Below are 288358 nucleotides of genomic sequence, written 5' to 3' on the forward strand. Positions count from 1 at the left end.
GCCTCACACAATCTACAAGTGTCCAGTGTCCAAAAGTGTACGCAGAGATTCAAAATCTCCATTATCCTCTCGTCACTTTGGTCACAGGCAGCTGTGCCATCGAGCGTGTCACATAGCGCTCAGATATCAGTGGGCCTCACACAATCTACAAGTGTCCAGTGTCCAAAAGTGTACGCAGAGATTCAAAATCTCCATTATCCTCTCGTCACTTTGGTCACAGGCAGCTGTGCCATCGAGCGTGTCACATAGCGCTCAGATATCAGTGGGCCTCACACAATCCACAAGTGTCCAGTGTTCAAAAGTGTACGCAGAGATTCAAAATCTCCATTATCCTCTCGTCACTTTGGTCACAGGCAGCTGTGCCATCGAGCGTGTCACATAGCGCTCAGATATCAGTGGGCCTCACACAATCTACAAGTGTCCAGTGTCCAAAAGTGTACGCAGAGATTCAAAATCTCCATTATCCTCTCGTCACTTTGGTCACAGGCAGCTGTGCCATCGAGCGTGTCACATAGCGCTCAGATATCAGTGGGCCTCACACAATCCACAAGTGTCCAGTGTCCAAAAGTGTACGCAGAGATTCAAAATCTCCATTATCCTCTCATCACTTTGGTCACAGGCAGCTGTGCCATCGAGCGTGTCACATAGCGCTCAGATATCAGTGGGCCTCAAACAATCTACAAGTGTCCAGTGTCCAAAAGTGAACGCAGAGATTCAAAATCTCCATTATCCTCTCGTCACTTTGGTCACAGGCAGCTGTGCCATCGAGCGTGTCACATAGCGCTCAGATATCAGTGGGCCTCATACAATCTACAAGTGTCCAGTGTCCAAAAGTGTACGCAGAGATTCAAAATCTCCATTATCCTCTCGTCACTTTGGTCACAGGCAGCTGTGCCATCGAGCGTGTCACATAGCGCTCAGATATCAGTGGGCCTCACACAATCTACAAGTGTCCAGTGTCCAAAAGTGTACGCAGAGATTCAAAATCTCCATTATCCTCTCGTCACTTTGGTCACAGGCAGCTGTGCCATCGAGCGTGTCACATAGCGCTCAGATATCAGTGGGCCTCACACAAACTACAAGTGTCCAGTGTCCAAAAGTGTACGCAGAGATTCAAAATCTCCATTATCCTCTCGTCACTTTGGTCACAGGCAGCTGTGCCATCGAGCGTGTCACATAGCGCTCAGATATCAGTGGGCCTCACACAATCTACAAGTGTCCAGTGTCCAAAAGTGTACGCAGAGATTCAAAATCTCCATTATCCTCTCGTCACTTTGGTCACAGGCAGCTGTGCCATCGAGCGTGTCACATAGCGCTCAGATATCAGTGGGCCTCACACAATCCACAAGTGTCCAGTGTCCAAAAGTGTACGCAGAGATTCAAAATCTCCATTATCCTCTCGTCACTTTGGTCACAGGCAGTTGTGCCATCGAGCGTGTCACATAGCGCTCAGATATCAGTGGGCCTCACACAATCCACAAGTGTCCAGTGACCAAAAGTGTACGCAGAGATTCAAAATCTCCATTATCCTCTCGTCACTTTGGTCACAGGCAGATGTGCCATCGAGCGTGTCACATAGCGCTCAGATATCAGTGGGCCTCACACAATCCACAAGTGTCCAAAAGTGTACGCAGAGATTCAAAATCTCCATTATCCTCTCGTCACTTTGGTCACAGGCAGCTGTGCCATCGAGCGTGTCACATAGCGCTCAGATATCAGTGGGCCTCACACAATCTACAAGTGTCCAGTGTCCAAAAGTGTACGCAGAGATTCAAAATCTCCATTATCCTCTCGTCACTTTGGTCACAGGCAGCTGTGCCATCGAGCGTGTCACATAGCGCTCAGATATCAGTGGGCCTCACACAATCTACAAGTGTCCAGTGTCCAAAAGTGTACGCAGAGATTCAAAATCTCCATTATCCTCTCGTCACTTTGGTCACAGGCAGCTGTGCCATCGAGCGTGTCACATAGCGCTCAGATATCAGTGGGCCTCACACAATCCACAAGTGTCCAGTGTCCAAAAGTGTACGCAGAGATTCAAAATCTCCATTATCCTCTCGTCACTTTGGTCACAGGCAGCTGTGCCATCGAGCGTGTCACATAGCGCTCAGATATCAGTGGGCCTCACACAATCCACAAGTGTCCAGTGTCCAAAAGTGTACGCAGAGATTCAAAATCTCCATTATCCTCTCGTCACTTTGGTCACAGGCAGCTGTGCCATCGAGCGTGTCACATAGCGCTCAGATATCAGTGGGCCTCACACAATCTACAAGTGTCCAGTGTCCAAAAGTGTACGCAGAGATTCAAAATCTCCATTATCCTCTCGTCACTTTGGTCACAGGCAGCTGTGCCATCGAGCGTGTCACATAGCGCTCAGATATCAGTGGGCCTCACACAATCTACAAGTGTCCAGTGTCCAAAAGTGTACGCAGAGATTCAAAATCTCCATTATCCTCTCGTCACTTTGGTCACAGGCAGCTGTGCCATCGAGCGTGTCACATAGCGCTCAGATATCAGTGGGCCTCACACAATCTACAAGTGTCCAGTGTCCAAAAGTGTACGCAGAGATTCAAAATCTCCATTATCCTCTCGTCACTTTGGTCACAGGCAGCTGTGCCATCGAGCGTGTCACATAGCGCTCAGATATCAGTGGGCCTCACACAATCTACAAGTGTCCAGTGTCCAAAAGTGTACGCAGAGATTCAAAATCTCCATTATCCTCTCGTCACTTTGGTCACAGGCAGCTGTGCCATCGAGCGTGTCACATAGCGCTCAGATATCAGTGGGCCTCACACAATCTACAAGTGTCCAGTGTACAAAAGTGTACGCAGAGATTCAAAATCTCCATTATCCTCTCGTCACTTTGGTCACAGGCAGCTGTGCCATCGAGCGTGTCACATAGCGCTCAGATATCAGTGGGCCTCACACAATCTACAAGTGTCCAGTGTCCAAAAGTGTACACAGAGATTCAAAATCTCCATTATCCTCTCGTCACTTTGGTCACAGGCAGCTGTGCCATCGAGCGTGTCACATAGCGCTCAGATATCAGTGGGCCTCACACAATCTACAAGTGTCCAGTGTCCAAAAGTGTACGCAGAGATTCAAAATCTCCATTATCCTCTCGTCACTTTGGTCACAGGCAGCTGTGCCATCGAGCGTGTCACATAGCACTCAGATATCAGTGGGCCTCACACAATCCACAAGTGTCCAGTGTCCAAAAGTGTACGCAGAGATTCAAAATCTCCATTATCCTCTCGTCACTTTGGTCACAGGCAGCTGTGCCATCGAGCGTGTCACATAGCGCTCAGATATCAGTGGGCCTCACACAATCTACAAGTGTCCAGTGTCCAAAAGTGTACGCAGAGATTCAAAATCTCCATTATCCTCTCGTCACTTTGGTCACAGGCAGCTGTGCCATCGAGCGTGTCACATAGCGCTCAGATATCAGTGGGCCTCACACAATCTACAAGTGTCCAGTGTCCAAAAGTGTACGCAGAGATTCAAAATCTCCATTATCCTCTCGTCACTTTGGTCACAGGCAGCTGTGCCATCGAGCGTGTCACATAGCGCTCAGATATCAGTGGGCCTCACACAATCTACAAGTGTCCAGTGTCCAAAAGTGTACGCAGAGATTCAAAATCTCCATTATCCTCTCGTCACTTTGGTCACAGGCAGCTGTGCCATCGAGCGTGTCACATAGCGCTCAGATATCAGTGGGCCTCACACAATCCACAAGTGTCCAAAAGTGTACGCAGAGATTCAAAATCTCCATTATCCTCTCGTCACTTTGGTCACAGGCAGCTGTGCCATCGAGCGTGTCACATAGCGCTCAGATATCAGTGGGCCTCACACAATCTACAAGTGTCCAGTGTCCAAAAGTGTACGCAGAGATTCAAAATCTCCATTATCCTCTCGTCACTTTGGTCACAGGCAGCTGTGCCATCGAGCGTGTCACATAGCGCTCAGATATCAGTGGGCCTCACACAATCCACAAGTGTCCAGTGTCCAAAAGTGTACGCAGAGATTCAAAATCTCCATTATCCTCTCGTCACTTTGGTCACAGGCAGCTGTGCCATCGAGCGTGTCACATAGCGCTCAGATATCAGTGGGCCTCACACAATCTACAAGTGTCCAGTGTCCAAAAGTGTACGCAGAGATTCAAAATCTCCATTATCCTCTCGTCACTTTGGTCACAGGCAGCTGTGCCATCGAGCGTGTCACATAGCGCTCAGATATCAGTGGGCCTCACACAATCTACAAGTGTCCAGTGTCCAAAAGTGTACGCAGAGATTCAAAATCTCCATTATCCTCTCGTCACTTTGGTCACAGGCAGCTGTGCCATCGAGCGTGTCACATAGCGCTCAGATATCAGTGGGCCTCACACAATCTACAAGTGTCCAGTGTCCAAAAGTGTACGCAGAGATTCAAAATCTCCATTATCCTCTCGTCACTTTGGTCACAGGCAGCTGTGCCATCGAGCGTGTCACATAGCGCTCAGATATCAGTGGGCCTCACACAATCTACAAGTGTCCAGTGTCCAAAAGTGTACGCAGAGATTCAAAATCTCCATTATCCTCTCGTCACTTTGGTCACAGGCAGCTGTGCCATCGAGCGTGTCACATAGCGCTCAGATATCAGTGGGCCTCACACAATCTACAAGTGTCCAGTGTCCAAAAGTGTACACAGAGATTCAAAATCTCCATTATCCTCTCGTCACTTTGGTCACAGGCAGCTGTGCCATCGAGCGTGTCACATAGCGCTCAGATATCAGTGGGCCTCACACAATCTACAAGTGTCCAGTGTCCAAAAGTGTACGCAGAGATTCAAAATCTCCATTATCCTCTCGTCACTTTGGTCACAGGCAGCTGTGCCATCGAGCGTGTCACATAGCGCTCAGATATCAGTGGGCCTCACACAATCTACAAGTGTCCAGTGTCCAAAAGTGTACGCAGAGATTCAAAATCTCCATTATCCTCTCGTCACTTTGGTCACAGGCAGCTGTGCCATCGAGCGTGTCACATAGCGCTCAGATATCAGTGGGCCTCACACAATCTACAAGTGTCCAGTGTCCAAAAGTGTACGCAGAGATTCAAAATCTCCATTATCCTCTCGTCACTTTGGTCACAGGCAGCTGTGCCATCGAGCGTGTCACATAGCGCTCAGATATCAGTGGGCCTCACACAATCTACAAGTGTCCAGTGTCCAAAAGTGTACGCAGAGATTCAAAATCTCCATTATCCTCTCGTCACTTTGGTCACAGGCAGCTGTGCCATCGAGCGTGTCACATAGCGCTCAGATATCAGTGGGCCTCACACAATCTACAAGTGTCCAGTGTCCAAAAGTGTACGCAGAGATTCAAAATCTCCATTATCCTCTCGTCACTTTGGTCACAGGCAGCTGTGCCATCGAGCGTGTCACATAGCGCTCAGATATCAGTGGGCCTCACACAATCTACAAGTGTCCAGTGTCCAAAAGTGTACGCAGAGATTCAAAATCTCCATTATCCTCTCGTCACTTTGGTCACAGGCAGCTGTGCCATCGAGCGTGTCACATAGCGCTCAGATATCAGTGGGCCTCACACAATCCACAAGTGTCCAGTGTCCAAAAGTGTACGCAGAGATTCAAAATCTCCATTATCCTCTCGTCACTTTGGTCACAGGCAGCTGTGCCATCGAGCGTGTCACATAGCGCTCAGATATCAGTGGGCCTCACACAATCTACAAGTGTCCAGTGTCCAAAAGTGTACGCAGAGATTCAAAATCTCCATTATCCTCTCGTCACTTTGGTCACAGGCAGCTGTGCCATCGAGCGTGTCACATAGCGCTCAGATATCAGTGGGCCTCACACAATCCAAAAGTGTCCACTGTCCACAAGTGTGTGCAGAAATTCTAAATCTCCCCTGTCCTATAGACACCTTGTACCTTGTTTTACATTACTATATAGTTTGTTGGATTTTGTCTACATTTCTACCAAAAATGAGGAAGGCTGGTGGAAGAGGCCGTGGAATTGGGCGGGGGTTGGCAGCTGGTAATGATGGTGTTGGTGGTGGATCTGATGGTAGTGGCAAGAGCAAAATAGGACCGAATGCAGGAGGTGCTGACCCTGCGTCATCGTCTGGCTACATAAGGCCTCGAACGCTTAGTTTTCTAGGAGTTGGCAAACCGCTTTTAAAGGCAGAGCATCAGGAAAAAGTTTTGTCTTACATTGCTGACTCAGCCTCCAGCTCTATCGCCTCCTCTTCTTCAGTTGTAAAAAGTAAAAGCACTGAGTCGTCATTGGAGGCTCATGTTCATGAACCACACCTTTCCTTGTGTCCTTCACCCCAACCAAGATTGAAGGATGACGCAGGCCATACTACTGATTACTCCATGGAGCTGTTTTCACATACCATGCCTGGATTATCAAGTCAAATGGTGAATTACCCAGGCCAAGATGAATCTGACATGGAGTGCACTGATGCACAGCCGCTGATGGATGATTCTGCTGGTACATTCACTCAGAGCACTACATTGTCCTCGCAGTGTACAGAGCCAGATTTTGACCCTGATGAGACTCAGGTGCCCCTTCCCGCACACTATACCACCATACACGGTGACACAGAGAAAGGTGCACATGACATAGAAGAGGAGGTGATGGATGACCCAGTTGTTGACCCAGATTGGCATCCATTGGGGGAAGAGGGTGCTGCTTCCAATAGCTCAGATGAGGAGCATCCACAGCAGACATCGACATCGCAACAGCTGTTATCTGGCAGGCCCGGAGCACTCCAAAGACAGGTTCCAAACATCAAAAGAGTTGCTGGACAGCTTGTCCAGAGGGTCAAAAGATCACAGCGTGCTAGGCCGCAAAATGTCTGCCAAAGTAGGAAGAGTGCAGTGTGGCACTTTTTTGACCAAAATCCTCATGATCAGGCCAAGGTTATCTGTAAGAAGTGCGCAAAGACCTTTAGCCGAGGGAAAAATCTGAAAAATTTGAATACCAGTTGCATGCTTAGACATTTAACCAGCATGCACTTGCAAGCGTGGACACAACACCAAACCTCAAGTGCCACATGTGCAACTGATCACAACGAAGGTAGTCAGCAACGCTACATTGTTTCCCCCACTGTAAGCCCACCGGTTAGCACAGCAGCAAATGTTGAGGTGTCGTTGCAAGGCCACAGCAGTCAGGGAATCCCACTGTTATATCAACGAAAAACTGATTCTAGGCCATCAGAAAGAACACCAACTCCATCACCATCATCAACCCTCTCTCAGTCCGCCCTGTCCACCGCTACTTCCACCATATGCAGCTCTCAAGTCCAGCTCACCCTCCCAGACACTATGAGTAGGTCAAGAAAGTACTCAGTCTCTCATCCGCGTACACTGGGTTTGAACGCCCACATTGCCAAACTAATCTCGTTTGAGATGATGCCCTTTCGGTTGGTGGAAAGCATAGCTTTCCGCGAACTCATGGCCTATGCAGTACCACGCTATGACCTACCCAGTCGCCACTTCTTCTCTCGCAAAGCCATCCCAGCCCTCCACCATCATGTGAAAGACCGCATTGTCCATGCACTCAAGCAGTCAGTGAGCGGAAAGGTGCACCTCACAACTGATGCATGGTCCAGTCGGCATGGCCAGGGCCGTTACGTGTCCATCACTGCGCACTGGGTTAATGTGGTGGATGCAGGGTCCACAGGGGACAGCGGTGGTGGGACAGTGCTGCCTAGCCCACGGTATAGGAAACAGTTGGCTGTAGGCGTTCGACCCTCCTCCTCCTCCTCCTCCTCCAGAAGCGAAAGCTCGTCCACAGAGCGCAGTCGTACGAGCACTCCATCTGCAGCTGCCACTGTTGCACACGATGTGTCCCCCTATCGAGCAGCTAGTGGAAAGCGTCAGCAGGCTGTGTTGCAGATGATGTGTTTGGGCGACAGACACACCGCCGAGGTGCTGGCCGAGTACTTTCAGCGACAAACTGAGTCATGGCTGGGCAGTGTACATCTTGAGGCAGGCAAGGTAGTTAGTGATAACGGCCGTAATTTTGTGGCAGCCATAGCCCTTTCAAAACTCAGCCACATACCTTGCTTGGCTCACACCTTGAACCTGGTGGTGCAGTGCTTCCTCAAAAATTATCCGGAGTTAACAGCCCTGCTCCAGAAGGTGCGAAGACTGTGCGCGCACATCCGCCGGTCGCCTGTACACTCCGTTCGTATGCAGAAGCTGCAGCGATTGCTCCACCTTCCCAACCACCGCCTCATTATCGACATTGCAACAAGGTGGAACTCCACCCTGCACATGGTGGAGCGGCTGTGCGAGCAGAGGCAGGCCATAATGCATTTGTGGGAGGATACACGGCCAGGCACTTTGAGAGCAGACATGGAGTTGACAGGCGTGCAGTGGTCGAAGCTGAAAGACCTTTGTAAAGTCCTTCAGTGTTTTGAGGAATGCACACGGCTGGTAAGCGCAGACGACGCCATCCTAAGCATGAGCATCCCACTTATGCGTCTGCTCATGCAAACTTTGACACACCTTAAGGAGCAGGCGTCTGCAGCCAATGTTGATGAGGAGGAAGAGGAGGAGGGAATCCTTGATGACATTCAGCCATTGTCTGCTCAGGGACCTCTCCTGGACGAAGTGGAGGAAGAAGAGGAGGAGGAGGATGATGGGGATGATTACTTAGGGGAGGAGGATGCATCTCGTGGGGCAAGTGAAAATGTTGGCTTGGCAAGGTCTGGTACAGGGTTTGTGCGTGACTGGAGGGATGTGGATTTGCCAGAAAGTGCTCCTCCACCCAGCACTCGCAGTGCATCATTGACACCGGGAACATTGGCCCACATGTCAGATTATGCCTTGCGGATCCTAAAAAGGGACCCCCGCATTGCCAAAATGATGAACGATGATGACTACTGGTTGGCCAGCATCCTGGATCCACGCTATAAAGGCAAATTACAAAACATCATGCCACAGGAGAACCTTGACCTAATATTGGCTAATAAACAAGCAACTCTGGTAAATCGGTTGCTTGAGGCATTCCCAGCACACAGCAGCGGTGATGGTTCTCACACGAGCCTTCCGGCCGGGGGCAGCTTGGCAGAGGTGTTCGTGGTGCACACAGCAGAAGTGGCGTTGGAGACAGGGGTTTCATGACAATGTTGTGGACTGATTTTTCAAATACCGCTCACACAACTGGTAATACTGCATCGATGGAAAGTGACAGGAGACAGCAGTTGTCAACTATGGTTACAAACTACTTTTCCTCCCATATCGATGTTCTCCCACACAGGTCATTCCCCTTTGACTATTGGGCCGCTAAACTGGACACCTGGCCTGAATTGGCCCAATATGCCTTACAGGAGCTCGCTTGACCAGCTGCAAGTGTGCTATCGGAAAGAGTCTTCAGTGCAGCTGGATCAATCCTTACAGAAAAAAGGACCCGTCTGTCAACCCAAAATGTGGATGATCTAACCTTCATTAAAATGAACCACGCATGGGTTTCCAAGGATTTTGTCCCACCTTCCCCTGATGACACATAGGGTGACAGAAAAATGGCTTGCTTTGGTCCACCTCTTCCTGGTACTTCACCTATTTCGCCTTTTGCATCAGCTGAATGTCCAACATCAACATATGCCACTTTCTAAAACTCCCTAACTGTGCTGCCTCCCCCCCCATGGCCGGGGTCACCACCTACCGCACGACACCATGCGAGTGCCGTTGCCCTGGACAGGTGGGTAGGCCGACTCTTGGGCGCGGGCACTGGCACAGGGTCCCTCATAGTGCAATCAAGTGTCTCTGACGGCGGTGGTGCACACCCGCCGTCAGACACACCGCTGTACTATGAGGGGCCCAGTGCCAGTACCAATGCCCACGAGTGGGCCCCCCTTGCTTGGGCAGGGTCCCAGCATTTGCAATCTTTACCTCTCCCTGCTCCTCCGCTGTGTAATCTGGGCCGTCAAATCCATACTGTGCCTGATACCGTCTGAGCCTGCCTCCTGAGACATATATTTTGAATGTGTACGCTATCCATACATGTTATCCGGGGATACGGTACCCTTTCTAACCTTTGTGCAATCACGTGCAATCCATACTGGGCCTAACACCGTCTGAGCCTGCCTCCTGAGACATATATTTTGAATGTGTACGCTATCCATACATGTTATCCAGGGATACGGTACCCTTTCTAACCTTTGTGCAATGACGTGCAATCCATACTGGGCCTAACACCGTCTGAGCCTGCCTCATGCTGTATAGACATATATTTTGAATGTGTACGCTATCCATACATGTTATCCGGGGATACGGTACCCTTTCTAACCTTTGTGCAATGACGTGCAATCCATACTGGGCCTAACACCGTCTGAGCCTGCCTCATGCTGTATAGACATATATTTTGAATGTGTACGCTATCCATACATGTTATCTGGGGATACGGTACCCTTTCTAACCTTTGTGCAATGACGTGCAATCCATACTGGGCTTAACACCGTCTGAGCCTGCCTCATGCTGTATAGACATATATTTTGAATGTGTACGCTATCCATACATGTTATCCGGGGATACGGTACCCTTTCTAACCTTTGTGCAATGACGTGCAATCCATACTGGGCCTAACACCGTCTGAGCCTGCCTCATGCTGTATAGACATATATTTTGAATGTGTACGCTATCCATACATGTTATCCGGGGATACGGTACCCTTTCTAACCTTTGTGCAATGACGTGCAATCCATACTGGGCCTAACACCGTCTGAGCCAGCCTCATGCTGTATAGACATATATTTTGAATATGTACGCTATCCATACATGTTATCCGGGGATACGGTACCCTTTCTAACCTTTGTGCAATGACGTGCAATCCATACTGGGCCTAACACCGTCTGAGCCTGCCTCATGCTGTATAGACATATATTTTGAATGTGTACGCTATCCATACATGTTATCCGGGGATACGGTACCCTTTCTAACCTTTGTGCAATGACGTGCAATCCATACTGGGCCTAACACCGTCTGAGCCTGCCTCATGCTGTATAGACATATATTTTGAATGTGTACGCTATCCATACATGTTATCCGGGGATACGGTACCCTTTCTAACCTTTGTGCAATGACGTGCAATCCATACTGGGCCTAACACCGTCTGAGCCTGCCTCATGCTGTATAGACATATATTTTGAATGTGTACGCTATCCATACATGTTATCCGGGGATACGGTACCCTTTCTAACCTTTGTGCAATGACGTGCAATCCATACTGGGCCTAACACCGTCTGAGCCTGCCTCATGCTGTATAGACATATATTTTGAATGTGCACGCTATCCATACATGTTATCCGGGGATACGGTACCCTTTCTAACCTTTGTGCAATGACGTGCAATCCATACTGGGCGTGAGAACGGCTGGCGAGCTGTTAAGCAAGCTACAGCACCTGTCCAGACAAGTACAGGGATTCCCTAGCGAGGAGACTTATTTGATTGTTTTCAATGTTGGGACAGCAATTTTTGGGGAGCACTATACTCTGGAGAATGATAGATGGGGCCCACCATACACTGGAACATTCCAAAGGTGGACATCAGACACTGGAGCAGCATTTACAGGGCCCATTATACACTAGAGCATTAGAAATGGGGCCCATTATGTTTGGAGCATTATTTGGGCCCATAAGACAGTGGAGCTTCATCCATGGGGACCAACATATACTGTAGCATTATGTGGAGCTCATCATATACTGTTTCAAACATTATATGGGACCAATGATTCTGTATGGAGAAATAGATGGGCCTCGTCATGAGATGTAAAAAGTGAGGTATTTTTCATTGTACTATACCGCTATTTATCTGCCGTATCGGAGCATGATGAGTTGTGGTATGTGTTAAAGGGGCGCTCTTTCGCCCAGGGCACCTGAAAACCTGCAGCCAGCCCTCCCCCCCCACAACTTTAGCCAAATAACACCCATTTTTCAGTGCGTAACTTATATTATGAAGTTAATTAAGGTTGACAAGCTTAAGTAAGAAGAATTGATGCTTTTGGCATTCAAATGGGCACTGTTGGTGTGTTTCCTGTCCTCCTCTCACTGCCGACTTTTATTCCCCATTGACTTACATTGGGTTTCGTGTTTCGGGACGACCCCGACTTTTCCCTATAATCGGACGATCTTGCTCGACCCGACTTTTGGAAAAGTCGGGTTTCACGAAACGAAACGCGACCCTAAAAAACCAAAGGTCGCTCAACTCTAGTCCTGACATCTTCAAGTAGTTGTAAAAGATGAATGAACCGGAGCCGCCACCTGCTGGCCGGGAACAGTACAGCACTCGATTTACAGTAGAATCCAAGGCGTGCTACCAGCGACATCTTGCGGCCAGACTTGTTTATTGCATGTGAATAAATTGTATGTAGACGGGCGCCACCTACTGGCACGGAATGTGACTGCTGCTGTGCTGGTGATCGGACATGAGGCGTCACACATCTGAGCTGTGATTTGGGGTCACCTCAGGAGTCAGGTATAGGTGTAAGCAGGGCCGGACTGGGGCGAGAATTCAGCCGCGGCATTGTAGGTGCACAGGCCACGTGTGGGATGAATGTGAGACATCTCCGTGCACTTGTAGGTTGTAAGAAGTGAGGTTGGAGTAACACGACTCTATGGCCGGGGTCAGACTTGTGAGAAACTCGGACGAGCCTCGCATCAATACCCGGCACTGCCGCCAGCACTCGGGACCGGAGTGAGCGCTGCATGTATTTCTATGTGGCTGAGCGCTCCGGGCCGAGTGCCGGCGGCAGTGCCGGGTGTTGATGTGTGAGACTCGTCCGAGTTTCTCACTTGTCTGACCCCGGCCTATAACACGGTCGCAGGTGGTCCAGTATCACAGCTCCGTCCTATTGCCGCTACTTTACCTACATACCGGGGTCTCGTAGATAATGATGAGGACGCTGCGCTCTCCATGGTGCTGGGGGTCTTCATACAGCTCACGGGCCGGGATGTAGATACCACCTGAGCTAATACTGATGACCCATGCTACAGACAGTGATCAGTCTCAAGTCCCCAATCATCACTTTTAACCCTTTTGAGACTTTACAATTTTCTGTTTTTTGCGTTTTCCTTTTTTTCCTCCCCTTCTCCCCAGATTCATAACTTTTTTCTTTTTCTGCCAATACACCCACATGAGGGCTTGGTTTTTTGCAGAACGAGTTGTACTTTTGAACGACACCATTGATTTTACTGCTGCAGCCAGGATCATCTTCCTCACCAATCGTTACACCAATGCCTCTACCCTGTGTCAGTCATTACACTGGCTACCCATCCACTCCAGAATTCAGTATAAACCACCCCACATCTCCTCCCTTGTTTCAGTATACCACCCTACCCACGCCCTCCATTCTGCTGATGACCTGAGGTTAGCATCCTCAATAATCAGAACCTCCCACTCCCGTCTCCAAGACTATACACGTGCTGCGCTAATTCTTTGGAATGTACTTCCCAGGTCAATACGATTAGTCCCCAATCCCCAAAATTTTAAGCGTGCCCTGAAAACGCATTTATTCAGACTGGCCTATCGCCTCAACACATTAACCTAATCTATCCCTGTGTGGCACAGCCAAAAGTTTTACCATAACCAGATTTCCCACATCATGTTCCCACATGCTTTATGCATCCATTAGCCCTCTGTGTCTGTACTGTTACACACTTAACATTATGGCTGGTCCATACAATCAGGGCAAATGTTACCACCCAGCTTTCGTGTCTCCCTCTTTCCTCATAGATTGTAAGCTTGTGAGCAGGTCCCTCATTCCTCTTGGTATCTGTTATGATCTGTGTGATTATTGTTATGCTGTAATGTCTATTGTCTGTACAAATCCCCTCTGAAATGTAAAATGCTGCAGAATATGTCGGCGCTATAGAAATAAAATGTATTATTATTTTTTTACGATTTAGCGTATTGGAAAATGGAGAAAAATTCTAAGTGCAGTGAAATTGTAAAAAAAAAAAAAAAGCAATTCCACAGCTATTTGGCTTTTATCTAATTTACCATGTTCATAAAATGATAAATCTGACCCGCCTTTATGATTCTCCTGGTCTTGAGTTCACAGATACCAAACATGTATAGTTTTTTTTTGTTTAATTGGTGAAAAAAAAAGGCCAAAGATTATAAGAAAAGAAAGGCGCCATTTTCCGAGATCTGCAGCGTGTCCGTTTTTTGTGATTTGGGTCAGGGCTTCTTTTTTGCTGCTGACGTTTTATTGATACCATTTCGGGGTAGATACGATCACATTTCATTGCAATGTTGCGACAACCAAAAAAAGTTATTTGGGCGTTTTGATTTTTTTCTCATTACGTTGTTTACCGATCGGATGAATTTACGTTATATATTGATATTTTGGGCGATTCTGAACTCGGCTATAACAAATATGTGCATTTTTTTATTTACTTTTTAATGTTTTATTTTGAATCGGGCAAAATGGGGGGAGATTTGAACTTATATATTTTTTAGCCCACCATATGTAGCAAATATCATCATCTCCTATGAACGTCGGCCACGGGCCAGCGTTCATATTAGCTTCACAATGACAAGCACGGGAGTCTCCTGCAGACCTCCGGCTGTTGTGACAACCCATTGGCACCCCACAATCATGTGACAGGAATGCCAAAAGGCGGCTCCTGTGACACGCTTCCAGTTAGTGCGAGTTAAATGCCGCTGTAAGAGGTTGACGGCGACATTGATTACCAGCCGTGGGTGGATCGTGAATCCACTCACTGCTGTTAGATGCACATGACAGCTGATCAGATCAGTAGTCACGTGCAGGGAAAGCTACGGGCTCCGGCACAGAGACACGATCTTGGAAGTATCTATATGTCCAAGGCCGTCAAGGGGTTAAAGGCAAGAGTAATTTAATAAAATAGAATAATGGAATGCATGTAAGCCACCGCAGAAATGAAAGAAACCCCAGAGTGGTGCTTTACTGCAGCTTACCAATAGATATAAGGGACATGTTATCTTTATTCTCTCAGTACAATACTGCAGCTTATGGAGAGAGTCCACTGTGACTGTGAAAATGTTTTTTAGCTCCACATTTTGCATCTTCATAAGGGTAACGGGAGACATTGCACCATACAATTTGCTGTGCAATTTCTCCTGAGCGTGCCGATGCCCCAACGGGCATTAGAGGATCCCGGCTGGTAATGAAGCTCTACACATGATGCACCTCCTGCAATGTCTGTGTGCTCCTTAGGATGGGAAACTGCCTTTACTGGTAACTTTATGATATGCATTTCCTGCATTTCCTCGTTACACAGATTGTTCATGTAAGCACTGGCACTTTCTCTAATATATGGATTAATTTAATTTACACTATATATCTTATAATATACTGATTGACGTGTGTGTACATTCTGTATATACAGTATATCCCTTGCATTGTTTTTTCTTATACCCTCCTTCACCACTAGGGGGCAGGATTGTACTATTTTTTGGCTCCCAGGGCTAATGTTGTGTATCCCTGTGTCTGTACTCCACATGGATCAGTTTATTTCCTATTTTTCTAACATGTCATGTAATGTGCACCGTTTTATTTATATACCAGTCGTTTCATTCTGCAGTATATTTCCTTTTTTAATTGTTTTATGTATTTTTGTTGAAATGGAGATATTTGATTATAAATGCTTTTCATGGGAGTATTTTTTGTAGGTTTTCTTATACTCTTCTCTTCGTGGGAACGCAGCTCCCTCAGAGCAGTATCTGTATGGCGCGTGTTGTGAAGAGGTTAAAGGAGTTGTCCTGCCTAAAATGTAAAGTCTGCAGTCACTCTGTGTGACTGCAGACTTATCAATCCCTCAAGTGCAGCGCTGTGCGCTGTAAGGATTTGCGCGTTTCTGAGCCGGTAGCGGCGGTGATGTATGTGATATGCATACTCCCGGCCAGAGCCCGTCTGGTGGGCATGACCTCACATTTTTATCCTTTGCTCCTAGTGGACAATTACCAAACTCCAACTTTCCCTAGCTGATACGTTCTACCTCCAACATCTACATGTAATGGTTACAGCACATATACATTTGTCCTATGCACTCAGACAGGTCCACGTCTTAGTCCACCCTCCTACATACCCCCTTCCTGTGACCATTGTCGTCCCCGACAATCCCTTACCTTTCTTTTTTTTGGTACTTCCCCAATTTGCTTTTGTCTGTGTGGCCGGTTGCCGAGCAGAGCCCGGAGCACTTTAGCTCTACATGGGGTGCTGGTCAGAGCCTGGAGCAGTTAAGCTCCGAGTAGCTGACGGCTACTCACAGGCACTTGCGCCTATATGACAATTTCCATTTTATTGGGGTAGGACCACCCGGACTCCTCAACAGGTACTCTCCCCCACTTTTCTTACACTTCAAATACCCATCTTTGATTGGGGTAGGACCACCCGGACTCCTCAACGCGTGCTCTCCCCCACTTTTCTTATGCTTCCAGAATCGTTTTAAGTTCTAGGGGCGGAATGACCGAGGCTGCCATGGAGCCTACCAGGTAATTGTTGCCCCTTCCTGTTTTTGGGATATTTCCCACCGAGGACCTAATCCGTGGACCGCTGTCTGCACCAAGTCATAAACCATCATATGAAACTTTCACATGCTTTCTTTTACATTTTGTCATGGCAGGCATTTCACATTTTCCTATATATCTACATTTTTAACATTTTCATTTATAACATTTTAATATTTGCAACATTTTAAATGTGTATATTTTCAACATCTTCCATCATTTTCAAACATTTGGCAACAGTGCTCCCCCTTCCTGTGCGGGAAGCACTCCGTACATCCCTGCCGCGTCAGGAGACAGTGTTTCTTACCCTGAGGGGACCAGAACAGTCCCTATGCTGTGCAACCGTGCACGGTAGTCCCAGCAGTCCATTTGCTTCAGCGGTGCTCGGGGCCGTCTCCTGGTGGCTGATTTTTTTCCGCCGGTAAAAAGGAACTCCACTACCGTGGAGCCCTCGGGATGACTGGCAGTCTCAGATTGTGCATACGTGCACTATAACGGCAAGAAGGGGCCACGGAGAGTTCCGCGGCTCGCATCCCGCGCCGTGTCTCTACGGGAGACCCGTACCCTGGCACGGACCGAAGAGGACTCTGCAGCTGCAGAGCCCCCAACCCGTGAAGGATAAACGGGCAGAGACGACGTCAGCTGCCTCTGCACGGGGATCGACATCTTCTCCGGAGGGCTTGGTGGTCTCAAGGGACACCGGGTGGGAGTGCGGGTGCTCAGTGACGTGGACCTAGGGCCCCATATCCCCGCAGTGGGACAGCATTGGGGCTGCGTGGTCCGCCACCGGCTGAGGTAGAGATGCACTCACCCCCTTTGATGTTGTGGTTCCGCTCCGTCCGGCCCTCATCTCCTGCAGGTACTGAAGGCCGGGGTCTCCATCGGTTCCTCGATTTTCTCCTCCTGAGTTGTCCCCGCTGTCTCGCCATCACTTCCGGTGCCGCCGTCTAGGGTGCGCTGGGGTTCACCTTCCGCCTGCCGCCCAGCAGGAACAGCTCCCGGGTCTTTCAGTTCCTCTAGCTGCAGAGTGGCTTCTGCTTCCCGCGCTGTCTCTGGCATGGACCGTGAAGAGTGCGGACGCATCTCCGCTGGGCGATCCGGCTCCGGGACAGCAGGCGCAGATGTCGGGGACTCCATATGCGGCAGGTCTTCAAAACGGATGAGTGCTTGCTGCTTTTGTAACTGCTCCCAGATCCACAGGTCCTGCTGTTGGTGATTCCACCTCCCGCTGTAGTCCTTCAGAGTGCCCGGCTTTCCTGCCGCGGCACCCAGCTTTCCCAGCCGCATCACTCCCGTTCCAGGGTGGGGATCTCGCCAGCCTCTCTACCCATTTTCCAGCATTCGATGGGGAGGGAGCTTGTCACTCCGCATATATGTGGACCGTGAAGAGTGCGGACGCATCTCTGCTGGATGATCCGGCTCCGGGACAGCAGGCGCAGATGTCGAGGACTCCATCTGCGGCAGGTCTTCAGGACGGCTGAGAGCTTGCTGCTTTTGTGATGGCTCCCAGGTCCCGCTGAAGCCCTTTAGCGTGGGAGGGTACCGAGCTTTCCAGCAGCGGCATCCAGCTTTCCCAGCAGTGTTCCAGGGGCGGGCTCAGCTTAGCTGCCCCTGATAGTCCAATGCAGCAGCAAACTCCTGCGATTCTTTCAGACGCTTATATGCCACAGCCATTTCTGTAAAGTCCTTTTTCCTCTGATTAAATCCCGCAATCACAGTCCAATTTGTAATCCACAGTGGTAAATCTTCAACCTGTTCAGCTAGGATCCTTTGGATCTTCTGCGCGCTCTTACCGCTGCCGTTGGTGTATTGGCGATGGTGATCCTGCCAACTACGCCAATTGTAGATACGTGTGCCGACTGGGGGGTGGTCCCTTTGTGCCGCGAACAGACTGGAGACAGAAACCAATGTACGCTCAACAGGTCTTCTTTATTGGTCGTCCTCCCGACGACCACAGCAGCACGACAGCTTCCGTACACACAGGCCGGGGTACCTTTCACCTCCTTCTCTTTCATGAAATTGACGTCCCTCGCGGCTCTATCGCTGTGGCTGCCCTAGGCCTACCACCACAATGCTTCTCCTGTCCGAGTCCGTCCGTCTGGTACCCCTGGACTTCCTATGTCCTGCGGCTCTCCTGTCAGGGCCACCCCTCTGACCGTTTCGTCTTCCAGTCCTTCCTGGAGTTTTTCCGCTCTGTCTCTTCCTCCTTCAGTCTCCTTCTCAGCTGAACTCCTTCTCCTGGACTGGCTCTCTTCTGGAACTCTCTCTGCCGCTTTATTCTCCTCCGAGGGAATTTCCCTCTAGAGCCCCTGTAACTCCGCCCACCATGACTACGCGGCTTCCTAGCCTTAAGCTGCTGTAAAGCCCTTTCCTCACTGTTCTCTGCCTCCATCTTGTGGCCAAACTCTAGTACTGCACCGTCTCCTTTTCCTGCTGTTCTTGGTCTCACCCTAGTGGTCAAAACCCAGTACTTTACCATCTTTCACTGTCTCTAGCTGTCTCCCCGCATACATATTCATCAGTTCACGTCAAGCACTTTTACGGTACATTTTGCATTCACCTTCCTACTGCAGACAGGTCAACAGGTCAGTCCACTTCCCTACACATACATGGATAGGGATGGAGCCATGCATACAAGGATAGGGATGGGGCCATACATACATGGATGGGGATGGGGCCATGCATACAAGGATGGGGATGGAGCCATGTATGCAATGATGGGGATGGGGCCATGCATACAAGGATGGGGGTGGTGCTATGCATACAAGGATGGGGATGGGGCCATGCATACAATGATGGGACTGAGGAGGCCGTGCATACCAGGATGAGGGGACAATGCATACCAGGCTTATACTTGAGTCAATAAGGTTTCCCAGATTTTTTAGATAAAATTAGGTGCTTCGGCTTATACTCGGGTCGGCTTATACTCGACTATATATGGGTAATTAAAAAAGAAAATAATATTTTTTGGAGAATAAAAAACAATGATAAAAAGTAATAAAAAAATAATAATTAGAAATTGGAAAAATATTGTTCCATGGTACCCAAGGTCACTCTCCAGCAACATTCTAGTTGTACCAACAAGCGTTCTACATCACCCCCCTGATGCCACAGTGGAGCCAGTAAATGCCTCGCACCTTAAAACCAGTAGAGTCTCAGCTATGTCAGGAGGTGAAGTGCCTTGGGATGGTCTTGAGCACGAAGATGTCATCAATCTCACATGCTGCCTGGATATCTGTGACATGCTGTCTGGTCTGTACAGTGGGGAAAAAAGTATTTAGCCAGCCACCAATTGTGCAAATTCTCTCACTTAAAAAGATTAGAAAGGCCTGTAATTGACATCATAGGTAGGCCACAAATATGAGAGTCAAAATAAGAAAACAAATCCAGAAAATCACCTTGTCTGATTTGGCAAGATTTTGCAAATTACGGTGGAAAATAAGTATTCGGTCACTTAAAACATGCAAGATTTATGGCTCTCACAGACCTGTAACTTCTTCTTTAAGAGGCTCCTCTGTCCTCCACTCATTACCTGTAGTAATGGCACCTGTTTGAACATGTTATCAATATAAAAGACACCTGTCCACATCCTCAAACAGTCACACTCCAAACTCCACTATGGTGAAGACCAAAGAGCTGTCGAAGGACATCAAAAACAAAATTGTAGCCCTGCACCAGGCTGGGAAGACTGAATCTGCAATAGGCAAGCAGCTTGGTGTGATGAAATCAACTGTGGGTGCAATAATAACAAAATGAAAGACATACAGGACCACTGATAATCCCCCTCGATCTGGGGCTCCACACAAGATCTCACCCCGTGGGGTCAAAATGATCACAAGAATGGTGAGCAAAAATCCCAGAACCACAAGGGGGGACCTAGTGGATGACCTGCATAGAGCTAGGACCTCTGTAACAAAGTCTACCATCAGTAACACACCGCCAGGGACTCAGATCCTGCAGTGACAGACGTGTCCCCCCTGCATAAGCCAGTACATGTCCTGACCCGTCTGAAGTTTGCTAGAGAGCATTTAGTTTATCCAGAAGATTATTGGGAGAATGTCATATGGTCTGATGAAACCAAAGTAGAACTGTTTGGTAGAAATAAATCCCGTCATGTTTGGAGGAGACAAAATGCTGAGTTGCATCCAAAGAACACTATACCTACTGTGAAGCATGGGGGTGGCAACATCATGCTTTGGGGTTGTTTCTCTGCAAAGAGACCAGGACGACTGATCCATGTACATGAAAGAATGAATGGGGCCATGTATCATGAGATTTTGAGTGCAAAACCCTTTCCATCAGCAAGGGCATTGAAGATGAAACGTGGATGGGTCTTTCAGCATGACAATGATCCCAAGCACACCGCCAGGGCAATGAAGGAGTGGCTTCGAAAGAAGCATATGAAGGTCCTGGAGTGGCCTAGCCAGTCTCCAGGTCTCAACCCTATAGAAAACCTTTGGAGGGATTTCAAAGGCCATGTTGCCCTGCGACAGGCCAAAAATATCACTGCTCTAGAGGAGATCTGCATGGAGGAATGGGCCAACATACCACCAACAGTGTGTGCCAACCTTGTGAAGACTTACAGAAAATGTTTGACCTCTGTCATTGCCAACAAAGGATATATAACAAAATATTGAGATGAACTTTTGTTAATGACCAAATACTTATTTTCCACCATAATTTGCAAAAATAAATCTTGCCAAATCAGACAAGGTGATTTTCTGGATTTGTTTTCTCATTTTGACTCTCATAGTTGTGGTCTACCTTTGAGGTCAATTACAGGCCTCTCATCTTTTTAAGTGGGAGAACTTGCAAAATTGGTGGCTGACTAAGTACTTTTTTCCCCACTGTATATACCCAGAAAATGAAACCTATATAAATCAAATAACAAGTACATGTGGCATAGTAAATAACGAGTAGTGCCACATGACATATAATTTGTGATTTTAAATAGTTTTCATCTGCAGAATAAAATGTAAAGGACCTAATGATGTTTTTACATGCAATAGTCTGGTTGCAGTAGCGTAGCTACCGGGGGGGGGCAGAGGAAGCAGTGACCCCGGGCCCCGGCTCTAGAGGGGGCCCACCTGGAGCTACGCTACAGTAACTGTATCGGCATGCACAGCGCGCCGATACAGTTACATTCTGCGGCAGAGCAAGGAGAATCGATCTCCCTGCTCTGCCGCCCGGCCGCTATGGGCCCCTGAGCAGGTGGGGTGGGCCCGATGCCGATACAGCTTACCTCCCATCATTCCCCTCTCGCTGACAGCGGGTGCGATGACATCAATTGCCCGGCGCCCGCTGTCAGGAGATGAGCTGGAGCAGTGCAGGAGCCGGGAGCAAGAGAGGTGAGTATTAGATTTATTTTTTTTTATGGGGGTGCATTATACTACAGTCTGCCTATTGGGGGGCTTCCTTATACTACAGTCTGCCCATAGGAGATGGGGAGGCTGCCTTATACTACAGTCTGCCTATAGGGGATGGGGTGCTGCCTTATATTACAGTCTGCCTATAGGGGATGGGAGGGCTGCCTTATACTACAGCCTGCCTACAGGGTGGGGGTGCTGCCTTATATTACAGTCTGACTGTAGGGTGTGGGTTGCCTTATACTACAATCCACATAGGAGAAAGTTTCGCACTCAAAGAGTCACGTAAATTTTCACAGGTTTATTGACACATGCAACACATGTCAGGCCGGGGGAGGGTCCCCTTGAAGCACTCAAACAGCGTGAAAGGGCCGTTGTCAGTCTTTTCCGCACTCCTATGTCACTCCCCTGGCCTGACATGTGTTGCATGTGTCAATAAACCTGTGAAAATTTACGTGACTCGTTGAGTGCGACCTTTTCTTCTATGTGGATTCCAAGGATTGCTTTTTTTAAGGTCGGGCACCCGAGATTCCCAGCTGTCAGATTCCTGCATGCTGCATGCCATCTGAGCTTCTACGGTAACAGCGGTGCTGTCCGCGTTTGTTTCTTTTGATTTCACATGCATTATACTACAGTCTGCCTTAGTAAGATTAAAATTGACAAATCACCAGGCCCAGATGGCATTCACCCTCGGGTATTAAGGGAGTTAAGTAATGTGATAGACAGGCCTCTATTCCTTATATTTAAAGACTCTATAGAAACAGGGTCTGTTCCTTTTGATTGGCGGCAAGCAAATGTGGTACCAATATTCAAAAAGGGGTGTAAAAGGGAACCTGGAAACTATAGGCCGGTAAGCTTAACATCTGTTGTGGGTAAAATTTTTGAAGGGTTTCTAAGGGATAGGAAAGTAGGGGGGGAAGCCAGCACTGCTTAAGTAAGGTTAGAACGCATAAATTGAAGTGCCTATGCACATAATATCCAGCTGTATTCAAAAATGAGATATTTGGCAAAAAAAATTGATCAATTCAATTGAGCCACCCCGCCGTGCCAAGGCAATCTCATGTGGGGGGTCCTACTCTACATTTATAATAAATACTGTGCCATTACGGCCTCCTAAGAGCATGACCACATCAATTGCAATCTGTACCTGAACATTGCTGGATCGCTCCCATGAAGCCAGATGAAACAAGTGCAGATGAAGGCCAACCAGGTCTGAACACAGACATATCAGGACTGACCTCCACACATTGCCCAACCAGCAAACATAGATGAAGGGCGATATTGGCCCGGACACAGGTGCACAATTAAATAAAGCTTGGGGCAGGGCGGGGCTGCCGTGTGTGTGCACAGCAGCCTAGATCCATCATAATGAACACAGAAAAATTTATAGCGGACATAGCCAAGCGTGCACGGCAGCAGTGGTGGTGAGCCACAAACCAACAACAAGAAAATAGGGGGGGAAGCCAGCACTGCTTAAGGTTAGAACGCATAAATTGAAGTGCATATGCACATAATATCCAGCTGTATTCAAAAATGAGATATTTGGCAAAAAAATTGATCAATTCAATTGAGCCACCCCGCCGCGCCAAGGCAATCTCATGTGGGGGGTCCTACTCTACATTTATAATAAATACTGTGCCATTACGGCCTCCTAAGAGCATGACCACATCAAGTGCAATCTGTACCTGAACATTGCTGGATCGCTCCCATGAAGCCAGATGAAACAAGTGCAGATGAAGGCCAACCAGGTCTGAACACAGACATATCAGGACTGACCTCCACACATTGCCCAACCAGCAAACATAGATGAAGGGCGATATTGGCCCGGACACAGGTGCAAAATTAAATAAAGCTTGGGGCAGGGCGGGGCTGCCGTGTGTGTGCACAGCAGCCTAGATCCATCATAATGAACACAGAAAAATTTATAGCGGACATAGCCAAGCGTGCACGGCAGCAGTGGTGGTGAGCCACAAACCAACAACAAGAAAATAGGGGGGGAAGCCAGCACTGCTTAAGGTTAGAACGCATAAATTGAAGTGCATATGCACATAATATCCAGCTTCAATTGTGCACCTGTGTCCGGGCCAATATCGCCCTTCATCTATGTTTGCTGGTTGGGCAATGTGTGGAGGTCAATCCTGATATGTCTGTGTTCAGACCTGGTTGGCCTTCATCTGCACTTGTTTCATCTGGCTTCATGGGAGCGATCCAGCAATGTTCAGGTACAGATTGCACTTGATGTGGTCATGCTCTTAGGAGGCCGTAATGGCACAGTATTTATTATAAATGTAGAGTAGGACCCCCCACATGAGATTGCCTTGGCGCGGCGTGGGTGGCTCAATTGAATTGATCAATTTTTTTGCCAAATATCTCATTTTTGAATACAGTTGGATATTATGTGCATATGCACTTCAATTTATGCGTTCTAACCTTAAGCAGTGCTGGCTTCCCCCCCTATTTTCTTGTTGTTGGTTTGTGGCTCACCACCACTGCTGCCGTGCACGCTTGGCTATGTCCGCTATAAATTTTTCTGTGTTCATTATGATGGATCTAGGCTGCTGTGCACACACACGGCAGCCCCGCCCTGCCCCAAGCTTTATTTAATTGTGCACCTGTGTCCGGGCCAATATCGCCCTTCATCTATGTTTGCTGGTTGGGCAATGTGTGGAGGTCAATCTTGATATGTCTGTGTTCAGACCTGGTTGGCCTTCATCTGCACTTGTTTCATCTGGCTTCATGGGAGCGATCCAGCAATGTTCAGGTACAGATTGCACTTGATGTGGTCATGCTCTTAGGAGGCCGTAATGGCACAGTATTTATTATAAATGTAGAGTAGGACCCCCCACATGAGATTGCCTTGGCGCGGCGGGGTGGCTCAATTGAATTGATCAGTTTTTTTGCCAAATATCTCATTTTTGAATACAGTTGGATATTATGTGCATATGCACTTCAATTTATGCGTTCTAACCTTAAGCAGTGCTGGCTTCCCCCCCTATTTTCTTTCTAAGGGATACCATTATGGAATATCTCAATGTTAATAAATGTTTAACTCCATATCAACATGGATTTATGAAGGCTCGCTCCTGTCAAACTAACCTGATCAGCTTCTATGAGGATGTAAGCTCTCAAATGGACCAAGGAGAATCATTGGATGTCATTTATCTCGACTTCTCTAAAGCATTTGACACTTTCCCACATAAAAGATTGGTAAGTAAGATGAGAAAGCTTGGGCTAAGGGAAAATGTGTGTAGATGGGTAGGTAGCTGGCTTAAAACAAAGAGTGGTTATTAATGGGGCATACTCAGATTGGGCCAGGGTTACTAGTGGGGTACCACAGGGTTCTGTATTGGGCCCCCTACTATTTAATATATTTATTAATGATCTAGTGGATGGCTTACACAGTAAAATATCAGTATTTGCAGATGATACAAAACTATGTAAGGTAGTTAACACAAAGGAGGACAGTTTGCAACTACAGACAGATTTGAGTAAATTGGAGAATTGGGCTGAAAAATGGCAAATGAGGTTTAACACAGATAAGTGTAAGGTTATGCACATGGGAAGGAGAAACAGATGCTACAATTACTTACTAAATGGGAAACTGCTGGGGAAATCAGACATGGAAAAAGACTTAGGCATCTTAGTCAATAAGAAGCTAAATTGGAGTGCCCAGTGTCAGGCAGCTGCCACCAAAGCAAATAGGGTCATGGGATGCATTAGAAGAGGTCTGGGGACACGAGATGAAAACATAATTCTCCCTCTGTACAAATCACTCGTCAGACCACACTTGGAGTATTGTCTACGATTTTGGACACCGGTGCCTAAGAAAGACATTACTGAACTTGAAAGGGTTCAAAGGCGGGCTACTAAAATGATAAATGGAGTTGGTTCACTACAATACCCAGAAAGGTTATCAAAATTAGGTCTATTTACTCTAGGAAAGAGAAGATTTAGGGGAGACCAAATATATATGTACAAGTATATCAGAGGGCAATACAGAGATCTCTCCAATGAACTGTTTGTACCAAGGACTGTGTCAAGAACAAGGGGGCATTCTCTTCGTTTGGAGGAAAACAATTTCAGCACCAGCATAGAAGAGGGTTCTTCACGGTAAGAGCAGTGAGGCTCTGGAATTCTCTTCCTGAGGAAGTGGTGATGGCCAACCCACTGAATGAATTTAAGAAAGGAATGGATGCTTTTCTTGTGAGTAACAGTATAGAAGGTTACGAATAACATAATATTATAGGTAGATGGTTGACCCAGCTTAGGAGTCGGGAAGGAATTTTTTTTCCCTATGGAGAAAATTGGCTTCTACTCTGTGGGTTTTTTGCCTTCCCCAGGATCATCAATGCAGAACAGCTGCACAAAAATAGGCTGAACTAGATGGACATAAGGTCTTCCTTCAGCCTTCAAAACTATGTTACTATAGGGGATGGGGAGGCAGCCTTATACTATAGTCTGCCTATAGGGGATTGGGAGGCTGCCTTATACTATAGTCTGCCTTATACTATAGTCTGCCTATAGGGGATTGGGAGGCTGCCTTATACTACAGTCTGTCTATTGGGGATTGGGAGGCTGCGTTATACTACAGTCTGCCTATAGGGGTTGGGAGGCTGCCTTATACTACAGTCTGCCTATAGGGGATGGGGGGGCTGCCTTATATTACAGTCTGCCTATAGGGGATGAGGGGTGCTGCCTTATACTACAGTCTGCCTATAGGGGATGGGGAGCTGCCTTATAGTACAGTCGGCCTATAGGGTGGGGGTGCTGTCTTATATTACAGTCTGCCTATAGGGGATGGGGGGCTGCCTTATACTACAGTCTTCCTATGTACGAAGCACATTTGATCAAAGTATGAGGCAGTTATAACATGGATGAATGTGACACGCATCTCTATTCTCTTCATACAGGTAACCAGCTTTTTCAATATCTGCTCTGAATCTACTCCTGTTTGTCTCCACTCCATTCAATGTCAGCAAGCAGTTAATCCTGAATGCTACATATGTGTTTTCAACTATGCAAGCTTATATCTGGTATATAGTTATTTCAACTTACTCTGCTTGTCCTCTTATGCTGTGAGGTCAAGAAACTTTTCAAAGTGGTTTATGATGCATGTAGGCCTGAACATTGGTTTATCTGAGCCCAACATTTATTGTGCCCTGCTGTCTTAGTTTAGTTGGATTGATTAATGAGAAGAGAGAGAGCAAAAAAAAAAGAAAAAAAGATCTAAGCCTTAGCCTCCTATATATTCAAACATAGCTTGGGGAAGGCATTTATGCAGGGGGCATTTATGCACATTTAATCGTAGTACATTTGATCAAAGTATGAGGCAGTTATAACATGGCAGTTAGACAGGGCAGGAGACAGGTAAGACATTTAAAGACATCTATTTCCTGTACATTTGGATTACAACAAATATATACCATATGCACTTGTGTAATTTATATCCTGGCCGCTGTATTCACACACATCCACCGCCATGGCATTAACTCTCTACACTCCATCCATATTGGCCCCTCACTCCTTTCCTCTCCTATGTATAGCACGCACGCTCTTTTCACATTGCTAAATTGCACAGATCCATTCAGTCCCATCATTCAACATCAGAGACGCTCTCACAAATTACTTAACCATCTGCTCACTCTTTCTATCCTCCTCCTAGTCGCAGGAGACATTGCTCCCAACCCTGGTCCCCCATGTTATAGAAAGTCAAACCCCCAACTGCTACACTCAGAAACCCCTCTAATCTTATTAATGTTCCCTGCATGCCATCTGTCTCTTAATTGTGCCCTTTGGAATTCTCACTCAGTGTGTAACAAACTCTCCTTCATCCATGACTTCTTCCTTTCTAATTCTCTTAACCTTCTGGCTCTTGCTGAAACCTGGATCCTACTGAAACCTGGATCCAGCAGTCAGACACTACCGCTGCTGCTGCTCTTTCATATGATAGACTACACTTCTCACATACTCCAAGATCAGACAAGAGAGCAGTTGGAGGTGTTGGTCTACTCCTATCACCCAAATGCACCTTTCAGGTTATCCCTCAAGTACCCTCACTTGTCTTCCCTTCTTTTGAGGTCCATGTCATCAGACACTACACTCCCTTCTCCATGCGAGTGGCGGTGGTATATAGTCCTTCCGGCCCCTCCCATCAGTTCCTGGATCATTTTGGCACTTGGCTTCCACATTTTCTCTCCTGTGACATCCCTACCCTCATCATGGGCGATTTCAACATCCCCATTGCTCTTCCCCTCTCCCCATCTGCTACTCACCTTTTATCTCTAACCTCCTCGTTTGGCCTTTCGCAGCTTACTAATTCACCAACGCATGAAGACGGAAACTCCCTCGACTTGGTCTTCTCTCAGCTTTGTGCAGTGGATTATTTTGTAAACTCCCCTCTCCCTCTCTGACCACAACCTTCTTTCATTCTCTATCAAGAACTGCCAGGCCACTCAGGTCACCCCCACTGTCCATACTTATAGAAACATACAGGCCATTAACACCCAGAAACTTATGAAGAACTTGCAGTCTTCATTGGCCCCTATCTCCTCCCTCTCATGTCCTGATTCTGCATTGAAGCATTACAGTGAAAAACTTCAAAGTGCCCTGGATGAATTTGCACCCTCTATACATAGAACACCACAACACAGATGGCGACAACCCTGGCAGCGGTGCTCCAGGTGCGCCAAATGTCTGTGGAGAAAATCCAATCTACACGAAAATTTCATCCATTATAAGTTTATGCTTAGAACATACAACACTTCCCTTCACCTCTCCAAACAAGCCTATTTCAACACCCTCGTCACCTTACTGTCCAATAACCCTAAATGTCTCTTTGACACTTTTCATTCTCTACTCAACCCAAGAGTACAGGCCCCAACCACGGAGCTTCGAGCTGACGATCTGGCCAATTATTTCAAAGAAAAAATTGAGCAGATCCGACAGGAAATTATCTCCCAATCACCTCATACCATGCACTGTCCTCCCTCCCCCACTGCATCTAGCTCACTCTCTGATTTTGAACCAGTCACAGAAGAAGAAGTAAGCAGGCTTCTTGCATCTTCTCGCGCCCAACCACTTGTACCAGTGACCCATTTCCATCACATCTCCTCCAGTCCCTTTCCCCTGCTGTCACCACTCACATAACTAAAATATTTAACCTCTCTCTCTCTTCTGGTATCTTTCCCTCCTCATTTAAGCATGCCATCATACATCCACTGCTTAAAAGACCATCCCTCGACCAAAACTGTGCCGCTATCTATAGACATGTCTCTAATCTTCCCTTCATCTCTAAACTCCTGGAATGCCTGGTCCACTCCCGTCTTATCCGCATCTCTCTGATAACTTTCTTCTCGACCCTCTCCAATCCGGTTTCTGCTCTTTACACTCTACTGAAACTGCCCTCACTAAAGTCTCTAATGATCTACTAACAGCTAAATCAAATGGTCATTACTCCATGCTAATTCTCTTGGATCTCTCTGCAGCATTCAACGCTGTGGATCATCAGCTCCTCCTCACTATGCTCCGTTGCATTGGCCTCAAGGACACCGTTCTCTCCTGGTTCTCCTCCTATCTCTCTGACCGCTCCTTTACTGTATCTTTTGCTGGTTCCTCCTCTCATCTTTCCCTTTCTGTTGGGGTTCCTCGAGGATCAGTCCTAGGCCCCCTCCTCTTCTCTTTGTACACTGCCCCTACTGGTGAAACAGTCAGTAGATTTGGTCTCCAGTACCATCTCTATGCTGATGACACCCAATTATATGCTTCTCCTGACATCATGCCTGCCTTTCTAGAAAACACCAGCGATTGTCTAAATGCTGTGTCTAACATCATGTCCTCACTATATCTGAAACTGAACCTGTCAAAGACTGAACTCCTTGTGTTTCCTCCCGCTACTAATGTACCTATACCAGACATTGCCATTTCTGTGTGTGGTTCCACTATTACTCCCCAGCAACATGCCCGCTGTCTTGTGGTCATACTTGACACTGAGCTTTCCTTTGTCCCCCACATCTGATCACTGGCTCGCTCTTGTTATGTGCATCTCAAAAACATTTTTAGAATTCAACCTTTTCTTACTTTTGACTCCGCAAAAACTCTTACTGTTTCTCGTATTCATTCTCGTCTGGACAATTGTAACTCTCTTCTAATCAGTCTCTCTCTTACCAAACTCTCCCCCCTACAATTTGTCTTGAATGCTGCAGCCAGGATCATATTCCTCGCCAATCTTTACACAGATGCCTCTACCTTGTGCCAGTAATTACACTGGCTACCCATCCACTCCAGAATCCAGTACAAACTTATTACCCTCACCCACAAAGCCCTCCATGGCTCAGCACCACCCTACATCTCCTCCCTTGTTTCAGTATACCACCCTACCCGCGCCCTCCGTTCTGCTGATGTCCTGAGGTTAGCATCCTCAATAATCAGAACCTCCCACTCCCGTATCCAAGACTATACACGTGCTGCGCCAATTCTTTGGAATGCACTTCCCAGATCTATGTGATTAGTCCCTAATCCCTACAATTTTAAGCATGCCCTGTAAACGCATTTATTCAGATTGGCCTACCGCCTCAACATATTAACCTATCCCTGTGTGGCACAGCCAAAAGTTTTACCATAACCAGGTTCTACGCATCATGTTCCCACATGCTTTATGCATCTATTAGCCCTCTGTGTCTGTACTGTTACACACTTAACATTATGGCTGGTCCAAACAATCAGGGCAACTGTTACCACCCACCTTTCGTGTCTACCTTTTTCCTCATAGATTGTAAGCTTGCGAGCAGGGCCCTTATTCCTCTTGGTATCTGTTATGATCTGTGTGATTATTGTTATGCTGTAATGTCTATCGTCTGTACAAATCCCCTCTGAAATGTAAAGTGCTGCGGAATATGTTGGCGCTATAGAAATAAAATGTATTATTATTATTATTATTATGGGTGAGTGTTGCCTTATATTACAGTCTGCTTATTGGGGGCTGCAATATACTATTGAGTCTGCCTATGGGGGCTACATTATACTATACTAGGTATATTGAGGACTCTCTGGTGTGTTATACTATATGGAGGCTGTCTAGTGGGCCATCATACAGTGTGTAGATTACAGTAAGGGGGCCATCATACAATGTGGATTTTACAGTGAGGGGACCATCATACAGTGCTGGAGCCATCATTGGGGGATACTAAGGGGTCAGTATATATAAAGTGAGGGGGCATTATACTGTGTATAGGGGAGCGGTACAGGGGATATACTCAGGACATTATTAAATGTAAAGTGGGCACTTATTGTTATAGGGGAACTCAGGTTACTGTGACTGTCAAACGGGGCACACAGAGGGCATTATTACATTCTAGGGGACAAAACGTGTGCACTGTTTTCTAAGTCACTTGCACCCGGCATTACTGTATTATAGAGGGATGCTTTAGAATTTAGAGGGCACACAGAACCACACAATTGGTGCAGTAATAGGGACACATACGGCAGCAGTGGCTCAGCATTTGGGCATCAGGTGCAGTAATAGGGACACATACGGCAGCAGCGGCTCAGCATTGGGGTATCAGGTGCAGTAATAGGGACATATACTGCAGCAGAGGCTCAGCATTGGAGTACCAGGTGCAGTAATAGGGACACATACGGCAGCAGCGGCTCAGCATTGGGGTATCTGGTGCAGTAATAGGGACACATACGGCAGCAGCGGCTCAGCATTGGGGTATCTGGTGCAGTAATAGGGACACATACGGCAGCGTTGGCTCAGCATTGGGGTATCAGGTGCAATAATAGGGACACATACGACAGCAGCGGCTCAGCATTGGGGTATCTGGTGCAGTTTTAGGGACACATACGGCAGCGGTGGCTCAGCATTGGGGTATCAGGTGCAGTAATAGGGACACGTACGGCAGCAGCGGCTCATCATTGGGGTATCAGGTGCAGTAATAGGGACACATACGGCAGCAGCAGCTCAGCATTGGGGTATCAGGTGCAGTAATAGGGACACATACCCCAATGCTGAGCTGCTGCTGCCGTATCAGGTGCAGTAATAGGGACACATACGGCAGCAGCGGCTCAGCAGGATGAGGGGTTTGTGCAGGTTGGGGATACATGGTGATGGGGCTGGAATATTAGAAGTGAAACGTGTCAAATATTTTATATTTATTTATATGCATCTCCAGTTGGAGTACTGAGGGTTTTGTTTTGTTGTATAACCATATAATTTCAAAATTTTTTTACTTGTGGAATCTGCATAGCAATTATTTCCTAAATTGTGTTTTTTGTGTTGTGCCTCTGCTCGGGTTCTGTAGGAGGACCATTGGATTTGTAATGTATCTTATTTTATGCTATTTTTGACTGTATATTAATTACTGCTGGTGTCTTTGTCCAGGACGCGAACTTGCGATGTTCCTGCGGTGGTTCTTCTGAGCGATGGGTCCTGGCTTTCTTCTTCAGCGGTCAAATTCCCTCTGAAGCCTATTTTTTGAACTAACAATCTCCTCTTCCCCTTTAAAAGGTCATTTTTACCCCAAAAAAACTGATCCTTTCTATAATAATCTACAATATCCTCTTTTAAAATATTCCCCTCTATTACAAATGGCTGAATGGTATAATTTATGTTTTCATATTCCCTTTCTATATATCAAAATTATCTCTGACGAAATTCTCAGTTATAATATTGAATTATCCTTCTCTCCTCTAAAATTTGCTTTTTGAATGTAACCTTAGATATAGATTCCTTTCCATACGGATATTTTTTTTGTCTTCTAATTACTGATAGTCCTTTACTATGACATCATATATATTTTTTTTTATTGTTTTTAAAGAATAAGTTTTCTCTTTAGAAATGCTTTCACAATTATAAATATCTGCATGTCAGTACGTCTACAGCGATGTCTTTTCTCTCTGACAAATCCATCTTTGTATACTCACACGCATATTATTTATACTTTTTAATTATGACGTTTTTTTCAACAATAAGTGATGATGGGTTTCTCCTTGGATATGATCTCGGCCATTCCTGAAAACATGATCTGTCGGTGGGCCTTGAGGACTGGAGTTGGGGAACCCTGCTCTAGAGCTTCGAACAGAAAAAATCCCCCTCCCCTTTTATATTGTCTTCCTCTTTTTTATATTGTTTGTACTGGGAAATTGATTTATTTTACATGGTAAAAACGATCACTTTATATTCATAATTATTAATGAACACAGTTCACTTAGATTTTTTAAATATTTATTAATTTTTTAATGTGTTTCTGCTCCGCAGGTTCTCGTCCATATCTTCTCTTTTGGAGAAAGCTGGGATCCACTCATTCATTTTTTTTCTTTAAATAATTTTTCAGTTGTTACCCGTTAATCTGTGAATAGAAATGAATTGATGATTAAGAAAGGGATCCTTAATGTATATGTTTAATTCTATACCGATAAAGACGTGTTAACCTTTTGTCAACCATGAACTCTGACATCATGCGTCATTTGATCGTTAGGCGCCATTTTTTGAATTTAGCATGTGCTTAAACCTTGCAAGCACCTTGTCTCTTCATATTGTATGTGGTATTTCCTGACGAAGGGGTCATTGGAACACCGAAATGCGTTGAATAAGCAACTGGAATATTTCAATAATTTCTGTAATTAATCTATTGCGGCAGCGCGGAGATAATCCACACTTCCTGCTATGCATATCTCTTCATAAGGTCGTGGATCGACCTGTGGATCTGCGGCAGCCGCCATCTTTACATGCCTGTATTCACCTGCACCAGGTGAGCAGTTTTCTTGGTGTCTCATCTTTGTGATACGTGGGATAAGACCCTATTGCGCTTTGTGTCTCCCCTCTTTCTTTTTCTATATATAGCAAACTGATGATACCGCTTAGAGTTTGTAAATCTTTCAATAAAAAAATTATACTTACGTTTTATTTATTGTGTTCCCGCTCTGCTGAAGCAGCAGGTAAAAGCTCTGAGGAGCCAGCTGTATAGAATGGAGAAGAAAGGAAGGGAAGGTGTTGGTATCTTCCATTAAAAATATACTGTACAATATAGTATAAAGGGAAGACACAAAGTATATCTACCCATATTATGGGCCTTAGTGTAACAACATGTCACATACAACAATGGGGGAAGCTTTTCCTTACTTTGTTGGACGTCTCTCTGTTTCTTTTTTATCACTTTTGCTGCTGGAGAAAAAGAAAAAGTGATCACAAATAAATATATAAATATAATAATCAGGAACAAATCCTAGCATCATAGGGATACAGACAATAAACATAATGTATGCCCTGTCTCATATACTTCACCACATCATATAGATTGCTAATTATTAGCTCATTGAATACATTTCACATGCACTTGCAAGCGGACTGATCTGCCTGTGTAACTACCAGGACAAATCATTGTATAATTTTGCATCTAGAAGACAGCGTTTAGGACATAAGGGCACATCCATTTGTGGGAAGGGTTAAATACTTACATGTTTTTGATAGTAGTCTGGTTCTTTCTTCTAAAGCATTTTGGCATCCACCATTTATGTTTGTGTCTTAAAAAATCCAAACAAACAAATTGAGACTCAGACAATTCACATCATCATTCTGATCAGTCTATGAGAATTTATACAGTGATATTGTCCTGTGTAATGTCCTATGATAATGTCACAATTAGTGATGGGTGAACCTCTGGATGTTTGGGTCCTGCGTGTTATGCCAAACGGTTAAGAAAAAAGCTCGGTTTGGGTACCAGAACAGTACCCGAAACCGAACCTAGACCCCATTCAGATGCATGGTATGCCCGAACACCCATTGTTTGCCATGCTGTCATTTGCAGCACAGCACAGCAAACACTGTCTGTGATCAGTCAGAGAGCTGCGGTTTCCAACACCAGCTATGAAAGTTTACCTCTGTTCATAGAGGCGTCGGCTGATTAGAGAGTACTATTCCCAGCAGCCTACGCCTGCTGCCGCTAATAACAGCGAGATCAGGTGTCGTTGATGGGAGTATTCATCAGTCAGTGCCTGCACTATAAATAAATACAATTTTTTTAAAAAAATGACGTGAAGTCTTTCTATTTTTGATTACCAGTATGGTAAAACTGACAGCTGCGAGCTGCAACATTTAGCTGTCAGCTTTAGCAAAGCTGGTTATCAACAATAGAGCGGTCCCAACGGCATTTAAAAAAATAATTAAAAAATATGGAATGGGATCCCCCCATTTTTAACAACCTGCCAAGAATTAATGCTTAGGAAGCCTATGGATAAAGTTATCTGACTGGATATAACTGCTATCCATGTCTTCTTGAGTACATTTTTTTCCAGGAGACTCGGAGATGTTCTAGGAGTCTTGGCGAATACATTATAATCTCACTATCTGTCTACTTACAAGCTGATATCCTCATTGCTGCCTTCTGATGTGGCATTAAACTTATCCACCTCTTCTTCCTCCTTTTCCTCCTCCTTCTCCTCCTTCTCCTCTTCCTCGTCATCCTCCTTCTCCTCCTCGTCATTCTCCTTCTCCTCCTCGTCATCCTCCTTCTTCTCCTCCTCCACGTCATCCTCCTTCTCCTCCTCCTCGTCATCCTCCTTCTCCTCCTCCTTCTCTTCCTCCTCCTTCTCCTCCTCGTCCTCCTCCTCCTCCTCGTCATCCTCCTCCTCGTCATCCTCCTCCTCCTCGTCATCCTCCTTCTCCTCCTCCTCCTTCTCCTCCTCCTCGTCATCCTCCTTCTCCTCCTCCTCATCCTCCTCCTCGTCATCCTCCTTCTTCTCCTCGTCATCCTCCTTCTCCTCCTCCTCCTCGTCATCCTCCTCCTCCTCCTCCTTCTCCTCCTCATCATCCTCCTCCTTCTCCTTCTCCTCATCATCCTCGTCATCCTCCTTCTTCTCCTCGTCATCCTCCTTCTCCTCCTCCTCGTCATCCTCCTCCTCGTCATCCTCCTTCTCCTCCTCCTCGTCCTCGTTATCCTCCTCCTCCTCCTCCTCATCCTCCTTCTCCTCCTCCTCATCATCCTCCTTCTCCTCCTCCTTCTTCTCTTCCTCCTCCTTCTCCTCCTCCTCCTCCTCGTCATCCTCCTCCTCGTCATCCTCCTCCTCCTCGTCATCCTCCTTCTCCTCCTCCTCCTTCTCCTCCTCCTCGTCATCCTCCTTCTCCTCCTCCTCATCATCCTCCTCCTCGTCATCCTCCTTCTTCTCCTCGTCATCCTCCTTCTCCTCCTCCTCTTCGTCATCCTCCTCCTCGTCATCCTCCTTCTCCTCCTCCTTCTCCTCCTCGTCATCCTCCTTCTCCTTCTCCTCATCATCCTCCTCCTCGTCATCCTCCTTCTTCTCCTCGACATCCTCCTTCTCCTCCTCCTCGTCATCCTCCTCCTCGTCATCCTCCTTCTCCTCCTCCTCCTCCTCGTTATCCTCCTTCTCCTCCTCCTCCTCATCCTCCTTCTCCTCCTCCTCCTTCTCGTCATCCTCCTTCTCCTCCTCCTCCTCGTCATCCTCCTCCTCCTCGTCATCCTCCTTCTCCTCCTCGTCATCCTCCTCCTCCTCGTCATCCTCCTTCTCCTCCTCCTCCTTCTCCTCGTCATCCTCCTTCTCCTCCTCATCATCCTCGTCATCCTCCTCCTCCTCGTCATCCTCCTTCTCCTCCTCGTCATCCTCCTTCTCCTCGTCATCCTCCTTCTCCTCCTCCTCCTCGTCATCCTCCTTCTTCTCCTCGTCATCCTCCTTCTCCTCCTCCTCGTCTTCCTCCTTCTCCTCTTCATCCTCCTTCTCCTCCTCCTCCTCGTCATCCTCCTTCTCCTCCTCCTCATCATCCTCGTCATCCTCCTCCTCGTCATCCTCCTTCTTCTCCTCGTCATCCTCCTTCTCCTCCTGGTCATCCTCCTTCTCCTCGTCATCCTCCTTCTCCTCCTCCTCCTCCTTCTCCTCGTCATCCTCCTTCTCCTCCTCCTCGTCATCCTCCTCCTCCTCGTCATCCTCCTTCTCCTCCTCCTTCTCCTCGTCATCCTCCTCCTCCTCATCATCCTCGTCATCCTCCTCCTCCTCCTCCTTCTCCTCGTCATCCTCCTTCTCCTCCTCCTCGTCATCCTTCTCCTCGTCATCCTCCTTCTCCTCCTCGTCATCTTCCTTCTGCTCCTCCTCCTCGTCATCCTCCTTCTCCTCCTCCTCGTCATCCTCCTTCTCCTCCTCCTCCTCCTTCTCCTCCTCCTCCTCGTCATCCTCCTTCTCCTCCTCCTCCTTCTCCTCCTCCTCCTCGTCATCCTCCTTCTCCTCCTCCTCGTCATCCTCCTTCTCCTCCTCCTCCTCCTTCTCCTCCTCCTCCTCGTCATCCTCCTTCTCCTCCTCCTCCTCCTTCTCCTCCTCGTCATACTCCTTCTCCTCCTCGTCATCCTCCTTCTTCTCCTCCTCCTCCTTCTCCTCGTCATCCTCCTTCTCCTCCTCCTCCTTCTTCTCCTCCTCCTCGTCATCCTCCTTTTCTTCTTCCTCCTCCTCTTCCTCACTATTGGATATATAACAGACATTATTTAGCAATTCTCGTAAACTGCCATTGTTTTTACAATTACTCATTTTATATGAGAAATTTCTCTAAAAACTTCTGAATTTCTATCCATCGTCACTGTTATCCTCCAGTTGCCAACTATTAGCAGAATGAAGGCTGCAATTTATAGTAGACTGTGTATGGAGGACATAAATGGTTTCATAAAACTCCCAGGCATGATCCGTAAAAATCTCTCTAAGAAAAAGTGTCCGTGTTACTGTCCGCCATGTCTGTCATGCCGCAAGATGCCTGGAGCAATGTGCACGCGCGCCTTACCTCATGGCTGTTGCTGGGTAACCATCCATCTCTGTCTGGTTCTGCAATCCGCTGTATTCCTGGAACACCTAATCATGTGACTTCTATGTTCCAGCCCTGCTCTGATTCTGCAATACGCTGTATTCCTGGAAACCTCTGATCATGTGACCTCCTCTATGGTTCTACCCAGGCTGTTCTAGCGATGCTCTCTATGATCCTGGAGGATCTGAACACAAAGTTCCTCCAGGTCCTGACCCGGAAGTACTGGTGCTATGGTGCTATATCAGACCGCCCCTCCCTATGGTCAGGGCCTGAGTATCATGTTGCTTCCCTGCATGGCTGCTTGGCCTGCTGGGTCGCTCCTGTATTCTGTGCCCCTACACTTTGCTCTGTCGTGCGTCTCTGCACACGCTCTGTGCTTGTACTCTGACTCCTGTCTCGTGCCATGTCTTGTGTTGTCTCTCGTGCCATGTTTGTCCTTGCCTTGCCTTGTGGTACCTCCGCTGTTCTCTGCTTTAGCCTGTTTTGCCATGTCTGGTCTTTGCTATTCTGAGCCTTGTAGTACTTCTCATGTTTCTTGTCTCTGCCTGGTTTTCCGTACTCTGCCCTTTGGTGCTCTCTTGCACATTTCCACGCTAGTCCCAAGGCTCTGCCTTGGCCCGGCTCTGGGCTTCGGCCTACGCTCCGCTGCTAGCTCTGTTCTTGCTCTGACCTGGCACTGTTTCTGCCTATGTTCCGCACCCTGTCTTGCCTTGTTTCTCGCCTAGCCTTGTCTTGTTTCTTGCTTTGTTGCTTCGTGTGCCCTTTGCATGCACCTGGCCTTCCTAGCCTCCAGCTTGTGCCTCAGCCGTGCCCGCCCTAGTCGTGCCCGCCTGCTTGTGCCTCAGCCGTGCTCGTCGGTCAGTGACAGCTGTGTCGCCTGCTATGCCTCAGCCGGGTTCGCTGGAGTCTGGCCCGCCTGTTAGTGCTGCAGACCGATCAGCTAGCCAGTGCCCCAGCTGTGCTCTCTGTGCTTCCTTGCACTTCACGCTGTTTCTGCACTGTGCTCTACGTGCTCTCTATAGCACGCGCAGGTCCTCGCCTGCCCTTGGCATACCTCCCCGTGCTTCTCTAAAAGTACGCGCAGGTTTTGCCATGTACCCTGTCGTGCCCTCTAGCACGCACAGGTCCTAGTCTGTATCATGTCTTGAATCCTGACCCTGGCGTGCCTCTCTGCATGCGCAGGACTCTGCTTTTAAACTCTGTCCCTGGCATGCCCCTCGGCATGCGCAGGCCTCCGTCCGTGAACCTGACCCTGGCGTGTTCCTTCGCAAGTGCAGGACTCTGCTCTGTACCTTTCTCTGGCATGTCCCTCTACACGCGCAGACCTCCGTCCTTAAATCTGTCCCTGGCGTGCCCTTTGCATGCGCAGGCCTCCGTCCTTGAATGAACCCTGGTGTGTCTCCAAGCACGCACCCTGCCTTGATCCCTGGATTGCCTGCCGGATTCCCGAAACCTGCCGACCGCTGCCAGAGGTCCAGAACCAGATGACTGCGGCCTGATGTCCGGACCTGATTTCCGTAGCCTGATGCCTGGATCCTGTCGGTCGTTGCCAGTAGTCCGGAGTCCGATGCCATCGCACCCTGTCTTGGATCCTGGCGTGTCTCCTTGCACGCACCCTGCCTTGGACTCTGGCGTGTCTCTCGGCGTGCACCTTGTCTTGGACTCTGGCGTGTCCTAGCATGCATCCCTCCTAGGAACACGTGTGATCCCTAACACGTACCCTGCCCTGGACTCCAGTATGTTTTCTGCACGTGTTATGTCTGAACTTTAGGCGTGCCCTTGCACGCACCTTGCCGTGTTTCACCGTTGGTGCCCTGCATCTGATTCTCTGTTTTTGCCTTGTATCTGATTAAAATGTGTAACCACGTTTGCTGATGAAATCCTGTGATTTCGCTTTATGTTTCGTTTCCTGTTCGCCCTGTTGCTAGACACTCAATAGTGTCTCCCTGAGCCGGCCGTCTGGTCCAGCTGCCGTGGTGGCTCACCCCCTTGGTCTTGCCCCTGACACTCCCTGTACAGGGGGTGGGTTCTCACTAGGTTCGCTTGCCCTAGGTGGGTGGGTGCCACGGCCCAGAGGGTCCACTCTAAAAGGAAAAACGACTCAGCGTAAGCTGACGCTCGTCACACTCACAGCAACCAACCAGATCACTGCTCTTCATTTTAAAGGAAATTGAGATGTTGAAATCTGGATTCTGATTGGCTGTGAAGGGTCACACTGATACTTTGTCTTAGAAGAGTATTTATACATGAGCGTGCCTGTGTCTGCTGATGGTGGCACAGTGACAATGAGAGGATGTGAAATCTTCATGAATTTCCAACTCTTTCTTACATCATTTCCCCTTGTAGATACAGTACATTGATTATGGCAATAGTATATCTGTGGGAACAGCTCAGAAATATGACTGTTTATAATGCCAACTTACAAGATGGTCTCCAGGGTAGGCGCGCGGGATGCTCCTCCAAATTTGTTTTTCCTATAATAGAACATACAGCTCTGGTTAGAATCATAACACACTGGCTCATCATCTGCGGCTTTTTATGTCACTTTCCTTATATGTCTAGTGGTATTTGTTGCTGTTTTAGCACAGAATTCATCAAAATAATGTGCGTGATTCATGAATTTGTCGCAAAGTAAAAAATAGGCTTTTTTCGTCTTTTGAACTGCGTTTGTGATGTTTGGTCTCATATTTTGGAGTACTGAAAAACACACCAGAGGGAGGAAGAAGGAGACTAGAGACAATATGTGCCAAATCAGGAGAAAATATCTGGAATTGTTAAAAAACAGCCACAAAGCAGCAAAAATTAGAAAAAAGGCAAGCACATGTAAAATTGACTTAAAAAAGGTGCAAATAATGAAAAGGGTAAAAAACAACAAAAAAAGGTGCCAACACACAAAAGTAGACATAAAGTGGACACAAAGGTGGTGATGAATCTGGGCCACGATCTATATAACCTGTCCGTCAGATAACAGCATGGACATAACCTCCAGAATCTCTCCAGCTCTGCCATCACATAGATTGTGCTACACAGAAGGATGATCCTTTAATCTCAGGCTCCAAGACAACATTTGGTTGGTCAAGAGTCCGGATAAATTTGGGGCATTACTGTAATTGGCTCCTGACCGTATTGTTATTCTACGAATAAAAGGGATGAGGAACAGTATGAAGAATTAATTTGGGTCTAAGTTCTTTATTATTGAAAGCAATGTCATCCTTCTTATGGAAACAGTGTAAATGCCCCTGAGTGGGAACAGTAACGCCATGATATCACCACCATGGCGTCCTCCCCTTATTGGGACACATACTACTCCTATATGAATGTGGAAGATATAATAAGATACATACTCGAATTCTACCTCCCATAGCTCTATGCTGACTCTCCATCTATTAAAGAAAAAGAAAACAGAATGAATAATATTACACATACACAGTCACCATGATGGTAGGAAGAGGAATGATACTATTGAGCCTTAATATAACCAATGCAGACTCATAGCGAACATCTCTGTGGTGGATCATTACAGGGAGAGTCCAGGAGGATTAATAATCCCAGTTATATGATATACATACAGCTCAAGCAGGAACTCCTTGTACTCCTTGTACTCCTCTTCTAACGTCATCCTACTGAAGAGAAGGAAGACAATTAGGAATTATTGTATCTGCTCCATAGCTGATAACAGATCATCGATAGTCACTAAAATGTACAACTGTTGTATGTCACAAACCTGGCGTAGTGTAAGGCCCTGTTCACATGTACGTGTCTCCAGGGCGTCTGGTAGCCGTTTTCACCCGTACTGGAGACATATATCCACGCGTACCCATTACAACCTATAGGGCTGCTCATATGTCCGCGTTTTACCAGCAGCACAGATGACAGATGCCAATACCAGTCTATGGGTCCATGTACAACACATATAGCACACGAATGGCATCCATGTGTCATCCATGTGCCGTCCGTGTATATTTAACACTGCAAAGTATAGAAGCTTTGGAATTGATTTTTATAAAGCCATAGTGGAAAAAAACGGATGTCACATGGATGGCACACGGGTGACCCACTGAGGAATCATTGATGATACACTGATAGCACTCGGGTGACACTGGGGACACACTAATGACACCAAGTCATCGCCAACTGTGGTACTTTACAAATCATTAAAATGTAATCTTTAATGCAATACTAGAAAAAATATTTATACAAAAAAACACTAATTAGAGTAATATGGGAGTAATTACTCCTTTTTTATACTATTTAATTAAAGTTTATATTTTAACAATTTGTAAAATATCACAATTGGTGGAGAATTGGTTTCTAAATAGTGTGTACTCTAATAACACAATAACGCTTTGAGCTTTCTCAAGGATGACACACTGATGGCTCACTGATACTACACTGACAGTACACTGATGGCACACTGATACTACACTGACAGTACACTGATGGCACACTGATACTACACTGACAGTACACTGATACTACACTGATAGTACACTGATGGCTCACTGATTCCACACTGACAGTACACTGATGACACACTGACAGTACACTGATGACACACTAACAGTACACTGATGGCACACTGACAGTACACTGATGACACACTGATGGCACACTGATGCAAAACACTGATGACACCGATACTATTTTTTCCGGTATTGGTATTATATGGACGTGTGAAGGGGCCCACAATTTCCTCCCACCATGAATGAATTTCCCAAAATTTGGACACTAAATCTGCCACATCTGAACTTGCCCTTCGGCTAATGCTCGGCAGTAATAGAGTCACCCGGTCATTCTGACATGGAGCTGCAAGGTTTCCCTGTGGGAAGCAGAATTGCAGGAGATTACGGGTGACATGGAAGGTGACTCTCCGCCATCCAGTGGCCCCAGTCTATCAGAGAAATTGCAGATTTAGGGTAAGTAAGCATTTACCTCATTCTCCTCACTAGATTCTCGCTCATAAACTATAAAATAATAGAAAAAGAAGAATTATAGCAGACATTGTATTTCATTCCTGTTTTGATATTTGTAAAGAATTGCAGGGATTAACTACATAACGATTCCATTATTAAAGGGAAGTGATGTCCTGACATTACAGGGTTAACACCTATAGATAAAGGAGAACCTATCAGAACATAATAAAGGACACAAAAAAGAGGCTAATACGTTTCCTTCCACTTTACTCCCGACTGCAGCCCTCTAGTGAGTGTCCCCTCGGCAGGCACCATGATGTCACTGTGTGATGTCATCCCATTTCATGGATTACTAATCCCCAGTAACAGCAGTAACTGTCAGGAGTGACAAAAACCTACAACCAATCCCATATTCATGAAATAGGGTTTTAAGGGATTGTGCAGGACTGGAAAAACATAACTGCTTCCTTCTAAAAACAGCGCCGCACCTGTCCACGGCTTGTGTTTGGCATTGTAACTCGGCTTCATAGACATGAATAGACCTGAACTGTAATACCGGATACAACCAACAGACAGGTGTGGCGCTGTTTTTTGAAGAAGAGACAGAATTTTTCAAATCTTGTACAACCCTCTTAGATTCTTTACCTTAAATCAAAACTTTATCAATGTAATCACCTAAATATAAAGCACATAGCCTCTTCACAGAGGAAGAGGACAGGAGTTCTAGAGCCACCCATTAGAGGAGGCAATCCTAAAAGTCAATATCGGCCCTTTCATGAGCCTTGGCACATGACTTTGGATAGGAAACCAAACCAGAAGCTGCATTTACAATCAAGTACTTTGGATTTTTTACTCCTTATTAGCACAAAGCTATCGCCAATAGGTGGCGCTAGAGCTCTTGTCCTCCTCCTCTGAACAGGCACCCTGCATATTAAAATTCCCAGAGGAGCATTACTTGGCCTATAAGTCTCCCCACACCAACTTGGCGCCTACACAAGGGACAACGTTACCCCTTAGACCCTCTAAATGTTATGTAACTGTTACAAAATGGTAAAAATTAAATATTTATGGCAGTTATTTCTATATTCCTAATTATACCTAATCTATACATTGCACTGTATTGTTCACATGGATGGTGGAGGATACAAAGAGAGAAGGCCGGTTAGATAGATGACACAGTTTAAACATTAGCAAAAAATAAAGTTGAGATATTAGAGAATGAGGGAAATGAGGAGCGAGAGTCACAGACACATGGGATATAATAGGACATAAATCAGGAGCGAGAGTCACAGACGCATGGGATATAATAGGACATAAATCAGGAGCGAGAGTCACAGACACATGGGATATAATAGGACATAAATCAGGAGCTAATATAAATGATGTTACTCACACTCCACTAACTGAAACCCTCAGAGAAGTTCCGTTCGGCAGTTGATTCTATGTCATCATGATGTCACAACATTCCGTGACCTCATAACCGGCAGCCACCTACAGCCGATGCTATATACATGAAATAGGCTTCTCACGACTTATGGGCACAACTGGTTTTGGCCTTAAAGGGGTTCTCCGAGAAATTTAATAAAATAAATAAATAAATACACAAATAATAAACAGTTTTCTAAATACTTTTATTTAGCAAAAAGCTATGCTTTATGGACTGCGCCCTGTCAGGATTTTTGCATGAAAGAGTGGTCCAAAATTCAAGTTGAGAGGTGTAAGAAGCTCTTGATGGTTATGGGAAGCCACAGATTGCAGTTATTGTTTCCAAAGGGTGTGCAACCAAGTATTAAGATGAGGGTGCCAACAATTTTGTCAAAACTTCAGTTTCTGGAACAATTTCAAGGGTTCCAACACTTTAGGCCATTATTGTGTGTGTAATATGTATACACATCAGTCTCGGCGTCTCCTATGTGATGTAGCCGTATATACACCATTCTAGGTGTATCCTGTCCTGTGTCATGTATATAGCTATAGTGCGGTGTTAATATAGTGGGTAATATTTATATATTGAGCTTTTTTTCTCATACCGAGTCAGTATGGGAAAAAAATATTGCACTTCCTCATTCAATAGTATCTGATAAAAGAAAAAATCTGATAAAAATAAAATATCGGATAGCACACGCCCAATTTATACGTTTGTGTGCATGAGCCCTTATTCCATGTATATATACACTGCACAGTACGGGTTCTCCTGTCCTGTATACTGGGTATAAGGGCTCATTCATACTCCTGTATAAAATATTGATCTGATGTTGCTTCAGAAAATTTGGACAAGTGGAATCCGTATGGCTGAACTTATGCCATGCGAGTGTGCAATTTGTTTTCTCCCCCAGTCTCCGTGTGACATCTGTGCGACATGCATATGCAATGTGTTCTTAACATCATCTTTTACATACTATAATTCACTATGTAATTTAAGACAAGTTTACAAACTAATGAAGCAATCTTATATACAGATATAGATGGAATAGATATAATAAACTCTAAAGATGGCTCTGAAGGATCTTTAGCCTTGTTTAACCCCTTTCTGACATCGGATGTAATATTCCGTCCACGTGCCCTGGGCCAATTTGACCATGGACAGATCATTACTTCATCGAGATCGGCCGCGCTAACGGGGAGTACGCGGCCGATCACAGCCAGGTGTCAGCTGATTCTAACAGCTGAAACCCGGCATTAGGTGCCAGGAGCGGTCACAGAACGCTCCCGGCAATTTAACCCCCAAAATACTGTGATCAAACAAGATCTTAGATAAAAGCGCCAAAACATAAAAAAAAATATATAAATGAGGTGTCTCTGTAATCGTACTGGCCCAAAGGATAAAACTGCCTTATCAATTTTACCACACACGGAATGGTATAGACCCTCCCTCCCCCCCAAAAAAAGAAATTCATGAATTGTTTTTTGCTCTTTCTGCCTCCCATAAATCTGATCTTAATTCCAGCCAATTTTGCATTGAAAAAGTAAAACAGCGCTCCTTCCCTTCTAAGCTCTGCTATGCGACCAAACAGTGGTTTATCCCCACATATGGGGTATCAGCGCACTCAGGACAAATTGCACAACATCTTTTGGGGTCCAATTTCTCCCATTACACTTGGGAAAATAAAAAAATTTGATCTGAAGTAAATTTTTTGTGAAAAAAAGTTAAATGTTCATTTTTTGTTAAACATTCCAAAAACTCCTGTGAAGCACCTGAAGGGTTAATAAACTCCTTGAATGTGGTTTTGAGCACCGGGAGGGCTGCAATTTTTAGAATGGTGTCACTTTTGGGTATTTCCTATCATATAGACCCCTCAAAGTGACTTCAAATGTGATGTGGTCCCCCAAAAAAATGGTGTTGTAAAAATGAGAAATCGCTGTTTAACTTTTAACTCTTATAACTTCCTAACAAAAGAAAATTTTGGTTCCAAAATTGTGCTGATGTAAAGTGAACATGTTCGAAATGTTACTTATTAACTATTTTATGTGACATATCTCTGTTATTTAAGGGCATAAAAATTCAAATAAATTTTACCACTATCATGAGGTACAATATTTCATGAGAAAACAATGTCAGAATCACCAGGATCCATGGAAGCGTTCCTCCAGAGTTATTACCTCATAAAGGGACAGTGGTCAGAATTGTAAAAATTGGCCTTGTCATTAACATGCAAACCACTCTTGGGGGTAAAGATAATAAATATATAATTTACATGAAATATGTGGGTGCCCCCTCTGTTTCATAACCAGGAAAGGTAAAGCAGACAGCTGTAGGCTGCTATTATCAGGCTGGAAAGGTCCATGGTTATTTGGCCCTTCCCAGCCTAAAAATACCAACCCGCAGCTGCCCCAAAATTGGCTTATCACATTAGATACGCCAATTCTGGAGCTTTCCTGATTGCCCTAGTATGGGGGTATAACTGGTATTTCCTGCTAGGCCACAAGTCCAACTAACAAAGTCAAGTAATGCTCTATGGGCTTCCCTCACACTAGCTGTCCCTCGTTCCATTTACTGCACAGACCCGGACTGAACCCTAACAGGTAATCTCTGCATGTGTTGTGGCTGTCGAACAGTCGCAAGACCTGCAGGCGTGAAAACTAGAACATAGTATTTGAGCACGCAGAAGTCACTAGGTTAGTACCCAAGCATGCTCGGATAACACCTTATCTGACCACGTTTGCTCATCACTAGTAGTAATGTTACTTACTGCTATTCACATTCACAGTCACCGGATTGGGGGGAATGCTGGACAACCTCAGGGCTGCATGGGGAACAATTTTTAAAATAAATTAGTGAACAAGTGACATTGTGTTGTTTTTTTTTTCTGTTTGTGTTTTTCCATTAGTGGACTACGACGGATTTGGTGGACTGTGGCAGATTCCCTTGATGACAGCGGACCTGTGTGGCTTTTTTTTTTTTTTTCAAAAAGAAATTGGTGAACCAGGAAAAGTGTCGGAGTGTTTTTTAAATAAAATTTATTTTTCTGTCTGTGTATTTTTTTCCATAACTTTGTTAGTAATGGGGGTGTCTGATATACACCTCTCCATTACTAACCTCAGGGCTTGATGCCAGCTGTGATTTTTGACATGCGCAGCTCATTGTCTCTGCTGAATATCCGGTTGGACGCTCGCATCATGCCTACATTCAGCATTACACCATGGTGCAGGGCCGCCATCAGGGCCTTACTGCTTGACTGACGTATGGGGCCCCCAGTATCGGGCCCCCTCTCTTCTGCTCACCGGATCCCAGCGGCAGGATTCTGCTGATGCAGTAATTCAACCTGCCCTCCGAGACTCAGGTTCAGTTAATAGAATGTTCATTTCATACAGTTCCTAGTTAACAATTAATGGCTGGTTATTGATTACTCATATCTTCTTTATCATTTCTTGCAAAGCTGTATAAGAACATTTCGAGTGAGATTGTAAAATGCAGAACCCAGCCTTCCTCCTCAAAACCAACTTCTCCACCATTATAGAAGATTGACTCTCCACTTCACTCTCAAGATCACGTCTCACCACCTGTGCACTTGACCCGATCCCATCCCTCTTCATCCCAAACCTCACCACAGTCTTCATCCCATTCCTAACCCATCTCTACAACCTATCACTAACAACTGGTGTTTTCCCCTCAAGCTTTACACATGCCTCAATCACATCTATCCTCAAAAAGCCCTCTCTTGACCCATCCTCTGTATCTAGCTATCACCCTATATCACTTCTCCTGTTGTGAACTCATTTTCTGGTTTACCTCTGGCTTCTGGTGAGGGTGGTGGAGCTGGCTGTGTTGACAGAGGAGTCGTGACTTCTCCATCCGGGCTCCCTCTGTTGGTGACAGCAGGTAATGAAGCTGATCTAAATGGCAGAGACCTGCCACCTGAGGAAGAGGACTGTGATTGGACATCAGGAGTCTCTGACTGGATTTAAGACAGCCGACTCCCTAATTTTTTGCTGGTAATTTTTTCCTGCCCTGAGGTTCTGGTTTCCAGTTCTGTTCCTGCCTCAAGCTAAGTGTGCTCTGCTATTTTTTCACATGAGATTTGGTCTGGTTTACTCAGTTTTTGTGGTCAGCCAGCCCCTGCTGGGGCTGTGCTGAATTTCCATTCTTATGTCTCTGTTTATGCCAGTTTGCTTTTTGTCCCTGATCAGATTTGTCTCTTTTTGCTCTGTCTTCAGAATATACCAGAGTGCTGATATAGGGAATTGAAGTCTAGCGACTTCAGGGCTTTTGTTATCAGAAAGTGTTGGACATTTTTTGGCAGGGTTTTGTGCTTGATTGCAGACAGCATCTTTCCTTTCCTGTCCTTTCTAGTTAGTGTGGGCCCCATCGTTTGCTCAGCCTATTTTTCTATCTGTGTTTTCATCTTGTCTCACCGACAATACATGTTTGGGGGCTGTCTAATGCTTTGGGGTCTGCTCTTGGGCAGTTTAGATTTCCCCTTTTCTTGCTTTAGGCTTATTTAGTTCTCCGGCTTTGACGAGGCATCTAGGATCATCGTAGGTACGCTCCACGGCTACTACTAGTTGTGTGGATAGGATTAGGGGTCTGCAATCCACTTAGATACCAACCTCTCCAGTTTTCTGGGGCTTAGCTTGTTTTTGTTTTTCCTCCTCGGTGACTCATTCATAACATCTCCCCTATGCCTCAAAACTACTGCAACAACACGTCCATCTTGAACTGTCCTCCCACCGCTCTTCTTGCATCCTCTTTGACCGCTTACAATCTGGCTTCTGGCCACACCACTCCACTGAAACTGCCCTGAGGTCACCAATGACTTATTAACCACCAAGGCCAAGCGACACTACTCTGTCCTCCTCCTCCTGGACCTGTCCTCTGCCTTTGACACAGTGGACTGTTATGATGAGTCACCGAAGAAGGAACAAACAAAATACCAGCTAAGTCCAGAAAAAACAGAGAGGTTGGCAGCTATCGGATTGCAGACCCCTGAACCTAGCCACAACAACTAGCAGTAGCCGTGGGGGGTTCCTACGGTGCCCTAGACCCCTCGATCACAGACGGAGAACTATATAGCCTAAAGACAGAAAGGGGAAAAACTAAACTGCCCCAGAGCAGACCCCAATGCAATAGGCAGCCCCCAACATATAATGACGGTGAAGCAAGATGAAAACACTAACACAGATAGAAAGATAGGTTGAGCAAATGATGGGGCCCAAGCTAACTACATAGGACAGGATAGGAAAGCTGCTGTCTACCATTTGCAAAAACCCTATCAAAATGAGCCAACCGACTGATAGGAAAAACAGGCCCTGAAGTCGCTAGGCTTCAAAAGACTATATCAGCACTCAGGTATATTCTGAAGACAGAGCAAAAGATCAACAGATCAGAGACAAAAATGGAGTTCAGCTCACCCCCGGCCGGGGATGGCAGAACTCCCAAAAAACAAGTCAAAACAAAAACAAAACTGAAGAGTACAAAGAAGAGCAGAAAAACTTAGCTTTGAGATGCAGGAATCAGACTGGTCTCCAAGCAGGAAAATCACCAGCCAGGAAGAAGGGCGTCGGCAGCCTTATATCCAGTCCTCAATTCCAGCCACCCAGTCATCATCTAGCTGCCCAGGTGTTTGGTAATCAGCCTCGCTACCTTCCTGGGAAAAATGAACTCACGACAGTGAACCATTCCCTATCACTACAAACCCTCTCATCTCTTGGTTTCACAGACTTGGCCCTATCTTAGATCACATCATACCTAACCAACCGAACATTCAGCGTCTCCCACTCGTACACCACCTCCTCACCTCGCCCCCTGAGTCCAGCAAGGTTCAGTCCTAGGGCCCCTGCTCTTCTCCATTTACACCTTAGGCCTTGGACAGCTCATAGAATTTCACGGCTTTCAGTATCACCTCTATGCTGGTGACACACATCTAGATCTCTGGACCAGATATCACCTCCCTACTAACCAGAATCCCTCAGTGTCTGTCCGCTATTTCATCCTCCTTCTCCACTAGATTTCTAAAACTTAATATGGACAAAAGAGAATTCATCATCTTTCCCCGATCTCATTCGACCCCCCCATGGCCCTATCCATTAAACGGCTGCCCACTCTCCCCAGTCCCACAAGCTCGCTGCCTTGGAGTTATCCTTGACACTAATCACTCTTTCAAGCCACATATCCAAGCCCTTTCCACTTCCTCCTCACTTCAACTCATAAATATTTCATGGATCCGTACATTCCTCAACCAAGAATCTGCAAAAACCCTAGTGCATGCCCTCATCATCTCCCGCCTTGACTACTGCAACCTCCTGCTCTGTGGCCTCCCCTCTAACACTCTCGCACCCCTCCAATCTATTCTAAACTCTGCTGCCTGACTAATCCACCAGTCCACCCGCTATTCCCTTGTCCTCTCTCCCCCAGTACTAGTCGTGACTTGTATTGTTTAAGATTACTGTACTTGTATTTATTATGTATACCCCTCCTCACATGTAAAGCGCCATGGAATAAATGGCGATTTAATAATAAATAATTATTATATTATAATAATCAATCAGGAAGTTTGGATTGCCATCTAGAGGTGGTAAAGCTTACCTGCACCAAGGAAAGGAACTTTTTTTTTTCTTTTACAAATTTTATAAAAAAGAGACATGTAACAATACATACAGTAAGTCTGTATTACATGTTTGACCATCACACTGGAGAGTGTATGGATCAATATAGTCATTTTTTAATGAAAACCAATGGTAAAGAATGTTAATAATAATCATGTCGGTTTTCAAATCGATCAGCTGCGATCAGGTTCGGCAGGATATAAACTTTGAACAGAGCTGGAAATTACAGCTCTGCTTAATGTGTAATGGCCGATGCCACGTACTGCAGATCAGATTTATGACAATAAGGATAGGTCATTGATATTATATGCCTGGACAACCCCTCTGCATTGGATCTATCACTGCTACCTTCTTGGATAGTTAGCTGTATAGCCTAACTACTGCAACTGTAAAGAAGCCTTTCCTTTACTGATGTCTGAATTATTTTCCTCCACTTGTAATGACTGTCCCCTGTTCCATTGTTTTAAATACATCTGTATAGACGTGTGTACTATCAAGAAAGACCACCGAGGAAAGGGATCACCCCTCTAAGGTTAAGTTCACACTAGGCATTTTTGCAGCTTTTTTAATGCAAATTTTCAGTTCCGTTTTACACTATCAGCAAATTCTATGAGATTTCAGAAATCTCATGCACACACATTGTTTTTTTCTGTCATCAGGATTTTGCGTGTTGCATGATTTTTTGCACAATGGAGCAAGTCACTTTCAGCGTTTTTCACCCATTGAAATGAATGTATCAGATTTTGCTGATTTTTTTGTGCCAAAACCTGATTCTATAGAACAGAACTTTTTTTTCAACACTAAACTTTATCAGCATGCATAAGAAACAAGTCTAGCATGCCAGAAACACAGCAAAAATGAGGGAGATCAGGTTTTGCTGCAGGAATTGGAAAACTTGCAAAGTCAGCAGTCTATCAAATACTTAATTTTCCCCACTGTGTATACTGGCCCAAAGTACGCTCTGGTTGGCCTCCATTACATGAAGAGGGTCCTATGGATAAGTCATAAGAATGTAGGCAGACATATTTTCAGGTATGTGCCAACTATAAGAATAATTTATATTGAACTCTGTGATATTTTAGGAAGAACTCCCGGTGTGGACCCGCTGGACCGTGGCAACGAACCTCCCGTGGGCGAGATGACCAGGTGGACCACCCCCTATAGCTATCACCACGGCAGCTGGTACCCTGCGAAGGACACAGGAGTCACGACTGGAGGTCGGAGAGGCTGGCGGGGGATCTCCCCAGGACAGGAGCACAGATGGCGGTCAGGACTGGAATGACGGCAAAGCGGCAGGGACCGGACACGGACTGGAGGACACAGGGACCGGACACGGATTGGAAGACAGCACAGGGCGGAGTGGAGCCCCGGAGTATCAGGACCTAGAAGAGAGAACAGCGGAGAGCACAGGTAAGATATAGGCAGGAGAGCGGGAGCTGCAGGCAGAGGAACGAATGGAGGGACGAGGGGCCAGAATCACTAGCTAGGCACAAGTGATCATCAGGCACCGCCAGGAGGAAGAGGCGGCCTGATATAGGGAGTGTCCCTGGAACTTCCGGGTCATTACCTCCTCCCAGAGCAGAGAGGAGGGCGCACGCCTGCAGGGGGAATGGAGCGCGTGAACGCTCCTGAGCACAGTGTGGGCGCGCGTCCGAGGAGCAGGAAGCCAGGCAGGGGCGCGCGCCCGACAGAGAGCAGGGGACTGAGCGGGAGCGCGTGCTGGGTGAGTGTGCCGGGGAGCTGAGAGCTGCGGTGAGGACCGAGGCGGGCGCGGCAGCAGTGTGGGAGCCGGGAGTGAGTGGGACGGCTGGAGCGGCGGTGAGGGAGCTGGCGAGGACCGCGGCAGCAGCCGCAGCAGGCGCGTGACAGTAGCCCCCTCCCTACGCACCCCCATCCGCAGACTGGAAAGAAACTTAGTCAAAATTCTGGGAGCCTGGATATTCTCCCGAGGCTCCCAGGATCTCTCCTCGGGACCAAAACCCTTCCAATCAACTAGAAAAAAGGTTCTCCCTCTTTGCTTTTTCATGGCTAAAATGTCTTTAACCTCAAACACATCGTCAGCGGAGACAGGTAGAGGAGAATGGGTAGCAGAGGCATGGAACTGATTGAGGATGACAGGTTTTAGAAGGGATACGTGAAAGGAATTAGGGATGCAGAGTGAGGCGGGAAGTCGCAGTTTGTAGGAGACATCGTTGATACGAGCCAAGACCTCAAAGGGTCCAATGTACCGGGGTCCCAGTTTGCGCGAAGGGATCTTTAGGCGAATGTACTTGGAGGATAACCAAACCTTATCACCCGGATGATATAGTGGGGAGTCCAAGCGCCTTTTGTCTGCGTGTCTTTTCGCCCTGTCACGAGCTAACTCGAGAGTGGTCTTGGTCTCCTGCCAGATCCTAGAGAAATCCCCAGACAGAAGATCTGCCGCCGGTACACCCGAGATAGGAGGAACCGGTAAAGGTACAACCGGATGTTGCCCGTAGACGACAAAAAAAGGTGACTTGGCAGAAGATTTGCTGACGTGATTGTTATAAGCGAATTCAGCCCACGGGAGTAAGTCAGACGAGTCATTCTGGTGGGCATTAGAAAAATGCCGGAGATAGTTCACCAAATTCTGGTTAGTCCGCTCTGCTTGACCGTTGGACTGTGGGTGGTACGATTAGGAGAAGTCGAGCGTGATGTCCAGAGACCGACATAGGGCTCTCCAAAATCGAGAGGTGAATTGGACTCCTCTGTCCGAAACAATATGCTGGGGCAGTCCATGGAGACGGAAGATGTGATGGATGAAAACTCTCGCCAAGTCAGGCGCTGAGGGTAATCCAGGGAGAGAGATGAAGTGGGCCATCTTGGAGAATCTGTCTACCACCACAAGGATGACGGTGCAGCCTGCAGACTTGGGTAGATCGGTAATAAAATCCATGGCAACATGTTGCCATGGAGTCGAAGGAACGGGAAGCGGATGTAGAAGACCGGAGGGCAGCTGCCTAGGAACCTTGTTTTTGGCACAGGACGGACAGGAGGCGACAAAACTCCGTACATCTTGGAGAAGAGTAGACCACCAGTAGTAGCGGGACACAAGGACAAGCGTCTTCTTAAGGCCGACATGACCTGCAAGTTTGGAGGCATGCCCCCAGCGTAAGACCCGTTTCCGGTCCTTCTCGGGCACAAAAGTCTTACCAGGAGGTGGCGAAACTAACGCGACAGGTGCCACCGTGATGAGCCTGGAAGGATCCAAGATGTGCGTGGGTTTCTTCCTCAACATTTGCAGACAGGAAAGACCTGGACAAAGCGTCAGCCTTGAGGTTCTTGTTACCGGGACGGAAGTGCAGGTCAAAATCGAATCGGCCGAAGAACAGGGACCACCTGGCCTGCCGTGGGTTGAGTCTCTGTGCCGATCGAAGGTAAGCTAGGTTCTTATGGTCCGTGTAGATTGTAAACGGATGTACAGCTCCCTCTAATAGGTACCTCCATTCCTCCAGGGCTAACTTGATGGCAAGCAGTTCCCTGTCTCCAATGGAATAGTTCCGTTCCGAAGTGGAGAATGTCTTGGAAAAGAAACCGCATGAAACAAGCCGACCGGAGGGGGATTTCTGAGAAAGCACTGCTCCGGCCCCAGTAGCCGAAGCATCAACCTCGAGGACAAAGGGTTTGTTAGCCTCTGGGCGATGGAGCACGGGTGCCGTGGCGAAGGCTTGTTTCAGAGACAAAAAGGCGTTCTCGGCCTCGGATGGCCAAACATGAGGATTAGCTCCCTTGCGGATCAGTCAAGGAGGAAAAATGAGGGATGAACTGCCGGTAATAATTTGCGAAGCCAAGAAACCGCTGAATTGCCTTAATGCCATGGGGACGCGGCCAGTTGAGCACGGCTGACACTTTCTCTGGATCCATGCGTAAGCCTGAGTCAGAGATGATGTAGACTAAGAATGGAAGAGAGGACTGTTCAAAGGCGCACTTCTCCGGCTTAGCATACAGGCGGTTCTCCCTGAGGCGCAACAGTACTTGATGGACATTTCTCCTGTGGGCGGACAGGTCAGGAGAGAAGACGAGGATATCGTCCAGATACACAACCACACAGGAGTACAGAAGGTCTCGAAAAATGTCATTTACAAATTCCTGGAATACTGCGGGAGCGTTGCACAAACCGAAGGGCATGACCAGGTATTCGTAGTGCCCATCCCTGGTGTTGAAAGCGGTCTTCCATTCATCTCCGGAGCGAATACGGATGAGATTGTAGGCTCCACGGAGATCTAGCTTGGTAAAGATTTGCGCCCCTCGCAGCCGATCGAATAACTCTTGAATAAGAGGAAGTGGGTACTTGTTCTTGATTGTGATCTCATTAAGACCCCGATAGTCAACACAAGGACGAAGAGATTCATCTTTCTTCTTGACAAAGAAGAAACCTACTCCAGCGGGTGAAGACGACTTCCGGATAAAGCCTCTGGCCAAATTTTCCTGAACGTATTCGGTCATGGCTTGGGACTCAAGGGGATTCAAAAGATAAATTCGCCCCTGGGGTGGAGTAGAACCTGGAACAAGATCGATCGGGCAGTCATATGGCCGGTGCGGGGGAAGACTCTCTGCCTCCTTCTTGTTGAAGACGTCGGCGAAGGCCCAATAGGCTGAGGGCAGACCGGATGGTCCCGAGGCTGATGGTGAAGTCTTGGGAGGCTGCACAGGAAGGAGGCACTTAGTATGGCAGGACTGACCCCAACGAAGAATGTCCCCAGAGCGCCAATCCAGAACAGGTTCATGTGTCCTTAACCAAGGAAGACCTAAAAGCAAGGTATGGGATAATGAAGGCAGTACGAAGAAGGCTATCTTCTCTCGGTGCAAGGCTCCAATTTGTAACTCCACCTCTTCGGTGACCAAGGTAACGGTCTCGCGCAGGGGAGCACCATCGACAGAAGCTAACTGCTGGGGAAACTCCAAGGACCTGACAGGTATCCGCAATCTTTCTACCGCCTCGAGTTGGATGAAGTTCCCTGCTGCCCCCGAATCAATATAGGCCACCTCAGAAAAACGTTTGGAACCCAGGATCAACAAAACAGAGAGGGTCAAGGGTAGAGAGGTGTCACTGACACCTAGGGAGGCCTCTCTTACCTGTCCTAGGCGGAGGCGTTTCCCGGCCTTACCGGACAGGAACGCAGGAGATGGGCGGCGCTGCCACAATAGAGGCAAAGGCCGTGCGTGAGTCTCTCCTGGCGACGCTGTTCCGCTGGTTTGAGTCGGTCCACCTGCATGGGCTCCGGTGCAGAAGTCGCGGCGGAAAATCGCGGGCGAGGAGGGCTGCGTGTAGAGGGAACTGAACGAGGAGGTCTTCTCTCCCTGGCGGCTTCGCGGGAGCGCTCCTGGAAACGAAGGTTGATACGAGTTGCCATGGAAATGAGGTCATCCAAAGACGTAGGTGTGTCTCTCCCAGCCAACTCGTCTTTAATTCGAGCAGACAGGCCGCGCCAAAAAGCCCCTACCAGCACCTCGTTGTTCCATCCTAGCTCGGAGGACAACGTACGGAACTGGATAGCGTACTGCCCCACAGAGAGAGCACCTTGGCGGAGATTGAATAAGGACTCGGTGGTTGAGACCAGGCGACCGAGCTCGTCGAAGTCTTTACGGAAAGTCTCCAGGAAGGTTGCAAGCTGAGAGACTGAAGGATCGTCTTGCTCCCACAAAGGATTTACCCTGGCCAGTGCCTCACCCTCTAAGTGGGATACCACAAAGGCTACTTTGGCTCGGTCGGTGGGATATTGCAGGGGCGACAATTCAAAATGGAGCTGGCATTGATTAATGAACTCCCGACACAGCTTGGGATCTCGGCTGTAGCCCGGGGGTTTGGCCAAACGAGGTAACGGATGTGGTACCGCCGCCTGAACTGGAGCAGCAGCAGCGGTCTGGAGAGCTAGCAGGCGGTTATCCACCGAGGCCATGTAAGTCAAAATGAGGGCCTGGGTGTCGTGTTGCTGGGCGAGCTCCTGCTGGAGACCGGTGATCAGAGAGGCACTCCCCAGATCAGAAGCCTGTAACGACGAGAGACGGGACTCCATGGATTTAAGGAATGACATTATCCTCGCCTGATTTTCCCAGAGGAACAAAAGTTCCTTTTGGGTTGGGGTCGGGGTACCAGCGGGATCCATGGCCTGATGATACTGTGATATTTTAGGAAGAACTCCCAGAGTGGACCCGCTGGACCGTGGCAACGAACCTCCCACGGGCGAGCTGACCAGGTGGACCACCCCCTATACAGGGAGTGTTAGGGGCAGGCCCGCGGGTAACTATCACCACGGCAGCTGGTACCCTGGGAAGGACACAGGAGTCACGACTGGAGGTCGGAGAGGCTGGTGGGGGATCTCCCCAGGACAGGAGCACAGATGGCGGTCAGGACTGGAATGACGGCAAAGCGGCAGGGACCGCACACGGACTGGAAGACAGCACAGGGTGGAGTGAAGCCCCGGAGTACCAGAACCTAGAAGAGAGAACAGCGGAGAGCATGGGTAAGATATAGGCAGGAGAGCGGGAGCTGCAGGCAGAGAAACGAATGGAGTGACGAGGGGCCAGAACCACTAGCTAGGCACAAGTGATCATCAGGCACCGCCAGGAGGAAGAGGCGGCCTGATATAGGGAGTGTGCCTGGAACTTCCGGGTCATGACCTCCTGCCAGAGCAGAGAGAAGAGGAGGGCGCGCACCTGCAGGGGGAATGGAGCGCGTGAACGCTCCTGAGCACAGTGTGGGCGCACGTCCGAGGAGCAGGAAGCCAGGCAGGGGCGCGCGCCCGACAGAGAGCAGGGGACTGAGCGGGAGCGCGTGCTGGGTGAGTGCGCCGGGGAGCTGAGAGCTGCGGTGAGGACCGAGGCGGGCGCGGCAGCGGTGTGGGAGCCGGGAGTAAGTGGGACGGCTGGAGCGGCGGTGAGGGAGCCGGCGGGGACCGCGGCAGCAGTCGCAGCAGGGGAGTGACAAACACCATGTAAATCTAACATCAAAGGGAATCTGTCACCAATCTGTCACCAGGTTTTTGCTAATCATCTGACAGCAGCACAAAAGTAGGAAAAGACAGATTCCAGCAATGTGTCACTTAGTTTACTGTGGGAGATGTGACACAGAATTCTTAGATACAGCATATACAATAGAAGAGCTGAAAAGCTGCCACGGGCCACATCACAGCTATGTACATTATCTATAGACAGTGAGCTGCTTATCACAGGAGGGGCAGAGTCGAACTTGGTGTCACCTGCTGCTGCAGTCTGAGCAGTGATAAAGTCCTCGTGATAAAACCTTCATTATAAGTAAACAACAGCACACCGCCTCATAAGGGACACATCGATGAGTTACCCATTTTAACCCTACCTCATACTTTCTTCAGATTACATAGCGAAAGCCTGCTAATGGATTTCTTTAAATATATAGATGTATTTCCATCCTTTGGCAAGTAAAAGAAAACATCTGATAATCCCTGATGAGTTGGTAATAATGGCCTGGTATCAATAGTCATAGCCGCACAAAGTGAACACTCAGCGGGCAGCAAGATTTCTCTCCCTTCAAGAGTCCGGAAGGGAATGATCAAAGCCTTCTTGGTCCGGCTCACGGACCGACCCACTGAATAATGACAAATGTAACGTTTTTTTCTATGCTTTATTCCCCCCATATTTTTTTTAAGTACTTTACAAAAGTCCTCATTTAGGGGGATTTTTCCTTGTTAAAGGTCACCTTTACAGATTCCTGAGCAAAGAAAAATAGAACTTGGTTCCATGTAATTATGGGCCCTGTAACATGCAGCTATGACTTGTTACCCTTGTCTTCCGTCTCGTACAGTAACAGTCTCACAAGACTCCAGTTCATTCTTCTGTTCATAAAGTTCTAACAGATACCGGTCCGGCTTTATGTTGGCCTCACGCAATTCTAGCATGATCTTCTCCACTTTCTGGAGGCTTCTTGCATTCTTCATGCTCCGTCCTGCAATGTATAGTTTGAACTCTTCTAGTTCAATAAGCTTACAGGTGTCCTCCTCACAAATGTTCTTCACTTCTTTTGATTTGTCCACTTGAGGGAAGAAAACAAGACCAGATGACTTCTCAAGTGTCTCAAGAGGGACCTGAAATTCTGGCAACTGATGCTGAAAGCTGATGGGGACGTTGGGAACAATAAAAGCTCCTTCAGCTAGAGTCTCCTCAGAGGGCTTCCTCCTGGCGAGGATCACCTTGTACAGATGTGTGGGCACGACTACATCATCACTGCCAATAACCTGAAATAAAAAATGAGCAAGAACATCTTCATTACACCAAAAAGATCACAGTGCACCACCACAAATTGCAGTAGGCCTCTGTGCACCTACATGGAGACTTCCACATCGCCCCTCACACACCCCACCCATCTTCACTATTAAAGTTTAAACTTTAAGGACTTGTAAGATTTAGAAAACGAATATTAAAATGCCATCAAATAGCAAAAGAAGCTGCGGTGGGCATCTCTATTCCTGGGGACCCAACTGGCCCCCAATAATATAAACTTTCAGCCCACTTATTTCACTGTTATCTGACAATTGGGCCCCGGGAAGCGGGGACTGCATTAATGGATAAATAGAAAATCAGCATATATCTTTATTACAAATTAGATTGTTTAAAAGTGCCACCAACAAGGTGCATTCATTCTCACTAACCTGTCCGTCCAACGCCTAATGTCAGGTCTGTGGTAACAGAAAGGGAACCTGTCACCAGAAGTATCATAACAGCTAAAACTATGACTTTACTTAGCGTCTGTGCTGCATTCCATAAATGCTTATATACCCTCTGTATACTCCCCAAAAAACCTTTAAAGTTCTCCCGCGTTGTATGGAAATCGGGTCGGTCCTGTCCGATGGCCATGGTTTAGGGCCTCTTGATCCCTCCCTCCCGGCTGCTGCTCGCCGCCCTCTTCCCCGGCTGCTGCTCGCCGCCCTCTTCCCCGGCTGCTGCTCGCCGCCCTCTTCCCCGGCTGCTGCTCGCCGCCCTCTTTCCCGGCTGCTGCTCGCCGCCCTCTTCCCCTGCTGCTGCTCGCCTTCCTCCTCCCTGGCTGCTGCTCGCCGCCCTCATCCCCGGCTGCTGCTCGCCGCCCTCATCCCCGGCTGCTGCTCGCCGCCCTCATCCCCGGCGGCTGCTCGCCGTCCTCCGCCCCGGCGGCTGCTCGCCGCCCTCCGCCCCGGCGGCTGCTCGCTACCCTCTTCCTCGGCAGCTTCTCACCACCCTCCTCCTTCAACTGACATGGATGATGCCTCACATCAAGATTTCGCCAGGCAATGTGGATGCATCAAGGAGTCACCTACGTCAATTAAAGAAGGAGAGCAGCGAGCAGGAGCCAGGGGGAGGGATGGGGAGACCTGAAACCACGGTTCCAACCTCTATAGTGCCCACAGAATGATAATGAAATGGGGCAGCCCACTAGAAAAAAAAGTTTCATGCAGAATTTTATAGTGCTCACAGAATTATAATAATGACATTGAGCAGCCTACTGAAAAAAAAAGTGGAAGCCAAGTTACAGAGTATCAAAATTGTGTATTCTAATAAAGGAAGCTCCAGACTCTATAGTGCTGACAGACTGATCATGAACTGGAGTATCCCACTGGAAAAAAAAGAAGCCAAGTAAGAGAGTGTCAGAAGGGTGTACTCTTGTAAGGGAAAAAAGGAAGTTCCAGACTCTATAGTGCTGGCAAAATAATAATGACCTGAAACTGACCATTGAAAACAGAGTGGTAGCCAAACTACAAAGCATTCGCTATGGACAGTTAGGTCCATATATATTTGGACAGAGACAACATTTTTCTAATTTTGGTTCTAGACATTACCACAATGAATTTTAAACAAAACAATTCAGATGCAGTTGAAGTTCAGACTTTCAGCTTTCATTTGAGGGTATCCATATTAAATTGGATGAAGGGTTTAGGAGTTTCAGCTCCTTAACAGGTGCCACCCTGTTTTTAAAGGGACCAAAAATAATTGGACAATTGACTCCAAGGCTATTTCATGGACAGGTGTGGGCAATCCCTTCGTTATGTCATTCTCAATTAAGCAGATAAAAAGGCCTGGAGTTGATTTGAGGTGTGGTGCTTGCATTTGGAAGGTTTTGCTGTGAAGGAAACATGCGGTCAAATGAGCTCTCCATGCAGGTGAAACAAGCCATCCTTAAGCTGCAAAAACAGAAAAAAACCCATCCGAGAAATTGCTACAACATTAGGAGTGGCAAAATCTACAATTTGGTACATCCTGAGAAAGAAAGAAAGCACTGGTGAACTCATCAATGCAAAAAGACCTGGGTGCCCACGGAAGACAACAGTGGTGGATGATCGCAGAATAATCTACATGGTGAAGAGAAACCCCTTCACAACAGCCAACCAAGTGAACAACACTCTCCAGGAGGTAGGCGTATCAATATCCAAATCTACCATAAAGAGAAGACTGCATGAAAGTAAATACAGAGGGTTCACTGCACGGCGCAAGCCACTCATAAGCATCAAGAATCAAAAGGCTAGACTGGACTTTGCTAAAAACATCTAAAAAATCCAGCACAGTTCTGGAAGAATATTCTTTGGACAGATGAAACCAAGATCAACCTCTACCAGAATGATGGAAAGAAAAAAGTATGGCGAAGGCGAGGTACAGCTCATGATCCAAAGCATACCACATCATCTGTAAAACATGGCGGGGGCAGTGTGATGGCTTGGGCATGCATGGCTGCCAGTGGCACTGGGTCACTAGTGTTTATTGATGATGTGACACAGAACAGAAGCAGCCGAATGAATTCTGAGGTATTCAGAGCCATACTGTGTGCTCAGATCCAGCCAAATGCAGCCAAACTGATTGGTCGTCGTTTCATACTACAGATGGACAATGACCCAAAACATAAAGCCAAAGCAACCTAGAAGTTTATTAAAGCAAAGAAGTGGAATATTCTTGAATGGCCAAGTCAGTCACCTGATCTCAACCCAATTGAGCATGCATTTCACTTGTTAAAGACTAAACTTCGGGGGGTGTGGCCTAGCACCTGATGTGAGCGGTCGGCTTCTGGAGCTCCTCCGCTGAGACCGGCAATTATCCTGACGATAGGACCCCTCTGGAGGCTGGTGAATCTCTGGGCGGCTGAGAAGAGACTCAGGAGGTCGGCCCCGACGGGTGAAGTGGTGCGGAGCTGCAGCGATGGTCCGGAGAAGGCAGCAGGACGCCAAGGCAGGAGCGGGGATCCGCACCCAAGATGGCGCCGACAGCGTGGAGGCGGCTGAGAGAGCGGACGCTGCAAATGCCTCTTATGCAAAGAGGCTAGAAGTGGCGGCCAAGCTGGAGAAATATGCCTGGGTGGAGGGAGCACGGCAGGAGATGGCTGAAGAGAAGGAGGAACAGGCTGGAGAACGGAGGAATGAGCAAGGAGAAGGCTCTGAGGATGATGCGGTACAGGGGGGGCCGGAGGGGGAAGAAGGTGGAAGGGGGAATGATGATGTGGAACAAGAGAATGTGGAGGAGCTGGTTATAGGGGAGCCCACTTTGCGGGACATTTATGAACTGATCAGATCATGCAAAATTGCGATAACAACGTTAACTCACAGAGTGGATGGAACTATAGCAGAAGTTACTACAATAAAGGCAGACATGGGCAAAATGGATAAGAGAGTGGGAGAGGTGGAGGAGAGAGTGAGTGTGTTGGAAGACCATATCTCTAAAATGCAAAAGGCCCACACTCAGTGTTTGCAAAAATGTGCTGCTCTGATTAATAAGACTGATGATCTGGAGAATCGTTTACGGAGGAACAATGTAAGATTAGTGGGTATCCCTGAGAAGACTGAAGGAAATGACCCTACAAAATTTATTGTAAAATGGCTCCAGGACAAGATAGGTGGTGATAACCTGTCTAAGATGTTTGTGGTGGAAAGGGCTCATCGAGTTCCTATGAAACCCCTCCCGATGGGATCCCCCCCTCGTACGGTCCTTGCCAAGATCCTGAACTATAGAGATAGAGATGCCATATTGAGGTGTGCTCGTACGGCTGAAGACATGTGTATTAATGGCCAGAAGATCTCTATTTATCCAGACTATTCGGCTGAGGTACAAAAACAGAGGATGAGCTATGGAGGGGTTAAAAGGAGACTGAGAGATTTGAATTTGGTGTATTCTACTCTCTACCCAGCGAAATTGAGAGTTGTAGCACTGGGGACGGTTCATTTTTTCCAACACCAGAAGACGCCACCAAGTGGCTGGACTTAAATCAGCAGAAGCTCTCGGCTAATAAAGAAAGAGGGAAGTGAAGGGATGAGGCCGGAAGTGAAGAAGTTACTGCCATATTGCTGCCTTTGGACTTTGAGTTCACAATTTATTGTGGTTTCCGGAGGACTTATTGTCAAAATGTTGTTTTATATGCGGAGGGGCTGGGGAGGTGTTTTAGTAACAGCGGATTAAGGGTACTATGGAAGAGGTAGCTAGACGCTGGACTACCTACTCTCTGATAAGAGAGGTGAACGACAACAGCGGATTAGTTATGGGTTACTGTGTTAAAGAATATGGGGGGGGAGATGGGAGGGTAGGGTTGGGGATTGTTGCGGGGAAGTGAGACTTACAATTTGCTGGGAACAGTGTCCTATCTTAAGGGGTCAGGAATTGGTACTTGGGAGGTATCATGGTGAGAGACACAATTAAAGTCGTTAGCTGGAATATAAGAGGACTGTCGGAGGGGAACCGGAGAACGGCAATAATGGAGTATGTGAGAAAACGGGGCCCGGATGTCATTTGTCTCCAAGAGACACATTTGCTTGCAGAAAAAGTAGATGTGCTAAAAAGAAGGTGGATAGGGAGGTCTTACCATTCTACGTATTCCTCGTATGCTAGGGGGGTATCGGTGTTGATTGGGGCGTCCACGCCCTTTGAAGAAATTGAGTGCCATGTAGATAGGGATGGGCAATATGTTCTATTATTCTGTAAACTCTATGGGCAATCACTATGTCTTGCGGCTTCCCACCCCAATACTCGGGGAAAAAGGTACAAGAAATATTTGAATTGTATAAACGGGGTATGGGGTTTCCCATGTTAATCATTGGAGATGTCAATAATGTGATGGATGAAGGGTGGGATGGACATAAGAAAGATTCAAGCAAAGGTATTAAAAAACTGTCGAAGTTTGGGAATTATATGACGGAGATGGGGATGGTGGACCTCTGGAGGGTGAGGAATGAGAGCGTAGTTTGCTACTCCTGCTATTCGGCAACTTATGGCTCCCTCTCCAGGATTGACCTGGCACTGGGAAATGATTTAATTACGCGTATGGTCTGTGGAATTGAATATCTGCCGAGTGTGATTTCAGACCACAGGCCTATAGAGCTTTTGATTAGAAGGGCAGGTGGGAGGCATGGACGGGGAGTGGGATGGAAATTGCACCCCTTGTGGCTTGAACATATTGATATGGATATCATTAAGAAGGAAATCACAGAGTACTGGCAGTTTAATGAGGAAAGTGTGGAGGGGCGGGTGGTGTGGGATGCAATGAAAGCTTTTCTGAGGGGTCTTTTTTTTAGGGAAATTTCTAGATGTAAATCCAGGACTAGGTTGGAAGATAAGGAGATCATAGAGGATTTGGAAAGAGCTGAAAGGGATATGGTGTCGGACCCATCAGAGATAACTAAATGTAGTTTAAAAGAAGCTCAGGAAGCGGTTAATAAGCTATATATAAAAAAGGCGGAGAGAAGAAGAGCTTTTCAGAAAGTACAGTTTTTTGAGGATGGGGAAAGAGTGGGACACTTACTTTCGGTGGTAGCTGCTGCACAGAGGGAATCGGGGTACGTATACAAACTAAGAACGGGAGAGGGGACTGTATTGACGGAAGTAGAGGATATTTTAGGGGAGTTTAAAAGTTTTTATGAGCAGCTGTATACGTCAGGGGTGGGAGATATAATGGGGAATATTGAAAGTTTCCTGGGTGAGGCGAAACTGCCTAGGATTGGGGACGATGATAGAGGAAGGTTGGAGGAACCTATAACGGAGGAGGAGATTAGATCTGCTATTATGTCAATGGCTAATAACAAGGCTCCTGGGGCTGATGGACTCCCGGTTGAGATATATAAGAATTTAATGGACATCTCAGTGGCCAAATTAAAAAAAAGTCTTTGAGGAGGCGTTAAGGGTGGGAGAGCTGCCAGTGTCCATGAGAGAGGCGATAATAGTAGTCATTTTAAAGGAAGGAAAGGACCTGGAATTGGCGGAATCGTATAGGACAGTTTCATTGTTGTCGGCGGACGTTAAGATTTTGGCTAAAGTTTTGGCCGGCCGGCCGGCAAGTGTGGTCCAGGGTCTGGTCCATCCTGATCAGTCTGGCTTTATGCCAAATAAGTCTACAGCGATAAATCTACGTAGATTATTCTTGAACTTGCAGGTGCCGTCGGATAATGAAGGGAATAGAATTGTAGTCTCCTTGGATGCGCGTAAGGCATTTGATAGTGTTGAATGGTGCTATCTTTGGGAAGTGTTGAGATCTTTTGGTTTTGGACCCATTTTTGTCTCGTGGGTGAGGTTATTGTATTTTTCTCCGACTGCTAGGGTGAGAGTTAATGGGGAGGTTTCTGGAAGTTTTGGTTTACATAGGGGGACTAGGCAGGGGTGTCCGCTGTCGCCGCTGCTTTTTGCGTTGGCAGTGGAGCCCCTGGCGCAGACAATTAGGAATTCGACTTTGGTTAAGGGGTTCCGGTATGGTATGATAGAGGAGAAAATAGCCTTATACGCAGATGACATACTATTATTTTTAGAAAATTCTGGAGGGGCCTTGGAGGGGGCGATGAACATTCTTGGGGCATTTGGGGAGGTTTCGGGTCTGGAGATCAATTGGGCAAAGTCAAATATTTTGCTGGTAGATGAGGGGGGCGGGAGATTCCGACGGCGCTGGAGGGTAGTAGGTTGCCGGTGGTTCAGCGGTTCAAATATCTGGGAGTTCAGGTGTCCCTTCCTCTTTCGAGTTATATTGATTTAAATCTGTCCCCATTACTGGACAAATTTAGGAAGAAAGTAGGGGTGTGGTGTAGGTTGTGACTCTCTGTGGTGGGTAGGATAAACCTGGCTAAAATGATTCTTATGCCCCAATTGTTATATATATTGCATAACTCCCTTGTCTGGCTGCCCCGAAGGTGGTTTCGTACCATTAACTCTATATTTCGAGACCTGGTATGGGGGAAAAAACAGCCAAGAATCAGGCTGGAACTCATGCAGTGGCCTAAAGATGGGGGGGGATTGGCTCTTCCGAATCCCTGGATTTATTTTTTGGCGGCACAGGGTCAGCAGTTAAGAGGATGGAGTGAGGAGAAAGGACTGGGTTCGGTTCAAAGGATTATGGTTTGTTTGGTGGGAAGGGACCCATTGGTTCAAGGTCTGGAGGCAGGGAATTTTGGGAAGCTGGGTGGGACCTATCCTACTTTGATGCTAATCCACAGAGTTTGGGAGGCAATTAAAAGGACAAGAAAAGTGGGAGCATTAACAAATCTCTCCCCAATTTGGAACAATGAAGTACTGCCTGAATTTGTTAAAATGGGGGAATGTAAAAATTGGATATCACTAGGTATACTATATGTGGATCAGATACAGGACGAACGGGGGTTATTGTCACTGCGGGGGAGGTATGGGTTGCGGGAGACCAGTAGGTTTCAATATGGGCAGCTGAGACATGCCTATCAGGCGCAGAGTAAAATGGTTGATATGAAAATTTGTAGAGATATTCTGGTGGAATATGTATGTGCGGTGGGTGGAACGAAGGGGGTAGTTTCAAATATTTATAGGGATTTGTTACATACCTTTCTTAATAGATTTCCCATTAAAGCAAAAGAGAAATGGGAGGAAGAGGTGGGAAGGATAGAGGAGGATATATGGGAAGATATCATGGCATATATTCCTCAGTTATCATTAAGTGAGCCGGGTAGACTTTCACAATATTATGTACTTCACAGAGTATATAGAACTCCAGATAGGCTTTATAAGGCAGGGGTGAGACAGACTTCTGAATGTCCTAAGTGTCGGTCTGAGGGAGCGGGGATTTTGCATATGTTATGGCAATGTACGAGACTGAATGCATACAGGTTGGAGGTGGGAGAAGCAATTGGGAAATCGTATGGATGTACAATCACATGGGATCCTGTGGTATGCATTTTGGGTTATGTAGAGGAGATCCAAGTTCAAAATCATCATAAACTGGCTATAGCTAGAATATCGTATGTTGCACGTAAATTGATTGCCAGACATTGGTTGAGTGGAGAGCCGCCGACTCTGCGGGAATTTTATAGACAGTCTGATGCAGTTGTTAAAATGGAAAAGGATATTTATAAGAAAAGGAAAAGTGTAAAATCTTTTGAATCACTTTGGAAACCATGGGTGGAGAGAAACTGATTCCGGAGGGATGCTGTTTACACGTGTAAGCAATGGATGCTAATGTCTCATTATGAGCTATTGAGGATTTAAGGGAGGGGGGGTGGAGGGAGGGAAATGGGGGATTGGTTTATAATGTTTGTAAATATGTCTATGCTCCTTTTTTGGGCACAATTGTGTGCAATGTAATTTTGAATCTTGTTAATAAAAATTATCTGATTTAAAAAAAAAAGACTAAACTTCAGACAGAAAGGCCCACAAACAAACAGCAACTGAAAACCACCGCAGTGAAGGCCTGACAGAGCATCAAAAAGGAGGAAACACAGCGTCTGGTGATGTCCATGAGTTCAAGACTTCAGGCAGTCATTACCAACAAAGGGTTTTCAACCAAGTACTAGAAATGAACATTTTATTTACAATTATTTAATCTGTCCAATTACTTTTGGTCCCTTTAAAAACAGGGTGGCACATGTTAAGGAGCTGAAACTCCTAAACCCTTCATTCAATTTGAATGTGGATACCCTCAAATGAAAGCTGAAAGTCTGACCTTCAACTGCATCTGAATTGTTTTGGTTAAAATCTGCACGGGTAACAGCAGGGGGACACTCACAATCCAGACATCATCGAATCGCTGTGTCAGGTCTCGACAATTCATTTCAAACCTGGATAAAGATTTCAAGCAATGAGAAAAATGAGCCGCCATTACTCCATTGTAGGACTGATCTCATTAAACTACACATGCAATGGCCTGGCTGATGACTGTCCCCGGAGAACATGTCCGCCTCAAGCCGCCTTCGGTTATGTCATTCTTTGCAGATATTTCTACATATCTGTATCTGAAGCTCCAGATACGGTTCTCCTAGACCTGTGAATAGGAAATTTACCTAGTTACATAGTAATCCATAAGCAGAGGGGTGTCACCATACAAATAGATGCCATCCAGGACAGAGTATGAAATCACCGTGAATAATGACATTTATGATATGGGGTATTCCCATCCCATAAAGTGATGGCATGTTACTTTATGATCGGTGGAGGTCTGACCTATGGGCCCCTCACCGATCATGAAAATGTTGTACTCTCTACACAGTGACGCCAGAGGGGAACTACAGCTCAGCGGTATACCACCACCTTCCTCAGCGCCTGTGCTGCATTACAGAAAGTTGTATACTATGTCCTGACTCCCCTTATATCTCCAAAAAAAAAACTACTGAAGTGCTCCAGCAAGTAATACAAATTAGGACGGTCCGGTCCGAGGGGTGTCATTACAGCGGGGCCTGTCCCTCCTTTCCCCTGCTAAAAGCCGTCTTCCAGCTTTGATTGATGTGGATGACGTGTCCTGTGTCATCCACATAGCTGAATGAAATCGTATGGATGTACAATCACATGGGATCCTGTGGTATGCATTTTGGGTTATGTAGAGGAGATCCAAGTTCAAAATCATCATAAACTGGCTATAGCTAGATTATCGTATGTTGCACGTAAATTGATTGCCAGACATTGGTTGAGTGGAGAGCCGCCGACTCTGCGGGAATTTTATAGACAGTCTGATGCAGTTGTTAAAATGGAAAAGGATATTTATAAGTAAAGGAAAAGTGTAAAATCTTTTGAATCACTTTGGAAACCATGGGTGGAGAGAAACTGATTCCGGAGGGATGCTGTTTACACGTGTAAGCAATGGATGCTAATGTCTCATTATGAGCTATTGAGGATTTAAGGCAGGGGGGGTGGAGGGAGGGAAATGGGGGATTGGTTTATAATGTTTGTAAATATGTCTATGCTCCTTTTTTGGGCACAATTGTGTGCAATGTAATTTTGAATCTTGTTAATAAAAATTATCTGATTTAAAAAAAAAAGACTAAACTTCAGACAGAAAGGCCCACAAACAAACAGCAACTGAAAACCACCGCAGTGAAGGCCTGATAGAGCATCAAAAAGGAGGAAACACAGCGTCTGGTGATGTACATGAGTTCAAGACTTCAGGCAGTCATTACCAACAAAGGGTTTTCAACCAAGTACTAGAAATGAACATTTTATTTACAATTATTTAATCTGTCCAATTACTTTTGGTCCCTTTAAAAACAGGGTGGCACATGTTAAGGAGCTGAAACTCCTAAACCCTTCATTCAATTTGAATGTGGATACCCTCAAATGAAAGCTGAAAGTCTGAACTTCAACTGCATCTGAATTGTTTTGGTTAAAATTTATTGTGGTAATGTCTAGAACCAAAATTAGAAAAATGTTGTCTCTGTCCAAATATATATGGACCTAATTGTATGTGCATTAACAGCAGTGATGAGGGCAGCAGGTCCAAGCATTTACCCTGGTTTTGGATATTATACCAAGTAAGCCCCCCCAGATTACGATTACGGCTGATTGCTGGCACAAATCACACATAGGTGCAAAAACGACAAAGAATATTTGCCCAGAATCACCCATGATGCCGATGATCATACCATGGAGGTGTTGCAAACCTGCCATTGGCTGCCCCACGAAGCCTTTTATTGCATATTATGCCCATAGCTCCTCATTTAAATTCTGAATTTATAATTTATCAAATTAGAATCTCACACTGGTTACTGAGCAAACAGGTAGCTCTTAGTGAGAATGTGCGGTGTCTTTCACCCTGAACTAAGAAATTTAGTGGATCGGAGGCTGCCGATAAGAGGAACTTCATTTCACGACTGAACGCTTCTCAACACAATCAGGCAGGAGCAGAAAGCAATGATCAGCCAGACTGAAGGAGGCTCATTGTTTTCTAGAACACGGCGGCCGACCGGTCATCTCTGAAGTCACTACATGAACATGTGGTGGTAAACAGCGGCTCACCTGATAAGTGACACTTTTCTTGCCGTCCTCATTCTGCACGGGTAACAGCAGGGGGCCGCTCACAATCCAGACATCATCGAATCGCTGTGTCAGGTCTCGACAATTCATTTCAAACCTGGATAAAGATTTCAAGCAATGAGAAAAATGAGCCGCCATTACTCCATTGTAGGACTGATCTCATTACACTACACATGCAATGGCCTGGCTGATGACTGTCCCCGGAGAACATGTCCGCCTCAAGCCGCCTTCGGTTATGTCATTCTTTGCAGATATTTCTACATATCTGTATCTGAAGCTCCAGATACGGTTCTCCTAGACCTGTGAATAGGAAATTTACCTAGTTACATAGTAATCCAGAAGCAGAGGGGTGTCACCATACAAATAGATGCCATCCAGGACAGAGTATGAAATCACCGTGAATAATGACATTTATGATATGGGGTATTCCCATCCCATAAAGTGATGGCATGTTACTTTATGATCGGTGGAGGTCTGACCTATGGGCCCCTCACCGATCATGAAAATGTTGTACTCTCTACACAGTGACGCCAGAGGGGAACTACAGCTCAGCGGTATACCACCACCTTCCTCAGCGCCTGTGCTGCATTACAGAAAGTTGTATACTATGTCCTGACTCCCCCTTATATCTCCAAAAAAAAACTACTGAAGTGCTCCAGCAAGGTATACAAATTAGGACGGTCCGGTCCCAGGGGTGTCATTACAGCGGGGCCTGTCCCTCCTCTCCCCTGCTAAAAGCCGTCTTCCAGCTTTGATTGATGTGGATGACGTGTCCTGTGTCATCCACATAGCTGAATGAAATCTCGTGCCTGAGCAGGGACATTGCCGGATCGCACAAACGCACTTTCCTCTTCTCTACTGCAGGCCAAGCCTAAAACCTAACTGCGCATGCGCCGGCACATGTCTTTCCGGCTCCTGCTTACCAAAACCATTTTAGCTATATTGTTTTCTGGGCAAAATGGTTCCAGTAAGAAGGAGCCAGAAAGGAAGGAAGGCTGTAGAAGGCAGCCATGTCTCGTCATATCTTTGTGTCTGTGACATTGAAGGCTCAATGTGGGTTCAAGCTGCAGTGGTCCAGGAAAGACCACGATATGTTAAAAGGATTGTCCATTACTGAACAGCCCCTCATTAAATGCTAAAGGACCCCAGATTTTATAAAAATAAAAAATATATTTCTACATATTTGCACACACTTGTCGGATGGAGGTTATTCCAGCAATCTTTAATCGCTGGTATAACCCGAGTCTTTTGATAGAGGACACTGGTGTCACAGGAGCGTTGCAGACTGCCACACCGATCAGCTGCAGCCTTCAGTCAGGTGAAGCCATTTTGACTGATGCCACGATGAAGGCTGGAGCCGATTGTCAAGTCACATAACCTCTGGAAGACAGCTCCAAAAATCACTGAGATGTTGAGTCCGGGTGGCAAGGAAGTGATTTTTGCTATTGACAACCCCTTTAATCTTTGAACATGAGGCAGGACTGCATCTGCATTTCAGATTGTAAAGTAAATCCCTGTTGACCATGGACCTTACCGATTCCAGAAGCCGGCGTTGTTTTTATAGTTTTGGGGCACAATGTTTGACAGATAAAATGTTTCAGCCATGGCCTCCTGTGGACGTAAAAGGGAACTGATGTAAATAGTCAAAATAGTAAGGGTCTGTGCACACGCTGCAGAGTTGTCACTTTTTTTCTGCACAGATTTGTCATAAAGTGAATGAGAATCCTGAAGTCTCATGCACTTATTGCTTATTTGTGACTTGCAGATTTCACTCATATTAATGAGTGGGAAAAATCTGCACCAAAAAAACATTTAAAAAATGGGGCAAAAATGCATGTATTACACGCTGTTTTTTGTGCCAAGAGATGCCGAAATGGTACAGAAATTTCTGCACCAAACATTTAATGTCTGCACACACCATAAAGCTTTATGACAAGTCAAAGTAATGAACTTTATATTCCATATTCTTATATAAATACAAAAAGAAAAGAAAAAAGACATTTTTATAGATTTTCTTCTTCAGATAAGCAGAAAACAGATTCTTACTATAGAATATTTACTGTCCCCCGCTGGCGCCATGTGACCCCGGGACCACCCGCTACGTAAATAGTCTTCATTGCTGGCACTAAATAATTGCAGAATGTTTGGATCCGGCTTAAATCGGCAGTGTTTCCGGTCAGCAAAGCCTAAGGAAAAGATAAAAAAAGAAGAACATGTTCTAAAACCTAGACTAACAAAATAAAGCACAACACCCCATGAATTGGGGGGCAACTATATTTATACTGAGCCGTCCTGCTGTTTACAGTCCCAAGAGGGGCCTTTCCATTGGCAGCTGTATACGACCATTAGGGCTCGCTGCCACTGGCGATTAAACAATAATAATAATCAGATTGCATTCGTACCAATTTAATCCTATATTTCATTATTTATCAGTGGCGGGTTTTTGCCAGCGCTGATCGGATTGCAATCGGACAGGAAAAAAAAATGGCAGCATGCTGTGATTGCACGCCAAATTCGGTTCTCACGCACCCATACAAGTCTATAGGAGAGTGTGTAACATCGCACTGCACTCGGATATCAGATGATCATTTCCACTGTGGATTTGGTCAATGATCCACAATAAAACGTGTAATGATTCCACAGAAGGAACCAGCATTTGTTGATCGTGGATTCCACCCTGCTCCGTTACTAAGCATTATTGAATAGGGTGAAATCCACAATCAAAATCTGTACATGAATGAGCACGCTGCAGATCTGACGTCGGCACCATGCTTTCATTGTTTTGCAACGTGTGCTGTGAGATTTTCAAGTCTTCTAGACTGCTGCAGACTAAACCACAATTCCGCAAAGTGTGAACTTGGCCTCAGGACATGCCGCAGCCTCACTTAAAGAGGACCTGTCACCTGTGTGTGGCTGCACGTACGATGTAAGAAAAGAGAGAGCAGCCACAGACCGACGGTTTTACAAATCATAACTCATTAAGAAAGACGTCCAGCAGTGTCCCTAATGACAGGCTAAAGGTCCGGACTGTCTAGAAAAAAAATCAGGTCCGAACTTCCGGGTTGTGGGATCCCGACATACAGAGCAAGATCCAACAACCCTCCGTGAAACCGGAGGAAACCAATGTAAACACAGGGAGAACATACAAACTCCTTGCAGATGTTGTCCTCTGTGGGATTTGAGCCCAGGACCCCAGAGCTGCAAAGTAAAGGTGCTAACCACTGAGCCACCATACAATGCTAACCACTGAGCCACTTTGCTGCCCATTGTGCTCCTTACTAGGAGACCAGCCGAGGTAATGGAATTAATTCCCTTTTTGCTCACCAACTATTTTCTCTTTTGTAAGATGCTCAATGACCCAACGTGGGGTCTTCTTTGCTTGATCATAAGATAAAGCATGACCGATATATTGCCTGACCTCCACTCTGCGGGAATCCAAACTCCTCCAATGGAGACTTCTGTATGGGTTCTCGGGGAAAAAAAAGGTTAATATTAACATTATATCTGGTTCAGTAGGATCAACCCTCCTAAGCCATCTAGACGGCCACGCAAGTAAAAAAAATGAATAAAATGATAACGTGACGTCTTCAATCTGATCTTATTACCTAGAAATCTACACTTGTCTTCATATGTAAATGAACGGTTAAGATCTACGGGCCGGACATAGATCTCCCTGAGAATCTGCCTCCAGAGACTTTTTTTAATGAAAGGAGGTGTTACCAGTGTAGATCAGGAGAGCTGACTGTCAGTCATTACATGTCTCACACCAGCAATGCCGCATTTCATTTAAAGTTGACCACTGCTAGGACAACCCCTTGTCATACCCCACGCTTTGCCCCAATAAGATAAAAAAAGCCTATACTCACATCCCGTGCCTGCGCTGCTCCCACGGTGTCAGCACGCGCTCTCTGCAGGGCTCTCATGCGGTTGGACACTAGCACACAATCTGCGCTGGCATCACTGTCCCCACCCTTCATATGAATTGAACATGAAGAGGAAGTCGGAGATCAGCCGCAGTCCGGACTTACTCTTGATGTACAATTCATGTGAAGGCGCGGACAGTGACGCCAGCGCTGATTGGGCACCGGAGTCACGTGTCACATCGTACAAGAGCCCCAGGACCGCGCGTACCGGCCCCGCGGGAACAACGATGGCACAAGGGGCGAGGATAAGCTTTATGTAATCTCTGTAATCATTCTGCACCAAAATACTATCTGTGCCAACTGTTGGAGGCATAAACTTAAAATGAAACAGACAATGGTGTAAATTGCTGTTGTTTCACAATACAACTCAGCCTGCAGAAAAAACACCAAATATCAGAGCTACAGACAAAAAAAGAAAAAAATTGTATAAAAAAACAGAACAGAAGAGATGCTGAGCAGTGATGAGCGTGCTGAGGTGTTATCTGGGCATGCTGGAGCGCTAACAGTGACTTCGGTGTGCTGAATAATATGTTCTAGTCCTTGCGGCTGCATGTCTCGTGACAGCGGTGACACATGTAAGGGTATGTTCCCACGGTCAGTGGACGCTGTGTACATCCGCAGCGTCCAGATGTTACAGCACAGTGGAGGGGGTGTCATCATATCCCACGCCCACTATGCGGGCAGACGCCTCCGGCTTCCATGTGGAGCGTCTCTCCTGCCCGCAGCATGTCTATATATGTAGCGGAGACGCTCTGTCTCCACAGGATAAATCTCACCCGTACAATGTAATGGGAGCCGTGATCCCGCACGGTTCAGTGATCACATGTGGAATCAGCGGCGTTCAGAAGTCGGCAGCGCTGTGGATGGAGCCGACATGTGCTGCCAATACTGACCGTGGGAACATCCCCTGAGGAGTGACTGACAATCCCTGCATGTGCCGCTGCTGTCAATAAGCCACGAGACATGCAGCCGCGGGGACCAGAGCATAGTATTCGAGCACGTCGGGCACTACGAGCACTCGAGCATGCCCAGATAACACTTCATCCGACCCCGCTCACTCATCACTGATTCCATGGTGTGGACGTTGCGCTTTTTTACTTCTCTCCTATAAACCGACACAGAACAGACCCCAGACAGACCCCATAACGATCCATGGCCCCGGTGCTCCGTCCTGACAGGAGAGGGCGCTGCAGTAAGGCAGAGGGTGAGAGGGGAGCTTGTACTGACGTCACAGGGAACTAGGGGGATGAGGATGAATAACTCATGGAGATCAACATCCAACACTGCGGAGACACCATCACGTGTTTCTCAACGCAGTGATTCTAGAGCAATGCCCCCATCCCTTATGGGAAATATGCAAAACATGCAAAACAGAAGCCGCGGAGACACCATCACATGTTTCTCAACGCAAGCAATGACCAGCCAGGTCTTTCCCCGGGAAGGAACAACCACGGGAAGGGCAGTCTCCAATGAAGGAAACCACCTATGCCAAAACATGGTATCCATCCACAGATAGCTGTTTCGGGGTATTGCCCCTCATCAGTGTGGAGTAGGAAACTGGCTAGTAGGAGCAATGCCTAGTGTTTTGCATATTTTACATATTTCCCATAAGGGATGGGGGCAGTGCTCTAGAATCACTGCGTTGAGAAACATGTGATGGTGTCTCCGCGGCTTCTGTTTTGCATGGGAACTAGGGGGTGACACATACACTGTACCCTGCTCGGACCGGTCACTCCCACGCGTGAGCGCGGACACGAGGCCACGTGACTCCGCCCTGATTCACTGTGGCCGCAGTTTCGGCGTTAACTCCTCCGTGCCTGTTGTTGAGGCCCCCGGATGCCATGAGGAGCGCGCACAGAGCAGGGACCCGGATGCAGGCCGCAGCCAATGCGTCTATGACAGGGCCTCCCTCCACAGGGGTAACGGCGCACACTCTCCGCCAGGGGGCGGATTTCTCACCTGGCTCGGCTCTTTTTCGCTCGTATAAATACAGCGCGGCTAGCAGGACGATGTGCTCAGTGTAGCCCCCAGCACGAAACCCCCCAGAAAGCGGCGGCTTATAATCCTGTAGGAAATATGTCCTGACTAGAGTTGAGCGACTTTTGGTTTTTTAGGGTCGCGTTTCGTTTCGTGAAACCCGACTTTTCCAAAAGTCGGGTCGAGCAAGATCGTCCGATTATAGGGAAAAGTCGGGGTCGTCCCGAAACACGAAACCCAATGTAAGTCAATGGGGAATAAAAGTCGGCAGTGAGAGGAGGACAGGAAACACACCTACAGTGCCCATTTGAATGCCAAAAGCATCAATTCTTCTTACTTAAGCTTGTCAACCTTAATTAACTTCATAATACAAGTTACGCACTGAAAAATGGAGGTTATTTGGCTAAAGTTGTGGGGGGGTAGGGCTGGCTCCAGGTTTTCATGTGCCCTGGGCGAAAGAGCGCCCCTTTAACACATACCACAACTCATAATGCTCCGATACGGCAGAGAAATAGCGGTATAGTACAATGAAAAATACTTCACTTTTTACATCTCATGACGAGGCCCATCTATTTCTCCATACAGAATCATTGGTCCCATATAATGTTTGAAACAGTATATGATGAGCTCCACATAATGCTACAGTATATGTTGGTCCCCATGGATGAAGCTCCACTGTCTTATGGGCCCAAATAATGCTCCAAACATAATGGGCCCCATTTCTAATGCTCTAGTGTATAATGGGCCCTGTAAATGCTGCTCCAGTGTCTGATGTCCACCTTTGGAATGTTCCAGTGTATGGTGGGCCCCATCTATCATTCTCCAGAGTAACGTGCTCCCCAAAAATTGCTGTCCCAACATTGAAAACAATCAAATAAGTCTCCTCGCTAGGGAATCCCTGTACTTGTCTGGACTCCTCTTCGTCCCCATCTTCCATCTCACTGCACAGTATTTCAACTTTGCAAGTGCTGTGATCCTGAGCAAGCAGGGGGGGGCCCACTCGTTGGCGACGGCACTGGCACAGGGCCCCTGATAGTACGGTGGTGTGTCTGATGGCGGGTGGGCCGAACCTGCACTTTCATCTGCAGCTTCCTCTTTGTCACCGTGTAAGATGGAACTGTATATGGGAAGGGTAACCTGAGTTTCATCAGGGTCAGATTCAGGCCGGGTAGCGTGTGAGGGGAATGTAGTGGTCTGGGTCAATGTACCAGCAGATTCATCGAGCAGTGGCTGGGCATCAGTGCACTTGTGTCGCCCCAAGGAGTACGGTCGCCACAGTGGCATTACCTTCTTCCTAGGGAGTGTGATGTCATGCTTGGGAGCAACAAACGATCTCTCTAGCAGGTTAACTGATTGGGCGGCGTTATTCCCACGAGTCATGACCCTCCAAACAGCGTTCATGAAGGCAAAGTGTTTGTTTTACGTGGGCAGTATGGTTGCAAAGCTGAACCTTAAAGGAATGTCCAGAAGGGCACCACCAGGAGTGGAGCCTACGGTTAAATTCGACTCCACCTGGGAAACCTCAACCATGCCAGCTACAGAACAGATGCACACATTGCAAGCTTAATTCCGTTAACGAACGAGACTCCGTCATGCCCCGCGGTCCGAGTCCGGCTTACTAGAGGGACACGTGAGGCTCTGGCACATGAGATTGGCCAATAACTGGTGTGTCATGCCCTTACATGTCCGTGGCTGCATGTGCGCTACACTGAAAAGGCCAGCGTTTGTCGCTTACAGGTGCAGATAACCCGCTGAACAACGTTAGTGATGGGGATCACTGATTACAATTATTACCCGCGTACAATGATTTCCCAGTAAGTGCAGGTCAACCGCAGTTCCGGAATTAGGCCTAACCGTCATTACTGAAAAAATGAAAAACTTACGTGTGCAAACCACAGGTGCTGTAGCTTGCTTAACAGCTCGCCAGCCGTTCTCACGCCCAGTATGGATTGCACGTGATTGCACAAAGGTTAGAAAGGGTACCGTATCCCCGGATAACATGTATGGATAGCGTACACATTCAAAATATATGTCTGTACATCAGGAGGCAGGCTCAGACGGTGTTAGGCCCAGTATGGAATGCACGTGATTGCACAAAGGTTAGAAAGGGTACCGTATCCCCGGATAACATGTATGGATAGCGTACACATTCAAAATATATGTCTATACATCAGGAGGCAGGCTCAGACGGTGTTAGGCCCAGTATGGATTGCACGTGATTGCACAAAGGTTAGAAAGGGTACCGTATCCCCGGATAACATGTATGGATAGCGTACACATTCAAAATATATGTCTGTACATCAGGAGGCAGGCTCAGACGGTGTCAGGCCCAGTATGGATTGCACGTGATTGCACAAAGGTTAGAAAGGGTACCGTATCCCCGGATAACATGTATGGATAGCGTACACATTCAAAATATATGTCTATACATCAGGAGGCAGGCTCAGACGGTGTTAGGCCCAGTATGGATTGCACGTGATTGCACAAAGGTTAGAAAGGGTACCGTATCCCCGGATAACATGTATGGATAGCATACACATTCAAAATATATGTCTGTACATCAGGAGGCAGGCTCAGACGGTGTCAGGCACAGTATGGATTTGACGGCCCAGATTACACAGCGGAGGAGCAGGGAGAGGTAAAGATTGCAAATGCTGGGGCCCTGCCCAAGCAAGGGGGGCCCACTCGTGGGCGTCGGTACTGGCACTGGGCCCCTCATAGTACGGCGGTGTGTCTGACAGCGGGTGTGCACCACCACCGTCAGAGACACTTGATTGCACTATGAGGGACCCTGTGCCAGTGCCCGCACCCAAGAGTCGGCCTACCCACCTGTCCAGGGCAACGGCACTCGCACGGTGTCGTGCGCTAGGTGGTGACCCCGGCCATGGGGGGGGGGGCAGCACAGTTAGGGAGTTTTAGAAAGTGGCATATGTTGATGTTGGACATTCAGCTGATGCAAAAGGCGAAATAGGTGAAGTGCCAGGAAGAGGTGGACCAAAGCAAGCCATTTTTCTGTCACCCTATGTGTCATCAGGGGAAGGTGGGACAAAATCCTTGGAAACCCATGCGTGGTTCATTTTAATGAAGGTTAGATCATCCACATTTTGGGTTGACAGACGGGTCCTTTTTCTGTCAGGATTGATCCAGCTGCACTGAAGACTCTTTCCGATAGCACACTTGCAGCTGGGCAAGCGAGCTCCTGTAAGGCATATTGGGCCAATTCAGGCCAGGTGTCCAGTTTAGCGGCCCAATAGTCAAAGGGGAATGACCTGTGTGGGAGAACATCGATATGGGAGGAAAAGTAGTTTGTAACCATAGTTGACAACTGCTGTCTCCTGTCACTTTCCATCGATGCAGTATTACCAGTTGTGTGAGCGGTATTTGAAAAATCAGTCCACAACATTGTCATGAAACCCCTGTCTCCAACGCCACTTCTGCTGTGTGCACCACGAACACCTCTGCCAAGCTGCCCCCGGCCCGTACGGCTCGTGTGAGAACCATCACCGCTGCTGTGTGCTGGGAATGCCTCAAGCAACCGATTTACCAGAGTTGCTTGTTTATTAGCCAATATTAGGTCAAGGTTCTCCTGTGGCATGATGTTTTGTAATTTGCCTTTATAGCGTGGATCCAGGATGCTGGCCAACCAGTAGTCGTCATCGTTCATCATTTTGGCAATGCGTGGGTCCCTTTTTAGGATCTGCAAGGCATAATCTGACATGTGGGCCAATGTTCCCGGTGTCAATGATGCACTGCGAGTGCTGGTTGGAGGAGCACTTTCTGGCAAATCCACATCCCTACCAGACCTTGCCACGCCAACATTTTCACTTGCCCCACGAGATGCATCCTCCTCCCCTAAGTAATCATCCCCATCATCCTCCTCCTCTTCTTCTTCCTCCACCTCGTCCAGGAGAGGTCCCTGAGCAGACAATGGCTGAATGTCATCAAGGATTCCCTCCTCCTCTTCCTCATCAACATTGGCTGCAGACGCCTGCTCCTTAAGGTGCGTCAAAGTTTGCATGAGCAGACGCATAAGTGGGATGCTCATGCTTAGGATGGCGTCGTCTGCGCTTACCAGCCGTGTGCATTCCTCAAAACACTGAAGGACTTTACAGAGGTCTTTCAGCTTCGACCAATGCACACCTGTCAACTCCATGTCTGCTCTCAAAGTGCCTGGCCGTGTATCCTCCCACAAATGCATTATGGCCTGCCTCTGCTCGCACAGCCGCTCCACCATGTGCAGGGTAGAGTTCCACCTTGTTGCAATGTCGATAATGAGGCGGTGGTTGGGAAGGTGGAGCAATCGCTGCAGCTTCTGCATACGAACGGAGTGTACAGGCGACCGGCGGAGTCTTCGCACCTTCTGGAGCAGGGCTGTTAACTCCGGATAATTTTTGAGGAAGCACTGCACCACCAGGTTCAAGGTGTGAGCCAAGCAAGGTATATGGCTGAGTTTTGAAAGGGCTATGGCTGCCACAAAATTACGGCTGTTATCACTAACTACCTTGCCTGCCTCAAGATGTACACTGCCCAGCCATGACTCAGTTTGTCGCTTCAAGTACTCGGCCAGCACCTCGGCAGTGTGTCTGTTGCCCAAACACATCATCTGCAACACAGCCTGCTGACGCTTTCCACTAGCTGCTCGATAGGGGGACACATCATGTGCAACAGTGGCAGCTGCAGATGGAGTGCTCGTACGACTGCGCTCTGTGGACGAGCTTTCGCTTCTGGAGGAGGAGGAGGAGGAGGGTCGAACGCCTACAGCCAACTGTTTCCTATACCGTGGGCTAGGCAGCACTGTCCCACCACCGCTGTCCCCTGTGGACCCTGCATCCACCACATTAACCCAGTGCGCAGTGATGGACACGTAACGGCCCTGGCCATGCCGACTGGACCATGCATCAGTTGTGAGGTGCACCTTTCCGCTCACTGACTGCTTGAGTGCATGGACAATGCGGTCTTTCACATGATGGTGGAGGGCTGGGATGGCTTTGCGAGAGAAGTGGTGACTGGGTAGGTCATAGCGTGGTACTGCATAGGCCATGAGTTCGCGGAAAGCTGCGCTTTCCACCAACCGAAAGGGCATCATCTCAAACGAGATTAGTTTGGCAATGTGGGCGTTCAAACCCAGTGTACGCGGATGAGAGACTGAGTACTTTCTTGACCTACTCATAGTGTCTGGGAGGGTGAGCTGGACTTGAGAGCTGCATATGGTGGAAGTAGCGGTGGACAGGGCGGGCTGAGAGAGGGTTGATGATGGTGATGGAGTTGGTGTTCTTTCTGATGGCCTAGAATCAGTCTTTCGTTGATATAACAGTGGGATTCCCTGACTGCTGTGGCCTTGCAACGACACCTCAACATTTGCTGCTGTGCTAACCGGTGGGCTTACAGTGGGGGAAACAATGTAGCGTTGCTGACTACCTTCGTTGTGATCAGTTGCACATGTGGCACTTGAGGTTTGGTGTTGTGTCCACGCTTGCAAGTGCATGCTGGTTAAATGTCTAAGCATGCAACTGGTATTCAAATTTTTCAGATTTTTCCCTCGGCTAAAGGTCTTTGCGCACTTCTTACAGATAACCTTGGCCTGATCATGAGGATTTTGGTCAAAAAAGTGCCACACTGCACTCTTCCTACTTTGGCAGACATTTTGCGGCCTAGCACGCTGTGATCTTTTGACCCTCTGGACAAGCTGTCCAGCAACTCTTTTGATGTTTGGGACCTGTCTTTGGAGTGCTCCGGGCCTGCCAGATAACAGCTGTTGCGATGTCGATGTCTGCTGTGGATGCTCCTCATCTGAGCTATTGGAAGCAGCACCCTCTTCCCCCAATGGATGCCAATCTGGGTCAACAACTGGGTCATCCATCACCTCCTCTTCTATGTCATGTGCACCTTCCTCTGTGTCACCGTGTATGGTGGTATAGTGTGCGGGAAGGGGCACCTGAGTCTCATCAGGGTCATAATCTGGCTCTGTACACTGCGAGGACAATGTAGTGCTCTGAGTGAATGTACCAGCAGAATCATCCATCAGCGGCTGTGCATCAGTGCACTCCATGTCAGATTCATCTTGGCCTGGGTAATTCACCATTTGACTTGATAATCCAGGCATGGTATGTGAAAACAGCTCCATGGAGTAATCAGTAGTATGGCCTGCGTCATCCTTCAATCTTGGTTGGGGTGAAGGACACAAGGAAAGGTGTGGTTCATGAACATGAGCCTCCAATGACGACTCAGTGCTTTTACTTTTTACAACTGAAGAAGAGGAGGCGATAGAGCTGGAGGCTGAGTCAGCAATGTAAGACAAAACTTTTTCCTGATGCTCTGGCTTTAAAAGCGGTTTGCCAACTCCTAGAAAACTAAGCGTTCGAGGCCTTATGTAGCCAGACGATGACGCAGGCTCAACACCTCCTGCATTCGGTCCTATTTTGCTCTTGCCACTACCATCAGATCCACCACCAACACCATCATTACCAGCTGCCAACCCCCGCCCAATTCCACAGCCTCTTCCAACAGCCTTCCTCATTTTTTGTAGAAATGTAGACAAAATCCAACAAACTATATAGTAATGTAAAACAAGGTACAAGGTGTCTATAGGACAGGGGATATTTTGAATTTCTGCACACACTTGTGGACACTGGACACTTTTGGATTGTGTGAGGCCCACTGATATCTGAGCGCTATGTCACAGGCTCGATGGCACAGCTGTGACAAAAGTGACGAGAGGATAAGGGAGATTTTGAAATTCTGCAGACACTTGTGGACACTGGACACTTTTGGATTGTGTGAGGCCCAATGACTATCCGAGCGCTATGTGACAGGCTCGATGGCACAGCTGTGACCAAAGTGACTAGAGGATAAAGGAGATTTTGAATTTCTGCACACACTTGTGGACACTGGACACTTTTGGATTGTGTGAGGCCCAATGAATATCTGAGCGCTATGTGACCGGCTCGATGGCACAGCTGTGACCAAAGTGACTAGAGGATAAAGGAGATTTTGAATTTCTGCACACACTTGTGGACACTGGACACTTTTGGATTGTGTGAGGCCCAATGAATATCTGAGCGCTATGTGACAGGCTCGATGGCACAGCTGTGACCAAAGTGACTAGAGGATAAAGGAGATTTTGAATTTCTGCACACACTTGTGGACACTTTTGGATTGTGTGAGGCCCAATGAATATCTGAGCGCTATGTGACAGGCTCGATGGCACAGCTGTGACAAAAGTGACGAGAGGATAAGGGAGATTTTGAATTTCTGCAGACACTTGTGGACACTGGACACTTTTGGATTGTGTGAGGCCCACTGATATCTGAGCGCTATGTCACAGGCTCGATGGCACAGCTGTGACAAAAGTGACGAGAGGATAAGGGAGATTTTGAATTTCTGCACACACTTGTGGACACTGGACACTTTTGGATTGTGTGAGGCCCAATGAATATCTGAGCGCTATGTGACAGGCTCGATGGCACAGCTGTGACCAAAGTGACTAGAGGATAAAGGAGATTTTGAATTTCTGCACACACTTGTGGACACTGGACACTTTTGGATTGTGTGAGGCCCACTGATACAGTGGGGAAAAAAAGTATTTAGTCAGTCAGCAATAGTGCAAGTTCCACCACTTAAAAAGATGAGAGGCGTCTGTAATTTACATCATAGGTAGACCTCAACTATGGGAGACAAACTGAGAAAAAAAAATCCAGAAAATCACATTGTCTGTTTTGTTTTCATTTTATTTGCATATTATGGTGGAAAATAAGTATTTGGTCAGAAACAAACAATCAAGATTTCTGGCTCTCACAGACCTGTAACTTCTTCTTTAAGAGTCTCCTCTTTCCTCCACTCATTACCTGTAGTAATGGCACCTGTTTAAACTTGTTATCAGTATAAAAAGACACCTGTGCACACCCTCAAACAGTCTGACTCCAAACTCCACTATGGTGAAGACGAAAGAGCTGTCAAAGGACACCAGAAACAAAATTGTAGCCCTGCACCAGGCTGGGAAGACTGAATCTGCATTAGCCAACCAGCTTGGAGTGAAGAAATCAACTGTGGGAGCAATAATTAGAAAATGGAAGACATACAAGACCACTGATAATCTCCCTCGATCTGGTGCTCCACGCAAAATCCCACCCCGTGGGGTCAGAATGATCACAAGAACGGTGAGCAAAAATCCCAGAACCATGCGGGGGGACCTAGTGAATGAACTGCAGAGAGCTGGGACCAATGTAACAAGGCCTACCATAAGTAACACACTACGCCACCATGGACTCAGATCCTGCAGTGCCAGACGTGTCCCACTGCTTAAGCCTGTACATGTCCGGGCCCGTCTGAAGTTTGCTAGAGAGCATTTGGATGATCCAGAGGAGTTTTGGGAGAATGTCCTATGGTCTGATGAAACCAAACTGGAACTGTTTGGTAGAAACACAACTTGTCGTGTTTGGAGGAAAAAGAATACTGAGTTGCATCCTTCAAACACCATACCTACTGTAAAGCATGGTGGTGGAAACATCATGCTTTGTGGCTGTTTCTCTGCAAAGGGGCCAGGACAACTGATCCGGGTACATGAAAGAATGAATGGGGCCATGTATCGTGAGATTTTGAGTGCAAACCTCCTTCCATCAGCAAGGGCATTGAAGATGAAACGTGGCTGGGTCTTTCAACATGACAATGATCCAAAGCACACTGCCAGGGCAACGAAAGAGTGGCTTCGTAAGAAGCATTTCAAGGTCCTGGAGTGGCCTAGCCAGTCTCCAGATCTCAACCCTATAGAAAACCTTTGGAGGGAGTTGAAAGTCCGTGTTGCCAAGCGAAAAGCCAAAAACATCACTGCTCTGGAGGAGATCTGCATGGAGGAATGGGCCAACATACCAACAACAGTGTGTGGCAACCTTGTGAAGACTTACAGAAAACGTTTGACCTCTGTCATTGCCAACAAAGGATATATCACAAAGTATTGAGATGAAATTTTGTTTCTGACCAAATACTTATTTTCCACCATAATATGCAAATAAAATGAAAACAAAACAGACAATGTGATTTTCTGGATTTTTTTTTCTCAGTTTGTCTCCCATAGTTGAGGTCTACCTATGATGTAAATTACAGACGCCTCTCATCTTTTTAAGTGGTGGAACTTGCACTATTGCTGACTGACTAAATACTTTTTTTCCCCACTGTATCTGAGCGCTATGTCACAGGCTCGATGGCACAGCTGTGACAAAAGTGACGAGAGGATAAGGGAGATTTTGATTTTCTGCAGACACTTGTGGACACTGGACACTTTTGGATTGTGTGAGGCCCAATGAATATCTGAGCGCTATGTGACAGGCTCGATGGCACAGCTGTGACCAAAGTGACTAGAGGATAAAGGAGATTTTGAATTTCTGCACACACTTGTGGACACTGGACACTTTTGGATTGTGTGAGGCCCAATGAATATCTGAGCGCTATGTGACAGGCTCGATGGCACAGCTGTGACAAAAGTGACGAGAGGATAAGGGAGATTTTGAATTTCTGCAGACACTTGTGGACACTGGACACTTTTGGATTGTGTGAGGCCCACTGATATATGAGTGCTATGTCACAGGCTCGATGGCACAGCTGTGACAAAAGTGACGAGAGGATAAGGGAGATTTTGAATTTCTGCACACACTTGTGGACACTGGACACTTTTGGATAGTGTGAGGCCCAATGAATATCTGAGCGCTATGTGACAGGCTCGATGGCACAGCTGTGACAAAAGTGACGAGAGGATAAGGGAGATTTTGAATTTCTGCACACACTTGTGGACACTGGACACTTTTGGATTGTGTGAGGCCCACTGATATCTGAGCGCTATGTCACAGGCTCGATGGCACAGCTGTGACAAAAGTGACGAGAGGATAAGGGAGATTTTGAATTTCTGCACACTCTTGTGGACACTGGACACTTTTGGATTGTGTGAGGCCCAATGAACATCTGAGCGATATGTGACAGGCTCGATGGCACAGCTGTGACAAAAGTGACGAGAGGATAAGGGAGATTTTGAATTTCTGCACACTCTTGTGGACACTGGACACTTTTGGATTGTGTGAGGCCCACTGATATCTGAGCGCTATGTCACAGGCTCGATGGCACAGCTGTGACAAAAGTGACGAGAGGATAAGGGAGATTTTGAATTTCTGCACACACTTGTGGACACTGGACACTTTTGGATTGTGTGAGGCCCAATGAATATCTGAGCGCTATGTGACAGGCTCGATGGCACAGCTGTGACCAAAGTGACTAGAGGATAAAGGAGATTTTGAATTTCTGCACACTCTTGTGGACACTGGACACTTTTGGATTGTGTGAGGCCCAATGAACATCTGAGCGATATGTGACAGGCTCGATGGCACAGCTGTGACAAAAGTGACGAGAGGATAAGGGAGATTTTGAATTTCTGCAGACACTTGTGGACACTGGACACTTGGATTGTGTGAGGCCCACTGATATCTGAACGCTATGTCACAGGCTCGATGGCACAGCTGTGACAAAAGTGACGAGAGGATAAGGGAGATTTTGAATTTCTGCACACACTTGTGGACACTGGACACTTTTGGATTGTGTGAGGCCCACTGATATCTGAGCGCTATGTGACAGGCTCGATGGCACAGCTGTGACAAAAGTGACGAGAGGATAAGGGAGATTTTGAATTTCTGCAGACACTTGTGGACACTGGACACTTTTGGATTGTGTGAGGCCCAATGAATATCTGAGCGCTATGTGACAGGCTCGATGGCACAGCTGTGACAAAAGTGACGAGAGGATAAGGGAGATTTTGAATTTCTGCACACACTTGTGGACACTGGACACTTTTGGATTGTGTGAGGCCCAATGAATATCTGAGCGCTATGTGACAGGCTCGATGGCACAGCTGTGACAAAAGTGACGAGAGGATAAGGGAGATTTTGAATTTCTGCAGACACTTGTGGACACTGGACACTTTTGGATTGTGTGAGGCCCACTGATATCTGAGCGCTATGGCACATGCTCGATGGCACAGCTGTGACAAAAGTGACGAGAGGATAAGGGAGATTTTGAATTTCTGCATACACTTGTGGACACTGGACACTTTTGGATTGTGTGAGGCCCAATGAATATCTGAGCGCTATGTGACAGGCTCGATGGCACAGCTGTGACCAAAGTGACTAGAGGATAAAGGAGATTTTGAATTTCTGCACACACTTGTGGACACTGGACACTTTTGGATTGTGTGAGGCCCAATGAATATCTGAGCGCTATGTGACAGGCTCGATGGCACAGCTGTGACAAAAGTGACGAGAGGATAAGGGAGATTTTGAATTTCTGCAGACACTTGTGGACACTGGACACTTTTGGATTGTGTGAGGCCCACTGATATCTGAGCGCTATGTGACAGGCTCGATGGCACAGCTGTGACCAAAGTGACTAGAGGATAAAGGAGATTTTGAATTTCTGCACACACTTGTGGACACTGGACACTTTTGGATTGTGTGAGGCCCACTGATATCTGAGCGCTATGTCACAGGCTCGATGGCACAGCTGTGACAAAAGTGACGAGAGGATAAGGGAGATTTTGAATTTCTGCACACACTTGTGGACACTGGACACTTTTGGATTGTGTGAGGCCCACTGATATCTGAGCGCTATGTCACAGGCTCGATGGCACAGCTGTGACAAAAGTGACGAGAGGATAAGGGAGATTTTGAATTTCTGCACACACTTGTGGACACTGGACACTTTTGGATTGTGTGAGGCCCAATGAATATCTGTGCGCTGTGACAGGCTCGATGGCACAGCTGTGACAAAAGTGACGAGAGGATAAGGGAGATTTTGAATTTCTGCACACACTTGTGGACACTGGACACTTTTGGATTGTGTGAGGCCCACTGATATCTGAGCGCTATGTCACAGGCTCGATGGCACAGCTGTGACAAAAGTGACGAGAGGATAAGGGAGATTTTGAATTTCTGCACACACTTGTGGACACTGGACACTTTTGGATTGTGTGAGGCCCAATGAATATCTGAGCGCTATGTGACAGGCTCGATGGCACAGCTGTGACAAAAGTGACGAGAGGATAAGGGAGATTTTGATTTTCTGCAGACACTTGTGGACACTGGACACTTTTCGATTGTGTGAGGCACAATGAATATCTGAGCGCTATGTGACAGGCTCGATGGCACAGCTGTGACAAAAGTGACGAGAGGATAAGGGAGATTTTGAATTTCTGCACACACTTGTGGACACTGGACACTTTTGGATTGTGTGAGGCCCACTGATATATGAGCGCTATGTCACAGGCTCGATGGCACAGCTGTGACAAAAGTGACGAGAGGATAAGGGAGATTTTGAATTTCTGCACACACTTGTGGACACTGGACACTTTTGGATTGTGTGAGGCCCAATGAAAATCTGAGCGCTATGTGACAGGCTCGATGGCACAGCTGTGACAAAAGTGACGAGAGGATAAGGGAGATTTTGAATTTCTGCACACACTTGTGGACACTGGACACTTTTGGATTGTGTGAGGCCCACTGATATCTGAGCGCTATGTCACAGGCTCGATGGCACAGCTGTGACAAAAGTGACAAGAGGATAAGGGAGATTTTGAATTTCTGCACACACTTGTGGACACTGGACACTTTTGGATTGTGTGAGGCCCAATGAATATCTGAGCGCTATGTGACAGGCTCGATGGCACAGCTGTGACCAAAGTGACTAGAGGATAAAGGAGATTTTGAATTTCTGCACACTCTTGTGGACACTGGACACTTTTGGATTGTGTGAGGCCCAATGAACATCTGAGCGATATGTGACAGGCTCGATGGCACAGCTGTGACAAAAGTGACGAGAGGATAAGGGAGATTTTGAATTTCTGCAGACACTTGTGGACACTGGACACTTTTGGATTGTGTGAGGCCCACTGATATCTGAACGCTATGTCACAGGCTCGATGGCACAGCTGTGACAAAAGTGACGAGAGGATAAGGGAGATTTTGAATTTCTGCACACACTTGTGGACACTGGACACTTTTGGATTGTGTGAGGCCCACTGATATCTGAGCGCTATGTCACAGGCTCGATGGCACAGCTGTGACAAAAGTGACGAGAGGATAAGGGAGATTTTGAATTTCTGCACACACTTGTGGACACTGGACACTTTTGGATTGTGTGAGGCCCAATGAATATCTGAGCGCTATGTGACAGGCTCGATGGCACAGCTGTGACAAAAGTGACGAGAGGATAAGGGAGATTTTGAATTTCTGCACACACTTGTGGACACTGGACACTTTTGGATTGTGTGAGGCCCACTGATATCTGAGCGCTATGTCACAGGCTTGATGGCACAGCTGTGACAAAAGTGACGAGAGGATAAGGGAGATTTTGAATTTCTGCACACACTTGTGGACACTGGACACTTTTGGATTGTGTGAGGCCCAATGAATATCTGAGCGCTATGTGACAGGCTCGATGGCACAGCTGTGACCAAAGTGACTAGAGGATAAAGGAGATTTTGAATTTCTGCACACACTTGTGGACACTGGACAGTTTTGGATTGTGTGAGGCCCAATGAATATCTGAGCGCTATGTCACAGGCTCGATGGCACAGCTGTGACAAAAGTGACGAGAGGATAAGGGAGATTTTGAATTTCTGCACACACTTGTGGACACTGGACACTTTTGGATTGTGTGAGGCCCACTGATATCTGAGCGCTATGTCACAGGCTCGATGGCACAGCTGTGACAAAAGTGACGAGAGGATAAGGGAGATTTTGAATTTCTGCACACACTTGTGGACACTGGACACTTTTGGATTGTGTGAGGCCCAATGAATATCTGTGCGCTATGTGACAGGCTCGATGGCACAGCTGTGACAAAAGTGACGAGAGGATAAGGGAGATTTTGAATTTCTGCACACACTTGTGGACACTGGACACTTTTGGATTGTGTGAGGCCCACTGATATCTGAGCGCTATGTCACAGGCTCGATGGCACAGCTGTGACAAAAGTGACGAGAGGATAAGGGAGATTTTGAATTTCTGCACACACTTGTGGACACTGGACACTTTTGGATTGTGTGAGGCCCAATGAATATCTGAGCGCTATGTGACAGGCTCGATGGCACAGCTGTGACAAAAGTGACGAGAGGATAAGGGAGATTTTGATTTTCTGCAGACACTTGTGGACACTGGACACTTTTGGATTGTGTGAGGCCCAATGAATATCTGAGCGCTATGTGACAGGCTCGATGGCACAGCTGTGACCAAAGTGACTAGAGGATAAAGGAGATTTTGAATTTCTGCACACACTTGTGGACACTGGACACTTTTGGATTGTGTGAGGCCCAATGAATATCTGAGCGCTATGTGACAGGCTCGATGGCACAGCTGTGACAAAAGTGACGAGAGGATAAGGGAGATTTTGAATTTCTGCAGACACTGGACACTTTTGGATTGTGTGAGGCCCACTGATATATGAGCGCTATGTCACAGGCTCGATGGCACAGCTGTGACAAAAGTGACGAGAGGATAAGGGAGATTTTGAATTTCTGCACACACTTGTGGACACTGGACACTTTTGGATTGTGTGAGGCCCAATGAATATCTGAGCGCTATGTGACAGGCTCGATGGCACAGCTGTGACAAAAGTGACGAGAGGATAAGGGAGATTTTGAATTTCTGCACACACTTGTGGACACTGGACACTTTTGGATTGTGTGAGGCCCAATGAATATCTGAGCGCTATGTGACAGGCTCGATGGCACAGCTGTGACCAAAGTGACTAGAGGATAAAGGAGATTTTGAATTTCTGCACACTCTTGTGGACACTGGACACTTTTGGATTGTGTGAGGCCCAATGAACATCTGAGCGATATGTGACAGGCTCGATGGCACAGCTGTGACAAAAGTGACGAGAGGATAAGGGAGATTTTGAATTTCTGCAGACACTTGTGGACACTGGACACTTTTGGATTGTGTGAGGCCCACTGATATCTGAACGCTATGTCACAGGCTCGATGGCACAGCTGTGACAAAAGTGACGAGAGGATAAGGGAGATTTTGAATTTCTGCACACACTTGTGGACACTGGACACTTTTGGATTGTGTGAGGCCCACTGATATCTGAGCGCTATGTCACAGGCTCGATGGCACAGCTGTGACAAAAGTGACGAGAGGATAAGGGAGATTTTGAATTTCTGCACACACTTGTGGACACTGGACACTTTTGGATTGTGTGAGGCCCACTGATATCTGAGCGGTATGTCACAGGCTCGATGGCACAGCTGTGACAAAAGTGACGAGAGGATAAGGGAGATTTTGAATTTCTGCACACACTTGTGGACACTGGACACTTTTGGATTGTGTGAGGCCCAATGAATATCTGAGCGCTATGTGACAGGCTCGATGGCACAGCTTTGACAAAAGTGACGAGAGGATAAGGGAGATTTTGAATTTCTGCAGACACTTGTGGACACTGGACACTTTTGGATTGTGTGAGGCCCACTGATATCTGAGCGCTATGGCACATGCTCGATGGCACAGCTGTGACAAAAGTGACGAGAGGATAAGGGAGATTTTGAATTTCTGCACACACTTGTGGACAGTGGACACTTTTGGATTGTGTGAGGCCCAATGAATATCTGAGCGCTATGTGACAGGCTCGATGGCACAGCTGTGACCAAAGTGACTAGAGGATAAAGGAGATTTTGAATTTCTGCACACACTTGTGGACACTGGACACTTTTGGATTGTGTGAGGCCCAATGAATATCTGAGCGCTATGTGACAGGCTCGATGGCACAGCTGTGACAAAAGTGACGAGAGGATAAGGGAGATTTTGAATTTCTGCAGACACTTGTGGACACTGGACACTTTTGGATTGTGTGAGGCCCACTGATATCTGAGCGCTATGGCATATGCTCGATGGCACAGCTGTGACAAAAGTGACGAGAGGATAAAGGAGATTTTGAATTTCTGCACACACTTGTGGACACTGGACACTTTTGGATTGTGTGAGGCCCAATGAATATCTGAGCGCTATGTGACAGGCTCGATGGCACAGCTGTGACCAAAGTGACTAGAGGATAAAGGAGATTTTGAATTTCTGCACACACTTGTGGACACTGGACACTTTTGGATTGTGTGAGGCCCAATGAATATCTGAGCGCTATGTGACAGGCTCGATGGCACAGCTGTGACAAAAGTGACGAGAGGATAAGGGAGATTTTGAATTTCTGCAGACACTTGTGGACACTGGACACTTTTGGATTGTGTGAGGCCCACTGATATCTGAGCGCTATGTCACAGGCTCGATGGCACAGCTGTGACAAAAGTGACGAGAGGATAAGGGAGATTTTGAATTTCTGCACACACTTGTGGACACTGGACACTTTTGGATTGTGTGAGGCCCAATGAATATCTGAGCGCTATGTGACAGGCTCGATGGCACAGCTGTGACAAAAGTGACGAGAGGATAAGGGAGATTTTGATTTTCTGAAGACACTTGTGGACACTGGACACTTTTGGATTGTGTGAGGCCCAATGAATATCTGAGCGCTATGTGACAGGCTCGATGGCACAGCTGTGACCAAAGTGACTAGAGGATAAAGGAGATTTTGAATTTCTGCAGACACTTGTGGACACTGGACACTTTTGGATTGTGTGAGGCCCAATGAATATCTGAGCGCTATGTGACAGGCTCGATGGCACAGCTGTGACCAAAGTGACTAGAGTATAAGGGAGATTTTGATTTTCTGCAGACACTTGTGGACACTGGACACTTTTGGATTGTGTGAGGCCCAATGAATATCTGAGCGCTATGTGACAGGCTCGATGGCACAGCTGTGACCAAAGTGACTAGAGGATAAAGGAGATTTTGAATTTCTGCACACACTTGTGGACACTGGACACTTTTGGATTGTGTGAGGCCCAATGAATATCTGAGCGCTATGTGACAGGCTCGATGGCACAGCTGTGACAAAAGTGACGAGAGGATAAGGGAGATTTTGAATTTCTGCAGACACTTGTGGACACTGGACACTTTTGGATTGTGTGAGGCCCACTGATATCTGAGCGCTATGTCACAGGCTCGATGGCACAGCTGTGACAAAAGTGACGAGAGGATAAGGGAGATTTTGAATTTCTGCACACACTTGTGGACACTGGACACTTTTGGATTGTGTGAGGCCCACTGATATCTGAGCGCTATGTGACAGGCTCGATGGCACAGCTGTGACAAAAGTGACGAGAGGATAAGGGAGATTTTGAATTTCTGCACACACTTGTGGACACTGGACACTTTTGGATTGTGTGAGGCCCAATGAATATCTGAGTGCTATGTGACAGGCTCGATGGCACAGCTGTGACCAAAGTGACTAGAGGATAAGGGAGATTTTGAATTTCTGCACACACTTGTGGACACTGGACACTTTTGGATTGTGTGAGGCCCAATGAATATCTGAGCACTATGTGACAGGCTCGATGGCACAGCTGTGACCAAAGTGACTAGAGGATAAAGGAGATTTTGAATTTCTGCACACACTTGTGGACACTGGACACTTTTGGATTGTGGGAGGCCCAATGAATATCTGAGCGCTATGTGACAGGCTCGATGGCACAGCTGTGACAAAAGTGACGAGAGGATAAGGGAGATTTTGAATTTCTGCAGACACTTGTGGACACTGGACACTTTTGGATTGTGTGAGGCCCACTGATATCTGAGCGCTATGTCACAGGCTCGATGACACAGCTGTGACAAAAGTGACGAGAGGATAAGGGAGATTTTGAATTTCTGCAGACACTTGTGGACACTGGACACTTGGATTGTGTGAGGCCCACTGATATCTGAACGCTATGTCACAGGCTCGATGGCACAGCTGTGACAAAAGTGACGAGAGGATAAGGGAGATTTTGAATTTCTGCACACACTTGTGGACACTGGACACTTTTGGATTGTGTGAGGCCCACTGATATCTGAGCGCTATGTGACAGGCTCGATGGCACAGCTGTGACAAAAGTGACGAGAGGATAAGGGAGATTTTGAATTTCTGCAGACACTTGTGGACACTGGACACTTTTGGATTGTGTGAGGCCCAATGAATATCTGAGCGCTATGTGACAGGCTCGATGGCACAGCTGTGACAAAAGTGACGAGAGGATAAGGGAGATTTTGAATTTCTGCACACACTTGTGGACACTGGACACTTTTGGATTGTGTGAGGCCCAATGAATATCTGAGCGCTATGTGACAGGCTCGATGGCACAGCTGTGACAAAAGTGACGAGAGGATAAGGGAGATTTTGAATTTCTGCAGACACTTGTGGACACTGGACACTTTTGGATTGTGTGAGGCCCACTGATATCTGAGCGCTATGGCACATGCTCGATGGCACAGCTGTGACAAAAGTGACGAGAGGATAAGGGAGATTTTGAATTTCTGCATACACTTGTGGACACTGGACACTTTTGGATTGTGTGAGGCCCAATGAATATCTGAGCGCTATGTGACAGGCTCGATGGCACAGCTGTGACCAAAGTGACTAGAGGATAAAGGAGATTTTGAATTTCTGCACACACTTGTGGACACTGGACACTTTTGGATTGTGTGAGGCCCAATGAATATCTGAGCGCTATGTGACAGGCTCGATGGCACAGCTGTGACAAAAGTGACGAGAGGATAAGGGAGATTTTGAATTTCTGCAGACACTTGTGGACACTGGACACTTTTGGATTGTGTGAGGCCCACTGATATCTGAGCGCTATGTGACAGGCTCGATGGCACAGCTGTGACCAAAGTGACTAGAGGATAAAGGAGATTTTGAATTTCTGCACACACTTGTGGACACTGGACACTTTTGGATTGTGTGAGGCCCACTGATATCTGAGCGCTATGTCACAGGCTCGATGGCACAGCTGTGACAAAAGTGACGAGAGGATAAGGGAGATTTTGAATTTCTGCACACACTTGTGGACACTGGACACTTTTGGATTGTGTGAGGCCCACTGATATCTGAGCGCTATGTCACAGGCTCGATGGCACAGCTGTGACAAAAGTGACGAGAGGATAAGGGAGATTTTGAATTTCTGCACACACTTGTGGACACTGGACACTTTTGGATTGTGTGAGGCCCAATGAATATCTGTGCGCTGTGACAGGCTCGATGGCACAGCTGTGACAAAAGTGACGAGAGGATAAGGGAGATTTTGAATTTCTGCACACACTTGTGGACACTGGACACTTTTGGATTGTGTGAGGCCCACTGATATCTGAGCGCTATGTCACAGGCTCGATGGCACAGCTGTGACAAAAGTGACGAGAGGATAAGGGAGATTTTGAATTTCTGCACACACTTGTGGACACTGGACACTTTTGGATTGTGTGAGGCCCAATGAATATCTGAGCGCTATGTGACAGGCTCGATGGCACAGCTGTGACAAAAGTGACGAGAGGATAAGGGAGATTTTGATTTTCTGCAGACACTTGTGGACACTGGACACTTTTCGATTGTGTGAGGCACAATGAATATCTGAGCGCTATGTGACAGGCTCGATGGCACAGCTGTGACAAAAGTGACGAGAGGATAAGGGAGATTTTGAATTTCTGCACACACTTGTGGACACTGGACACTTTTGGATTGTGTGAGGCCCACTGATATATGAGCGCTATGTCACAGGCTCGATGGCACAGCTGTGACAAAAGTGACGAGAGGATAAGGGAGATTTTGAATTTCTGCACACACTTGTGGACACTGGACACTTTTGGATTGTGTGAGGCCCAATGAAAATCTGAGCGCTATGTGACAGGCTCGATGGCACAGCTGTGACAAAAGTGACGAGAGGATAAGGGAGATTTTGAATTTCTGCACACACTTGTGGACACTGGACACTTTTGGATTGTGTGAGGCCCACTGATATCTGAGCGCTATGTCACAGGCTCGATGGCACAGCTGTGACAAAAGTGACAAGAGGATAAGGGAGATTTTGAATTTCTGCACACACTTGTGGACACTGGACACTTTTGGATTGTGTGAGGCCCAATGAATATCTGAGCGCTATGTGACAGGCTCGATGGCACAGCTGTGACCAAAGTGACTAGAGGATAAAGGAGATTTTGAATTTCTGCACACTCTTGTGGACACTGGACACTTTTGGATTGTGTGAGGCCCAATGAACATCTGAGCGATATGTGACAGGCTCGATGGCACAGCTGTGACAAAAGTGACGAGAGGATAAGGGAGATTTTGAATTTCTGCAGACACTTGTGGACACTGGACACTTTTGGATTGTGTGAGGCCCACTGATATCTGAACGCTATGTCACAGGCTCGATGGCACAGCTGTGACAAAAGTGACGAGAGGATAAGGGAGATTTTGAATTTCTGCACACACTTGTGGACACTGGACACTTTTGGATTGTGTGAGGCCCACTGATATCTGAGCGCTATGTCACAGGCTCGATGGCACAGCTGTGACAAAAGTGACGAGAGGATAAGGGAGATTTTGAATTTCTGCACACACTTGTGGACACTGGACACTTTTGGATTGTGTGAGGCCCAATGAATATCTGAGCGCTATGTGACAGGCTCGATGGCACAGCTGTGACAAAAGTGACGAGAGGATAAGGGAGATTTTGAATTTCTGCACACACTTGTGGACACTGGACACTTTTGGATTGTGTGAGGCCCACTGATATCTGAGCGCTATGTCACAGGCTTGATGGCACAGCTGTGACAAAAGTGACGAGAGGATAAGGGAGATTTTGAATTTCTGCACACACTTGTGGACACTGGACACTTTTGGATTGTGTGAGGCCCAATGAATATCTGAGCGCTATGTGACAGGCTCGATGGCACAGCTGTGACCAAAGTGACTAGAGGATAAAGGAGATTTTGAATTTCTGCACACACTTGTGGACACTGGACAGTTTTGGATTGTGTGAGGCCCAATGAATATCTGAGCGCTATGTCACAGGCTCGATGGCACAGCTGTGACAAAAGTGACGAGAGGATAAGGGAGATTTTGAATTTCTGCACACACTTGTGGACACTGGACACTTTTGGATTGTGTGAGGCCCACTGATATCTGAGCGCTATGTCACAGGCTCGATGGCACAGCTGTGACAAAAGTGACGAGAGGATAAGGGAGATTTTGAATTTCTGCACACACTTGTGGACACTGGACACTTTTGGATTGTGTGAGGCCCAATGAATATCTGTGCGCTATGTGACAGGCTCGATGGCACAGCTGTGACAAAAGTGACGAGAGGATAAGGGAGATTTTGAATTTCTGCACACACTTGTGGACACTGGACACTTTTGGATTGTGTGAGGCCCACTGATATCTGAGCGCTATGTCACAGGCTCGATGGCACAGCTGTGACAAAAGTGACGAGAGGATAAGGGAGATTTTGAATTTCTGCACACACTTGTGGACACTGGACACTTTTGGATTGTGTGAGGCCCAATGAATATCTGAGCGCTATGTGACAGGCTCGATGGCACAGCTGTGACAAAAGTGACGAGAGGATAAGGGAGATTTTGATTTTCTGCAGACACTTGTGGACACTGGACACTTTTGGATTGTGTGAGGCCCAATGAATATCTGAGCGCTATGTGACAGGCTCGATGGCACAGCTGTGACCAAAGTGACTAGAGGATAAAGGAGATTTTGAATTTCTGCACACACTTGTGGACACTGGACACTTTTGGATTGTGTGAGGCCCAATGAATATCTGAGCGCTATGTGACAGGCTCGATGGCACAGCTGTGACAAAAGTGACGAGAGGATAAGGGAGATTTTGAATTTCTGCAGACACTGGACACTTTTGGATTGTGTGAGGCCCACTGATATATGAGCGCTATGTCACAGGCTCGATGGCACAGCTGTGACAAAAGTGACGAGAGGATAAGGGAGATTTTGAATTTCTGCACACACTTGTGGACACTGGACACTTTTGGATTGTGTGAGGCCCAATGAATATCTGAGCGCTATGTGACAGGCTCGATGGCACAGCTGTGACAAAAGTGACGAGAGGATAAGGGAGATTTTGAATTTCTGCACACACTTGTGGACACTGGACACTTTTGGATTGTGTGAGGCCCAATGAATATCTGAGCGCTATGTGACAGGCTCGATGGCACAGCTGTGACCAAAGTGACTAGAGGATAAAGGAGATTTTGAATTTCTGCACACTCTTGTGGACACTGGACACTTTTGGATTGTGTGAGGCCCAATGAACATCTGAGCGATATGTGACAGGCTCGATGGCACAGCTGTGACAAAAGTGACGAGAGGATAAGGGAGATTTTGAATTTCTGCAGACACTTGTGGACACTGGACACTTTTGGATTGTGTGAGGCCCACTGATATCTGAACGCTATGTCACAGGCTCGATGGCACAGCTGTGACAAAAGTGACGAGAGGATAAGGGAGATTTTGAATTTCTGCACACACTTGTGGACACTGGACACTTTTGGATTGTGTGAGGCCCACTGATATCTGAGCGCTATGTCACAGGCTCGATGGCACAGCTGTGACAAAAGTGACGAGAGGATAAGGGAGATTTTGAATTTCTGCACACACTTGTGGACACTGGACACTTTTGGATTGTGTGAGGCCCACTGATATCTGAGCGGTATGTCACAGGCTCGATGGCACAGCTGTGACAAAAGTGACGAGAGGATAAGGGAGATTTTGAATTTCTGCACACACTTGTGGACACTGGACACTTTTGGATTGTGTGAGGCCCAATGAATATCTGAGCGCTATGTGACAGGCTCGATGGCACAGCTTTGACAAAAGTGACGAGAGGATAAGGGAGATTTTGAATTTCTGCAGACACTTGTGGACACTGGACACTTTTGGATTGTGTGAGGCCCACTGATATCTGAGCGCTATGGCACATGCTCGATGGCACAGCTGTGACAAAAGTGACGAGAGGATAAGGGAGATTTTGAATTTCTGCACACACTTGTGGACAGTGGACACTTTTGGATTGTGTGAGGCCCAATGAATATCTGAGCGCTATGTGACAGGCTCGATGGCACAGCTGTGACCAAAGTGACTAGAGGATAAAGGAGATTTTGAATTTCTGCACACACTTGTGGACACTGGACACTTTTGGATTGTGTGAGGCCCAATGAATATCTGAGCGCTATGTGACAGGCTCGATGGCACAGCTGTGACAAAAGTGACGAGAGGATAAGGGAGATTTTGAATTTCTGCAGACACTTGTGGACACTGGACACTTTTGGATTGTGTGAGGCCCACTGATATCTGAGCGCTATGGCATATGCTCGATGGCACAGCTGTGACAAAAGTGACGAGAGGATAAAGGAGATTTTGAATTTCTGCACACACTTGTGGACACTGGACACTTTTGGATTGTGTGAGGCCCAATGAATATCTGAGCGCTATGTGACAGGCTCGATGGCACAGCTGTGACCAAAGTGACTAGAGGATAAAGGAGATTTTGAATTTCTGCACACACTTGTGGACACTGGACACTTTTGGATTGTGTGAGGCCCAATGAATATCTGAGCGCTATGTGACAGGCTCGATGGCACAGCTGTGACAAAAGTGACGAGAGGATAAGGGAGATTTTGAATTTCTGCAGACACTTGTGGACACTGGACACTTTTGGATTGTGTGAGGCCCACTGATATCTGAGCGCTATGTCACAGGCTCGATGGCACAGCTGTGACAAAAGTGACGAGAGGATAAGGGAGATTTTGAATTTCTGCACACACTTGTGGACACTGGACACTTTTGGATTGTGTGAGGCCCAATGAATATCTGAGCGCTATGTGACAGGCTCGATGGCACAGCTGTGACAAAAGTGACGAGAGGATAAGGGAGATTTTGATTTTCTGAAGACACTTGTGGACACTGGACACTTTTGGATTGTGTGAGGCCCAATGAATATCTGAGCGCTATGTGACAGGCTCGATGGCACAGCTGTGACCAAAGTGACTAGAGGATAAAGGAGATTTTGAATTTCTGCAGACACTTGTGGACACTGGACACTTTTGGATTGTGTGAGGCCCAATGAATATCTGAGCGCTATGTGACAGGCTCGATGGCACAGCTGTGACCAAAGTGACTAGAGTATAAGGGAGATTTTGATTTTCTGCAGACACTTGTGGACACTGGACACTTTTGGATTGTGTGAGGCCCAATGAATATCTGAGCGCTATGTGACAGGCTCGATGGCACAGCTGTGACCAAAGTGACTAGAGGATAAAGGAGATTTTGAATTTCTGCACACACTTGTGGACACTGGACACTTTTGGATTGTGTGAGGCCCAATGAATATCTGAGCGCTATGTGACAGGCTCGATGGCACAGCTGTGACAAAAGTGACGAGAGGATAAGGGAGATTTTGAATTTCTGCAGACACTTGTGGACACTGGACACTTTTGGATTGTGTGAGGCCCACTGATATCTGAGCGCTATGTCACAGGCTCGATGGCACAGCTGTGACAAAAGTGACGAGAGGATAAGGGAGATTTTGAATTTCTGCACACACTTGTGGACACTGGACACTTTTGGATTGTGTGAGGCCCACTGATATCTGAGCGCTATGTGACAGGCTCGATGGCACAGCTGTGACAAAAGTGACGAGAGGATAAGGGAGATTTTGAATTTCTGCACACACTTGTGGACACTGGACACTTTTGGATTGTGTGAGGCCCAATGAATATCTGAGTGCTATGTGACAGGCTCGATGGCACAGCTGTGACCAAAGTGACTAGAGGATAAGGGAGATTTTGAATTTCTGCACACACTTGTGGACACTGGACACTTTTGGATTGTGTGAGGCCCAATGAATATCTGAGCACTATGTGACAGGCTCGATGGCACAGCTGTGACCAAAGTGACTAGAGGATAAAGGAGATTTTGAATTTCTGCACACACTTGTGGACACTGGACACTTTTGGATTGTGGGAGGCCCAATGAATATCTGAGCGCTATGTGACAGGCTCGATGGCACAGCTGTGACAAAAGTGACGAGAGGATAAGGGAGATTTTGAATTTCTGCAGACACTTGTGGACACTGGACACTTTTGGATTGTGTGAGGCCCACTGATATCTGAGCGCTATGTCACAGGCTCGATGACACAGCTGTGACAAAAGTGACGAGAGGATAAGGGAGATTTTGAATTTCTGCAGACACTTGTGGACACTGGACACTTTTGGATTGTGTGAGGCCCACTGATATCTGAGCGCTATGTCACAGGCTCGATGGCACAGCTGTGACAAAAGTGACTAGAGGATAAGGGAGATTGGATTGCTTTTAAAAAAGCAGTTTGCAGAGCAGTGGGTAAACAGCAATGCCAGCCTGTCAGGAAGCCTTAAAAGGCAGCCCAACAACCAACACCACTGATACACCACAATATAGCCTCCCCTTGCACTGCACACACAGTGACTGGTGTGTTGTGCAGGCCAAATCGCTAGCAGCAGCAGTTTTTTTTTCTTCTCAGCAGGACAAAAAAAAAAAAATTGGGATTGCTTTTAAAAAAGCAGTTTGCGGAGCAGTGGGTAAACAGCAATGCAGGAATGTCAGGAAGCCTTGGAAGGCAGCTCAACAACCAACACCACTGATACACCACTATATAGCCTCCCCTTGCACTGCACACACAGTGACTGGTGTGTTGTACAGGCCAAATCACTAGCAGCAGAAGCAGTTTTTTTTTCTTCTCAGCAGGACAAAAAAAAAAATTGGGATTGCTTTTAAAAAAGCAGTTTGCGGAGCAGTGGGTAAACAGCAATGCAGGAATGTCAGGAAGCCTTAGAAGGCAGCCCAACAACCAACACCACTGATACACCACTATATAGCCTCCCCTTGCACTGCACACACAGTGACTGGTGTGTTGTGCAGGCCAAATCGCTAGCAGCAGAAGCAGTTTTTTTGTCTTCTTCCCTGCCTAACGCTCTCCCTACAGAATCAGCAGCAACCTCTCCCTATACTGAGATCGGCAGAAGTAAGATGGCGGTCGGCGTGCACGCCCTTTTATACCCCCTGTGACGCCCACCAAAGCAAGCCAATCACTTGCATGCCCTTCTGAAAGATGGTGGTGACCCCTGCCTATGTCATCACGTTGCCCACAGTGTCCGTGGATCCTGATTGGCTGAAAAAGAGCGCAAAACAAACTTTTGAAACGCGACTTTGGCGCGTAAGTCGCCGACCTCATGGCCGACCTCATCCTAGGGTCGGGTTTCGTTTCATGAAACCCGACTTTGCCAAAAGTCTGCGACTTTTGAAATTTTTCGACCCGTTTCGCTCAACTCTAGTCCTGACATCTTCAAGTAGTTGTAAAAGACGAATGAACTGGAGCCGCCACCTGCTGGCCGGGAACAGTACAGCACTCGATTTACAGTAGAATCCAAGGCGTGCTACCAGCGACATCTTGCGGCCAGACTTGTTTATTGCATGTGAATAAATTGTATGTAGACGGGCGCCACCTACTGGCGCGGAATATGACTGCTGCTGTGCTGGTGATCGGACATGAGGCGTCACATATCTGAGCTGTGATTTGGGGTCACCTCAGGAGTCAGGTATAGGTGTAAGCAGGGCCAGACTGGGGCAAGAATTCAGCCGCGGCATTGTAGGTGCACAGGCCACGTGTGGGATGAATGTGAGACATCTCCGTGCACTTGTAGGTTGTAAGAAGTGAGGTTGGAGTAACATGACTCTATGGCCGGGGTCAGACTTGTGAGAAACTCGGACGAGCCTCGCATCAATACCCGGCTCTGCCGCCAGCACTCGGGACCGGAGTGAGCGCTGCATGTATTTCTATGTGGCTGAGCGCTCCAGGCCGAGTGCCGGCGGCAGTGCCGGGTGTTGATGTGTGAGACTCGTCCGAGTTTCTCACTTGTCTGACCCCGGCCTATAACACGGTCGCAGGTGGTCCAGTATCACAGCTCCGTCCTATTGCCGCTACTTTACCTACATATCGGGGTCTCGTAGATAATGATGAGGACGCTGCGCTCTCCATGGTGCTGGGGGTCTTCATACAGCTCACGGGCCGGGATGTAGATACCCCCGGAGCTAATACTGATGACCCATGCTACAGACAGTGATCAGTCTCAAGTCCCCAATCATCACTTTTAACCCTTTCGAGACTTTACAATTTTCTGTTTTTTGCGTTTTCCTTTTTTTCCTCCCCTTCTCCCCAGAGTCATAACTTATTTCTTTTTCCACCAATACACCCACATGAGGGCTTGGTTTTTTGCAGAACGAGTTGTACTTTTGAACGACACCATTGATTTTACTGCTGCAGCCAGGATCATATTCCTCGCCAATCGTTACACCGATGCCTCTACCTTGTGCCAGTCATTACACTGGCTACCCATCCACTCCAGAATTCAGTATAAACTTATTACCCTCACCCACAAAGCCCTCCATGGCTCAGCACCACCCCACATCTCCTCCCTTGTTTCAGTATACCACCCTACCCGCGCCCTCCGTTCTGCTGATGACCTGAGGTTAGCATCAATAATCAGAACCTCCCACTCCCGTCTCCAAGACTTTGCACGTGCTGCGCCATTTCTTTGGAATGCACTTCCCAGGTCAATACGATTAGTCCCTAATCCCTACAATTTTAAGCGTGCCCAGTAAGCACATTTATTCAGATTGGCCTACCGCCTCAACATATTAACCTATCCCTGTGTGGCACAGTCAAAAGTTTTACCATAACCAGGTTCCCCGCATCATGTTCCCACATGCTTTATGCATCCATTAGCCCTCTGTATCTGTACTGTTATGCACTTACCATTATGGCTGGTCCATACAACTAGGGCAACTGTTACCACCCACCTTTCGTGTCTACCTTCTTCCTCATAGATTGTAAGCTTGCGAGCAGGGCCCTCATTCCTCTTGGTATCTGTTATGATCTGTGTGATTATTGTTATGCTGTAATGTCTATCGTCTGTACAAATCCCCTCTGAAATGTAAAGTGCTGCGGAATATGTCGGCGCTATAGAAATAAAATGTATTATTATTATTATGGGGGAGTGCTGCCTTACATTACAGTCTGCTTATTGGGGGCTGCAATATACTATATTACGTATATTGAGGACTATCTGGTGTGTTATACTATATGCAGGCTGTCTAGGGGGCCATCATACAGTGTGTAGATTACAGTAAGGGGGCCATCATACAATGTGGATTTTACAGTGAGGGGACCATCATACAGTGTTGGAGCCATCATTGGGGGATACTAAGGGGTCAGTATATATATACAGTGAGGGGGCATTATACTGTGTATAGGGGAGCGGTACAGGGGGGATACTCAGGACATTATTAAATGTAAAGTGGGCACTTATTGTTATAGGGGAACTCAGGTTACTGTGACTGTCAAACGGGACACACAGAGAGCATTATTACATTCTAGGGGACAAAATATGAGCACTGTTTTCTAGGTCACTTGCACCCGGCATTACTGTATTATAGAGGGATGCTTTAGAATTTAGAGGGCACACAGAACCACACAATAGGTGCAGTAATAGGGACATATACGGCAGCAGCGGCTCAGCATTGGGGTATCAGGTGCAGTAATAGGGACACATACAGCAGCAGCGGCTCAGCATTGGGGTATCAGGTGCAGTAAAGGGACACATGCGGCAGCAGCAGCTCAGCATTGGGGTATCAGGTGCAGTAATAGGGACACATGCGGCAGCAGCGGCTCAGCATTGGGGTATCAGGTGCAGTAATAGGGACACATACGGCAGCAGCGGCTCAGCATTGGGGTATCAGGTGCAGTAATAAGGACACATACAACAGCAGCGGCTCAGCATTGGGGTATCTGGTGCAGTAATAGGGACACATACGGCAGCGGTGGCTCAGCTTTGGGGTATCAGGTGCAGTAATAGGGACACATACGGCAGCAGCGGCTCAGCATTGGGGTATCAGGTGCAGTAATAGGGACACATACGGCAGCAGCGGCTCAGCAGGATGAGGGGTTTGTGCAGGTTGGGGATACATGGTGATGGGGCTGGAATATTAGAAGTGAGACGTGTCAAATATTTTATATTTATTTATATGCATCTCCAGTTGGAGTACTGAGGGTTTTGTTTTGTGCACTTTGCACAAGGAGAAGCTGTATGGGAGAGTGATGCGAAAGAAGCCGTTTCTGCAAGCACGCCACAAACAGAGTCGCCTGAGGTATGCAAAAGCACATTTGGACAAGCCAGTTACATTTTGGAAGAAGGTCCTGTGAACTGATGAAACAAAGATTGAGTTGTTTGGTCATACAAAAAGGCGTTATGCATGCGCTGTATTGTTGACTGATGCACAGTGACACCATCTGCAGCAAGATGATGCTGCAGGTCTTTGGAGGTGGTCTGTGGATTGTCCTTGACTGTTCTCACCATTCTTCTTCTCTGCCTTTCTGATATTTTTCTTGGCCTGCCACTTCTGGGCTTAACAAGAACTGTACCTGTGTTCTTCCATTTCCTTACTATGTTCCTCACAGTGGAAACTGACTGGTTAAATCTCTGAGACAACTTTTTGTATCCTTCCCCTGAAAAGCTATGTTGAATAATCTTTGTTTTCAGATCATTTGAGAGTTGTTTTGAGGAGCCCATGATGCCACTCTTCATAGGCGAATCAAATAGGAGAACTACTTGCAAGTGGCCACTTTAAATACCTTTTCTCATGATTTGATACACCTGGCTATGAAGTTCAAAGCTCAATGAGGTTACAAAACCAATTTAGTGCTTCAGGAAGTCAGTAAAAAGTAGTTAGGAGTGTTCAAATCAAGAAAATGATAAGGGTGCCCATACTTTTGCACCGGTCAAATTTTGTTTAAATGCAGATTGCACATTTTCTGTTAGTACAATAAACCTCATTTGAATCCAGAAATATAACTGAGTCCATCAGTTATTAGATATATGAAACTGAAATACCTGTTGCAAAAACCAAAATTGTTATAAAGAAAAAAGGTTAACATTAATAGGGGTGCCCAAACTTTTACATATGACTGTATATAGCTATAGTGCGGTGTTAACATAGTGGGTAATATTTATATATTGAGCTTTTTTTCTCATACCGAGTCAGTATGGGAAAAAAATATTGCACTTCCTCATTCAATAGTATCTGATAAAAGAAAAAATCTGATAAAAATAAAATATCGAATAGCACACGCCCAATTTATACGTTTGTGTGCATAAGCCCTTATTCCATGTATATATACACTGCACAGTACGGGTTCTCCTGTCCTGTATACTGGGTATAAGGGCTCATTCACACTCCTGTATAAAATATTGATCTGATGTTGCTTCAGAAAAGTTGGACAAGTGGAATCCGTATGGCTGAACTTATGCCATGCGAGTGTGCAATTTGTTTTCTCCCCCAGTCTCCGTGTGACATCTGTGCGACATGCATATGCAATGTGTTCTTAACATCATCTTTTACATACTATAATTCACTATGTAAATTAAAACTAGTTTACAAACTAATGAAGCAATCTTATATACAGATATAGATAGAATAGATATAATAAACTCTAAAGTTGGCTCTGAAGGATCTTTAGCCTTGTTTAACCCCTTTCTGACATCGGATGTAATATTCCGTCCACGTGCCCTGGGCCAATTTGACCATGGACAGATCATTACTTCATCGAGATCGGCCGCGCTAACGGGGAGTACGCGGCCGATCACAGCCGGGTGTCAGCTGATTCTAACAGCTGAAACCCGGCATTAGGTGCCAGGAGCGGTCACAGAACGCTCCCGGCACTTTAACCCCCAAAATACTGTGATCAAACAAGATCGCAGCATTCCGGGAGCCGACGCAGTGCTAACAGCCCCTCTGTCTTTATATCAGAGACCCCGCAGCGTAACATGGGGTCCCGATTGTTGCCATGATGGGTTACCAGAGCTGGGAAACTTGTTGATCATGCACAGTGCAGCGCTGACAGCTTCTATGGCATGCAGATGCTGTTTCATCAGGATGCTATAGAAGCGATCAGCCTGCAAAAAAATGATTGTCCCATAGTGGGACAAAGTGTAAATGTTAGGAAAAATTAAAAAAATATTTTTAAATAATTGAAAAAATATTTAAAAATAGAATAAAAAATAAAAATAAAAAAAATCAATATACAGTGTGAGCCATTTATATAAATACACCAAAATAAAATGGGAATGGTTGGAGATATCAACTTCCTGCTTGTGACACATTAGTATATGGGAGGGGGAAAACTTTTCAAGATGGGTGGTGACCATGGTGGCCATTTTGGTTCCAACATTATTCTTTTCAATGGGAAGAGGGTCATGTGACACATCAAACTTATTGCTAATTTCACAAGAAAAACAAAGGGTGTGCTTGGTTTTATCGCAACTTTAGTCTTTCATGAGTTATTTACAAGGTTCTCTTTGTTTACAGCCATTGACATGTCACAGAGGTTAACACGTAAGGAGCGGATAGAAATTGTGTTGATGTCTGGTGAACGCAGTACCCGGGTCATTGCAGCAGATTTCAATGCAAGACACCCTACGCAAGAAAACGGTCACCATTCCCATTTTATTTAGGTGTATCCATAAAAATGGCCCACCCAAAAAAGTTTGCCTCATCACTGAGCATAATGTTCTGTGTAAACTGAGGGTCCTATTCCAATTTTTGTTTTGCCCATTCTGCAAATTCAGCACGCTGATCTAGGTCACCAACCACTCCCATTTTATTTAGGTGTATCCATATCATTGGCCCACCCTGTATATTCTATCACTAAATAAATATTTGAATGAAGAAAAAAATCTAAACAATAAAAGTACACATATTTTGCATCATCGTGTCCGCAACAACAAGACCTATAAAACTGTCTCACTAGTTAACCCCTTTAGTGAATACCATTAAAAAAAGGCAAAAAAAATGATCTATCATCATACTGCCTAACATAAAGTGGAATAATACGCAATCAAAAAGATGGATATAAATAAAAATGGTACCGCTTAAAACGTCATCTTGTCCCGCAAAAAACGAGCCGCCCTACAGTTCCATCAGTGGAAAAATAAAAAAGTTAGAGCTCTCAGAATAAAGCGATGCAAGAATAATTATTATGTCATTGTAATCATACTGACCCAAAGAATAAAACTGCCTTATCAATTTTACCATACACGGAATGGTATAAACCCCCCCCACAAAAAAAAAAGAAATTCATGAATTGCTTTTTGCTCTTTCTGCCTCCCAAAAATCTGATCTTAAATCCAGCCAATTTTGCATTGAAAAAGTAAAACGGCGCTCCTTCCCTTCCAAGCTCCGCCATGCGATACCATGGGGTATCGGCGCACTCAGGACAAATTGCACAACATCTTTTGGGGTCCAATTTCTCCCATTACACTTGGGAAAATCAAAAAAATTGGATCTGAAGTAAATTTTTTGTGAATAAAAGTTAAATGTTCATTTTTTGTTAAACATTCCAAAAACTCCTGTGAAGCACCTGAAGGGTTAATAAACGTCTTGAATGTGGTTTTGAGCACCGGGAGGGGTGCAATTTTTAGAATGGCGTCACTTTTGGGTATTTCCTATCATATAGACCCCTCAAAGTGACTTCAAATGTGATGTGGTCCCCCCAAAAAATGAGAAATTGCTGTTTAAATTTTAACCCTTATAACTTCCTAACAAAAGAAAATTTTGGTTCCAAGATTGTGCTGATGTAAACATGTTGGAAATGTTACTTATTAAGTATTTTATGTGACACATCTCTGTTATTTAAGGGCATAAAAATTCAAATAAATTTTACCAGTATCATGAGGTACAATATTTCATGAGAAAATAATGTCAGAATCACCAGGATCCATGGAAGCGTTCCTTCAGAGTTATTACCTCATAAAGGGACAGTGGTCAGAATTGTAAAAATTGGCCTTGTCATTAACATGCAAACCACTCTTGGGGATAAAGATAATAAATAATTTACAAGAAATATGTGGGTGCCCCCTCTGTTTCATAACCAGGAAAGGTAAAGCAGACAGCTGTAGGCTGCTATTATCAGGCTGGGAAGATCCATGGTTATTTGGCCCTTCCCAGCCTAAAAATACCAACCCGCAGCTGCCCCAGAATTGGCTCATCACATTAGATACGCCAATTATGGCGCTTTCCTGATTGCCCTAGTGTGGGGGGGATCACTGGTATTTCCTGCTAGGCCACAAGTCCAACTAACAAAGTCAAGTAATGCTCTATGGGCTTCCCTCACACTAGCTGTCCCTCGTTCCATTTACTGCACAGATCCGGACTGAACCCTAACAGGTAATCTCTGCATGTGTTTTGGCTGTCGAACAGTCGCAAGACCTGCAGGCGCGAAAACTAGAACATAGTATTTGAGCACGCAGAAGTCACTTGGTTAGTATCCAACCATGCTCGGATAACACCTTAAGGCTCTTTCACACTTCCGTTTTTAACAATCAGACAAGATCCGCCAATTTTCAAAAAAAACGGATCCGCCATTTTTCTTTGCGGATCCGTTTTTTTCCCCATTGACTTTCATTTTTGGCGGATCTTGACGGACGGGTGGCATCCGTTGTCATCAGTACTAAAACGGATCCGCTATCCGTCCTTTTGGCGGATTTTAACTGACACAAAAAACTGAAGTGTGAAAGAGGCCTTATCTGACCACGTTTGCTCATCACTAGCAGTAATGTTACTTACTGCTATTCACATTCACAGTCACCGGATTTGGGGGAATGCTGAATGTTATGATGAGTCACCGAAGGAGGAAAAAACAAAATACCAGCTAAGTCCAGAAAAACCAGAGAGGTTGGCAGCTATCGGATTGCAGACCCCTGGACCTATCCACAACAACTAGCAGTAGCTGTGGGGGGTTCCTATGGTGCCCTAGACCCCTCGATCACAGCCGAGAACTACATAGCCTAAAGACAGAAAGGGGAAAAACTAAACTGCCCCAGAGCAGACCCCAAAGCAATAGGCGGCCCCCAACATATAATGACGGTGAAGCAAGATGAAAACACTAACAAAGATAGAAAGATAGGTTGAGCAAATGATGGGGCCCAAGCTAACTACATAGGACAGGATAGGAAAGCTGCTGTCTGCCATTCGCAAAAACCCTATCAAAATGAGCCAACCGACTGATAGGAAAAACAGGCCCTGAAGTCGCTAGGCTTCAAAAGATTATATTAGCACTCAGGTATATTCTGAAGACAGAGCAAAAGATCAACAGATCAGAGACAAAAATGCAATTCAGCTCACCCCCGGCCAGGGATGGCAGAACTCCCAAAAAACAAGGCAAAACAAAAACAAAACTGAAGAGTACAAAGCAGAGCAGAAAAACTTAGCTTTGAGAAGCAGGAATCAGACTGGTCTCCAAGAATCCAGCAGGAAAATCACCAGCCAGGAAGAAGGGCGTTGGCAGCCTTATATCCAGTCCTCAATTCCAGCCACCCAGTCATCATCTAGCTGCCCAGGTGTTTGGTAATCAGCCTCACTACCTTCCTTCACCAGAGGAGGGAGTTCATCAGACCTCAATGGTGAAGGGAAAAATGAACTCACGACAGTACCTCCCCCTTGAGGAGGGGTCACCAACCTCTCATCCATGCCACCAGGGCGATCCGGGTGAGCCCGATGAAAGGCACGCACCAATTTTTCGGCATGAATATCAGAGGCAGAGACCCAGGAATTATCCTCCTGACCATAACCCTTCCACTTAACCAAATACTGGAGTCTCCGTCTAGCCAGACGGGAATCCAGTATCTTCTCTACCTCAAATTCCATGTTACCTTCAACCAATATAGGGTCAGGAGGTGCCACCACAGGAACTACTGGTTCAACAAACCTCTTCAACAAGGACTTATGAAACACATTATGAATTTTAAATGTGACAGGAAGAGCCAACTGAAAAGAGACCGGATTAATAATCTCCAAAATCTTGTAAGGTCCAATAAATCTAGGCTTAAACTTAGGAGAAGCCACCTTCATAGCAATATTTTTTGATGACAACCAAACCATATCACCCACCTTAAACTGGGGACCAACGGTCCTACGCCGGTTGGAAAACCGCTGGGCCTTTTCCTGGGAGAGAGACAACTTATCCACTACTTGGTCCCTGATCTGGTGCATTCTCTCCACCACAGTGTCAACACCTGGGCAGGCAGAAGGCTCCACCTGCCCTGAAGAAAATCGAGGGTGAAAACCAAAGTTACAAAAAAAAGGTGACATCAAAGTGGCAGAACTAGCTCTATTATTTAAAGCAAATTCGGCCAAGGGCAAAAATGAAACCCAATCATCCTGATCGGCAGAAATAAAACATCTCAAATACGACTCCAAAGTCTGGTTTGTTCTCTCCGTCTGCCCATTGGTCTGAGGGTGAAACGCAGATGAGAAGGACAACTGAATTCCCAGCTTGGAACAGAAAGTCCTCCAAAATCTAGACACAAACTGAACTCCTCTGTCAGATACAATGTTCTCAGGAATCCCGTGCAAGCGAACCACCTGTTGCAAAAACAAGGGCACCAACTCAGAGGAAGATGGCAACTTAGGGAGTGGTACAAGATGGACCATCTTAGAGAATCTATCACAAATCACCCAAATAACTGTCATTCTCTGATAGACAGGAATATCAGAGATAAAATCCATTGAAATATGGGTCCATGGCCTCCTGGGCACCGGCAAAGGCATCAACAAGCCACTAGAGCGAGAACAAGGTTTAGACCGGGAGCAAGTCCCACAGGACTGCACAAAATTCCTGACATCATGAGACAAGGCGGGCCACCAAAAAGACTGACTCACCAGATCTCTAGTACCAAAAATACCTGGATGACCAGCCAATGCAGAGCAATGAACTTCAGACATCACTCTCTTCCTCCACTGGTCAGGAACATACAACTTTCCACTGGGACAACGCTCAGGTTTGTCCTCCTGAAACTCTTCCAGAGCACGTCTCAAATCGGGCGAGATGGCAGAAAGAACTACCCCCTCGCCTAAGATGGTAGCAGGCTTAGTCACAACAGGAGAATCAGCAAGGAAACTCCTAGAGAGGGCGTCTGCCTTGACATTCTTAGTGCCCGGAAGAAAAGAGACCACAAAATCAAAACGTGTGAAAAACAAGGCCCACCTAGCCTGTCTAGGATTCAAGCGCTTGGCCAACTCCAGGTAAATCAAATTCTTGTGGTCAGTAAGGACCACGACTTGGTGTTTGGCTCCCTCCAACCAATGTCTCCACTCCTCAAATGCCCATTTCATGGCCAACAGTTCCCGATTCCCCACATCATAGTTACGTTCGGATGGGGAGAACTTTCGGGAAAAGAAAGCACAAGGATTCATTTTAGATGTCACAGGATCTTTTTGGGACAACACCGCTCCTGCACCAATCTCAGAAGCGTCCACCTCCACCTGAAACGGGAGTGAGACATCAGGTTGCCGCAAAACCGGAGCAGAAGTGAATCTTCGCTTCAGCTCCTGAAAGGAAGAAACAGCCTCCGGAGACCAATTCAGCACATCAGCACCCTTCCTAGTCAAATCCGTCAATGGCTTGGCAATACCAGAAAAATTAGCTATAAATTTCCGATAAAAATTAGCAAAACCCAAAAACTTCTGGAGGGCCTTCAAAGAAGTGGGCTGAACCCAATCATAAATGGCCTGTACCTTGGCCGGGTCCATTTCAATAGTTGACGGAGACAAAATAAATCCCAAATGTGAAATCCTCTGTACCCCAAAAAGGCATTTCGATCCCTTGACATACAGGGAATTCTCCCTCAAAATCCGGAACACAGTCCGAACATGTTCCACATGAGAGTCCCAATTCTTGGAAAAGATCAAAATATCATCCAGATAGATAATCAAAAATGTATCCACAAAGTCTCGGAATATATCGTTCATGAAACACTGGAAGACAGAAGGGGCATTAGTGAGCCCAAAAGGCATCACCAGGTACTCAAAATGTCCCTCCGGAGTATTAAACGCAGTCTTCCATTCATCCCCATGCTTAATGCGAATAAGATTATACGCCCCCCTGAGGTCAAGCTTGGTAAACCAGCAAGCACCTTTAACTCTGGAGAATAGATCAGAAATCAGGGGTAACGGATACTGATATTTAACAGTAATTTTGTTGAGGGCACGATAGTCAATTGCAGGCCTTAATGAACCATCCTTTTTAGCCACGAAAAAAACCCAGCACCTAAGGGTGAAGAGGATGATCTAATATGACCCTTCTCCAATGCCTCCTTAATATAGGATCACATAGCCTCGTGCTCGGGTACAGATAAATTGAAAAGCTGACCCTTGGGGAATTTACACCCCGGGTTCAGCTCAATTGCAGTCATAACTCCTATGAGGAGGCAAAGACGCAGACTCATTCTCACTAAATACATCATAAAAGTCAGCCAAATAGTCAGGAACATCATGCGACTGGGGAGAGGTGGAGAAAACAGGAGCATCACTAAGGGCACACCGACAACCCCAACTCACCACAGATAAAGATTTCCAATCCAGAACTGGATTATGGATTTGCAATCAGGGAAACCCCAGAACAATGGTATCATGCAAATTATGTAACACCAAAAATCTGCAATTTTCTTGATGGTCTGGGGCGACCCGCATTACCACCTGGGTCCAAAACTGAGGTTTATTCTTCGCCAAAGGAGTAGCATTAATACCCCTCAAAGGGATAGGCGTCCGCAGAGGTGTCATAGGAAATCAAAAACGTTCAGCAAAATCCAAGTCCATCAGGTTAAGAGCTGCTCCTGAATCCACAAAAGCCTTGGCGGAAAATGTGGACAGGGAGCAGATTAGAGTAATTGCCAGAAGAAACTTAGGTTGAACACCACCCACAGAAAACGTGTGTGCACAACGTTTCTCTCGTTTAGGGCAGACAGAAATAATATGCGAGGCATCTCCACAAAAAAAACACAGCTTATTACGCCTTCTGAACTCCTGACGTTGCGCCCTAGACAAAACTCTATCACATTGCATAGGTTCAGACATTTGTTCAACAGGTGGCAACACCTCTCGTGTGGTCCTGCGTTCACGTAAACGCCGATTCACCTGAATAGCTAATGACATAGAATCGTCAAGACCAGAGGGAACAGGAAATCCCACCATAGTATCTTTTACAGTTTCTGACAAACCCTTCCGAAAGAGGGCTGCCAAGGCACCATCATTCCAGGTAGTAAGGACCGCCCACTTTCGAAATTTTTGACAGTACAACTCTGCCGAATCCCGACTCTGGCTTAATGCCAACAGGGTCTTTTCAGCCTGATCAATAGCATTAGGTTCATCATACAACAACCCCAAGGCTTGAAAAAATGCGTTCACATTATTCAGAATAGGATCATCAGGTTTCAAAGAAAACGCCCAATCCTGGGGATCGCCGCGCAGCAAAGAGATGACGATTTTAACCTGCTGCGCGGAGTTCCCCGACGAGTTAGACTTCAAGGCAAAAAATAATTTACAATTATTCTTGAAATTCAAGAATTTATACCGATCCCCAAAAAACACATCAGGAGTGGGAATCTTTGGTTCAGCAGCATGTGAATGAGCAAGATAGGCGGAAATTCCCCGCACTTCAGCAGCAAGCTGCTCCACACGATCAGACAATTGCTTCATGTCCATTGAGAAAAAAATTCCCCCTATGGCCTCAGAGATATAGAGGAAAAAATATGCACAAAAAAAAAAAAAAAAATTCTGACACTTTTTTCTCTTTTTTTACAATTCTCTCCTGCTATTGAGTACCCTAGGATCTGCGGTATGGCTGGTGATTCTGTTATGATGAGTCACCGAAGGCAGAAAAAACAAAATACCAGCTAAGTCCAGAAAAACCAGAGAGGTTGGCAGCTATCGGATTGCAGACCCCTGGACCTATCCACAACAACTAGCAGTAGCCGTGGGGGGTTCCTATGGTGCCCTAGACCCCTCGATCACAGCCGAGAACTACATAGCCTAAAGACAGAAAGGGGAAAAACTAAACTGCCCCAGAGCAGACCCCAAAGCAATAGGCGGCCCCCAACATATAATGACGGTGAAGCAAGATGAAAACACTAACACAGATAGAAAGATAGGTTGAGCAAATGATGGGGCCCAAGCTAACTACATAGGACAGGATAGGAAAGCTGCTGTCTGCCATCCGCAAAAACCCTATCAAAATGAGCCAACCGACTGATAGGAAAAACAGGCCCTGAAGTCGCTAGGCTTCAAAAGACTATATCAGCACTCAGGTATATTCTGAAGACAGAGCAAAAGATCAACAGATCAGAGACAAAAATGGAATTCAGCTCACCCCCGGCCGGGGATGGCAGAACTCCCAAAAAACAAGGCAAAACAAAAACAAAACTGAAGAGTACAAAGAAGAGCAGAAAAACTTAGCTTTGAGATGCAGGAATCAGACTGGTCTCCAAGAATCCAGCAGGAAAATCACCAGCCAGGAAGAAGGGCGTCGGCAGCCTTATATCCAGTCCTCAATTCCAGCCACCCAGTCATCATCTAGCTGCCCAGGTGTTTGGTAATCAGCCTTACTACCTTCCTTCACCAGAGGAGGGAGTTCATCAGACCTCAATGGTGAAGGGAAAAATGAACTCACAACACCTGGACAACCTCAGGGCTGCATGGGGAACAATTTTTAAAATAAATTGGTGAACAAGTGACATTGTGTTGTTGTTTTTTTCTGTTTGTGCTTTTCCATTAGTGGACTACGGAGGATTTGGTGGACTGTGGCAGATTCCCTTGATGACGGCGGACCTGTGTGGCTTTCTTTTTTTTTCAAACAGAAATTGGTGAACCGGGAAAAGTGTCAGAGTGTTTTTTCAATAAAATTTATTTTTCTGTCTGTGTGTATTTTTTTCCATAACTTTGTTAGTAATGGGGGTGTCTGATATACACCTCTCCATTACTAACCTCAGGGCTTGATGCCAGCTGTGATTTTTGACATGCGCAGCTCATTGTCTTTACTGAACATCCGGTAGGACGCTCGCATCATGCCAACATTCAGCATGACACCATGGTGCAGGGCCGCCATCAGGGCATTACTGCCCTGATTGACGTATGGGGCCCACAGTATCGGGCCCCCTCTCTTCTGCTCACCGGATCCCAGCGGCAGGATTCTGCTCGTGCAGTAACTCAACCTGCCCTCCGAGACTCAGGTTCAGTTAATAGAATGTTCATTTCATACAGTTCCTAGTTAACAATTAATGGCTGGTTATCGATTAATCATATCTTCTTTATCATTTCTTGCAAAGCTGTATAAGAACATTTCGACTGAGATTGTAAAATGCAGAACCCAGCCTTCCTCCTCCAAAACCAACTTCTCCACCATTACAGAAGATCGACTCTCCACTCCATTCTCAAGATCACATCTCACCACCTGTGCACTTGACCCGATCCCATCCCACTTCATCCCAAACCTCACCACAGTCTTCATCCCAACCCTAACCCATCTCTCCAACCTATCACTAACAACTGGTGTTTTCCTTTCAAGCTTTATAAGATTCAAAGAAGGAATTTTTATGGATTAAACGTGCGCTGCCAGACCATCACTCCTCACAAATTGTATGCTTTATACATTTAATTCCCAACGCGTTTCAAAGTTAAAAACTTCTTCCTCAGGGGATGACAGGTATAGACAGGTATAGACATCACCGGTTTTATATATACACAGTTCAAAAATTGGCGCCAAAGGTCACATGTTGCAAGGGAGGCAAGAGTCAAAGTTCATCAGCATAGCGATGTTAAAATTGATTAAAAACTTATTATTTCCAGCGAAATTAATACTTTTCATAAATTTCCAGGTAATTAAAGAAAGAAAAAGGAAGAAAAAAGAAAAAGAAAAAAGAAAAAAAGGGGGAGAACTCGGACAGAACCAGAGAAAGGAGTCAGAAAAGAGCAGTGGCCAGTACCCAGACCACCACTCTGAATGAGCAGATTAGATATCACAAAGAAAAATAGGGGAAGAAAAAAGGAGGAAAAGAAGAAGAGAAGAAAAGAAAAAAAGAAAAAGAGAAAGAGAGAAAAAGAAAAAAAGAAAAAAGGAAGAAGAAATAAGAAAAAAGAATGTATGAGAAGGAGAGTGTATATATAGAAAATCCTTTGTATAAATATATAAATGTTTAATAATCCGATTTAAAAACATGATAAAAACAATTTTATCTAAAAAATAAAAACTTTATTAATTATAATAAAAATAGAAATGAAAAAGTGTGTTTAATCAATTAAAAAACGTCGTGGGAAATGGGACACAATATAAAAGAGGTGGTTTATAAAAATAGGGACAACCATAAAAATCAGATACACGTGAAAAAGGAGGAAAACCATGTCGGAGACCAGGTTGTTAAAAGCGGGAGGGAACGCTTGGGAAAAAAAAGAAACACATTTCTACAGACACAGGGTCAGTGGCGTGTAGGGGAGGGAACCGAATCTGAGAAGAAAAGACATCCAGATCGTTCAGAGAAGGATCGCATCCAGAGGGAGGAAAGAAAGAAGAGTGAAGAACGGAGGAGTCCCACAAATTGACAGCGTGAAATACAAAACCCTGGATATGGGAGACAAATAATTTGATGTAACAAAGAAATGATTTTTAACTAAGAATGCTGCACATAGCACAACATAGGGAGGTTAAGACAGATAACAAATGCAGGGGACAGTGACCAGAATTAACCATAAAGTCGCAATAATAAAAATGCATTATAAATAGAAGATAAATAAAAATCAACATTATTAAATAGGATATCAGTCCACAATAATTATTCCAACCGGAAGAAAAGATATTAATTTGACTTCACAGAAAAACCTCAGTAATTTCGCTAAGACCATTAGGTCTTAAGGTATTCAACCTGTAGATCCAAAAGATCTCCTTCCTATTTAATGACCCTATTCTATCAGTAATATTATCCGGAATATGTTCGATGGGGCTGATTTTCAAACTATTTGGATTTTTATTATGTTCAACCGCACAATGTCTAGAAAGACCATGCTTTAAAAAACCTTTTTTGATATTGTATCTGTGGGAATTAATTCTTAGATGTAGTGGCTGGACTGTCCTACCCACATATTGTTTCCCGCATTCACACTCAATCAGATAAATCACAAAGTCAGTGGTGCAGCAAAGAAAATCCTTAATAGGGAAAACTTCGTTAGTGCTGGTAGATTTAAAACTCTTATCTTTATGTGCAATACACGCACAGCATAGACAGTTTCTTTTACCGCATCTAAATGTCAGAGACACCGCACTACACTTGCTCATAGAGCCAGTGCGCGTGTCCTGAGTACAGAAGCAGTGCTAAACGAGGTACAGGAGGAATAAACAGACGGGAGGTCAGACAAAGCCAAAGGTCATACACAGGATCACAGTACAGTACCAGGGATGAGACAGAGCGGGTAATCAGGGCCAAGCAGAGATCAAAACCAAACAGACATAGGAGGTACCAGGCAGAATCCAAAGCGATATCCAGAGAACAGACCGAGTCATACACAGAGAATCAAGTAACCAGAACACAGCACAAACACACTCAGGGGTCACCACACAATGCCAAGGGCGAAAGTATAACTGACAGGGATGGGAGCGTCCTGAGGCTATAAGAAGCCTCCCCCAGAACCACGGAGAGGCCACAATCATAGCCCCAGGTGTGCAGGCAAGCCTGCATCGGGATCACAACCTTTAACCCCAGAAATGCCAGTCATCAGCACTGGTTCCAAACATTAACCCCACGTGTGCGAGTCAAACCCGCACTGAGATCATGACACTAAAAATACCCTTGAGTGGAGTCTTAAATGCAGATAAAAGCTCATTATCATTTTTTACATTTTTTAACCGGCTAGGAGCCACCACACTTTTAATGGTGGGAGCTCTTCTGAACGTCACACCCGGGATGCTTGGGAGGAATTTCTGCAATATTAGATCATTTAATAAAATATGCCAGTTGCTGCTCAAAATCTTCCTAATTTCTGTATGTTCAAAACAAAATTGCGTAATAAAATTAGTCATGAATTTATTCTTTTTAGGTTTAACCATTTTAGTGCCACTAATGAGACTATCCTGAGATAAATTAATGCAGTTATTGAAGGCATTCGTAAGCAAATTATCAGGGTATTTTTTATCGATAAACCTATTTCTTAATATTCCAGCTTGATCCACAAAAACCTTCATATCTGTACAATTCTTTCTTATTCTTCTATATTGGTTTCCGGGAATGTTCCTCAACCATTTCCCGAAATGACCACTACTAAAAGGAATATAGCTATTTGTGTCAACATTTTTAAAAAAGGTTTTTGTTAAAATTCTATTATTCTCAATATAAATAGTTAAATCTAAAAAATTAATATTTCCTTTATCAAAAATTGCTGAAAAGGTCAGACCCCAAATATTATTATTAATATCCCGAATAAAATCACCAATATTATTTCCGGAGTTGTCCCATATGAGGAACAAATCATCTATATATCTTTTGTAAAGAATGCAATTGCTGTACCATCTAGATTTAAAAATATAAAAATCTTCAAATACCCCCATAAAAATATTAGCATAGGTTGGTGCTACTTTTGAGCCCATCGCGGTCCCGAGTTGCTGCTGATATAAAGTCCCATTAAAAGTAAAATAATTATTATTCAGTATAAAATCCATGCCTTTTAATAAAAAGTTTTTTTGTCCTTTACTAAGTCTTTCATCTTTCAATAAAACCTTGTTGAAACAAGCCAAACCCAAATTATGCGGAATGTTTGAATATAAAGAGGATACATCCATGGTTACCAGTACATATTGTGATTTCCATTCAATTTGTTGTAAAAATTGAATTAATTGGGTGGAATCTTTAATGAAGCTTTTTAATAAAGGAACGTGAGAGACCATTATTCTATCGATGTAATGTGATAAATTACTGGTTAATGAATTGATACCAGAGATAATAGGTCTTCCTGGGGGATTGACAAGGCATTTATGGATTTTAGGCAAATGGTAAAAGAAAGGGGTCCTTGGATTCGTTATATGCAGGAACTTCAGTTCATTCTTATCAAATATATTGTTATTTTTGCCTTCCAGGATTAAATTGTCATAGGCTACTCTGGATCTGGTTAGAGTATCAAAAGGGACTTTGGTATAATATTTCTCATCTGATAATATACTAAGGGCTTCGTTACAGTAATCTTTTCTATTCTGGATAACTATCCCTCCCCCCTTGTCTGCTGACCGAATCACTATTTCAGTATTGGATTTAAGTGTTTTCAGAGCGATTTTTTCGTTTTTAGTTAGATTAAACTTATGACCACAGGGAACTTTAGTAGAAAAAATCTCTTTGAATTTCTTTTGTACAACATCGCTAAAAACCTTTAGATAGTGACCTCTATCTTCAACGGGATAGAATTTAGATTTAATTGGGACATTCAGATGAAAATCAGATTCACTACTCTTTTCACTATTATTTTGTGTATGGTCATTTGCACTATTACATGTAGTTTTATTCATCTCTTTTATTGCAAAGTGTCTTTGTAATGTGAGTTTCTAATAAACAACTGGAGATCTAAAAAAAATCAAAATTATTTGTTTTGTACGTGGGGCAAAAATTCAACCCTTTAGAGAGGACTTTAATTTCATCGGTAGTGAGAATGTAAGAAGATAAATTGAAAATATTACTACCCACAGTCAAAGATTTATTTCTATCCGTTATTTTACATTTATTTTCCCTATCTTTTTTTCGGCCCCCTCTGCATCCTCTGTACAACCTTTTCTTTTTCCAGTTCTTGGTGAAAAAAAGTTTTTTATCTGTGGATTTTTTATTGTTTGCGGTAAAAAAGGAACCGTAGCCGTGTTGTTCGTGTTAGAATTATCGATTAAAACCGTATTATCACTGAGTGTATTAGAAAAATTATTATCCTCAGGTACAGGGTTACCTTTGGAAATATTCAAATCAGTGTCCTCATATATAGAAAGGTCAAGTAGTGAATTAGGAATAGAATCAGGAAACTCAATAAGTGCAGGTGAAGAGAATTCCACAGGAGTGGGTGTAATAACTTTATCCTGATTAAGGATAGGATTAGCAGTGTCAATTAAATTTTTCTTAATGCCATTATCATTAAGGTGTTTCATTTGATTTTTAATACTTTCCAAATGTTTCATGGCTTCAATAAGCGGTGCAGTGGTTATAGTACTTTTTATTACAGGAGGTTTGGAGAAAATATTTTCCTTATTCCCCGTCAATGGACCTTTGAGAGAAAGGTCACCTAAAGGTACAGAGGATGGCCCCAGGGTGGTTCTGTCCTTCATTCTCTCTTGTTCCGTTTCATTAGTTATTTTATTCAAAACCTCAGTATTTGTAATATCAATATTATCTGTACTGAGTTTATTCTCAGCTGTTTTATTCTTTTTTCTATAGTCCTCTCTATCCCTCTGTAATTTTTTTGATTTTTTTAAAATGGTTTCGTGTTCCACTTGCATGACATGCGTTATGACATTAGAGTTAATTTTCTTATATTCTGGATATTTTTGAAAGGGGATAAGGTCTTTAGATAAATTCATAACTTTAAGGGCTGCCAGTTCAGCCAATTTGGACCTTTTCTTATATAATAACAGAATCATTTTATGCATACAATTATTAAGATTATTGTCCCAGTCTTGTGTAAAGTTCAGATCGTTCATAAAAGGTGAATCGAACACTAACCTCAGTCCACGAGGGCATATGTTCTCTTCTAGATAAATCGATAAAAAACGAGCATCCAAACTGTAATGGAGTTCCTCCTTAATAGCTTCTTTGAAGCTGTAGAAAATCTTCCGAAGTGTCTTTGTTTCATCCTCACTGAAGGGGTTAACAGTTTCCTCCTCACTGGTAGAAAAGCCGATGTTTCCAATTGTTTGTAGTATTAGCCTTTCTCTTGACGAGAGTCTATTCTGAAAATATTCCATCCTTAAACAGAGTAACGGACCCTCTGCTGCTCCAAACCAAAAGCACCAACAGTGTTTTCCAAGCACCGTCAGAGGTTTAGAATAGAGAAAACTGAAAGAAAAAGAGCGCAATAGGGTCTTACCCGAGAAATTAAGAATATAAAATAATTAGTTATACTCACCCTGTGCAGGAGAGTATCAGACATAAAGGAACAAGGTCAGCTTGCTGCACATCCAAATGACCGCGCTGTGGTCATAAATCATCAGATTCAAAGAAGGAATTTTTATGGATTAAGCGTGCGCTGCCAGACCATCACTCCTCACAAGTTGTATGCTTTATACATTTAATTCCCAACGCGTTTCAAAGTTAAAAACTTCTTCCTCAGGGGATGACAGGTATAGACATCACCGGTTTTATATATACACAGTTCAAAAATTGGCGCCAAAGGTCACATGTTGCAAGGGAGGCAAGAGTCAAAGTTCATCAGCATAGCGATGTTAAAATTGATTAAAAACTTATTATTTCCAGCGAAATTAATACTTTTCATAAATTTCCAGGTAATTAAAGAAAGAAAAAGGAAAAGAAAAAGAAAAAGAAAAAAAGGGGGAGAACTCGGACAGAACCAGAGAAAGGAGCAGTGGCCAGTACCCAGACCACCACTCTGAATGAGCAGATTAGATATCACAAAGAAAAATAGGGGAAGAAAAAAGTAGGAAAAGAAGAAGAGAAAAGAAAAAAAGAAAAAGAGAAAGAGAGAAAAAGAAAAAAAGAAAAAAGGAAGAAATAAGAAAAAAGAATGTATGAGAAGGAGAGTGTATATATAGAAAATCCTTTGTATAAATATATAAATGTTTAATAATCCGATTTAAAAACCTGATAAAAACAATTTTATCTAAAAAATAAAAACTTTATTAATTATAATAAAAATAGAAATGAAAAAGTGTGTTTATTCAATTAAAAAACGTCGTGGGAAATGGGACACAATATAAAAGAGGTGGTTTATAAAAATAGGGACAACCATAAAAATCAGATACACGTGAAAAAGGAGGAAAACCATGTCGGAGACCAGGTTGTTAAAAGCGGGATGGAACGCTTGGGAAAAAAAAGAAATACATTTCTACAGACACAGGGTCAGTGGCGTGTAGGGGAGGGAACCGAATCTGAGAAGAAAAGACATCCAGATCGTTCAGAGAAGAAGGATCGCAAAATTGCGTAATAAAATTAGTCATGAATTTATTCTTTTTAGGTTTAACCATTTTAGTGCCACTAATGAGACTATCCTGAGATAAATTAATGCAGTTACATCAATTTATTTGTCTCCCATATCCAGGGTTTTGTATTTCGCGCTGTCAATTTGTGGGACTCCTCCGCTCTTCACTCTTCTTTCTTTCCTCCCTCTGGATGCGATCCTTCTTCTCTGAACGATCTGGATGTCTTTTCTTCTCAGATTCGGTTCCCTCCCCTACACGCTACTGACCCTGTGTCTGTAGAAATGTATTTCTTTTTTTTTCCCCAAGCGTTCCCTCCCGCTTTTAACAACCTGGTCTCCGACATGGTTTTCGTCCTTTTTCACGTGTATCTGATTTTTATGGTTGTCCCTATTTTTATAAACCACCTCTTTTATATTGTGTCCCATTTCCCACAACGTTTTTTAATTGATTAAACACACTTTTTCATTTCTATTTTTATTATAATTAATAAAGTTTTTATTTTTTAGATAAAATTGTTTTTATCAGGTTTATAAATCGGATTATTAAACATTTATATATTTATACAAAGGATTTTCTATATATACACTCTCCTTCTCATACATTCTTTTTTCTTATTTCTTCTTCCTTTTTTCTTTTTCTCTCTTTCTCTTTTTCTTTTCTTCTCTTCTTCTTTTCCTCCTTTTTTCTTCCCCTATTTTTCTTTGTGATATCTAATCTGCTCATTCAGAGTGGTGGTCTGGGTACTGGCCACTGCTCTTTTCCGACTCCTTTCTCTGGTTCTGTCCGAGTTCTCCCCCTTTTTTTCTTTTTTCTTTTTCTTCCTTTTTCTTTCTTTAATTACCTGGAAATTTATGAAAAGTATTAATTTCGCTGGAAATAATACGTTTTTAATCAATTTTAACATCGCTATGCTGATGAACTTTGACTCTTGCCTCCCTTGCAACATGTGACCTTTGGCGCCAATTTTTGAACTGTGTATATATAAAACCGGTGATGTCTATGTCGGAAAACCAGGGGAAGAGTCTTGAGGAGATCATTTGCATATTCCCAGTGCCTTCTGGGATAAGTGAAGAGTCTCCGCGAGCTCAACGATCACTGGGTTTTGGCCGTTGCAGCTGAAAAGAGGAAATCGGAAAACCAGGGGAAGAGTCTTGAGGAGATCATTTGCATATTCCCAGTGCCTTCTGGGATAAGTGAAGAGTCTCCGCGAGCTCAACGATCACTGGGTTTTGGCCGTTGCAGCTGAAAAGAGGAAATCGGAAAACCAGGGGAAGAGTCTTGAGGAGATCATTTGCATATTCCCAGTGCCTTCCGGGATAAGTGAAGAGTCTCCGCGAGCTCAACGATCACTGGGTTTTGGCCGTTGCAGCTGAAAAGAGGAAATCGGAAAACCAGGGGAAGAGTCTTGAGGAGATCATTTGCATATTCCCAGTGCCTTCCGGGATAAGTGAAGAGTCTCCGCGAGCTCAACGATCACTGGGTTTTGGCCGTTGCAGCTGAAAAGAGGAAATCGGAAAACCAGGGGAAGAGTCTTGAGGAGATCATTTGCATATTCCCAGTGCCTTCCGGGATAAGTGAAGAGTCTCCGCGAGCTCAACGATCACTGGGTTTTGGCCGTTGCAGCTGAAAAGAGGAAATCGGAAAACCAGGGGAAGAGTCTTGAGGAGATCATTTGCATATTCCCAGTGCCTTCCGGGATAAGTGAAGAGTCTCCGCGAGCTCAACGATCACTGGGTTTTGGCCGTTGCAGCTGAAAAGAGGAAATCGGAAAACCAGGGGAAGAGTCTTGAGGAGATCATTTGCATATTCCCAGTGCCTTCCGGGATAAGTGAAGAGTCTCCGCGAGCTCAACGATCACTGGGTTTTGGCCGTTGCAGCTGAAAAGAGGAAATCGGAAAACCAGGGGAAGAGTCTTGAGGAGATCATTTGCATATTCCCAGTGCCTTCCGGGATAAGTGAAGAGTCTCCGCGAGCTCAACGATCACTGGGTTTTGGCCGTTGCAGCTGAAAAGAGGAAATCGGAAAACCAGGGGAAGAGTCTTGAGGAGATCATTTGCATATTCCCAGTGCCTTCCGGGATAAGTGAAGAGTCTCCGCGAGCTCAACGATCACTGGGTTTTGGCCGTTGCAGCTGAAAAGAGGAAATCGGAAAACCAGGGGAAGAGTCTTGAGGAGATCATTTGCATATTCCCAGTGCCTTCCGGGATAAGTGAAGAGTCTCCGCGAGCTCAACGATCACTGGGTTTTGGCCGTTGCAGCTGAAAAGAGGAAATCGGAAAACCAGGGGAAGAGTCTTGAGGAGATCATTTGCATATTCCCAGTGCCTTCCGGGATAAGTGAAGAGTCTCCGCGAGCTCAACGATCACTGGGTTTTGGCCGTTGCAGCTGAAAAGAGGAAATCGGAAAACCAGGGGAAGAGTCTTGAGGAGATCATTTGCATATTCCCAGTGCCTTCCGGGATAAGTGAAGAGTCTCCGCGAGCTCAACGATCACTGGGTTTTGGCCGTTGCAGCTGAAAAGAGGAAATCGGAAAACCAGGGGAAGAGTCTTGAGGAGATCATTTGCATATTCCCAGTGCCTTCCGGGATAAGTGAAGAGTCTCCGCGAGCTCAACGATCACTGGGTTTTGGCCGTTGCAGCTGAAAAGAGGAAATCGGAAAACCAGGGGAAGAGTCTTGAGGAGATCATTTGCATATTCCCAGTGCCTTCCGGGATAAGTGAAGAGTCTCCGCGAGCTCAACGATCACTGGGTTTTGGCCGTTGCAGCTGAAAAGAGGAAATCGGAAAACCAGGGGAAGAGTCTTGAGGAGATCATTTGCATATTCCCAGTGCCTTCCGGGATAAGTGAAGAGTCTCCGCGAGCTCAACGATCACTGGGTTTTGGCCGTTGCAGCTGAAAAGAGGAAATCGGAAAACCAGGGGAAGAGTCTTGAGGAGATCATTTGCATATTCCCAGTGCCTTCCGGGATAAGTGAAGAGTCTCCGCGAGCTCAACGATCACTGGGTTTTGGCCGTTGCAGCTGAAAAGAGGAAATCGGAAAACCAGGGGAAGAGTCTTGAGGAGATCATTTGCATATTCCCAGTGCCTTCCGGGATAAGTGAAGAGTCTCCGCGAGCTCAACGATCACTGGGTTTTGGCCGTTGCAGCTGAAAAGAGGAAATCGGAAAACCAGGGGAAGAGTCTTGAGGAGATCATTTGCATATTCCCAGTGCCTTCCGGGATAAGTGAAGAGTCTCCGCGAGCTCAACGATCACTGGGTTTTGGCCGTTGCAGCTGAAAAGAGGAAATCGGAAAACCAGGGGAAGAGTCTTGAGGAGATCATTTGCATATTCCCAGTGCCTTCCGGGATAAGTGAAGAGTCTCCGCGAGCTCAACGATCACTGGGTTTTGGCCGTTGCAGCTGAAAAGAGGAAATCGGAAAACCAGGGGAAGAGTCTTGAGGAGATCATTTGCATATTCCCAGTGCCTTCCGGGATAAGTGAAGAGTCTCCGCGAGCTCAACGATCACTGGGTTTTGGCCGTTGCAGCTGAAAAGAGGAAATCGGAAAGCCAGGGGAAGAGTCTTGAGGAGATCATTTGCATATTCCCAGTGCCTTCCGGGATAAGTGAAGAGTCTCCGCGAGCTCAACGATCACTGGGTTTTGGCCGTTGCAGCTGAAAAGAGGAAATCGGAAAGCCAGGGGAAGAGTCTTGAGGAGATCATTTGCATATTCCCAGTGCCTTCCGGGATAAGTGAAGAGTCTCCGCGAGCTCAACGATCACTGGGTTTTGGCCGTTGCAGCTGAAAAGAGGAAATCGGAAAACCAGGGGAAGAGTCTTGAGGAGATCATTTGCATATTCCCAGTGCCTTCTGGGATAAGTGAAGAGTCTCCGCGAGCTCAACGATCACTGGGTTTTGGCCGTTGCAGCTGAAAAGAGGAAATCGGAAAACCAGGGGAAGAGTCTTGAGGAGATCATTTGCATATTCCCAGTGCCTTCCGGGATAAGTGAAGAGTCTCCGCGAGCTCAACGATCACTGGGTTTTGGCCGTTGCAGCTGAAAAGAGGAAATCGGAAAACCAGGGGAAGAGTCTTGAGGAGATCATTTGCATATTCCCAGTGCCTTCCGGGATAAGTGAAGAGTCTCCGCGAGCTCAACGATCACTGGGTTTTGGCCGTTGCAGCTGAAAAGAGGAAATCGGAAAACCAGGGGAAGAGTCTTGAGGAGATCATTTGCATATTCCCAGTGCCTTCCGGGATAAGTGAAGAGTCTCCGCGAGCTCAACGATCACTGGGTTTTGGCCGTTGCAGCTGAAAAGAGGAAATCGGAAAACCAGGGGAAGAGTCTTGAGGAGATCATTTGCATATTCCCAGTGCCTTCCGGGATAAGTGAAGAGTCTCCGCGAGCTCAACGATCACTGGGTTTTGGCCGTTGCAGCTGAAAAGAGGAAATCGGAAAACCAGGGGAAGAGTCTTGAGGAGATCATTTGCATATTCCCAGTGCCTTCCGGGATAAGTGAAGAGTCTCCGCGAGCTCAACGATCACTGGGTTTTGGCCGTTGCAGCTGAAAAGAGGAAATCGGAAAACCAGGGGAAGAGTCTTGAGGAGATCATTTGCATATTCCCAGTGCCTTCCGGGATAAGTGAAGAGTCTCCGCGAGCTCAACGATCACTGGGTTTTGGCCGTTGCAGCTGAAAAGAGGAAATCGGAAAACCAGGGGAAGAGTCTTGAGGAGATCATTTGCATATTCCCAGTGCCTTCCGGGATAAGTGAAGAGTCTCCGCGAGCTCAACGATCACTGGGTTTTGGCCGTTGCAGCTGAAAAGAGGAAATCGGAAAACCAGGGGAAGAGTCTTGAGGAGATCATTTGCATATTCCCAGTGCCTTCCGGGATAAGTGAAGAGTCTCCGCGAGCTCAACGATCACTGGGTTTTGGCCGTTGCAGCTGAAAAGAGGAAATCGGAAAACCAGGGGAAGAGTCTTGAGGAGATCATTTGCATATTCCCAGTGCCTTCTGGGATAAGTGAAGAGTCTCCGCGAGCTCAACGATCACTGGGTTTTGGCCGTTGCAGCTGAAAAGAGGAAATCGGAAAACCAGGGGAAGAGTCTTGAGGAGATCATTTGCATATTCCCAGTGCCTTCTGGGATAAGTGAAGAGTCTCCGCGAGCTCAACGATCACTGGGTTTTGGCCGTTGCAGCTGAAAAGAGGAAATCGGAAAACCAGGGGAAGAGTCTTGAGGAGATCATTTGCATATTCCCAGTGCCTTCTGGGATAAGTGAAGAGTCTCCGCGAGCTCAACGATCACTGGGTTTTGGCCGTTGCAGCTGAAAAGAGGAAATCGGAAAACCAGGGGAAGAGTCTTGAGGAGATCATTTGCATATTCCCAGTGCCTTCTGGGATAAGTGAAGAGTCTCCGCGAGCTCAACGATCACTGGGTTTTGGCCGTTGCAGCTGAAAAGAGGAAATCGGAAAACCAGGGGAAGAGTCTTGAGGAGATCATTTGCATATTCCCAGTGCCTTCTGGGATAAGTGAAGAGTCTCCGCGAGCTCAACGATCACTGGGTTTTGGCCGTTGCAGCTGAAAAGAGGAAATCGGAAAACCAGGGGAAGAGTCTTGAGGAGATCATTTGCATATTCCCAGTGCCTTCTGGGATAAGTGAAGAGTCTCCGCGAGCTCAACGATCACTGGGTTTTGGCCGTTGCAGCTGAAAAGAGGAAATCGGAAAAACCGCGCGCCTATCGGCGCGCGAATTTGGGCTCGTCTTTCATCGTTTTTAAGAAATCTCAAGATGGAAGAGGCCAGGAGCCATTTGGTGAGCTGCATTTCTTGCTACATGTTCACAGACTTACCAGTGGAAAAGCCAAACTTCACATGCCACAAATGCAAGCTTGTGTCCCTGTTGGAGGAAAAGTTGCAAAATCTCGAAGAGAGGTTAGCTACGTTGAAGATCATTAAGGAAGGTGAAGAGTTCTTGGACAGAGCAGAATTATCTCTTCATGTTACAGAAAGAGAAGAAATTCGAAGTGCACCTGAAGAAACAGAGGATTGGAGACATGTGACCCAGAGAAGCAGGAGGATCAGGAGGCAGTCAGCACCCATACTGCTCAGAAACCAGTACCAGGCTCTCACGCAGGAAAACGATGAAGAAATACATCAGGGTAAGACTTTGCCAACAAGCAGCAACCTTGTACGCCTTCAGAGTCCTCCTGGATGGAGAAAGAAAAATGTTGTGAAGAAGAAACGGAGAGTGGTGGTCATGGGGGATTCCCTGTTGAGAGGAACAGAGGCCGCTATCTGCAGACCAGATATCACTTCAAGAGAAATGTGTTGTCTTCCAGGTGCAAAAATTAAAGATGTGTCTGACAGGATATCAGGACTCTTCAGACCTACAGATGACTACCCATTCCTGCTACTACATGTGGGGACAAATGACACTGCAAGAAACGACCTGGAAACCATCTGCAGAGACTTTGAAGACTTAGGCAAGAAAGTGAAAGAACTGGGAGCGCAGGTGGTCTTCTCTTCCATCCTCCCAGTGGATGGCCATGGAACAAGGAGGTGGAATAAGATTCTGCAGGTGAACAACTGGCTACGTCGATGGTGCCGTCAGCAACGATTTGGATTTCTGGATCACGGAGTGAACTACTTATACGATGGACTACTTGCTAGAGATGGGGTGCACCTTACGAAGACTGGAAAGCAGGTATTTGGAAGTCGCCTTGCTACACTTGTAAGGAGAGCTTTAAACTAGAACAACATGGGAAGGGAAGCAAAAGACCAGAAAAAGCCATACACCTGACAAATGCTATTGAGAACTCTGCTATTAGAAGTGGAAAGGAAGAACAAAGACGAAAGAATCTAATTAATAAAAATATTGGAGAAAGAGAAACCAATCACAAACTAAAATGTTTCTATACTAATGCACAAAGCATGGGCAACAAACAAGGAGAATTGGAACTACTAACACAGGAAAAGAAATATGATGTCATTGGAATCACTGAAACTTGGTGGGACAATACACATGATTGGAATACAAGACTAGAAGGATACAACTTATTTGCAAGAAACAGACTTGATAAACGAGGAGGGGGTGTCGCATTGTATGTTAGAAATGCGTATATCTGCACAGAGATTGAAGCTTCAGAGACTGGGAGTTCTGTGGAAACTGTTTGGGTAAGAATACAAGGACAGAACAATGGAAAGGACACCATTGTAGGCATTTACTACAGGCCGCCTGTGCAAGCTGAAGCTATGGATGGACTCTTTATGCATCAAATGGCCAAGTTCTCCAAAAAATATGACATAGTTGTCATGGGAGATTTCAACTATCCAGACATTTGTTGGGAATCTCTCTCAGGCAAAACTAACAGGTCAAGGAAATTCTTATCCTCTCTTGCTGACAACTTTATCTTCCAAAAGGTAAGGGAGAAAACAAGGGGAACTGCTACCTTGGATCTAATCCTTATAAACAGGGAGGAAATGGTTGAGGAGGTAAAAGTGGCTGGGACCCTAGGAGGTAGCGACCATGCTATTTTAGAATTTTGGATAACTAGAGGCGGAAGACCTGTGAAGACTCAGACGTCAAGGTTAGATTTCAGAAAGGCAGATTTTAAGGGATTCAGAAAGAGAATTGGAGGGATCCAATGGCTGGATATCCTTAAAGACAAAAATGTCCAGGAAGGATGGGAAATCTTGAAAAATGAAATTCTCAAAGCACAGTTGTTAACAATTCCGAAAAGAGGGAAGAATAGGAAGCAGTTAAGGAAACCAGGATGGATGAACACAGAACTTAAGCACATGCTAAAAAGGAAGAAAAAAATGTTTATAAAATGGAAAGAGGGAGGCATATCTAAAGAAGAATATAATGCTGTCTGCAGAACCTGCAGGGCACAAATCAGATTAGCTAAAGCTGAAAATGAATTGAGGCTTGCAAGAGATGTCAAAAGCAATAATAAAGGATTTTGGGGATATGTCAAAAGTAAAAGAAAAGTCAAAGATGCTATAGGATTTTTACAGGATGAAAATGATGAAATGGTAAGACAGGATGTTGAGAAGGCTGAACTTTTAAATTCCTATTTTGCATCTGTTTTCTCTCAGAAAGGAAATGTAACATCAACTGTTATTCACTGTCCTATTAAGGGAATAGAAGAATCCAGGATATCTATAAACAGAAAGATAGTGAGGAAACACTTAGCTAGCCTAAATGAATTCAAGTCTCCAGGTCCAGATGAATTACACCCCAGAGTACTGAAGGAGATAGCAGAAGAAATTTTTGAACCCCTCTCTATAATCTTTGAAAATTCTTGGAGAACAGGAGAAGTGCCAGAAGACTGGAGAAGAGCAAATGTTGTTCCTATCTTCAAAAAGGGGAAGAAGGTGGACCCAGGCAACTATAGGCCGGTGAGTCTGACTTCTATACCAGGAAAGATCTTTGAACAAATTATTAAACAACATGTATGTCAATACCTGGATAAGAATGAAGTGATTAAACAGAGTCAGCATGGGTTTGTAACTAATAAGTCATGTCAGACTAACTTAATTTCCTTCTATGACGGTATCACTGATTGGGTGGATCAAGGAAATGCTGTAGATATAGTATATCTTGACTTCAGCAAAGCATTTGACAAAGTCTCTCATACAATCCTTATTGAAAAAATGATTAAGTATGGAATGGACAAGGCAACTGTTAGGTGGATTCATAACTGGCTTAGTGATCGGACCCAAAGAGTGGTCGTAAATGGCTGCACATCCAGTTGGAAGAATGTCTCAAGTGGGGTACCACAGGGCTCTGTCCTGGGCCCTGTATTGTTCAACATCTTTATCAACGATTTAGATGAAGGAATTGAGGGTAAACTGATTAAATTTGCTGATGACACAAAGCTAGGAGGGATAGCTAATACTAGAGAAGAGAGAGAGAGGATTCAAAAAGATTTAAATAAACTGGAGAAGTGGGCAGCAACTAACAGAATGGTTTTTAACAGGGAGAAATGCAAAGTACTACATCTGGGCAATAAAAATGGAAAAAGCATATATAGAATGGGAGGAATAGGGCTAAGTGACAGCACATGTGAAAAAGACTTGGGTATACTAATAGATCACAGACTGAATATGAGTCAACAGTGTGATGCAGCAGCAAAAAAGGCAAATGCAATTCTAGGATGTATTAACAGAAGCATACAGTCTAGATCACGTGAAGTCATTATTTCCCTCTACTCCTCTTTGGTCAGACCTCATCTGGAATATTGTGTCCAGTTTTGGGCACCACATTTTAAAAAAGACATCAACAAACTGGAGCAAGTTCAGAAAAGAGCGACCAGAATGGTGACCGGTCTGCAAACCCTGTCTTATGAGGAAAGGTTGCAGGATTTGGGAATGTTTAGTTTGCAAAAGAGAAGACTGAGAGGAGACTTAATAGCTGTCTACAAATATCTAAAGGGCTGTCACATTGTAGAAGGATCAACTTTATTCTCATTTGCACAAGGAAAGACTAGAAGCAATGGGATGAAACTGAATGGGAAGAGACACAGATTAGATATTAGAAAAAACTTTTTGACAGTTAGAGTGATCAATGAGTGGAACAGGCTGCCACGAGAAGTGGTGAGTTCTCCTTCAATGGAAGTCTTCAAACAGAGGCTGGACAGACATCTGACTGGGATGATTTAGCGAATCCTGCTTTGAGCAGGGGGTTGGACCAGATGGCCCAGGAGGTCCCTTCCAACTCTACGATTCTATGATTCTATGATTCTATACCTGTCATCCCCTGAGGAAGAAGTTTTTAACTTTGAAACGCGTTGGGAATTAAATGTATAAAGCATACAATTTGTGAGTGATGGTCTGGCAGCGCACGTTTAATCCATAAAAATTCCTTCTTTGAATCTGATGATTTATGACCACAGCGCGGTCATTTGGATGTGCAGCAAGCTGACCTTGTTCCTTTATGTCTGATACTCTCCTGCACAGGGTGAGTATAACTAATTATTTTATATTCTTAATTTCTCGGGTAAGACCCTATTGCGCTCTTTTTCTTTCAGTTTTCTCCTTTCAAGCTTTACACATGCCTCAGTCACACCTATCCTCAAAAAGCCCTCTCTTGACCCATCCTCTGTATCTAGCTATCGCCCTATACCACTTCTCCCCTATGCCTCAAAACTACTGCAACAACACGTCCATCTTGACTGTCCTCCCACCGCTCTTCCTGCTTCCTTTTTGACAGCTTACAATCTGGCTTCCAGCCACAACACTCCACTGAAACTGCCCTGAGGTCACCAATGACTTATTAACCGCCAAGGCCAAGCGACACTACTCTGTCCTCCTCCTCCTCCTGGACCTGTCCTCTGCCTTTGACACAGTGGACCATTCCCTATCACTACAGACCCTCTCATCTCTTGGTTTCACAGACTTTGCCCTATCTTAAATCACATCATAACTAACCAACCGGACATTCAGCGTCTCCCACTCGTACACCACCTCCTCACCTCGCCCCCTATCTGTCAGAGTCCAGCAAGGTTCAGTCCTAGGGCCCCTGCTCTTCTCCACCTTCGGTCTCGGACAGCTCATAGAATTTCACGGCTTTCAGTATCACCTCTATGCTGGTGACACACAGATCTACATCTCTGGACCAGATATCACCTCCCTACTAACCAGAATCCCTCAGTGTCTGTCCGCTATTTCATCCTCCTTCTCCACTAGATTTCTAAAACTTAATACGGACAAAAGAGAATTCATCATCTTTCCCCGATCTCATGCGACCTCCCCCCACGGACCTATCCATTAAACAGCCGCCCACTCTCCCCAGTCCCACAAGCTCGCTGCCTTGGGGTTATCCTCGACACTAATCACTCTTTCAAGCCACATATCCAAGCCCTTTCCACTTCCTCCTGACTTCAACTCATAAATATTTCACGGATCCGTACATTCCTCAACCAAGAATCTGCAAAAACCCTAGTGCATGCCCTCATCATCTCCCGCCTTGACTACTGCAACCTCCTGCTCTGTGACCTCCCCTCTAACACTCTCACACCCCTCCAATCTATTCTAAACTCTGCTGCCCAACTAATCCACCTGTCCCCCCGCTATTCCCTGGTCCTCTCTCCCCCTGTACTAGTCGTGACTTGTATTGTTTAAGATTACTGTATTTGTATTTATTATGTATACCCCTCCTCACATGTAAAGCGCCATGGAATAAATGGCGATTTAATAATAAATAATAATTATTATATTATAATAATCAATCCGGAAGTTTGGACTGCCATCTAGTGGTGGTAAAGCTTACCTGCACATAGGAAAGGAACTTTTTTTTTTCTTTTACAAATTTTATAATAAAAAAGAGACATGTAACAATACATACGTCTGTATTGCATGTTTGACCATCACTCTGGAGAGTGTATGGATCAATATAGTCATTTTTTTATGTAAACCAATAGTAAAGAATGTTAATAATTAATCATGTCGGTTTTCAAATCGATCAGCTGCAATCAGGTTTGGCAGGATATAAACTTTGAACAGAGCTGGAAATCACAGCTCTGCTTAATGTGTAATGGCCGATGCCACGTACTGCACATCAGATTTATGACAATAAGGATAGGTCATTGATATTATATGCCTGGACAGCCCCTCTGCATTGGATCTATCACTGCTACCTTCTTGGATAGTTAGCTGTATAGCCTAACTACTGCAACTGTAAAGAAGCCTTTCCTTTACTGATGTCTGAATTATTTTCCTCCACTTATAATGAATGTCCCCTGTTCCATTGTTTTAAATACATCTGTATAGACGTGTGTACTATCAAGAAAGACCACCTAGGAAAGGGATCACCCCTCTAAGGGTTAGTTCACACTAGGCATTTTTGCAGCTTTTTTAATGCAAATTTTCAGTTCCGTTTTACACTACCAGAAAAGTCTATGAGATTTCAGAAATCTCATGCACACACAGTTTTTTTTTTGTCATCAGGATTTTGTGTGTTGTATGGTTTTTTGCACAATGGAGCAAGTCACTTTCAGCGTTTTTCACCCATTGAAATGAATCATAGAATCGTAGAGTTGGAAGGGACCTCCTGGGCCATCTGGTCCAACCCCCTGCTCAAAGCAGGATTCGCTAAATCATCCCAGACAGATGTCTGTCCAGCCTCTGTTTGAAGACTTCCACTGAAGGAGAACTCACCTCTTCTCGTGGCAGCCTGTTCCACTCGTTGATCACTCTAAGTGTCAAAAAGTTTTTTCTAATATCTAATCTGTGTCTCCTCCCATTCAGTTTCATCCCATTGCTTCTAGTCTTTCCTTGTGCAAATGAGAATAAAGATGATCCTTCTAGAATGTGACAGCCCTTGAGATATTTGTAAACAGCTATTAAGTCTGCTCTCAGTCTTCTCTTTTGCAAACTAAACATTCCCAAATCCTGCAACCTTTCCTCATAAGACAGGGTTTGCAGACCGGTCACCATTCTGGTCGCTCTTTCCTGAACTTGCTCCAGTTTGTTGATGTCTTTTTTAAAATGTGGTGCCCAAAACTGGACACAATATTCCAGATGAGGTCTGACCAAAGAGGAGTAGAGGGAAATAATGACTTCACGTGATCTAGACTGTTTGCTTCTGTTAATACATCCTAGAATTGCATTTGCCTTATTTGCTGCTGCATCACACTGTTGACTCATATTCAGTCTGTGATCTATTAGTATACCCAAGTCTTTTTCACATGTGCTGTTGCTTGGCCCTATTCCTCCCATTCTGTATATGCTTTTTTCATTTTTATTGCCCAGATGTAGTACTTTGCATTTTTCCCTGTTAAAAATCATTGTTAGTTGCTGCCTACTGCTCCGGTTTATTTATATCTTTTTGAATCCTCTCTCTCTCTTCTCTAGTATTAGCTATCCCTCCTAGCTTTGTGTCATCAGCAAATTTAATCAGTTTACCCTCAATTCCTTCATCTAAATCGTTGATAAAGATGTGGAACAATACAGGGCCCAGGACAGAGCCCTGTGGTACCCCACTTGAGACATTCTTCCAACTGGATGTGCAGCCATTTACGACCACTCTTTGGGTCCGATCACTAAGTCAGTTATGAATCCACCTAACAGTTGCCTTGTCTATTTCATACTTAGTCATTTTTTCCATAAGGATTGTATGAGAGACTTTGTCAAATGCTTTGCTGAAGTCAAGATATACTATATCTACAGCATTTCCTTGATCAGTGATTCCGTCATAGAAGGAAATTAAGTTAGTCTGACATGACTTATTAGTTACAAACTCATGCTGGCTCTGTTTAATCACTACATTCTTATCCAGGTACTGACATACATGTTGTTTAATAATTTGTTCAAAGATCTTTCCTGGTATAGAAGTCAGACTCACCGTCCTATAGTTGCCTGGGTCCACCTTCTTCCCCTTTTTGAAGATAGGAACAACATTTGCTCTTCTTCAGTCTTCTGGGACTTCTCCTGTTCTCCAAGAATTTTCAAAGATTATGGAGAGGGGTTCAAAAATTTCTTCTGCTATCTCCTACAGCACTCTGGGGTGTAATTCATCTGGACCTGGAGACTTGAATTCATTTAGGTTAGCTAAGTGTTTCCTCACTATCTTTCTGTTTATAGATATTTTGGATTCTTCTATTCTGTTAATAGGACAGTGAAGAACAGTTGATGTTACATTTCCTTTCTGAGAGAAAACAGATGCAAAATAGGAATTTAAAAGTTCGGCTTTCTCAAGATCCTGTCTTACCATTTCATTATTTTCATCCTGTAAAAATCCTATAGCATCTTTGACTTTTCTTTTACTTTGGACATATCCTCAAAATCTTTTATTATTGCTTTTGATATCTCTTGCAAGCCTCAATTCATTGTCAGCTTTAGTAATCTGATTTGTGCCCTGCAGGTTCTGCAGACAGCATTATATTCTTCTTTAGATATGCCTCCCTCTTTCCATTTCATAAACATTTCTTTCTTCCTTTTTAGCATGTGCTTAAATTCTGTGTTCATCCATCCTGGTTTCCTTAAATGCTTCCTATTCTTCCCTCTTTTCGGAATTGTTAACAACTGTGCTTTGAGAATTTCATTTTTCAAGATTTCCCATCCTTCCTGGACATTTTTGTCTTTAACCCCTTCCTGACATCCGATGTACTATCCCGTCCATGGGACCCGGGCCCCTATGCCCATGGACGGGATAGGACGTCTACCGCGATCAGCGGCGCCCACGTGGTGAGCGCAGCTGATCGCGGCCGGGTGTCAGCTGATTGTGCTGGGTGTCAGCTGTGATAATGTGTCAGGGGCGGTCACGGCCCGCCCCCGACATGTTAACCCCTTGCACACCACGATCAAACATGATCGCGGTGTACCGGGGGTTAAAGGGAAGCATCGGCAGGGAGGGGGCTCCCTCCGTGCTTCCCTGAGCCCCCCACGGCAGCGCAATGTGCAGCGCTGCTGCGGGGGGCTCCTTTCCTGCAGGCCCCCGAATCCAAGGTGGCGACGGGGGCCTTCGGGGGCCTGCAGGAAGCTGGCTTCCTCAGTGCCTGCAAAGCGCAGACATGAGGAAGCCTTCTTCACTACCTGTGACAGATCGCTGATCTGTCACAGTGATCTGTGATGTGACAGATCAGCGATCTGTCACAGGACAGTGATGGCCCACATGGGACTATTTAATAAAGTTAAAAAAAAATTCAAAAAAAGTGTTAAAACGATTTAAAAAAAAAATCGCCAAATAAATTAGAAAAAAAAAAAAATATTCCCCCAAATAAATCCATTTTTTGGAAATAAAAAAACAAAAAAACAATAAAAGTACACATATTAGGTATCGCCGCATCCGTAACGACCCACCCTATAAAACTGTCCCATTAGTTAACCCTTTTAGCGAACCCCTTAAAAAATAAAAATAAAAAACCAAGCAAAAAATAATGATTTAGTATCATACCTCCAAACATAAAGTGTAATAAAAAGCGATCAAAAAGACGCATATAAATATCCATGGTACCGCTGAAAACGTCATCTTGTCCCGCAAAAAACGAGCTGCCACACAGCATCATCAGCGAAAAAATAAAAAAGTTATAGCTCGCAGAATAAAGCGATGCAAAAATAATTATTTTTTATATAAAATAGTTTTCATTGCATAAAACCGACAAAACATAAAAAAACTACCTAATTGAGGTATCACTGTAACTGTACTGACCCGAAGAATAAAACCGCTTTATCAATTTTACCGCACACGGAACGGTGTAAACGCACCCCCCCAAAAGAAATTCATGAAACGCTGGTTTTTGTTCATTCTGCGTCACAAAAATCGGAATAAAAAGCGATCAAAAAATGTCACGTGCCCGAAAATGGCACCAATAAAAACGTCAACTCGTCCCGCAAAAAAATAAGACCTCACATGACTCGGTGGGTCAAAATACGGAAAAATTATAGCTCTCAATATGTGGTGATGCAAAAACTATTTTTACAATAAAAAGCGTCTTTTAGCGTGCGACAGCGGCCAAACATAAAAACCGCCATAAATAGTAAATCAAACCCCCCGTTATCACCCCCTTAGTTAGGGAAAAATGATAAAATAAAAAAAAAGTATTTATTTCCATTTTTCCATTAGGGTTAGGGCTAGGGTTAGGGCTGAGATTAGGGTTAGGGGTGTGTTGGGGTTCGGGTTGGAGTTAGAATTGGGGGTTTCCACTGTTTGGGCATATCAGGGGCTCTCCAAATGCAACATGGCGTCTGATCTCAATTCCAGCCAATTCTGAGTTGAAAAAGTCAAATGGTGCTCCTTCCCTTCCAAGCTCTGCCATGGGCCCAAACAGTGTTTTACCCCCACATGTAGGGTATCAGCCTACTCAGGACAAATTGCAAAACAATTTTTGGGGTCCAATTTCTCCTGTTACCCTTAGGAAAATAAAAAATTGGGGGAAAAAATATCATTTTTGTGGAAAAAATACGATTTTTTAATTGTACGGCTGTATGTTATAAACTTCTGTGAAGCCCTTGGGGGTTAAAATTTCTCACCACACATCTAGATAAGTTCCTTAGGGGGTCTAGTTTCCAAAATGGTGTCATTTGTGGGGGCTTTCCACTGTTTTGGTACAGGGGATTTCCAATCGCGACATGATGTCCGATCTCAATTCCAGCCAAAAACGTCAAATGGCGCTGCTTCCCTTCCGAGCTCTGCCATGCGCCCAAATAGTGGTTTACCCCCACATGTGGGGTATCAGCGTACTCAGGACAAATTGCACAATAACTTTTAGGGTCCTGTTACCCTTGGGAAAATAAAAAATGGGGTGAAAAGATCATTTTTGTGGAAAAAAATATGATTTTTTAATTGTACCGCTGTACGTCATAAACTTCTGTAAAGCCCTTGTGGGTTCAAAGTTCTCACCACATATCTAGATAAGTTCCTTGGGGGGTCTAGTTTCCAAAATGGGGTTACTTGTAGGGGGGTTTCCACTGTTTAGGTACATCAGGGACTCTCCAAACGTGACATGGCGTACGATCTGAATTCCAGCCAATTTTGCATTGAAAAAGTCAAACGGCACTCCTTCCATTCTGAGCTCTGCCATGCGCAGAAACAGTCGTTCCCCCCACATGTCAGGTATCAGCGTACTCAGGACAAATTGCACAATAACTTTTGCAGTCCAATTTCTTCTGTAACCCTTGGTAAAATAAAAAAAATTGAACCTGAAGTATTTTTTTTGTGAAAAAAAGTTAGATGTTCATTTTTTTAAAATATTCAAGAAAATTCCTGTGACGCACCTAAAGGGTTAATAAACTTCTTGAATGTGGTTTTGAGCACCATAAGGGGTGCAGTTTTTAGAATGGTGCCACTTTTGGGTATTTTCTATCATATAGACCCCTCAAAGTGGCTTCAAATGTGATGTGGTCCTAAAAATAAAATGGTGTTGTAAAAATGAGAAATCACTGGTCAACTTTTAACCCTTATAACTTCCTAACAAAAAAAAAAATTGGTTCCAAAATTGTGCTGATGTAAAGTAAACATGTGGGAAATGTTAGTTATTAAGTTTTTTGTGTGCCGTATCTCTGTGATTTAAGGGCATAAAAATTTAAAGTTGGAAAATTGCGAAATTTTCAAAATTTTCGCCAAATTTCCGTTTTTCTCACAAATAAACGCAAGTTATTTGAATGAAATTTTACCACTAACATGAAGTACAATATGTCACGAGAAAAAAATGTCTGAATCACCGCGATCCATGGAAGGGTTCCAGAGTTATGACCTCATAAAGGTGCAGTGGTCAGAAATGTAAAAATTTCCCCGGTCATGAACGTGCAAACCACCCTTGGGGGTGAAGGGGTTAAGGATATCCAGCCATCCTTAAAGACAAAAATGTCCAGGAAAGATGGGAAATGTATCAGGTTTTGCTGATTTTTTGTGCCAAAACCTGATTCTAAAGAACAGAACTTTTTTTTCAACACTAAACTTTATCAGCATGCATAAGAAACAAGTCTAGCATGCCAGAAACACAGCAAAAATGAGAGAGATCAGGTTTTGCTGCAGGAATTGGAAAACTTGCAAGGTCAGCAGTCTATCAAATACTTAATTTTCCCCACTGTATATACTGGCCCAAAGTACGCTCTGGCTGGCCTCCATTACATGAAGAGAGTCCTATGGATAAGTCATAAGAATGTAGGCAGACATATTTTTAGGTATGTGCCAACTATAAGAATAACGTATATTGAACACCATGTAAATCTAACTTCAAAGGGAATCTGTCACCAATCTGTCAGAAGGTTTTTGCTACCTCATCTGACAGCAGCACAAAATTAGGAAAAGACAGATTCCAGTGATGAGTCACTTAGCTTACTGTGGCAGATGTGACACAGAGTTCTTAGATACAGCACATACAATAGAAGAGCTGAAAAGCTGCCACAGGCCACACCACAGCTATGTACATTATCTATAGACAGTGAGCTGCTTATCACAGGAGGGGCGGAGTCGAACTTGGTGTCACCTGTTGCTGCAGTCTGAGCAGTGATAAAGTCCTGGTGATAAAACCTTCATTATAAGTAAACAACAGCACACAGCCTCATAAGGGACACATCGATGAGTTACCCATTTAAACCCTACCTCATACTTTATTCAGATTACATAGCGAAAGCCTGCTGATGGATTTCTTTAAATCTATAGATGTATTTCCATCCTTTGGCAATTAAAAGAAAACATCTGATAATCCCTGATGAGTTGGTAATAATGGCCTGGTATCAATAGTCGTAGCCGCACAAAGCGAACACTCAGACGGCAGCAAGATTTCTCCCCCTTCATGAGTCCGGAAGGGAGTGATCACAGCCTTCTTGGTCCGGCTCACAGACCGACCCACTGAATAATGACAAATGTAACGTTTTTTTCTATGATTTATTCCCCCCATATTTTTTTTTAAGTACTTTACAAAAGTCCTCATTTAAAGGGATTTTTCCTTGTTAAAGGTCACCTTTACAGATTCCTGAGCAAAGAAAAATAGAACTTGGTTCCATGTGATTATGGGCCTTGTAACATGCAGCTATGACTTGTTACCCTTGTCTTCCGTCTCGTACAGTAACGGTCTCACCAGACTCCAGTTCATTCTTCTTCTGTTCATAAAGTTCTAACAGATACCGGTCCGGCTTTATGTTGGCCTCACGCAATTCTAACATGATCTTCTCCACTTTCTGGAGGCTTCTTGCATTCTTCATGCTCCGTCCTGCAATGTATAGTTTGAACTCTTCTAGTTCAATAAGCTTACAGGTGTCCTCCTCACAAATGTTCTTCACTTCTTTTGATTTGTCCACTTGAGGGAAGAAAACAAGACCAGATGACTTCTCAAGTGTCTCAAGAGGGACCTGAAATTCTGGCAACTGATGCTGAAAGCTGATGGGGACGTTGGGAACAATAAAAGCTCCTTCAGCTAGAGTCTCCTCAGAGGGCTTCCTCCTGGCGAGGATCACCTTGTACAGATGTGTGGGCACGACTACATCATCACTGCCAATAACCTGAAATAAAAAATTAGCAAGAACATCTTCATTACACCAAAAAGATCACAGTGCACCACCACAAATTGCAGTAGGCCTCTGTGCACCTACATGGAGATTTCCACATCGCCTCTCACACACCCCACCCATCTTCACTATTAAAGTTTAAACTTTAAGGACTTGTAAGATTTAGAAAACAAATATTAAAATGCCATCAAATAGCAAAAGCGAAAGAAGCTGTGGTGGGCATCTCTATTCCTGGGGACCCAACTTGCCCCCAATAATATAAACTTTCAGCCCACTGATTTCACTGTTATCTGACAATTGGGTCCCGGGAAGCGGGGACTGCATTAATGGATAAATAGAAAATCATCAAATACCTTTATTACAAATTAGATTGTTTAAAAGTGCCACCAACAAGGTGCATTCATTCTCACTAACCTGTCCGTCCAATGCCTAATGTCAGGTCTGTGGCAACAGAAAGGGAACCTGTCACCAGTAGTGTCATAACAGCTAAAACTATGACTTTACTCAGCGTCTGTGCTGCATTCCATAAATGCTTACAGTGGGGAAAAAAAGTATTTAGTCAGTCAGCAATAGTGCAAGTTCCACCACTTAAAAAGATGAGAGGCGTCTGTAATTTACATCATAGGTAGACCTCAACTATGGGAGACAAACTGAGAAAAAAAAATCCAGAAAATCATAGAATCATAGAATCGTAGAGTTGGAAGGGACCTCCTGGGCCATCTGGTCCAACCCCCTGCTCAAAGCAGGATTCGCTAAATCATCCCAGTCAGATGTCTGTCCAGCCTCTGTTTGAAGACTTCCATTGAAGGAGAACTCACCACTTCTCGTGGCAGCCTGTTCCACTCATTGATCACTCTAACTGTCAAAAAGTTTTTTCTAATATCTAATCTGTGTCTCTTCCCATTCAGTTTCATCCCATTGCTTCTAGTCTTTCCTTGTGCAAATGAGAATAAAGTTGATCCTTCTACAATGTGACAGCCCTTTAGATATTTGTAGACAGCTATTAAGTCTCCTCTCAGTCTTCTCTTTTGCAAACTAAACATTCCCAAATCCTGCAACCTTTCCTCATAAGACAGGGTTTGCAGACCGGTCACCATTCTGGTCGCTCTTTTCTGAACTTGCTCCAGTTTGTTGATGTCTTTTTTAAAATGTGGTGCCCAAAACTGGACATAATATTCCAGATGAGGTCTGACCAAAGAGGAGTAGAGGGAAATAATGACTTCACGTGATCTAGACTGTATGCTTCTGTTAATACATCCTAGAATTGCATTTGCCTTTTTTGCTGCTGCATCACACTGTTGACTCATATTCAGTCTGTGATCTATTAGTATACCCAAGTCTTTTTCACATGTGCTGTCACTTAGCCCTATTCCTCCCATTCTATATATGCTTTTTTCATTTTTATTGCCCAGATGTAGTACTTTGCATTTCTCCCTGTTAAAAACCATTCTGTTAGTTGCTGCCCACTTCTCCAGTTTATTTAAATTTTTTTGAATCCTCTCTCTCTCTTCTCTAGTATTAGCTATCCCTCCTAGCTTTGTGTCATCAGCAAATTTAATCAGTTTACCCTCAATTCCTTCATCTAAATCGTTGATAAAGATGTTGAACAATACAGGGCCCAGGACAGAGCCCTGTGGTACCCCACTTGAGACATTCTTCCAACTGGATGTGCAGCCATTTACGACCACTCTTTGGGTCCGATCACTAAGCCAGTTATGAATCCACCTAACAGTTGCCTTGTCCATTCCATACTTAGTCATTTTTTCAATAAGGATTGTATGAGAGACTTTGTCAAATGCTTTGCTGAAGTCAAGATATACTATATCTACAGCATTTCCTTGATCCACCCAATCAGTGATACCGTCATAGAAGGAAATTAAGTTAGTCTGACATGACTTATTAGTTACAAACCCATGCTGACTCTGTTTAATCACTTCATTCTTATCCAGGTATTGACATACATGTTGTTTAATAATTTGTTCAAAGATCTTTCCTGATATAGAAGTCAGACTCACCGGCCTATAGTTGCCTGGGTCCACCTTCTTCCCCTTTTTGAAGATAGGAACAACATTTGCTCTTCTCCAGTCTTCTGGCACTTCTCCTGTTCTCCAAGAATTTTCAAAGATTATGGAGAGGGGTTCAAAAATTTCTTCTGCTATCTCCTTCAGTACTCTGGGGTGTAATTCATCTGGACCTGGAGACTTGAATTCATTTAGGTTAGCTAAGTGTTTCCTCACTATCTTTCTGTTTATAGATATCCTGGATTCTTCTATTCCCTTAATAGGACAGTGAATAACAGTTGATGTTGCATTTCCTTTCTGAGAGAAAACAGATGCAAAATAGGAATTTAAAAGTTCAGCCTTCTCAACATCCTGTCTTACCATTTCATCATTTTCATCCTGTAAAAATCCTATAGCATCTTTGACTTTTCTTTTACTTTTGACATATCCCCAAAATCCTTTATTATTGCTTTTGACATCTCTTGCAAGCCTCAGTTCATTTTCAGCTTTAGCTAATCTGATTTGTGCCCTGCAGGTTCTGCAGACAGCATTATATTCTTCTTTAGATATGCCTCCCTCTTTCCATTTTATAAACATTTTTTTCTTCCTTTTTAGCATGTGCTTAAGTTCTGTGTTCATCCATCCTGGTTTCCTTAAATGCTTCCTATTCTTCCCTCTTTTCGGAATTGTTAACAACTGTGCTTTGAGAATTTCATTTTTCAAGATTTCCCATCCTTCCTGGACATTTTTGTCTTTAAGGATATCCAGCCATTGGATCCCTCCAATTCTCTTTCTGAATCCCTTAAAATCTGCCTTTCTGAAATCTAACCTTGACGTCTGAGTCTTCACAGGTCTTCCACCTCTAGTAATCCAAAATTCTAAAATAGCATGGTCGCTACCTCCTAGGGTCCCAGCCACTTTTACCTCCTCAACCATTTCCTCCCTGTTTATAAGGATTAGATCCAAGGTAGCAGTTCCCCTTGTTTTCTCCCTTACCTTTTGGAAGATAAAGTTGTCAGCAAGAGAGGATAAGAATTTCCTTGACCTGTTAGTTTTGCCTGAGAGAGATTCCCAACAAATGTCTGGATAGTTGAAATCTCCCATGACAACTATGTCATATTTTTTGGAGAACTTGGCCATCTGATGCATAAAGAGTTCATCTATATCTTCGGCTAGCACAGGCGGCCTGTAGTAAATGCCTACAATGGTGTCCTTTCCATTGTTCTGTCCTTGTATTCTTACCCAAACAGTTTCCACAGAACTCCCAGTCTCTGAAGCTTCAATCTCTGTGCAGATATACGCGTTTCGAACATACAATGCGACACCCCCTCCTCGTTTATCAAGTCTGTTTCTTGCAAATAAGTTGTATCCTTCTAGTCTTGTATTCCAATCATGTGTATTGTCCCACCAAGTCTCAGTGATTCCAATTACATCATATTTCTGTTCCTGTGTTAGTAGTTCCAATTCTCCTTGTTTGTTGCCCATGCTTTGTGCATTAGTATAGAAACATTTTAGTTTGTGATTGGTTTCTCTTTCTCCAATATTTTTATTAATTAGATTCTTTCGTCTTTGTTCTTCCTTTCCACTTCTAATAGCAGAGTTCTCAATAGCATTTGTCAGGTGTATGGCTTTTTCTAGTCTTTTGCTTCCCTTCCCATGTTGTTCTAGTTTAAAGCTCTCCTTACAAGTGTAGCAAGGCGACTTCCAAATACATGCTTTCCAGTCTTCGTAAGGTGCACCCCATCTCTAGCAAGTAGTCCATCGTATAAGTAGTTCACTCCGTGATCCAGAAATCCAAATCGTTGCTGATGGCACCATCGACGTAGCCAGTTGTTCACCTGCAGAATCTTATTCCACCTCCTTGTTCCATGGCCATCCACTGGGAGGATGGAAGAGAAGACCACCTGCGCTCCCAGTTCTTTCACTTTCTTGCCTAAGTCTTCAAAGTCTCTGCAGATGATTTCCAGGTCGTTTCTTGCGGTGTCATTTGTCCCCACATGTAGTAGCAGGAATGGGTAGTCATCTGTAGGTCTGAAGAGTCCTGATATCCTGTCAGACACATCTTTAATTTTTGCACCTGGAAGACAGCACATTTCTCTTGTAGTTATATCCGGTCTGCAGATAGCGGCCTATCACATTGTCTGTTTTTTTTTCATTTTATTTGCATATTATGGTGGAAAATAAGTATTTGGTCAGAAACAAAATTTCATCTCAATACTTTGTGATATATCCTTTGTTGGCAATGACAGAGGTCAAACGTTTTCTGTAAGTCTTCACAAGGTTGCCACACACTGTTGTTGGTATGTTGGCCCATTCCTCCATGCAGATCTCCTCTAGAGCAGTGATGTTTTTGGCTTTTCGCTTGGCAACACGGACTTTCAACTCCCTCCAAAGGTTTTCTATAGGGTTGAGATCTGGAGACTGGCTAGGCCACTCCAGGACCTTGAAATGCTTCTTACGAAGCCACTCCTTCGTTGTCCTGGCGGTATGCTTTGGATCATTGTCATGTTGAAAGACCCAGCCACGTTTCATCTTCAATGCCCTTGCTGATGGAAGGAGGTTTGCACTCAAAATCTCACGATACATGGCCCCATTCATTCTTTCATGTACCCGGATCAGTCGTCCTGGCCCCTTTGCAGAGAAACAGCCCCAAAGCATGATGTTTCCACCACCATGCTTTACAGTAGGTATGGTGTTTGATGGCTGCAACTCAGTATTCTTTTTCCTCCAAACACGACAAGTTGTGTTTCTACCAAACAGTTCCAGTTTGGTTTCATCAGACCATAGGACATTCTCCCAAAACTCCTCTGGATCATCCAAATGCTCTCTAGCAAACTTCAGACGGGCCCGGACATGTACAGGCTTAAGCAGTGGGACACGTCTGGCACTTCAGGATCTGAGTCCATGGTGGCGTAGTGTGTTACTTATGGTAGGCCTTGTTACATTGGTCCCAGCTCTCTGCAGTTCATTCACTAGGTCCCCCCGCGTGGTTCTGGGATTTTTGCTCACCGTTCTTGTGATCATTCTGACCCCACGGGCTGGGATTTTGCGTGGAGCACCAGATCGAGGGAGATTATCAGTGGTCTTGTATGTCTTCCATTTTCTAATTATTGCTCCCACAGTTGATTTCTTCACTCCAAGCTGGTTGGCTATTGCAGATTCAGTCTTCCCAGCCTGGTGCAGGGCTACAATTTTGTTTCTGGTGTCCTTTGACAGCTCTTTGGTCTTCACCATAGTGGAGTTTGGAGTCAGACTGTTTGAGGGTGTGCACAGGTGTCTTTTTATACTGATAACATGTTTAAACAGGTGCCATTACTACTGGTAATGAGTGGAGGAAAGAGGAGACTCTTAAAGAAGAAGTTACAGGTCTGTGAGAGCCAGAAATCTTGATTGCTTGTTTCTGACCAAATACTTATTTTCCACCATAATATGCAAATAAAATGAAAAAAAACAGACAATGTGATTTTCTGGATTTTTTTTTCTCAGTTTGTCTCCCATAGTTGAGGTCTACCTATGATGTAAATTACAGACGCCTCTCATCTTTTTAAGTGGTGGAACTTGCACTATTGCTGACTGACTAAATACTTTTTTTCCCCACTGTATATACCCCCTGTATACTCCCAAAAGAACCTTTAAAGTTCTCCCGCGTTGTATGAAAATCGGGTCGTTCCTGCCTGATGGCCATGGTTTCGGGCCTCTTGATCCCTCTTCCCCGACTGCTGCTCGCCGCCCTCTTCCCCGACTGCTGCTCGTCGCCCTCTTCCCCGACTGCTGCTCGCCGCCCTCTTCCCCGACAGCTGCTCGCCGCCCTCTTCCCCGACAGCTGCTCGCCGCCCTCTTCCCCGACTGCTGCACGCCGCTCTCTTCCCCGACTGCTGCTCGCCGCCCTCCGCCACGACTGCTGCTCGCCGCCCTCCGCCCCGACTGCTGCTCGCCGCCCTCCGCCCCGGCTGCTGCTATACGCCCTCCGCCCCAGCTGCTGCTCACCGCCCTCCTCCTTCAACTGACATGGATGATGCCTCACATCAAGATTTCGCCAGGCAATGTGGATGCATCAAGGAATCACCTACGTCAATTAAAGGAGAACAGTGAGCAAGAGCCAGGGGGAGGGATGGGGAGGCCTGAAACCACAAATCCAGCCTTTATAGTGCCCACAGAATGATAATGAAATGGGGCAGCCCACTAGAAAAAAATCTGATGCAAAGTTACAAAGCACCAGAATTTTATAGTGCTCACAGAATTATAATAATGACATTGAGCAGCCTACTGAAAAAAAAAGTGGAAGCCAAGTTACAGAGTATCAAAATTGTGTATTCTAATAAAGGAAGTTCCAGACTCTATAGTGCTGACAGAATGATAATGAACTGGAGTATCCCACTGGAAAAAAAAGAAGCCACGTAAGAGAGTGTCAGAAGGGTGTACTCTAGTAAGGGAAAAAAGGAAGTTCCAGACTCTATAGTGCTGGCAAAATAATAATGACCTGAAACTGACCATTGAAAACAGAGTGGTAGCCAAACTACAAAGCATTCGCATTGGAACAGTTCCAGCTAGACTGGTACAGTTAGGTCCATATATATTTGGACAGAGACAACATTTTTCTAATTTTGGTTCTAGACATTACCACAATGAATTTTAAACAAAACAATTCAGATGCAGTTGAAGTTCAGACTTTCAGCTTTCATTTGAGGGTATCCATATTAAAATTGGATGAAGGGTTTAGGAGTTTCAGCTCCTTAACATGTGCCACCCTGTTTTTAACCCCTTCACTACAAGGGTGGTTTGCAAGTTAACTCCCGGGCCAATTTTTACAATTCTGACCACTGTCACTTTATGAGGTCATAACTCTGAAACGCTTCCATGGATCCCGGTGATTCTGACATTGTTTTCTCGTGACATATTGTACTTCATGTTAGTGGTAAAATTTCATTCAAATAACTTGCGTTTATTTGTGAAAAAAACGGAAATTTGGCGAAAATTTTGAAAATTTCGCAATTTTCCAACTTTGAATTTAAATCACAGCGATACTGCACACAAAAAACTTGATAAGGCCTGTTTCACACTTCCGTTTTTTCAAATCCGTCAAAATTTTTTTGCAGGATCCGTTTTTTTGTCCCATAGACTTCCATTAGCGGTTACCGCGGATCCGTCAAAAAAACGGATCCGTTTTTTTAAAAACGGATCCGTTTGCATCAGTTTCCGTCAAAAAAACGGAAACGGATCCGTTTGGCGGACACAAAAACGGAAGTGTGAAACAGGTCTAACTAACATTTCCCACATGTTTACTTTACATCAGCACAATTTTGGAACCAAAATTTTTTTTGTTAGGAAGTTATAAGGGTTAAAAGTTGACCAGCGATTTCTCATTTTTACAACACCATTTTATTTTTAGGACCACATCACAATTGAAGCCACTTTGAGGGGTCTATATGATAGAAAATACCCAAAAGTGACACCATTCTAAAAACTGCACCCCTCATGGTGCTTAAAACCACATTCAAGAAGTTTATTAACCCTTTAGGTGCGTCAGGAATTTTTTGAATATTTAAAAAAAAAACGAACATTTAACTTTTTTTCACAAAAAAAATACTTCAGGTTCAATTTTCTTTATTTTACCAAGGGTAACAGGAGAAATTGGACTGCAAAAGTTAATGTGCAATTTTTCCTGAGTACGCCGATACCTGATATGTGGGGGGGAACCACTGTTTCGGCGCATGACAGACCTCAGTAGGGAAGGAGCGCCGTTTGACTTTTTCAATGCAAAATTGGCTGGAATTCAGATCGGACGCCATGTCGCGTTTGGAGAGCCCCTGATGTACCTGAACAGTGGAAACCCCCCCCAAGTGACCCCATTTTGGAGACTAGACCCTCCAAGGAACTTATTTAGATATGTGGTGAGAACTTTGAACCCACAAGGGCTTCACAGAAGTTTATAACGTACAGCGGTACAATTAAAAAATCATATTTTTTCCACAAAAATGATCTTTTCACCCCCAATTTTTATATTTCCAAGGGTAACAGGACCCTAAAAGTTATTGTGCATTTTGTCCTGAGTACGCTGATACCCCATATGTGGGTGTAAATGACTATTTGGGCGCATAGCAGAGCTCGGAAGGGAAGCAGCGCCATTTGACGTTTTTGGCTAGAATTGAGATCGGACACCATGTCGCGATTGGAAAACCCCTGATGTACAAAAACAGTGGAAACCCCCCACAAATGACACCATTTTGGAATCTAGACCCCCCCAAGGAACTTATCTAGATGTGTGGTGAGCACTTTGAACCCCCAAGGGCTTCACAGAAGTTTATAATGCCCAGGCATGAAAATAAAAAAATCGTATTTTTTCCACAAACATGATCAGTTAGTCTCCAATTTTTTTATTTTCCCAAGGGTAACAGGAGAAATTGGACCCCAAAAGTTGTTGTCCAATTTGTCCTGAGTACGCTGATACCTCATATGTGGGAGAAAACTACTGTATGGGCACACGTCAGGGCTCGGAAGGGAAGTAGTGACGTTTTGGAATGAAGACTTTGATGGCATGGTCTGCGGGTGTCATGTTGCTTTTGGAGAGCCCCTAATGTACCTAAACTATTGAAACTCCCCACAAGTGACCCCAATTTGGAAAATAGACCCCCCACGGGACTTATCTAGATGTTTGGTGAGCCTTTTGAACCCCCAAGTGCTTCACAGAAGTTTATAACGCCTGGGCGTGAAAAGGAAAAAAATCATTTTTTTCCGCAAAAATGATCTTTTTGCCCCCAATTTTTTATTTTCCTAAGGGTAACAGGAGAAATTGGACCCCAAAAGTTGTTTTGTAATTTGTCCTGAGTAGGCTGATACCGCATATGTGGGGGTAAAACACTGTTTGGGCGCATGGCAGAGCTTGGAAGGGAAGGAGCACCATTTGACTTTTTCAACGCAGAATTGGCCGGAATTGAGATTAGATGCCATGTTGCATTTGGAGAGCACCTGATGTGCCCAAACAGTGGAAAGCCCACAATTATAACTCCAACCCTAACCCCAACACACCCCCAACCCTAATCTCAGCCCTAATCCTAGCCCTAACCCTAGCCCTAACCCTTGCCCTAACCCTAACCCTAGCCCTAACCCTAATGGGAAAATGGAAATAAATACATTTTCTTTTAGTTTTATTATTTTTTCCCTAACTAAGGGGGTGATAACGGGGGGTTTGATTTACTATTTATGGCGGTTTTTATGTTTGGCAGCTGTCACACGCTAAAAGACGCTTTTTATTGTAAAAATAGTTTTTGCATCACCACATATTGTGAGCTATAATTTTTCCGTATTTTGACCCACCGAGTCATGTGAGGTCTTATTTTTTGCGGAACGAGTTGACGTTTTTATTGGTACCATTTTCGGGCACGTGACATTTTTCGATCGCTTTTTATTCCGATTTTTGGGACGCAGAATGAACTAAAACCAGCGTTTCATGAATTTCTTTTGGGGGGGTGCGTTTACACTGTTCCGCGTGCGGTAAAATTGATAAAGCGGTTTTATTCTTCGGGTCAGTACGGTTACAGCGATACCTCATTTAGGTCGTTTTTTTATGTTTTGTCGGTTTTTTGCAATGAAAACAATTTTATATAAAAAATAATTATTTTTGTATCGCTTTATTCTGCGAGCTATAACTTTTTTATTTTTCTGCAGATGATGCTGTGTGGTGGCTCGTTTTTTGCGGGACAAGATGACGTTTTCAGCGGTACCATGGATATTTATATGCGTCTTTTTGATCGCGCGTTATTGCACTTTTTGTTCGGTGGTATGATAATAAATCATTATTTTTTGCTTCGTTTTTTATTTTTATTTTTTAAGGGGTTCGCTAAAGGGGTTAACTAATGGGACAGTTTTATAGGGCGGGTCGCTACGGACGCGGCGATACCAAATATGTGTACTTTTATTATTTTGTTTTTTTTTATTTTGAAAAAATGGATTTATTGGGGAATATTTTTGTCTTTTTTTACTAATTTATTTAGCGATTTTTTGTTAAATTATTTTTAACACTTTTTTTTTTTTTTTACTTTATTACTTTGTCCCAGGTGGGACATCACTGTCCTCTGACAGATCGCTGATCTGTCACATCACAGATCACTGTGGGGAAAGAGAGGGGAAAGAAAGAGACCCCCGCAGCAGTGCTGCACATTGCGCTGCCGTGGGGGGCTCAGGGAAGAACGGAGGGAGCCCCCTCCCTGCCGATGCTTCCCTTTAACCCCCGATACACTGCGATCACATTTGATCGCGGTGTGAAAGGGGTTAACATGTCGGGGGCGGTCCGTGACAGCCCCTGACACATTGTGCCGGGTGTCAGCTGTGATAATCAGCTGACACCCGGCCGCGATCAGCGGCGCTCACCACATGGGCGCCGCTGATTGCTGGGACGTAATATTCCGTCCATGGTAATTACGTCCATTGTAGGTAAAGGGTTAAAAGGACCAAAAGTAATTGGACAATTGACTCCAAGGCTATTTCATGGACAGGTGTGGGCAATCCCTTCGTTATGTCATTCTCAATTAAGCAGATAAAAAGGCCTGGAGTTGATTTGAGGTGTGATGCTTGCATTTGGAAGGTTTTGCTGTGAAGGAAACATGCGGTCAAAGGAGCTCTCCATGCAGGTGAAACAAGCCATCCTTAAGCTGCAAAAACAGAAACATGGATTTTTGTGAGTACTCACCGTAAAATCCTTTTCTCCGAGACGCTCATTGGGGGACACAGAGACTGTGGGTGTGTGCTTCTGCCGTCTGGAGGCCGACACTAAGTGTACAAAAAAAGAGTTAGCTCCTCCTCCGCCGCATACACCCTCGCCCCTAGGCCGGGCGTAACTCAGTTTAGTGCATAAGCAGTAGGAGAACGCGCCTTAAACTCAGGCAAGAAACTATATGTCTGAAAAAGGGGGCCACCCTAAACCTCGTACAAGGATTTGTAAAACTCAAAATAAGTAAATGCCAACTGGCTGATAGGGTGGGTGCTGTGTCCCCCAATGAGCGTCTCGGAGAAAAGGATTTTACGGTGAGTACTCACAAAAATCCATGTTTCTCCTTCGTCTCATTGGGGGACACAGAGACTGTGGGACGTCCTAAAGCAGTCCTCTGGGCGGGATCTTAGCTCACCCAATCCCTGCTAATTTGCGCCCCTGATTAGAGGTGCGCAACTGCTGCCTGGAGAATCTTTCTTCCCAGGCTTGCATCCGAGGATGCCTGGGTATGTACGTTATAATGTTTGACAAACGTATGTAAACTGGACCAGGTAGCTGCTTTGCATACCTGCTCCGCTGAAGCCTGGTGTCGTAGTGCCCATGAGGCACCCACTGCCCGTGCCGAGTGAGCCTTGATCCCTGCCGGAACCGGCGTGCCACTGATTTGATAAGCTTCTTGGACCGTCAGGCGAACCCATCTGGCCAAAGTCGCTCTGGACGCAGCGAGCCCCTTCCTCCGACCCTCTGGAACCACGAATAGAGCGTCTGTCTGGCGGAATGGCGCCGTCCTTGTCACATACCTCCTAAGAGCTCTTACCAGATCCAGGGTGTGCAAAGCCTTCTCTACCCTGTGCACCGGTGCCGGGCAAAACGAGGGTAAGACGATGTCTTCGTTGATATGAAATGCAGACACAACCTTCGGCAAGAAGGGGGGAGCTGGCCTTAAAACTACCTTATCCTTATAAAAGGTTAGGAACGGTGGTTTACAAGATAAGGCCGCCAATTCCGAAACCCGCCTAATAGACGTTATGGCTACTAGAAAAACGACCTTTCTGGACAGGTAAGGTAAGGAGACCTCTTGCAATGGTTCGAAAGGGGCCTCCTGAAGGACTCTGAGCACCAAATTCAGGTCCCATGATTCCGTCGGCGCCTTATAGGGGGGTACTAAATGTGCGACCCCCTGCATAAATGTCCTAACCTGCCAGACGGAAGCGACCTTTCGTTGGAAAAGTACCGACAGGGCCGAGATTTGCGTTCTGAGGGAACTCGGGGCCAACCCTGCGTCCAGCCCTGCCTGTAGAAAAGCCAGTACGTTGGGGATCGAAAAAACCAGAGGAGCCACTTCACGATCCCTACACCAACGGAAGAAAACTTCCCAAGTCCGATGATACACCCTCGCTGAGGAAGGCTTTCGGGCACTCACCATCGTGGCCGCCACATCGCGTCTGAATCCTGCCTGCGTTAACAGCCAAGATTCAATGGCCACGCCGTCAAACACAGGGCCCCTAAGTTCGGATGGCAGATCGGCCCTTGGGACAGTAAGTCCGGCCGATCTGGAAGACGCCAGGGTACGTCCACCACTAGTTGGACCAGATCTGCGTACCAGGCCCGCCGGGGCCAATCTGGGGCCAGCAGAATTGCTGGAACCTTCTCTCTCCTTATTTTCCTGATAACTCTTGGAAGCAGCGGCAGCGGGGGGAACAAGTACGGGAGACGAAACTGGCTCCACGGGAGCACCAGCGCGTCTGCTGCGATTGCCTGCGGATCGAGGGATCGAGCGACAAACCTTAGTACTTTGGCATCCTCTCTGGATGCCATAAGGTCCACGTCTGGTGTCCCCCACCGTTGGCAGATCTGCTGAAAGATCTCGGGGTGCAGGGACCATTCCCCTGCCGCGACCCCCTGTCGGCTGAGAAAATCTGCCGCCCAGTTTTCGACTCCTGGAATGTGCACCGCTGAAATTACCACGCGGTTCTTCTCCGCCCAACGTAGTACCAGTCCGACCTCGCGCATGGCTGCCTGGCTGCGCGTGCCCCCTTGATGGTTGACATATGCTACTGCTGTCGCATTGTCCGTCTGGATGCGCACCGGCCGGTGTCTCAGGAAACACTGGAAATGTTGTAGGGCCAATCGTATTGCCCGTATCTCCAGAATGTTGATCGGGAGAACTATCTCCTGAACGGACCACCGCCCCTGGGCTATGTGACTCTGGAAAACTGCCCCCCAACCTTGCAGGCTTGCATCGGTCGTCACCACCAACCATTGTTCCGGGGGAAAGGGTTTCCCCTGGACCAGAGACGAGTCGCGAGTCCACCACCGGAGTGAACCCCGTATCAGCGGAGACAACTTGCACCGATGACTGAGAGACAGCAGCCTCCGGTCCCATGCTGACAAGAGCGCATGCTGAAGCGGACGGAGATGGAACTGGGCAAACGGGATTGCTTCTATCGCCGCCACCATTCTGCCCAAAACACTCATGCCATACCGGATGGATCTGGAGCCCGGCTGTAGAAGGTTCCGTATCCCTTGCTTGATTTTTTGCGCCTTGTCCTGAGGGAGGATCACCAGCCCCCGGGAGGTGTCGAAAATCATGCCCAGGAACACGATTTTTTGGGCTGGAACTAAAGACGACTTGCTCCAATTGATCAGCCAGCCCAGACGGCCCAGGGTATCCAGAGTAATACTGACATTGTCCTGGCACTCCTGAAACGACGGCCCCTTTACCAAAAGGTCGTCCAGGTAAGGTAACACCGTTATGCCCCGTGCATGCAGGATGGCCATAACCACCGCCATTATCTTTGTAAAGACTCTGGGGGCAGTGGCCAGACCGAAGGGCAGAGCCACGAATTGGAAGTGACGTCCTCCGATCGCAAATCGCAGGAACCTCTGGTGTGGGGGGAATATCGGAATATGCAGATATGCATCCTGCACATCGATTGAGGCCAGGAATTCCCCTGGATCCATGGCTGCAATGACCGAGCGGAGGGATTCCATCCGGAATCGCCTGACCCTGATGAATCTGTTTAGGATCTTTAGATCCAGAACCGGCCTCACAGTCCCGTCTTTTTTGGGGACCGAAAAAAGATTGGAGTAAAACCCCTGCGACTCTTCGCCCTGCGGCACTGGGGCGATGACCCCTTTGTGCTGTAGCGATGTTACAGCCTGTAACAAACTCTCTGCCTGCGCATCTGTTTTGGAAAGTCGCGAACGGAAGAATCGCTGAGGTGGCCGTCCTACAAACTCTATCTTGTACCCGGACGATACAAGTTCTGCCACCCAAGTGTCGCGTGTCACTGCGACCCAAACGTGGCTGAACCTTAGTAGGCGTCCGCCCACTCTGTCGTCCGTAGGTACGGAGTGCCTCCAGTCATTTAGCTGGAGGCTTTTGGGGCTTGGCCCCCTTCGCTCTGGGTAAATGGCCTCGGCCTCTACCCAGCGGATTGGCCCTGTAAGAGACTTGTTTTTCCCTACTCTGGCCATCGTTTGCGGAGGAGTACGCCCTGGCCGAAGTCCCCCCCCAGGGGCTACGAAAGGGGCGAAAACGCCTCTGCGTTTGCCTGAATGCCGGGCAACTTCTCTGCTGCGGAAGGAAACTACTTTTCCCCCCTGTGGCTTCTGAGATAAGCCTATCCAGCTTCTCACCGAACAGTCGATTGCCCTGAAAAGGCAATGAGGTTAAGGATTTTTTAGAGATAGAATCCGCTTTCCACAGTCTCAGCCATAATGCACGCCTAATGGCGATCGCATTCGCCGCCGCCACCGCCGAGCACTCGGCCGCGTCTAGTGAGGCGCTGACAAGATAATCACTTGCTCCTGACATCTGATTTGCCACCTCTAAGACCTCCGCGGGGAGATCCCTGTCCTGGAGGGCCTTATACAGAGCGTCCCCCCACGAAACCATGGCCTTAGCCACCCAAGTCGCCGCAAAGGAGGGGGCCAGAGCCGACCCTGCTGCTTCATATACCGAGCGGGCAAGCCCGTCCATGAGGCGATCAGTTGGGTCCTTTATAGAGGAAACACTGGGTATCGACAATAGCGATCTTGATGCTAAACGTGATACCGGAGGGTCCACTACTGGCGACTCTACCCAAGCCTTATGGAGCTCAGGGGGAAACGGATACTTTGCCTGCAGCGCTTTTTGCATTGCAAAACGCTTATCCGGGTGATCTCTATGTTTCTGGACTAGCTCCTCAAACTCCGGATGCGTGGCAAATCTTCTATGTGGTCGCCTGGATTTCTTAAAAGAGACCTTGTGACCTGAGACTGTGGGCACATCGTCCTCGATCTCTAATGTCTGGTTGACTGCCTCAATGAGACTGTCCACCGAATCCTGGAACCCCAGACTTTCTAGATTCCAGGCCTCTTCCTCCTCTCCTTCATCCTGATCGCTCCCAGAGCTCAGAGACGGGGAACGGGATGCTCTAATACCCGCCGCCGAAGCCCCGGAGGGTCCGGCCGACGGGGAACGAACCCTCTTGATATGAGCTTGCCTGGTACTGGAGCGACCTCTAATGGTTGGAGGGTCCTGAGACGAGGACGAGCTCTCTTCCGCTGGCAGACCCCCCTCCCTGCTCCTGCCCGGGCCCTGAAGGGATTCAATTGCCCTTGTAAGGGACAGCATAGACTGCGATAAGGACACCGCCCATTCCGGGGGGTCCTGACCCCTGGGTTCAGAAACAGTGGGGGGCTCCTGGGCGCGCTCCGACTCACAGGCTTCACAATATTTACCCGCCTGTGCCTTTGGCAGCCTGACCCCACAGGACACGCAAACCGCGTAAAGGAAAGAGTGAGCTTTCCCTTTGGCAGACATACTTGCACAGGCTGAAGGCAGAGCAGAAGGAGGAGGAGGGTAACCTCTTCCGTGACAAGCAGCGTGGTTCTCCAAAACGGAGTTACACTCACCCACCGGCTCCTGTCCGCAGTACCCCTGCGTGGATGCGAGGCGTTAGGGCGGAAGACTCTCCGGAACCTATATCGCGCGTCTCCGCATTCGCCGCCTGCCACCGCCGCGTCAGCGGGCGGGACTTCCGGCTACCACCGGAAGTCAGCGGGCGGGACTTCCGGCTACCACCGGAAGTCGGCGCGCGACCTCGCGCGATTGCAGCGGGGCCGCGCTCCACCAGCCCCCGGCGATACACGCGGCATGCGGAGCCCGGGTCACCAGCGCCAACTTGCGGTGCGCTGCAGGAACAGATCGCCCCATATAAGAAAAGGTGAGCAGGACCACCTCGGGGGGTGGGGGGGGGGGGGTGCTCTGTCGGTTTTACTCGCGGCCTCTTCCCCACTTCTATCGCCGCCCCCGCTCCCGCTCTCACCTGCGCCTCCGATTCAGCCCCCTGGACTCACAACCAAGGGGTGGACGGGGCCTCCATACTGCTGTAGTAGGAGAGGAACAACGTGGAGGCTGACCACTGGTTCTGCTCACACGCGCCTGATGAAGTTGTGGGGAAACCGAGTCCTCTAATCAGGACGCGTTGCCCCTCTTTCGATAAAAAATAGATGTCTGGAAAAAAGTCCCAGATGTGTCCCTCGGTGCGGGAGAGGACACGTGGAGGGTTACTCACACGTGGTCGCCCGTTGGTGATTTGGGGAGATCGGATCCTCTCTATAGGATCCGTCGCCCCTATCTTATCTTCATAGAAAAAAAGGGAAAAAGGAAAAAAAAAAAAAAAACCTAGTCTGGAACTCCAGACTGCGTGTGCCTCCATCAGACACTAAGCAAAAACTGAGTTACGCCCGGCCTAGGGGCGAGGGTGTATGCGGCGGAGGAGGAGCTAACTCTTTTTTTGTACACTTAGTGTCGGCCTCCAGACGGCAGAAGCACACACCCACAGTCTCTGTGTCCCCCAATGAGACGAAGGAGAAAAAAACCCATCCGAGAAATTGCTACAACATTAGGAGTGGCAAAATCTACAGTTTGGTACATCCTGAGAAAGAAAGAAAGCACTGGTGAACTCATCAATGCAAAAAGACCTGGGCGCCCACGGAAGACAACAGTGGTGGATGATCGCAGAATAGTCTCCATGATGAAGAGAAACCCCTTCACAACAGCCAACCAAGTGAACAACACTCTCCAGGAGGTAGGCGTATCAATATCCAAATCTACCATAAAGAGAAGACTGCATGAAAGTAAATACAGAGGGTTCACTGCACGGTGCAAGCCACTCATAAGCATCAAGAATAAAAAGGCTAGACTGGACTTTGCTAAAAAACATCTAAAAAATCCAGCACAGTTCTGGAAGAACATTATTAGGACAGATAAAACCAAGATCAACCTCTACAAGAATGATGGAAAGAGAAAAGTATGGCGAAGGCGTGGTACAGCTCTCATGATCCAAAGCATACCACATCATCTGTAAAACACGGCGGAGGCAGTGTGATGGCTTGGGCATGCATGGCTGCCAGTGGCACTGGGTCACTAGTGTTTATTGATGATGTGACACAGGACAGAAGCAGTCGAATGAATTCTGAGGTATTCAAAGCCATACTGTGTGCTCAGATCCAGCCAAATGCAGCCAAACTGATTGGTCGTCGTTTCATACTACAGATGGACAATGACCCAACACATAAAGCCAAAGCAACCCAGGATTTTATTAAAGCAAAGAAATATTCTTGAATGGCCAAGTCAGTCACCTGATCTCAACCCAATTGAGCATGCATTTCACTTGTTAAAGACTAAACTTCAGACAGAAAGGCCCACAAACAAACAGCAACTGAAAACTACTGCAGTGAAAGCCTGGCAGAGCATCAAAAAGGAGGAAACACAGCGTCTGGTGATGTCCATGAGTTCAAGACTTCAGGCAGTCATTACCAACAAAGGGTTTTCAACCAAGTACTAGAAATGAACATTTTATTTACAATTATTTAATCTGTCCAATTACTTTTGGTCCCTTTAAAAACAGGGTGGCACATGTTAAGAATCTGAAACTCCTAAACCCTTCATCCAATTTGAATGTGGATACCCTCAAATGAAAGCTGAAAGTCTGAACTTCAACTGCTTCTGAGTTGTTTTGTTTAAAATTCATTGTGGTAATATCTAGAACCAAAATTAGAAAAATGTTGTCTCTGTCCAAATATATATGGACCTAACTGTATTTGCACTAACAGCAGTGATGAGGGCAACAGGTCCAAGCATTTACCCTGGTTTTGGATATTATACCAAGTACGCCCCCCAGATTACGATTACGGCTGATTGCTGGCACAAATCACACATAGGTGCAAAAACGACAAAGAATATTTGCCCAGAATCACCCATGATGCCAATGATCATGCCATGGAGGTGTTGCAAACCTGCCATTCGCTGCCCCACGAAGCCTTTTATTGCATATTATGCCCATAGCTCCTCATTTAAATTCTGAATTTATAATTTATTAAATTAGAATCTCACACTGGTTACTGAGCAAACAGGTAGCTCTTAGTGAGAATGTGCGGTGTCTTTCACCCTGAACTAAGAAATTTAGTGGATCGGAGGTTGCCGATAAGAGGAACTTCATTTCACGACTGAACACTTCTCAACACAATCAGGCAGGAGCAGAAAGCAATGATCAGCCAGACTGAAGGAGGCTCATTGTTTTCTAGAACACGGCGGCCGACCGGTCATCTCTGAAGTCACTACATGAACATGTGGTGGTAAACAGCGGCTCACCTGATAAGTGACACTTTTCTTGCCGTCCTCATTCTGCACGGGTAACAGCAGGGGGCCGCTCACAATCCAGATATCATCGAATCGCTGTGTCAGGTCTCGACAATACATTTCAAACCTGGATAAAGATTTCAAGCAATGAGAAAAATGAGCCGCCATTACTCCATTGTAGGACTGATCTCATTACACTACACATGCAATGGCCTGGCTGATGACTGTCCCCGGAGAACATGTCCACCTCAAGCCGCCATAGGTTATGTCATTCGTTGCAGATATTTCTACCTATCTGTGTCTGAAGCTCCAGATACGGTTCTCCTAGACCTGTGAATAGGAAATTTACCTAGTTACATAGTAATCCAGAAGCAGAGGGGTGTCACCATACAAATAGATGCCATCCAGGACAGAGTATGAAATCACCGTGAATAATGACATTTATGATATGGGGTATTCCCATCCCATAAAGTGATGGCATGTTACTTTATGATCGGTGGAGGTCTGACCTATGGGCCCCTCACCGATCATGAAAATGTTGTACTCTCTACACAGTGACGCCAGAGGGGAACTACAGCTCAGCGGTATACCACCACCTTCCTCAGCGCCTGTGCTGCATTACAGAAAGTTGTATACTATGTCCTGACTCCCCCTTATATCTCCAAAAAAAAACTACTGAAGTGCTCCAGCAAGTAATACAAATTAGGACGGTCCGGTCCGAGGGGTGTCATTACAGCGGGGCCTGTCCCTCCTCTCCCCTGCTAAAAGCCGTCTTCCAGCTTTGATTGATGTGGATGACGTGTCCTGTGTCATCCACATACCTGAATGAAATCTCGTGCCTGAGCAGGGACATTGCCGGATTGCACAAACGCACTTTCCTCTTCTCTACTGCAGGCCGAGCCTAAAACCTAACTGCGCATGCGCCGGCACATGTCTTTCCGGCTCCTGCTTACCAAAACCATTTTAGCTATATTGTTTTCTGGGCAAAATGGTTCCAGTAAGAAGGAGCCAGAAAGAAAGGAAGGCTGTAGAAGGCAGCCATGTCTCGTCATATCTTTGTGTCTGTGACATTGAAGGCTCAATGTGGGTTCAAGCTGCAGTGGTCCAGGAAAGACCACGATATGTTAAAAGGATTGTCCATTACTGAACAGCCCCTCATTAAATGCTAAAGGACCCCAGATTTTATAAAAATAAGAAATATATTTCTAGATATTTACACACACATGTCGGATGGAGGTTATTCCAGCAATTTTTAATCGCTGGTATAACCCGAGTCTTTTGATAGAGGACACTGGTGTCACAGGAGCGTTGCAGACTGCCACACCGATCAGCTGCAGCCTTCAGTCAGGTGAAGCCTTTTGTCTGATGCCACGATGAAGGCTGGAGCCGATTGTCATGTCACATAACCTCTGGAAGACAGCTCCAAAAATCACTGAGATGTTGAGTCCGGGTGGCAAGGAGGTGATTTTTGCTATTGACAACTCCTTTAATCTTTGAACATGAGGCAGGACTGCATCTGCATTTCAGATTGTAAAGTAAATCCCTATTGACCATGGACCTTACCGATTCCAGAAGCCGGCGTTGTTTTTATAGTTTTGGGGCACAATGTTTGACAGATAAAATGCTTCAGCCATGGCCTCCTGTGGACGTAAAAGGGAACTGATGTAAATAGTCAAAATAGTAAGGGTCTGTGCACACGCTGCAGAGTTGTCACTTTTTTTCTGCACAGATTTGTCATAAAGTGAATTAGAATCCTGAAGTCTCATGCACTTATTGCTTATTTGTGACTTGCAGATTTCACTCATATTAATGAGTGGGAAAAATCTGCACCAAAAAAACATTTAAAAAATGGGGCAAAAATGCATGTATTACACGCTGTTTTTCGTGCCAATAGATGCCGAAATGGTACAGAAATTTCTGCACCAAACATTTAATGTCTGCACACACCATAAAGCTTTATGACAAGTCAAAGTAATGAACATTATATTCCATATTCTTATGTAAATACAAAAAGAAAAGAAAAAAAGACTAATTTTTATAGATTTTCTTCTTCAGATAAGCAGAAAACAGATTCTTACTGTAGAATATTTACTGTCCCCCGCTGGCGCCATGTGACCCCGGGACCACCCGCTACGTAAATAGTCTTCATTGCTGGCACTAAATAATTGCAGAATGTTTGGATCCGGTTTAAATCGGCAGTGTTTCCGGTCAGCAACGCCTAAGGAATAGATAAAAAAAGAAGAACATGTTCTAAAACCTAGACAAACAAAATAAAGCACAAAACCCCCTGAATTGGGGGGCAACTATATTTATACTGAGCCGTCCTGCTGTTTACAGTCCCAAGAGGGGCCTTTCCATTGGCAGCTGTATACGACCATTAGGGCTCGCTGCCACTGGCGATTAAATAATAATAATAATCAGATTGCATTCGTACCAATTTAATCCTATATTTCATTATTTATCAATGGCGGGTTTTTGCCAGCGCTGATCGGATTGCAATCGGACAGGAAAAAAAAATGGCAGTATGCTGTGATTGCACGCCAAATTCGGTTCTCACGCACCCATACAAGTCTATAGGAGAGTGTGTAACATCGCACTGCACTCGGATATCAGATGATCATTTCCACTGTGGATTTGGTCACTAATCCACAACAAAACGTGTAATGATTCCACAGAAGGAACCAGCATTTGTTGATCGTGGATTCCACCCTGCTCCGTTACTAAGCATTATTGAATAGGGTGAAATCCACAATCAAAATCTGTACATGAATGAGCACGCTGCAGATCTGACGTCGGCACCATGCTTTCATTGTTTTGCAATGTGTGAGTGAGACTTTCAAGTCTTCTAGACGGCTGCAGTCTAAACCACAATTCCGCAAAGTGTGAACTTGGCCTCAGGACATGCCGCAGCCTCACTTAAAGAGGACCTGTCACCTGTGTGTGGCTGCACGTACGATGTAAGAAAAGAGAGAGCAGCCACAGACCGACGGTTTTACAAATCATAACTCATTAAGAAAGACGTCCAGCAGTGTCCCTAATGACAGGCTAAAGGTCCGGACTGTCTAGAAAAAAAATCAGGTCCGAACTTCTGGGTTGTGGGATCCCGACATACAGAGCGAGATCCAACAACCCTCCGTGGCCTCCGTGACAGTAAAGTGCGAGGCCGATGATCTACACCAGAGCGGATACATCATTTACTGAGAGGCGAGGTAACCGCTCTAATGATGTTACCGACTGGTAACTGCAATGTACCGGACGGGGCGACACTGGTTTGGCTCCAACGTGAGATTTCATGACACCTCACGAGGTCTCACACTGTGGGAATCTGAATGCCACGATCTAACAACATGCAAGTTTGAACCTGAATTTTGCTAGAAAGTCGGGTCTTTTAGGTTGGTATTAGCAACACTTTTTTATTTCATTTCTGCCCATAGGTTGTTTAAAAAAAAAATAAAAATCACCAGTCGGAGGCTGCCCGCTGTTCTCTTAAATAAAAAGGGCGACCTGAGACTGGTGACAGGCGCTCTGTAATGTGACCGCTCTAGACAAATGTCTAATGCTACAGTTTTCCCAACACTGAAGTCAGTAAGTGAAAACGGAGTCAAATCAGAAACAAATAGAAGAGGTTTGAAAACTTTTTTTTTTACTGCATGGGAATAAACAATAAGAATTCACTACAACGTTGTCTGGCCTAAGTGGTGAATTGTCAGAAAAAATACTAAATGCATCAAAAATGAGATGTGTAAAAGTGCCACTAAAAATGGATAACTGTGATCCCGATACATTGTGACAGATGAGACGAGCCGCATGTTTCCACCGCTCACTGGAACGGAGCGCTCAGCTGCTGTTACAGGAGGCGGCTCTGGCTCCGCTTGTAAACATTATTATTATGCTTTAGCTTATATAGCGCCATTAATTCCACAGCGCTTTACAAAGCTTGTCTTCACTGTCCCCATTGGGGCTCACAATCTAAATTCCCTATCAGTATGTCTTTGGAGTGTTGAAGGAAAACGGAGAACCCGGAGGAAACCCACGCAAACACGGGGAGAACATAAAATCGCCTTGCAGATGTTGTCCTCGGTGGGATTTGAACCCAGGACCCCAGAGCTGCAAAAAGTGCTAACCACTGAGCCACCATACAGTGCTAACCACTGAGCCACTTTGTTGCCCATTGTGCTCCTTACTAGGAGACCAGCCGATGTAATGGAATTAATTCCCTTTTTACTCACCAACTATTTTCTCTTTTATAAGATGCTCAATGACCCAATGTGGGGTCTTCTTTGCTTGATCATAAGATAAAGCATGACCGATATATTGCCTGACCTCCACTCTGCGGGAATCCAAACTCCTCCAATGGAGACTTCTGTACAGGTTCTGGGGCAAAAAAAAAGGCTAATATTAACATTATATCTAGTTCAGTAGGATCAACCCTCCTAAGCCATCTAGATGGCCACGCAAGTAAAAAAAAAAAAAAAATTAATAAAATGATAACGTGACGTCTTCAATCTTATCTTATTACCTAGAAATCTACACTTGTCTTTATATGTAAATGAACGGTTAAGATCTACGGGCCGGACATAGATCTCCCTGAGAATCTGCCTCCAGAGACTTTTTTAAATGAAAGGAGGTGTTACCAGTGTAGATCAGGAGAGCTGACTGTCAGTCATTACATGTCTCACACAGCAATGCCGCATTTCATGTAAAGTTGTCCACTGCTAGGACAACCCCTTGTCATACCCCACGCTTTGCCCCAATAAGATAAAAAAGCCTATACTCACATCCCGTGCCTGCGCTGCTCCCACGGTGTCAGCACACGCTCTCTGCAGGGCTCTCATGCGGTTTGACACTGACACACAATCAGCGCTGGCATCACTGTCCCCACCCTTCATATGAATTGAACATGAAGAGGAAGTCGGAGATCAGCCGCAGCCCGGACTTACTCTTCATGTACAATTCGTGTGAAGGCGCGGACAGTGACGCCAGCGCTGATTGGGCACCGGAGTCACGTGTCACATCGTACAAGAGCCCCAGGACCGCGCGTACCGGCCCCGCGGGAACAACGATGGCACAAGGGGCGAGGATAAGCTTTATGTAATCTCTGTAATCATTCTGCACCAAAATACTATCTGTGCCAACTGATGGCGGCATAAACTTAAAATGAAACAAACAATGGTGTAAATTGCTGTTGTTTCACAATACAACTCAGCCTGCAGAAAAAACACCAAATATCAGAGCTACAGAGAAAAAAAGAAAAAAACTATAAAAAACAGAACAGAAGAGATGCTGAGCAGTGATGAGCGTGCTGAGGTGTTATCTGGGCATGCTTGAGCGCTAACAGTGACTTTGGTGTGCTGAATAATATGTTCTAGTCCCTGCGTCTGCATGTGTAGGGTCGGTGGGCTGAGCTGGGGGTTGGTCCCTCTATATACCGCGCAGAGACAAAACAGAGACAAGATTGAGGCAGGTTCTGGGTGCAACAGGTCCAAGTTTATTCCACTCGCCGTCCGCCTGACGGCCTCTGCAGTACACCGCAGTTCTCTTCACCTCACGGCCCTCCGTTTCTAGGGCCCGTTATACACACCGTACTTTCACACTAGGGACGCACATGCACGTACTGTCCTTCTTCACTGTTTGACGCTCCTGACAGGTCCGTCACTGTGGCCGCCTTAGGCCACTAAACCAACAGCAATTTTACTGGTCAGGCGTCGTGTCAAATACGGTGTCCCACACCCGGTGTCTCGTCTCCACTGCAGTACTTTCCTGTCAGGACCACCCCTCTGACGTTCTCTCTCCTCAGAGCGCACAGACTGTCGTAGTCCTCCTGTCACCTGAGCTCCCCATGGGGACTGGAACTTTCTGGAACCCTCCCTCAGTATTTATACCTTTCCTGGTTCCCTGTAACTCCGCCCCCATGACCAACGGTTTCCTAAGCCCTAAGCTGATGTTAAGTCCTTTGCTCACACTCCTCCCTGCCCTCTAATGGTCAACCCAGGTACTGCACGTCCACTACACTTTCCTAGCTGTTTCCCCACTGTAGTAACTGACAACTATCTGTACTGTGCAAACCTTTCCTTCTCTATACTGACAGGGCCGTCCGGTCACCTTCCCTACACATGTCTCGTGACAGCCGTGACACATGTAAGGGTATGTTCCCACGGTCAGTGGACGCTGTGTACATCCGCAGCGTCCAGATGTTACAGCACAGTGGAGGGGGTGTCATCATATCCCACGCCCACTATGCGGGCAGACGCCTCTGGCTTCCATGTGGAGCGTCTCTCCCGCCCGCAGCATGTCTATATATGTAGCGGAGACGCTCTGTCTCCACAGGATAAATCTCACCCGTACAATGTAATGGGAGCCGTGATCCCGCACGGTTCAGTGATCACATGTGGAATCAGCGGCGTTCAGAAGCCGGCAGCGCTGTGGATGGAGCGGACATGTGCTGCCAATACTGACCGTGGGAACATCCCCTGAGGAGTGACTGACAATCCCTGCATGTGCCGCTGCTGTCAGCCACGAGACATGCAGCCGCGGGGACCAGAGCATAGTATTCGAGCACGCCGGGCACTACGAGCACTCGAGCATGCCCAGATAACACTTCATCCGACCCCGCTCACTTATCACTGATTCCATGGTGTGGACGTTGCGCTTTTTTACTTCTCTCCTATAAACCGACACAGAACAGACCCCAGTCAGACCCCAGAACGATCCATGGCCCCTCTGCTCCGTCCTGACATGAGGGGGCGCTGCAGTAAGGCAGAGGGTGAGAGGGGAGCTCGTACTGACGTCACTGGGAACTAGGGGGTGACACATACACTGTACCCTGCTCGGACCGGTCACTCCCACGCGTGAGCGCGGACACGAGGCCACGTGACTCCGCCCTGATTCACTGTGGCCGCAGTTTCGGCGTTAACCCCTCCGTGCCTGTTGTTGAGGCCCCCGGATGCCATGAGGAGTGTGCACAGAGCAGGGACCCGGATGCAGGCCGCAGCACACGCGTCTATGACAGGGCCTCCCTCCACAGGGGTAACGGCGCACACTCTCCGCCAGGGGGCGGCTTTCTCACCTGGCTCGGCTAAATACAGCGCGGCTAAGCAGGACGATGTGCTCAGTGTAGCCCCCAGCACGAAACCCCCCAGAAAGCGGCGGCTTATAATCCTGTAGGAAATATGTCCTGACATCTTCAAGTAGTTGTAAAAGACGAATGAACCGGAGCCGCCACCTGCTGGCCGGGAACAGTACAGCACTCGATTTAGAACCCAAGGCGTGCTACCAGCGACATCTTGCGGCCAGACTTGTTTATTGCATGTGAATAAATTGTATGTAGACGGGCGCCACCTACTGGCACGGAATGTGACTGCTGCTGTGCTGGTGATCGGACATGAGGCGACACAAATCTGAGCTGTGATTTGGGGTCACCTCAGGAGTCAGGTATAGGTGTAAGCAGGGCCGGACTGGGGCAAGAATTCAGCCGCGGCATTGTAGGTGCACAGGCCACGTGTGGGATGAATGTGAGACATCTCCGTGCACTTGTAGGTTGTAAGAAGTGAGGTTGGAGTAACACGACTCTATGGCCGGGGTCAGACTTGTGAGAAACTCGGACGAGCCTCGCATCAATACCCGGCACTGCCGCCAGCACTCGGGACCGTAGTGAGCGCTGCATGTATTTCTATGTGGCTGAGCGCTCCGGGCCGAGTGCCGGCGGCAGTGCCGGGTGTTGATGTGTGAGACTCGTCCGAGTTTCTCACTTGTCTGACCCCGGCCTATAACACGGTCGCAGGTGGTCCAGTATCACAGCTCCGTCCTATTGCCGCTACTTTACCTACATATCGGGGTCTCGTAGAGAATGATGAGGACGCTGCGCTCTCCATGGTGCTGGGGGTCTTCATACAGCTCACGGGCCGGGATGTAGATACCACCTGAGCTAATACTGATGACCCATGCTACAGACAGTGATCAGTCTCAAGTCCCCAATCATCACTTTTAACCCTTTTGAGACTTTACAATTTTCTGTTTTTTGCGTTTTCCTTTTTTTCCTCCCCTTCTCCCCAGATTCATAACTTTTTTCTTTTTCTGCCAATACACCCACATGAGGGCTTGGTTTTTTGCAGAACGAGTTGTACTTTTGAACGACACCATTGATTTTACTGCTGCAGCCAGGATCATCTTCCTCACCAATCGTTACACCAATGCCTCTACCCTGTGTCAGTCATTACACTGGCTACCCATCCACTCCAGAATTCAGTATAAACCACCCCACATCTCCTCCCTTGTTTCAGTATACCACCCTACCCGTGCCCTCCATTCTGCTGATGACCTGAGGTTAGTATCCTCAATAATCAGAACCTCCCACTCCCGTCTCCAAGACTATACACGTGCTGCGCCAATTCTTTGGAATGCACTTCCCAGGTCAATACGATTAATCCCCAATCCCCAAAATTTTAAGCGTGCCCTGAAACCGCATTTATTCAGACTGGCCTATCGCCTCAACACATTAACCTAATCTATCCCTATGTGGCACAGCCAAAAGTTTTACCATAACCAGATTTCCCACATCATGTTCCCACATGCTTTATGCATCCATTAGCCCTCTGTGTCTGTACTGTTACACACTTAACATTATGGCTGGTCCATACAATCAGGGCAAATGTTACCACCCAGCTTTCGTGTCTCCCTCTTTCCTCATAGATTGTAAGCTTGTGAGCAGGGCCCTCATTCCTCTTGGTATCTGTTATGATCTGTGTGATTATTGTTATGCTGTAATGTCTATTGTCTGTACAATTCCCCTCTGAAATCTAAAATGCTGCGGAATATGTCGGCGCTATAGAAATAAAATGTATTATTATTATTTTACGATATAGCGTATTGGAAAATGGAGAAAAATTCTAAGTGCAGTGAAATTGTAAAAAAAAAAAAAAAAAAAAGCAATTCCACAGCTATTTGGCTTTTATGTAATTTACCATGTTCATAAAATGATAACTCTGACCCGCCTTTATGATTCTCCTGGTCTTGAGTTCACAGATACCAAACGTGTATAGTTTTTTTTTGTTTAATTGGTGAAAAAAAAAGGCCAAAGATTATAAGAAAAGAAAGGCGCCATTTTCCGAGATCTGCAGTGTGTCCGTTTTTTGTGATTTGGGTCAGGGCTTCTTTTTTGCTGCGGATGTTTTATTGATACCATTTCGGGGTAGATACGATCACATTTCATTGCAATGTTGCGACAACCAAAAAAAGTTATTTGGGCGTTTTGATTTTTTTCTCATTACGTTGTTTACCGATCGGATGAATTTACGTTATATATTGATATTTTGGGCGATTCTGAACTCGGCTATAACAAATATGTGCATTTTTTTATTTACTTTTTAATGTTTTATTTTGAATCGGGCAAAATGGGGGGAGATTTGAACTTTTATATTTTTTAGCCCACCATATGTAGCAAATATCATCATCTCCTATGAACGTCGGCCACGGGCCAGCGTTCATATTAGCTTCACAATTACAAGCACGGGAGTCTCCTGCAGACCTCCGGCTGTTGTGACAACCCATTGGCACCCCACAATCATGTGACAGGAATGCCAAAAGGCGGCTCCTGTGACACGCTTCCAGTTAGTGCGAGTTAAATGCCGCTGTAAGAGGTTGACGGCGACATTGATTACCAGCCGTGGGTGGATCGTGAATCCACTCACTGCTGTTAGATGCACATGACAGCTGATCAGATCAGTAGTCACGTGCAGGGAAAGCTACGGGCTCCGGCACAGAGACACGATCTTGGAAGTATCTATATGTCCAAGGCCGTCAAGGGGTTAAAGGCAAGAGTAATTTAATAAAATAGAATAATGGAATGCATGTAAGCCACCGCAGAAATAAAAGAAACCCCAGAGTGGTGCTTTACTGCAGCTTACCAATAGATATAAGGGACATGTTATCTTTATTCTCTCAGTACAATACTGCAGCTTATGGAGAGAGTCCACTGTGACTGTGAAAATGTTTTTTAGCTCCACATTTTGCATCTTCATAAGGGTAACGGGAGACATTGCACCATACAATTTGCTGTGCAATTTCTCCTCAGCGTGCCGATGCCCCAACGGGCATTAGAGGATCCCGGCTGGTAATGAAGCTCTACACATGATGCACCTCCTGCAATGTCTGTGTGCTCCTTAGGATGGGAAACTGCCTTTACTGGTAACTTTATGATATGCATTTCCTGCATTTCCTCGTTACACAGATTGTTCATGTAAGCACTGGCACTTTCTCTAATATATGGATTAATTTAATTTACACTATATATCTTATAATATACTGATTGACGTGTGTGTACATTCTGTATATACAGTATATCCCTTGCATTGTTTTTTCTTATACCCTCCTTCACCACTAGGGGGCAGGATTGTACTATGTTTTGGCTCCCAGGGCTAATGTTGTGTATCCCTGTGTCTGTACTCCACATGGATCAGTTTATTTCCTATTTTTCTAACATGTCATGTAATGTGCACCGTTTTATTTATATACCAGTCGTTTCATTCTGCAGTATATTTCCTTTTTTAATTGTTTTATGTATTTTTGTTGAAATGGAGATATTTGATTATAAATGCTTTTCATGGGAGTATTTTTTGTAGGTTTTCTTATACTCTTCTCTTTGTGGGAACGCAGCTCCCTCAGAGCAGTATCTGTATGGCGCGTGTTGTGAAGAGGTTAAAGGAGTTGTCCTGCCTAAAATGTAAAGTCTGCAGTCACTCTGTGTGACTGCAGACTTATCAATCCCTCAAGTGTAGCGCTGTGCGCTGTAAGGATTTGCGCGTTTCTGAGCCGGTAGCGGCGGTGATGTATGTGATATGCATACTCCCGGCCAGAGCCCGTCTGGTGGGCATGACCTCACATTTTTATCCTTTGCTCCTAGTGGACAATTACCAAACTCCAACTTTCCCTAGCTGATACGTTCTACCTCCAACATCTACATGTAATGGTTACAGCACATATACATTTGTCCTATGCACTCAGACAGGTCCACGTCTTAGTCCACCCTCCTACATACCCCCTTCCTGTGACCATTGTCGTCCCCGACAATCCCTTACCTTTCTTTTTTTTTGTACTTCCCCAATTTGCTTTTGTCTGTGTGGCCGGTTGCCGAGCAGAGCCCGGAGCACTTTAGCTCTACATGGGGTGCTGGTCAGAGCCTGGAGCAGTTAAGCTCCGAGTAGCTGACGGCTACTCACAGGCACTTGCGCCTATATGACAATTTCCATTTTATTGGGGTAGGACCACCCGGACTCCTCAACAGGTACTCTCCCCCACTTTTCTTACACTTCAAATACCCATCTTTGATTGGGGTAGGACCACCCGGACTCCTCAACGCGTGCTCTCCCCCACTTTTCTTATGCTTCCAGAATTGTTTTAAGTTCTAGGGGCGGAATGACTGAGGCTGCCATGGAGCCTACCAGGTAATTGTTGCCCCTTCCTGTTTTTGGGATATTTCCCACCGAGGACCTAATCCGTGGACCGCTGTCTGCACCAAGTCATAAACCATCATATGAAACTTTCATATGCTTTCTTTTACATTTTGTCATGGCAGGCATTTCACATTTTCCTATATATCTACATTTTTAACATTTTCATTTATAACATTTTTAATATTTGCAACATTTTAAATGTGTATATTTTCAACATCTTCCATCATTTTCAAACATTTGGCAATAGTGCTCCCCCTTCCTGTGCGGGAAGCACTCCGTACATCCCTGCCGCGTCAGGAGACAGTGTTTCTTACCCTGAGGGGACCAGAACAGTCCCCATGCTGTGCAACCGTGCACGGTAGTCCCAGCAGTCCGTTTGCTTCAGCGGTGCTCGGGGCCGTCTCCTGGTGGCTGATTTTTTTCCGCCGGTAAAAAGGAACTCCACTACCGTGGAGCCCTCGGGATGACTGGCAGTCTCAGATTGTGCATACGTGCACTATAACGGCAAGAAGGGGCCACGGAGAGTTCCGCGGCTCGCATCCCGCGCCGTGTCTCTACGGGAGACCCGTACCCTGGCACGGACCGAAGAGGACTCTGCAGCTGCAGAGCCCCCAACCCGTGAAGGATAAACGGGCAGAGATGACATCAGCTGCCTCTGCACGGGGACCGACATCTTCTCCGGAGGGCTCGGTGGTCTCAAGGGACACCGGGTGGGAGTGCGGGTGCTCAGTGACGTGGACCTAGGGCCCCATATCCCCGCAGTGGGACAGCATTGGGGCTGCGTGGTCCGCCACCGGCTGAGGTAGAGATGCACTCACCCCCTTTGATGTTGTGGTTCCGCTCCGTCCGGCCCTCATCTCCTGCAGGTACTGAAGGCCGGGGTCTCCATCGGTTCCTCGATTTTCTCCTCCTGAGTTGTCCCCGCTGTCTCGCCATCACTTCCGGTGCCGCCGTCTAGGGTGCACTGGGGTTCACCTTCCGCCTGCCGCCCAGCAGGAACAGCTCCCGGGTCTTTCAGTTCCTCTAGCTGCAGAGTGGCTTCCTCTTCCCGCGCTGTCTCTGGCATGGACCGTCAAGAGTGCGGACGCATCTCCGCTGGGCGATCCGGCTCCGGGACAGCAGGCGCAGATGTCGGGGACTCCATATGCGGCAGGTCTTCAAAACGGATGAGTGCTTGCTGCTTTTGTAACTGCTCCCAGATCCACAGGTCCTGCTGTTGGTGATTCCACCTTCCGCTGTAGTCCTTCAGAGTGCCCGGCTTTCCTGCCGCGGCACCCAGCTTTCCCAGCCGCATCACTCCCGTTCCAGGGTGGGGATCTCGCCAGCCTCTCTACCCATTTTCCAGCATTCGATGGGGAGGGCGCTTGTCACTCGGCATATATGTGGACCGTGAAGAGTGCGGACGCATCTCTGCTGGATGATCCGGCTCTGGGACAGCAGGCGCAGATGTCGAGGACTCCATCTGCGGCAGGTCTTCAGGACGGCTGAGAGCTTGCTGCTTTTGTGATGGCTCCCAGGTCCCGCTGTAGCCCTTTAGCGTGGGAGGGTACCCAGCTTTCCAGCAGCGGCATCCAGCTTTCCCAGCAGTGTTCCAGGGGCGGGCTCAGCTTAGCTGCCCCTGATAGTCCAATGCAGCAGCAAACTCCTGCGATTCTTTCAGGCACTTATATGCCACAGCCATTTCTGTAAAGTCCTTTTTCCTCTGATTAAATCCCGCAATCACAGTCCAATTTGTAATCCACAGCGGTAAATCTTCAACCTGTTCAGCTAGGATCCTTTGGATCTTCTGCGCGCTCTTACCGCTGCCGTTGGTGTATTGGCGGTGGTGATCCTGCCAACTTCGCCAATTGTAGATACGTGTGCCGACTGGGGGGTGGTCCCTTTGTGCCGCGAACAGACTGGAGACAGAAACCAATGTACGCTCAACAGGTCTTCTTTATTGGTCGTCCTCCCGACGACCACAGCAGCACGACAGCTTCCGTACACACAGGCCCGGGTACCTTTCACCTCCTTCTCTTTCATGAAATTGACGTCCCTCGTGGCTCTATCGCTGTGGCTGCCCTAGGCCTACCACCACAATGCTTCTCCTGTCCGAGTCCGTCCGTCTGGTACCCCTGGACTTCCTATGTCCTGCGGCTCTCCTGTCAGGGCCACCCCTCTGACCATTTCGTCTTCCAGTCCTTCCTGGAGTTTTTCCGCTCTGTCTCTTCCTCCTTCAGTCTCCTTCTCAGCTGAACCCCTCCTCCTGGACTGGCTTTCTTCTGGAACTCTCTCTGCCGCTTTATTCTCCTCCGAGGGAATTTCCCTCTAGAGCCCCTGTAACTCCGCCCACCATGACTACGCGGCTTCCTAGCCTTAAGCTGCTGTAAAGCCCTTTCCTCACTGTTCTCTGCCTCCATCTTGTGGCCAAACTCTAGTACTGCACCGTCTCCTTTTCCTGCTGTTCTTGGTCTCCCCCTAGTGGTCAAAACCCAGTACTTTACCATCTTTCACTGTCTCTAGCTGTCTCCCCGCATACATATTCATCAGTTCACGTCAAGCACTTTTACGGTACATTTTGCATTCACCTTCCTACTGCAGACAGGTCAACAGGTCAGTCCACTTCCCTACACATACATGGATAGGGATGGAGCCATGCATACAAGGATAGGGATGGGGCCATACATACAAGGATGGGGATGGAGCCATGTATGCAATGATGGGGATGGAGCCATACATACATAGATGGGGATGGGGCCATGCATACAAGGATGGGGATGGAGCCATGTATGCAATGATGGGGATGGGGCCATGCATACAAGGATGGGGGTGGTGCTATGCATACAAGGATGGGGATGGGGCCATGCATACAATGATGGGACTGAGGAGGCCGTGCATACCAGGATGAGGGGACAACGCATACCAGGCTTATAATTGAGTCAATAAGGTTTCCCAGATTTTTTAGATAAAATTAGGTGCTTCGGCTTATACTCGGGTCGGCTTATACTCGACTATATATGGGTAATTAAAAAAGAAAATAATATTTTTTGGAGAATAAAAAACAATGATAAAAAGTAATAAAAAAATAATAATTAGAAATTGGAAAAATATTGTTCCATGGTACCCAAGGTCACTCTCCAGCAACATTCTAGTTGTACCAACAAGCGTTCTACATCACCCCCCTGATGCCACAGTGGAGCCAGTAAATGCCTCGCACCTTAAAACCAGTAGAGTCTCAGCTATGTCAGGAGGTGAAGTGCCTTGGGATGGTCTTGAGCACGAAGATGTCATCAATCTCACATGCTGCCTGGATATCTGTGACATGCTGTCTGGTCTGTACAGTGGGGAAAAAAGTATTTAGCCAGCCACCAATTGTGCAAATTCTCTCACTTAAAAAGATTAGAAAGGCCTGTAATTGACATCATAGGTAGGCCACAACTATGAGAGTCAAAATAAGAAAACAAATCCAGAAAATCACCTTGTCTGATTTGGCAAGATTTTGCAAATTACGGTGGAAAATAAGTATTTGGTCACTTAAAACATGCAAGATTTATGGCTCTCACAGACCTGTAACTTCTTCTTTAAGAGGCTCCTCTGTCCTCCACTCATTACCTGTAGTAATGGCACCTGTTTGAACATGTTATCAATATAAAAGACACCTGTCCACATCCTCAAACAGTCACACTCCAAACTCCACTATGGTGAAGACCAAAGAGCTGTCGAAGGACATCAAAAACAAAATTGTAGCCCTGCACCAGGCTGGGAAGACTGAATCTGCAATAGGCAAGCAGCTTGGTGTGATGAAATCAACTGTGGGAGCAATAATAACAAAATGAAAGACATACAGGACCACTGATAATCCCCCTCGATCTGGGGCTCCACACAAGATCTCACCCCGTGGGGTCAAAATGATCACAAGAACGGTGAGCAAAAATCCCAGAACCACATGGGGGGACCTAGTGGATGACCTGCATAGAGCTAGGACCTCTGTAACAAAGTCTACCATCAGTAACACACCGCCAGGGACTCAGATCCTGCAGTGACAGACGTGTCCCCCCTGCATAAGCCAGTACATGTCCTGACCCGTCTGAAGTTTGCTAGAGAGCATTTAGTTTATCCAGAAGATTATTGGGATAATGTCATATGGTCTGATGAAACCAAAGTAGAACTGTTTGGTAGAAATAAATCCCGTCATGTTTGGAGGAGACAAAATGCTGAGTTGCATCCAAAGAACACTATACCTACTGTGAAGCATGGGGGTGGCAACATCATGCTTTGGGGTTGTTTCTCTGCAGAGACCAGGACGACTGATCCATGTACATGAAAGAATGAATGGGGCCATGTATCATGAGATTTTGAGTGCAAAACCCTTTCCATCAGCAAGGGCATTGAAGATGAAACGTGGATGGGTCTTTCAGCATGACAATGATCCCAAGCACACCGCCAGGGCAATGAAGGAGTGGCTTCGAAAGAAGCATATGAAGGTCCTGGAGTGGCCTAGCCAGTCTCCAGGTCTCAACCCTATAGAAAACCTTTGGAGGGATTTCAAAGGCCATGTTGCCCTGCGACAGGCCAAAAATATCACTGCTCTAGAGGAGATCTGCATGGAGGAATGGGCCAACATACCACCAACAGTGTGTGCCAACCTTGTGAAGACTTACAGAAAATGTTTGACCTCTGTCATTGCCAACAAAGGATATATAACAAAATATTGAGATGAACTTTTGTTAATGACAAAATACTTATTTTCCACCATAATTTGCAAAAATAAATCTTGCCAAATCAGACAAGGTGATTTTCTGGATTTGTTTTCTCATTTTGACTCTCATAGTTGTGGTCTACCTTTGAGGTCAATTACAGGCCTCTCATCTTTTTAAGTGGGAGAACTTGCAAAATTGGTGGCTGACTAAGTACTTTTTTCCCCACTGTATATACCCAGAAAATGAAACCTATATAAATCAAATAACAAGTACATGTGGCATAGTAAATAACGAGTAGTGCCACATAACATATAATTTGTGATTTTAAATAGTTTTCATCTGCAGAATAAAATGTAAAGGACCTAATGATGTTTTTACATGCAATAGTCTGGTTGCAGTAGCGTAGCTACCGGGGGGGGCAGAGGAAGCAGGGACCCCGGGCCCCGGCTCTAGAGGGGGCCCACCTGGAGCTACGCTACAGTAACTGTATCGGCATGCACAGCGCGCCGATACAGTTACATTCTGCGGCAGAGCAAGGAGAATCGATCTCCCTGCTCTGCCGCCCGGCCGCTATGGGCCCCTGAGCAGGTGGGGTGGGCCCGGTGCCGATACAGCTTACCTCCCATCATTCCCCTCTCGCTGACAGCGGGTGCGATGACATCACTGCCCGGCGCCCGCTGTCAGGAGATGAGCTGGAGCAGTGCAGGAGCCGGGAGCAAGAGAGGAGAGTATTAGATTTATTTTTTTTTATGGGGGTGCATTATACTACAGTCTGCCTATTGGGGGGCTTCCTTATACTACAGTCTGCCCATAGGAGATGGGGAGGCTGCCTTATACTACAGTCTGCCTATAGGGGATGGGGTGCTGCCTTATATTACAGTCTGCCTATAGGGGATGGGAGGGCTGCCTTATACTACAGCCTGCCTACAGGGTGGGGGTGCTGCCTTATATTACAGTCTGACTGTAGGGTGTGGGTTGCCTTATACTACAATCCACATAGGAGAAAGTTTCGCACTCAAAGAGTCACGTAAATTTTCACAGGTTTATTGACACATGCAACACATGTCAGGCCGGGGGAGGGTCCCCTTGAAGCACTCAAACAGCGTGAAAGGGCCGTTGTCAGTCTTTTCCGCACTCCTATGTCACTCCCCTGGCCTGACATGTGTTGCATGTGTCAATAAACCTGTGAAAATTTACGTGACTCGTTGAGTGCGACCTTTTCTTCTATGTGGATTCCAAGGATTGCTTTTTTTAAGGTCGGGCACCCGAGATTCCCAGCTGTCAGATTCCTGCATGCCGCATGCCATCTGAGCTTCTACGGTAACAGCGGTGCTGTCCGCATTTGTTTCTTTTGATTTCACATGCATTATACTACAGTCTGCCTTAGTAAGATTAAAATTGACAAATCACCAGGCCCAGATGGCATTCACCCTCGGGTATTAAGGGAGTTAAGTAATGTGATAGACAGGCCTCTATTCCTTATATTTAAAGACTCTATAGAAACAGGGTCTGTTCCTTTTGATTGGCGGCAAGCAAATGTGGTACCAATATTCAAAAAGGGGTGTAAAAGGGAACCTGGAAACTATAGGCCGGTAAGCTTAACATCTGTTGTGGGTAAAATTTTTGAAGGGTTTCTAAGGGATAGGAAAGTAGGGGGGGAAGCCAGCACTGCTTAAGTAAGGTTAGAACGCATAAATTGAAGTGCATATGCACATAATATCCAGCTGTATTCAAAAATGAGATATTTGGCAAAAAAATTGATCAATTCAATTGAGCCACCCCGCCGTGCCAAGGCAATCTCATGTGGGGGGTCCTACTCTACATTTATAATAAATACTGTGCCATTACGGCCTCCTAAGAGCATGACCACATCAAGTGCAATCTGTACCTGAACATTGCTGGATCGCTCCCATGAAGCCAGATGAAACAAGTGCAGATGAAGGCCAACCAGGTCTGAACACAGACATATCAGGACTGACCTCCACACATTGCCCAACCAGCAAACATAGATGAAGGGCGATATTGGCCCGGACACAGGTGCACAATTAAATAAAGCTTGGGGCAGGGCGGGGCTGCCGTGTGTGTGCACAGCAGCCTAGATCCATCATAATGAACACAGAAAAATTTATAGCGGACATAGCCAAGCGTGCACGGCAGCAGTGGTGGTGAGCCACAAACCAACAACAAGAAAATAGGGGGGGAAGCCAGCACTGCTTAAGGTTAGAACGCATAAATTGAAGTGCATATGCACATAATATCCAGCTGTATTCAAAAATGAGATATTTGGCAAAAAAATTGATCAATTCAATTGAGCCACCCCGCCGCGCCAAGGCAATCTCATGTGGGGGGTCCTACTCTACATTTATAATAAATACTGTGCCATTACGGCCTCCTAAGAGCATGACCACATCAAGTGCAATCTGTACCTGAACATTGCTGGATCGCTCCCATGAAGCCAGATGAAACAAGTGCAGATGAAGGCCAACCAGGTCTGAACACAGACATATCAGGACTGACCTCCACACATTGCCCAACCAGCAAACATAGATGAAGGGCGATATTGGCCCGGACACAGGTGCACAATTAAATAAAGCTTGGGGCAGGGCGGGGCTGCCGTGTGTGTGCACAGCAGCCTAGATCCATCATAATGAACACAGAAAAATTTATAGCGGACATAGCCAAGCGTGCACGGCAGCAGTGGTGGTGAGCCACAAACCAACAACAAGAAAATAGGGGGGGAAGCCAGCACTGCTTAAGGTTAGAACGCATAAATTGAAGTGCATATGCACATAATATCCAGCTGTATTCAAAAATGAGATATTTGGCAAAAAAATTGATCAATTCAATTGAGCCACCCCGCCGCGCCAAGGCAATCTCATGTGGGGGGTCCTACTCTACATTTATAATAAATACTGTGCCATTACGGCCTCCTAAGAGCATGACCACATCAAGTGCAATCTGTACCTGAACATTGCTGGATCGCTCCCATGAAGCCAGATGAAACAAGTGCAGATGAAGGCCAACCAGGTCTGAACACAGACATATCAGGACTGACCTCCACACATTGCCCAACCAGCAAACATAGATGAAGGGCGATATTGGCCCGGACACAGGTGCACAATTAAATAAAGCTTGGGGCAGGGCGGGGCTGCCGTGTGTGTGCACAGCAGCCTAGATCCATCATAATGAACACAGAAAAATTTATAGCGGACATAGCCAAGCGTGCACGGCAGCAGTGGTGGTGAGCCACAAACCAACAACAAGAAAATAGGGGGGGAAGCCAGCACTGCTTAAGGTTAGAACGCATAAATTGAAGTGCATATGCACATAATATCCAGCTTCAATTGTGCACCTGTGTCCGGGCCAATATCGCCCTTCATCTATGTTTGCTGGTTGGGCAATGTGTGGAGGTCAATCCTGATATGTATGTGTTCAGACCTGGTTGGCCTTCATCTGCACTTGTTTCATCTGGCTTCATGGGAGCGATCCAGCAATGTTCAGGTACAGATTGCACTTGATGTGGTCATGCTCTTAGGAGGCCGTAATGGCACAGTATTTATTATAAATGTAGAGTAGGACCCCCCACATGAGATTGCCTTGGCGCGGCGGGGTGGCTCAATTGAATTGATCAATTTTTTTGCCAAATATCTCATTTTTGAATACAGTTGGATATTATGTGCATATGCACTTCAATTTATGCGTTCTAACCTTAAGCAGTGCTGGCTTCCCCCCCTATTTTCTTGTTGTTGGTTTGTGGCTCACCACCACTGCTGCCGTGCACGCTTGGCTATGTCCGCTATAAATTTTTCTGTGTTCATTATGATGGATCTAGGCTGCTGTGCACACACGCGGCAGCCCCGCCCTGCCCCAAGCTTTATTTAATTGTGCACCTGTGTCCGGGCCAATATCGCCCTTCATCTATGTTTGCTGGTTGGGCAATGTGTGGAGGTCAATCTTGATATGTCTGTGTTCAGACCTGGTTGGCCTTCATCTGCACTTGTTTCATCTGGCTTCATGGGAGCGATCCAGCAATGTTCAGGTACAGATTGCACTTGATGTGGTCATGCTCTTAGGAGGCCGTAATGGCACAGTATTTATTATAAATGTAGAGTAGGACCCCCCACATGAGATTGCCTTGGCGCGGCGGGGTGGCTCAATTGAATTGATCAATTTTTTTGCCAAATATCTCATTTTTGAATACAGTTGGATATTATGTGCATATGCACTTCAATTTATGCGTTCTAACCTTAAGCAGTGCTGGCTTCCCCCCCTATTTTCTTTCTAAGGGATACCATTATGGAATATCTCAATGTTAATAAATGTTTAACTCCATATCAACATGGATTTATGAAGGCTCGCTCCTGTCAAACTAACCTGATCAGCTTCTATGAGGATGTAAGCTCTCAAATGGACCAAGGAGAATCATTGGATGTCATTTATCTCGACTTCTCTAAAGCATTTGACACTTTCCCACATAAAAGATTGGTAAGTAAGATGAGAAAGCTTGGGCTAAGGGAAAATGTGTGTAGATGGGTAGGTAGCTGGCTTAAAACAAAGAGTGGTTATTAATGGGGCATACTCAGATTGGGCCAGGGTTACTAGTGGGGTACCACAGGGTTCTGTATTGGGCCCCCTACTATTTAATATATTTATTAATGATCTAGTGGATGGCTTACACAGTAAAATATCAGTATTTGCAGATGATACAAAACTATGTAAGGTAGTTAACACAAAGGAGGACAGTTTGCAACTACAGACAGATTTGAGTAAATTGGAGAATTGGGCTGAAAAATGGCAAATGAGGTTTAACACAGATAAGTGTAAGGTTATGCACATGGGAAGGAGAAACAGATGCTACAATTACTTACTAAATGGGAAACTGCTGGGGAAATCAGACATGGAAAAAGACTTAGGCATCTTAGTCAATAAGAAGCTAAATTGGAGTGCCCAGTGTCAGGCAGCTGCCACCAAAGCAAATAGGGTCATGGGATGCATTAGAAGAGGTCTGGGGACACGAGATGAAAACATAATTCTCCCTCTGTACAAATCACTCGTCAGACCACACTTGGAGTATTGTCTACGATTTTGGACACCGGTGCCTAAGAAAGACATTACTGAACTTGAAAGGGTTCAAAGGCGGGCTACTAAAATGATAAATGGAGTTGGTTCACTACAATACCCAGAAAGGTTATCAAAATTAGGTCTATTTACTCTAGGAAAGAGAAGATTTAGGGGAGACCAAATATATATGTACAAGTATATCAGAGGGCAATACAGAGATCTCTCCAATGAACTGTTTGTACCAAGGACTGTGTCAAGAACAAGGGGGCATTCTCTTCTTTTGGAGGAAAACAATTTCAGCACCAGCATAGAAGAGGGTTCTTCACGGTAAGAGCAGTGAGGCTCTGGAATTCTCTTCCTGAGGAAGTGGTGATGGCCAACCCACTGAATGAATTTAAGAAAGGAATGGATGCTTTTCTTGTGAGTAACAGTATAGAAGGTTATGAATAACATAATATTATAGGTAGATGGTTGACCCAGCTTAGGAGTCGGGAAGGAATTTTTTTTCCCTATGGAGAAAATTGGCTTCTACTCTGTGGGTTTTTTGCCTTCCCCAGGATCATCAATGCAGAACAGCTGCACAAAAATAGGCTGAACTAGATGGACATAAGGTCTTCCTTCAGCCTTCAAAACTATGTTACTATAGGGGATGGGGAGGCAGCCTTATACTATAGTCTGCCTATAGGTGATTGGGAGGCTGCCTTATACTATAGTCTGCCTTATACTATAGTCTGCCTATAGGGGATTGGGAGGCTGCCTTATACTACAGTCTGTCTATTGGGGATTGGGAGGCTGCGTTATACTACAGTCTGCCTATAGGGGTTGGGAGGCTGCCTTATACTAAAGTCTGCCTATAGGGGATGGGGGGGCTGCCTTATATTACAGTCTGCCTATAGGGGATGAGGGGTGCTGCCTTATACTACAGTCTGCCTATAGGGGATGGGGAGCTGCCTTATAGTACAGTCGGCCTATAGGGTGGGGGTGCTGTCTTATATTACAGTCTGCCTATAGGGGATGGGGGGCTGCCTTATACTACAGTCTTCCTATGTACGAAGCACATTTGATCAAAGTATGAGGCAGTTATAACATGGATGAATGTGACACGCATCTCTATTCTCTTCATACAGGTAACCAGCTTTTTCAATCTCTGCTCTGAATCTACTCCTGTTTGTCTCCACTCCATTCAATGTCAGCAAGCAGTTAATCCTGAATGCTACATATGTGTTTTCAACTATGCAAGCTTATATCTGGTATATAGTTATTTCAACTTACTCTGCTTGTCCTCTTATGCTGTGAGGTCAAGAAACTTTTCAAAGTGGTTTATGATGCATGTAGGCCTGAACATTGGTTTATCTGAGCCCAACATTTATTGTGCCCTGCTGTCTTAGTTTAGTTGGATTGATTAATGAGAAGAGAGAGAGCAAAAAAAAAAAAAAAAAGATCTAAGCCTTAGCCTCCTATATATTCAAACATAGCTTGGGGAAGGCATTTATGCAGGGGGCATTTATGCACATTTAATCGTAGTACATTTGATCAAAGTATGAGGCAGTTATAACATGGCAGTTAGACAGGGCAGGAGACAGGTAAGACATTTAAAGACATCTATTTCCTGTACATTTGGATTACAACAAATATATACCATATGCACTTGTGTAATTTATATCCTGGCCGCTGTATTCACACACATCCACCGCCATGGCATTAACTCTCTACACTCCATCCATATTGGCCCCTCACTCCTTTCCTCTCCTATGTATAGCACGCACGCTCTTTTCACATTGCTAAATTGCACAGATCCACTCAGTCCCATCATTCAACATCAGAGACGCTCTCACAAATTACTTAACCATCTGCTCACTCTTTCTATCCTCCTCCTAGTCGCAGGAGACATTGCTCCCAACCCTGGTCCCCCATGTTATAGAAAGTCAAACCCCCAACTGCTACACTCAGAAACCCCTCTAATCTTATTAATGTTCCCTGCATGCCATCTGTCTCTTAATTGTGCCCTTTGGAATTCTCACTCAGTGTGTAACAAACTCTCCTTCATCCATGACTTCTTCCTTTCTAATTCTCTTAACCTTCTGGCTCTTGCTGAAACCTGGATCCTACTGAAACCTGGATCCAGCAGTCAGACACTACCGCTGCTGCTGCTCTTTCATATGATAGACTACACTTCTCACATACTCCAAGATCAGACAAGAGAGCAGTTGGAGGTGTTGGTCTGCTCCTATCACCCAAATGCACCTTTCAGGTTATCCCTCAAGTACTCTCACTTGTCTTCCCTTCTTTTGAGGTCCATGTCGTCAGACACTACACTCCCTTCTCCATGCGAGTGGCGGTGGTATATAGTCCTTCCGGCCCCTCCCATCAGTTCCTGGATCATTTTGGCACTTGGCTTCCACATTTTCTCTCCTGTGACATCCCTACCCTCATCATGGGCGATTTCAACATCCCCATTGCTCTTCCCCTCTCCCCATCTGCTACTCACCTTTTATCTCTAACCTCCTCGTTTGGCCTTTCGCAGCTTACTAATTCACCAACGCATGAAGACGGAAACTCCCTCGACTTGGTCTTCTCTCAGCTTTGTGCAGTGGATTATTTTGTAAACTCCCCTCTCCCTCTCTCTGACCACAACCTTCTTTCATTCTCTATCAAGAACTGCCAGGCCACTCAGGTCACCCCCACTGTCCATACTTATAGAAACATACAGGCCATTAACACCCAGAAACTTATGAAGAACTTGCAGTCTTCATTGGCCCCTATCTCCTCCCTCTCATGTCCTGATTCTGCATTGAAGCATTACAGTGAAAAACTTCAAAGTGCCCTGGATGAATTTGCACCCTCTATACATAGAACACCACAACACAGATGGCGACAACCCTGGCAGCGGTGCTCCAGGTGCGCCAAATGTCTGTGGAGAAAATCCAATCTACACAAAAATTTCATCCATTATAAGTTTATGCTTAGAACATACAACACTTCCCTTCACCTCTCCAAACAAGCCTATTTCAACACCCTCGTCACCTTACTGTCCAATAACCCTAAACGTCTCTTTGACACTTTTCATTCTCTACTCAACCCAAGAGTACAGGCCCCAACCACGGAGCTTCGAGCTGACGATCTGGACAATTATTTCAAAGAAAAAATTGAGCAGATCCGACAGGAAATTATCTCCCAATCACCTCATACCATGCACTGTCCTCCCTCCCCCACTGCATCTAGCTCACTCTCTGATTTTGAACCAGTCACAGAAGAAGAAGTAAGCAGGCTTCTTGCATCTTCTCGCGCCCAACCACTTGTACCAGTGACCCATTTCCATCACATCTCCTCCAGTCCCTTTCCCCTGCTGTCACCACTCACATAACTAAAATATTTAACCTCTCTCTCTCTTCTGGTATCTTTCCCTCCTCATTTAAGCATGCCATCATACATCCACTGCTTAAAAGACCATCCCTCGACCAAAACTGTGCCGCTATCTATAGACATGTCTCTAATCTTCCCTTCATCTCTAAACTCCTGGAATGCCTGGTCCACTCCCGTCTTATCCGCTATCTCTCTGATAACTTTCTTCTCGACCCTCTCCAATCTGGTTTCTGCTCTTTACACTCTACTGAAACTGCCCTCACTAAAGTCTCTAATGATCTACTAACAGCTAAATCAAATGGTCATTACTCCATGCTAATTCTCTTGGATCTCTCTGCAGCATTCAACGCTGTGGATCATCAGCTCCTCCTCACTATGCTCCGTTGCATTGGCCTCAAGGACACCGTTCTCTCCTGGTTCTCCTCCTATCTCTCTGACCGCTCCTTTACTGTATCTTTTGCTGGTTCCTCCTCTCATCTTTCCCTTTCTGTTGGGGTTCCTCGAGGATCAGTCCTAGGCCCCCTCCTCTTCTCTTTGTACACTGCCCCTACTGGTGAAACAGTCAGTAGATTTGGTCTCCAGTACCATCTCTATGCTGATGACACCCAATTATATGCTTCTCCTGACATCACGCCTGCCTTTCTAGAAAACACCAGCGATTGTCTAAATGCTGTGTCTAACATCATGTCCTCACTATATCTGAAACTGAACCTGTCAAAGACTGAACTCCTTGTGTTTCCTCCCGCTACTAATGTACCTATACCAGACATTGCCATTTCTGTGTGTGGTTCCACTATTACTCCCCAGCAACATGCCCGCTGTCTTGTGGTCATACTTGACTCTGAGCTTTCCTTTGTCCCCCACATCTGATCACTGGCTCGCTCTTGTTATGTGCATCTCAAAAACATTTCTAGAATTCAACCTTTTCTTACTTTTGACTCCGCAAAAACTCTTACTGTTTCTCGTATTCATTCTCGTCTGGACAATTGTAACTCTCTTCTAATCAGTCTCTCTCTTACCAAACTCTCCCCCCTACAATCTGTCTTGAATGCTGCAGCCAGGATCATATTCCTCGCCAATCGTTACACCGATGCCTCTACCTTGTGCCAGTAATTACACTGGCTACCCATCCACTCCAGAATCCAGTACAAACTTATTACCCTCACCCACAAAGCCCTCCATGGCTCAGCACCACCCTACATCTCCTCCCTTGTTTCAGTATACCACCCTACCCGCGCCCTCCGTTCTGCTGATGTCCTGAGGTTAGCATCCTCAATAATCAGAACCTCCCACTCCCGTATCCAAGACTATACACGTGCTGCGCCAATTCTTTAGAATGCACTTCCCAGATCTATGTGATTAGTCCCTAATCCCTACAATTTTAAGCGTGCCCTGTAAACGCATTTATTCAGATTGGCCTACCGCCTCAACATATTAACCTATCCCTGTGTGGCACAGCCAAAAGTTTTACCATAACCAGGTTCTACGCATCATGTTCCCACATGCTTTATGCATCTATTAGCCCTCTGTGTCTGTACTGTTACACACTTAACATTATGGCTGGTCCAAACAATCAGGGCAACTGTTACCACCCACCTTTCGTGTCTACCTTTTTCCTCATAGATTGTAAGCTTGCGAGCAGGGCCCTTATTCCTCTTGGTATCTGTTATGATCTGTGTGATTATTGTTATGCTGTAATGTCTATTGTCTGTACAAGTCCCCTCTGAAATGTAAAGTGCTGCGGAATATGTTGGCGCTATAGAAATAAAATGTATTATTATTATTATGGGTGAGTGTTGCCTTATATTACAGTCTGCTTATTGGGGGCTGCAATATACTATTGAGTCTGCCTATGGGGGCTACATTATACTATACTAGGTATATTGAGGACTCTCTGGTGTGTTATACTATATGGAGGCTGTCTAGTGGGCCATCATATAGTGTGTAGATTACAGTAAGGGGGCCATCATACATTGTGGATTTTACAGTGAGGGGACCATCATACAGTGCTGGAGCCATCATTGGGGGATACTAAGGGGCCAGTATATATAAAGTGAGGGGGCATTATACTGTGTATAGGGGAGCGGTACAGGGGGTATACTCAGGACATTATTAAATGTAAAGTGGGCACTTATTGTTATAGGGGACCTCAGGTTACTGTGACTGTCAAACGGGGCACACAGAGGGCATTATTACATTCTAGGGGACAAAACGTGTGCACTGTTTTCTAAGTCACTTGCACCCGGCATTACTGTATTATAGAGGGATGCTTTAGAATTTAGAGGGCACACAGAACCACACAATTGGTGCAGTAATAGGGACACATACGGCAGCAGTGGCTCAGCATTTGGGCATCAGGTGCAGTAATAGGGACACATACGGCAGCAGCGGCTCAGCATTGGGGTATCAGGTGCAGTAATAGGGACATATACTGCAGCAGAGGCTCAGCATTGGAGTACCAGGTGCAGTAATAGGGACACATACGGCAGCAGCGGCTCAGCATTGGGGTATCTGGTGCAGTAATAGGGACACATACGGCAGCAGCGGCTCAGCATTGGGGTATCTGGTGCAGTAATAGGGACACATACGGCAGCGTTGGCTCAGCATTGGGGTATCAGGTGCAATAATAGGGACACACGACAGCAGCGGCTCAGCATTGGGGTATCTGGTGCAGTTTTAGGGACACATACGGCAGCGGTGGCTCAGCATTGGGGTATCTGGTGCAGTAATAGGGACACATACGGCAGCGGTGGCTCAGCATTGGGGTATCAGGTGCAGTAATAGGGACACGTACGGCAGCAGCGGCTCATCATTGGGGTATCAGGTGCAGTAATAGGGACACATACGGCAGCAGCAGCTCAGCATTGGGGTATCAGGTGCAGTAATAGGGACACATACCCCAATGCTGAGCTGCTGCTGCCGTATCAGGTGCAGTAATAGGGACACATACGGCAGCAGAGGCTCAGCAGGATGAGGGGTTTGTGCAGGTTGGGGATACATGGTGATGGGGCTGGAATATTAGAAGTGAAACGTGTCAAATATTTTATATTTATTTATATGCATCTCCAGTTGGAGTACTGAGGGTTTTGTTTTGTTGTATAACCATATAATTTCAAATTTTTTAACTTGTGGAATCTGCATAGCAATTATTTCCTAAATTGTGTTTTTTGTGTTGTGCCTCTGCTCGGGTTCTGTAGGAGGACCATTGGATTTGTAATGTATCTTATTTTATGCTATTTTTGACTGTATATTAATTACTGCTGGTGTCTTTGTCCAGGACGGGAACTTGCGGTGTTCCTGCGGTGGTTCTTCTGAGCGATGGGTCCTGGCTTTCTTCTTCAGCGGTCAAATTCCCTCTGAAGCCTATTTTTTGAACTAACAATCTCCTCTTCCCCTTTAAAAGGTCATTTTTACCCCAAAAAACTGATCCTTTCTATAATAATCTACAATATGCTCTTTTAAAATATTCCCCTCTATTACAAATGGCTGAATGGTATAATTTATGTTTTCATATTCCCTTTCTATATATCAAAATTATCTCTGACGAAATTCTCAGTTATAATATTGAATTATCCTTCTCTCCTCTAAAATTTGCTTTTTGAATGTAACCTTAGATATAGATTCCTTTCCATACGGATATTTTTTTTGTCTTCTAATTACTGATAGTCCTTTACTATGACATCATATATATTTTTTTTATTGTTTTTAAAGAATAAGTTTTCTCTTTAGAAATGCTTTCACAATTATAAATATCTGCATGTCAGTACGTCTACAGCGATGTCTTTTCTCTCTGACAAATCCATCTTTGTATACTCACACGCATATTATTTATACTTTTTAATTATGACGTTTTTTTCAACAATAAGTGATGATGGGTTTCTCCTTGGATATGATCTCGGCCATTCCTGAAAACATGATCTGTCGGTGGGCCTTGAGGACTGGAGTTGGGGACCCCTGCTCTAGAGCTTCGAACAGAAAAAATCCCCCTCCCTTTTTATATTGTCTTCCTCTTTTTTATATTGTTTGTACTGGGAAATTGATTTATTTTACATGGTAAAAACGATCACTTTATATTCATAATTATTAATGAACACAGTTCACTTAGATTTTTTAAATATTTATTAATTTTTTAATGTGTTTCTGCTCGGCAGGTTCTCGTCCATATCTTCTCTTTTGGAGAAAGCTGGGATCCACTCATTCATTTTTTTTCTTTAAATAATTTTTCAGTTGTTACCCGTTAATCTGTGAATAGAAATGAATTGATGATTAAGAAAGGGATCCTTAATGTATATGTTTAATTCTATACCGATAAAGACGTGTTAACCTTTTGTCAACCATGAACTCTGACATCATGCGTCATTTGATCTTTAGGCGCCATTTTTTTAATTTAGCATGTGCTTAAACCTTGCAAGCACCTTGTCTCTTCATATTGTATGTGGTATTTCCTGACGAAGGGGTCATTGGAACACCGAAATGCGTTGAATAAGCAACTGGAATATTTCAATAATTTCTGTAATTAATCTATTGCGGCAGCGCGGAGATAATCCACACTTCCTACTATGCATATCTCTTCATAAGGTCGTGGATCGACCTGTGGATCTGCGGCAGCCGCCATCTTTACATGCCTGTATTCACCTGCACCAGGTGAGCAGTTTTCTTGGTGTCTCATCTTTGTGATACGTGGGATAAGACCCTATTGCGCTTTGTGTCTCCCCTCTTTCTTTTTCTATATATAGCAAACTGATGATACCGCTTAGAGTTTGTAAATCTTTCAATAAAAAAATTCTACTTACGTTTTATTTATTGTGTTCCCGCTCTGCTGAAGCAGCAGGTAAAAGCTCTGAGGAGCCAGCTGTATAGAATGGAGAAGAAAGGAAGGGAAGGTGTTGGTATCTTCCATTAAAAATATACTGTACAATATAGTATAAAGGGAAGACACAAAGTATATCTACCCATATTATGGGCCTTAGTGTAACAACATGTCACATACAACAATGGGGGAAGCTTTTCCTTACTTTGTTGGACGTCTCTCTGTTTCTTTTTTATCACTTTTGCTGCTGGAGAAAAAGAAAAAGTGATCACAAATAAATATATAAATATAATAATCAGGAACAAATCCTAGCATCATAGGGATACAGACAATAAATATAATGTATGCCCTGTCTCATATACTTCACCACATCATATAGATTGCTAATTATTAGCTCATTGAATACATTTCACATGCACTTGCAAGCGGACTGATCTGCCTGTGTAACTACCAGGACAAATCATTGTATAATTTTGCATCTAGAAGACAGCGTTTAGGACATAAGGGCACATCCATTTGTGGGAAGGGTTAAATACTTACATGTTTTTGATAGTAGTCTGGTTCTTTCTTGTAAAGCATTTTGGCATCCACCATTTATGTTTGTGTCTTAAAAAATCCAAACAAACAAATTGAGACTGAGACAATTCACATCATCATTCTGATCAGTCTATGAGAATTTATACAGTGATATTGTCCTATGTAATGTCCTATGATAATGTCACAATTAGTGATGGGTGAACCTCTGGATGTTCGGGTCCTGCGTGTTATGCCAAACGGTTAAGAAAAAAGCTCGGTTTGGGTACCAGAACAGTACCCGAAACCGAACCTAGACCCCATTCAGATGCATGGTATGCCCGAACACCCATTGTTTGCCATGCTGTCATTTGCAGCACAGCACAGCAAACACTGTCTGTGATCAGTCAGAGAGCTGCGGTTTCCAACACCAGCTATGAAAGTTTACCTCTGTTCATAGAGGCATCGGCTGATTAGAGAGTACTATTCCCAGCAGCCTACGCCTGCTGCCGCTAATAACAGCGAGATCAGGTGTCGTTGATGGGAGTATTCATCAGTCAGTGCCTGCACTATAAATAAATACAATTTTTTAAAAAAAATGACGTGAAGTCTTTCTATTTTTGATTACCAGTATGGTAAAACTGACAGCTGCGAGCTGCAACATTTAGCTGTCAGTTTTAGCAAAGCTGGTTAACAATAGAGCGGTCCCAACGGCATTTAAAAAAATAATTAAAAAATATGGAATGGGATCCCCCCATTTTTAACAACCTGCCAAGAATTAATGCTTAGGAAGCCTATGGATAAAGTTATCTGACTGGATATAACTGCTATCCATGTCTTCTTGAGTACATTTTTTTCCAGGAGACTCGGAGATGTTCTAGGAGTCTTGGCGAATACATTATAATCTCACTATCTGTCTACTTACAAGCTGATATCCTCATTGCTGCCTTCTGATGTGGCATTAAACTTATCCACCTCTTCTTCCTCCTTTTCCTCCTCCTTCTCCTCCTTCTCCTCCTCCTCGTCATCCTCCTTCTCCTCCTCGTCATTCTCCTTCTCCTCCTCGTCATCCTCCTTCTCCTCCTCCTCGTCATCCTCCTTCTCCTCCTCCTCCTCCTCCTCGTCATCCTCCTTCTCCTCCTCCTTCTCTTCCTCCTCCTTCTCCTCCTCGTCCTCCTCCTCCTCCTCGTCATCCTCCTCCTCGTCATCCTCCTCCTCCTCGTCATCCTCCTTCTCCTCGTCATCCTCCTTCTCCTCCTCCTCCTTCTCCTCGTCATCCTCCTTCTCCTCCTCCTCGTCATCCTCCTTCTTCTCCTCGTCATCCTCCTTCTCCTCCTCCTCCTCGTCATCCTCCTCGTCATCCTCCTTCTCCTCCTCCTTCTCCTCCTCCTCGTCATCCTCCTTCTCCTTCTCATCATCCTCCTCCTCGTCATCCTCCTTCTTCTCCTCGTCATCCTCCTTCTCCTCCTCCTCGTCATCCTCCTTCTCCTCGTCATCCTCCTTCTCCTCGTCATCCTCCTTCTCGTTATCCTCCTTCTCCTCCTCCTCCGCATCCTCCTTCTCCTCCTTCTCGTCATCCTCCTTCTCCTCCTCCTCCTCGTCCTCCTCCTCATCATCCTCCTCCTCCTCGTCATCCTCCTTCTCCTCCTCGTCATCCTCCTCCTCCTCGTCATCCTCCTTCTCCTCCTCCTCCTCCTCGTCATCCTCCTTCTCCTCCTCCTCCTTCTCCTCGTCATCCTCCTTCTCCTCCTCATCATCCTCGTCATCCTCCTCCTCCTCGTCATCCTCCTTCTCCTCCTCGTCATCCTCCTTCTCCTCCTCATCCTCCTTCTCCTCCTCATCCTCCTTCTCCTCCTCCTCCTCCTCGTCATCCTCCTCCTTCTCCTCGTCATCCTCCTTCTCCTCGTCATCCTCCTTCTCCTCTTCATCCTCCTTCTCCTCGTCATCCTCCTTCTCCTCCTCCTCCTCATCATCCTCGTCATCCTCCTCCTCGTCATCCTCCTTCTTCTCCTCGTCATCCTCCTTCTCCTCCTCCTGGTCATCCTCCTTCTCCTGGTCATCCTCCTTCTCCTCCTCCTCCTTCTCCTCGTCATCCTCCTTCTCCTCCTCTTCCTCGTCATCCTCCTCCTCCTCGTCATCCTCCTTCTCCTCCTCCTTCTCCTCGTCATCCTCCTTCTCCTCCTCATCATCCTCGTCATCCTCCTCCTCCTCGTCATCCTCCTTCTCCTCCTCCTCGTCATCCTCCTTCTCCTCGTCATCCTCCTTCTCCTCCTCGTCATCTTCCTTCTGCTCCTCCTCCTCGTCATCCTCCTTCTCCTCCTCCTCGTCATCCTCCTTCTCCTCCTCCTCGTCATCCTCCTTCTCCTCCTCCTCCTCCTCGTCATCCTCCTTCTCCTCCTCCTCCTTCTTCTCCTCCTCCTCGTCATCCTCCTTTTCTTCTTCCTCCTCCTCTTCCTCACTATTGGATATATAACATAGACATTATTTAGCAATTCTCGTAAACTGCCATTGTTTTTACAATTACTCATTTTATATGAGAAATTTCTCTAAAAACTTCTGAATTTCTATCCATCGTCACTGTTATCCTCCAGTTGCCAACTATTAGCAGAATGAAGGCTGCAATTTATAGTAGACTGTGTATGGAGGACATAAATGGTTTCATAAAACTCCCAGGCATGATCCGTAAAAATCTCTCTAAGAAAAAGTGTCCGTGTTACTGTCCGCCATGTCTGTCATGCCGCAAGATGCCTGGAGTAATGTGCACGCGCGCCTTACCTCATGGCTGTTGCTGGGTAACCATCCATCTCTGTCTGGTTCTGCAATCCGCTGTATTCCTGGAACCCCTGATCATGTGACTTCTATGTTCCAGCCCTGCTCTGATTCTGCAATACGCTGTATTCCTGGAAACCTCTGATCATGTGACCTCCTCTATGGTTCTACCCAGGCTGTTCTAGCGATGCTCTCTATGATCCTGGAGGATATGAACACAAAGTTCCTCCCAGGTCCTGACCCGGAAGTACTGGTGCTATGGTGCTATATCAGACCGCCCCTCCCTATGGTCAGGGCCTGAGTATCATGTTGCTTCCCTGCATGGCTGCTTGGCCTGCTGGGTCGCTCCTGTATTCTGTGCCCCTACACTTTGCTCTGTCGTGCGTCTCTGCACACGCTCTGTGCTTGTACTCTGACTCCTGTCTCGTGCCATGTCTTGTGTTGTCTCTCGTGCCATGTTTGTCCATGCCTTGCCTTGTGGTACCTCCGCTGTTCTCTGCTTTAGCCTGTTTTGCCATGTCTGGTCTTTGCTATTCTGAGCCTTGTAGTACTTCTCATGTTTCTTGTCTCTGCCTGGTTTTCCGTACTCTGCCCTTTGGTGCTCTCTTGCACATTTCCACGCTAGTCCCAAGGCTCTGCCTTGGCCCGGCTCTGGGCTTCGGCCTACGCTCCGCTGCTAGCTCTGTTCTTGCTCTGACCTGGCTCTGTTTCTGCCTATGTTCCGCACCCTGTCTTGCCTTGTTTCTCGCCTAGCCTTGTCTTGTTTCTTGCTTTGTTGCTTCGTGTGCCCTTTGCATGCACCTGGCCTTCCTATCCTCCTGCTTGTGCCTCAGCCGTGCCCGCCCTAGTCGTGCCCGCCTGCTTGTGCCTCAGCCGTGCTCGTCGGTCAGTGACAGCTGTGTCGCCTGCTATGCCTCAGCCGGGTTCGCTGGAGTCTGGCCCGCCTGTTAGTGCTGCAGACCGATCAGCTAGCCAGTGCCCCAGCTGTGCTCTCTGTGCTTCCTTGCACTTCACGCTGTTTCTGCACTGTGCTCTACGTGCTCTCTATAGCACGCGCAGGTCCTCGCCTGCCCTTGGCATACCTCCCCGTGCTTCTCTAAAAGTACGCGCAGGTTTTGCCATGTACCCTGTCGTGCCCTCTAGCACGCACAGGTCCTAGTCTGTATCATGTCTTGAATCCTGACCCTGGCGTGCCTCTCTGCATGCGCAGGACTCTGCTTTTAAACTCTGTCCCTGGCATGACCCTCGGCATGCGCAGGCCTCCGTCCGTGAACCTGACCCTGGCGTGTTCCTTCGCAAGCGCAGGACTCTGCTCTGTACCTTTCTCTGGCGTGTCCCTCTACACGCGCAGACCTCCGTCCTTAAATCTGTCCCTGGCGTGCCCTTTGCATGCGCAGGCCTCCGTCCTTGAATGAACCCTGGTGTGTCTCCAAGCACGCACCCTGCCTTGATCCCTGGATTGCCTGCCGGATTCCCGAAACCTGCCGACCGCTGCCAGAGGTCCAGAACCAGATGACTGCGGCCTGATGTCCGGACCTGATTTCCGTAGCCTGATGCCTGGATCCTGTCGGTCGTTGCCAGTAGTCCGGAGTCCGATGCCATCGCACCCTGTCTTGGATCCTGGCGTGTCTCCTTGCACGCACCCTGCCTTGGACTCTGGCGTGTCTCTCGGCGTGCACCTTGTCTTGGACTCTGGCGTGTCCTAGCATGCATCCCTCCTAGGAACACGTGTGATCCCTAACACGTACCCTGCCCTGGACTCCAGTATGTTTTCTGCACGTGTTATGTCTGAACTTTAGGCGTGCCCTTGCACGCACCTTGCCGTGTTTCACCGTTGGTGCCCTGCATCTGATTCTCTGTTTTTGCCTTGTATCTGATTAAAATGTGTAACCACGTTTGCTGATGAAATCCTGTGATTTCGCTTTATGTTTCGTTTCCTGTTCGCCCTGTTGCTAGACACTCAATAGTGTCTCCCTGAGCCGGCCGTCTGGTCCAGCTGCCGTGGTGGCTCACCCCCTTGGTCTTGCCCCTGACACTCCCTGTACAGGGGGTGGGTTCTCACTAGGTTCGCTTGCCCTAGGTGGGTGGGTGCCACGGCCCAGAGGGTTCACTCTAAAAGGAAAAACGACTCAGCGTAAGCTGACGCTCGTCACACTCACAGCAACCAACCAGATCACTGCTCTTCATTTTAAAGGAAATTGAGATGTTGAAATCTGGATTCTGATTGGCTGTGAAGGGTCTCACTGATACTTTGTCTTAGAAGAGTATTTATACATGAGCGTGCCTGTGTCTGCTGATGGTGGCACAGTGACAATGAGGGGATGTGAAATCTTCATGAATTTCCAACTCTTTCTTACATCATTTCCCCTTGTAGATACAGTACATTGATTATGGCAATAGTATATCTGTGGGAACAGCTCAGAAATATGACTCTGTTTATAATGCCAACTTACAAGATGGTCTCCAGGGTAGGCGCGCGGGATGCTCCTCCAAACTTGTTTTTCCTATAATAGAACATACAGCTCTGGTTAGAATCATAACACACTGGCTCATCATCTGCGGCTTTTTATAAGTCACTTTCCTTATATGTCTAGTGGTATTTGTTGCTGTTTTGGCACAGAATTCATCAAAATAATGTGCGTGATTCATGAATTTGTCTCAAAGTAAAAAATAGGCTTTTTTCGTCTTTTGAACTGCGTTTGTGATGTTTGGTCTCATATTTTGGAGTACTGAAAAACACACCAGAGGGAGGAAGAAGGAGACTAGAGACAATATGTGCCAAATCAGGAGAAAATATCTGGAATTGTTAAAAAACAGCCACAAAGCAGCAAAAATTAGAAAAAAGGCAAGCACATGTAAAATTGACTTAAAAAAGGTGCAAATAATGAAAAGGGTAAAAAACAACAAAAAAAGGTGCCAACACACAAAAGTAGACATAAAGTGGACACAAAGGTGGTGATGAATCTGGGCCACGATCTATATAACCTGTCCGTCAGATAACAGCATGGACATAACCTCCAGAATCTCTCCAGCTCTGCCATCACATAGATTGTGCTACACAGAAGGATGATCCTTTAATCTCAGGCTCCAAGACAACATTTGGTTGGTCAAGAGTCCGGATAAATTTGGGGCATTACTGTAATTGGCTCCTGACCGTATTGTTATTCTACGAATAAAAGGGATGAGGAACAGTATGAAGAATTAATTTGGGTCTAAGTTCTTTATTATTGAAAGCAATGTCATCCTTCTTATGGAAACAGTGTAAATGCCCCTGAGTGGGAGCAGTAACGCCATGATATCACCACCATGGAGTCCTCCCCTTATTGGGACACATACTACTCCTATATGAATGTGGAAGATATAATAAGATACATTCTCGAATTCTACCTCCCATAGCTCTATGCTGACTCTCCATCTATTAAAGAAAAAGAAAACAGAATGAATAATATTACACATACACAGTCACCATGATGGTAGGAAGAGGAATGATACTATTGAGCCTTAATATAACCAATGCAGACTCATAGCGAACATCTCTGTGGTGGGTCATTACAGGGAGAGTCCAGGAGGATCAATAATCCCAGTTATATGATATACATACAGCTCAAGCAGGAACTCCTTGTACTCCTTGTACTCCTCTTCTAACGTCATCCTACTGAAGAGAAGGAAGACAATTAGGAATTATTGTATCTGCTCCATAGCTGATAACAGATCATCGATAGTCACTAAAATGTACAACTGTTGTATGTCACAAACCTGGCGTAGTGTAAGGCCCTGTTCACATGTACGTGTCTCCAGGGCGTCTGGTAGCCGTTTTCACCCGTACTGGAGACATATATCCACGCGTACCCATTACAACCTATAGGGCTGCTCATATGTCCGCGTTTTACCAGCAGCACAGATGACAGAGGCCAATACCAGTCTATGGGTCCATGTACAACACATATAGCACACGAATGGCATCCATGTGTCATCCATGTGCCGTCCGTGTATATTTAACACTGCAAGTATAGAAGCTTTGGAATTGATTTTTATAAAGCCATACTGGAAAAAAACGGATGTCACATGGATGGCACACGGGTGACCCACTGACGAATCATTGATGATACACTGATAGCACTCGGGTGACACTGGGGACACACTAATGACACCAAGTCATCGCCAACTGTGGTACTTTACAAATCATTAAAATGTAATCTTTAATGCAATACTAGAAAAAATATTTATACAAAAAAACACTAATTAGAGTAATATGGGAGTAACTACTCCTTTTTTATACTATTTAATTAAAGTTTATATTTTAACAATTTGTAAAATATCACAATTGGTGGAGAATTGGTTTCTAAATAGTGTGTACTCTAATAACACAATAACGCTTTGAGCTTTCTCAAGGATGACACACTGATGGCTCACTGATACTACACTGACAGTACACTGATGGCACACTGATACTACACTGACAGTACACTGATGGCACACTGATACTACACTGACAGTACACTGATGGCACACTGATACTACACTGATAGTACACTGATGGCTCACTGATTCCACACTGACAGTACACTGATGACACACTGACAGTACACTGATGACACACTGACAGTACACTGATGACACACTGACAGTACACTGATGACACACTGATGGCACACTGATGCAAAACACTGATGACACCGATACTATTTTTTCCGGTATTGGTATTATATGGACGTGTGAAGGGGCCCACAATTTCCTCCCACCATGAATGAATTTCCCAAAATTTGGACACTGTAAATCTGCCACATCTGAACTTGCCCTTCGGCTAATGCTCGGCAGTAATAGAGTCACCCGGTCATTCTGACATGGAGCTGCAATGTTTCCCTGTGGGAAGCAGAATTGCAGGAGATTACGGGTGACATGGAAGGTGACTCTCCGCCATCCAGTGGCCCCAGTCTATCAGAGAAATTGCAGATTTAGGGTAAGTAAGCATTTACCTCATTCTCCTCACTAGATTCTCGCTCATAAACTATAAAATAATAGAAAAAGAAGAATTATAGCAGACATTGTATTTCATTCCTGTTTTGATATTTGTAAAGAATTGCAGGGATTAACTACATAACGATTCCATTATTAAAGGGAAGTGATGTCCTGACATTACAGGGTTAACACCTATAGATAAAGGAGAACCTATCAGAACATAATAAAGGACACAAAAAAGAGGCTAATACGTTTCCTTCCACTTTACTCCCGACTGCAGCCCTCTAGTGAGTGTCCCCTCGGCAGGCACCATGATGTCACTGTGTGATGTCATCCCATTTCATGGATTACTAATCCCCAGTAACAGCAGTAACTGTCAGGAGTGACAAAAACCTACAACCAATCCCATATTCATGAAATAGGGTTTTAAGGGATTGTGCAGGACTGGAAAAACATAACTGCTTCCTTCTAAAAACAGCGCCGCACCTGTCCACGGCTTGTGTTTGGCATTGTAACTCGGCTTCATAGAGATGAATAGAGCTGAACTGTAATACCGGATACAACCAACAGACAGGTGTGGCGCTGTTTTTTGAAGAAAAGAGACAGAATTTTTCAAATCTTGTACAACCCTCTTAGATTCTTTACCTTAAATCAAAACTTTATCAATGTAATCACCTAAATATAAAGCACATAGCCTCTTCACAGAGGAAGAGGACAGGAGTTCTAGAGCCACCCATTAGAGGAGGCAATCCTAAAAGTCAATATCGGCCCTTTCATGAGCCTTGGCACATGACTTTGGATAGGAAACCAAACCAGAAGCTGCATTTACAATCAAGTACTTTGGATTTTTTACTCCTTATTAGCACAAAGCTATCGCCAATAGGTGGCGCTAGAGCTCTTGTCCTCCTCCTCTGAACAGGCACCCTGCATATTAAAATTCCCAGAGGAGCATTACTTGGCCTATAAGTCTCCCCACACCAACTTGGCGCCTCCACAAGGGACAACGTTACCCCTTAGACCCTCTAAATGTTATGTAACTGTTACAAAATGGTAAAAATTAAATATTTATGGCAGTTATTTCTATATTCCTAATTATACCTAATCTATACATTGCACTGTATTGTTCACATGGATGGTGGATGATACAAAGAGAGAAGGCCGGTTAGATAGATGACACAGTTTAAACATTAGCAAAAAATAAAGTTGAGATATTAGAGAATGAGGGAAATGAGGAGCGAGAGTCACAGACACATGGGATATAATAGGACATAAATCAGGAGCGAGAGTCACAGACACATGGGATATAATAGGACATAAATCAGGAGCGAGAGTCACAGACACATGGGATATAATAGGACATAAATCAGGAGCGAGAGTCACAGACACATGGGATATAATAGGACATAAATCAGGAGCGAGAGTCACAGACACATGGGATATAATAGGACATAAATCAGGAGCTAATATAAATGATGTTACTCACACTCCACTAACTGAAACCCTCAGAGAAGTTCCGTTCGGCAGTTGATTCTATGTCATCGTGATGTCACAACATTCCGTGACCTCATAACCGGCAGCCACCTACAGCCGATGCTATATACATGAAATAGGCTTCTCACGACTTATGGGCACAACTGGTTTTGGCCTTAAAGGGGTTCTCCGAGAAATTTAATAAAATAAATAAATAAATACACAAATAATAAACAGTTTTCTAAATACTTTTATTTAGCAAAAAGCTATGCTTTATGGACTGCGCCTTGTCAGGATTTTTGCATGAAAGAGTGGTCCAAAATTCAAGTTGAGAGGTGTAAGAAGCTCTTGATTGTTATGGGAAGCCACAGATTGCAGTTATTGTTTCCAAAGGGTGTGCAACCAAGTATTAAGATGAGGGTGCCAACAATTTTGTCAAAACTTCAGTTTCTGGAACAATTTCAAGGGTTCCAACACTTTAGGCCATTATTGTGTGTGTAATATGTATACACATCAGTATCGGCGTCTCCTATGTGATGTAGCCGTATATACACCATTCTAGGTGTATCCTGTCCTGTGTCATGTATATAGCTATAGTGCGGTGTTAATATAGTGGGTAATATTTATATATTGAGCTTTTTTTCTCATACCGAGTCAGTATGAGAAAAAAATATTGCACTTCCTCATTCAATAGTATCTGATAAAAGAAAAAATCTGATAAAAATAAAATATCGGATAGCACACGCCCAATTTATACGTTTGTGTGCATGAGCCCTTATTCCATGTATATATACACTGCACAGTACGGGTTCTCCTGTCCTGTATACTGGGTATAAGGGCTCATTCACACTCCTGTATAAAATATTGATCTGATGTTGCTTCAGAAAATTTGGACAAGTGGAATCCGTATGGCTGAACTTATGCCATGCGAGTGTGCAATTTGTTTTCTCCAACAGTCTCCGTGTGACATCTGTGCGACATGCATATGCAATGTGTTCTTAACATCATCTTTTACATACTATAATTCACTATGTAATTTAAGACAAGTTTACAAACTAATGAAGCAATCTTATATACAGATATAGATAGAATAGATATAATAAACTCTAAAGTTGGCTCTGAAGGATCTTTAGCCTTGTTTAACCCCTTTCTGACATCGGATGTAATATTCCGTCCACGTGCCCTGGGCCAATTTGACCATGGACAGATCATTACTTCATCGAGATCGGCCGCGCTAACGGGGAGTACGCGGCCGATCGCAGCCGGGTGTCAGCTGATTCTAACAGCTGAAACCCGGCATTAGGTGCCAGGAGCGGTCACAGAACGCTCCCGGCAATTTAACCCCCAAAATACTGTGATCAAACAAGATCTTAGATAAAAGCGCCAAAACATAAAAAAAAATATATAAATGAGGTGTCTCTGTAATCGTACTGGCCCAAAGGATAAAACTGCCTTATCAATTTTACCACACACGGAATGGTATAGACCCTCCCTCCCCCCAAAAAAAAAGAAATTCATGAATTGTTTTTTGCTCTTTCTGCCTCCCAAAAATCTGATCTTAATTCCAGCCAATTTTGCATTGAAAAAGTAAAACAGCGCTCCTTCCCTTCTAAGCTCTGCTATGCGACCAAACAGTGGTTTACCCCCACATATGGGGTATCAGCGCACTCAGGACAAATTGCACAACATCTTTTGGGGTCCAATTTCTCCCATTACACTTGGGAAAATCAAAAAAATTTGATCTGAAGTAAATTTTTTGTGAAAAAAAGTTAAATGTTCATTTTTTGTTAAACATTCCAAAAACTCCTGTGAAGCACCTGAAGGGTTAATAAACTCCTTGAATGTGGTTTTGAGCACCGGGAGGGCTGCAATTTTTATAATGGTGTCACTTTTGGGTATTTCCTATCATATAGACCCCTCAAAGTGACTTCAAATGTGATGTGGTCCCCCAAAAAAATGGTGTTGTAAAAATGAGAAATCGCTGTTTAACTTTTAACCCTTATAACTTCCTAACAAAAGAAAATTTTGGTTCCAAAATTGTGCTGATGTAAAGTGAACATGTTCGAAATGTTACTTATTAACTATTTTATGTGACATATCTCTGTTATTTAAGGGCATAAAAATTCAAATAAATTTTACCACTATCATGAGGTACAATATTTCATGAGAAAACAATGTCAGAATCACCAGGATCCATGGAAGCGTTCCTCCAGAGTTATTACCTCATAAAGGGACAGTGGTCAGAATTGTAAAAATTGGCCTTGTCATTAACATGCAAACCACTCTTGGGGGTAAAGATAATAAATAAATAATTTACAAGAAATATGTGGGTGCCCCCTCTGTTTCATAGCCAGGAAAGGTAAAGCAGACAGCTGTAGGCTGCTATTATCAGGCTGGAAAGGTCCATGGTTATTTGGCCCTTCCCAGCCTAAAAATACCAACCCGCAGCTGCCCCAGAATTGGCTCATCACATTAGATACGCCAATTCTGGAGCTTTCCTGATTGCCCTAGTGTGGGGGTATAACTGGTATTTCCTGCTAGGCCACAAGTCCAACTAACAAAGTCAAGTAATGCTCTATGGGCTTCCCTCACACTAGCTGTCCCTCGTTCCATTTACTGCACAGACCCGGACTGAACCCTAACAGGTAATCTCTGCATGTGTTGTGGCTGTCGAACAGTCGCAAGACCTGCAGGCGTGAAAACTAGAACATAGTATTTGAGCACGCAGAAGTCACTAGGTTAGTACCCAAGCATGCTCGGATAACACCTTATCTGACCACGTTTGCTCATCACTAGTAGTAATGTTACTTACTGCTATTCACATTCACAGTCACTGGATTGGGGGGAATGCTGGACAACCTCAGGGCTGCATGGGGAACAATTTTTAAAATAAATTGGTTAACAAGTGACATTGTGTTGTTTTTTTTTTCTGTTTGTGTTTTTCCATTAGTGGACTACGGCGGATTTGGTGGACTGTGGCAGATTCCCTTGATGACAGCGGACCTGTGTGGCTTTTTTTTTTTTTTTTCAAAAAGAAATTGGTGAACCAGGAAAAGTGTCGGAGTGTTTTTTAAATAAAATTTATTTTTCTGTCTGTGCATTTTTTTCCATAACTTTGTTAGTAATGGGGGTGTCTGATATACACCTCTCCATTACTAACCTCAGGGCTTGATGCCAGCTGTGATTTTTGACATGCGCAGCTCATTGTCTCTGCTGAATATCCGGCTGGACGCTCGCATCATGCCTACATTCAGCATTACACCATGGTGCAGGGCCGCCATCAGGGCATTACTGCTTGACTGACGTATTGGGCCCCCAGTATCGGGCCCCCTCCTGCTCACCGGATCCCAGCGGCAGGATTCTGCTGATGCAGTAACTCAACCTGCCCTCCGAGACTCAGGTTCAGTTAATAGAATGTTCATTTCATACAGTTCCTAGTTAACAATTAATGGCTGGTTATTGATTACTCATATCTTCTTTATCATTTCTTGCAAAGCTGTATAAGAACATTTCGAGTGAGATTGTAAAATGCAGAACCCAGCCTTCCTCCTCAAAACCAACTTCTCCACCATTATAGAAGATTGACTCTCCACTTCACTCTCAAGATCACGTCTCACCACCTGTGCACTTGACCCGATCCCATCCCTCTTCATCCCAAACCTCACCACAGTCTTCATCCCATCCCTAACCCATCTCTACAACCTATCACTAACAACTGGTGTTTTCCCCTCAAGCTTTACACATGCCTCAATCACATCTATCCTCAAAAAGCCCTCTCTTGACCCATCCTCTGTATATAGCTATCACCCTATATCACTTCTCCTGTTGTGAACTCATTTTCTGGTTTACCTCTGGCTTCTGGTGAGGGTGGTGGAGCTGGCTGTGTTGACAGAGGAGTCGTGACTTCTCCATCCGGGCTCCCTCTGTTGGTGACAGCAGGTAATGAAGCTGATCTAAATGGCAGAGACCTGCCACCTGAGGAAGAGGACTGTGATTGGACATCAGGAGTCTCTGACTGGATTTAAGACAGCCGACTCCCTAATTTTTTGCTGGTAATTTTTTCCTGCCCTGAGGTTCTGGTTTCCAGTTCTGTTCCTGCCTCAAGCTAAGTGTGCTCTGCTATTTTTTCACATGAGATTTGGTCTGGTTTACTCAGTTTTTGTGGTCAGCCAGCCCCTGCTGGGGCTGTGCTGAATTTCCATTCTTATGTCTCTGTTTATGCCAGTTTGCTTTTTGTCCCTGATCAGATTGGTCTCTTTTTGCTCTGTCTTCAGAATATACCAGAGTGCTGATATAGGGAATTGAAGTCTAGCGACTTCAGGGCTTTTGTTATCAAAAAGTGTTGGACATTTTTTGGCAGGGTTTTGTGCTTGATTGCAGACAGCATCTTTCCTTTCCTGTCCTTTCTAGTTAGTGTGGGCCCCATCGTTTGCTCAGCCTATTTTTCTATCTGTGTTTTCATCTTGTCTCACCGACAATACATGTTTGGGGGCTGTCTATTGCTTTGGGGTCTGCTCTTGGGCAGTTTAGATTTCCCCTTTTCTTGCTTTAGGCTTATTTAGTTCTCCGGCTTTGACGAGGCATCTAGGATCATCGTAGGTATGCTCCACGGCTACTACTAGTTGTGTGGATAGGATTAGGGGTCTGCAATCCACTTAGATACCAACCTCTCCAGTTTTCTGGGGCTTAGCTTGTTTTTGTTTTTCCTCCTCGGTGACTCATTCATAACATCTCCCCTATGCCTCAAAACTACTGCAACAACACGTCCATCTTGAACTGTCCTCCCACCGCTCTTCTTGCATCCTCTTTGACCGCTTACAATCTGGCTTCTGGCCACACCATTCCACTGAAACTGCCCTGAGGTCACCAATGACTTATTAACCACCAAGGCCAAGCGACACTACTCTGTCCTCCTCCTCCTGGACCTGTCCTCTGCCTTTGACACAGTGGACTGTTATGATGAGTCACCGAAGAAGGAACAAACAAAATACCAGCTAAGTCCAGAAAAACCAGAGAGGTTGGCAGCTATCGGATTGCAGACCCCTGAACCTAGCCACAACAACTAGCAGTAGCCGTGGGGGGTTCCTACGGTGCCCTAGACCCCTCGATCACAGATGGAGAACTATATAGCCTAAAGACAGAAAGGGGAAAAACTAAACTGCCCCAGAGCAGACCCCAAAGCAATAGGCAGCCCCCAACATATAATGACGGTGAAGCAAGATGAAAACACTAACACAGATAGAAAGATAGGTTGAGCAAATGATGGGGCCCAAGCTAACTACATAGGACAGGATAGGAAAGCTGCTGTCTACCATTTGCAAAAACCCTATCAAAATGAGCCAACCGACTGATAGGAAAAACAGGCCCTGAAGTCGCTAGGCTTCAAAAGACTATATCAGCACTCAGGTATATTCTGAAGACAGAGCAAAAGATCAACAGATCAGAGACAAAAATGGAGTTCAGCTCACCCCCGGCCGGGGATGGCAGAACTCCCAAAAAACAAGGCAAAACAAAAACAAAACTGAAGAGTACAAAGAAGAGCAGAAAAACTTAGCTTTGAGATGCAGGAATCAGACTGGTCTCCAAGAATCCAGCAGGAAAATCACTAGCCAGGAAGAAGGGCGTCGGCAGCCTTATATCCAGTCCTCAGTTCCAGCCACCCAGTCATCATCTAGCTGCCCAGGTGTTTGGTAATCAGCCTCACTACCTTCCTTCACCAGAGGAGGGAGTTCTTCAGACCTCAATGGTGAAGGGAAAAATGAACTCACGACAGTACCTCCCCCTTGAGGAGGAGTGACCGACCCCTCATCCATGCCACCAGGGCGATCCGGGTGAGCCCGATGAAAGGCACGCACCAATCTTTCGGCATGAATATCAGAGGCAGAGACCCAGGAATTGTCCTCCTGACCATAACCCTTCCACTTAACCAAATACTGGAGTCTCCGTCTAGCCAGACGGGAATCCAGTATCTTCTCTACCTCATATTCCATGTTACCTTCAACCAATATAGGGTCAGGAGGTGCCACCACAGGAACTACTGGTTCAACAAACCTCTTCAACAAGGACTTATGAAACACATTATGAATTTTAAATGTGACAGGAAGAGCCAACCGAAGAGAGACCGGATTAATAATCTCCAAAATCTTGTAAGGTCCAATAAATCTAGCCACCTTCATAGCGATATTTTTTGATGACAACCAAACCATATCACCCACCTTAAACTGGGGACCAACGGTCCTACGCCGGTTGGAAAATCGCTGGGCCTTTTCCTGGGAGAGAGACAACTTATACACTACTTGGTCCCAGATCTGGTGCATTCCCTCCACCACAGTGTCAACACCTGGGCAGGCAGAAGGCTCCACCTGCCCTGAAGAAAATCGAGGGTGAAAACCAAAGTTACAAAAAAAAGGTGACATCAAAGTGGCAGAACTAGCTCTATTATTTAAAGCAAATTCGGCCAAGGGCAAAAATGAAACCCAATCATCCTGATCGGCAGAAATAAAACATCTCAAATACGACTCCAAAGTCTGGTTTGTTCTCTCCGTCTGCCCATTGGTCTGAGGGTGAAACGCAGAGGAGAAGGACAACTGAATTCCCAGCTTGGAACAGAAAGTCCTCCAAAATCTAGACACAAACTGAACTCCTCTGTCAGATACAATGTTCTCAGGAATCCCGTGCAAGCGAACCACCTGTTGCAAAAACAAGGGCACCAACTCAGAGGAAGATGGCAACTTAGGGAGTGGTACAAGATGGACCATCTTAGAGAATCTATCACAAATCACCCAAATAACAGTCATTCTCTGAGAGACAGGCATATCAGAGATAAAATCCATTGAAATATGGGTCCATGGCCTCTTGGGCACCGGCAAAGGCATCAACAAGCCACTAGAGCGAGAACAAGGTTTAGAATGGGAGCAAGTCCCACAGGACTGCACAAAATTCCTGACATCATGAGACAAGGCGGGCCACCAAAAAGACCGACTCACCAGATCTCTAGTACCAAAAATACCTGGATGACCAGCCAATGCAGAGCAATGAACTTCAGACATCACTCTCTTCCTCCACTGGTCAGGAACATACAACTTTCCACTGGGACAACGCTCAGGTTTGTCCTCCTGAAACTCTTCCAGAGCACGTCTCAAATCGGGCGAGATGGCAGAAAGAACTACCCCCTTGCCTAAGATGGTAGCAGGCTTAGTCACAACAGGAGAATCAGCAAGGAAACTCCTAGAGAGGGCGTCTGCCTTGACATTCTTAGTGCCCGGAAGAAAAGAGACCACAAAATCAAAACGTGTGAAAAACAAGGCCCACCTAGCCTGTCTAGGATTCAAGCGCTTGGCCGACTCCAGGTAAATCAAATTCTTGTGGTCAGTAAGGACCACGACTTGGTGTTTGGCTCCCTCCAACCAATGTCTCCACTCCTCAAATGCCCATTTCATGGCCAACAGTTCCCGATTCCCCACATCATAGTTACGTTTGGATGGGGATAACTTTCGGGAAAAGAAAGCACAAGGATTAATTTTAGATGTCACAGGATCTTTTTGGGACAACACCGCTCCTGCACCAATCTCAGAAGCGTCCACCTCCACCTGAAATGGGAGTGAGAAATCAGGTTGCCGCAAAACCGGAGCAGAAGTGAATCTTCGCTTCAGCTCCTAAAAGGAAGAAACAGCCTCCGGAGACCAATTCAGCACATCAGCACCCTTCCTAGTCAAATCCGTCAATGGCTTGGCAATACCAAAAAAATTAGCTATAAATTTCCGATAAAAATTAGCAAAACCCAAAAACTTCTGGAGGGCCTTCAAAGAAGTGGGCTGAACCCAATCGTAAATGGCCTGTACCTTGGCCGGGTCCATTTCAATAGTTGACGGAGACAAAATAAATCCCAAAAATGAAATCCTCTGTACCCCAAAAAGGCATTTCAATCCCTTGACATACAGGGAATTCTCCCTCAAAATCCGGAACACAGTCCGAACATGTTCCACATGAGAGTCCCAATTCTTGGAGAAGATCAAAATATCATCCAGATAGATAATCAAAAATTTATCCACAAAGTCTCGGAATATATCGTTCATGAAGCACTGGAAGACAGAAGGGGCATTAGTGAGCCCAAAAGACATCACCAGGTACTCAAAATGTCCCTCCGGAGTATTAAACGCAGTCTTCCATTCATCCCCATGCTTAATGCGAATAAGATTATACGCCCCCCTGAGGTCAAGCTTGGTAAACCAGCAAGCACCTTTAACTCTGGAGAATAGATCAGAAATCAGGGGTAACGGATACTGATATTTAATAGTAATTTTGTTGAGGGCACGATAGTCAATACAAGGCCTTAATGAACCATCCTTTTTAGCCACGAAAAAAAACCCAGCACCTAAGGGTGAAGAGGATGGTCTAATATGACCCTTCTCCAATGCCTCCTTAATATAGGATCGCATAGCCTCGTGCTCAGGTACAGATAAATTGAAAAGCCGACCCTTGGGGAATTTACACCCCGGGTTCAGCTCAATTGCACAGTCATAACTCCTATGAGGAGGCAAAGACGCAGACTCATTCTCACTAAATATATCATAAAAGTCAGCCAAATAGTCAGGAACATCATGCGACTGGGGAGAGGTGAAGAAAACAGGAGCATCACTAAGGGCACACCGACAACCCCAACTCACCACAGACAAAGATTTCCAATCCAGAACTGGATTATGGATTTGCAACCAGGGAAACCCCAGAATGATATCATGCAAATTATGCAACACCAAAAATCTGCAATTTTCTTGATGGTCTGGGGCGACCCGCATTACCACCTGGGTCCAAAACTGAGGTTTATTCTTCGCCAAAGGAGTAGCATCAATAGGCGTCCTCAGAGGCGTCATAGGAAATCCACAAAGTTTAGCAAAATCCAAGTCCATCAGGTTCAGAGCTGCTCCTGAATCCACAAAAGCCTTGGCAGAAAATGTTGACAGGGAGCAGATCAGAGTAATTGCCAGAAGAAACTTAGGTTGAACACCACCCACAGAAAACGTGTGTGCACAACGTTTCTCTCGTTTAGGGCAGACAGAAATAATATGCGAGGCATCTCCACAAAAAAACCACAGCTTATTACGCCTTCTGAACTCCTGACGTTGCACCCTAGACAAAACTCTATCACATTGCATAGGTTCAGACATTTGTTCAACAGGTGGTAACATCTCTCGTGTAGTTTTGCGTTCACGTAAACGCCGATCCACCTGAATGGCTAATGACATAGAATCGTCAAGATCAGAGGGAATAGGAAATCCCACCATAGTATCTTTCACAGTTTCTGACAAACCCTTCCGAAAGAGGGCTGCCAAGGCACCATCATTCCAGGTAGTAAGGACCGCCCACTTTCGGAATTTTTGACAGTACAACTCTGCCGAGTCCCGACCCTGGCTTAATGCCAACAGGGTCTTTTCAGCCTGATCAATAGCATTAGGTTCATTATACAACAACCCCAAGGGTTGAAAAAATGCGTTCACATTATTCAGAATAGGATCATCAGGTTTCAAAGAAAACGCCCAATCCTGGGGATCGCCGCGCAGCAAAGAGATGACAATTTTAACCTGCTGCGCGGGGTTCCCCGACGAGTTAGGCTTCAAGGCAAAAAATAATTTACAATTATTCTTGAAATTCAAGAATTTAGACCGATCCACCAAAAATACATCAGGAGTAGGAATCTTTGGTTCAGCAGCATGTGAATGAGCAAGATAGGCGGAAATTCCCCGCACTTCAGCAGCGAGCTGCTCCACACGATCAGACAATTGCTTCATCTCCATTGAGAGAAAAATTCCCCCTACGGCCTCAGAGATATAGAGGAAAAAATATGCACACAAAAAAAAAAAAAAAAAAATTCTGACACTTTTTTTTTTTTTCCTTTTACAATTCTCTCCTGCTATTGAGTACCCTAGGATTTGCGGTATGGCTGGTGATTCTGTTATGATGAGTCATCGAAGGAGGAAAAAACAAAATACCAGCTAAGTCCAGAAAAACCAGAGAGGTTGGCAGCTATCGGATTGCAGACCCCTGAACCTATCCACAACAACTAGCAGTAGCCGTGGGGGGTTCCTACGGTGCCCTAGACCCCTCGATCACAGACGGAGAACTATATAGCCTAAAGACAGAAAGGGGAAAAACTAAACTGCCCCAGAGCAGACCCCGAAGCAATAGGCAGCCCCCAACATATAATGACGGTGAAGCAAGATGAAAGCACTAACACAGATAGAAAGATAGGTTGAGCAAATGATGGGGCCCAAGCCAACTACATAGGACAGGATAGGAAAGCTGCTGTCTGCCATCCGCAAAAACCCTATCAAAATGAGCCAACCGACTGATAAGAAAAACAGGCCCTGAAGTCGCTAGGCTTCAAAAGACTATATCAGCACTCAGGTATATTCTGAAGACAGAGCAAAATATCAACAGATCAGAGACAAAAATGGAGTTCAGCTCACCCCCGGCCGGGGATGGCAGAACTCCTAAAAAACAAGTCAAAACAAAAACAAAACTGAAGAGTACAAAGAAGAGCAGAAAAACTTAGCTTTGAGATGCAGGAATCAGACTGGTCTCCAAGCAGGAAAATCACCAGCCAGGAAGAAGGGCGTCGGCAGCCTTATATCCAGTCCTCAATTCCAGCCACCCAGTCATCATCTAGCTGCCCAGGTGTTTGGTAATCAGCCTCGCTACCTTCCTGGGAAAAATGAACTCATGACAGTGAACCATTCCCTATCACTACAAACCCTCTCATCTCTTGGTTTCACAGACTTGGCCCTATCTTAGATCACATCATACCTAACCAACCAAACATTCAGCGTCTCCCATTCGTACACCACCTCCTCACCTTGCCCCCTGAGTCCAGCAAGGTTCAGTCCTAGGGCCCCTGCTCTTCTCCATTTACACCTTAGGCCTTGGACAGCTCATAGAATTTCACGGCTTTCAGTATCACCTCTATGCTGGTGACACACATCTAGATCTCTGGACCAGATATCACCTCCCTACTAACCAGAATCCCTCAGTGTCTGTCCGCTATTTCATCCTCCTTCTCCACTAGATTTCTAAAACTTAATATGGACAAAAGAGAATTCATCATCTTTCCCCGATCTCATTCGACCCCCCCACGGCCCTATCCATTAAACGGCTGCCCACTCTCCCCAGTCCCACAAGCTCGCTGCCTTGGGGTTATCCTTGACACTTATCACTCTTTCAAGCCACATATCCAAGCCCTTTCCACTTCCTCCTCACTTCAACTCATAAATATTTCATGGATCCGTACATTCCTCAACCAAGAATCTGCAAAAACCCTAGTGCATGCCCTCATCATCTCCCGCCTTGACTACTGCAACCTACTGCTCTGTGGCCTCCCCTCTAACACTCTCGCACCCCTCCAATCTATTCTAAACTCTGCTGCCTGACTAATCCACCAGTCCACCCGCTATTCCCTGGTCCTCTCTCCCCCAGTACTAGTCGTGACTTGTATTGTTTAAGATTACTGTACTTGTATTTATTATGTATACCCCTCCTCACATGTAAAGCGCCATGGAATAAATGGCGATTTAATAATAAATAATTAAATTGAGACCGCACGCTCAGCATCCTATATATCGTACAGACCACACTCTCAGCCTCCTATATATCATACAGACCGCACTCTCAGCCTCCTATATATTGTACAGACTGTACTCTTGGCATCCTATAGCACATACAGACCGCACTCTCAGCCTCCTATATATCGTACAGACCGCATTCAGCCTCCTATATATCGTACAGACCACACTCTCAGCCTAATATGTATTGTACAGACCGCACTATCAGCCTCCTATATATCGTACAGACCACACTCTCAGCCTCCTATATATCATACAGACCGCACTCTCAGCCTCCTATATATTGTACAGACTGTACTCTTGGCATCCTATAGCACATACAGACCGCACTCTCAGCCTTCTATATATCATACAGACCACACTCTCAGCCTCCTATATATCGTACAGACCGCACTCTCAGCCTCCTATATATCATACAGACCGCATTCTCAGCCTCCTATATATCATACAGACTGCACTCTCAGCCTTCTATATATCATACAGACCGCACTCTCAGCCTCCTATATATCATACAGACCGCACTCTCAGCCTCCTATATATCGTACAGACCGCACTCTCAGCCTCCTATATATCATACAGACCGCACTCTCAGCCTCCTATATATTGTAGAGACCGCACGCTCAGCATCCTATATATCGTACAGACCACACTCTCAGCCTCCTATATATCATACAGACCGCACTCTCAGCCTCCTATATATTGTACAGACTGTACTCTTGGCATCCTATAGCACATACAGATCGCACTCTCAGCCTCCTATATATCGTACAGACCGCACTCAGCCTCCTATATATCGTACAGACCACACTCTCAGCCTAATATGTATTGCACAGACCGCACTTTCAGCCTCCTATATATCATACAGACCGCACTCTCAGCCTCCTATATATCGTACAGACCGCACTCTCAGCCTCCTATATATCGAACAGACCGCACTCTCAGCCTCCTATATATCGTACAGACCGCACTCTCAGCCTCCTATACATCGTACAGCCCACACTCTCAGCCTCCTATATATCGTACAGACCGCACTCTTAGCCTCCTATATATCGTACAGACCGCACTCTCAGCCTCCTATATATCGTACAGACCGCACTCTCAGCCTCCTATATATCGTACAGACCTCACTCTCAGCCTCCTATATATCGTACAGACTGCACTCTCATTGTGTGTCTCAAACGGTCAGAGGATTTTCTGGACACCTGCTGGGGGCGGCAGGATTTAGGCCTTTACGCAGTGGAGTGCTGGCAGAACTCTCTGGATCTTTGCTCTCTCCAGCAGCACGGGTCTCTCAGCGGAGGCCGCCACACTCTGCAGCATAGAGGAATGCAGATCCCCACTGCTCTGTTTCACACAGCAAGCTGCCACACTTCTCCTTCTCTCTCCATTTACTTTCACTTTCTGCCCAGCTCCCTCCCCCAAGTCGCTCCTCCTCCAATCCTCTCTCTCTCCTTTTATCATCTGACTGAAACAAGGGTCCCTGGGAATTGTAGTCCACTGCCACTCAGGGGAAAAACAATTAATGTCTGCAGGTCCCTGTTTAACAGCCGCTGCAAAACTCTTCTTAGTGTCTGTAAGCTCCAGTATGCCGGTAGATGCTCTGACAGTTCCCTGTTATGAATGAGTCACCAAGGAGGTTAAAACAAAAACAAGCTAAGCCACAGAAAACCAGAGAGTTTGGTAACTAAGCGGATTGTAGACCCCTGATCCTATCCACACAACAAGCAGTAGCCGTGGAGCGTACCTACGATGATCCTAGACGCCTCGTCACAGCCGGAGAACTAAATAAGCCTAAAGCAAGAAAAGGGGAAATCTAAACTGCCCCAGAGCAGACCCCAAAGCAATAGACAGCCCCCAAACATGTATTGTCAGTGAGACAAGATGAAAACACAAACACAGATAGAAAAATAGGCTGAGCAAACGATGGGGCCCAAACTAACTAGAAAGGACAGGAAAGGAAAGATGCTGCCTGCAATCACGCACAAAACCCTGCCAAAAAATGTCCAACACTTTCTGATAACAAAATCCCTGAAGTCGCTAGACTTCAATTCCCTATATCAGCACTCTGGTATATTCTGAAGACAGAGCAAAAAGAGACCTGTGCAGGTGTTACATATATATCATACAGACCGCACTCTCAGCCTCCTATATATCGTACAGACCGCACTCTCAGCCTCCTATATATCTTACAGACCGCACTCTCAGCCTCCTATATATCAGACAGACCGCACTCTCAGCCTCCTATATATCGTACAGACTGCACTCTCAGCCTTCTATATATCGTACAGACCGCACTCTCAGACTCCTATATATCATACAGACCGCACTCTCAGCCTCCTATATATCATACAGACTGCACTCTCAGCCTCCTATATATCATACAGACTGCACTCTCAGCCTCCTATATATCGTACAGACCGCACTCTCAGACTCCTATATATCGTATAGACCGCACTCTCAGCCTTCTATATATCGTACAGACCGCACTCTCAGACTCCTATATATCGTACAGATCGCACTCTCAGCCTCCTATATATCTTACAGACCGCACTCTCAGCCTCCTATATATCATACAGACCGCACTCTCAGCCTCCTATATATCATACAGACCGCACTCTCAGCCATGCAAGTGATTGGCTTGCTTTGGTGGGCGTCACAGGGGGTATAAAAGGGCGTGCACGCCGACCGCCATCTTACTTCTGCCGATCTCAGTATAGGGAGAGGTTGCTGCTGATTCTGTAGGGAGAGCGTTAGGCAGGGAAGAAGACAAAAAAACTGCTTCTGCTGCTAGCGATTTGGCCTGCACAACACACCAGTCACTGTGTGTGCAGTGCAAGGGGAGGCTATATAGTGGTGTATCAGTGGTGTTGGTTGTTGGGCTGCCTTCTAAGGCTTCCTGACATTCCTGCATTGCTGTTTACCCACTGCTCCGCAAACTGCTTTTTTAAAAGCAATCCAATCTCCCTTATCCTCTAGTCACTTTTGTCACAGCTGTGCCATCGAGCTTGTGACATAGCGCTCAGATATCAGTGGGCCTCACACAATCCAAAAGTGTCCAGTGTCCAAAAGTGTGTGCAGAGATTCAAAATCTCCCTTATCCCCTAGTCACTTTGGTCACAGCTGTGCCATCGAGCCTGTGACATAGCGCTCAGATATTCATTGGGCCTCACACAATCCAAAAGTGTCCAGTGTCCAAAAGTGTGTGCAGAGATTCAAAATCTCCCTTATCCTCTAGTCACTTTGGTCACAGCTGTGCCATCGAGCCTGTCACATAGCGCTCAGATATCAGTGGGCCTCACACAATCCAAAAGTGTCCAGTGTCCAAAAGTGTGTGCAGAGATTCAAAATCTCCCTTATCCTCTAGTCACTTTGGTCACAGCTGTGCCATCGAGCCTGTCACATAGCGCTCAGATATTCATTGGGCCTCACACAATCCAAAAGTGTCCAGTGTCCAAAAGTGTGTGCAGAGATTCAAAATCTCCCTTATCCTCTAGTCACTTTGGTCACAGCTGTGCCATCGAGCCTGTCACATAGCGCTCAGATATCAGTGGGCCTCACACAATCCAAAAGTGTCCAGTGTCCACAAGTGTCTGCAGAAATTCAAAATCTCCCCTGTCCTATAGAGACCTTGTACCTTGTTTTACATTACTATATAGTTTGTTGGATTTTGTCTACATTTCTACCAAAAATGAGGAAGGCTGGTGGAAGAGGCCGTGGAATTGGGCGGGGGTTGGCAGCTGGTAATGATGGTGTTGGTGGAGGATCTGATGGTAGTGGCAAGAGCAAAATAGGACCGAATGCAGTAGGTGTTGAGCCTGCGTCATCGTCTGGCTACATAAGGCCTCGAACGCTTAGTTTTCTAGGAGTTGGCAAACCGCTTTTAAAGCCAGAGCATCAGGAAAAAGTTTTGTCTTACATTGCTGACTCAGCCTCCAGCTCTATCGCCTCCTCTTCTTCAGTTGTAAAAAGTAAAAGCACTGAGTCGTCATTGGAGGCTCATGTTCATGAACCACACCTTTCCTTGTGTCCTTCACCCCAACCAAGATTGAAGGATGACGCAGGCCATACTACTGATTACTCCATGGAGCTGTTTTCACATACCATGCCTGGATTATCAAGTGAAATGGTGAATTACCCAGGCCAAGATGAATCTGACATGGAGTGCACTGATGCACAGCCGCTGATGGATGATTCTGCTGGTACATTCACTCAGAGCACTACATTGTCCTCGCAGTGTACAGAGCCAGATTCTGACCCTGATGAGACTCAGGTGCCCCTTCCCGCACACTATACCACCATACACGGTGACACAGAGGAAGGTGCACATGACATAGAAGAGGAGGTGATGGATGACCCAGTTGTTGACCCAGATTGGCATCCATTGGGGGAAGAGGGTGCTGCTTCCAATAGCTCAGATGAGGAGCATCCACAGCAGACATCGACATCGCAACAGCTGTTATCTGGCAGGCCCGTAGCACTCCAAAGACAGGTTCCAAACATCAAAAGATTTGCTGGACAGCTTGTCCAGAGGGTCAAAAGATCACAGCGTGCTAGGCCGCAAAATGTCTGCCAAAGTAGGAAGAGTGCAGTGTGGCACTTTTTTGAACAAAATCCTCATGATCAGGCCAAGGTTATCTGTAAGAAGTGCGCAAAGACCTTTAGCCGAGGGAAAAATCTGAAAAATTTGAATACCAGTTGCATGCTTAGACATTTAACCAGCATGCACTTGCAAGCGTGGACACAACACCAAACCTCAAGTGCCACATGTGCAACTGATCACAACGAAGGTAGTCAGCAACGCTACATTGTTTCCCCCACTGTAAGCCCACCGGTTAGCACAGCAGCAAATGTTGAGGTGTCGTTGCAAGGCCACAGCAGTCAGGGAATCCCACTGTTATATCAACGAAAGACTGATTCTAGGCCATCAGAAAGAACACCAACTCCATCACCATCATCAACCCTCTCTCAGTCCGCCCTGTCCACCGCTACTTCCACCATATGCAGCTCTCAAGTCCAGCTCACCCTCCAAGACACTATGAGTAGGTCAAGAAAGTACTCAGTCTCTCATCCGCGTACACTGGGTTTGAACGCCCACATTGCCAAACTAATCTCGTTTGAGATGATGCCCTTTCGGTTGGTGGAAAGCACAGCTTTCCGCGAACTCATGGCCTATGCAGTACCACGCTATGACCTACCCAGTCGCCACTTCTTCTCTCGCAAAGCCATCCCAGCCCTCCACCATCATGTGAAAGACCGAATTGTCCATGCACTCAAGCAGTCAGTGAGCAGAAAGGTGCACCTCACAACTGATGCATGGTCCAGTCAGCATGGCCAGGGCCGTTACGTGTCCATCACTGCGCACTGGGTTAATGTGGTGGATGCAGGGTCCACAGGGGACAGCGGTGGTGGGACAGTGCTGCCTAGCCCACGGTATAGGAAACAGTTGGCTGTAGGCGTTCGACCCTCCTCCTCCTCCTCCAGAAGCGAAAGCTCGTCCACAGAGCGCAGTCGTACGAGCACTCCATCTGCAGCTGCCACTGTTGCACATGATGTGTCCCCCTATCGAGCAGCTAGTGGAAAGCGTCAGCAGGCTGTGTTGCAGATGATGTGTTTGGGCAACAGACACACCGCCGAGGTGCTGGCCGAGTACTTGAAGCGACAAACTGAGTCATGGCTGGGCAGTGTACATCTTGAGGCAGGCAAGGTAGTTAGTGATAACGGCCGTAATTTTGTGGCAGCCATAGCCCTTTCAAAACTCAGCCACACACCTTGCTTGGCTCACACCTTGAACCTGGTGGTGCAGTGCTTCCTCAAAAATTATCCGGAGTTAACAGCCCTGCTCCAGAAGGTGCGAAGACTGTGCGCGCACATCCGCCGGTCGCCTGTACACTCCGTTCGTATGCAGAAGCTGCAGCGATTGCTCCACCTTCCCAACCACCGCCTCATTATCGACATTGCAACAAGGTGGAACTCCACCCTGCACATGGTGGAGCGGCTGTGCGAGCAGAGGCAGGCCATAATGCATTTGTGGGAGGATACACGGCCAGGCACTTTGAGAGCAGACATGGAGTTGACAGGTGTGCAGTGGTCGAAGCTGAAAGACCTCTGTAAAGTCCTTCAGTGTTTTGAGGAATGCACACGGCTGGTAAGCGCAGACGACGCCATCCTAAGCATGAGCATCCCACTTATGCGTCTGCTCATGCAAACTTTGACGCACCTTAAGGAGCAGGCGTCTGCAGCCAATGTTGATGAGGAGGAAGAGGAGGAGGGAATCCTTGATGACATTCAGCCATTGTCTGCTCAGGGACCTCTCCTGGACGAGGTGGAGGAAGAAGAGGAGGAGGAGGATGATGATGGGGATGATTACTTAGGGGAGGAGGATGCATCTCGTGGGGCAAGTGAAAATGTTGGCGTGGCAAGGTCTGGTACAGGGTTTGTGCGTGACTGGAGGGATGTGGATTTGCCAGAAAGTGCTCCTCCACCCAGCACTCGCAGTGCATAATTGACACCGGGAACATTGGCCCACATGTCAGATTATGCCTTGCGGATCCTAAAAAGGGACCCCCGCATTGCCAAAATGATGAACGATGACGACTACTGGTTGGCCAGCATCCTGGATCCACGCTATAAAGGCAAATTACAAAACATAATGCCACAGGAGAACCTTGACCTAATATTGGCTAATAAACAAGCAACTCTGGTAAATCGGTTGCTTGAGGCATTCCCAGCACACAGCAGCGGTGATGGTTCTCACACGAGCCGTACGGGCCGGGGGCAGCTTGGCAGAGGTGTTCGTGGTGCACACAGCAGAAGTGGCGTTGGAGACAGGGGTTTCATGACAATGTTGTGGACTGATTTTTCAAATACCGCTCACACAACTGGTAATACTGCATCGATGGAAAGTGACAGGAGACAGCAGTTGTCAACTATGGTTACAAACTACTTTTCCTCCCATATCGATGTTCTCCCACACAGGTCATTCCCCTTTGACTATTGGGCCGCTAAACTGGACACCTGGCCTGAATTGGCCCAATATGCCTTACAGGAGCTCGCTTGCCCAGCTGCAAGTGTGCTATCGGAAAGAGTCTTCAGTGCAGCTGGATCAATCCTGACAGAAAAAAGGACCCGTCTGTCAACCCAAAATGTGGATGATCTAACCTTCATTAAAATGAACCATGCATGGGTTTCCAAGGATTTTGTCCCACCTTCCCCTGATGACACATAGGGTGACAGAAAAATGGCTTGCTTTGGTCCACCTCTTCCTGGGACTTCACCTATTTCACCTTTTGCATCAGCTGAATGTCCAACATCAACATATGCCACTTTCTAAAACTCCCTAACTGTGCTGCCTCCCCCCCCATGGCCGGGGTCACCACCTAGCGCACGACACCGTGCGAGTGCCGTTGCCCTGGACAGGTGGGTAGGCCGACTCTTGGGCGCGGGCACTGGCACAGGGTCCCTCATAGTGCAATCAAGTGTCTTTGACGGTGGTGGTGCACACCCGCCGTCAGACACACCGCTGTACTATGAGGGGCCCAGTGCCAGTACCGACGCCCACGAGTGGGCCCCCCTTGCTTGGGCAGGGCCCCAGCATTTGCAATCTTTACCTCTCCCTGCTCCTCCGCTGTGTAATCTGGGCCGTCAAATCCATACTGTGCCTGACACCGTCTGAGCCTGCCTCCTGATGTATAGACATATATTTTGAATGTGTACGCTATCCATACATGTTATCTGGGGATACGGTACCCTTTCTAACCTTTGTGCAATCACGTGCAATCCATACTGGGCCTAACACCGTCTGAGCCTGCCTCCTGAGACATATATTTTGAATGTGTACGCTATCCATACATGTTATCTGGGGATACGGTACCCTTTCTAACCTTTGTGCAATCACGTGCAATCCATACTGGGCCTAACACCGTCTGAGCCTGCCTCCTGAGACATATATTTTGAATGTGTACGCTATCCATACATGTTATCCGGGGATACGGTACCCTTTCTAACCTTTGTGCAATCACGTGCAATCCATACTGGGCCTAACACCGTCTGAGCCTGCCTCCTGAGACATATATTTTGAATGTGTACGCTATCCATACATGTTATCCGGGGATACGGTACCCTTTCTAACCTTTGTGCAATCACGTGCAATCCATACTGGGCCTAACACCGTCTGAGCCTGCCTCCTGATGTATAGACATATATTTTGAATGTGTACGCTATCCATACATGTTATCCGGGGATACGGTACCCTTTCTAACCTTTGTGCAATCACGTGCAATCCATACTGGGCCTAACACCGTCTGAGCCTGCCTCCTGAGACATATATTTTGAAATGTGTACGCTATCCATACATGTTATCCGGGGATACGGTACCCTTTCTCACCTTTGTGCAATCACGTGTAATCCATACTGGGCGTGAGAACGGCTGGCGAGCTGTTAAGCAAGCTACAGCACCTGTGGTTTGCACACGTAAGTTTTTCATTTTTTCAGGAATGACGGTTAGGCCTAATTCCGGAACTGCGGTTGACCTGCACTTACTGGGAAATCATTGTTCGCGGGTAATAATTGTAATCAGTGATCCCCATCACTAACGTTGTTCAGCGGGTTATCTGCACCTGTAAGCGACAAACGCTGGCCTTTTCAGTGTAGCGCACATGCAGCCACGGACATGTAAGGGCATGACACACCAGTTATTGGCCAATCTCATGTGCCAGAGCCTCACGTGTCCCTCTAGTAAGCCGGACTCGGACCGCGGGGCATGACGGAGTCTCGTTCGTTAACGGAATTAAGCTTGCCATGTGTGCATCTGTTCTGTAGCTGGCATGGTTGAGGTTTCCCAGGTGGAGTCGAATTTAACCGTAGGCTCCACTCCTGGTGGTGCCCTTCTGGACATTCCTTTAAGGTTCAGCTTTGCAACCATACTGCCCACGTAAAACAAACACTTTGCCTTCATGAACGCTGTTTGGAGGGTCATGACTCGTGGGAATAACGCCGCCCAATCAGTTAACCTGCTAGAGAGATCCTTCGTTGCTCCCAAGCATGACATCACACTCCCTAGGAAGAAGGTAATGCCACTGTGGCGACCGTACTCCTGGGGGCGACACAAGTGCACTGATGCCCAGCCACTGCTCGATGAATCTGCTGGTACATTGACCCAGACCACTACATTCCCCTCGCACGCTACCCGGCCTGAATCTGACCCTGATGAAACTCAGGTTACCCTTCCCATATACAGTTCCATCTTACACGGTGACAAAGAGGAAGCTGCAGATGAAAGTGCAGGTTCGGCCCACCCGCCATCAGACACACCACCGTACTATCAGGGGCCCTGTGCCAGTGCCGTCGCCAACGAGTGGGCCCCCCCTGCTTGCCCAGGATCACAGCACTTGCAAAGTTGAAATACTGTGCAGTGAGATGGAAGATGGGGACGACGAGGAGTCTAGACTAGTACAGGGATTCCCTAGCGAGGAGACTTATTTGATTGTTTTCAATGTTGGGACAGCAATTTTTGGGGAGCACTATACTCTGGAGAATGATAGATGGGGCCCACCATACACTGGAACATTCCAAAGGTGGACATCAGACACTGGAGCAGCATTTACAGGGCCCATTATACACTAGAGCATTAGAAATGGGGCCCATTATGTTTGGAGCATTATTTGGGCCCATAAGACAGTGGAGCTTCATCCATGGGGACCAACATATACTGTAGCATTATGTGGAGCTCATCATATACTGTTTCAAACATTATATGGGACCAATGATTCTGTATGGAGAAATAGATGGGCCTCGTCATGAGATGTAAAAAGTGAGGTATTTTTCATTGTACTATACCGCTATTTCTCTGCCGTATCGGAGCATGATAAATGGGCACTGTAGGTGTGTTTCCTGTCCTCCTCTCACTGCCGACTTTTATTCCCCATTGACTTACATTGGGTTTCGTGTTTCGGGACAACCCCGACTTTTCCCTATAATCGGACGATCTTGCTCGACCCGACTTTTGGAAAAGTCGGGTTTCACGAAACGAAACGTGACCCTAAAAAAACAAAAGTCGCTCAACTCTAGTGGTAAAGCTTACCTGCACATAGGAAAGGAACTTTTTTTTTTCTTTTACAATTTTTATAATAAAAAAGAGACATGTAACAATACATACGTCTGTATTGCATGTTTGACCATCACACTGGAGAGTGTATGGATCAATATAGTCATTTTTTTATGAAAACCAATAGTAAAGAATGTTAATAATAATTAATCATGTCGGTTTTCAAATCGATCAGCTGCGATCAGGTTTGGCAGGATATAAACTTTGAACAGAGCTGGAAATCACAGCTCTGCTTAATGTGTAATGGCCGATGCCACGTACTGCACATCAGATTTATGACAATAAGGATAGGTCATTGATATTATATGCCTGGACAGCCCCTCTGCATTGGATCTATCACTGCTACCTCCTTGGATAGTTAGCTGTATAGCCTAACTACTGCAACTGTAAAGAAGCCTTTCCTTTACTGATGTCTGAATTATTTTCCTCCACTTATAATGAATGTCCCCTGTTCCATTGTTTTAAATACATCTGTATAGACGTGTGTACTATCAAGAAAGACCACCGAGGAAAGGGATCACCCCTCTAAGGGTAAGTTCACACTAGGCATTTTTGCAGCTTTTTTAATGCAAATTTTCAGTTCCGTTTTACACTACCAGAAAAGTCTATGAGATTTCAGAAATCTCATGCACACACAGTTTTTCTTTTGTCATCAGGATTTTGTGTGTTGCATGTTTTTTTGCACAATGGAGCAAGTCACTTTCAGCGTTTTTCACCCATTGAAATGAATCATAGAATCATAGAGTTGGAAGGGACCTCCTGGGCCATCTGGTCCAACCCCCTGCTCAAAGCAGGATTCGCTAAATCATCCCAGACAGATGTCTGTCCAGCCTCTGTTTGAAGACTTCCACTGAAGGAGAACTCACCACTTCTCATGGCAGCCTGTTCCACTCATTGATCACTCTAAGTGTCAAAAAGTTTTTTCTAATATCTAATCTGTGTCTCCTCCCATTCAGTTTCATCCCATTGCTTCTAGCCTTTCCTTGTGCAAATGAGAATAAAGATGATCCTTCTACAATGTGACAGCCCTTTAGATATTTGTAGACAGCTATTAAGTCTGCTCTCAGTCTTCTCTTTTGCAAACTAAACATTCCCAAATCTTGCAACCTTTCCTCATAAGACAGGGTTTGCAGACCGGTCTCCATTCTGGTCGCTCTTTTCTGAACTTGCTCCAGTTTGTTGATGTCTTTTTTAAAATGTGGTGCCCAAAACTGGACACAATATTCCAGATGAGGTCTGACCAAAGAGGAGTAGAGGGAAATAATGACTTCACGTGATCTAGACTGTTTGCTTCTGTTAATACATCCTAGAATTGCATTTGCCTTATTTGCTGCTGCATCACACTGTTGACTCATATTCAGTCTGTGATCTATTAGTATACCCAAGTCTTTTTCACATGTGCTGTTGCTTGGCCCTATTCCTCCCATTCTGTATATGCTTTTTTCATTTGTATTGCCCAGATGTAGAACTTTGCATTTTTCCCTGTTAAAAACCATTCTGTTAGTTGCTGCCCACTGCTCCAGTTTATTTATATCTTTTTGAATCCTCTCTCTCTCATCTCTAGTATTAGTTATCCCTCCTAGCTTTGTGTCATCAGCAAATTTAATCAGTTTACCCTCAATTCCTTCATCTAAATCGTTGATAAAGATGTTGAACAATACAGGGCCCAGGAGAGAGCCCTGTGGTACCCCACTTGAGACATTCTTCCAACTGGATGTGCAGCCATTTACGACCACTCTTTGGGTCCGATCACTAAGCCAGTTATGAATCCACCTAACAGTTGCCTTGTCTATTTCATACTTAGTCATTTTTTCAATAAGGATTGTATGAGATACTTTGTCAAATGCTTTGCTGAAGTCAAAATATACTATAGCTACAGCATTTCCTTGATCAGTAATTCCGTCATAGAAGGAAATTAAGTTAGTCTGACATGACTTATTAGTTACAAACTCATGCTGGCTCTGTTTAATCACTTTTTTCTTATCCAGGTACTGACATACATGTTGTTTAATAATTTGTTCAAAGATCTTTCCTGGTATAGAAGTCAGACTCACCGTCCTATAGTTGCCTGGGTCCACCTTCTTCCCCTTTTTGAAGATAGGAACAACATTTGCTCTTCTTCAGTCTTCTGGGACTTCTCCTGTTCTCCAAGAATTTTCAAAGATTATGGAGAGGGGTTCAAAAATTTCTTCTGCTATCTCCTTCAGCACTCTGGGGTGTAATTCATCTGGACCTGGAGACTTGAATTCATTTAGGTTAGCTAAGTGTTTCCTCACTATCTTTCTGTTTATAGATATCTTGGATTCTTCTATTCTGTTAATAGGACAGTGAAGAACAGTTGATGTTACATTTCCTTTCTGAGAGAAAACAGATGCAAAATAGGAATTTAAAAGTTCGGCTTTCTCAACATCCTGTCTTACCATTTCATTATTTTCATCCTGTAAAAATCCTATAGCATCTTTGACTTTTCTTTTACTTTGGACATATCCCCAAAATCCTTTATTATTGCTTTTGACATCTCTTGCAAGCCTCAATTCATTGTCAGCTTTAATAATCTGATTTGTGCCCTGCAGGTTCTGCAGACAGCATTATATTCTTCTTTAGATATGCCTCCCTCTTTCCATTTTATAAACATTTCTTTCTTCCTTTTTAGCATGTGCTTAAATTCTGTGTTCATCCATCCTGGTTTCCTTAAATGCTTCCTATTCTTCCCTCTTTTCGGAATTGTTAACAACTGTGCTTTGAGAATTTCATTTTTCAAGATTTCCCATCCTTCCTGGACATTTTTGTCTTTAACCCCTTCCTGACATCCGACGTACTATCCCGTCCATGGGACCCGGGCCCCTATGCCCATGGACGGGATAGTACGTCTACCGCGATCAGCGGCGCCCACGTGGTGAGCGCCGCTGATCGCGGCCGGGTGTCAGCTGATTATCACAGCTGACACCCGGCACGATATGTCAGGGGCGGTCACGGACCGGTCACGGACGGGCGGTCACGGACATGTTAACCCCTTGCACACCGCGATCAAACATGATCGCGGTGTACCGGGGGTTAAAGGGAAGCATCGGCAGGGAGGGGGCTCCCTCCGTGCTTCCCTGATCCCCCCACGGCAGCGCAATGTGCAGCGCTGCTGCGGGGGGCTCCTTTCCTGCAGGCCCCCGAATCCAAGATGGCGACGGGGGCCTTCGGGGGCCTGCAGGAAGCTGGCTTCCTCAGTGCCTGCAAAGTGCATGCATGAGGAAGCCTTCTGCACTGCCTGTGACAGATCGCTGATCTGTCACAGGACAGTGATGTCCCACCTGGGACTATTTAATAAAGTTAAAAAAAATTAAAAAAAGTATTAAAATAATTTAAAAAGAATCGCCAAATAAATTAGAAAAAAAAAAAATATTCCCCCAAATAAATCCATTTTTTGGAAATAAAAAAAAAAACAAAAAAACAATAAAAGTACACATATTAGGTATCGCCGCGTCCGTGACAACCCGCCCTACAAAACTGTCCCCTTAGTTAACCCCTTTAGTGAACCCCTTAAAAAATAAAAATAAAAAAACAAGCAAAAAATAATGATTTATTATCATAACGCCAAACAAAAAAGTGTAATAACGTGCGATCAAAAAGACTAATATAAATATCCATGGTACCGCTGAAAACGTCATCTTGTCCCACAAAAAACGAGCTGCCACACAGCATCATCAGCGAAAAAATTAAAAAAGTTATAGCTCGCAGAATAAAGCGATGCAAAAATAATTATTTTTTATATAAAATAGTTTTCATTGCATAAAACCGAGAAAACATAAAAAAAGACCTAAATGAGGTATCACTGTAACCGTACTGACCCGAAGAATAAAACCGCTTTATCAATTTTACCACATGCGGAACGGTGTAAACGCACCCCCCCCAAAAGAAATTCATGAAACGCTGGTTTTAGTTCATTCTGCGTCACAAAAATCGGAATAAAAAGCGATCAAAAAATGTCACGTACCCGAAAATGGTACCAATAAAAACGTCAACTCGTCCCGCAAAGAATAAGACCTCACATGACTCGGTGGGTCAAAATACGGAAAAATTATAGCTCTCAATATGTGGTGATGCAAAAACTATTTTTACAATAAAAAGCGTCTTTTAGCGTGCAACAGCCGCCAAACATAAAAACCACCATAAATAGTAAATCAAACCCCACGTTATCACCCCCTTAGTTAGGGAAAAATAATAAAATAAAAAAAAAGTATTTATTTCCATTTTTCCATTAGGGTTAGGGCTAGGGTTAGAGCTAGGGTTAGGGTAGGGTTAGGGCTAGGGCTTAGATTAGGGTTAGGGGTGTGTTGGGGTTCGGGTTGGAGTTAGAATTGGGGGTTTCCACTGTTTGGGCACATCAGGGGCTCTCCAAATGCAACATGGCGTCTGATCTCAATTGAAGGCCAATTCTGAGTTGAAAAAGTCAAATGGTGCTCCTTCTCTTCCAAGCTCTGCCATGCGCCCAAACAGTGTTTTACCCCCACATGTTGGGTATCAGCCTACTCAGGACAAATTGCAAAACAATTTTTGGGGTCCAATTTCTCCTGTTACCCTTAGGCAAATAAAAAATTGGGGGCAAAAATATTTTTGTGGAAAAAAAATGATTTTTTTATTTTCACGTCCGAGCGTTATAAACTTCTGTGAAGCACTTTGGGGTTCAAAGTGCTCACCACACATCTAGATAAGTTCCGTGGGGGGTCTAGTGTCCAAAATGGGGTCACTTGTGGGGAGTTTCAATAGTTTAGGTACATCAGGGGCTCTCCAAACGCACATGACACCCGCAGACCATTCCATCAAAGTCTGCATTCCAAAACGTCACTACTTCCCTTCCGAGCCCTGACGTGTGTCCATACAGTAGTTTTCTCCCACATATGGGGTGTCAGCGTACTCCGGACAAATTGGACAACAACTTTTGGGGTTCAATTTCTCCTGTTACCCTTGGGAAAATAAAAAAATTGGGGACTAATTGATCATGTTTGTGGAAAAAATACGATTTTTTTATTTTCATGCCCGGGCATTATAAACTTCTGTGAAGCCCTTGGGGGTTCAAAGTGCTCACCACACATCTAGATAAGTTCCTTAGGGGGTCTCGTTTCCAAAATGGGGTCATTTGTGGGGGTTTCCACTGTTTAGGTACATTAGGGGCTCTCCAAAGGCAACATGACACCCGCAGACCATTCCATCAATGTCTGCATTCCAAAACGTCACTACTTCCCTTCCGATCCCCGACGTGTTCCCATACAGTAGTTTTCTCCCACATATGGGGTATCAGCATACTCAGGACAAATTGGACAACAACTTTTGGGGTCCAAATTCTCCTGTTACCCTTGGGAAAATAAAAAAAATGGTGACTAAAAGATCATGTTTGTGGAAAAAATACGAATTTTTTATTTTCACGCCCGGGCGTTATAAACTTCTGTGAAGCACTGGGGGGTTCAAAGTGCTCACCACACATCTAGATAAGTTCCTTGGGGGGTCTAGTTTACAAAATGGTGTCATTTGTGGGGGGTTTCCACTGGTTAGGTACATCAGGGGTTTTCCAATCGCGACATGGTGTCCGATCTCAATTCCAGCCAAAAATGTCAAATGGCGCTGCTTCCCTTCCGAGCTCTGCCATGCGCCCAAATAGTGGTTTACCCCCACAAGTGGGGTATCAGCGTACTCAGGACAAATTGCACAATAACTTTTAGGGTCCTGTTACCCTTGGAAAAATAAGAATTGAGGGTGAAAAGATCATTTTTGTGGAAAAAATATGATTTTTTAATTGTACGGCTTTATGTTATAAACTTCTGTGAAGCCCTTGGGGGTTCAAAGTTCTCACCACACATCTAGATAAGTTCCTTAGGGGGTCTAGTTTCCAAAATGGTGTCATTTGTGGGGGGTTTCCACTGTTTTGGTACATCAGGGGTTTTCCAATCGCGACATGGTGTCCGATCTCAATTCCAGCCAAAAACGTCAAATGGCGCTGCTTCCCTTCCGAGCTCTGCCATGCGCCCAAATAGTGGTTTACCCCCACATGTGGGGTATCAGCGTACTCAGGACAAATTGCACAATAACTTTAAGGGTCCTGTTACAATTGGGAAAATAAAAAATGGGGTGAAAAGATCATTTTTGTGGAAAAAATATTTTTTAATTGTACCGCTGTACGTTATAAACTTCTGTAAAGCCCTTGTGGGTTCAAAGTTCTCACCACATATCTAGATAAGTTCCTTGGGGGGGTCTAGTTTCCAAAATGGGGTCACTTGTAGGGGGTTTCCACTGTTTAGGTACATCAGGGACTCTCCAAACGTGACATGGCGTCCGATCTGAATTCCAGCCAATTTTGCATTGAAAAAGTCAAACGGCGCTCCTTCCATTCTGAGCTCTGCCATGCGCCGAAACAGTCGTTCCCCCCCACATATCAGGTATCAGCGTACTCAGGACAAATTGCACAATAACTTTTGCAGTCCAATTTCTCCTGTTACCCTTGGTAAAATAAAAAAAATTGAACCTGACGTTTTTTTTTTGTGAAAAAGTTAGATGTTCATTTTTTTTAAATATTCAAAAAAAATTCCTGTGACGCACCTAAAGGGTTAATAAACTTCTTGAATGTGGTTTTGAGCACCTTAAGGGGTGCAGTTTTTAGAATGGTGTCACTTTTGGGTATTTTCTATCATATAGACCCCTCAAAGTGGCTTCAAATGTGATGTGGTCCTAAAAATAAAATGGTGTTGTAAAAATGAGAAATCGCTGGTCAACTTTTAACCCTTATAACTTCCTAACAAAAAAAAATTTGGGTTCCAAAATTGTGCTGATGTAAAGTAAACATGTGGGAAATGTTAGTTATCAAGTTTTTCGTGTGCCGTATCTCTGTGATTTAAGGGCATAAAAATTCAAAGTTGTAAAATTGCAAAATTTTCAAAATTTTCGCCAAATTTCCGTTTTTCTCACAAATAAACGCAAGTTGTTTGAATGAAATTTTACCACTAACATGAAGTACAATATGTCACGAGAAAACAATGTCAGAATCACTGGGATTCATGGAAGCGTTCCAGAGTTATGACCTCATAAAGGTACAGTGGTCAGAATTGTAAAAATTGGCCCGGTCATGAACGTGCAAACCACCCTTGGGGGTGAAGGGGTTAAAGCAAAGAAATATTCTTGAATGGCCAAGTCAGTCACCTGATCTCAAACCAATTGAGCATGCATTTCACTTGTTAAAGACTAAACTTCAGACAGAAAGGCCCACAAACAAACAGCAACTGAAAACTACTGCAGTGAAGTCCTGGCAGAGCATCAAAAAGGAGGAAACACAGCGTCTGGTGATGTCCATGAGTTCAGGACTTCAGGCAGTCATTGCCAACCAAGTACTAGAAATGAACATTTTATTTACAATTATTTAATCTGTCCAATTACTTTTGGTCCCTTTAAAAACAGGGTAGCACATGTTAAGGAGCTGAAAGTCCTAAACCCTTCATCCAATTTGAATGTGGATACCCTCAAATGAAAGCTGAAAGTCTGAACTTCAACTGCATCTAATAATAATAATAATAAATTTTATTTTTATAGCGCCGACATATTCCGCAGCACTTTACATTTCAGAGGGGATTTGTACAGACAATAGACATTACAGCATAACAATAATCACATACAGTAGATTATAACAAATACCAAGAGTGAGGGCCCTGCTCGCAAGCTTACAGTCTATGAGGAAAGAGGGAGACACGAAAGGTGGGTGGTAACAGTTACCCTGATTGTATGGACCAGTCATAATGTTAAGTGTGTAACAGTACAGACACAGAGGGCTAATGGAGGCATAAAGCATGTGGGAACATGATGAGGGGAACCTGGTTATGGTAAAACTTTTGGCTCTGCCACACAGGGATAGATTAGGTTAATGTGTTGGGGTGGTAGGCCAGTCTGAATAAATGCGTTTTCAGGACACGCTTAAAATTGTGGGGATTGGGGACTAATCGTATTGACCTGGTAAGTGCATTCCAAAGAATTGGCGCGGCACGTGTAAAGTCTTGGAGACGGGAGTGGGAGGTTCTGACTATTGAGGATGCTAATCTCAGGTCATCAGCAGAACGGAGGGCGCGGGTAGGGTGGTATACTGAAACAAGGGAGGAGATGTAGGGTGGTGCTGAGCCATGGAGGGCTTTGTGAGTGAGGGTAATAAGTTTATACTGAATTCTGGAGTGGATGGGTAGCCAGTGTAATGACTGGCACAAGGTAGAGGCATCGGTGTAACGATTGGTGAGGAATATGATCCTGGCTGCAGCATTCAAGACAGATTGGAGGGGGGAAGAGTTTGGTAAGAGGGAGACCGATTAGAAGAGAGTTACAATAGCATCTGAATTCTTTTGTTTAAAATTCATTGTGGTAATGTCTAGAACCAAAATTAGAAAAATGTTGTCTCTGTCCAAATATATATGGACCTAACTGTATTTGCACTAACAGCAGTGATGAGGGCAGCAGGTCCAAGCATTTACCCTGGTTTTGGATATTATACCAGGTACGCCCCCCCAGATTACGATTACGGCTGATTGCTGGCACAAATCACACATAGGTGCAAAAACGACAAAGAATATTTGCCCAGAATCACCCATGATTCCAATGATCATACCATGGAGGTGTTGCAAACCTGCCATTCGCTGCCCCACGAAGCCTTTTATTGCATATTATGCCCATAGCTCCTCATTTAAATTCTGAATTTATAATTTATTAAATTAGAATCTCACACTGGTTACTGAGCAAACAGGTAGCTCTTAGTGAGAATGTGCGGTGTCTTTCACCCTCAACTAAGAAATTTAGTGGATCGGAGGCTGCCGATAAGAGGAACTTCATTTCACGACTGAACGCTTCTCAACACAATCAGGCAGGAGCAGAAAGCAATGATCAGCCAGACTGAAGGAGGCTCATTGTTTTCTAGAACACGGCGGCCGACCGGTCATCTCTGAAGTCACTACATGAACATGTGGTGGTAAACAGCGGCTCACCTGATAAGTGACACTTTTCTTGCCGTTCTCATTCTGCACGGGTAACAGCAGGGGGCCGCTCACAATCCAGACATCATCGAATCGCTGTGTCAGGTCTCGACAATACATTTCAAACATGGATAAAGATTTCAAGCAATGAGAAAAATGAGCCGCCATTACTCCATTGTAGGACTGATCTCATTACACTACACATGCAATGGCCTGGCTGATGACTGTCCCCGGAGAACATGTCCGCCTCAAGCCTCCATCGGTTATGTCATTCGTTGCAGATATTTCTACATATCTGTGTCTGAAGCTCCAGATACGGTTATTATTATTATTATTATTTATTGTTATAGCGCCATTTATTCCATGGCGCTTTACATGTGAGGAGGGGTATACATAAAAACGAGTACAATAATCTTAAACAATACAAGTCATAACTGGTACAGGAGGAGAGAGGACCCTGCCCGCGGCTCACAATCTTCAAGGGATGGGTGATAATACAGTAGGCGAGGGTAGAGCTGGTCGTGCAGCGGTTTGGTCGATCGGTGGTTACTGCAGGTTATAGGCTTGTCGGAAGAGGTGGGTCTTCAGGCTCTTTTTGAAGGTTTCGATGGTAGGTGAGAGTCTGATATGTTGTGGTAGAGAGTTCCAGAGTAGGGGTGATGCGCGAGAGAAATCTTGTATGCGATTGTGGGAAGAGGAGATAAGAGGGGAGTAAAGAAGGAGATCTTGTGAGGATCGGAGGTTGCGTGCAGGAAAGTACCGGGAGACGAGGTCACAGATGTATGGAGGAGACAGGTTGTGGATTGCTTTGTATGTCATGGTTAGGGTTTTGTAATGGAGTCTCTGGGCAATTGGGAGCCAGTGAAGGGATTGACAGAGGGGAGAAGCTGGGGAATAGCGGGGGGACAGGTGGATTAGTTGGGCAGCAGAGTTTAGAATAGATTGGAGGGGTGCGAGAGTGTTTGAGGGGAGGCCACAGAGCATGAGGTTGCAGTAGTCAAGGCGAGAGATGATGAGGGCATGGACTATGGTTTTTGCAGATTCTTGGGTGAGGAATGAACGGATGCGTGAAATATTTTTGAGTTGAAGTCGGCAGGAAGTGGAAAGGGTTTGGATATGTGGTTTGAAGGAGAGATCAGCGTCAAGGATTACTCCGAGGCAGCGAGCTTGTGGGACTGGGGAGAGTGGGCAGCCATTTACTGTAATTGATAGGTTCGTAGGGGGGGTCACGTGAGATGGGGGAAAGATGATGAATTCTGTTTTGTCCATGTTGAGTTTCAGAAATCTAGTGGAGAAGAAGGATGAAATAGTGGACAGACATTGAGGGATTCTGGTTAGTAGGGAGGTGATATCTGGTCCAGAGATGTAGATCTGTGTGTCATCAGCATAAAGATGATACTGAAAGCCATGAGATTCTATGAGCTGTCCCAGGCCAAAGGTGTAAATAGAGAACAGCAGGGGCCCAAGGAATGAACCTTGTGGGACTCCGACAGATAGGGGGCGAGGTGAGGAGGTGGTGTGTGAGTGGGAGACGCTGAATGTCCGGTCTGTTAGGTATGATGAGATCCAGGAGAGGGCCAAGTCTGTGATGCCGAGGGATGAGAGGGTCTGTAATAATAGGGAATGGTCCACTGTGTCAAAGGCAGCCGACAGGTCCAGGAGGAGGAGGACAGAGTAGTGTCGCTTGCTCTTGGCAGTTAAGAGGTCATTGGTGACCTTAGTAAGGGCAGTTTCAGTGGAGTGGTGTGACCGGAAGCCAGATTGTAAGCGGTCGAAGAGGGAGCAAGAAGAGAGATGGGAGGACAGTTCAAGGTAGACGTGTTGTTCCAGTAGCTTGGAGGCGTATGGGAGAAGTGATATAGGGCGATAGCTAGATACAGAGGATGGGTCAAGAGAGGGCTTTTTGAGGATAGGTGTGATGGAGGCATGTTTAAAGCTTGAGGGGAAAACACCAGTTGTTAGTGACAGGTTGAAGAGATGGGTTAGGGTTGGGATGAAGACTGTGGTGAGGTTTGGGATGAAGTGGGATGGGATCGGGTCGAGTGCACAGGTGGTGAGATGTGATCTTGAGAGTAGAGTGGAGAGTCGATCTTCTGTAATGGTGGAGAAGTTGGTTTTGAAGGTGGAGGGCTGGGAAGTCGGGAGGAAGGGCTCTGGGGGTTGTTGACCAAAACTGTCCCTGATGTTATCAATTTTCTGCTTGAAAAATGAGGCAAAGTCTTCAGCTGAGATGAGTGGGGAGGGAGGAGGTGCTGGGGGGCGGAGGAGAGAATTGAAGGTGTTGAATAACTGTTTAGGGTTGTGAGACAGGGAGGATATGAGAGATGAGAAGTAGGTTTGTTTAGCTGTGGCGAGTGTGGTCTTGAAAGTAGTGAGGGACTGTTTGAATGCGATGAAGTGCTTGTTGGAGTGGGATCTTTTCCATCTGCGCTCAGCAGCCCTGGAAGCTCGCCTCAGCTCTTTGGTCAGGCTGGTGTGCCAGGGCTGTCTGTTGATTTTGCGAGTTTTGGTATGTGTAAGTGGGGCAGCGGATTCCAAAGCTACAGCTATTGTGGTGTTATATAGAGTGGCAGCGTCATCCGCATTGTGTAAGGAACTTATATCTGTAAGAGGGAGGAGGGATTCAGAGAATGAGTGTAGGTCAAGGTGTTTAAGATTCCTGCGAGGGTGTGAAAGTTTGTGGGGTGGGGATTGTAGACATGGAGTGAAGAGGGAAGAGAATGTGAGCAGGTTGTGGTCAGAGAGAGGAAGAGGTGAGTTAGAGAGGTTAGATAGGGAGCAGAGGCGGGTGAAGATGAGGTCCAGTGTGTGGCCATCTTTGTGGGTGGCTGTAGAAGACCATTGAGTGAGGCCGAAGGAGGAAGTGAGAGATAGAAGTTTAGTGGCAGCCGAGAGGGAAGTGTCGATGGGGATGTTGAAGTCGCCCATGATGATAGTAGGGATGTCCGCGGAAAGGAAATGAAGTAACCAGGTGGTGAAGTGGTCAAAGAAGGTGGTGGCTGGCCCTGGGGGGCGGTAGATGACAGCCAGTTGGAGGTTGGAGGGGGAGTAGATGCGCACAGAGTGCACCTCAAAGGAAGGGAGGGTAACAGAGGGTGGCAGTGGGATTGGGGTGAAGGAGCAGGTATCTGACAGGAGAAAACCAACTCCTCCACCATGTTTGCTGCTGGGGCGGGGGGTGTGAGAAAGGTGGAAGCCGCCATACGAAAGTGCAGCAGGAGAGGCTGTGTCAGAAGGGGTGAGCCAGGTTTCGGTGATGGCGAGGAAGGAGAGTTTGGTAGTAACAAAAAGATCACGGATGTAGGAAAGCTTGTTGCAGACAGAGCGAGCGTTCCACAGAGCTCCTGTTAGTGGGACTGGGGAAGCGGGGGCTGGGTGAATGGGTATAAGGTTGGAGAGGTTACGGAAGGTTGTGATAGAGTGTGGATGGGAGGTAGAAATGACTGTGGGAATGTGGTGAGGAGGACCAGGATTTGGGGAGATATCGCCAGCAGTGAGAAGGAGCAGAGAAAGTGTTAGCAGGTGGGAGCAGGAGAGGGCATGAGGGGGCTGTCTGTGTTTGGAGACAGAGGATTGTATGTTAAGGAACAGTTTTGAGGCGGAGGTGAGGTGGATGGGGAGGATTGAAGAAGAGATGAACAGTTCCTTACTAGGAGTAGGGATTAGGGGAATTAGCAGAAAGTGAAGGATTATTGGGGTGAAAGTGAAAACAAACAGAAACATTGTTTACAGTGACTGTGTACAGTTCCCTTCAGTTCCCTTCTGGTTCAATTCTGGTTTTAATTCTTAAATTAATCTTCACACTTCTAGCACACACTTATTGCAATCACAATGCAGACTGAAGTCTATGCAGACTTGTGCTCTGCAATATATGTACAACTAAGGCTGGTTTCACATTTGCGTTTTTTAGCGCTGGAAAAAAACGCATACCTGCGCATGCGTTTTTTCCCCTATATTTAACATGGGTGCGCATACCTGCGCGCTGGTAAGTGCATGTATGCGATTTTCATGCGCTGCGTTTTTTTGGGGTGTGCGTTGGTATTTTCCAGACGCAGCATGTTGCATTTTTTGGCCCTGCAAAAAAGCGCATGCGCACATATGCGCACGTTTTGCGCTAAAAATGGCCATTATAGCCTATGGATGCGCATATGTGCGCACTGGCATGCTCATGTATGCGTTTTTTTGCATATGCGTTTTTTTTTTTAACCATGGAATTTAGGGGTTTGGGTTAGAGTTAGGGTTAGTTAAGGGGGTTTAGGGTTAGGGTTATGGTCAGGGTTAGGGTTGGGGTTTGGGTCAGGGTTAGGGTTAAGTATGGTTTGGTTAAGGGTTAGGGTCAGGGTTAGGGTCAGGATTAGGGTTAAGTATGGTTTTGTTAAGGGTTAGGGTCAAGGTTAGGGTTAGGGTCAGGGTTAGGGTTGGGGTCAGGGTTAGGGTCAGGGTTAAGTATGGTTTTGTTAAGGGTTAGGGTCAGGGTTAGGGTCAGGATTAGGGTTAAGTATGGTTTTGTTAAGGGTTAGGGTCAGGGTTAGGGTCAGGATTAGGGTTAAGTATGGTTTTGTTAAGGGTTAGGGTCAGGGTTAGGGTTAGGGTTAGGGTCAGGGTTAGGGTCAGGGTTAAGTATGGTTTTGTTAAGGATTAGGGTCAGGGTTAGGGTCAGGATTAGGGTTAAGTATGGTTTTGTTAAGGGTTAGGGTCAGGGTTAGGGTTAGGGTCAGGGTTAGGGTCAGGATTAGGGTTAAGTATGGTTTGGTTAAGGGTTAGGGTCAGGGTTAGGGTTAGGGTTAAGTATGGTTTTGTTAAGGGTTAGGGTCAGGGTTAGGGTTAGGGTCAGGGTTAGGGTTAGGGTTAGGGTCAGGGTTAGGGTTAGGGTTAGTTAGGGTTTGGGTTAAGTATGATTTGGTTAAGGGTTAGGGTCAGGGTTAGGGTTAGGGTCAGGGTTAGGGTCAGGGTTAGAGTTAGTAAAGTCATGGTTTGGGTAGTGTGGGGGGCCACCTAAAAATGTTGGAAAAAAACGCAAACGCGGTAAAAACGCACTAAAAACGCATACAAACGCATAAAAACGCTGCGTTTTTTTCATGCATGCTCATAAAAATGCTTGAAAAAAACGCAGCAGTTGTATGCTTATGTATGCGTTTTTTCAATGCGTTTTTTTGCGGGAAAAACGCGCTGCAAAAAAAAGCAAGTGTGAAACTAGCCTAAGTGCAGTCAGGTGTGAAGCAGAGAGGAGTGGTCTCTGCTCATTTTGGTCAGACAATTAAGAGTGGACCAGATGTATATGATCAAGCCAGAGTAAACAAGGTCATAAATAACACTGGGGTAAGCTGGGGTTAGCTGAAAGGCATACCATGTGAATGCTAGGTGCAGAGGCAAGTCTATGTGCAAAGCTGGGTGATGCACTGTGTGTCCTTCATAGACAGACAGCAGGAGAGCAGGAGAGCTGGGTGGATGGACATACCATGTGAATGCTAGGTGCAGAGGCAAGTCTATGTGCAAAGCTGGGTGATGCACTGTGTGTCCTTCATAGACAGACAGCAGGAGAGCAGGAGAGCTGGGTGGATGGACATACTCCTAGACCTGTGAATAGGAAATTTACCTAGTTACATAGTAATCCAGAAGCAGAGGGGTGTCACCATACAAATAGATGCCATCCAGGACAGAGTATGAAATCACCGTGAATAATGACATTTATGATATGGGGTATTCCCATCCCATAAAGTGATGGCATGTTACTTTATGGTCGGTGGAGGTCTGACCTATGGGCCCCTCACCGATCCTGAAAATGTTGCACTCTCTACACAGTGACGCCAGAGGGGAACTACAGCTCAGCGGTATACCACCACCTTCCTCAGCGCCTGTGCTGCATTACAGAAAGTTGTATACTATGTCCGGACTCCCCCTTATATCTCCAAAAAAAACTACTGAAGTGCTCCAGCAAGGTATACAAATTAGGACGGTCCGGTCCCAGGGGTGTCATTACAGCGGGGCCTGTCCCTCCTCTCCCCTGCTAAAAGCCGTCTTCCAGCTTTGATTGATGTGGATGACGTGTCCTGTGTCATCCACATAGCTGAATGAAATCTCGCGCCTGAGCAGGGACATTGCCGGATCGCACAAACGCACTTTCCTCTTCTCTACTGCAGGCCGAGCCTAAAACCTAACTGCGCATGCGCCGGCACATGTCTTTCCAGCTCCTGCTTATCAAAACCATTTTGCCAATATTGATTTCTGTGCAAAATGGTTCCGGTAAGAAGGAGCCAGAAAGAAAGGAAGGCTGTAGAAGGCAGCCATGTCTCGTCATATCTTTGTGTTTGTGACATTGAAGGCTCAATGTGGGTTCAAGCTGCAGTGGTCCAGGAAAGACCACGATATGTTAAAAGGATTGTCCATTACTGAACAGCCTCTCATTAAATGCTAAAGGACCCCAGATTTTATCAAAATAAAAAATATATTTCTAGATATTTACACACACTTGTCGGATGAAGGTTATTCCAGCAATTTTTAATCGCTGGTATAACCCGAGTCTTTTGATAGAGGACACTGGTGTCACAGGAGCGTTGCAGACTGCCACACCGATCAGCTGCAGCCTTCAGTCAGGTGGAGCCATTTAGTCTGATGCCACGATGAAGGCTGGAGCCGACTGTCATGTCACATAACCTCTGGAAGACAGCTCCAAAAATCACTGAGATGTTGAGTCCGGGTGGCAAGGAGGTGATTTTTGCTATTGACAACCCCTTTAATCTTTGAACATGAGGCAGGACTGCATCTGCATTTCAGATTGTAAAGTAAATCCCTGTTGACCATGGACCTTACCGATTCCAGAAGCCGGCGTTGTTTTTATAGTTTTGGGGCACAATGTTTGACAGATAAAATGTTTCAGCCATGGCCTCCTGTGGACGTAAAAGGGAACTGATGTAAATAGTTAAAATAGTAAGGGTCTGTGCACACGCTGCAGAGTTGTCGCTTTTTTTCTGCACAGATTTGTCATAAAGTGAATGAGAATCCTGAAGTCTCATGCACTTATTGCTTATTTGTTTGTTTTTTTTAAATTCGTTTATTGAACCAAAGGCAGGGTATACAGTATGCAAACCGACAGCAATGAAAATATCATGTAACACACATTCATATCACAGAGCAACAATGTCAAGCAGCGTGTGTATACCAACTGTGCATTGAATAAAACATACTGTCAATTGCCTTATATTAGTCTGTGTATTATTATTCAAATAATAAAGCCTGCCTACTTCTAAAACATTACTACTACAACAAAACAACTATTTGCAGCCTGTGTCTATATATTTAGCTCTTTATCATGCGATATCTCCGTCCTACAATGTGAGATGAGAAAAGTTCCACCTCTCCCATATCTTCTCAAATTTACCGGGGCACCCTCTGTTTTGGTAAAGCGTACGCTCATATGGGATAATCGAGTTCACCAGTTCTATCCAGGCCCTAAGGGAGGGATCCGAACCCCCCATCCACCGCAGTGCCAACACCTTCCGTGCCATGAACAATGTCTCCCTTAAGGAAATCCCCGTATAATGTCCCCATGTCTCATCATCCCACACCCCAAACAGACAAACCAATGGCTCAAGGGGAACAGGAATCTGTGCCAGGGAGGTTAATAATGACGTCACCTCTTTCCAGTAGTGTACTATAATCGGACATTACCAAATCATGTGGATAAAATCTGCAACGGATGCATGGCATCTCAGACACTCCGAAGATTGGAAACGGCCCATCTTAAAAAGTCGAGTCGGAGTCAAATATGATTGGCTTATGATATAAAGTTGTATCATTCTATTGTTAATTGACAGAGACACCTTAGTTGGTGACTCCAGAATTTCCTCCCACTCCTCCCCCCCCCCCCCGTGTGTCAGGGATGAGCCTTTCCCATTTCCCCCTAACCAAGCATACGGCAGATTCCATCCCCACCGATAGCATGTGTGTGTACAGAGAGGAGATGAGACCCTGTGGACCCTGTGATTTAAGAATGCCTATCAAGGGTAGAGACGAGATGGCACCATTCATACCGATATATCTCATGTGCGATTGAAGGGCCGATCTTAATTGCAAATATCGGAAGAATTGTGACCTCAGGACATTGCACTTAGCTTGTAATTGTTCAAGCGATAATAGTGTACCGCATTCATATATATCCCCTATCGTAGAGACACTGCACTGAGGCCAGAATTCAGCAGATGGGTGGGCAAGCAGTGTCGGAAAATAACTGTTATTCCATAAGGGCATTTCAAGCTATGATGTCACTAAATCCAACCACCCTCTTAATCTGTCTCCAAACTAGTCTTGCCAGACGAAGCATGGGTAGCAGACGTGGGACTTTTACTTTTTCCATCTCCAAGAACCCTAGCGGGCAATCAGAACATGCGGCATGCAGCAAATGGCTCTCAGAATTAGGAATATGATTACCAGGCATCCACTTATTTATAGCTCTTGCCTGTCCCGCCAGATAATATAAAAAAAATCTGGTAGCGCCACCCCCCCCTTTTTTGGCCTTTGTACGGTGGTTAGCTTAAGTTTTGGCCTAGTTTTCACCCATATGAAAGATGTAATTTGGGAATTTAAGTTAGTGAAAAAAGACTTAGGCACCACCACAGCACTATGTTGGAGAAAATAGGTGATCTTAGGGAGTAGTATCATTTTAATTAGATTAATGCGTCCAGCTAAAGACAGTTTACTCCAAATCGCAAATTTGACTTTAACCATCTCTAATAATGGATATATATTAAGTTGTAGATCAAGTGTGCTAGATTGAGAAATATGAACACCCAAATATTTAAAATGTGGTACAATAGGCAACAAGGAGAGAGTCTCGAGTTGCGGCATCGGGACATGAGAAAGAGGCATCAGAGCAGACTTCTCCCAATTTATATACAGGCTGGAATATCTACTGAATTAATTTATAGTGGCAATCACCCCCATCAACATCTCCTCCACTCTATCCATAAATATTATATCATCAGCATATAGGCCTATGGTATCCACCCGATCTGCTATCTCTATACCCATAATATTAGAAGTTCTCATGCGAATTGCCAAAACCTCTATTGCAAGAGCAAAGAGGGTCGGGGAAAGGGGACACCCCTTACGAGTCCCCCTGTGCAAAGAAAAAGACTCGGAAATGGAACCATTTACAATGACACGGGCTTTAGGTTTCATATATAATGTATTAAGCCATTTTAAAAATCTATTTCCAAAACCGTTTTTCTGCAAGCATGCGTGGAGGAAAGGCCACTCAAGGGAATCAAAGGCCTTGGCCGCATCCAACGATGCCAATGCCCATCTATTGTCCGGCATCAGGGAGCTATATTGAACCACTGATTGAACCCGTCTAATATTAATGGAGGTGCTCTTCCCAGGCATAAACCCGGTCTGGTCAGGATGTACAAGTTCCAAAATAATTGAATTTAGCCTAGTTGCCAAGATCTTCGTAAAAATTTTGTAATCCACATTTACTAAAGATATGGGGCGATAAGATCCACAGTCCAGAGGGTCCTTCCCTTCCTTCTTAAGCACTATTATATTAGCCTCATAGAAGGACTCCGGCATGACCCCCCCCCCCCAATCTCCCGGAACACCGACAACAAAAGTGGCGCTAAAATCTCCAGATATTTCCTGTACAGCTCAATAGGAAACCCATCCGGCCCAGGGGCTTTCCTAGAGGCCATATCCCTCATGGCATCTTCTATCTCTTCCAGAGTGAACTCAGCATCCATAAAGGCCCGCTGAGAGGCACTTAGCGTGGGAAACGTTATATCTGATAGTCTAGACACCCCTGGTTACCAATGAAAATTTTTTGAACTGTACAGTGATCTATAATAATCATGGAAACATCCCATTATTTCTTCCGTCGAGGACACTACTGTACCATCTGAGCTGCGGATCTGTAATATTGTGTTAGTTGTATTGTGCTGCCGCACCAAATAGGCCAGAAATTTGCTAGACTGGTTCCCTAGTTCAAAGTAGGACTGGCAAGTAAAAAATAATTTACGTTTGGACTTGGAGTCTATATGTTGAGTGTATAATCTTTGGGCAGTTAGCCACTCCACTCTATTACCACTAGTTTGATTAGATATGCAAGCAGCCTCTGAATCCTTCAATCGTTGCTCTATTTTGTCATCCTCCCCCGACGTCACCCGTTTGATGCAGGAGATTGTCGAAGATAGGCAGCCCCTCAAGTACGCCTTAAGGGTGTTCCAAAATAAATTAACATTCCAGGGTTCGGGGTGGGAGGACAGAAAAACATGTAATTGGTCAATTGTTCTGTCAGGTGACTTGATCAATTTCAGCCAGAAAGGGTTTAATTTCCATGTTATCCTACCACCCGGCGGGCCAAACCTGAGCTTAAGAATGATTGGGCTATGGTCTGAAATCCCTCTACTTCCATGTTCAATACTATCCACCCACATCGCCAGACCACTAGATCCAAAAATGTAATCTATACGAGATAAGGAACGTCTAGTGGAAGAATGGCAAGTATACTCTCTTGTTTCTGGGTGACGTGTCCTCCATAGGTCCAACCATTCACTACCTTCTATAAACTGTGATAATTGGGATGTAGCTACTGCCGGGGTCCCACCCTGTGTCCCATCATCCAGTCTCAATCTATCGAGGCAATTATTCATAACCAAATTAAAATCCCCCATACAAATAACATCTGCGTCTGGATAGTTTAAAGCAAAACAATGCTTTTTGGAGAATCGACGTACCAGCTGGAGGGGGATTATAAACACACAGAATAACATATTTCCTAGAATTGATCAGTGCATACACAAATATGAAGCGCCCTTCAGAGTCTCTCCGGGCCTCCCATCTAACGTCTTTGTGTATTAATAATGAGACCCCCCTAAAGTAACTGGTGTGAAATGCGTGTATAGACCATTGAACCCATGGTTTTTGTACACTCCGAGCCGTATCCCTGGTCAAGTGGGTCTCGACCACAGCCACAATATGAGGGTGATAGTGCCTAATTTGTGAAAATACTTTAATCTTTTTCCTGGGGGCTTTGATACCCCTCACATTCCACGTCATGCAGATTAATTCAGATCCCATCTCCACTTATCTGGGTATGTTGCGTATCGGTGCCTAAGTAGAACTCAGAGACATCACACAAATAATAGGACTTCCATTGGCTGCAACCTCTACCTAAGTAACACTGAAAGCTAAAACTAAAGCTTTTGGAAAAAAGACAAAATATAACCCTAGTAACATAGGAGCAAAGTCCCGCTCCTCTATCAAAAAGCAAACAAGGGGATACCATCACTGAACACAGTGTCCGGTATTGTAGATCTCTGGGTGTCCGCCAGGAGAGCTCCGATTAAGCCCGCAATGAGAGGATCCAGATGAAAATAGATACTCTAGGACTCCTTTGCAGGGGACCCTCTATGGGACCGCAGCCACTCGGCAGCCTCTGCCGGATCCGTGAAAAACACGGAGGAACCCCCGTGGACAACCCGAAGCCAAGCTGGATAAATCATGGAATACTGTATATAATGTTCCTTTCCCTGAGCCGCTTCTTGATGTCGATAAATTGCGCACGCTGCTTCTGGAGTTCCACAGAGAAATCTGGGAAGATTGAAATCACGGCGTCGTTGAACTTGATGGGGCTCTTTTGTCGTGCGAGGAGCAGAATGGTGTCTCTATCCTTACAGTTGAGGAGACGCGCCAGGAAGGGTCTAGGCGGGGCCCCCGGAGGTAGAGGTTTGGTGGGAACTCTGTGGGCTCTCTCAACAGCGAACACCGAGGAGAATTCATATCCCAGAGAAGTCTTAAGCCAGCCTTCTAGGAATTGCTCAGGGTGTTGATCTTCAGAGCGTTCAGGCAGACCGATGACACGGATGTTGTTCCGATGCATTCTGTTTTCTAGGTCATCTGCCTTTTGCCTCCAGGCGTTCATAGATCCCGCTACCTTAGTTAGCTTAGGCTCCATAGGTGTAATGGTGTCTTCCACCCGGGACACTCTTGTCTCCACCTCCGTGATGCGCCCCCTCATGGCCTGCATATCGTGACGGAGTCTCCCCAACCTCAGTGTAGACATCCTCTATTTTCTCCATCAGGGATGTCCTGGTGAGGGAGATAGCCTGCATCAGCTGTTCAGATGCCTGTTTAAGGGTCATTTCTTCCTGTTCAATCTCCTCTCCACTCTCTGAGGGACGATTTTTACGTTGAGATTGTGAGGTGTTCCGTAAATAGCGTGCGCTCTCAGAGGGGTCAGGTCTTGACAAATTCCTTCAATTTTTCTGCTGCCGTCGAACCCCTAGACCGATTCATGTTTAAGAACCACGAAGTATCCCAGTGTAGCTGACATTATACAGTCCAGAAATCCTCCTGTTGCGCTTATATGTATACAACAGGGGTTACGTTTATTAGTTATAGCCTGGGAGCAGAGTTCGTGTAGACAAAAATAGAATGTCACCAAGGCTCCTATGGCAGGGGGGAGGGATACCTACTCCCAGAGAGATAGCAGCAATGGGAGGGGGAGCAGATTCCCCCACTGTAATGGCACCAGCAGACCAGCGATGCAGAGTAGAGAGAGGACATTATGCAGGGCCCATCTTTCAGGGCACTCACCGCACTCCTCTCAGATCCTTTAGGATACAGATCGCTGCCCCTGCGACGCTGCAACACTGGAGACTGGACACCGCGCTCCTACTGGCAGAGCGCGCGTCCTATATGGCCGTCGCTCCCTGCGGGCCCCGCCGTCCACTCCCGTCTTCCAAGGCTCCCCCGCTCACCACGTCCTCTTTTAACTTGCCAGCTGACTTCTTTACTGCACCAGCAGCGGTGCAGCAGTGGGGGCCGACGCGCAGCTCACAGCAGCCGAACCGCGCGCCCAAGATGGCCGCCGCCTCGTGGAGGAACAGCCGCCTACTCCAGCTCCTCCAGCCCCTCACACACCGGCCGCTCACCGTCCTCCTGCGGGGGCCCAGGGGGGATCCCGGTATCCAGAGGTGGCCAGGCAGCCCCGAATACGCCGTTGAAAAGGGTCCTAGCATGCAGGATTATACAGGATGGTGAGGAGCTCTCCCGTCCAGCGTCCTCTCTCCCTCACTCCATAGCCACGTCCCCCCTTATTGCTTATTGTGACTTGCCGATTTCACTCATATTAATGAGTGGGAAAAATCTGCACCAAAAAAAAAATTTAAAAAATGGGGCAAAAATGCATGTATTACACGCTGTTTTTCGTGCCAAGAGATGCCGAAATGGTACAGAAATTTCTGCACCAAACATTTAATGTCTGCACACACCATAAAGCTTTATGACAAGTCAAAGTAATGAACTTTATATTCCATATTCTTATGTAAATACAAAAAGAAAAGAAAAAAGACGAATTTTTATAGATTTTCTTCTTCAGATAAGCAGAAAACAGATTCTTACTGTAGAATATTTACTGTCCCCCGCTGGCGCCATGTGACCCCGGGACCACCCGCTACGTAAATAGTCTTCATTGCTGGCACTAAATAATTGCGGAATGTTTGGATCCGGTTTAAATCGGCAGTGTTTCCGGTCAGCAACGCCTAAGGAAAAGATAAAAAAGAAAAACATGTTCTAAAACCTAGACAAACAAAATAAAGCACAACACCCCCTGAATTGGGGGGCAACTATATTTATACTGAGCCGTCCTGCTGTTTACAGTCCCAAGAGGGGCCTTTCCATTGGCAGCTGTATACGACCATTAGGGCTCGCTGCCACTGGCGATTAAAGAATAATAACACTGGTCAACAGCATTTTTGGTGCCAAAGATATTTCATCGAATTTAGGGTATTTTTGGGGTGCTGATTCTGAATATGTCATCAGTTTTGCCAGATTGGCTCAAGTTTTTGAGATTTTTGGTATCTTATTTATAGCACTTGTTGGTAAATGCGACGCATCATCTCATTAATTTCTTTGGATTAGTACTTGAACTGAGCAGTTCTCAATATAGTTTTGTGTTAATTAGTGTTCTAAAAGTTTGTTCATAGCTTGATTTTTGCACTAACTTTATGTTGTTGTCTGTTTTCCAGTGAAAAGCATGAACTCATCATGAAGAAGTTGTCTTAACGATCCAGACTCATTCTGTTACATTTGTGGTGAATATACACTGCCAAAACATAGAAGAAACATAACAGACTTCGTAAAAAAAGTGTATTTTGCCTATTTTGGGGTTATGCTTGGGGACCAAGACAAGTTTTGGGCACCACACATAGTGTGCAAAGCATGTATCGAATTATTACGAAAATGGAGCAAAGGACAAAGAAAAAGCTTCAAATTTGGTGTTCCAATGGTGTGGAGAGAGCCAAAAAATCATCATGATGACTGTTATTTATGGTAAACACAGGTACAGGCACATCTTCACAATGAGGGACAGGCCTTCTTGCAGATTCCATGTTACTCCCATTTTCGTTTCTTATGCTTATTGAATCCTTGCACTTGCACTGCACAGAAATAACAGTCATCATGATGATTTTTTGGCTCTCTCCACACCATTGGAACACCAAATTTGAAGCTTTTTCTTTGTCCTTTGCTCCATTTTCGTAATAATTCGATACATGCTTTGCACACTATGTGTGGTGCCCAAAACTTGTCTTGGTCCCCAAGCATAACCCCAAAATAGGCAAAATACACTTTTTTTACGAAGTGTGTTATGTTTCTTCTATGTTTTGGCAGTGTATATTCACCACAAATGTAACAGAATGAGTCTGGATCGTTAAGACAACTTCTTCATGATGAGTTCATGCTTTTCACTGGAAAACAGACAACAACATAAAGTTAGTGCAAAAATCAAGCTATGAACAAACTTTTAGAACACTAATTAACACAAAACTATATTGAGAACTGCTCAGTTCAAGTACTAATCCAAAGAAATTAATGAGATGATGCGTCGCATTTACCAACAAGTGCTATAAATAAGATACCAAAAATCTCAAAAACTTGAGCCAATCTGGCAAAACTGATGACATATTCAGAATCAGCACCCCAAAAATACCCCAAATTCATTAAAATATTTTGGACACCAGAAAAAAAAAATTTTTTCGTTGACCTGTGTAATAATCAGATTGCATTCGTACCAATTTAATCCTATATCTCATTATTTATCAATGGCGGGTTTTTGCCAGCGCTGATTGGATTGCAATCGGACAGGAAAAAAAAATGGCAGCATGCTGTGATTGCACGCCAAATTCGGTTCTCACGCACCCATACAAGTCTAGAGGAGAGTGTGTAACATCGCACTGCACTCGGATATCAGATGATCATTTCCACTGTGGATTTGGTCACTAATCCACAACAAAACGTGTAATGAATCCACAGAAGGAACCAGCATTTGTTGATCGTGGATTCCACCCTGCTCCGTTACTAAGCATTATTGAATAGGGTGAAATCCACAATCAAAATCTGTACATGAATGAGCACGCTGCAGATCTGACGTCGGCACCATGCTTTCATTGTTTTGCAATGTGTGACTGAGACTTTCAAGTCTTCTAGACTGCTGCAGTCTAAACCACAATTCCGCAAAGTGTGAACTTGGCCTCAGGACATGCCGCAGCCTCACTTAAAGAGGACCTGTCACCTGTGTGTGGCTGCACGTACGATGTAAGAAAAGAGAGAGCAGCCACAGACCGACGGTTTTACAAATCATAACTCATTAAGAAAGACGTCCAGCAGTGTCCCTAATGACAGGCTAAAGGTCCGGACTGTCTAGAAAAAAAATCAGGTCCGAACTTCCGGGTTGTGGGATCCCGACATACAGAGCGAGATCCAACAACCCTCCGTGGCCGCCGTGACAGTAAAGTGCGAGGCCGATGATCTACACCAGAGCGGATACATCATTTACTGAGAGGCGAGGTAACCGCTCTAATGATGTTACCGACTGGTAACTGCAACGTACCGGACGGGGCGACACTGGTTTGGCTCCAACGTGAGATTTCATGACACCTCACGAGGTCTCACACTGTGGGAATCTGAATGCCACGATCTAACAACATGCAAGTTTGAACCTGAATTTTGCTAGAAAGTCGGGTCTTTTAGGTTGGTATTAGCAACACTTTTTTTATTTCATTTCTGCCCATAGGTTGTTTAAAAAAAAAAAAAAAAAAAAATCACCAGTCGGAGGCTGCCCGCTGTTCTCTTAAATAAAAAGGGCGACCTGAGACTGGTGACAGGCGCTCTGTAATGTGACCGCTCTAGACAAATGTCTAATGCTACAGTTTTCCCAACACTGAAGTCAGTAAGTGAAAACGGAGTCAAATCAGAAACAAATAGAAGAGGTTTGAAAACTTTTTTTTTACTGCATGGGAATAAACATTAAGGCTATGTGCCCACGTTGCATGTTAAAACGCACACAGAAAACCGGACTCCTTCCCAGAAATCGCGCGTTTTTTCCGTGATTATGATCGCAATTTTCACACGATTTTCGTGTGCGATATTGAAGCACTTTCCAAGCGATTTGAAGCATCACTTGGAAAGTGATTGACAGGTTGGTCACATTCGTCAAACATAGTGTTTGACAAGTGTGAGCAGGTTTTTACTATTGAGGCCGCCAATGTTAAAATGCTGAAAAAAATAAAAAATCGGGGTATATTTACCTTCCGGCGTCCCGCGCTGCCATCCCGGGCCTCAGCGTTCCCAGTAATGCCTTGCGAGACCTGTGATGACGTTGGTCTCGCATTGCTATAGCGATCTTGCGAGACCGCTAGTCACGCGAGACCTACGTCATTACAGGGCCTTGCCACAAGGCATTACTGGGAACGCTTAGGCCGAGAATGCAGCGCGGGACGTCGGAAGGTAAATATACCCCGATTTTTTATTTTTTATTCTTTTTTTACAGGGGTATAGTACCCAGGGCCTGGAGGACAGTCTCCTCTCCTCCACACCGTGGGTACCAACCGCAAATGAGACGCTTCACTTTGCGCATGGTGGGCATAGCCACATGGGGGAAGTAAGCGATTCTCATGCATTCCTATGGGTGCGGAATCGCGGCAATTCTTTGCGATTCCGCACAAAAGAATGAGCATGCTGCGATTTTTTCCACGATGCGATTCCGTCGCGGAAAAAAGCGCAGCATTAGCACAGCATGTGCGGAATGCCATAGGAATGCATGGGGGGCGTCATGTACAAGATTTTTAAATGTTTTCGCAGTGTTTTCGCGCCGAAAATCGTGGCAAAAACGCTTAAAAATCGCTACGTGGGCACACAGCCTAAGAATTCACTACAACGTTGTCTGGCCTAAGTGGTGAATTGTCAGAAAAAATACTAAATACATCAAAAATGAGATGTGTAAAAGTGCCACTAAAAATGGATAACTGTGATCCTGACGTATTGTTAGACCTCTGGGAATCCAGTGCTGAATAAAGGGGGCTGTCCCACTCTCTGTCTTCAGGGGGGCACAGCTCCCGGTGAGCATGAAGTCAGAAAATAGGAACGGCACTGAGCGCCCGATACATTGTGACAGATGAGACGAGCCGCATGTTTCCACCGCTCACTGGAACGGAGCGCTCAGCTGCTGTTACAGGAGGCGGCTCTGGCTCCGCTTGTAAACATTATTATTATGCTTTAGCTTATATAGCGCCATTAATTCCACAGCGCTTTACAGATCTTGTCTTCACTGTCCCCATTGGGGCTCACAATCTGAATTCCCTATCAGTATGTCTTCGGAGTGTGGAAGGAAACCGGAGAACCCAGAGGAAACCCATGCAAACACGGGGAGAACATACAAACTCGTTGCAGATGTTGTCCTCGGTGGGATTTGAACCCAGGACCCCAGAGCTGCAAAGTAAAAGTGCTAACCACTGAGCCACTTTGTTGCCCATTGTGCTCCTTACTAGGAGACCAGCCGAGGTAATGGAATTAATTCCCTTTTTACTCACCAATTATTTTCTCTTTTGTAAGATGCTCAATGACCCAACGTGGGGTCTTCTTTGCTTGATCATAAGATAAAGCATGACCGATATATTGCCTGACCTCCTCTCCACTCTGCGGGAATCCAAACTCCTCCAATGGAGACTTCTGTACAGGTTCTGGGGAAAAAAAAAGGTTAATATTAACATTATATCTGGTTCAGTAGGATCAACCCTCCTAAGCCATCTAGACGGCCACGCAAGTAAAAAAAAAAAAATGAATAAAATGATAACGTGACGTCTTCAATCTGATCTTATTACCTAGAAATCTACACTTGTCTTTATATGTAAATGAACGGTTAAGATCTACGGGCCGGACATAGATCTCCCTGAGAATCTGCCTCCAGAGACTTTTTTAAATGAAAGGAGGTGTTACCAGTGTAGATCAGGAGAGCTGACTGTCAGTCATTACATGTCTCACACAGCAATGCCGCATTTCATGTAAAGTTGTCCACTGCTAGGACAACCCCTTGTCATACCCCACGCTTTGCCCCAATAAGATAAAAAAGCCTATACTCACATCCCGTGCCTGCGCTGCTCCCACGGTGTCAGCACGCGCGCTCTGCAGGGCTCTCATGCGGTTTGACACTGACACACAATCTGCGCTGGCATCACTGTCCCCACCCTTCATATGAATTGAACATGAAGAGGAAGTCGGAGATCAGCCGCAGTCCGGACTTACTCTTCATGTACAATTCGTGTGAAGGCGCGGACAGTGACGCCAGCGCTGATTGGGCAGCGGAGTCACGTGTCACATCGTACAAGAGCCCCAGGACCGCGCGTACCGGCCCCGCGGGAACAACGATGGCACAAGGGGCGAGGATAAGCTTTATGTAATCTCTGTAATCATTCTGCACCAAAATACTATCTGTGCCAACTGTTGGCGGCATAACCTTAAAATGAAACAAACAATGGTGTAAATTGCTGTTGTTTCACAATACAACTCAGCCTGCAGAAAAAACACCAAATATCAGAGCTACAGACAAAAAAAGAAAAAAAATGTATAAAAAACAGAACAGAAGAGATGCTGAGCAGTGATGAGCGTGCTGAGGTGTTATCTGGGCATGCTGGAGCGCTAACAGTGACTTCGGTGTGCTGAATAATATGTTCTAGTCCCTGCGTCTGCATGTCTCGTGACAGCCGTGACACATGTAAGGGTATGTTCCCACGGTCAGTGGACGCTGTGTACATCCGCAGCGTCCAGATGTTACAGCACAGTGGAGGGGGTGTCATCATATCCCACGCCCACTATGCGGGCAGACGCCTCCGGCTTCCATGTGGAGCGTCTCTCCCGCCCGCAGCATGTCTATATATGTAGCGGAGACGCTCTGTCTCCACAGGATAAATCTCACCCGTACAATGTAATGGGAGCCGTGATCCCGCACGGTTCAGTGATCACATGTGGAATCAGCGGCGTTCAGAAGCCGGCAGCGCTGTGGATGGAGCGGACATGTGCTGCCAATACTGACCGTGGGAACATCCCCTGAGGAGTGACTGACAATCCCTGCATGTGCCGCTGCTGTCAGCCACGAGACATGCAGCCGCAGGGACCAGAGCATAGTATTCGAGCACGTCGGGCACTACGAGCACTCGAGCATGCCCAGATAACACTTCATCCGACCCCGCTCACTCATCACTGATTCCACGGTGTGGACGTTGCGCTTTTTTACTTCTCTCCTATAAACCGACACAGAACAGACCCCAGACAGACCCCATAACGATCCATGGCCCCTCTGCTCCGTCCTGACAGAAGGGGGCGCTGCAGTAAGGCAGAGGGTGAGAGGGGAGCTCGTACTGACGTCACTGAGAGCAGGGACCCGGATGCAGGCTGCAGCACACGCGTCTATGACAGGGCCTCCCTCCACAGGGGTAACGGCGCACACTCTCCGCCAGGGGGCGGTTTTCTCACCTGGCTCGTCTCTTTTTCGCTTGTATAAATACAGCGCGGCTAAGAAGGACGATGTGCTCAGTGTAGCCCCCAGCACGAAACCCCCCAGAAAGCGGCGGCTTATAATCCTGTAGGAAATATGTCCTGACATCTTCAAGTAGTTGTAAAAGACGAATGAACCGGAGCCGCCACCTGCTGGCCGGGAACAGTACAGCACTCGATTTACAGTAGAATCCAAGGCGTGCTACCAGCGACATCTTGCGGCCAGACTTGTTTATTGCATGTGAATAAATTGTATGTAGACGGGCGCCACCTACTGGCGCGGAATAAGACTTGCTGTGCTGGTGATCGGACATGAGGCGTCACACATCTGAGCTGTGATTTGGGGTCACCTCAGGAGTCAGGTATAGGTGAAAGCAGGGCCGGACTGGGGCGAGAATTCAGCCGCGGCATTGTAGGTGCACAGGCCACGTGTGGGATGAATGTGAGACATCTCCGTGCACTTGTAGGTTGTAAGAAGTGAGGTTGGAGTAACACGACTCTATGGCCGGGGTCAGAATTGTGAGAAACTCGGACGAGCCTCGCATCAATACCCGGCACTGCCACCGGCACTCGGGACCGGAGTGAGCGCTGCATGTATTTCTATGTGGCTGAGCGCTCCGGGCCGAGTGCCGGCGGCAGTGCCGGGTGTTGATGTGTGAGACTCGTCCGAGTTTCTCACTTGTCTGACCCCGGCCTATAACACGGTCGCAGGTGGTCCAGTATCACAGCTCCGTCCTATTGCCGCTACTTTACCTACATATCGGGGTCTCGTAGATAATGATGAGGACGCTGCGCTCTCCATGGTGCTGGGGGTCTTCATACAGCTCACGGGCCGGGATGTAGATACCACCTGAGCTAATACTGATGACCCATGCTACAGACAGTGATCAGTCTCAAGTCCCCAATCATCACTTTTAACCCTTTTGAGACTTTACAATTTTCTGTTTTTTGCGTTTTCCTTTTTTTCCTCCCCTTCTCCCCAGATTCATAACTTTTTTCTTTTTCTGCCAATACACCCACATGAGGGCTTGGTTTTTTGCAGAACGAGTTGTACTTTTGAACGACACCGTTGATTTTACTGCTGCAGCCAGGATCATATTCCTCACCAATCATTACACCGATGCCTCTACCCTGTGCCAGTCATTACACTGGCTACCCATCCACTCCAGAATTCAGTATAAACTTATTACCCTCACCCACAAAGCCCTCCATGGCTCAGCACCACCCCACATCTCCTCCCTTGTTTCAGTATACCACCCTACCCGCGCCCTCCGTTCTGCTGATGACCTGAGGTTAGCATCAATAATCAGAACCTCCCACTCCCGTCTCCAAGACTATACACGTGCTGCGCCAATTCTTTGGAATGCACTTCCCAGGTCAATACGATTAGTCCCTAATCCCTACAATTTTAAGTGTGCCCTGTAAACGCATTTATTCAGATTGTCCTACCGCCTCAACATATTAATCTATCCCTGTGTGGCACAGTCAAAAATATTACCATAACCAGGTTCCCCGTATTATGTTCCCACATGCTTTATGCATCCATTAGCCCTCTGTGTCTGTACTGTTACACACTTAACATTATGGCTGGTCCATACAACTAGGGCAACTGTTACCACCACCTTTCGTGTCTACCTTTTTCCTCATAGATTGTAAGCTTGCGAGCAGGGCCCTCATTCCTCTTGGCATATGTTATGATCTGTGTGATTATTGTTATGCTATAAAGTCTATTGTCTGTACAAATCCCCTCTGAAATGTAAAGTGCTGCAGAATTTGTCGGCGCTATAGAAATAAAATGTATTATTATTAATATTATGGGGGAGTGCTGCCTTATATTACAGTCTGCCTATAGGGGGGTGCTGCCTTACATTACAGTCTGCTTATTGGGGGCTGCAATATACTATACTACGTATATTGAGGGCTGACTGGTGTGTTATACTATATGGAGGCTGTCTAGGGGGTGTAGATTACAGTAAGGGGGCCATCATACAATGTGGATTTTACAGTGAGGGGACCATCATGCAGTCTTGGAGCCATCATTGGGGGATACTAAGGGGTCAGTATATATAAAGTGAGGGGGCATTATACTTTGTATAGGGGAGCGGTACAGGGGGTATACTCAGGACATTATTAAATGTAAAGTTGGCACTTATTGTTATAGGGGAACTCAGGTTACTTTGACTGTCAAACGGGGCATACAGAGGGCATTATTACATTCTAGGGGGCAAAATGTGGGCGCTGTTTTCTAGGTCACTTGCACCCGGCATTACTGTATTATAGAGGGATGCTTTAGAATTTAGAGGGCACACAGAATCACACAATTGGTGCAGTAATAGGGACACATACGGCAGCAGCAGCTCAGCATTGGGGTATCAGGTGCAGTAATAGGGACACATACGGCAGCAGCGGCTCAGCATTGGGGTATCAGGTGCAGTAATAGGGACACATACGGCAGCAGCGGCTCAGCATTGGGGTATCATGTGCAGTAATAGGGACACATACGGCAGCAGCAGTTCAGCATTGGGGTATCAGGTGCAGTAATAGGGACACATACGGCAGCAGCGGCTCAGCATTGGGGTATCAGGTGCAGTAATAGGGACACATACGGCAGCAGCGGCTCAGCATTGGGGTATCAGGTGCAGTAATAGGGACACATACCGCAGCAGCGGTTCAGCATTGGGGTATCAGGTGCAGTAATAGGGACACATACGGCAGCAGCAGTTCAGCATTGGGGTATCAGGTGCAGTAATAGGGACACATACGGCAGCAGTAGTTCAGCATTGGGGTATCAGTTGCAGTAATAGGGACACATACGGCAGCAGCGGCTCAGCATTGGGGTATCAGGTGCAGTAATAGGGACACATACGGCAGCAGCGGCTCAGCATTGGGGTATCAGGTGCAGTAATAGGGACACATATGGCAGCAGTGGCTCAGCATTGGGGTATCAGGTACAGTAATAGGGACACATACGGCAGCAGCGGCTCAGCAGGATGAGGGGTTTGTGCAGGTTGGGGATACATGGTGATGGGGCTGGAATATTAGAAGTGAAACGTGTCAAATATTTTATATTTATTTATATGCATCTCCAGTTGGAGTACTGAGGGTTTTGTTTTGCTGTATAACCATATAATTTCAAATTTTTTTACTTGTGGAATCTGCATAGCAATTATTTCCTAAATTGTGTTTTTGTGTTGTGCCTCTGCTCGGGTTCTGTAGGAGGACCATTGGATTCGTAATGTATCTTATTTTATGCTGTTTTTGACTGTATATTAATTACTGCTGGTGTCTTTGTCCTGGACGGGAACTTGCGGTGTTCCTGCGGTGGTTCTTCTGAGCGATGGGTCCTGGCTTTCTTCTTCGGCGGTCAAATGGATATATTCCCTCTGACGCCTATTTTTTGAACTAACAATCTCCTCTTCCCCTTTAAAAGGTCATTTTTACCCAAAAAAATGATCCTTTCTATAATAATCTACAATATCCTCTTTTAAAATATTCCCCTCTATTACAAATGGCTGAATGGTATAATTTATATTTTCATATTCCCTTTCTATATATCAAAATTATCTCTGACGAAATTCTCAGTTATAATATTGAATTATCCTTCTCTTCTCTAAAATTTGCTTTTTTGAATGTAACCTTAGATATAGATTCATCTCCATACGGATATTTTTTTTTGTCTACTAATTACTGATAGTCCTTTACTATGACATCATATATATAATTTTTTATTGTTTTTAAAGAATAAGTTTTCTCTTTTGAAATGCTTTCACAATTATAAATATCTGCATGTCAGGACGTCGACAGCGATGTCTTTTCTCTCTGACAAATCCATCTTTGTATACTCACACGCATATTATTTATACTTTTTAATTATGACGTTTTTTTCAACAATAAGTGATGATGGGTTTCTCCTTGGATATGATCTCGGCATAATATCGGCCCCAGTCTGGGAGTTTGCGATGTCTTGCGACTTTCCCTCACTCTAGAGCAGGGTTCCCCAACTCCAGTCCTCAAGGCCCACCGACAGATCATGTTTTCAGGATTTCCTTAGTATTGCCCAGGTCATAATTGCTTCACCTATGCAATACAAAGGAAATCCTGAAAACATGATCTGTCGGTGGGCCTTGAGGACTGGAGTTGGGGAACCCTGCTCTAGAGCAGTGGTCCCCAACTTTTTTTGCACCAGGGACCGGCTTCAAGCAAGACCATTCTTCCATGGCCCGGCAGGGCTGTTATGGAGGTGTGACAGGGGCGGGGCTTTGGTCATAAGGGGGCGGGGCTATGGATGCGGTTGTAGTTTAGCAGTGCATACTTATCATGTAATTATAACATATATAACAATGTGACTCAACTCACCATAGGTTTTGAATGAGTGGGAGCACCTGGCTTGTTTCTCTGTTTCAGTGGGAGAACTGGGCTACTTCTACTGATGACCGTCACTGCTAATCATGATTGGAACCTACAAGGAAATGGAGCATTGAGCATTTAAGAAAAATTGTACCCTTGTATTTATGGCTCCGCTCCCACTCTCCCTCCCATGTATTTATGGCTCTGCTCCCACTCTCCCTCCCTTGTATTTATGGCTCCCTCCCATGTATTTATGGCTCCGCTCCCACTCTCCCTCCCTTGTATTTTTGGCTCCCTCCCATGTATTTATGGCTCCGCTCCCACTCTCCCTCCCAGGTACTTACGGCTCCACTCCCACTTTCCCTCCCATGTATTTATGGCTCCGCTTCCACTCTCCCTCCCAGGTATTTATGGCTCCGCTCCCACTCTCCCTCCCATGTATACATGGCTCCGCTCCCACTCTCCCTCCCAGGTATTTATGGCTCCGCTCCCACTCTCCCTCCCATGTATACATGGCTCCGCTCCCACTCTCCCTCCCAGGTATTTATGGCTCCGCTCCCACTCTCCCTGCCAGGTATTTATGGCTCCGCTCCCACTCTCCCTCCCAGGTATTTATGGCTCCGCTCCCACTCTCCCTCCCATGTATACATGGCTCCGCTCCCACTCTCCCTCCCAGGTATTTATGTCTTCGCTCCCACTTTCCCTCCCTTGTATTTATGGCTTCGCTCCCACTCTCCCTCCCTTGTATATATGTCTTCGCTCCCACTTTCCCTCCCATGTATTTATGACTCCGCTCCCACTCTCCCTCCCTTGTATATATGGCTCCGCTCCCACTCTCCCTCCCTTGTATATATGGCTCCGCTCCCACTCTCCCTCCCTTGTATATATGGCTCCGCTCCCACTCTCCCTCCCTTGTATATATGGCTCCGCTCCCACTCTCCCTCCCTTGTATATATGGCTCCGCTCCCACTCTCCCTCCCAGGTATTTATGGCTCCGCTCCCACTCTCCCTCCCAGGTATTTATGGCTCCGCTCCCACTCTCCCTGCCAGGTATTTATGGCTCTGCTCCCAACCGGGTATGTATGGCTGGGCTCCCCCATCATACTTACCCCTCACGTCGCTGTCGCTGAACTTCCTTCCCGTCGCTGCGCGTCCCTGCATCTCGCGGCACTTCAGCTTCTTCCTGTGAGGAGCGGTCATGTGCTACCGCTCATTAAGGTCTATGAATATGGACGCCACCCCTATGGGAGATGAGTGGCGTCCATATTCATGACCTTAAATGAGCGGTAGCACGTGACCGCTCAGCGCTGGAAGAAGCTGCTGCGCCGATAGGGATGACAGGGTATCAGCTGCTACACCACAGCAGTCCGCGGACCGGCAAGAGCACCGCAACGGACCGGTGCTGGGCCGCGGACCGGTGGTTGGGGACCCCTGCTCTAGAGCTTTGAACAGAAAAAATCCCCCTCCCTTTTTATATTGTCTTCCTCTTTTTTATATTGTTTCTACTGGGAAATTGATTTATTTTACATGGTAAAAACGCTCACTTTATATTCATAATTATTAATGGACATAGTTCACTTAGATGTTTAAAATATTTATTAATAATAAAAATTATTTTAATGTGTTTCTGCTCCGCAGGTTCTTGTCCATATCTTCTCTTTTGAAGAAAGCTGGGATCCACTCATTCATTTCTTTATTTTTTTCTTTAAATAATTTTTCAGTTGTTACCCGTTAATCTGTGAATAGAAATGAATTGATGATTAAGAAAGGGATCCTTAATGTATATGTTTAATTCTATACCGATAAAGACGTGTTAACCTTTTATCAACCATGAACTCTGACATCATGCGTCATTTGATCTTTAGGCGCCATTTTTTGAATTTAGCATGTGCTTAAACCTTGCAAGCACCTTGTCTCTTCATATTGTATGTGGTATTTCCTGACGAAGGGGTCATTGGAACACCGAAATGCGTTGAATAAGCAACTGGAATATTTCAATAATTTCTGGAATTAATCTATTGCGGCAGCGCGGAGATAATCCACACTTCCTACTAAGCATATCTCTTCATAAGGTCGTGGATCGACCTGTGGATCTGCGGCAGCCGCCATCTTTACATGCCTGTATTCACCTGCACCAGGTGAGCAGTTTTCTTGGGGTCTCATCTTTGTGATACGTGGGATAAGACCCTATTGCGCTTTGTGTCTCCCCTCTTTCTTTTTCTATATATAGCAAACTGATGATACCGCTTAGAGTTTGTAAATCTTTCAATAAAAAAATTATACTTACGTTTTATTTATTGTGTTCCCGCTCTGCTGAAGCAGCAGGTAAAAGCTCTGAGGAGCCAGCTGTATAGAATGGAGAAGAAAGGAAGGGAAGGTGTTGGTATCTTCCATTAAAAATATACTGTACAATATAGTATAAAGGGAAGAAACAAAGTATATCTACCCATATTATGGGCCTTAGTGTAACAACATGTCACATACAACAATGGGGGAAGCTTTTCCTTACTTTGTTGGACGTCTCTCTGTTTCTTTTTTATCACTTTTGCTGCTGGAGAAAAAGAAAAAGTGATCACAAATAAATATATAAATATAATAATCAGGAACAAATCCTAGCATCATAGGGATACAGACAATAAACATAATGTATGCCCTGTCTCATATACTTCACCACATCATATAGATTGCTAATTATTAGCTCATTGAATACATTTCACATGCACTTGCAAGCGGACTGATCTGCCTGTGTAACTACCAGGACAAATCATTGTATAATTTTGCATCTAGAAGTCAGCATTTAGGACATAAGGGCACATCCATTTGTGGGAAGGGTTAAATACTTACATGTTTTTGACAGTGGTCTGGTTCTTTCTTCTAAAGCATTTCGGCTTCCACCATTTATGTTTGTGTCTTAAAAAATCCAAACAAACAAATTGTGACTCCGACAATTCACATCATCATTCTGATCAGTCTATGAGAATTTATACAGTGATATTGTCCTGTGTAATGTCCTATGATAATGTCACAATTAGTGATGGGTGAACCCCTGGATGTTCGGGTCCGGCGGGTTCTGCCAAACATTTAAAAAAAAGTTTGGTTTGGGTACCAGAACAGTACCTGAAACTGAACCTAGCCCCATTCAGATGCATGGAGTGCCCGAACACCCATTGTTTGCCATGCTGTCATTTGCAGCACAGCACAGCAAACACTGTCTGTGATCAGTCAGAGAGCTGTGGTTTCCAACACCAGCTATGAAAGTTTACCTCTGTTCATAGAGGCGTCAGCTGATTAGAGAGTACTATTCCCATCAGCCTACGCCTGCTGCCGCTAATAACAGCGAGATCAGGTGTCGTTGATGGGAGTATTCATCAGTCAGTGCCTGCCAGGGCCGGACTGGGACAAAAATTCAGCCCTGGCATTTGAAGTTACACAGGCCCACTAGTCACATGGTAACTATATAATATATTTGTACACTTGTAGGTTGCAAGAAGTGATAAGAGATTAACACGACTATAACATGTAGCCACAGTTGTGCCCAGTATTTCAGCTCAGTCTATTTATTGCTTTTAGGTACAGTACTCATCCCAAAGCTCTGTCCCCTTTTGTACGCATGGTGACAGAATTCCTGGCAGAACTGCTATCCATTGGGCAACCAGACCCCCTGGTCACAGCCGCCCCTATCATACCTCCCAACTTTTGAAGAAGGGAAAGAGGGAGAAAGACAGCGGCGCGCTGCTGCAAATTTTAGGCCACGCCCCGGCCACATCCATTTCACAACTAGTCACACCCATGTCCACGCCCAACCGCACCTATTTAGCACTGCTGATCACACTGACTGGTACTGATGGCACAGTGGCTGGCATTATGGGCACACTGACTGGCACTAAGGAAGAGAGAAAACAGAGAGAGAGAGAAAAAAGAAAACCGAGAGAAAGAAAGGAGAGTGAGAGAAAGAAGAGAGAAAGAAAGAGGGGAAAGAAAGAAAAGAGAGAGACAGAGAAAGAACAGAGAGAGAAAAGAAAGAAAGAGGAAAGAAAAAGAAAGAAAGAGGGGAAAGAAAAAAGTAAGATTAGAGAGAGAAAGAAAGAACAGAGAGAGAAAGAAAATGAGAGAAAGACTGAACAGAGAATGAGAAAGAAAGAACAGAGAAAGAAAGAAAAAGAGAGAAAGAAATAAAGATTCTATAAAGATACTATAGCAGCCCAGCTCCCATTGTAGTGCCCACCTGAGCCTCCCGATGCAGGACATATTATGATCCGCTCACATGGCCGGCATCCCCGATTCCAAGGCGATCCTGCTGTCTGCGCTGTCGGAGGAGGACATGGTGATGGAACTGAAGCATTCCTAGTTCCGTCACAATCTCCTCATGAAATTACCTCATTTCCGGTCAGCTTCCAGAATATCACTTCCGGTGGAACATCATGTGTGAGTTTTAAAATGCTCCTCGGGGCTCCGCCGTGTACTCCTGTGTCTGTGGGAAAAGCCCGCTCTGTATGCTTCGTACACACTTGGCTCCGCTCCGTACATCCCGCACACACAAGGCTCCACTTCGTACACGCGCGGCTCCTCTCCGTACACCCCGAACACGCGGCTCCTCTCCGTACACCTCGTACATGTGGCTCCTCTCCGTACACATCCGGCTCCGCTCCGTACACACGCGGCTCCGCTCCGTACACCTCATACACACACAGCACTGCTACATCTACCCTGAAAACCACCCCTGACCCCATACATACTGACCTCATCCAGCACCATGAAAACCAGCACAGCAGAGTCCGGCAGACACCAAGAGGCAGGGCTGTGCGCACAGGACCTGTGATGAGGTCACAGGAGGGGCGGAGTCAGGGGTCACCTGATCAGGGGTCTGGACAAAGGCTCCTGATCATGTGACCCCTGACTCCTCTCCTGTGACCTCATCACAGGTCCTGTGTACAGAGAAGAGAGCAGGCAAGCGACGCTGTAAGTGGCTGGGGGGGTCTCAAGCTAGGGCAAGGATGGGGTGCGTGGCGGCTTATCTCCCTGCAGTGTGTGCAAGGCAGCAGGAACAGCAGCCAGGCCAGTGGCCGCATCAGCTGGCAAGCGGCCAGATGAGCGGGCGCTGCCGCCAGCGGCCCACATGACAGCGGCCCAGCGGGAAAATGCCCGGTTGGGCATAATACCAATCCGGGCCTGGTGCCTGCACTATAAATAAACACAATTTTTTTAAAAAAATGACGTGAAGTCTTTCTATTTTTGATTACCAGTATGGTAAAACTGACAGCTGTGAGCTGCAACATTTAGCTGTCAGCTTTAGCAAAGCTGGTTATCAACAATAGAGGGGTCGCAACGGCATTTAGGCTAAGTGCACACGTTGCATTTCTTGTGCATATTTTTCCTGATAAAAATCGCATGGTACAGCTCCCAGAAACCTGTCGCGGTTTTTTTGCGGTTTTCCATGCGGTTTGTATGCGTTTTTGGTGCGGTTTTTGTGCATTTTTCACGCGTTTTTTTTAATGCGTTTTTTGAACGATTTGTCAGCGTTTGCTACTTTAACAAAGTTGACTGAAGAAAAAAAAAAAAAGGCTTTATGAAGTCATTTCCTGGTCAAACCCTATTCTCCTTGTTTTTGGCAAATTGCAAGATGCCTCCATTGCAGAGCCTGTGTTTTACCCCAGAAATTGCGCTTATTTTGCATCTTACAACATTGATTTTGCTGCACCACCACATTAATGAGCAGGTAATGCTGGATTCACATTATTTTTTTTTTCACGTACCGCATCTATCGTGTCATTGTCCGCGTCTATGCGCATGGCGTGCACATGGTCTTGACTTTTCCTGTGTTTAATATGCATTTCTTTTTCGGGTGCACTCACAGGGTTCACATTGCATTAGGGGCAATTTTCTGCTGGATACGTTACATAGTGGCAATATGTTAAGGATGCCTTAGTCCGCCATTGCCCGCAATGAAAATGCATCATAAGGCATGTACAAATCGCAATGTTTTATCAAGTAGGCGATAATGATGCACCCTTGAACGCTGCTTGCCATCTTTTGGTTGCGTTGGTGAACGCACTTGTTTGCTGTTCCACGATGTACATGTGTTGTTTTGCGTTATAGTGCGCATGCATTTTTTGACGACAGAATTGTATAAACTGTGTTTTACCACTAGATTGTTAGTGCGCTTACAAAATGCAAGCATGTGCAACTAGTTATATATTACATTGGTTTTTTGGTAACACAATGCGCCTAAAAAAAAAATGCTGCAAATTAGCATTAGGCTGGAGTCACACTAACCAGCGCAAAATACGCTCCGTATTTTACATGCGTAATACGGATGAATCACCACTAAATAGTGCTCCGTATGTCATCCGTAATCAAAGTGTGGTCGCGTATTTTGCGCATGTCAGCATCCGTATGTAATCCGTATGGTGAGATTTTCTCACAGGCTTGCAAAATGGACATAAAATGGAGCCCTATGACAGGGTTTATAACAGAAACCAAAGAATAGATATAGACACATAGAATGTATATATATATGTATTCTATGTGTATATATCTATTCTTTTGTTTCTTTATTAAACCTGTCAGTGTGAGTTTACTGTATAGCGCACTGAATTGCCGGCTTTGCTAAAAGACACCGGGTGCGTATTTCTCGCAGGTCACATGTGTGGTCCGTGTGTAATCCGTATTTTTTGCGCACCCATAGACTTGCATTGGCGTATTACGGGCGTAGTACGCTGACAATCGCAGCATGCTGCGAGTGGCACGGAGCGGAGGATACGGAGGAGAAATATACGGCTGGTGCGAGGGATCCCATAGAGAATCATTGGTCCGTGTCTAATGCGTGCTTTTTGCGCCTCTCACTCTCCCGTATTCCTCGCCAGTGTGACCCCGGCCTTAATGTCTGTATAGTTCTTATCAGATCATTTAGATGTTTTTGGGACTCATATTAAATTCTCCCATAGGAGCGATGTCGTACAAGGGTGAGGAACAGGAGGACAGCTCCCAAAAGAATGTGGGTCCACCCAATAGTTCAAGAGCATGAGGACAAGGGCCACTTCAATCTTCTTTACCAGGATTTAAGAAAGTAAGATATAGTAGGGCAACTTATGTTTTTTGGACTCATTGACCAACAAATATAATGTTAATTTTTTTGGTTTTTTGTTCAAATCATGTTCAATAATTACCTTTTATTTTGTTTCCTGTTTCAGGTATCCAGAAAAATTTGTCAACTTCTGCCGGCTGACAATACCAGCATTTGATCGCCTACTCGACCTTCTTTCCCCCGAGTTAAATTATCAAGAAACAGTCATGAGAAGACCCATCTCTGCTGAAGAAAGGCTGCTCATCACCTTGCGGTAATATATATATTTTTTTTTGATACACATTTAACCCCTAAGATCCCAATGAAACATGTTTTTCTTTGTTTTTTTTCCAGGTTTTTGGCCACAGGAGAGAGCTACACATCACTGCACCTCCAATTTAGGGTTGGTAAATCCACCATCTCTCAAATTGTGAGGTGCACATGTGCCGTCATCTGGCGGAAGTTGCAGCCCATCGTCATGCCATCGCCGACCGTGGAGACTTGGTTGCAGGTCGCAGCTGGCTTTCAGTCTGTGGCCAATTTCCCAAACTGCATTGGTGCAGTTGATGGTAAACATGTGAGAGTGCAGAAGCCACCACGATCGGGATCACGCTTCTTTAATTATAAGAAGTATTTTTCAGTGGTCCTGATGGCGGTGGCTGATGCACATTACAAATTTGTTGCCATCGACGTTGGTGCCTATGGCAGTACTGGGGACTCTCGGGTTTTGCGATCATCTCAGATCAGACTGCAAATTCTTCAACATGGCGGAACGCTTCCAGCCCCAAGACCTTTGCCGGGTTCCACAATTCCAGTGCCCTTTGTGATGGTATCGGATGAGGCCTTTCCCTTAAAGACCAACCTGATGCGCCCATACCCACGAAGGACACTGGATGACCGGCGGAGGATTTTTAATTATCGGCTGAGCCGTGCACGAAGATATGTGGAATGCGCCTTTGGGATCATGTGTAGTCAGTGGCGTATCTTTCACACAGCCATCCAGTTAGAGACTGACACTGTTGACACTGTAATTAAGATTAAGGCGTGCTGTGTACTCCACAACTACCTTCAAGAATACAGAACAGAGGTAGATGAAGAGTCACAGGTGTCTGAATTAGTTGCAGTCGAAACCTCGGGTCATGGAAGGCTTTCTAACTCGGGGGTGTGTGTGCGAGAAACCTTCACAGACTACTTCATGAGTCCTGAAGGTGCCGTGCACTGGCAATACTCCAGTGCCGGTGTTGATCAGCCTGTACATGAGAGAAGAAATGATGATTGATCCCAAGCAACCGAGTTCTATGTTGATCAAAATTTTTTGCCAAAATGTTAAAAATTAATAAAATTTTCGGTTGTTAAACAGTAATCTTGCCTCTGTGAAAATCGATTCTTTACACACCACCATTTTCCACTACACTCAATTTTCAGAACATATATACTATAATTGCTTTTAATTTAAACATATAGCCCATGGTGCGTTACTTTACAAGGGTTAACATACCAAATATCACTACAGTACACAAAGGAGGCAGTAGTTTGGGGTGTCACAGCAGTACGGTGGTTGGTTGAGCTGTTAGCTCCAATAGTAGTGAGGATGCAGCGTGTTGTGAGTAGAGTTTAGGTCCACAGCTGATTTTGTTGAAGTTTGCGTTGTCCGTTGTGGGTGTATGAATGACTAACCAAAAATTTCAACTATTTTTGTGGTATAATTAAAAAACAAAGTATGTCACGTTGGGTAATCTAGTAGAGGAGAGGACTCATCTAAATGCAAGTGTTTATTGCTTCATTACAGTGAGTAGTCTTTTGCACTGAAAATATATTTACACACACACACAGAGTCTTGAAACCATTATTTTTTATATAAACAGTAACAAACTTGTATAAACCACAAGTAAAAAAACAGTATGAAACATACTACAACATAACGACAAACATTGTCGGAATAATGTAACCCTGTCAACAGGACAGGCAAGGTGTCTGGTGGCTACGGAGGTTTTTGGACCAGACTAATTACTTATTGATTAACCAAGCATCAAAATTGTTGGTAGTCTGGATCGTAGCTATACGAGGGGTATAGATTTTGAGACAACACCTGACTCATTGGAGAGTTTCCATGTTGTCCAATAGTTTGTGATGGATTTGGGCAGCCATAAACCAATGAATCTGGATGTTCCGGACGAAAGGATGGCGCGGGCCCAAACCGCTGCGATGCATCTGCTGCTGGTGGTGGTGGTGGCACACTGCGGGGATTACAAAGGTTCATAATCCCAGTGATTATGTCATTGGAAGGTGGTGGAATTGATGCTGTGTCAACAGACATAATAAGTACATGTACAGCTGACATTATTAAATTCTGACGGTCCCGTGTCATGGACCTCAGGCGGCTGGCTATGTTTACCCCAAAAGTGTCTAGTTCATCTTGATGTCTGACATTATAAGACTGAGGGTTCTGCTAGTGAGTTGTTGAATTGCACTAGCGGAAGTCTCAGTTGTTGTCCCTTTTTTTTGGCCTGCCCTTGTCGATGACACGGGACGGCCAGAACCTGCCCGTATCCAAGTGCGCCTTGACACACCACCACCTGGGGTACTGCTAGCGGCAGATGCAGTAGCATTAACAGTGGAGCCAGACGCCTCCTCCACGACAGAGGACACACTGGTGTCCAAACAGGAATCACAACCAGAAGGTTCGGATGCTGTGGAGGAAATGGCTGAAGAGGGCCTGTCATTCGGAGGACCTGGAGAGGAAGACATGTCCTGCACCTCCTCGGCCAGACCCTGTTCCGGGCTGTTCTGTTCAGTGTCCATTGACGTCCCGGGACTGATATTTCCATCCGTTCTGTAGAAGGAAGAACAACTAAATTATTATACACCAAAAAACAAGAGTCAAACTTTATAACTGAGCAGAAATATAAATATATATAAATAAATCATGGATACACTCGGGAATGACATGCGATTTTAGGGTCTTTTTTGGAGCATCAAGTATACCTCCCGGAATATAAGCAAGTGATCAAAGATGGGTTACAGCATATGGGGACATAGTCTATGGCCTAGCATATTTGGGAAGAATCTATGGAGCATTTTGGAGCCAAAACAAGGATCATTATATCTTTACCATCTTATGTGGCCATTTTGTACCTTTGTGCTACTTTTTAATTTTTTTTACGTTTTCATTTGTCTATTTTCAACAGAGTCTCAACTTCCGCTTACCAAAAATCAATATTCCCCCATTGTTTTGTCAAAGAGACACACCGCCCTACGACAACAACTACAAATGTCCAGTCATCATCTAGAGGCAGCGTATATCCATTGTTTTGACAACAGCCATATACAACCCCAGTTATCAAAGCGCAATGTACCTCCGCAAATTCCTGCTGGTTAAAACAAACTGCAGCAGATCTGCAAATGGAACCTTCTTTCTAGGAGGTGAACTTCCACTTGGTGTTTTCATAGACTTTACCAGCCTGTCTGTTATGGAGCGCCAACGATTTTTAACATCATCCACTGCAATGAAATCAAATAAAAACATTACTTTAATTTCAAAAATTACAGGCCAACTTAGTACTCATAATACTAACTTACTAATCTGTTTTTTCCCAGCTCTTGGCAGGTCAGGCCACTGCGGATATATTTCCGTCACAATTGCTGGCCAAGCATCCCTTTTATTGTATGTTCCTTTGTATGCCTCGCTGGCGCGGTCCCACACTTCAGGATGTTTCTCTATCTGGAAAGTGAAAATTCCGTGTTAATACGTGTTATTTCAAAGTAATGTGAAATACAAAAGTCCGTTTTATCTCTATAATTTGGTCAACACATGTAGAGATATATATCCACACCTAGGCCTAACACAATGACAAACCCCACACTCTCTGTATGACACCTGTGTAACAAAAGATACGGCAAGGAAGGCCTTATACGCTTTCCCAAACACCACACCAATTCTCCATGGCTAAGGCGAGTTTCACAGTAGTGCCTTTGATTTTTTATTATAGACGCATGAGTTAATACTATTCTATAACCATGTTCAGGCATGATACTAAAAAAGCTGACGTGCGCATGGCAATCCACGCTACAGCGTGTTCTTGCCGCACAAATGACCTTTTTTTTTTAAAAACACAGGTGAGGCGGAGGAAAAATAATACCGTTTGCGTACGCTGTGCCATGGCGTACTGTTCAAAAACCAAAATTTAAAAAAAAAAAAAAATGGTATGTGCGCAACACCATGCTGAAAAAAATTAAACATAGGGATGCAGAACGCATGCGCATGGACGCGCATGAAATGCAACCCTAGAAACAATATATTTTTTTATTTAACACCGAATCCAATGCCTGACCCTTGATTTTAAAATATATACACAAAATTAAAAATATGGTTGACATGAAGTCATCAATGTTATGTTGTTTATTAATGGTGTTAAATGTTTTTTCTAATTTAGGGGTTCAATTTCGGTGTATAATCAAGAAAAAATTTGGCGTGGGCTCCCGCGCAATTTTAGACACCAGAGAGGGAAAAGCAGGTGAGTGACGGCAGATTTAAATAGCCTAAGAAGGGACCATTTTTTTGGCCCCCCCCGGCTACAAAAATCTGCCGACAGACACCCCATAAAGGGCACATCTGTAAGATGCGCCTTTTATGGCACTTAACCCTCTCTCTTCCCACAGCCATCGTGCAGGGGCATATGGGGTAATAAGGGGTTAATGTCACATTGCAATTGGAATGTGACATTAAGCCGGGTTAATAACAGATAGGCGTCAATCAGACGCCGATCCATTATTAACCATATATTAATGAAGGGTTAAAAAAATTAACACAGACAATATTTTTAAACATTTTTATTGAAAATAAGACAACTTGTTTTTGACCATTGTTTATTTCTCGCCCAATCCATCCATTGAAGAAAGAGAAGAAAAAAAAACAAAAAAAAACCATTCATTGCTGACCTGAGATCAGCCCAGGAGTGTGAGAAATTTTCCCACGGTCCTGAGTTCATCTCAGGACAGCATGGTAGTCTGCGCATGCGCAGACCGGACCGCCCGAGTTCACCCGAGCAGCGCGAGCTGACTTCGGGTGAAGTCGGTAAACAATGAGCCGGGGCGCTTTACGGCCCCGTTCATTGTAGCGGCGTCGGGAGTTTAGAGCGGCCACATGTTATGTGGCCGCTCTAAACTTTAGATCTTCGTGGGACACTCGTTTTTATGGGATGCTGCGGAGGGTAGGTATTTTTGTGGTTTGTTTTTTTACAATTTTATTTAGGTTGAGCATGGTCTTCGGGGAATTAGCAGAAGAGGTGAGTATGGTTTTTTTATTTTTATTTTTTTTTTAGGTGGCGACGTCGGGGACAGGTAATTATAATTTTTTTCCACAGGTAACCACTGGCCACCAATGAAAAAAAATTATTTGACACTTTAAAAAAATAAATAAATAAAGGCTGAAGGGGGAAAAAATGATAAATAAATATATATATGGGGGGAGGCAGGAATTAAAAAGGCGCATTAATGGGGGCCCTAAAATTAAATATTGGCGGGGGACAGGGAAAATAAAAAAAATATTCACAGCAGGAACGGCGCAATGGGAAATACGGCTCCCATCGCGCTGAGCCTGCTGGCACTACTGTATAGGAACAGACATAGGCCGATGGGACTAGTAGTCCTATCGGCCTATGCCAGAGAGCAGGCTCAGCAGCGGTCACAGACGCCCCATAGACCACATCCACGCCATATACACCACACACTGACACACACACTCACCACGCTTATCATGAAGGGGACATTCAGCTCCATCCTGTCGTACCACTCCATGCCTGCAGTGCCAGCCATGATACAGGAAGAAGGAAAGGATTATGGGATTTCCTTCTTCCTGTATGGGATGGTCCTTGCATGGCATGATGGGGCATGATGGGATGGGCTAGATGACATTTCCTGGCCGCATGCGGTATTTACCGCGAAAAATATGCTGGTTTTATGTAAAAATGCGGTTTATATGCGATCCCATACAACCCTATGGGGCCGGGATCGCCGCGGATCCGCAAAATTAATGAGCATGCTGGGTTTTTTTCCGCGATGCGATTCCGCTGCGGAAAAAAACGCAGCATTAGCACAACAAAGCGGAATCCCATAGGATTGCATGGGATGCTTATTTTTTGCGATTTCGCGGCAGAAACGTGCGGTAAATAACGCCGTGGAAACGCGAAAATAACTGATCGTGTGAACGCAGCCTTAAAAAAATAATTAAAAAAAAATGGAATGGGATCCCCCCATTTTTAACAACCTGCCAAGAATTAATGCTTAGGAAGCCTATGGATAAAGTTATCTGACTGGATATAACTGCTATCCATGTATTCTTGAGTACATTTTTTTCCAGGAGACTCGGGGATGTTCTGGGAGTCTTGGCGAATACATTATAATCTCACTATCTGTCTACTTACAAGCTGATATCCTCATTGCTGCCTTCTGATGTGGCATTCACCTTATCCACCTCTTCTTCTTCCTCCTCCTCCTCTTCATCTTCCTTCTCCTCCTCCTCTTCCTCCACCACCTCCCCCTCTTCCTCCTCCTCACTATTGGATATATAGCATACACTTTATTTAGCAATTCTCAAACTGCCATTGTTGTTACAATTACTCATTTTATACGAGAAATTTCTCTAAAAACTTCTGAATGTCTATCCATCGTCACTGTTATCCTCCAGTTGCCAACTATTAGCAGAATGAAGGCTGCAATTTATAGTCGACTGTGTATGGAGGACATAAATGGTTTCATAAAACTCCCAGGCATGATCAGTAAAAATCACTCAAAGAAAAGGTGTACGTATTACTCACAGCAACCAACCAGATCATTGCTCTCATTTTAAAGGAAATTGAGATGTTGAAATCTGGATTCTGATTGGCTGTGAAGGGTCACACTGATACTTTGTCTTAGAAGAGTATTTATACATGAGCGTGCCTGTGTCTGCTGATGGTGGCACAGTGACAATGAGGGGATGTGAAATCCTCATGAATTTCCAACTCTTTCTTACATCATTTCCCCTTGTAGATACAGTACATTGATTATGGCAATAGTATATCTGAGGGAACAGCTCAGAAATATGACTCTGTTTATAATACCAACTTACAAGATGGTCTCCAGGGTAGGCGCGCGGGATGCTCCTCCAAATTTGTTTTTCCTATAATAGAACATACAGCTCTGGTTAGAATCATAACACATTGGCTCATCATCTGCGGCTTTTTATAAGTCACTTTCCTTATATGTCTAGTGGTATTTGTTGCTGTTTTGGCACAGAATTCATCAAAATAATGTGCGTGATTCATGAATTTGTCTCAAAGTAAAAAATAGGCTTTTTTCGTCTTTTGAACTGCGTTTGTGATGTTTGGTCTCATATTTTGGAGTCCTGAAAAACACACCAGAGGGAGGAAGAAGGAGACTAGAGAGAATCTGTCAAAACCTACAAAAGACAAAATGAAAAAAACCCTGCTATAATTAAATAAGTAAAAAGCAAAAGTGCATTTAAATCATACGGAGTTCTTAGTAATACTGTATTTGATCAAACATAGCATAAAAGCCATCCCACCATCGACAAGGTGACTGTGATCGGGGCGGTCCTACACTGTCTAGTATTAATAACCTTATGTGTCAAAGTTGACGTCTGTGTGAATAAGGGCAGACAAGGACCGGGTCCCAACCAGTGGACACCAGTCAGGGGAAGCTTTAAAATACAATTTCCAGCTCAGGAGAGGGAGGCCACACCCCAGCTTACAAAAATAAATTTTTGTGTTTTTTCGTTGTATTTTTGCATTCTGTGCAAGCTGGGGTGTGGCCTCCCTCTCCTGAGCTGGAAATTGTATTTTAAGGCTTCCCCTGACTGGTGTCCACTGGTTGGGACCCGGTCCTTGTCTGCCCTTATTCACACAGACGTCAACTTTGACACATGATAAGGTTATTAATACTAGACAGTGTAGGACCGCCCCGACCACAGAGTCTCCTTGTCGATGGTGGGATGGCTTTTATGCTATGTTTAATCAAATACAGTATTACTAAGAACTCTGTATGATTTAACTGCACTTTTTCTTTTTACTTATTTAATTATAGCAGGGTTTTTTTCATTTTGTCTGTAGGTTTTGTATGCTTTTTGGCCATGTGAACATGCATTTATATGCTGCATGTGTACCAACTCAAACCAAGCTCAATTTTTGTGTTGTTTTTTTTTTTTCAGAGAGAATCTGTGCCAAATCAGGTGAAAATATCTGGAATTGTTAAAAAACGACCAAAAAGCAGCAAAAATTAAAAAAAGGCGAGCACATGTAAACTTGACTTAAAAAAGGTGCAAATAATGAATAGGGTGAAAAACAACAAAAAAAGGTGCCAACACACAAAAGTAGACATAAAGTGGACACAAAGGTGGTGATGAATCTGGACCACGATCTATATAACCTGTCCCTCAGATAACAGCATGGACATAACCTCCAGAATCTCTCCAGCTCTGCCATCACGTAGATTGTGCTACACAGAAGGATGATCCTTTAATCTCAGGCTCCAAGACAACATTTGGTTGGTCAAGAGTCCGGATAAATTTGGGGCATTACTGTAATTGGCTCCTGACCGTATTGTTATTCTACGAATAAAAGGGATGAGGAACAGTATGAAGAATTAATTTGGGTCTAAGTTCTTTATTATTGAATGCAATGTCATCCTTCTTATGGAAACAGTATAAATGCCCCTGAGTGGGAACAGTAACGCCATGATATCACCACCATGGCGTCCTCCCCTTATTGGGACACATACTACTCCTATATGAATGTGGAAGATATAATAAGATACATACTCGAATTCTACCTCCCATAGCTCTATGCTGACTCTCCATCTATTAAAGAAAAAGAAAACAGAATGAATAATATTACACATACACAGTCACCATGATGGTAGGAAGAGGAATGATACTATTGAGCCTTAATATAACCAATGCAGACTCATAGCGAACATCTCTGTGGTGGGTCATTACAGGGAGAGTCCAGGAGGATCAATAATCCCAGTTATATGATATACATACAGCTCAAGCAGGAACTCCTTGTACTCCTTGTACTCCTCTTCTAACGTCATCCTACTGAAGAGAAGGAAGACTATTAGGAATTATTGTATCTGCTCCATAGCTGATAACAGATCATCAATGGTCACTAAAATGTACAACTGTTGTATGTCACAAACCTGGCGTAGTGTAAGGCCCTGTTCACATGTACGTGTCTCCAGGGCGTCTGGCAGCCGTTTTCACCCGTACTGGAGACATATATCCACACGTACCCATTACAACCTATAGGGCTGCTCATATGTCCGCGTTTTGCCAGCAGCACAGATGACAGAGGCCAATACAAGTCTATGGGTTGATTTTTACAAAGCCATACTGGAAAAAAACAGATGTCACATGGATGGTGGCACACTAATGGCTCATTGATGATACAGTGATAGCACTTGGGTGACACTGATGACACCAAGTCATCGCCAATTGTGGTACTTTACAAATTAAAATAAAATCTTTAGTTCAGTACTAGAAAAAATATTTATGCAAAAAAACACCAATTAGAATAATATAGGACTAATTACCCCATTTTCAAACTATTTAATTAAAGTTTATATTCTAATAATTTTTAAAATATCACAATTGGTGGAGAATTGGTTTCTAAATAGTGTGTACTCTAATAACACAATAATACTGTGAGTTTTCTCAATGATGACACTCCGATGGCTCACTGATACTACACTGACGACACACTGATACTACACTGATGACACACTGACAGTACACTGATGACACACTGACAGTACACTGATGACACACTGATAGTACACTGATGACACACTGATAGTACACTGATCCAAAACACTGACACCGGTACTATTTTTTCCGGTATTGGTATTATATGGACGTGTGAAGGGGCCCACAATGTCCTCCCACCATGAATGAATTTCCCAAAAATGGGACACTAAATCTGCCACATCTGAACTTGCCCTTCGGCTAATGTTCGGCGGTAATAAGAGTCGCCCGGTCATTCTGACATGGAGCTGCAATGTTTCCCTGTGGGAAGCAGAATTGCAGGAGATTACGGGTGACATGGAAGGTGACTCTCCGCCATCCAGTGGCCCCAGTCTATCAGAGAAATTGCAGATTTAGGGTAAGTAAGCATTTACCTCATTCTCCTCACTAGATTCTCGCTCATAAACTGTAAAATAATAGAAAAAGAAGAATTATAGCAGACATTGTATTTCATTCCTCTTTTGATATTTTAGAAGAATTGCAGGGGTTAACTACATAACGATTCCATTATTAAAGGGAAGTGATGTCCTGACATTACAGGGTTAACACCTATAGATAAAGGAGAACCTATCAGAACATAATAAAGGACACAAAAAAAGAGGCTAATACAACGTTTCCTTCCACTTTACTCCCGACTGCAGCCCTCTAGTGAGTGTCCCCTCGGCAGGCACCATGATGTCACTGTGTGATGTCATCCCATTTCATGGATTACTAATCCCCAGTAACAGCAGTAACTGTCAGGAGTGACAAAAACCTACAACCAATCCCATATCCATGAAATAGGGTTTTAAGGGATTGTGCAGGACTAGAAAAACATAACTGCTTCCTTCTAAAAACAGCGCCGCACCTGTCCACGGCTTGTGTTTGGCATTGTAACTCGGCTTCATAGAGATGAATAGAGCTGAACTGTAATACCGGACACAACCAACAGACAGGTGGGGCGCTGTTTTTTGAAGAAAAGAGAGAATTTTTCAAATCTTGTACAACCCTCTTAGATTCTTTATCTTAAATCAAAACTTTATCATTGTAATCACCTAAATATAAAGCACATAGCCTCTTCACAGAGGAAGAGGACAGGAGCTCTAGAGCCACCCATTAGAGGAGGCAATCCTAAAAGTCAATATCGGCCCTTTCATGAGCCTTGGCACATGACTTTGGATAGGAAACCAAACAAGAAACTCCATTTACAGACAATGGTTTTGGATTTTTTTTGCCACTTATTAACACAAAGTCATCGCCAATAGGTGGCGCTAGAGCTCCTGGCCTCTTCCTCTGAACAGGCACCCTGCATATTAAAATTCCCAGAGGAGCATTACTTGGCCTATAAGTCTCCCCACACCAACTTGGCGCCTCCACAAGGGATAACGTTACCCCTTAGACCCTCTAAATGTTATGTAACTGTTACAAAATGGTAAAAAATAAAGGTTCATGGCAGTTATTTCTATATTCCTAATTATACCTAATCTCTACATTGTACTGTATTGTTCACATGGATGGTGGTGGATACAAAGAGAGAAGGCCGGTTACATAGATGACACAGTTTAAACATTAGCAAAAAAAAAAGTTGAGTTATTATTAGAGAATGAGGGAAATGAGGAGAGAGAGTCACAGACACATGGGATATAATAGGACATAAATCAGAAGCGAGAGTCACAGACACATGGGATATAATAGGACATAAATCAGGAGCGAGAGTCACAGACACATGGGATATAATAGGACACAAATCAGGAGCGAGAGTCACAGACACATGGGATATAATAGGACATAAATCAGGAGCGAGAGTCACAGACACATGGGATATAATAGGACATAAATCAGGAGCTAATATAAATGATGTTACTCACACTCCACTAACTGAAACCCTCAGAGAAGTTCCGTTCGGCAGTTGATTCTATGTCATCGTGATGTCACAACATTCCGTGACCTCATAACTGGCAGCCACCTACAGCCGATGCTCTATACATGAAATAGGCTTCTCACGACTTATGGGCACAACTGGTTTTGGCCTTAAAGGGGTTCTCCGAGAAATGTAATAAAATAAATAAATACACAAATAATAAACAGTTTTCTAAATACTTTTATTTAGCAAAAAGCTATGCTTTATGGACTGTGCCCTGTCAGGATTTTTGCATGAAAGAGTGGTCCAAAATTCAAGTTGAGAGGTGTAAGAAGCTCTTGATGGTTATGAGAAGCCACTGATTGCAGTTATTGTTTCCAAAGGGTGTGCAACCAAATATTAAGATGAGGATGCCAACAATTTTGTCATAATTTCAGTTTCTGGAACAATTTCAAGGGTTCCAACACTTTAGGCCATTATTGTGTGTGTAATATGTATACACAGCAGTCTCGGCATCTCCTATGTGATGTAGCCGTATATACACCATTCTAGGTGCATCCTGTCCTGTGTCATGTATATAGCTATAGTGCGGTGTTAACATAGTGGGTAATATTTATATATTGAGCTTTTTTTCTCATACTGAATCAGTATGGGAAAAAAAATATCGGATAGCACACACCCAATTTATACGTTTGTGTGCATGAGCCCTTATTCCATGTATATATACACTGCACAGTACGGGTTCTCCTGTCCTGTATACTGGGTATAAGGGCTCATTCACACTCGTGTATAAAATATTGATCTGATGTTGCTTCAGAAAATTTGGACAAGTGGAATCCGTATGGCTGAACTTATGCCATGCGAGTGTGCAATTTGTTTTCTCCCCCAGTCTCCGTATGACATCTGTGCGACATGCATATGCAATGTGTTCTTAGCATCATCTTTTACATACTATAATTCACTATGTAATTTAAAACTAGTTTACAAACTAATAAAGCAATCTTATCTGCTCCAGTGACTGATGTCCACCTTTGGAATGCTCCAGTGTATGGTGGGCCCCAGATATCATTCTCCAGAGTATCGTGCTCCCCAAAAATTGCTCCCAACCTTTAAAACAATTAAATAAGTCTCCTCGCTAGGGTATCCCTGTACTCTGGACTCCTCGTCATCCCCATCTTCCATCTCTCTGCACTTGGACTGTTTAGGCAGAGGGCGAACAGACGTGATGTCATCGCGCTCTTTGACCAGAATGTCACTGTCAGGAAAAGTGTTTGGTTTCCGGGGGCAGTATGGTTGCAAAGCTGAACCTTAAAGTAATGTCCAGAAGGGCACCACCAGGAGTGGAGCCTGTGGCTCAATTGGACTCAACACGGGCAACCTCACCCATGCCATACACAAAAAAGCTGCACAGATTGCAAGCTTAATTCCGTTAACGAACGAGACTCAGGCATGCCCCCGCGGTCCGCATCCAGCTTACTAGAGGGACATGCGAGGCTCTGGCATGCGAGATCGACCAATAACAGGTCTGTCATGCCCTTACATGTCCGGGGCTGCACGCGTGCTACAATGAAAGGACCAGCGTGTATCGCTTACAGGTGCGGATAACACGCTGAACCCCGTTAGTGATGGGGATCTGGGATTACAATTCTTCCCGCGAACAAGCATTTTCCAGTAAGTGCAGGTCAACCGTAATTCCGGAATTAGGCCTAAACGGCATTCCAGAAAGAATGTGAAAAAATTAAGTGTCCAAACCACAGGTGCTGTAGCTGCTTAACAGCTGGGCTCCTCTGCTGAGTAGCTCACAGTTCTTACATTAACAGGCGGCATAGCTTGGTTCACGGGTGGCCAACTCTGCATACACAGTTACTAGGCCCAAAGTATTAAGTGGTGTAAATGTGGCGCCCCTGAGGCTCAGTCGCCACAGAGGTACTGCACCATCTCCTAAGGTGTGGTGTCCCACCATCCAGGTAAGTTGGGAGCTCCTGACCATGCTCCAACACTCGCACCCAAAACAAAATATAGTAGTTCAGCATAACCACATTGCGGCTCTTTGCCTAGTGAGAGGCAGAGCACCTTTGGTGATTCCCTGCTTGGAACACTAAACGTGCTGGGAGGTGGGTGGAGTTGAGAACACACTAAAGAGTGGGACGGTTCCAGGATTAAGGGTCAGTCAGTCAGTCAGTAAGTCAGTGAGAGGAGAGGAGAGGAGAGAGGAAGCCACTCAGAGAGGAGTGGGGATCCCTGGAAGAAGGGATGGAGGAAGGAGTGCTTCAGCTGCCTCAGTGACCTGAGCCAGCTGGCACGGGAAAGGAAAGGAGAAAGACATGGAACTTAAGCCTGAGCTTCCATAAGAGAGAAAGACAAGTACGGAATGTAGGAGAAAGGGAACACAGAGGACGAGGGTTAGAGGAAGAACCCTGCCTAGAAGTTCTAAGCGCAAGGACAGATATAGATAGAATAGCCCCTCTGCCATTCAATCAGAGACCCCGCAGCATAACGTGGGGTCTCCACGGCTGCCACTAGGAATTTCGGGGCCCCATACTGCCAAAATTTTCGGGGCCTCCTTGAGACTCTGCCCAGGCTCCACCCCTCGAACTGTCCACAGTCCCACCGCTCTCTCTTGGAAAAACTCCACTTCTCACCTATCACACATTAAGGCTATGTGCCCACGTATGCAGAAAAAAACCTGCACTTCTTCCCAGGAAAAACGTGCGGGTTTTCTTACGTCTTTTTCCGCATTTTTGCCGCGATTTTCACATAGTGTTTGACAAGTGTGACCAACTTTTTACTATTGAGGCCGCCTATGCAGCATCAGTAGTAAAAGATAGAATGTTAAAAATAATAAATAAAAAATCTGGTTATATTCACCTTCTGGCATCCCGCGCAGCCTTCCCAGGCCCGGACCTCAGCGATGCTCCCGTTCCCAGTAATGCCTTGCGACACTTTTGATGACGTTGCGGTCTCACAATGCTGTAGCGATCTCGTGAGGAATAGGGACCGCTACAGTAATCGCAAGACCGCGACGTCATCAAAGGTCTCACAAGGCATTACTGGGAACGAAAGCATCGCTGAGGCCCGGGAAGGCTGCGCGGGACGCCGGAAGGTGAATATAACCCGATTTTTTATTCTTTTTTTTCTACAGAGATATGGTACCCAGGGCCTGGAGGACAGTCTCCTCTCCTCCACACCGTGGGTACCATCCGCACATGAGCCGCTCACTTTGTGCATGGTGGGCATGGCCATACGCGGAAGTAAGCGGATCTCATGCATTCTTATGGCTGCGGAATCGCGACAATTCTTTTCGGAATTGCGGCAATTCCGCAAAAAGAATGAGGATGCTGCTTTTTTTTCCGCGATGCGATTCCACCACGGAAAAAAATCGCAGCATTAGCACAGCATGTGCGGAATGCTTTAGGAATGCATGGAGTGCGTTCTGTATATATAAGCATGTTCGCCGTGTTTTTGCAGCGAAAATCGCGGCAAAAACGCTTAAAAAATGCAACGTGTGCACACAGTCTAACAGTTCACATCTCCAGATCACACATATTGCCAGCAGCTCTTGTTTCGGCCAAAAGATTTTTTAAATCTGCTACCACGACAAGGTAGACTCCTTTGGCCGGGCCCTACTGTACTCTAACCTAGAAACAAAGAACAAGAGAAAAGGACCTCCAAAGAAGGTTTACAAATTGTAAATTTTATTGATCAAGTTAATGCAAGATAAAATAAGACTAGGCAGACCATACAGAAATAATATAGCAAGAAATAAGCACACTGGGTGACTGCATAAGTAATTAAAAATGAATTACATTATAAATAGCACATGTGGGAGCACAGAAAATTGACATCAAGACAATTATATACATATATGTAAAGTGCTTTAGTGCAAAGATATCCTTTCAAAAGTCTTAGTCCATGCTGATGTTGCTGATTGATCCCTTTCTGAGCAGGCTGGATTTGGGTATAAAGGACCCTTAAATAAAGAATGCAAATAAAAAACTGAGAAGGCAGGGTATAAAAGAGTGCACCTCATGGCTGTAAAGAAAAGTAAATGTAAGTTATAATTACCACAATGCAGTGTCACCCAGGGACCCCCTGACGCGCGTTTCGATTGATATCTTCCTCAGAAAGGGTGCTCAGCCTCCCATCTCATACGATCACCGTTTTATACTAAAGTCCTCCAAATAATGTGGATCACCTGTATAATGCGCGGCCTCCATCAGCTGCATTGCGTCACGCTTCTCCCGGAAGTTTGTCCCCCTAATGCGGCTGATGGAGGCCGCGCATTATACAGGTGATCCGCATTATGAGATGGGAGGCTGAGCACCCCTTCTGAGGAAGATATCAATCGAAACGCACGTCAGGGGGTCCCTGGGTGACACTGCATTGTGGTAATTATAACTTACATTTACTTTTCTTTACAGCCATGAGGTGCACTCTTTTATACCCGGCCTTCTCAGTTTTTTATTTACATTCTTTATTTAAGGGTCCTTTGATCCCTTTCTGAGGAGGCTGGATTTGGGTATAATCAGCAACATCAGCATGGACTAATATAGATGTTTAAGACTTTTGAAAGGATATCTTTGCACTAAAGCACTTTACATATATGTATATAATTGTCTTGATGTCAATTTTCTGTGCTCCCACATGTGCTATTTATAATGTAATTCATTTTTAATTACTTATGTAGTCATCCAGTGTGCTTATTTCTTGCTATCTTATTTCTGTATGGTCTGCCTAGTCTTATTTTATCTTGCATTTACTTGATCAATAAAATTAACAATTTTTAAACCTTCTTTGGAGGTCCTTTTCTCTTGTTCTTTGTTTCTGGCTTCACAGTCCTCCATGTTATGGATTTTTTTTTAATTTTTTGATTTGTACTCTAACCTATTAAACATTTGTTAAAATATCCAATACAATTTAGGTATATTTTTTATTTATTTTTCAGTTTTAAAAATGACCAATAATATCACATCCAAAGGGACAAATACCACCGCACCATGACCAGACAACATATTACCACCACATAATTACCTATAATACCACATACAAGGAATAAATACAGCCAAACCATGACCAGACCACATATTACCACCACAGTGACAGAATAATAGCACATACAAGGGACAAATACCACCGCACCATGCCCAGACAACATATTACCACCACATGGTGACTGAATACTACAATACTGATCATTAATATAAAAATACATAATACTATCACCATAAGTGCCATTATACACAGGAGATCTGTACTTAGTATGCTGTGTATGTGTACAGGTAATACAGTGATCAATGACATTACACACAGGAGCTCTGTATATAGTGCGTGTACAGGTAATACAGTGATCACTGGTGACATTGTACAAAGGCACTCTGTATATAGTGTATAGTGTCAGTGTACAGGTAACACACTGACTCACCAGTGATGTCTCTAGGTGAAGTCCTTCAGCTTCGCTTTTCATCTTTCATCCAGCACAGACCACCATCACGTCTTCCAGGCAGGGCTTCTCTGACAAACTGACGAAATCCTAATCTCTTCCCGCTCTTTTAGTGCCAACTAAACTCCACCCACCTCCCAGCACGCTTCGTGTTCCAAGCAGGGAGCCACCAAAGGGTGCTTTGCTACACTACTAGGTTGTGTGGGATGCAGGTATTGGAGTGTGGTCAGGAGTCTCCACCTTACCTGAATGGTGGGGTACCACACATCAGGAGGTGCAGTACCTCTGTGGCGACTGAACCCTCAGGGGCACCACACCCGCACTCCCCCGTGCGGGCAAACAGGGCTGACACCTAGGCACACACTGCAGGAACACTGTCACACCCTGCACACACACCGCACTGTAGGTCTGTGCCGCTGGGCCTGGTATGGGCCTGCTGAACCGCAGCCTCATACACCCGCACACACCGCTCTTACCAGCCACCGCTGAGGAGGAATACACGAGCCGCTGAGACTTGGCCAAAGCCCTGGCCTGGAGTAGGACAGCCATCCGACCGGCCATGGACACATGGAGGGGAGGAGACAAGTGCCGAGCTCCGCCTCTGAATGACAGCTGGGAGGAGGGGGCAGCCGCCTCCACACTGACCCCGCACCAGCGCCGGGGATGTAACCAGGGATGAACAGATGCCCACACAGTTGAACTGCCACAGCGCCGCTAGCCAGGGCCCAGTTTAGCCTGCCGGTAGGGCCCGGTGAGCAGATGAGATGGGGCCCAATGCGGGCCCCTCTGCTCACTGGGCCCCATACGCCAGTCAGGGCAGTAATGCCCTGATGGCGGCCCTGGGGGTCCCAATCGTTGTTATGGTGAGCAGATGCTGTCATGATGACATCTGGGTTACCAGATCTAGGAAACTTGTTGCAGTGCTGCAGCTTCTATGGCATGTAGATGCTGTTTCATCTGCATGCTATAGAAGCGATCAGCCTGCAAAAAAATGATTGTCCCAATGTGGGACAAAGTGTAAAAGTTATGAAACAGTAAAAATTTTTTTTTTAAATAATTGTAAAATATTTATAAAAAAATCAAAAATAATAATTAAAAAATCAATATATTCCATCACTAAATAAATATTTGAATGAAAAAAAATCTAAACAATAAAAGTAGACATATTTGGTATCACCGTGTCCGCAACGACAAGACCTATAAAACTCTCCCACTAGTTAACTCCCTTAGTGAACACTATTTAAAAAAAAAAAAAAAAAAAGGCAAAATGCTTTATCATCATACTGCCGAACCAAAAGTGGAATCACACACGATCAAAAAGACATATATAAATAAACATGGTACCGCTAAAAACGTCATCTTGCCTCGCAAAAAATGAGCTGTCATACAGTTCCATCAGTGGAAAAATAAAAAAGTTATAGCTCTCAGAATAAAGCGATGCAAAAATAATTACTTTTTCTACTTTTTTATTATATAAAAGCGCCAAAACACAAAAAAAATATGAGGTGATATAGAAGAGTTAATGGTTTGCTTTTATATCCCTTTAAATGCCTTTAAGACTTCAATTGCCTTTTGCCTAATATTGCAAGAATTATTCCTATGTAGACTAGTAGTCTCTGTCTTCAAGGAAACTATACTTGTTATCATATTTGTTCTCAACAATGTGTTCTGGGTACATTGTAAACAAGGTACGTACGACCCTGAGGTGATGGTGGGGGCCAAATGAGCTCCATAGTCACATATTGCTGTAAATGGTATAAAAACATGTCTTATATTTCATTACGTCAGATAAAGTGATTTAGCCACGACCAGTGTGTGTGTCACTTTGTCTCCAAGCGCTTGTGAACAGAAATGGCGAAAAACCTCACGATTCGGACTCACTGGTGATCTGGACAGCTGACGCTTGGTCAGAACAAAAGCAGCTACGACAGAGGTGTCGCTGTATTCTTGCTGACCCAAAGAATAAAACTACCTTATCGATTTTATCACACACGGAATGGTATAAATGCCCCCCCCCCCCAAAAAAAAACGATTCATTCTGCCTCCCAAAAATCGGAATATAAAGAGATCAAAAAATGTTATGTGCCCAAAAATGGTACCAATAAAAACATCTTCTCATCCCGCAAAAAACAAGACCTCATGACACTGTGGGGCAAAATATGCAAAAATTATAGCTCTCAAAATGTGGTGATGCAAAAACTATTTTTTTTGCAATAAAAAGCATCTTTTAGTGTGTGACAGCTGCCAAACATAAAAACCCGCTATAAGGCCTCTTTCACACATCCTGATATTTCCGGTACCGGAGATGCTAGTGACTGTGTAATACTTGCAGCACACGTGTGGCATGCAATACCACAAGGACAGGCGCCAGGGAAGAAGCGTTATAGTAAGAACTGTTCCTAGGTGCTGAACACGGCTCTCATCATTCTCCCCTGCTCTGCCAGCGATCGTCAAGAGCAGGGGAGTAGAGTTACATTTAAGTAATAAAAGAGACAGCAGACGGCAGCTGATGGTTACTATTACTCCCATTAGCCTACCCCTGCTGCTGCTAAGTACAGTGACAGCAGGAGCTGCGGATGGGAGTATTCATCTGTCGCTCCTGCGCTGTAAATACCGTAATTGGATGACATCAATGTGTGTTATGTGTATACACGTGTGCTGGATCTTGTGTGGCCTGTGCTGACACACTGACGTGTGCACAGACCCATGCACTTAAATAGGCAAATAGCGCTCCGTTCCTCCAGAGTCTCTCCGCATGGCTTAGTATTGCACAGCCAGATATGGGGTATTGCCACGTTCAGTAGAAATTATGGGACAAATTTTGTTGCCATTTTTACCTGCTTCTTGTGTGAAAATGTAAAATCTTTGGCTAAAACAAAATTTTGGTGGAAAAATGTAGTTACTTTGTCCTCACTGGGCAATGGTATAAAATTCTGTGCCACACCCATGGTGTCAATATGATCACTGAACCCCTAGATGAATTTATTGAGAGGTGAAGTTCATAAAATGGGGTGACTTTTAGGGGGGGTTCTGCTGTTTTGGCACCTCATGGGCTCTCCCAGTGGGTCATGGCACCCTCAAACCATAACTGTAAAATCTGGCGCTCCTTCCCTTCTGAGCTTTGCCATGTGCCCAAACAGTGGTTTATCCCACATATGGGATATCATCCTACTCAGGATAATTTGCACAATAACTTTTGGGGTCCAATTTCGTCTGGTATCCTTTCTGTTGAAAAAGTATGATTTTTTTATGGCTCTGTTATAAACTTCTGTGAAGCACTTGGGGGTTCAAAGTGCTCACCACACATCTAGTTCCTAAGGGGGTCTAGTTTCCAAAATGGGGTCACTTGTGGGGGTTTCCACTGTTTAGGTACATCAGGGGCTCTTCAAACACGACATGGCGTCTGGTCTTAATTTCAGACAATTTTGAGGTGAAAAAAGTAAAACGGTGCTCATTCGCTTCCAAGCTGTGCCATGTGCCCAAACAGTGGTTTACCCCCACATATGGGGTATCAACGTACTCAGGACGACAAATTGCACAACAACTTTTGGGGTCCAATTTCTCCTGCTATACTTGGGAAAATCAAAAAAATTGGATCTGAAATAAATTTTTTTGTGAAAAAAAGTTCAATGTTCATTTTTTGTTAAACATTCCAAAAAATCCTGTCAAGCACCTGAAGGGTTAATAAACTTCTTGAATGTGGTTTTGGGCACCTTCAGGGGTGCAGTTTTTAGAATGGTGTCACTGTTGGGTATTTCTTATCATATAGACCCCTTAAAGTGACTTCAAATATGATGTGGTCCTTAAAAAAATGGTGTTGTAAAAATGAGAAATCGCTGGTCAACTTTTAACCCTTATAACTTCCTAACAAAAAAAATTTGGGTTCCAAAATTGTGCTGATGAAAAGTAAACATGTGGGAACTGTTACTTATTAAGTATTTTATGTGACATATCTCTGTTATTTAAGGGAATGAAAATTCAAATTTGGAAAATTGCAACATTTTCAAATTTTTTGCCAAATTTCTGTTTTTTTTCTACAAATAAACGCAAGTGATATCAAAGAAATTTTACAACGATCATGAGTTACAATAATTCATGAGAAAATGTCAGAATCACCAGGATCCATGGAAGCGTTCCAAAGTTATTACATCACAAAGGGACAGTGGTCAGAATTGTAAAAATTGGCCTGGTCATTAACATGTAAACCACTCTTGGGGGTAAAGGGGTTAAGATAATAAATAAATAATTTACAAGATAAGCAGGGAAAGGTAAAGCAGACAGCTGTAGGCTGCTATTATCAGGCTGGAAAGGTCCATGGTTATTTGGCCCTTCCCAGCCTAAAAATACCAACCCGCAGCTGCCCCAGAATTGGCTCATCACATTAGATACGCCAATTATGGCGCTTTCCTGATTGCCCTAGTGTGGGGGGGATCACTGGTATTTCCTGCTAGGCCACAAGTCCAACTAACAAAGTCAAGTAATGATCTATGGGCTTCCCTCACACTAGCTGTCCCTCGTTCCATTTACTGCAGAGACCCGGACTGAACCCTAACAGGTAATCTCTGCATGTGTTGTGGCTGTCGAACAGTCGCAAGACCTGCAGGCGCGAAAACTAGAACATAGTATTTGAGCACGCAGAAGTCACTAGGTTAGTACCCAAGCATGCTCGGATAACACCTTATCTGACCACGTTTGCTCATCACTAGTAGTAATGTTACTTACTGCTATTCGCATTCACAGTCACCGGATTGGGGGGAATGCTGGACAACCTCAGGGCTGCATGGGGAACAATTTTTTAAATAAATTGGTGAACAAGTGACATTGTGTTGTTTTTTTTTTCTGTTTGTGTTTTTCCATTAGTGGACTACGGCGGATTTGGTGGACTGTGGCAGATTCCCTTGATGACAGCGGACCTGTGTGGCTTTTTTTTTTTCAATAAGAAATTGGTGAACCAGGAAAAGTGTTGTGGGGTGTTTTTTCAATAAAATTTATTTTTCTGTGTGTATTTTTTTTCCATAACTTTGTTAGTAATGGAGGTGTCTGATATACACCTCTCCATTACTAACCTCAGGGCTTGATGCCAGCTGTGATTTTTGACATGCGCAGCTCATTGTCTCTGCTGAATATCCGGTTGGACACTCGCATCATGCCAACATTCAGCATGACACCATGGTGCAGGGTCACCATCAGGGAATTACTGCTTGACTGACGTATGGGGCCCCCAGTATCGGGCCCCCTCTCTTCAGCTCACGGGGCCCCAGCGGCAGAATTCTGCTGGTGCAGTAACTCAACCTGCATCCGAGACTCAGGTTCAGTTAAACCCTATTGCCGTGCGGGCCCACACAGCAATAGTTAAAAAGCCGCTAGCCAATAGGAGTGTGCACGTGGCCGGCGTATCAGGGTATTGTCATTGGCTGGAGAGTCCGCATTTGAAATTCCTGGGGTGGACGTCGGCGCTGGACTGTGGCCAGGTAAGGAGAAAATGTTTGTTAATTATTTTTATTGAAAGCGGCAAGCCGCAAGATGCTTGGGCGGCAGGATGGAGCCACATGGAACATGTGGCTCCATCCTGCCCCATCTGTTTGATGTCTATGAACTCTATGACCTGGAAAATTATATCAGGTCAGTTTTAGCATTTAGTGAACATGGTGAAAAGAAAAAATCCCCCCAAAATTGAGGGATTGCACTATTTTTGCAAGTTCACCGCACTTTGATTTTTTTTCCCGATTTTGAGTACACGTCATGGTAAAACTAATGGTGTCGTTCAAAAGTACAACTCGTTCCGCAAAAAACAAGCTCTCACATGGCCAAATAAAAATATGGCTCTGGGAAGAAGGGGAGCAAAAAATGAAAATGCAAAACCAAAAATACCTCTGGTCATTAAGGGGTTAAAGAGTAGTGAAGACAGACTTTCCCATTACTGAGATAGAATCTTATCAGTAACAGCCACCATCTCCTATGTAGATGGGAGGAGCTAAAGGCAGAGCTCCTCCTCCATCCTCTTATCTATACAGAATCTCATCAGTAACAGCCGTCGTCTCCTATCTCAGTAATGTAACTATTTCTTTACTGAATAGAGAATTTTAATAATGACTGATCAGTTCTGGAAGAGAATGAAGCTAATTTTTTCTGATAAGATGTATGACAAAGTTTCTTATTTTCACATGTACTATTCATTAATGGAATAAAAATTAAAATGACAGTTACTCTTTAATTTTCATTAATTAGAAAAAATTTTTAAACTTAATTTTTACCCAATTGTAGCTATTGTTTGGGAGCATGGCAGGGCTCAGAAAGGAAGGAGTGACATTTTGGAACGCTGACTTTCATGGATTAGTCTGCGGGTGTCATTTTGCATTTGGAGAGCCCCTGATGTGCCTACACAGTAGGAAACACCCACAAAGTCACCCTTTTTTGGAACCTAGACCCCTCAAGAAATTTATTATTTAGATGTGTGGTGAGCCCCTTAAAGGGAACATGTCACCCCCCCAGGGCATTTTTCAGTTAAAGAGCCACCTTCAGCAGCACTAAGGCTGCATTCTGTGAAGGTGGCTCTTTTTCTGACCCTCAGTAACGCTGAATTATCAACTTTTATAACTAGCTCCTCACACCTGTAATGTGTCCCATAGGTATGTTGTGTCCCCCTGTATCAGCTGCCTACCTTCCGTCTATCATAACTGTCCGGTGCCTTGGCGCCTCCCACCATCTGTCCATCATGATGCCCCATGCGTCGCTGCCTCCTCCTGTTTTTAATGGCGGCGCCTGCGCTGTGACAAGAGTTCTCTGGCATGCGCAGTGCGCGCTGCCCAAGAACCGACATCAGGCTATTGCGCCTGCATGTTGCGGAGGCCCCACAATGCGCAGGCGCAATAGCCTGATGTCGGTTCTTGGGCAGCGCGCACTGCGCATGCCCGAGAACACTTGTCACAGCGCAGGCGCCGCCATTCAAAACAGGAGGCAGCGACGCACAGGGGCATCATGATGGACAGATGGTGGGTAGCGCCGAGGCACCGGACAGGCATGATGGATGGTAGGTGGCTGATACAGGGGGACACAACATACCTATGGGACACATTACAGGTATGAGCAGCTAGTTATAAAAGTTGATATTTCAGCGTTACTGGGGGGTCAGAAAAAGAAGAGCCACCTTCACAGAATGCAGCCTTAGTGCTGCTGAAGGTGGCTCTTTAACTGAAAAACGCCCTGGTGGGAGTGACAGGTTTCCTTTAAACACACAGGTGATTCACAGAATTTAACAACGTGGATCTATAAAAATGAATATATACACACAATTTTCCCACAAAAATGTTGGTTTTAGCCCCAATTTTTCATTTTCACAAGGATAGCAGGAGAAAATGGACCCTAAAACTTGCTGTACAATTTCTCCAGTGTACATTGAAAACTACTTTTGAGGCACAGTGCAAAAATTAGAAGCGAAGAAGCACCATATTGGAGTTCAGCTTTTGCTGGACTGGTTTGAGAATACTATGTCACATTGGCAGAACCCCTCCATAAGAGACCCCATTTTACAAACTACGCCTGTCAAAGAATTCATCTAGGGGTGCAGTGAGCATATTGACACCTCAGGTGGGTCACAGAATTTTATACCATTGGGCAGTGAACAAAAAAAAATTACATTTTTACCACCAAAATTTTATTTTAGCCCCAGATTTTCCATTTTCACACTGGGAAATGGATAAAAATGGCACCAAAATTTCTCACAATTTCTGCTGAACATAGAAATACCCCACATGAGGCTGTTCAGTACTGCTTAGCCACACGGCGAGACTCAGGAGAGATGGAGTGCCAGTTCCCTCCTGGAGAGCAAATTTTCCTGGAAGAGTATGCAGACTTCATAAACAGAGCACCTAAGTGCTAGAATAGTAGAATCCCCCTCAATGTTGGAAATTATACCCCTTTGGGAATTTATCTACAGGCGTAGTGATGATTTTCAGCAATGGATGTTGGAGTGAAAATTGCAAACTGTCAGTGTAGTGACCAGTATGTTATGCCCAGCCCGTGCTTCTGCAGACATACACCCATAAGTTAGGTGGGCTGTCACTGCTACAGGAATGCCAAACATGTGGACCCTCACTGCGATTTAGACACACTGGAGCTCGGAAGGGAGGGGGGCATTTGAATTTGGGAGCGCAGAGTTAGCCGAATTTGTTTTGGGGGAAGCCATAGTGCTTTTCCAGAGCCTTTATGCTACCCGTAACATGGAAGCCATGAGTGGGGACTTTTATTCGGTGCTCTACCCCTAGCACTTACTTTGGGGTTACCATCTATATCTTAATACTTTTACAATTTTTCATTTTTACTTTATCCCATTATGGGGTCTTTCACTTTTTTTGCCCAATCGCTTTTAAAGCATAGGAATGCAGGAGCTTTCGTAAACGGCCTGTCACACTAAGCGATATCGCTAGCAATATCACTATACCGTCACTGGTTCTGTGACGCAGCAGCGATATTGCTAGCGATATCGCAATGTGTGATACTTACCTCCGACCGCTCCCCCGCTGGTTATCGCTGATCGCGCGAGATCGGCCTGGGCCGTTTCTCGTCGTCGGCTTCCTGCTGTGGCGACGAGCGACGCGTGGACGCGGGCGGGAGGACGTCTTCATCTCCTCGTCTGACAGGTAAGTAGCGACCGCCGACCCCTGCGATGTCGCTGGTGAGATCTGCCTGTGTGGCAGCTCACTAGCGACCACTTAGCGATGCACCAGCGATCCTGACCGCGTCATATCGCTAGTCGGGATCGCTGGTGCATCGCTAAGTGTGACAGTACCTAAAGCCTTATATCCTATCAGCGCTGCACTGACAAACCTGCTACATCATGCTCTGAGCTCTTTGTAAGGGGCAGGCACAGCAGCAGGCAATATGTGGGGGCACAATGGAGGACATTATTATGTACTGCCGATCACTGTTGGGTGAACAGTAGGGGCAGTAATAGGAGCAGCAGCTCAACCTTGGGATATCAGCATGAGGAGCTAGTACAGGTTGGGGACGGTGCCTGATATGTGAGAAGTCAGATGTGAATATTTTAATCTCTGCAGATGAGTTATTTATGGGTTTTCAGGTCGGTCTGGGTCAGATGGAAAAGTGAACGACTAGATCAAAAAAACGTCATTTGTAAATCACCATCTATAACTGTACTGTGATCTCATATGTTCTACCATTATATGGTCACCATATGCCAGGGATATCAGTGCTGGTTTTTGTATAGCGAGTTATTTTCAGTAACAGCATTATCATCTGCTGAGGTTCCCATATACCGATAATTAGGCTGCACCATATTTGTAATCAGGATTTCCGGTTAGGGGTCCACCCAGATGTTTTGTGCCCCCCCCAACTTAACCCCCTAGCTACGCCACTGGAAAGCTTGAAGGATGTTCTGAAGGATGATGGCCATGTTGCTTCGCTAGTAGGTCCCTGTGGGAAAATATGGCAGACAGCAGAAATATGGCCTAAAACTTGCTTAGAATCGAATATAATCAGCCATCCTCCTCTTACCTCAGCTGGAGGAGTGAGGGGTCTGGCGAGACCCTTTATAAACCTGTCATCTAAGAAATATTAGTATCAGACTCTAGGAGAAGCAACAAGTAGTGCAGATCTGTCCTCCATCATACGCGGTCACCGATCCAATTTGTAACACTTATTATTTTATACCCTTCATTTTATATTTTTGTCTGTGTGCGTCTTTGTATTTCATCTTTTTTCTTTTTTAAGTACTACTTCTTTATGTATATTAAATCTAAAATGTAATATTTGTTCCCTGTTGTCCTAAACATACCAACAAACTCTGATTGGGGTGACAATAGATTGGTTGTGCTGTTACCCTTTATATGCCAGTGCGCAAGAAGAGTATGACCCAGTACAGGAGTCTTGCTGGCCTATGAAAAAGGCAAGTGGAGATAGTGTGGAGTGGATGTGAGAACGGGCTGTGGGGTGCGCTTAGCTCATTGTCATCCTATTGCAATAGGCGAGTGGACAAGGGAGAGCGAGAGATATCCGTGACAAATTGGTGGAGGCGGAAGGGACGGTTCATGACACCATGTTTTATTTACATTTCGATTCCAAATGAAAATCCAACTCCTGCCCTATGGTCACCTTGCATTTATGGATCTAGAAACACCTAAAGGCGGCAACACTAGTGATGAGCGCAAGTGCTTGTTACTAGGGTTTGCCGAGGTGCTCGCGTATGCACTGAGTATCGCGGATGCTCAAGTGAGATGTTCACGTCCTCGTGGCAGAATGTTTCGCATCTGTCAGGCTAGTTTCACACTAACGTTTATTCGTCGCAGCG

General features: G+C 45.5%; 3 protein-coding genes and 3 long non-coding RNA genes across 13 annotated transcripts; 1 reads left to right on the forward strand and 5 right to left on the reverse strand.

The window, feature by feature from the left end:
• Positions 1–33063: 33063 nt before the first annotated feature.
• LOC141088064 (uncharacterized) lies at positions 33064–162068 on the reverse strand. Of its 8 annotated transcripts, XM_073573935.1 has the most exons (15): positions 162052–162068; positions 161537–161613; positions 159986–160303; positions 71843–71982; positions 71331–71407; positions 69779–69893; positions 42585–42616; positions 41222–41275; positions 40997–41035; positions 40076–40126; positions 35214–37316; positions 34313–34378; positions 33978–34019; positions 33756–33814; positions 33064–33204 (listed from the first exon to the last, which is right to left on the reverse strand). In XM_073573935.1, the coding sequence occupies exons 4-14, from the start codon at positions 71873–71875 to the stop codon at positions 33763–33765; spliced, it is 2664 nt and encodes an 887-aa protein (XP_073430036.1). In that variant the 5' UTR covers positions 71876–71982; positions 159986–160303; positions 161537–161613; positions 162052–162068; the 3' UTR covers positions 33064–33204; positions 33756–33762. The 8 variants fall into 8 exon arrangements, with proteins under 8 accessions (XP_073430036.1, XP_073430035.1, XP_073430037.1 ...); XM_073573934.1 differs by lacking the exons at positions 159986–160303; positions 161537–161613; positions 162052–162068 and adding exons at positions 121267–121599; positions 136028–136176; XM_073573936.1 differs by lacking the exons at positions 161537–161613; positions 162052–162068 and having other exon boundaries at positions 159986–161527.
• On the reverse strand, positions 141169–172486 carry LOC141088122 (nuclease EXOG, mitochondrial-like). Its single transcript, XM_073574066.1, has 5 exons — positions 172291–172486; positions 162052–162191; positions 161537–161613; positions 159986–160100; positions 141169–141627 (listed from the first exon to the last, which is right to left on the reverse strand). The coding sequence occupies exons 1-5, from the start codon at positions 172484–172486 to the stop codon at positions 141169–141171; spliced, it is 987 nt and encodes a 328-aa protein (XP_073430167.1).
• A 16153-nt stretch (positions 172487–188639) lies between these two features.
• LOC141088134 (uncharacterized) lies at positions 188640–190983 on the reverse strand. Its single transcript, XR_012231845.1, has 4 exons — positions 189874–190983; positions 189539–189580; positions 189317–189375; positions 188640–188765 (listed from the first exon to the last, which is right to left on the reverse strand). It is a non-coding gene; the product is annotated as an uncharacterized lncRNA (long non-coding RNA).
• A 5005-nt stretch (positions 190984–195988) lies between these two features.
• LOC141088063 (uncharacterized) lies at positions 195989–198906 on the reverse strand. The gene is made up of 3 exons (XR_012231828.1): positions 197592–198906; positions 196217–196270; positions 195989–196030 (listed from the first exon to the last, which is right to left on the reverse strand). It is a non-coding gene; the product is annotated as an uncharacterized lncRNA (long non-coding RNA).
• A 32823-nt stretch (positions 198907–231729) lies between these two features.
• LOC141088066 (nuclease EXOG, mitochondrial-like) lies at positions 231730–249753 on the reverse strand. The gene is made up of 5 exons (XM_073573942.1): positions 249543–249753; positions 247604–247753; positions 243138–243277; positions 236553–236629; positions 231730–235319 (listed from the first exon to the last, which is right to left on the reverse strand). Exons 1-5 carry the CDS (start codon positions 249670–249672, stop codon positions 235229–235231), a joined length of 588 nt encoding a protein of 195 aa, XP_073430043.1. The 5' UTR covers positions 249673–249753; the 3' UTR covers positions 231730–235228.
• A 9062-nt stretch (positions 249754–258815) lies between these two features.
• LOC141088135 (uncharacterized) lies at positions 258816–269617 on the forward strand. Its single transcript, XR_012231846.1, has 2 exons — positions 258816–258869; positions 269180–269617. It is a non-coding gene; the product is annotated as an uncharacterized lncRNA (long non-coding RNA).
• Positions 269618–288358: the final 18741 nt, after the last annotated feature.

The sequence above is a fragment of the Dendrobates tinctorius genome, unplaced genomic scaffold (assembly GCF_039654945.1).
Source record: "Dendrobates tinctorius isolate UK_male_01 unplaced genomic scaffold, ASM3965494v1 ptg000037l, whole genome shotgun sequence".
Taxonomy (NCBI): Eukaryota; Metazoa; Chordata; class Amphibia; order Anura; family Dendrobatidae; genus Dendrobates; species Dendrobates tinctorius.

What these genes read in the sequence shown, in the direction of transcription:
- LOC141088066 (XM_073573942.1), bottom strand. Translation starts at nt 249,672, where the DNA reads ATGTCAGGACATATTTCCTACAGGATTATAAGCCGCCGCTTTCTGGGG. An exon ending in GCGAAAAAGAGACGAGCCAG is followed by an intron (nt 247,754 to 249,542) that starts GTGAGAAAACCG and finishes TTTTTTCCCCAG; the next exon opens with AACCTGTACAGAAGTCTCCA. An exon ending in AACGCCGGCTTCTGGAATCG is followed by an intron (nt 235,320 to 236,552) that starts GTAAGGTCCATG and finishes TCCTATTCACAG; the next exon opens with GTCTAGGAGTATGTCCATCC.
- LOC141088122 (XM_073574066.1), bottom strand. Translation starts at nt 172,486, where the DNA reads ATGCCAGAGACAGCGCGGGAAGAGGAAGCCACTCTGCAGCTAGAGGAA. An exon ending in GATGGAGACCCCGGCCTTCA is followed by an intron (nt 162,192 to 172,290) that starts GTACCTGCAGGA and finishes TCTATTCCTTAG; the next exon opens with GCGTTGCTGACCGGAAACAC. An exon ending in AACGCCGGCTTCTGGAATCG is followed by an intron (nt 160,101 to 161,536) that starts GTAAGGTCCATG and finishes ATCTTTATCCAG; the next exon opens with GTTTGAAATGTATTGTCGAG.
- LOC141088064 (XM_073573935.1), bottom strand. Translation starts at nt 71,875, where the DNA reads ATGGCGCCAGCGGGGGACAGTAAATATTCTATA. An exon ending in AAGGAGTTCCTGCTTGAGCT is followed by an intron (nt 41,036 to 41,221) that starts GTATGTATATCA and finishes TTTCTTTAATAG; the next exon opens with ATGGAGAGTCAGCATAGAGC. An exon ending in ACAGAGAGACGTCCAACAAA is followed by an intron (nt 33,815 to 33,977) that starts GTAAGGAAAAGC and finishes CATTCTATACAG; the next exon opens with CTGGCTCCTCAGAGCTTTTA.